The sequence below is a fragment of the Oryctolagus cuniculus genome, chromosome 18 (genome assembly GCF_051225735.1).
Source record: "Oryctolagus cuniculus isolate XC-2025 breed Fujian yellow rabbit chromosome 18, ASM5122573v1, whole genome shotgun sequence".
NCBI classification, from domain to species: domain Eukaryota; kingdom Metazoa; phylum Chordata; class Mammalia; order Lagomorpha; family Leporidae; genus Oryctolagus; species Oryctolagus cuniculus.
In genome coordinates, this window is record NC_142884.1 from 75,759,903 (window position 1) to 76,006,870 (window position 246,968).

The 246,968-nt window shown below is 61.2% G+C and overlaps 9 protein-coding genes, 1 long non-coding RNA gene and 1 other non-coding gene across 40 annotated transcripts; 5 read left to right on the top strand and 6 right to left on the bottom strand.

Moving 5' to 3' along the window:
• Positions 1 to 4,412: 4,412 nt before the first annotated feature.
• LOC127491387 (uncharacterized) lies at positions 4,413 to 5,802 on the bottom strand. The gene is made up of 2 exons (XR_011384130.2): positions 5,687 to 5,802; positions 4,413 to 4,814 (listed from the first exon to the last, which is right to left on the bottom strand). It is a non-coding gene; the product is annotated as an uncharacterized LOC127491387 (transcript).
• Positions 5,472 to 14,403, top strand: OSGIN1 (oxidative stress induced growth inhibitor 1). 2 transcript variants are annotated; one of them, XM_070062804.2, is made up of 6 exons: positions 5,472 to 7,974; positions 8,929 to 9,027; positions 10,060 to 10,196; positions 10,648 to 10,839; positions 10,973 to 11,064; positions 13,134 to 14,403. In XM_070062804.2, the coding sequence occupies exons 2-6, from the start codon at positions 8,967 to 8,969 to the stop codon at positions 14,080 to 14,082; spliced, it is 1,431 nt and encodes a 476-aa protein (XP_069918905.1). In that variant the 5' UTR covers positions 5,472 to 7,974; positions 8,929 to 8,966; the 3' UTR covers positions 14,083 to 14,403. The 2 variants fall into 2 exon arrangements, with proteins under 2 accessions (XP_069918905.1, XP_069918903.1); XM_070062802.2 differs by having other exon boundaries at positions 5,472 to 5,556.
• Positions 14,404 to 14,859: 456 nt separating this feature from the next.
• NECAB2 (N-terminal EF-hand calcium binding protein 2) lies at positions 14,860 to 33,336 on the top strand. 7 transcript variants are annotated; one of them, XM_089319033.1, is made up of 13 exons: positions 14,860 to 14,884; positions 17,924 to 17,948; positions 21,134 to 21,242; positions 22,614 to 22,639; positions 22,771 to 22,868; positions 26,876 to 27,012; positions 28,486 to 28,601; positions 28,706 to 28,785; positions 30,123 to 30,176; positions 30,515 to 30,627; positions 31,913 to 31,990; positions 32,529 to 32,620; positions 32,947 to 33,336. In XM_089319033.1, exons 5-13 carry the CDS (start codon positions 22,788 to 22,790, stop codon positions 32,973 to 32,975), a joined length of 780 nt encoding a protein of 259 aa, XP_089175159.1. In that variant the 5' UTR covers positions 14,860 to 14,884; positions 17,924 to 17,948; positions 21,134 to 21,242; positions 22,614 to 22,639; positions 22,771 to 22,787; the 3' UTR covers positions 32,976 to 33,336. The 7 variants fall into 7 exon arrangements, with proteins under 7 accessions (XP_089175159.1, XP_069918908.1, XP_089175158.1 ...); XM_070062807.2 differs by lacking the exon at positions 14,860 to 14,884 and adding an exon at positions 15,195 to 15,847; XM_089319032.1 differs by lacking the exon at positions 14,860 to 14,884 and adding an exon at positions 15,992 to 16,818.
• Positions 33,337 to 37,308: 3,972 nt separating this feature from the next.
• Positions 37,309 to 59,743, bottom strand: SLC38A8 (solute carrier family 38 member 8). 11 transcript variants are annotated; one of them, XM_008252501.5, is made up of 11 exons: positions 59,464 to 59,741; positions 58,955 to 59,145; positions 57,596 to 57,794; positions 53,484 to 53,625; positions 51,671 to 51,772; positions 47,894 to 47,951; positions 42,884 to 42,998; positions 41,512 to 41,659; positions 41,099 to 41,307; positions 39,179 to 39,230; positions 37,309 to 37,519 (listed from the first exon to the last, which is right to left on the bottom strand). In XM_008252501.5, the coding sequence occupies exons 2-11, from the start codon at positions 59,141 to 59,143 to the stop codon at positions 37,426 to 37,428; spliced, it is 1,308 nt and encodes a 435-aa protein (XP_008250723.3). In that variant the 5' UTR covers positions 59,144 to 59,145; positions 59,464 to 59,741; the 3' UTR covers positions 37,309 to 37,425. The 11 variants fall into 11 exon arrangements, with proteins under 11 accessions (XP_008250723.3, XP_089175146.1, XP_089175143.1 ...); XM_089319020.1 differs by lacking the exon at positions 58,955 to 59,145 and having other exon boundaries at positions 59,464 to 59,743; XM_089319017.1 differs by lacking the exon at positions 51,671 to 51,772.
• LOC149121038 (uncharacterized) lies at positions 37,527 to 40,623 on the top strand. The gene is made up of 2 exons (XR_016224640.1): positions 37,527 to 38,869; positions 40,050 to 40,623. It is a non-coding gene; the product is annotated as an uncharacterized LOC149121038 (long non-coding RNA).
• A 6,499-nt stretch (positions 59,744 to 66,242) lies between the features above and the next one.
• On the bottom strand, positions 66,243 to 133,363 carry MBTPS1 (membrane bound transcription factor peptidase, site 1). 7 transcript variants are annotated; one of them, XM_089319036.1, is made up of 25 exons: positions 133,205 to 133,325; positions 129,516 to 129,625; positions 127,102 to 127,194; positions 117,641 to 118,128; positions 116,422 to 116,679; positions 110,126 to 110,329; positions 107,086 to 107,196; positions 106,551 to 106,660; positions 103,277 to 103,393; positions 102,770 to 102,837; positions 98,151 to 98,253; positions 95,554 to 95,705; positions 93,920 to 94,081; positions 87,777 to 87,921; positions 83,254 to 83,442; positions 81,831 to 82,003; positions 79,453 to 79,568; positions 78,088 to 78,244; positions 76,669 to 76,793; positions 76,057 to 76,134; positions 74,793 to 74,933; positions 72,673 to 72,804; positions 71,672 to 71,798; positions 68,273 to 68,403; positions 66,243 to 67,150 (listed from the first exon to the last, which is right to left on the bottom strand). In XM_089319036.1, the coding sequence occupies exons 4-25, from the start codon at positions 117,801 to 117,803 to the stop codon at positions 66,954 to 66,956; spliced, it is 3,159 nt and encodes a 1,052-aa protein (XP_089175162.1). In that variant the 5' UTR covers positions 117,804 to 118,128; positions 127,102 to 127,194; positions 129,516 to 129,625; positions 133,205 to 133,325; the 3' UTR covers positions 66,243 to 66,953. The 7 variants fall into 7 exon arrangements, 6 of the variants coding, with proteins under 6 accessions (XP_089175162.1, XP_089175161.1, XP_051703288.3 ...); XM_089319035.1 differs by lacking the exon at positions 129,516 to 129,625 and having other exon boundaries at positions 133,205 to 133,341; XM_051847328.3 differs by lacking the exon at positions 129,516 to 129,625 and having other exon boundaries at positions 127,019 to 127,194; positions 133,205 to 133,341.
• Positions 133,364 to 137,768: 4,405 nt separating this feature from the next.
• HSDL1 (hydroxysteroid dehydrogenase like 1) lies at positions 137,769 to 160,854 on the bottom strand. Of its 3 annotated transcripts, none has more exons than XM_070062812.2 (6): positions 160,716 to 160,854; positions 149,721 to 149,792; positions 145,564 to 145,789; positions 144,576 to 145,021; positions 144,198 to 144,425; positions 137,769 to 138,977 (listed from the first exon to the last, which is right to left on the bottom strand). In XM_070062812.2, exons 3-6 carry the CDS (start codon positions 145,781 to 145,783, stop codon positions 138,879 to 138,881), a joined length of 993 nt encoding a protein of 330 aa, XP_069918913.2. In that variant the 5' UTR covers positions 145,784 to 145,789; positions 149,721 to 149,792; positions 160,716 to 160,854; the 3' UTR covers positions 137,769 to 138,878. The 3 variants fall into 3 exon arrangements, with proteins under 3 accessions (XP_069918913.2, XP_089175163.1, XP_089175164.1); XM_089319037.1 differs by lacking the exon at positions 160,716 to 160,854 and adding an exon at positions 157,042 to 157,107; XM_089319038.1 differs by lacking the exon at positions 149,721 to 149,792 and having other exon boundaries at positions 160,716 to 160,807.
• A 36-nt stretch (positions 160,855 to 160,890) lies between these two features.
• Positions 160,891 to 182,137, top strand: DNAAF1 (dynein axonemal assembly factor 1). 2 transcript variants are annotated; one of them, XM_089319041.1, is made up of 13 exons: positions 161,005 to 161,135; positions 161,916 to 162,036; positions 163,602 to 163,737; positions 165,023 to 165,114; positions 168,969 to 169,190; positions 169,273 to 169,439; positions 171,398 to 171,519; positions 176,311 to 176,477; positions 176,863 to 177,123; positions 178,740 to 178,837; positions 179,991 to 180,044; positions 180,845 to 181,169; positions 181,823 to 182,137. In XM_089319041.1, the coding sequence occupies exons 4-13, from the start codon at positions 165,024 to 165,026 to the stop codon at positions 181,915 to 181,917; spliced, it is 1,602 nt and encodes a 533-aa protein (XP_089175167.1). In that variant the 5' UTR covers positions 161,005 to 161,135; positions 161,916 to 162,036; positions 163,602 to 163,737; position 165,023; the 3' UTR covers positions 181,918 to 182,137. The 2 variants fall into 2 exon arrangements, with proteins under 2 accessions (XP_069918912.2, XP_089175167.1); XM_070062811.2 differs by lacking the exon at positions 161,916 to 162,036 and having other exon boundaries at positions 160,891 to 161,135.
• Positions 182,138 to 182,292: 155 nt separating this feature from the next.
• Positions 182,293 to 189,794, bottom strand: TAF1C (TATA-box binding protein associated factor, RNA polymerase I subunit C). Of its 2 annotated transcripts, XM_070062810.2 has the most exons (15): positions 189,618 to 189,792; positions 187,465 to 187,603; positions 186,849 to 186,930; positions 186,639 to 186,736; positions 186,473 to 186,562; positions 186,308 to 186,381; positions 185,545 to 185,783; positions 185,307 to 185,423; positions 185,103 to 185,220; positions 184,950 to 185,021; positions 184,724 to 184,859; positions 184,491 to 184,634; positions 183,907 to 184,081; positions 183,692 to 183,829; positions 182,293 to 183,611 (listed from the first exon to the last, which is right to left on the bottom strand). In XM_070062810.2, the coding sequence occupies exons 2-15, from the start codon at positions 187,600 to 187,602 to the stop codon at positions 182,695 to 182,697; spliced, it is 2,538 nt and encodes an 845-aa protein (XP_069918911.2). In that variant the 5' UTR covers position 187,603; positions 189,618 to 189,792; the 3' UTR covers positions 182,293 to 182,694. The 2 variants fall into 2 exon arrangements, with proteins under 2 accessions (XP_069918911.2, XP_089175166.1); XM_089319040.1 differs by lacking the exons at positions 182,293 to 183,611; positions 183,907 to 184,081 and having other exon boundaries at positions 183,697 to 183,829; positions 189,618 to 189,794.
• Positions 189,795 to 191,672: 1,878 nt separating this feature from the next.
• Positions 191,673 to 195,575, top strand: ADAD2 (adenosine deaminase domain containing 2). Of its 3 annotated transcripts, XM_002723773.5 has the most exons (10): positions 191,675 to 192,212; positions 193,177 to 193,317; positions 193,644 to 193,691; positions 193,779 to 193,904; positions 193,992 to 194,142; positions 194,223 to 194,390; positions 194,490 to 194,719; positions 194,807 to 195,050; positions 195,189 to 195,309; positions 195,405 to 195,575. In XM_002723773.5, the coding sequence occupies exons 1-10, from the start codon at positions 191,768 to 191,770 to the stop codon at positions 195,507 to 195,509; spliced, it is 1,779 nt and encodes a 592-aa protein (XP_002723819.3). In that variant the 5' UTR covers positions 191,675 to 191,767; the 3' UTR covers positions 195,510 to 195,575. The 3 variants fall into 3 exon arrangements, with proteins under 3 accessions (XP_008250727.3, XP_002723819.3, XP_008250729.3); XM_008252505.4 differs by having other exon boundaries at positions 191,673 to 192,212; positions 193,779 to 194,142; XM_008252507.4 differs by lacking the exon at positions 193,644 to 193,691.
• Positions 195,576 to 199,196: 3,621 nt separating this feature from the next.
• KCNG4 (potassium voltage-gated channel modifier subfamily G member 4) lies at positions 199,197 to 217,210 on the bottom strand. The gene is made up of 3 exons (XM_002723774.6): positions 215,590 to 217,210; positions 213,203 to 213,977; positions 199,197 to 204,590 (listed from the first exon to the last, which is right to left on the bottom strand). The coding sequence occupies exons 2-3, from the start codon at positions 213,938 to 213,940 to the stop codon at positions 203,811 to 203,813; spliced, it is 1,518 nt and encodes a 505-aa protein (XP_002723820.3). The 5' UTR covers positions 213,941 to 213,977; positions 215,590 to 217,210; the 3' UTR covers positions 199,197 to 203,810.
• Positions 217,211 to 246,968: the final 29,758 nt, after the last annotated feature.

The window sequence follows — 246,968 nt, forward strand, 5'->3', positions numbered from 1 at the left end:
CAGTGTCGCGAGAAGCAGATGAGAGGGGGCCGCCCCGCCACACGCAGGCCGGGGCGAGCTGCTCTCCGCTGTCGGCTCAGGGTTGTTTTTTTTTCTTTCTTCTTCCTTTTTTCCTCTTAAGACGAACAGAGACACAGAGAGAAACTTCTCGTCCACTGGCTCACTCCCCGAATGCGCCCAATGGCTGGGACTGCTAAGGCCCAAGCCTGAGGCCAGGAACTCAGTGCGGGTCCCCACGTGGGTGGCAGGGAGCCCGTACCTGGGCCATCGCTGCCTCCCAGGGTCTGCATTAGCAGGAAGCTGGAGTCGGGACCTCCAGATGCGCATTTTTTTTTAAGGTTTATTTATTGAGAGAATTGCTAACCAAAGGAGACAGAGAGAGCGATCTTCCATCCGCTGGTTCACTTCCCAAATGGCCACAATGGCTGGAGCTGAGCCAATCAGGAGCCAGGGGCCAGGCGCTTCCTCGGGGTCTCCCATGCGGGTGCAGGGGCCCAAGCACGCGGGCCATCTTCCACTGCCCTCCAAGGCCATGGAGAGCTCGATTGGAGGGAGAGCAGCCAGGACTTGAACCGGCGTCTGTCTGGGATGCCAGTGCTGCGGGCGGAGACGTGGAGGTGCAGCCCGCTAACTGGCTTCCTCACTTGCTAACTGCTGGCTGGTGCCCGCCCCACATCAGTGGTTCTTTGGGCTTCTCGTGAGACCCCCACCTGCATCATGAACCGGTCCCTCCAGAGACACTTCCCTTTTTTTGTTTTTTGGATTTTTTTTAAAGATCTATGTATTTGAAAGGCAGACTGTATATTTTAAATCTCCCCAGGTGGCCACCGTGTGCAGCAGGGATGAGCGGCGTGGCCAGAGCCAAGTGTCCCCATCTCCACTCACGGAGCTCAGAGAGGTTGAGCCACCTGCCTCAAGGCATACAGCTGAGAGAGGCGGAACCTGAACTCCAGCGTGTGTGACTGCACAGTGGAAGCCACTGACACACACAGAACCAGGCTCTGGGGCGAGCACACTCACTCTCCCATCACCGCTTCCCAAGAGGGGCCGGGGCTGTGCCCCACGGGTTAGGCTGCCGCCCCTGCAATGGCCATGTGTGTCCCGGCTGCTCCACTTCTGATCCCACTTCCTGTTAACGCACCGGGCTAAGGCAGTGGAGGACGGCCCACGTGTTTGGGTCCCTGCCACCCACACGGGAGACCCCGCTGACGTTCCTGGCTCCTGGCCTTGGCCTGACCCAGCCTGGCTGCTCTGGCCATTTGGGGAGTGAACCAGCATGTGGAAGATTCTCAATCTCTCTCATCTCTCTCTCTCTCTCTCTCTCTCTCTCTCTCTCTGTCTCTCTCTAACTCTGTCTCTCTTTCTCTCTCTGTAACTCTTTCAATTATATGTAAAAGACTTCCCAGGAGAAGAGGGAAGAGCTGGGGTAGCACAGGCGCCTCCGCTGCCTGCCCCCTCTGTGGCTCTCTTGCTGAGGGCCTGCCCACCCTGCTCCCCAGCCTCCCAGCCCCCCGGCTCCCCGTATGCTGGGCCCGGATCCCAGGCTTGGCATCGCCTCCCGCTGGGGTCAAGGTGAGTCCCCGGCCGGGCACCAGCTGCTCACCCGGCGTGTGGGCAGCAGCCCGGGTCTGCCAGCAGACAGAACAAAGTCTGAGCCCCCTGCCCGCCTCAGGGCTGAGGCCTTGGACAGGACCCCCGAGTTGCTTCATCTGTAAACTAGAACTGTTGAAAGGACCTGCTGGCCTCGGGGCTGCTGGGAGAATCCATGAGGCAGCCTGGAACCGGCACGGGCTGCGGTAAACACTGGTGCTAGCGTCGTGTGCCAGCTGGGCCTGGCCTCTGTGCCAGCGTCCCGGCAGGGCGGGGTGGGGGGTCCCAGCCGCGGCCCCGCCATCCCCGAGACCCGGGTCTCACTTTCCACAGCCGTGGACTGGAGGGCGCGGCAGCGTGCCCTCCGCCCTGGGCTGGTTTGTGGCTTGGGGGCTTTGGGCACAAACTGCATGGCAAGCACCATTGCCAAGCACCCCTGGCCCCTTCAGGGGGTCCCCACAGCGGTATGGTGGCCACGGACAAGTTCTCGGACCCGGCTGTGGCGGGAGAGACACCACTTCATCCGTACACTGCGGTCACAGCCCTGCCTTCCGGCTCCAGCTCCTGCTGCTCATGCTGTGTGGCCGCAGGCCTGAGATCAGCCTCTCTGAGCTGCGGCTCTGTGGAAAGAACGCTGTGTTCACAGCGCCCGGCACCAGCAGGGCTGTGGGAGCCCCTGGCTGAGGCACGGGGCGGAGATGGCGGAGGAGGGGCCAAGCGAAGCCCCTTGGCGTGGTTCTGGCTTTCTTAGGCAGCGTGCGATGGTAGTTTTCGGATGGGAGCAGAGGGGGTTCTTGCCAACGGCAGGGAGGCCGGGGGCGGGGCCTGCATGCCAAGCATGTGAGGGTCTGGGTTTGAGCTCCTCGCCAGCGCAGCCCCGTCCCCCGGCCTACCCTGCAGCACCAGTGCACAGATGGGGAAACTGAGGCGTGGAAGGACAGCCCCTGTCCCAGGCCACACGGCTCAGCCACCTGCAGGTGCCATGGTCACCACGCCCTTGCCTGGCCCGATGGCCACACGTGGGGCTCTCGGTGCTAAACCCGCGGGTTTCACAGTAGCCGACGCTCTCCTGCAGAGCCGCAGGGCTCAGGGGAGCCTGGGCAGAGTGGTGTCCAGTGGTGCCAACAGGGCGAGAAGGGAATGGAGCTTACTTTGGTAACGTACTTGAACTCTGTGTGCCGGTCTCCTCTGCACGTCGCCACGCAGTGCCATGGACGTGACCCACGACCGTTTTTCCCTGTGGCCTTGCGTCAACTCCTCAAGCCCTGGCGTGCCGCGTGCGTGTGAGGCTGGAGTGGCCCAAGGAGGGATGGGCCGCCCAGGTGGGTTTGCGTCTCCCAGCAGGAGAGAAACCAGCGCAGGGAGTTCACCCTGCACACGCGCGGCACCTGCGAGACACTCAGAGCACGGCCGACTGGGCGCCCCGGGAACCCAGAAGGCTGCGTCTCCAGCACTTGGGGTCACGGCCTGGAGGGGCACGTGGCAGGGCTGTGGAAATCCAGCACCCCGAGTCGGCCTGCGCAGGCGGCCTGTGCTCCCCCTCTCGCGGCCCCCTCCTCCTGCCTCCCGTCTGGTGTCCTCTTAGTGTTCTCTAAGCGGGGCTTCCTGGAGGCAGCTCGGGCTCCGGTCCCCATCATCACCCATCAGATAAACACAGGGAAGAAAGTCCACGGGCGCCCCCACCCCCATTCTCCTTACCAGAAGCCAGGTAAGGGGTCAGGACCACAGCCCTCCTCCTCCGGGGCTCCCCGCTCTGGACACCCCCACCCCACCCCCGTCCCCAGGTCTCGCCAAGCCTCAGCCTCACCTTCAGTGAGCTCAGTGGCTAATGGTCGGGAGTCTAATCCTGGGCGCATGTCTCTCTGCCTCAGTTTACACTGCAAAACCCTAGGACGTCGTAGCCCAGGAGCCAAGGGGTGGGGAAGTGGAGACGAGGGGGGGCTCGGGGTAGAGGCCTCCCGCCGCTGCACTCCCCCAGCGTTCGAGACCCTAACCCACCCAGGTCCTGGTGTGATGGGGGTGTCGATGACGGCCAAGGCCAGACAGAGGTACAGATGGGGAGAGCCCTGCCTGGGTCACACAGCACACCTGCCACGGGCCAGCCAAGGAGCTTCCCACTGCCCGTCCACGTGTGCCCCCCATGCCACTGCCACCCGGGCCCCAGGAGGAAAGGAGTGCGCGTGCCCATTTCCCACTCGGTGAAACTGAGGCTCTGAGAAGCCCAGTGCAAAACGAAAATGCAGGGCTCTTTGTAAGAATGACTAAGACTTTTCACACGAGGACGGCAAAGCGTTCAGCCAGGCTCCAGGCCCTTCTGAGCACAGGGACCTGGGCACAGGTGGCAGTGCCTGAGCCCCAGGAGAAGCAGGGGTGTAGACAGGGGCCCGGCTCAGCCTGGCTCAGCTCCGTCGGCCTAGACCCAACAGTGCCGGGCAGCTTCCCTGCACCAAGTGGCCAACCCAGCTCACCCCAGCTCCTCCTCCTGTCTCCTTACCCCTGGGGGCTCTCACCCCCAGCCCCCAGCCCCTTCCTCTGCACCAGCAGCCTGTGCACACGGTAACGTGTCCCTGTGCGTGCACACACACGCAGCAGCTTCTCTCTCCTGTCCCTCCCTCCCTCCCCAGCTGTCTGCAGGTCCCTGCTGGTCCCAGGTTGTTGTGACCAGGGCCCAGTGTCCCCATACCTGCCCCACCCTCCTGGACACCACCCGCTGCGGGAGGGCGCCCCCAACCCGGGCAGGGCCAGGACCGGGGTGAAGAGACGAGGACGACGCCCAGGGCACAGCGAAGCCACTGCAAGGCCTTCGGTAACGACACGGGACGTGTTCGCGCAGCGAGCTGTGAAATCAGAATTCAGGGGAAAGTGCAGAACGAGGCACACAGCTTCACCCCCCAGAGCCGGGCTCCGTGGTCCCCAAGCCGCCTCCTCTCTGAGACGGCTCAGCCGGTCACCGCTTCGGGCCTTGTGTCTCTCCTGGGAGTTGCTGTTTTTTGCACGGATTTTGATTGAAAAAGAAATGATATCAAATATCGTCTCTTGACAGCGGAGCGCTGTGGGTGCCCCCTTGAAGTCTCTACCCAACGTGAGGCGCCTGACGGCCGCGCCCCGGTCCCCGTGCAGGCGGCCGGGAGCGCGGTGAGGGCCGCAGCCTGGAGGGTGCTCCTCCCGTGCTCCCTGGGCTCAGCACACACTGAGCGCCCACTCCAGACGCTGCTCTCCCGGGCCTGGGGAGGGGGCAGAGAGTCGCTGAGAATGGTGGAGGGGGCGGAGAGAAGCCACAGGGACTGGCTGGACCCAGGCCAGACGGCCAAGATGACGCTGGTCCGCCCTTGCCCCTGCGCCACCAGGGGGCGCTGTTACTCAGCCCCATTTCTCAGATGGAGAAACTGAGGCAAGAGTCCTAAGGCGCTGCCCCAGCAACCCTCGCTCCCCCCCTCCCCCGGCACCCTCCTCGCAGGAAGCGCCAGCGCTGGCTCCCCGGCCAGGATGGCTGGTGCCAGAGGCGAGTCCCTGGCTGGGTGCCAAGTGGGATCCAGGTGCAAGGAGGCAGCAGGGATGGTCCTTTGTCTTAAAGGGCCCCTCTCCGCACATGGCCAAAGCCCACGCCGCCTCCCTAGGGAAGGGCCAGGTGGACTCCCTCGGGGTCGCCCTCAGCGGCAACCGAGCCGCAGTGACTGAGTTCCGGGGGACCTGGCGGGTGGGGCTGCCTGGGGGAGGGCCACCCACTGCCCCGCGGCAGGCCACCAGGCAGGGGCCCTTTAAGGCTGGCCCTGGAGCAAGTTCACGCACCCCAGGCCCCTGCTGACTCACGCTTATGAAAGTGATTTTCCTGGCCCCGCCCACCTCCCTCCCGTGAAATACCCTTGTTTCCCGCCAGCCACAGGCTCTCGGATTCCCACGGGGACAGTGTCAGGTGCGCCGACTCTGGCCTCTGCAGTGCCCGTCCCTCTACCCACCGCCCCGCAGGTGAGTGGGCTGGGCAAGGCTGTGGGGCGGGAGAGAGTGGCCAGCCTGGCCTGGCCCGAGGGTCTGGGGGGGCCCTGGAGCCACCCGGGCTTCTCGGGCTCCCCTGAGCACCCCCTACCCCACGACTCACCCCCAGTGCAGGTTCTTCCGCGTCCCTCCCGGCCATGCCCGGTCCAGGTCCCTGGCCTGCCCACGTCCCACAGCTGCCGGGTGCAGCCGCCCGGCACAGCCCGGCGCATAGCTCTGGGCAGGAGAGGGGGTGTGGCCAGCTGGGCTTGCTGCCCAGGGTCCCAAGGCCACTGGGCCAGCGGCCAGGCTGGGTGCTCCCTCCAGAGTCCCCGCCTCTCCTGCCCGGGTGAGGCAGAGGCTGGTGGGTGCCGGCCGGGAGGCCAGTGGGCTGGTGACTTCTCCTCACCCTCGGCCGCCGAGGGCCTCATGCACTGTCTTGGTGTCACTGTCACCTTTGTTGTTTTACCTGGGGGGGGGGGGGGGGGGCAAGGTGCTGCCTCCTTCTGGCCTGATTCTCTCTCTCTGCGATGGGGATAGGAGAGCCCAGCTGTCAGTGAGCGAAGCCCCCGCCCCCCGTGGCGCCCAGTGCACACAGCACCCCGGCGCAGCAGAGGGCCTCGGGCTCACCCCTGGCAGGTCTGTGATGTGCTTTCCTGAGCTCCGAATCGTTAGCTGTCACCATTAACTTCTCCTAACCAACGTCCGCCGTCTTCCGCCCAAGGGACTTTGAACACTGACGGTGACAAGCGTCCATTCTGGCTCCTCAAGTCCAAAGAGCGTGCCAGGACCGGGCTGGCCAGGGCACCTGGGGTGTCCCCTGATGCAGGAAGTGACCTCGTGTAGCATCTCGAAGCTTCTAATCAAGCGCCCGACGGTTCTGGGCTGGAACCCTGGGCCTGCCCTTCCCCGCAGGGCCGTCCGTTCAGACTCCTCATGGGCACGGGGGCTCCCGCGTCACTGGGTGGTGCACTGGGACATGAGACGCAGGTTGGCATACTCGGTCGGGGGTCCAGGGGTGTCCGGGTGGGCTCTCCCACTGGCCCTGTGACCTTGCGGGCAGGGCTTCATGCGGCCGCAGCGCTCGTCTGGAGAGTGGGGGTTGTGAGGACTAAGCCCATGTTGCCCAGGACCGCATGTGGAGCTGCCCCCGGTCCCCGGAGCCCGCCCGAGGGGGCAGGAGCAGGGGCGGAAGACGCTCCGCCCTGACCCGCGGCCTCCTCCCAGGCACCCCAGCACCCGCCGGTCCAGGAGCAACCGTGCCGGAACTCCGGGGCTGGCAGCTGCTCCCCGGCCTCCCTGCTGGCCCACAGCGCCGGGCCCACGTCTGGTGCTGTGTCTTTAGCCAGGCGAGGGGGTCCTGCGGCAGGAGCCATCAACAGCAGGCTTAGAGGCACGGAGAGGGCTCTGGAAATGGGGCAAACTCTTCGGAAGACGTAAAGGGCCGTGAGAAGCAATCAGTGCCCCCATCTGCGATGTGGTTGTGACTGTCAGAATTCTCCAGACCCGCGGGGGGAGGAAGGGTTGCCAGTGCGTGGGCACCTAGCTCTGGAACTCTGGGTGCTGTGCTGCCGCTGCCGCTTCCACAATTGTCGTTAGCGGTGGCTCCGCAGGCAGATAGCCGGGGGCCAGGAGGGAACCTGCCGGGGAGGCTGTGAGGTCCTCGGAAGTGGAGCAGCCGGGGCTCGAACCGGCGCCCATACGGGAGCCGGCACTGCAGGCTGGGGCTTTACCCGCCGCGCCACAGCGCCGGCCCCAAGTTTATTTGTTTGAAAGCAGAGTTAGAAGGAGTGACAGAGAGAGGTCTTCCACCCACTGGCTCACTCCCCAGATGGCTGCAACAGCCAGGGTTGGGCCAGGAGCCTCTTCCGGGTCTCCCACGCGGGTGCAGGGCCCAGGAACTTGGGCCATCCTCCACTGCTTTCCCAGGCCACAGCAGGGAGCTGGATCGGAAGCCCACGCGGGATGCAGGCACTGCAGGCTGCGGCTCCACCCACTGAGCCACAGAGCCAACCCCTCGCCCACTTTCCAAACACAGACAAACCCAGGCCCTCTGGAGGAATTCTCCAGGCCGGGCCCCTGCCACTCCCACTGCCCCACACCCGCCACCAGCCCCGGGTCCCCTCTGGGCACAGGCCGAGTGTCGCGGGGGCCGGCTGACCCCACTCGCACCTCTGTGAAAGGGACAGGTGCGCGGGAGGCGGGTGGGCGCCTGCGGGGCCCCCGGCGGATTCGAGCCTGTGACCACCAGGGGCGCCAGCGCGCCGCCGCCGCGCCGGGCCGGGCCTTGTTCCCACTCTGACCAGGTCAGGGGCCGCAGCAGGCAGGAAGCTCGGGCCTCTCCCAGCGCGAAGGCGGCTGCCCACGCACGTTCCCCCGCGAGGCGGGGCGCGCAGCATTCCCGTTGCACAGGCGAGGAGCCGCAGCCCACAGAAGCGCAGGGAGTGGCCGCGGCCAGCGGTGGCCGCAGAGCCCCGGGGCCGCGCGCGGGGCCGCGGGGGCTCGGCGGGGCCGCGAGGCGGGGGCCAGGGTCGCGGGGCCGCGCGCAGAGACCCGGGAGGGGCGGGGCGGGTCCGCGGGGGCGGGGCCAGGGACAGCCGCCGAGTCACGGGGCTGCGCGCGAGGGACTCGGGGCGGGGCGGGGCCAGGATGGCCGCAGATTCACGGGGCTGCGCGCGAGGGACTCGGGCAGGGCGGGGCCGCGGGGGCGGGGCCGCGGGGCGGGGGTCACGGGGCTTCGCGCATGGGCTCGGGGGCGGGGCCGCGGGTCGGGGCAGGGGGCGGAGCCACGGGGCTTCGCGCCGGGACTCGGGGGCGGGGCCGTGGGGGCAGGAGCGGGCCGGGGCAGGGGTCACGGGGCTTCGCGCAGGGGCTTGGGGGGCGGGGCCGAGGGGCAGGGAGGCGGGGCCGGGGCAGGGGTCACGGGGCTTTGCGCAGGGGCTTGGGGGGCGGGGCCGTGGGGGCGGGAGCGGGCCGGGGCAGGGGTCACGGGGCTTCGCCCAGGGCTTGGGGGGCGGGGCCGGGGCAGGGAGGCGGGGCCGGGGCAGGGGTCACGGGGCTTCGCGCAGGGGCTTGGGGGGCGGGACCGGAGTCACGGGGCTTCGCGCAGGGGCTCGGGGGCGTGGCCGGGGTGGGGCGGGGCGGCCGCGGAAGTTCCCGGGGGCTGGGCCGGGGTTTCCCTGGGAAGGCTCAGGAGGCTGCCCGGACGCCGGGCTGGGGGCGCCCTGGGAACTGGGGAGCGGGAAACCGGCCTGTTCGGGAGGAACGAAGCGTGCTATGGACTTGACCCCGGGCCCCCAGGACGCCGTCCCGGGGCTGGGAAACGGACCTGACCCGGGTGGGCCCTCTCTCCCCTCTGCCCCCCAGGTCGGCTGCCAGCCTCGAGTCTCCCACCAGCCCCAGCCATGAGCTCCTCCCGGAAGGACCGCCTCAGCAGCCCCGAGCCCCTCCCGGTGGTCATCATCGGTGAGTGGCCGCCCGGGCTGGGGAGGGCCGTGCTGTGCCCCGAGGGCCAGGTCAGCGCTGCGCGAGGCCAGGCCTGGCTTCTGGGCAGCTGTCCCCTTTAATGACCGCGTGGCCAGCACTGAATGGCCCAGGGTGGGCGTGTGCACAGCAGTGGTCAGGGTGCCCGGGTTCCAATCCCAGCTCCTGGAGCGGGCGCCCCAGCCGGCCCCGGTTCCAGCGCCTGGGCCGCTGCCACCCACGTGGAGACCTGGACGGGAGCTCCTGGCTGCTGGCCCAGCCCTGCCTGTTGTGGGCATCTGGGGACTGAGCCAGAGGGCGGGAGCTCTCTGGGCCACCTTGCAAATAATTGGAAATAGCTAAGACTTAAATCGCAAGCCCTAAAAACTGCTTGTTAAGAAGTTCCAGAGAATCCGTCCCAGAACGCAGGGGGCGGCCCGGGGCGGGGACCGCGTGAGGGACACAGCAGCGGGCCAGGGTCCCGTCCCCAGGTCTAAGATGTGGGCGGATGCCCTCCGGCACACACGTGATGTGGCTGGTTTAGTGAGTCAGGAACGGGTGGATGTGAGCGGGGTCAGACTCTGCACAGGAGGAGGGAAGAGGGGGTGTGAGGGGAACAAGATGCCAGGCGGGGCCTGGGTGATGGGGGGATGTGAACGCCCCCAGGGGCAGCGTCCCCCCCTCCCCAGGGCTCGGCACCCTCGGGCACATGGCCATCCGTGAGGTCATGTCCACCGTCCCATCGGTCTCTGCCTTGTCCTGGATTCAAATCTCTTCAGCTGTGTGACCGTGGGCGGGCCGATTAACCTCTCTGTGCCGCTTGCCCCAAGGCTGAAGGGGGAGCAGCACGGCCGTGCAGCCTGACACCCGGCCAGAGAAGCCCCCGCTGCTCACTGCTCTCTCGGGCATTAGAAGCAGCGACTGGCCACGAGCTTAGCAAAGGACGCGTCTCCTTAGCTTGACCTTCACGAACGAGGAGTAAGCCAGGTCATGGCCGAGCCCGGCCGGGGTCTCAGCGCTGCCCTCTCTCTGCAGGCAATGGCCCCTCGGGCATCTGCCTGTCCTACCTGCTCTCCGGCTACACGCCCTACGTGAGGCCGGACGCCGTCCACCCGCACCCCCTGCTGCAGAGGAAGCTGGCCGAGGCTCCGGGGGTCTCCATCCTGGACCAGGTGGGCCAGAGCTCCGCGGAGGATGCCCCACTGTGGGAGCCTCCCCCCGCCCCGACGTGTGCAGGGAAACACGAGGAAGCACCGGGAACCAGGGCTCCTCGTCACACACGTGTGCACGCCACGGCCGGCAGCTCTGCTCCCCAGGGGACACGCTTCTGGCTGTCCCCACTAGGTGGCGCTGCTGGACCCAGTGTGCGCGGTGCCCGTGATGAGACCCCCATCCCCTGCCCCTGGCGCCCTCGCTCTTCTGAGCGGGGCCGAGGACGCAGCTCTGGGTGGTGCTGCTGGGGTCTGCGTGGTCGAGGCGCCTGCTGGGCAGGCCCTCTGCGGCAGCGACGGCATCCCCACGCCTGACCGCGCCCTCGCAGTGGGGCTGGCTGCAGGACAGGCCACTGGCTCCAGGGCCGGCTCAGCCCTCCCCGCGGCCCACTCACCTGCGCCCCTCCCCCAGGACCTGGACTACCTGTCTGAAGGCCTGGAAGGCCGCAGCGAGAGCCCCGTGGCCCTGCTGTTGGACGCCCTCCTGCGCCCAGACACGGACTTCGGGGGGGACGTGGAGTCCGTCCTGACCTGGAAGCGGGAGAAGCACCGAGCCGTCCCCCACGTGGTCCTGGGCCGCAACCCCCCCGGGGGGGCCTGGCACGTGAGTAGGGGGCCACGCCGCCTGCCCTGGGTCCAGCTCCTGCACCCCCCACCCCTTCTCCCGCCCCATGCCCTGCAGCCCAGGCTGGCCTTGGGCTACAGAGTGCAGGGCCAAGGGCTCCTCTCGCCTGCAGTCCATCGAAGGCTCCATGGTGACCCTGAGCCACGGCCAGTGGATGGGGCTCCCGGACCTGCCCGTCAAGGACTGGATGCGTGTGAAGCGCAGGTGAGTGGGGACCCCCGGCTGGGGCCACAGGGTGCTGCCCCCTCTTCCCCCAAGGCGGGGCCCCAGGCTCAGTAAGGACAGCAGTGCCCGGGAGTGCGCGCACCGCCAGGCTGGGCCTGCCCCAGGGCCCCCCAACCCCCGCTGCTGCTCCCCGCCCCCAGGTCGCGGGATCCCCTGCTCTGAGTGAGCAGCCCCCGGAGAGTGATGGGAGGCGCCTCCTCTCCCGGGCACGTTGTGGATACTTGTGCATTAAAAGCAAGGTCGCGGCACAGGAGGCTGCCGGTGGAGAGCGGGAGGCAGGGCCGCCGTGCCCGGGGCGGCTCCCCCGGCCCCACGGGCCAAAGGGCACCCCTGAGTAGCCTGTCCCGGGGCGGGGGCTGAGTCGGGCTGGCTCCCCATCTGCAGGCCCTCGGCTCTGGGGTGGGAAGCCCCCCCAGGCCTATGGAGTGATGGGCGGATGGACAGACGGGCGGACAGCCAGACAGACAGGAGCCTGGCTCGCACTTGCAAACGGGCCCCCTCGCAGCCTGCGGTGACGGCTTCCCACTGGGGCTCGGGCACTCCCGTGGGGAGGACACACCGTCCACACCCAGCCTCCGCCGCGGCCTTGCAGCGAAACACTGTGGCGCGCTCCCTGCTGTCCGCGGCGTGAGCCCCTGGTCACCCCAGGCGGGGCCATGGACGGAGGCCCCGTGTGGGACGGTGCTTTCCAACAAGCTCACAGAGCCCGGGAAGAGGGGGCCACAGACCCAAGAAATAAGCTCTGGAGCCCCCCCCCCCCCCGGCCGCAGCCTGGAAGCGGCGGGCTCGGGCCAGTTGGCCGGGCTCCGTGGGCGTGTCCGTTAGGTGACTGCACCCTTACCACCCGTGGCACACAGCCGGATCTAGAGGGGTGCTGAGCCTCCAGCCGCACCTGCAGGTACCTACCAGGGCCGCGGGCGCTGTAGCCACTGCCCCAGGAAGGCTGATGACGGTGACGACGGTGATGGTGACAGCGGTGTGGCCACTGCTGTCAGCACGTGGGCCGGGGATCATGGCGAGTCCTCAGGTGACCAGGTTGTTTGTTTTAATCTGCCTGAAAGAGAGAGGCAGCCAGCGGCACGGCTCACTAGGCTAATCCTCTGCCTGCGGCGCTGGCACATCGGGTTCTAGTCCCGGTCGGGGTGCCGGATTCTGTCCCAGTTGCCCCTCTTCCAGGCCAACTCTCTGCTGTGGCCCGGGAGTGCAGTGGAGGATGGCCCAAGTGCTTGGGCCCTGCACCCCATGGGAGACCAGGAGAAGCACCTGGCTCCTGGCTTCGGATCGGCACAGCACCGGCGGCCATTTGGGGAGTGAACCAACAGAAGGAAGACCTTTCTCTCTCTCTCTTTCTCACACACACACACACTCTCTCTCACTGTCTAACTCTGCCTGTCAAAAAAAAAAAAAAAAAAAGGGAGAGCGAGCGAGGCAGCTTGTATCTGTGGGTTCATGCCCCAAATGCCCACAGCAGCCAAGGCTGGGCAGGGCCGAAGGCAGGAGCCCAGGTCTCCCGGGCGGTGGCAGGGCCCCGAGTCCAGCAGGAAGCTGAACCTGAAGCCAGATGGCCCGTGGGCCTGACAGCACCACCACACCTGGTGCATGCAGGCCCACGCAGGCTGGCTAAAGTCAGTCTCCTCCCTGGAATACAGCCCGTGTACAGAAAAGCACGCGGCTCCCACGGTGCACGGGTGAACTGTGCCAAGTGGGCACACTAAGCTGGGATCTGGGTCCCCTCTCCTGGAGCGCCCCCCACCCCAGCCAGCCCCGTCTCCACCACTGACTGCAGGGAGGAGCCTCACCCAGAATCGCACTGTGCATGCCGCGGGTGGCACCAAGTCCCCTGGGGCGGGGCATGGGGCCAGGCCCCCTGCTCCTGGCCAATCAGGCTGCAGCCTGGTGCCCTGGGTCACCCGGCGAGGCGCCCCAGGCACAGGGTTCCTGGGGGGGCAGCTGAGGATCTGACCTCGGCCCTGCCTTTAGGTGGGAGGAGCCTCGTTAGCTCCGCCCAGGCCCCTCCCTGACACCTGCTCTCCCTGGTTTCTGCGCAGAGGGCTTCGCAACAGCCGGGCCACGGCCGGGGACATGGCCCACTACTACAGGGACTACGTGAGCAGGAAGGGCCTGAGCCACAACTTCGTGTCCGGCGCCGTGGTGACGGCGGTGGAGTGGGGGCCGCCGGCGCCGGGAGGCTCCGGGGCGCAGGACGGCAGCCCCCTGTTCCGGGTCAGCGGCTTCCTGACCGCCAAGGACCGGAGGCGGCAGCCCTTCTCTCTGCGCGCGCGCAACGTGGTCCTGGCCACGGGCACCTCGGACAGCCCCGCCCGGCTGGGCGTGCCCGGCGAGGCCCTGCCCTTCGTCCACCACGACCTGGCGGCCCTGGAGGCGGCCGTGCGCGTCGGCGCCGTGGGCCCGGACTCGGACCCCGTGCTCATCATCGGCGCGGGGCTGTCGGCCGCCGACGCCGTGCTGCTGGCGCGCCACTACAGCGTGCCCGTGCTGCACGCCTTCCGGCGGCCCGTGGACGACCCCGCGCTGGTGTTCAACCAGCTGCCCAAGATGCTGTACCCCGAGTACCACAAGGTGCACCAGATGATGCGGGAGCAGGCGGGGCCCTCGCCCAGCCCCTACGCCGGCTACCGCAGCCTCCCCGAGCACCGGGTGCTGCTCTTCAAGGCGCAGCGCCAGGCCGTGCTCCGCGACCCGCGCGGCGGCCAGGCCGTGCTCGGCGTCTCGCTCGTGCTGGTGCTCATCGGCTCGCACCCCGACCTCTCCTTCCTGCCCGGCGCCGGCGCCGCCCTGGCTGTGGAGCCCGCGCAGCCGCTCAGCGCCCGGAGGAACCCGGTCGACGTGGACCCGTTCACCTACCAGAGCGCGCGGCAGGAGGGCCTGTACGCCGTGGGCCCGCTGGCCGGGGACAACTTCGTGCGCTTCGTGCAGGGCGGGGCGCTGGCCGCGGCCAGCTCCCTGCAGAAAAAGGAGGCGGGGCGGCCGCCCTAGCGCCGGCCCTCGGCTCGCAGCAGCCAGGCCCTGAAGAGGCGGGCGGTCAGCGCGGCCCGAGCGGGAGCCCCGGAGCGGCAAGCCGGCCTCTGCCCGCAGGAGGCGGCAGGGGCCGTGAGCCCAGGCGACCGGCCTTCCGGGTCAGAAGCAGTGGGGAACTCACCCTGCCCCGGCTTAGCCCACGGCGGGAGCGAGGCCACAGCTGGGCCACACCTGGGACGTGGGCGGGAGGCTGCCAGCAAGAGCGGGGGTCGCCAGGGGCCAGCAGGGCACCCAGCCACGAGGACTCCGGGCCCCAAATAAAACCAGTGCCTGCCTCCACTCCTGAGGACTGTGCTTGGCGAGGCGGCTGGGTGCACAGCCCTGGGCGCAGGGGAGGGGGTGGGGTCCTGGAGGAGCTGTAGGGGAGGGGGTGACAGGGGACGGGGCCCTAATGTGGGGGCAGTTGATTGGGCAGCTGGCTGGAGCCGCCTCTCCCCTCCCACCCTGTTCCAGCCGCACTGTCTGCTTTCAGGCCCTTCCTGTGGGCCCCAGGGCCTTTGCACAGCCCCTTGAGCTCCTGCCTTCCGCTCTCCCAGCGTAAGGATCACTCCCTCTAGGGTTGAGCTCTTGCTGCTCACTCATCGGCGGCATCATTTCAGGGGCCGCCTCTGCCCACGTGGTTGGGAACAGTCCGTGTCTCCGTGTCTTTCTTGCCTGGCACCAAGCAGGAAGCCTTCGCCCGCTGGGTTCTTCGGCACCAGCCCCTCAGGGGTGGGGTCCCTTCTCCGGCCAGGGGCCACTTGGCTATGTATAACCTCAGGTTAGCCTGCTGTAGCCGCAATTGCAAATCCCACCTGCACTTGCCACGCTTGATGTCTGTGGCCGTGGGGCGGGCGCTCCCCACTTCCGCTACAGACGATGGGCAGGAGGGGAGGGCGCTCACAGGCGTGGGGGGGGCAGGTGCACGAGTGGGTGGGTAGTGAAGAGTGTGGGCGCGTGGAGTGGCAGGGAAAGGTGCTCTGGGCGCCCAGAATGGAAAGGGAGGTCCGAGGGGGCGGCAGCCGGGCCAAGGGGATGGTGGCTGCCCCCCCCCCCAGCGGCGCGGAGCAGCAGGCGCAGGGCGCGGGCCCCTGGAGCTGCAGCCAGCAGAGGGCGCTCCGGCCCCTGCAACGGCGCCACGAGTGGGAGGAGGGACTTTGGGGGGTAGCAGGAGACTTTCAGGAGGTAGCCCCCGGGGAGCACCCCGCCCCCCAAAACCTACCCCGGCGCTGCGGGAAACCCCTCCACCTCCGGGCCCGCTGGGGTCACCAGGCCGCGCCCCGTCCCCGGCCGGCAGCCCCCCCCCGAGGCCGCGCCCGGCTGGCGCGGGTGGGGGCGGCGGAGCCGGGCACGTGGCTCGGGGTCCGGGCCCCCCCTCCCCCGCGCCCGGCCCCGCGGTGTCCGCGGCCTCGGGGACGGAGAAGCGGGGCGGGGCGGCGCGGGGAGGGGGTCGTGCGGGGGCGGGCGGGGGTCGGCGGGCTTCCGGGCGGCGGCGGCGGCGGCGGGCGCGATGTGCGAGCGGGCGGCGCGCCTGTGCAGGGCCGGCGCGCACAGGCTGCTCCGGGAGCCGCCGCCGCAGGGCCGGGCGCTAGGCGGGCTGCTGCGCTGGGTGGGCGCCAGGATGGGCGAGCCCCGGGCGCCGCTGGTCCCCGACGCCCCCGGCGTCCCCGCCGCCCCCGCTGCGGACCCCGGCCCCGGCCCCGGCCCCGCCGCGCTGCGCGGGGGCACCGCCGTCATCCTGGACGTGAGTAGGACCCCGCCGGCACCTGACGCCCCCTTCTCCCCGCGGGGGACCCCGGCCCAACCCTCAGCGCGCCCCTCGGCGTCCCAGAGCGCGAACTCCCGGCCCCCCCCCGTGTCGCGGGTCCCCCTCCCGGGACCGAGACGACCCCCACCCCGTCCCCTCCCTCGACTTCCACGAATCCGCGCCGTCCCGGAGCAGGGACGCGGAGCCGCTGGGACACCGCCCCCCGGCTTTCCCCCAGCGGGACCCTCACCCGCGGCCCCTCGTTCTCTCCGTCCCGTGTCCCTGCCCCGAGTGCTACTTTGGAGAAGCCCTGGCCCCCAGCTCCGGCTGCGAGCCCTGCTCCTGTCGTCCCGGCAGCTCCTCGGCCCCCAACGTCTGCTGGAAAGTGGAGCCCCCTCCCCACGTCCCTCTTCCGGCTCCCCTTCCACAGCGCCGGAGCGTGGTCCCCGGGGACTTCCCCACCGGCTGGCTCTGTGCCCCTTGGGGGTCTCCCAGACTCACCCTTCACCCACCCACCCCGGGGCACCTCCTTCAGAGTGGGAGGAGGCGCAGGGGGGGGGGGCTCTCCGTGGGTGGCAGCGCAGAGGCTGGACTGGGGCGTGGGTGCATCCTGCGTGGGTTTGGGGAGGGGCGTGGCGTTTCCCCCGGTGGGCGAGTGGGGTCCGGGGTCTCTTCCTCCTCTCTCTACACTCCTGGAACCCAGGCCGGTCTAGGTGGAGAGGGCCGGGCAGGGCAGGGCAAGGCAAGCCCCAGTGTGAGGAACCCACCCACCGGAGCACCGGGGGCTGCCCCCTCACCCGCAGCTGGTGGCCCCAAGACCCTGCGGGATGGGGGTGCGGGCGGGCTGGGAGCCTCCTGTCCCTCATCTGCCAAGGGGGAGATGACCGGGGCAGAGGTGCCCGGCAGGGGCTGGAGCCAGCGGTCACCCAGGCCACACGCGGACCTCGGCCAGATTCCGGGATGCCCAGGTCAGGCCGCAGCCTCACGGCAGCTTGGGCACTCAGGAGCGGGGGTCGTGGGCCCAGGCTGGCTCCCATGGGGGCCTGGGTGGGCTGAAGACCCGGCGCTGCTGCCTGGGCCACAGTGCCAGGGTCCCGGGGGCCATCCCAGCCCCCTACCCCCAGTGCCGGTTAGCCAAGGAGGACACGGCGGCTGCGCCAGTCCTGCTCAGACCCCCTGCTGCCTGCAAACACAGCAGGGAATTTGGGGGTGTCAGTGCCCCTCCCCCGGCCTCAGTTCGTCTTGGCTGGACTGAGGTGGGGGCTGCTTTCAACCCCGGGACCCCTCTCAGGCGGCAGGGCACTGGGAAGCCTCCCCAGGGTCCTGGTTACCATGAGGGCTGTGACTCGGCGGCCCAGCCCTCGGGGTTTCTCCCAAGTGCCCAGGAGCGGCAGGTGCACCAAGGCCTTCGTGGCCGCAGGTGTTAGCGTTCGGCGCCCAGGTGTTTGGTGCCCAAAGGGGAGGGACCCTGGCGTTAGAGCCCCTTCTGGGCTCTGGCCCTGCGCGTGCTGCACCTTGTAGGGTGATCCATGGCTCTGCCCTGCGCCTGCAGGTGTCGCCTGGTCTCGAAGTTCAGGCTGGGGTCTCCTGTCTGTGCTCCGGGTGGGCTGCTGCTGTCAGCTCCCCCACCCAAAAATAACGCCCTCCAGCCCATGGCTGATCCTCCCTCACCGCCTTCGAGGCTCCCAGCCTCCATGGAGACCCCCGCGGCGTTCTGAAAGGAGAGCGTTGGTAAAGCGAGGGGCTCTCCGAGGCACCGTGTGGCTGCGTGCCCAGCGCCGGGCAGTGGGCGAGCTGGGAGGGCCGCGGCCGGCCACCTGCGGGGATGCGTGTGGGTGTGAGCGTGCAGGCGCACGCCGGCTCTGAGCATGGCTGTGGGCAGGCTGGTGCCACAGGAGGGTGTGGGGCGGCGGGCGGGGTGGGGGCTCTGCCTGCAGCCTCCCTCCCTGCCCCTGGGTCCCGGAGAGGCTGGAGCTGCTCTGGGGGGAAGAGGGACCTCGGAGCCTTGGTCAGGAGCCCCTGCAGGGCGCCTCCCGGCCTGGGCGGAGCTGACGCGGCTTCTCTTCTCTGCAGGTTTTCCGCCGCGCGGACAAAAATGGTGAGTTGCCTTTCTGGGCTGCCGGGGGTGGGAGACTCGGGCACCCTAGAACCTAGAGGTCAAGAGCACAGGACGCTGAAGTCGGGAGTCCTGATCCTGGCAGTGCTGTGTGCCTTGGTTTGTCTGTCTGCAAAATGGGAGTCCTGGCCCCCTTATGCACTGGCAGGGGCTGTCCTAACTGCTGCTTCCTAGCTGCATTTGCATGCCCCCAGCACAGCGCCCCACAGAGGCCTCGCCTGCCCCTCCACCTCCTCCTCCTCCTCTTGGGTGGAGGTGGGGCAGGGTGGGCGTTGTCCCCAGGGTTGATGTGGCTGGGAGGTGACAATGAGGGAGAGCTTTTTCTGCTCAGGGCCTGTGGGGGGCACCCTGGGCCCCTCCTCTCGGTGCACGGAGCCTGGCTCAGCCGCTCACAGCTGCGAGACCACAGGCAGGCCCTGGGGGCTCGGAGGAGGGCGGTAGCTGGGCAGCAGCAGGTGTGAGGCCTGGCGCTGTTGGGGGGGGGGCACTCAGGGAGTCCCCCCCTCCCAGCTGTGCCAGGTGCTTACCAGGCGGGAGGACTTGAGCAGGTTCTCCGCGGATGTCTCCCCCCACCCCCACTTCCTGACGGCAGAGGGGAGGCTTTGGGGGGGGGGGTCTGATCCAGCAGCTGGAGCTCAACACTGGTGTGGGAGTGGGAGCAGCTGTGCATGCGGGGGCGGAGGCCAGAGCGGGGCAGGCACAGGGCAGGGGGAGGGCCAGGCTCCTACGGGTCCCAGGGCTGCTGGACACAGGCCAGGGACCGTGGGAGGTTCTTTGAATTTTTTTTTATGATTTATTTATTAGAGGGAGATGGAGGGAGAGATCTCCCATCAGCTGGTTCAGTCTCCAGACTGAGCCCGGCCAAAGCCAGGAGCTTCCTCGGGGTCTCCCCGTGGGTGCAGGGGCCCCAGCACTTGGGCCGTCCTCTGCTGCTTTCCCAGGCGCATTAGCAGGGAGCGGGATCGGAAGTAGAGCAGCCAGGACTCGAACCAGTGCCTGTCTGGGATGCCGGCGGCGTCGCAAGCGGTGCCCCAGTGCCACAGCGCCGGCCTCTGCAGGGGGTCTGATGCGATGCCGCAGGGGAGCGGGGGTGGGGCATGGTCGAGTTGGAGGGGAGCAGGGGCTGGGGGCTGGCCTGGCATGAGGGCTCTTGTGACACGGCCTTGGCTGGCCGAGGTGGACGCCAGTCCCCAGGGAAGGCCCAGGGGCCAACCCAGAAGGGCGGCTGAGCGGCAGGCGGCAGCTCCCCTGAGCCTAACAGGCTGTGGGCGTGGCGGCTGGGCTCGCGCTCATTAGCAGGGACATCTGAGAGAGGCCTGCTCGGGTCTCTGCTGACGCCAGGTGCTGGCTGCTTGTCTTGTCTAATTGGACGGAGCCCTGGGCAGGTGGTGGTTTTTGCTTCATTAGCTGATGGGGCTTCGCGTTCCCGGTAAATGTCACTCACGTGACCTGGCAGCGTGGGGGCAGGGGCCCAGAGGAGCTAGGGCAGGCAGGAGGTGGAGGCAGCCTGGGGCTGGCTGGGACTCCTGCTGTGCGGGGCGGGTGGCGGCCCCACCCCAAAAGCCTGCTCCTGGGTGGGGTCGCGAGGTTAGATGCCCGAGCCAGACGGCCTGGGCTCAGGCTGCTGCCGTGGGACCGGAGCGAGCCCCCGGCCCCTCTGTGAAATGGGGTGGTAACACCACCTGCGTCCTGGCACTGGGGAGACCGAGGAGTGAGCCCTCGGGGAGGCCTGTTCGCACCATGCTGGGCCGAGGTGGGGGTGGGGCAGGCAGTATCGCGTTCTGTGCAGTGCACGGAGCCCCCTCTGGAGGTCACAGGTCGCACGGCTGGTGTTGGACTTCCCACGGTGGTTTTGAGGACTTTTGTACATGGGATTATTTTGGTTTCTTTTTTAAAAAAGATTTATTTATTTGAAAGTCAGAGTTACACAGAGGAGAGGCAGAGAGAGAGAGAGAGAGAGGTCTTGCATCTGCTGGTTCACTCTCCAAATGGCTGCAACACCAGAGCTGTGCTGATCCGAAGCCAGGAGCTTCTTCCGGGTCTCCCACGTGGGTGCAGGGGCCCAAGGACCTGGGCCATCTTCTACTGCCTTCCCAGGCCATAGCAGAGAGCTGGGTCGAAAGTGGAGCAGCCGGGACTCGAACCCGCGCCCATATGGGATGCCGGCACTGCAGGCGGCAGCTTTACCTGCTACGCCACAGTGTTGGCCCCGATTTTGATTCTTGGTCTTGTTTTTGGAAGGTATAAGTCCTGTGTCCTCCCGTGACCCTGAAACTTGAGCCGGGCTGTGGGGGCCCAGGCGCACCCGTGCCCAGCCTCCCTTCCCGCCCATGTGTGTCCTGTCTCACAGCGCTGGGGAAAACAGGTGTGGCGAAGGCGGGTCGGGTCTGCGCTCCCTCCCTCTCCTCCTCGGGCAGGGGCAGCCGCACTGGCAAGTCTGAGAGTGACTTCCCCTCTGGCCGCATGGGTCAGCCATGTGTGGGTGCTCAGGCAATGGCACGGCCCCCTGAGCTCCGCTGTCCCTCACACACAGGGCTGTCCCCAGGGAGGCGTCCTTAGCGCCTTCAGGGGAGGGCATTGGCTGTGGGGAACTGGGGGAGGCCCCACCTGCCTGAGCTGGACCTGCTGGGACCAGCAGTCAGACCAGCCCGGAGCACCAGCAAGTGGCAGGACAGGAGGAGGGGACACAAGGAGAGGGGACAGGGACAGGAGGCAGGCCCTGTCCCCTCTGCCTCCCCTGCCCCATTCCCAGGACCGCAGCCTCCAGCCGGGGTTGATGGACAGGCAGGACGAGCATCTCGGCACGCGGCCGTGTGGGGCGAGGGGCTTCATCGGACCCCCGGTCGGACCCCCCTGCTGTGGCGCCGTGACCTTGGGCTGGGTCAAGCAGCTTGTGCTTGGGGGTGAACTGAGTGACGGCTGAGCGCCGGGTAGGGCCGACACCGGGACAGGGTCCATGAGCCGGCGATGCTGCCCTGTGTCGGCCTTCGTGGGGGTCGGCACTGCTGGATGAGTGGGAGACACCGTGTGAACTGGGGTTTACCGTTAATTGCTGGCGGGGTGGGGGACGGCAGGGGCCCGCCTGCTAGCTGGGCCTGGGGTCCCGGGGTCCCGGGGTCCCGGGGACCGCCCCCGCTGCCCCTCACGGCCGCGCCCGCTCCCTGCAGATGACGGGAAGCTGTCCCTGGAGGAGTTCCAGCTCTTCTTTGCCGACGGCGTGCTGGACGAGCGGGAGCTGGAGTCGCTGTTTCACACCATCGACTCCGACAGCACCAAGTGAGCGAGGCCGGGGCCCCAGGTGGATCAGCACCGCGCACACCTGTGTGGCTGTGGCTGCGCGGCTAGCGCCCCTGCAGACCCCCGCCACCACTGCCTGCGACACGGAGCCTCCCTAACGCTGCCCCCGTTTTAAACCAAGCTCCGCTTAGGACTTGCTCAGCCCGCCCCACAGCGCCCACACCTGTGCCTCATTAGCCTCTCCCAGCCCATCTCGCCCTGACCTGCATCTCCACACCCACCACGGGCCCCAGCCTGGCTCAAGTTCAAGTGCATCCCCACCCCCGACAGCCTATGCCCCCTCCACCCCACTCTGTGGAGGGGCAGAGTCCTTGCCTGGTCCCCCTCCTCAGGCCCGCTCGGATGGTGGGCACCAGAGTTCCTGGGGGCTGCCTGGGGCAGGTCTGATCATCTGGGGTCCCTTGCTAGACAGGAGGGAACGAGCAGCCGCCACCAAGCCACGTGCAAGGGGCCGAAGGCAGTGCTGGCCTGGGCCGGACTGGGAAGGGGCAGGTGGAGTGGGATCCTCGCCTATGGATGGACACTAAAGAAGAGGCTCTGAGGGTCCCTGTGGCTGTGTGGGGGCTGGCAGGTGCAGGCGCTGCCCCCTGATGGGTTCCTCCTCACTTGCTGGCTTTTATGGGGGGCAGCGGGAGGTGCTGCCTGCAACGGCGAGCCTGGCCAGGGCCACAGCTGGCCTCACCGCACACAAGGGCCAGGCCAAGACCTTGGCGTTGTTGGCTCTGGCGTCCGGCCAAGTGTGAGCCGAGGACATCAGCTGCCTGGGGTGCTGAACTGCGCGGCCGCCTCCTGCAGAACTCGGAGCTCCCAGTCTGCGGCCCGCACAGCCCCGCGTCCAGCCCCGCGCCCTGGCCCCGGGGTTCTGCTTAGCACACTCGGGTGGGCCGGCCCCTGCGCTCTCGGGCACATGGTGGGGAGGTTGCCGGAGCCTGTACCACCACTCTGTCCCCAGTTCCTGGCCCGGTGCACCTCTGATGCCGCTGTGTGCACCTGTGCCGCCAGCCTCCTCTACGCTGTCGGGAGGGGGGCCCAGGGGCTAGGGGTGAGGAGCAGGGCTGAGCTGGGTTCTCCAGGAGCTGTGTGGACGGCCTGGACAGCCAGGGCCCGCCCTAGCCCTGCCTTTGGAGCCCACTGTTCCCCAGGAGGTCGGAAGCCTTTGGAAGGGAAATTGGGGCAGTGGGTACTGGCCACGCCTACTTGGACAGAGCCACCTCGGGGTGCGGGCACTGGGGGTGCACGGGAAGACAAAGGGCGGCAGGAAGCCTTTAGCAAGCTGCACAGGGTCCCCCCCCCCCACCAGCTGTGGAGGGGTGGGGCCACCACACTCACACCCCTCTCCTCTCTCTGCAGCCACGTGGACACCAAGGAGCTGTGTGGTAGGTGCCTGGCTCTGTGCCTACAGGGGTGGGACGGGGTGCAGGCAGTGAGGGGCAGAGGCGGGACTGGGGGGCCGCGGGCGAGGGGCAGAACCCCCCCATGACCCCCGACCTCGGCTTCCCGCCCCCAGATTACTTCGTGGAGCACATGGGGGACTACGAGGACGTCCTGGCCTCGCTGGAGACCTTGAACCACTCGGTGCTGAAGGCCATGGGCTACACCAAGAAGGTCAGCGGGGTCCGAGGCCCGGGGCTGGGATGAGCCGACGGAGCCCAGCAGCCCGGGCGTGGTCCTGCCTGTGAGGGTCCGGTTGGAAGCGCAAGGTTCCCGCCCAGGTGCAGCCTGGCCTGGAGGGCGAGGGGGTCCCCCGACAGGTGCTAGCCCCAACCGCCCGTGGTGACCCCGTGACCTGTGGGCCCACATCTGCTGGGGCAGGAAGGCACGGCAGGCCCTGGAGGCGGCCCCGGGCAGGCGGCAGGCGGCAGGCAGGAGGGCCTGGGCAGCAGGGACCTGTGTCCTGCAGCCCCTGTGGAGGCGCAGGCACGGCTGCCCCCCGCCCAGCACCTCCCGGGGAGCAGAGTGGCAGTCCTGCAGGGAGCTCCTCACCGGCCCTCCGTGCGCTGCAGCCCGAGCCGCTGGCTGGGGACAGAGGAGAAACTGAGGCAGGGCCCACGGGTGCAGCCCCCGGGCAGCGCGGGCCCCTCCGGAAGGGCCAGCCCCTGCTGTGGAGGCCACGGGGCCGCAGTGGAGGAGTCGGCCGCCTCTGGCCCACGCACACCCCGGGCTGTGGGACAGGGGCACAGACCCGAGCTCTGCTGAGCGCGGCGTGGCCTCCCCCGCGTGCGGGATCCACGCTCACAGGCCTCAGCGCGCACGTAAAACCCACTCCAGAAAGGTCCGCGGCGCAGCGCTAGAACGTGGCGTGCGCCCGTGGCTAGGCACCATCCGTGTGCGTCAGGTGAGGGTGTCACGTGAGGCTACATGGCTGGGCGTGGCCTGGAGCGCTGTGCGCGAGGCTGCGCCGTGGGCTCCGGGGCTGCCGTTGCCGGCCGCCCACTGTCGGCGGGCACGTGAGGTCCGGCGGCTGCTGCCCAGCTGCAGCGCGAGGGCCGCGGGTCCCCGTCTCGGCCTCCCCGCACCGTGGTGGGGCCGCGGTTCTGCCTCCGGCCCAGCGTGCCGCTGCTCGGGCCTGGCCCGCGCTCCGGGCCTCGGTAGAGGGTGGGCTCCCAGCCCCATCTGCGTCCCCCGACGTGGGTGCAGGGGCCGGGCCCTTGCCGTCCTCCGCTGCTCTCCCAGGGGCCTTAGCAGGGAGCGGATGGGAAGTGGGGCAGCCGGGACTTCAGAGCGTCGGTACAGACGGTGGGGCTGTAGTGGGGGTGAGGGCGTGGGTGTAGGCAGGGTGCTATAGTGGAGGTGAGGGTGGGTGTAGGCAGGAAGATGTAGTGAGGACGTGGGTGTGCAGTGGGGCTGTAGTGGAGGTGAGGGCGTGGGTGTAGGCAGGGGGCTGTAGTGGAGGTGAGGGTGGGTGGGTAGTGGGGCTGTAGTGGGGGTGAGGGTGGGTGGGCAGTGGGGCTGTAGTGGAGGTGAAGGTGGGTGGGCAGTGGGGCTGTAGTGGAGGTGAGGGTGGGTGTAGGCAGGGGCTGTAGTGAGGACGTGGGTGGGCAGTGGGGCTGTAGTGGGGGTGAGGGTGTGGGTGTAGGCAGGGGCTGTAGTGGAGGCGGGTGTACACACAGCCGCCCTCCACGTGGCCGTGCACGGGTGTTCTGCCCGAGAAGTGCGAAGCCTGCCGTGGCGTGAGGATGAGTTTGTCGTCCGCGTTGCCCGTGCCGTGGTCGTCCTCGGAGCCACGCGCCGTGGAAACCCGGCCATCTCTGCCTGTTTCTCGCGTGAACCCTGCCTACAAGCGCCCTTTGCCCATGCCTGTTCCCCGCTGTCACTTGGCGTCTGCGTGTCTGTTCGTGGAAAGCGGCCGCCCTGCTTACCCCACGGCGTCGTGTTCTGTCGCTGACCTTGGTCTGCCTTGAACTTCTCCCCTCTCTGAGCTGCGTTGCAGCCAGGAGCACAATGCGTCGTGGCAGGGACCCCCCCCTCCGTCCCCCATAATGCCCCACTGCCTCCCGGGTGCACATTAGCAGGAGGCTGGAACCTGGGGGCCAGCTAGCCTAGAACCCAGGCCTGCAGCACGGGGTGCCGCTGTTCCTAGTGGTGCCCTCCGCACGCTGGTTCTTGGGGTTGCACACAGGTTTGGGGCATTAGAAGGCTGAAGGGGGGAATGGTTAAGCAGCACTTTGTTGTGAAGGTTACAGGGGGTGGGGGGAGACAGAGAGCGGTCTTCCATCTGCAGGTTCACCCCAGGTGGCCACACGGCCGGCGCTGGGCTGGGCTGGGCTGGGCTGGGCTGGGCTGAAACCGGGAGCTGGTACTCCATCCGGGTCTCACTCGTGGGTACCACAGACCCAGGCCTGGGGCCGTCACGTGCTGTCCGCTAGGCTGCATCATAGGACACTGGACGGACAGCGGGCATTCACACGGGATGTGGGGGGCGCAGGGCACGGCCAATGCACAGCGGTGCGCTCGCGGGTGTTACTGGGTAACTCCTGCCCCGCAGCCCCCGTGCCTGGTGCTGTCACCGCTGCTCCCTGCCCGCACCTGCCGATTCAGGAGCGTTTCTGCCGTTCAGGCCTGGAGCGCCTAGGAGCAGTCCCGTGCCTCCGGGGCCTCGATCGCCGTGTCCCCTGTGGCCTGCGCGGCCGGGACTTGTCCCGTGGATGCCCAGGTGTTTGTTAAAACATTCACAAGCGAAGTGACAGACGGGGAGTCAGCGCTCCTGCAGGCAGTGGCTCACTGCCCAGTGGCTGCAGCTGGGGCTGCACGAGGCGGGAGCCGGGAGCTCTGCACTCGGAGCGTCTCCTGCTGTGCCAGGCGTGTCGGCAGGGAGCGGAACCGGAAGCGGCGTGGCTGGGACTGGAACCCGTGCGCTTAGGGGATCCGGTGTGCACCGGGCCCAGGACACGGTTCCTGGCGCTGTCCCTTGCTGGGGCCTGCAGCGCTGGCCTCGTGGCCGAGGCACCGACCGGACAGAGGAGGAATCCATCCAGGGTTCACTTGGCTGCCCTGGCCACGCCCGCACCTGAGCACCACTCTGCTGGGAGGTTTCTGGAAGGCTCTCCTCGGTGTGTGGGTTGACCCTCCCCCTTATTTCTTTCCTGAAGCTGTGCTGATCAAGCTGCACTGAGGGCTTCGAAAGGCGGAGGCAGGGAGCGGACAGGGCGCTCCGTCTGCTGGGTCCCTTCCCAGATGGCGCAGTGACCAGGGCCGCGCCAGGCTGAAGCCAGCAGCTGCCTCCAGGTCTCCCACACGGGTGCAGGCGCCCACACACGTGGGTCTGGCGCTGCTTTCCCAGGCCGTAGCAAGGAGCTGCGCTGGGAGTGGAGCAGCTGGGTGCGGCTTTACCTCTGCGCCACAGCGCCGGCCCCACGTAGGGCTTTGTTTCGGGGTGACAGCAACTCGTCTGGTCGTGGCTGGAACCATGTATGAGAAGGGCCTGGGGCCCAGCACGGAGCACCCGGCCACCAGGACTCATGGCTTCTGGCCCCAGCCTTGTTCTGCCAGGAGGGTCTGCGTCCACCAGCCCCGGTCAGGCTCAAGCCGGCGCCTGCCCCTCCCCCACCTCTGCCGTCCTCCGTGGTGCGGCTGCTGCTGGTTAACCCCCAGTCTCGGCGATGGTTGCTTGAATGTGCTTTCCCCAAGCTCTGTTCTCCCGGCTCTGTGGGGACCAGGCGGCATCCAAGGTGTGGGGACCAGTTCCTGGGAAGCTGGGGATGGCGGCACAGGCGCCGAGGCACTGGGGAACTGGGCCTTGTGGTTGTCGCCTGTGCCGCCTCTTTGGAGGAGGAAGGAGAACCGGGGCCGTGAGTTCTGGCCCATCACGGTGCCCACAGGCAGCGGTGTGGTCGCCACCGCCGTCACCATGGTCGTCTGTCGGGGCAGCTGCTGCTGGTGGGGACCTGCTTATAGGGGGCCGGCGCCTTACTCACTGTCCCGTGCACACTTGGTCACTTAGTCCTGGCCATGCGCCCGGGGCCTCCTGTGCTCTCCGAGGCCCCGGCTCCCACCTCGCTCTCCGATGCAGGAGGCGGTGGGGTCCCCACCGCTGCCCAGCCCGGTGCCCCGGCTCCTGGGCCGGAACCTGCGTCCCCGCTCCCCTGCCCAGTGCGCCTCTCCTGCCTCCACAGGTGTACGAGGGCGGGAGCAGCGTGGACCAGTTCGTGACCCGCTTCCTGCTGAAGGAGACGGCCAGCCAGATCCAGTCGCTGCTGAGCTCGGTGGAGAGCGCCGTGGACGCCATCGAGGAGCAGACCAGCCGGATCCGGTGCGGGGCGGGCGGGTGCGGCTGGGGTGCTGGCGCCACCCCTGGGCCCTCAGGCACCGTGGGGACCGGCTGGGAGAGGCTGCTTCTCTGAGCTGGCGGGCCACGTTCGCTCGTGGCTAACGAGTCCCGAGATGGCGCGTGGCCCGGTGTTTACCCCTGGCGTGGGTGTAGGAAGTGCTGTGTGGGTGGTGCGGCTGGACGCGGGCACTGCGTAGCCCCCAGGGGCCGAGCCTGACCCCGCCTTGCTGGGAAGGGCGGCCGGGAGTCGCGGAGGCAGTGGGAGCCGACGGAGCGTTTCTCAGGAGGTGGAGAGCGGGTGGAGGGCGGTTCTCACTGCGCCACCTAAAACCTGGGACCCACGGGCAGGATCGGGCGTCCCCGGGGAGCCTGGTGTCAGGGAGCCATGCTTGCCCCCTGCCCGCTAGGCAGGGTCAGCCCCCTGGCGGTCGTGAACCCTGGCTTGTGCCGGTCCGGGTTCAGACCAGCTCCTCTGCCCGTTCTCCCAGAGCAGCTGCTGGGCTTGGCTCTAGGGGGACCAGAGGAAGCCCCGGGTGTGCGCCCAGATGTGGTGGGGTCCGGGGCCTCCGGGCGGAGCGGCCGGCACGGCCCGGCCTGGGTGTGGGGCGTGAGCCACTTCTCCATCGTGAGGAGCAGAGGCCCCAGGTGTTTGCTCTGAGCAGCTGTGGCCAAGGTGCCGGGGCTGCCCTCGGGGGCCACGTCCCCTGGTGGCATCCGGGGAGCAGAGCCCAGAGGTCCTTGGCTTTTGCCTCTGTCCTGCCCTGACGGGCAGCGGCACCGCATGGCTGTCACCCCGGCCCGGGCAGTCATGTGGGGGTGGGGGTGGCGTGTCCCAGGGAGAGGAGCATGTGCCCCCCACCCAGCTGACAGTGGTTTTCCCCGCAGGCTGGGGGTCCAGAGGTCCTGCACCCCACAGCCTCCCGCTCCGCCCTCCGTGGGCTGAGGGACACCTCTCATTTGCCCCCGTTGATGGAGACCCCGGGATTAACACTGGGAACACTCGGCCAGCCTCTCCCGTACGGCAGGGGAGATCCTGCTGAGCCCTCACATTCTGGAATGTACTGGAGCAGCGGGGGGGGGAGGGGGTGTCCTGGTGAGCAGACGCTGGTGCGGAGTGGGGGTGCAGGCACACGAGCTGCGGCCCCGCCCCTCTGTAGGGCTGAGGGCTCGGTGACAGCTGTTCCGTCACGTTCCTCGGAGTCTCACAGGGCTGCCTGTTTGGGGGTGCACATTCTGGGGCGCGAGGCCAGGTGTGCAGGCTGCTTCCACCAGCAGTGATGCGCCTGTGGGGGGGGGGCACTGTGGCCCGGGGAGGGATGGAGACCCCCGGGGCAGGGCACTTGGCCAAGGCCGCGCAGCCAGCTGGGGCAGAGCGGGGGGTTCTCACTGGGCTGCAGGCTGCACTCCAAGGCCCTGCAGCTGCCGTCATGGTCCCTCTCCCCCTTGCACCCGCAGCGAGAACCACGGCAGGCCCAGCCCCGGCGTGGGGGAGACCTGGCACCGCTCCTCTCCACCCTGTGCCCCCACCCACAAGCTCATGGCCCCAGAACAAGGGCCCAGCCTGCCGCCTGGTGAGAGCGCAGTGGTGGGGTGGGGGCTGGCCGGGGCTCCTGCCGAGTGGGGTGCGTGCTCCCATGGGGCCTGCCGGCGGTCACTCTGTGTTTCTCTTTCCTAGCCCCTGGGGACCTGAGGGAGGAGGGCCTGGGGGCCCAGGTGAGCCGGCTGGCAGAGCTGATAGGGAGGCTGGAGAACAAGGTGAGGCCGGGCCGCGCACCCTGCAGCCCCGGCATGGGGTGGGGTGGGTCTGGGGTCAAGGTCAGGGCTGTGGCCAAGACCTGTCAGGTGGGGCGGGGCACAGGAGCCCGGGCTTGAGGCTTCAGCCCTGGGGAGGGGACCACGGGGCAGAGCAGAGCCGGCAGCCTGAGGGGCGTGTGCAGGAGCGGGGAGCTGCAAGGGGAGGTGGCTTCCCCTGGACCTGTGGGAGCAAGTGAGGGACGGAGGTGACCAGGGAACAGCTAGCAGCGGCCACGTACGCAGGGCCGGGCCCAGGGGTCGGTCCTCAGCTAACGGGGAGCAGAGCGCCCCTCCGGGTGAGGGAGGACCTCGCCTTCACCCTGCAGGTATCATTTTAGGGAGCCGGGTGCCTGATGCAAACCTGCTCCTGCACACACGCCCCACCCTGCGCCACCAGAAACCGAGACCATGGGCATCGGCACCCTGGGATGGGAGATGGTCCGAGGTTTCTTAGATCTCCCTGGGTTCAGCAGTTAGCAGGCCAGGAGTCCTGCGGGCCCGCCCCCACCCCCTGAAGCCATCTCCACGGGTGGGAGCTGCTCCACTGGACCTGGGGCCCGGTTGTCATAGCAACACGGCAGGAGCCTCCAGAGGGAGGTTCTTTGAAGCTTATTTTTAGCACCCGGGTCGCCCTAACAACCAGGCTCGCTGGTAACCAGGGAGCACCTGGGTGTCCTGGAGACGGAGCGGGCCTTTCTCCTGGTCTGATTGGCCCAGGAGGCAAGCGGGGGCCAATCTGTGCCCTGGCTGCAAACCCCACCCTCCCCAGGCCCCCTCTGCTGTGGGCTGGTGCTGCCTGGGCTGGGAGGCTGGTGACCTGGGGGCCTCCCCGCGGGCGGTAAACCACAGGGAACCCTGGTACCGGCAGTGACAGGATGGGGCGGATGGTCCGTGTGGGCTTCAGAGCGTTGTGGCGTGTACCACGAGCTGGCCTGGCCAGGCCCGGTGCTGACGACGGCTCGGGGGTATTTACCAGGTGTGGCACAGACAGCACAACCCCCGGGACTGGGGACTGAGGGCCCAAGTGACCGTGCCTCTCTGCCCCAGAGTCCAGGGCCAGCAGGGACAAGCTGTCCCGTCCCAGGCTCTGAGCGAGCCGTGTGCATGGAAGTCGGATTGTCCGGAGCAGCTGCCGCAGCCCCTGCAACCTGCGAGGGGACAGAGGCCTGTCCCCCCAGCCCCTGGCGCCAAGGGCTGCCCCCACGTGATCCAGGGCCATCACGGCCCAAAGCGTTTCCTGGAGGTCTCTCTGGTGGAAGCGGCCTCCTGCTCTCGCGTCATGCCGTGCTTTGTTTCAGACGCTGTGGTTTGACCTGCACCAGCGCCTCTGGGATGAGGAAGGCACCCCCATGGTGAGCGCGGCCCCCTCGCAGCAGGGTGCTGCTCCAGCGCTTGGTTCCCCCCCTCCCGTCATGAGGCTGGCAGGGCAGGAGGAGACCCTGGGCTGGGGGCAGCCAGGCGGGGGGGTGAGCAGTGCACTCGGGCCGCTTGGCTGGAGGCCCCGTCCCCACTAGCGTCTGTCTGTGCCTGGGTGGGAGCCTCTCTCCCCATTTCCTGGGGTGGGGGGGTTCAGTTTGGACCCCATTGCCCTGGCTCCTCTGAGGGTGGTAGCGGGGGCAGGGCTGTGTCCTGGGCGGGGCGGGACCCAGCAGGCAACCTGGGCCTGGCTCACTCTGTCTCCGGCCGGCAGCACCTGCAGCTGATCCGGCAGGAGCTGGCCGTGTGCCCCTCACAGCTGAGTGCCTTCCTGGACGCCCTGCGCCCGTACCTGCGGGGCACTGCTGCGGTGAGGAGCTGCTTCCAGTGAGTAGGCCCGCCGACGCCCGGGCAGGGGCTCGGTGCTGGCTGCCCCGCCCGGGCAGGGGTGGGGAATGGCTCCAGCGCCCCGCCCTCAGCTTACTCCTCTGTGATGTGGGGGCCCCCGGCAGGCGCGCCCCACTCGCTGGAGCAGCAAGCGTGCAGGGCCCTGGGAGCTGGGGCCCGGGGGCTCCTTCCTTGAGCCCTGGCCTGGTCCGCAGTGCGAGCTTAGTCAATGTGGAAGGAACAGGGGAGGCGTAGGGGTGAGGCCCAGGCCCTGCTCTCTTTCCTCCTCATCCCTGCGCCAAACTTGGCTGCCTGCCCTGTCCAGCCCCTGAGGCCCACGTTGCTCCTGGGCAGGGTGGAGCCCAGGGGCTGTGGGCTGTCCCTATGCAGCGAGTGGTGCCTCGCCCCTGCACCTGCTCGATGTCTTGCCTGGCTGCAGCCCTGCCCAGTTTCTCCCTGGGTACAGGGCTGTGACCCAGGCCCGTGCAGTGGCCGTGCCAGGGTGGGGGGAGGCAAAGCAGGTGGCTGCCCGAGGGAGTCAGGGTTCAGCCGGCGGAGGTGTACAGCAGAGGTGGCCTCCAGGCCTCCGGACCTGCAGGCCCAGGGAAGGGGAGCTGGTCCGGCCCTGCTCTGTGGGGGACGCTGGAGCCCCCACGCAGGAGTGGGACTCAGTGCGGCTGTAGTGTCCACAGCTGGAGGAGCGGAGGTGGAAGCACCCCCTGCACGTGGTGATCATGCCCCCAGCACCGCCCTGCACAAAGCTGGAACCACGGCTCCCTCTGCCCAGGGCCGGCAGGACCAGGCTGCTCCCCCTGGGGGCAGGGGGTGTCCACACTGCCCCCAGCCCTGCCTGCCCTGGTCTGTCCCCATGTGGGGGTGGCCCCAGGCAGACCGGCCCTGAGCGACACCAGGTGGGCCTGTCAGGCAGGGGGCCATGGTCAGAGGTGCCAGCTCAGTGCCGTTTCGGGACAGAGCCAGGTCAGGACAGGAATGGCCTGACCAGGGCCTCACGTGCGGTGCGGTCAAGTAGTGCCCTGAGCATCCGTCCTCTCGAGCGCCAGGGCTACCCTGCGAGGCCGGTCCTGCTCTAGGTGGGGGGGGTGTATGGTTATGGGGGATCCAGCGCCTGGGCGTGGCCCCTCCGTGTTGCTCCAGGCCCGTCCCTGCCTTGCTGCCCCCGGAGCAGGTGCCGGCGCGGGAGGGAGGCCCCTGGGTGTGCGTCGGCCCCGGCGTGCCTGCGGCCCCGCTGTGCCTCACCCTGCTGCCCTCCCCCCGCCCCCCGCAGCATCGCCGCCGTGAGGCTGTCAGACGGCGCCACCTTCGTCATCTACGAGTTCTGGGAGACGGAGGAGGAGTGGAAGAGGTGGGCGCTGGGGGCCCCGGGCGGCCCTTACTGCAGACTGGGCCCAGCTCTGGTTCTAGGACTTGCTGGAACCAGGACAGCCCAGCCCCGCACAACATCTGCTGGACCCCTCCATCTTTCCTGCCCTGAGAGCCGCCAGGACGGTCAGGCTTGGCAAGGGGGAGGCAGGGGAAGTGGCCCAGCGGAGGGCTCAGGGTACCCCAGACACCTGTTCCTTACTCCTGGGGCCTTGGGGTAAACCCCTTGGTGCCAGCTGCAGGAGGCAGGTGATAACCCCACCTCCGGAGAGGTGGAATCGTGGACGAGTGCCCATGGGGCCCTGGAACCGTCTCAGGGTGTGGAGGCTGGTTCTGTGCCCAGGGACCTGCTGGGCCCTGGCAAGAAGCGGGCAGTGCACCCCATGCGCTGCCACTCAGGCCTGAGCCCCTGGGCCTCAGGCTCCAGCCAGGGATCAGAGACCAGAGACGGGTCTCAGGGTTAGGCCCCTGCGCCGGCAGCCTGGGGCCTCGACCTCACTCAGCCCGCCCCTGGCTTGCAGGCACCTGCAGAGTCCTGAGGGCAAGGCCTTCCGGCACGCCAAGGTGGACGCGCTGAGCCAGCCCGAGGCCCTCTCGCGGATCGCCGTGCCAGGTACGGGAGGGGAGGCCACCCCCCTGGGGGGGTCAGGGAGTATCCTTGTCCCCACACACGCTGCTGCCACTGCGGACAGCGGCCAGGGAAACAGCAGGAGTGGGCAAGAGCCTCAGCCTTGGCAAGGCCAGTACTCATGGGGGACACGAGGGTGCCCCCTGCCGCCTCCAAGGGCTCCCCCCCCCCGCTGCCTCCCCCTGTGCAAGACCTTCAATCCTGCCTGGCTGCAGCAGGGCCCCACAGACGCTGGCCCCGGGTGGCCCCCTCAAACCCGGACAGTCGGTCCCACCCGTGCTGGATGACGCGTCTCTTCCCGCCCCTTCCAGCGGCCTGGTGCACCGTGGGCCGGGAATGACCCCTCGCCGTGGCCTGCAGCCAAGGAGCCGGTGGCCCTGCCCCGTTTCTAGAAACTGCTCTTGGCGCTCACTGCTGTGTTCTCGGCAAGAATGTCCTTCCGCTGCTCCGACTGGGCGGGGGGGGCACCTTCCCCCTCCCCACAAGGAACAGCCTCCAAGTGGGGCGCCCCGGCTCCCCCCTCCTCCAGCCAGCGAGGCGCAGCAGGACTCCCCCCGGGAGGGGCACCGCGGCCCCCCTTCCTCTTCCCGTAGGAGCCGTGACCCTGTAGTGCCTACCCTGGGCATGGGCTGAGCCCACGTAGCCTGCGCTGTGACGCCGACAGCGCACCCAGCACCCAATAAACGCTGCTCAGGAGTGGCCGCCCGCTGTCTGCCTCCGTTTTCCGGACACTGCAGGTGCAGGTGGGCTCCTGCGTGGGGGCAGTGTCTGCACGACCTGACTTGTACCAGTCAGGGAGGTCGGGGACCTCCCCATAGTGGGATGTGTGTCTGCCAGCCTGGCAGGTGCACAGGGTGGGGGGGCTCCCACCATGGCCCAGTGGGGGCGTCCCTGAGTCTGGGGGGCTCTGTCCCCCTGATGTTGCCATCAGCACCGACCCTCCTGCCGCCCAAGGCCCACGAAGTATCCACAGCGACACGGGCGATGCCGGACAGGCCCCAAGCGCAGGGTTTGTACCCCACGAGGACGGAGCCCAAGCCGGCAGCGGAGCCTGGGGGTAGGGAGGAAGAGAGCAGGGTCCACCCTGGCCTCTGCCCTGCACACAACAGGGCAGGTGGGGGGTGGCCCCGAGAGCTACCAAGCAAACCACGTGCTGAGGCCCAGAGAAGGGCACTGAGGCACGGCAGCATCGGGCGGGCCAGCCTGGGCACGCAGGCCACCTCCTGCCCCGCCCGACCCTCTGAGTGCTATCCCTCCCTAATCCCCCAGGCCTCTGCCTGCGGCGGCTCCCCCACCCCTGGTAGCGGTGGACGCCTGCCACGCACGCACATTCCACCGAACACAGGGTGGGGCCGGAGGAGGGAGCGGGGCCTCGGGTCTCTGTCCCCATCCCCACTCCTGCTGGCTGCGCCTGGAGGTTCTGTCTGCAGGGGGCTGAGGCTCTGTGGGGAGCGTGAGGAACCCCTTTAACTGGGCCTGCTGTGTCCCTTCCTCATGTCCTGCCCGCGAGCCCCCGAGTGGTCTCTGCTGGAATCGGGGTAGGGGGCTCTGAACAAACTCGGTGCCAGCCCCGGCAGCAGGAGCACCCCCCACTCCGGGCCAGGGGGTCCCACTCCGTGCTCGGCCTTGGGCGAGCGATGACGAGCAGGTGGCTCGGGTGAGACCCAAGTCCTGTCTGCAAAGCCGTGCCCTGGCGATGGGCGGGGTGGCGCCTGAGGAGCCCACTCCCCAAGTCAGTCCCCGACGGCAGCGGACGGGATTCTCACGTGGCCCCACGCGGGGTGCACCAGGCCCTCAGGAACCGGGAGCTGTGGCAGAGCTGGCGAACAGGCTCACCGCGGCCACACCCACTTCCACCGGACTCGGCGACTCCGCCCACCAGAAACTGGTCAGCCGCACTGACTCCGCCCCAGGAGACCCGCAGCCTCGGGAGGAGGGCAGAGGGGCAGGGTCGGCGGGGGAGCACAGCCGCGGAGATCCCCCACCCCGGACTGCACCGTCTGGTCTCTTACCTCCATCTTACACTCTGCCTGGCCCTGCTCGGAGCTCGGTGCCTGCGCTCGCCAGTGGCTCCAGGCTGGCACCACGCCGGGGGCAACGTGCGGATCTGGACCCAGCGTTTCCCCGAGGCACAGGGAGCCTGCAGCCCCCAGGGCACAGAGCAGGGGGCTAGGCAGGGGCTGGCCACGGGCAGCGCTGCGGCACCTGCGGGGGGCGCTGTGCTCGGCTCTCAGGCCCCTGCCTGAGCGGATGCGTGGCCTCAGCCCCCTGCGGAGGAGTGTGGAGAGAGGCCCACAGGAAGGGCGTTGGGAAGAGCACGGATGCAGGAGGAACCGAGCCTGGGAGCACACATGGGGAGCACGGCGGGGGGGGGGGGGGACAGCAGCCGGAGCAGGAAGCGCCCAACACAGGCGCAGGGGCAGCAAGGCAGGCTGGGCCGGCCCACGCGGCTGGGAGGTGGGAGGCAGCAGGCAGCCCCCGCCGAGCCCTGCCTCAGGCCCCGAGTGCCTCCCCTTGCCCCGGGGGACACCAGGTCCGCCAGCCGAGCCGGGAGGGCCCTGGTGCCTGAGCAAGACCAGCCCTAGATGCTGTGAGCTGGGACGGGGGCGCCCCGCCCGCACCCCACTGCCGCAGCCCTGGCCTTGCCGCTCACGTCTTCACTGAGAGGGAAACTCGTCTCCCCGGGGCCACTGTCACCCCTTCAACGCCCGGCGCCGCTCCGCTTCCTCCCTGATTTTCGGGCGATCCGTTTACATCCTGTTTCCCCTTGGCTGCCAGGAAGCTCGGCGTTGCCTTGTGAAGCTCGAGCCACGGTTTCGGGGGTGCCCACTGTGTTGAGGCGCCCCGCCACCCCCCAGGACACGTCCTCACCTTGCCCCTCCCGGTAAGCCACTGGGCGCTCACTGAGCCCTCGCTGTGCTCGGAGAAAGCGGACGTTTAGCAAAGACTACGCCGCCCCCCGCTCAGACTGCAAAGGGCCAGAGTCCGCCCCCAAAGCGGGCCCCTGCCCTGCTCCTCGTGCGGCCTGACCCCCGCCCACCACACCCCGTTCCTCCACAACTCGGCTGAGGGGTTCGGCCCAGCCCTCGCCCTGCTGGCCGGCGTGGGGTGACCAAGCGACTACTCCCCAGACACAGGGTGTGGTCAGTGAGGACCACAGGAGCACCCCATGGCCCTGCTGCCCGGGGTCAGCGCGTGCCCCATGGTGAGGGCCCCCCACCTGGGGCTGGGCCTGAGGCTCGCTCGTGCCGTGCAATGCCAAGGAAACGCGTGACAGAACTGACCCCCGACTCGCTGCCGGTCCCAGCTCTGCACCTCGCAGGGCTCCGAGCCTCAGGGACCCCACATCGGGAACCACGCCACCACGGAAGCTCCAGGAGCCACACGGCCAGGGCCACAGCCTGCAGGAACCAGCGCAGGCCCAGTCCTGGCGGGCGACCATGTAAGTACGAGAGAGACAAACAGAGCGCAGGGCTCCTCTCTGTGGCGATGAAAACACCCCCAGACACCCCCGGTGCCGGCCACACAGCTCCATGTAGAGACACAAAGCCAAGTGCTATACCTTAGAGGGGTCAAAGTGCACGCGTGTGGACAGGCCAACTCGGCACTGTGGCCCAGTGTGTCAGCCCGCCTCCTGCTGGCCGAGGAGTCACCTGCAAGCCACGGGTCAGGAGCTCCGGTTCCTGGGGCACCAGGACGCTGTCCAGCCCCCGCAGGGTCAGCGCGGAGCGCAGGGCACAGCCCAGGAGCAGCCAGGCCCTCACTCGCCTCTCGTCTCCCTGCCCCCTTCCGTGCCTTCCGCAGGGCCCCAGGAGTGACTGTCTCGGCCCCACAGGGTCGGCGGCCCACGTGGCTCCCAGGCCCTATCAGGGGAGGCCACGGAGGCATTCCTCAGGGCCCCCCAGTCCCATGGGGCGTGGGCCCAGAGCCCGGCGAGGCTAGCTGGGGGCACGCCTCTCTCTAGACCGCTCCCGGTCACGGGCAGGGTTTGGGCACTGCCACCTCGGGGGATGCCACTTCTCACCTCAGGGACAAGCACCCCACATCTCAGATCTCGGCTGCGCAAAGTGGGCTTCCCCAGGCCTCAGCCCCAGCCCCACCGTGAGGGCCCCGTGTCCCCCAGTGGAGGAACCCCCGTCCCACGCCTGGGTCCTGTGACCGTGGCCTCAGGCGGCCAGGGGATTTTAGCACAGCCTAAGCAAGCAGCCAGGATCCTACTATGCGAGGCCAGGTCCTCGCTGAACGACCACTGGACCAAACACAGGGGCCGTGGTCACGCAAGGCCCAAAGCGGAGACTGCAGTGAGACATCTCCAACCAGGGTGCTGGGACACCGGCAGCCACCAGCAGCGGGCAGGGTGCGAGGGGGGCTCCTCCCCTGGAGCCTGGGGAGGGAGCGTGGCCCCACTGGCACCTTTGTCAGCACTCGTGGCCTGCAGAACCGTGGGCCACGACCCAGGTGGAGGTCACTGGTCACAGCGCACACAAGTACCTAACGCGTTCCCTCCAAGTCGGCCTAGAGGCTGGGTGAGCAGAGCAGAGAAGCGGGGGAGCGGAAGGCCTGCATCGCTCCAGCACCTTCATGGCAGATACAGAGCACACGGCGGTCACGGCCCCCGGCCTGGGGCGCGGCGGGGGCCCTCCCCACACTCAGGACAGCTCCCGAAGGCCTGCATCGCTCCAGTACCTTTATGGCGGACACAGAACACATGGCTGTCGCGGTCGGTCACGGTCACAGCCCCAGGCGAGGGTGGGGGAGTTGGGGTTGGGGGCGGGGGCCTCCCCACGCTCTCAGGACAGCTCCAGGATGGCAGCCAGCGTGCTCTGCCCGAAGATGAAGGTGCCAATCAGCACGGAGACCACGCCCCAGGCCTCCAGGCAGCACCTGTCAATCAGAGACCCCAGTGAGCTCACGCTGCCAGGGCGCGCGCCCCCACAAGACAAGCACATAAGGCAACACGTGGCAGGAGCCCAGGAGCGCCTCCCGGGGGACACGGGCCCGGCTCCGCCTGCAGGGAGGCTGCCGAGATGAGACCAAGCCCAGCACCCGGCATCTTAACACACACCACACCTTCCCTCACCCTGTTCCTCGCTGGCGTTTTACGAAAGGCAGAGAACCGGGGGAGGGGAGACAGCAGCTCCCCGCCCCCGTCCTCCGCACTCCTAAGCATCTGCTCCAGTGCGGGGGCAGGCACTTCCATCACACAGGGTGCCCACGGCCAGGGCACCGGGACAGAGGCGGCGGACGCAGGGCTGGCGGTTGCCAGGGTCCCCCCCCCAAGCCTCCTAAGGCAAAGACCAGAGCTGCAGACACAGCCCCGCCCCGTCCACAGAGGCCACGAGGAAGCATCTCACAGCCACGTTCATGGGGCACCGTGTGCCTGGTAGCAGCTCGGACAGGTCCGGTGGACCCGGAGCGGCCCTGAGGCTCATCCATCGAGGCTCCAGCGAGCTGGGCTCACGGGCCAGGATGAAAGCAGCGAGACCTCGCAGACAGCCGCGGGGAACACGCCGCGGGGACCAGCCGGCCCTCGGGGGCCCATTCTCGGCCCAGGGCAGGTCAGCGACGGCCAGCAAACTTCTCAATCTGGGAGGCCGCCAAGCCACTGGCTCCTTAGAAAACCAAGCTTGGGCTCAGCAGAGGCCGGACGAAGAGCGACAACAGAGGCACAGGCCCACGGCTGGACCCGCACCCGGACCACAGGCTCAACAGCGGCCTCCGAGCTCCCGTCCCCTTGGAACCCGTGAGTGAGACTTTGTCAACAGCCTCTGCGGAGGGCAGTCCGTGGGCCCTCTTGTGATGAGGTCATCGTGGATTCAGGGGAACCACGGGCAGGGGTCTGCCTTGGGGGAGGCCCAGAGGAGAAACGGGCCATGGGAGCTGGACGCACGGGGCCTGACTCCTGCCCCCCAGGCCGTGAGAGCACCATTCCTGGCGCTTGTCCGTGAGCCTTCGGCACGGCAGCCCCAGGAAACGCACACCGCTTCTCCACTGGCCTCAGCCTCAGTTTCCCTCTGTGGAGAGGGGACAAGAGCCACACGGACCCTCAGCTTCCTGAAGACACGCTGAGCTCGGCCCCGGGCCTGCACGTGTTCTCCTTCCTAAGGCGGCTGAGCCGTGCACGGGGCACAGAACAAGGTCTTGGTCCCACCGAGGCGCCGGCGCCCAGCAGAGCACTCCGACAAACTTGTGCCCAGTCCTGACTCCCTGGTCTTGCAGCAGCAAAGCGAGCAGGTGGGGACCTGTGGGGCCTCCTGTGCATGGTGGAAGATGGGGGTGAGGGCCTGGCCCAGAGGGGGCACAGGACTGCTCCCACTGACACACGTGGTGCCCCAGGGTTGGGCCGGCACCTGGCCTCCACGGCCCAGGGCCAGCCCACCTCCCACTCTTGCACTGAGCCAGACAGCAAGGGAGCAGGAGGTTGCACTGCGGGGGGCTCCAGAGGCTGGGAGACCCAGGTCCACTCCAGGCTCCACCCAGAGAGGGCCTGTAGAGCCCGCCCACTGCCCACACCCCCGGGCACAGCCCAGAGAGGACACTCACTTGGCTCTGGGTCCAACGGGCTCGACATCCATGGCGCAGATGAGACACAGACCTGCAAAGCAGACACAGGGTCACCCAGCTGTTGGGCACACACCTGGGGCCCCCAAGGGCTCCGTCACCACTCGGCGGTCCTCAGGGTCCCAGCAGGCCAATGAGGCTTCTGCCCGAAGCCGGCTCCCCTGACCCCCGTTGGGTCCCCTCCCGGCGAGGTGGCACAGCAGGGCAGTGAGTGGGCAGGGCTGGACTCAGGCTGGGGTCCCTCACAACGTGGCTGGAAGTCTGGGGACGACATGGCCTCCCGGGTCAGCAAGCAGGTGAGTGCGTGGAGGCCAGCGGCCGTGTCCACCAAGCACAGCCATCAGGGGCCTGCCACGGCCATGTCCACCAAGCACAGCCAGCAGGGGCCTGCCACGGCCATGTCCACCAAGCACAGCCAGCAGGGGACTGCCACGGCCATGTCCACCAACCACAGTGGCCTCCGCTTCCTTTTCCTTCTTAAATGCAGCGCCACCTACCACACTCTGAGAAACGTGCGGTGGGATTTCCTGTGCCTCGGGCGCATGGGGGCCCTTACACAAACCGATGTGCCCCGGGAGGACCAGGGTCACCCCCCCTGGTTCCCTTTCACACTGTGGAAAGCCCCGCCCAGCCCAGGGCTGTTGCCAGCACAGGCAGCTGCTGGAGCCAGAAGGCGGCCCCAGGACGTGGAACTGAACTTGAACCCAGCAGCACAGACCAGAGTCTCACGAGGGAGGTGTGGTTTGCACACACCCCCACCCCCCCACCCCCGCTCTGGAGGCTCTTGCCAGACCCTGGGGGCCGCCCCGCCCCCACTCCTTGCCCTTGAGCTCAATCTAGTCCCATTTTCCAGGGATGGGGCTGGCGTGGTCAGGCCCGCGAGTGACCCCGTCACACACAACCCTGGGTTCTGCGCTCGCCTGCCGGGCTCCACGTGCGTCCGTCTCCGTGAGCACCCGTCTCTGAGGCCCTTCCTCTCCCCTTTCCCCACGACCCACGGGGGAACTTGAAAGGCCTGCTCACGCCTCCAGTACGGGGGCTGGGCCGGGGCACCCGGGACACTCAGCTAAGGGCCCTCCTCCTTCCCCGTCTGGTCCACGTCCTGCGGTGGCACTTGCAGGGCGAGTGCTGATGGAACAGGTGCCACGCGGTGAGCACCCACAGTGCAGGGAGCCCTGAACCCCGGCCCACAGACCCTGCTCCAGCCTGCCCCTCCAGTGCCCCCCGGGGCTCCCGAAGCTCCCCTCTGGCCTCCCGGGTAACTGGCTGTTGAAGTGCAGCTTCCCGCTCAGGCAGGGTGGTCCCGGGAGAAGACGCCCATCCCAGGGCCCGGGCGGGAGCTTCCCACTGGGGCTTCTGCATCTCGAATCACGTACATCTCATCCCCCCTCTCCACTTTTATTTGCAATAAAACCACCCTTCAGCAGTGTGGCTGTGGGGATGACTCGGCTCTGCCGCACCCCGACTGTGCCCTAGACCTCGATCTTCTCACCTGTGGGTGCTCTGACCTCGGCTCTGCCGCACCCGATCTTCTCACCCATGGGTGCTCTGACCTCGGCTCTGCCGCACCCCGACTATGCTGCCTGGTGGGGGGAGGGGTCCCTGGACCCCGATCTTCTCACCCGTGGGTGCTCTGACCTCGGCTCTGCCGCACACGCTATCCGTGGCACCTGTGTGTGCGTGGGTGGGGGGCAGTGTCCAGGCCTCTCTTCTCAGCCTTTGGAGGGGGCAACAGCGATGTGGCCACCAGGTCAGGGCAATGGAAGGGAAAGGGAGTAAAACCCCAGTCCCGTATGGGGCTCAGCACCCAGGCCACCTTCCCGTACCCTGACCTCCAACACAGGGATCCCCGCAGAGACAGGGCGGCAAGGACACAGTGGGGAGCCGGGCGGCAGCGCTCACCGGGGAAGATGAAGATGAAGAAGGAACTGAGACCGCCGATGATGCCGATGACCTTGCTGAGGTCGGGCAGCGCCAGCGCCATGGCGAGCGTCACAGTGACCCACAGAACCGTCAGCGGCACGCGCACCCACGGCCCGGAGGGGTCGGCCAGCGCCCGGGGCCCCCAGTTCCCCCGCCAGCTCCTTGTCCAGAAGTCCTGCATCACCGACCTGCAGGCAGCACCATGGGCGACACGCGTGGGCATCCCCCCAGCCGCCCCGCCCAAGCCCGAGGGGCTCCATCACCCTGGGAGCAGGCAGCCAGCAGCGGTATGTGAAGGCAGAGCGCGGGCCGCCCCAGGCACCCCCCCACGCTCCCTGTGCCTCCACGTAACAGAGCCCACGCGGCAGCCCCACCCCCGGGCCAGGCCCCACCTGCCCAGGAAGAGCACGATGGGGTAGACGGTGACGACGGAGACTGCAAAGAGCACCCGGGCCACCACGACGGCCGCGTCGGTGCCCGGGTAGGACATCAAGACGTCGGCAGAAACTTGCGACCCGAATGTCAGGAAGCCGTAGACACCTGGCAGGGAGCAGAGGGTGGGGTTGTGGGAGGCTGATGAGCCACGTATGCCCTCCCTGCTCCCCGGCTGGACACACAGCAGCGCCAGCGGCTCTGCCACCCCACGTTTTCCCTAGGAGCTGTCAGAAGGTTCTAGAAGGGCTCCTGTTCCGCTCTCTCCCAGGGCTGTCCAGTCTGAAGACTGTTACCCTGCCTCACCACGTCGACCACCCCCAGACACCTGCCACTCATCCCCCCCCCAACAGCTCAGAGCCCGGGCCAGGGCCCCACCCACACAGGGCTGGCTGACAGAGGCCGGCAGCACCCCCCACCCCCCCACACACCCCCCAGAAGCAACAAACCAAGACCCAGGCGGCCAGCACTACCCAGAACCACTGCAAGGCCACGGCACCAGGACCAGAGCGCCATCCCGTGTTGCTGTCCCGAGATGTCCACCTCTGGCCCGAAGCCGTGGCCTTCCAGCTCCTCTGTGACCCTGCCGCCCTCAGCACCACGGCCATCTGCAGGGGGTACCCGGTCCCCAGGTCACCGCCCTCTCACCGGGGGCCGTACAGACCGCCGGCCATCTGCAGGGGGCACCCGGTCCCCAGGTCACCGCCCTCTCACCGGGGGCCATACAGACCGCCGGCCATCTGCAGGGGGCACCCGGTCCCCAGGTCACCGCCCTCTCACCGGGGGCCGTACAGACCGCCGGGACTTCCTCTGCCGCAGGCTTTCTGAGTAGTCTCAGGAGTTCCTGGGGCCCCACAATCCACTGCAGCCCAGAGGCTGGACAGCAGTCAGTCCCGAGGCGTGCCGAGGACGTGCAGTGTGGTCCTGGGCATGTCACAGCCCCTCTGAGTCACTCTTCCATCACCCTTGAAGACCCTGTGCCCCTGCACAGCGTGCCACGCTCAGGAGACGGCTTGGCACACTGCTACCCGGCTGCGGTGACCATTGTCGCTACCATTCCTCCTGCACTGGGGAGGGTGTGCAGGTAAGAGCCAGGCCAGAACTTGGGTTTCAGCTTTGCACCTCTGGTTGTGAGACCCCGGACGAGCTGCGGAAGCCCCCGAAGCCTCAGTCTCCCCACCTGGGAAACGGACGGGCACCGAGACCTTGCGGAAAAGCAGGCGGACCGCTCAGCACAGTGGCCAGCACAGGCCCCAGCATGCAGTGGGCTTCCTAGGACCCCTGCCACGATCTCCCCGGCCCCGGCCCTGGGCGCCCCAGGCGGGGCCTCACCTGTCAGTGAGTAGATGAGGCAGCAGCCCAGCAAGGACAGCACGGAGACCAGGGCCCAGCGGGCGAGGCTCTGCCCCCGCATGCTGCAGTACACAGAGACGGCAGCCTCGTGACACTGTAGACGGAAGGCGCAGCTCAGAGGGGCGGGGCGGGGGGTTGGGGGGCTGGGGACGGCAGCCTCGTGACACTGGATGGAAGGCGCAGCTCAGAGGGACGGGGCGGGGGCGGGGGCGGGGGCGGGGGTGGGGGGTGGGGGCGGGGGCTGGGGACAGCAGCAGAAGGCGGGAACGCAGGATGCGCAGACCGAAGACAGCACCCCACGGGCAGACCCTCACAGGCCCGAGAGCCCTTGCGTCACATGAGGCTCCAGGGACCAGACCTGCCGTCTGTGGTGGAGTGCCTGGGGCTCAGTGCCTCAGACCCTGGGCAGGTGCCAGCAGGTGCCCCACCCCACCTCAGACACGGCCGCACGGCCCAGGGCGGGGGACAGTCACCCCACAGAGGGTGGAAGGATGTCCAGGCAGGGCGGGGGCTGCTACCTGGGTCAGGGGCTGGCGATGGCCATGGGAGAGCACGCGCTTAGCATCCCTCAGGTTCTATGTGGGACCAGAACCTTGGACAGTTCCCACCGTCACATTCATCTGCTCACCAAACACACCGATGCCTCCTTGCCGCCACTCACTGAGCCCCGATGCCCGGCCCCTCTCCGTTGCCCTGGGGCCTCTGCCTGCGTCCCCCACCCCACTCCTGGCCGGGCTTCCCTCCTGGTCCAGTGGGCCAGGCTCGGCCTTTGGGGGCAAGCCCCCATGAGCACTGTTCCAGGGCCTGTCGGCTGGGGGAGGCAGGGATCTCATCGGCCTTGCTCTGGGCTCCGTCGCACCTGGGACAGACGCCCCCGGGGTCACCCACTGGCCTCCCCTCGGCTCCACAGCTCGCCCTCCTTCAAAGGCTTGCAGAGTCCGACGGGCGACAGTCGGGGACGCCGCTGAACGCAGTGGTGGCCACACAACCCACGTTCTGCGGGTGGGTGAGGCATCCCGACAGCCCCTCCGGGTTCCAGCCCAGGAGAGCGGGATGCTGCTTCCCCAGGGGCCGAGGCTCAGGGCGGCCGTGCCCCTGGGCTTTCAGCCCTGGTCCCCTGCTCTCCTGCAGTCCCGGGGCTGCCGGCGAGCCCCGCCAGGCAGAGAGGCCTTCGCGGTCCCGGGGACCTCCGCTGCGGGCTCCACTAGGCTGTGCCTGACCTCCTGCTCCTGCATGCTCGCAGGGCGCCCCGGGAGCCCTGCACGGCTCCTCCCTGCCTCGCCCCTCCTGCTCTTGAACAGACAACTTGAAAGTCAGAGTTGTAAGAAAACAGGGCCACAGAACACAGGAGACAGGGTATGAACTTGGAGCCAGAACGAATTAACGCACAGAAAATAAACCTGCAGGGCTGGGTGGGCAGCTGCCCGCGTGCACGCAGACCCAGCAGGCTGGGTCTTTGTGTATCTTAGGTGGGCTAGGGGGTCGGGTGGGGGGGCAGTAGGCGGAGCTGGGCTTCTCCATACTGGTTCCTCAGGTTTGGCCCTAGAGCGAGAGCTCCACGTGCAGAGGTACAGCCGAACTGCTGCGGGCAGGAGACGGCGGCACAGGCGGGCTGCAGGCAGCCGCCCCGTGGCTCCCATGCTGGGTCTCCAGGGGCAGACAGGGCACAGGAGAGCGAGCGGCTGGTGGCACGTAAGCTACCAGGTGTTCAGTACGGAGGTGGGACAGAGAAAGAAGACACGTCCAGGTAGCCGCCAAAACCACAAGCAGCCCAGATGTCCATCAAGGGACAGCGGTTAGGACGCCCACATTGCCCATCACAGCACCTCCATCCGAGTCCCAGCCACGCTCCGCTCCCTGTCTCCCTAGCAGACAGCGGTGCCGGCCCTCCAGTCCTTGGACCTCTGCCACCTCCGTGGGAGATGCAGACTGAGGCCCCCACTCCCGGCCCCGGCCTGGCCCAGCCCCAGCTGCTACAGGCAAGTAGGGAGTGAACCGGCAGATGGAAGATCTCCGTCTACCTTTCAGATAAAAATGAAAATCAGTAATTTTTTTAAAGATTTATTTACTCGAGAGGTAGAGTGAGAGAGAGAGAGAGTTAGAAAGAGAGAGAGCGAGAGAGAGGTCTTCCAGCTGCTGGTTCACTCCCCAAATGGCCACAACGGCTGGAGCTCAGCTGATCCAAAGTCAAGAGTTTCCACGCGGGTGCAGGGGCCCAAGCACTTGGGCCATCTTCTACTGCTTTCCCAGGGCATAGCAGAGAGCTGGATTGGAAGTGGAGCAGCTGGGACTCGAACCAGTGCCCATATGGGATGCTGGCATTGCAGATGATGCTTAACCTACTAACCTACTACAACACAGTGCTGGCCCAACAAATATGCTTTTTTTAAATTTATTTATTTACTTGAAAGTCAGAGTTACATGAAGAGAGAAGGAGAGGCAGAGGGAGAAGAGAGAAGTCTTCCATCCAGTGGTTCACTCCTCGGTTGTGCCAATCCAAAGCCAGGAGCTTCTTCCAGGTCTCCCATGCGGGTGCAAGGGCCCACGGATTTGGGCCATCCTCATTGCCTTCCCAGGCCATAGCAGAAAGTAGAGCAGCTGGGACTTGAACTGGCGCCCATATGGGATGCCGGCACTGCAGGCTGCGGCTTCACCCGCTATACCATAGCACTGGCCCCCCAATAACAATGTTTTTAAAAGGACAAGTGAGCAGGCAAAATGTGGTGTATCCATATGGTGGGACACTATTCGGCCACCGGAGGCTGAGTCCAAGCCACACACAGTGGCCGGGAGTCCACCACGACAAGTGCAGCCTGACAGGCTGCGGAAGCGAGGACAGGAAGCCACTATAGAGGGGAACGGGGGGTAGGGGCATGGCCTGGCACTGTGGCCACCTGATAAAGCCACCACCTGCAGAGCCAGCATCCCATATAGGTACCCACTCAAGTCCTGGCTGCTCCACTTTCAATCCAGCTCCCACTAATAACCTGGAAAGCAGTGGAGGATGGCCCAAGTGCTTGGGCCCCTGCACCCATGTGGGAGACCCGGAAGAGGCTCCTGGCTCCAGATGTGCCCAGCTCTGGCAGTTGCGGCCATTTAGGGAGTGAATGAGCAGATGGAAGACCCCTCTCCCTCTCCCTCTCCCCCTCTCTAACTCTTGATGGAACAAGGACGTAAGTCCCAATCATTTTAGGTTCCTGCTCCCCTGCCTTTTCTCCAGAGACCAGCTCGGGCTCACAGCCTGCGTTCCTCCGCAGGCCTGGGAGCCAGTGGGCCAAACCTGAGGAACCAGTATGGAGAAGCCCAGCTCCGCCTACTGCCCCCCCCCACCCCGACCCCCTAGCCCACCTAAGATACACAAAGGCCCAGCCTGCTGGGTCTGCCTGCACGCGGGCAGCTGCCCACCCAGCCCTGCGGGTTTATTTTCAAATAAAAACGTTTTTAAAAAGAGGGAGATGGGCTCCCTTCTGGGGGTGATGGCTTCTGAAACAGACCCCTGTGAGGGGCCGAGACTGTGGACAGCAGAGCCACTCAGGTGCCCACGGAGGAGGGCAGATGGCCCAGGTGGTGTGCCGTCCTCCACAGAGCCGGTCCAAATCGACCCTGGAGCCCCAGGGTGTGGCCGCAGTGACCCCAGCACCCTTCTGCTCGCACAGGCTTTGGGGGCAGGGGCGCCCCAGCGCTGATGGGGGTGGGGGCTGGCGGGCTTGAATCTGGTCAGTTCCTGACAACAAGGATTACCCTCCCCTCCCTGTGGGGGCCCCCACCCCACATTGTCCCATCTCCGGCCACCTTCTCCTCCACTCAGTCTCCCCCACCCCAGATCCTGGGAGCCTCCAGCCTGAGCCCCCACCCACACCCATGGATTCCAGTCCCTCCCGGCTCCTCCCCATGGCATCCGTGTCCTTGGAAACCACGGTTGCCAGGAGACATGGCTGAGCACGGCAAGGCCAGGGCGAGAGGGCAGGCAGCCCCAGCGTGAGTCTGGGTGACTCAGTGCTGGGCAGGGGAGCGGGGCTAGGGGACGAAGCGCAGACACATGGGGGTGGCGCAGATGGCACAGCCGGCACGGCAGACCCTTCAGAACACTGGGAGTGAGAGACGCGAGCAGTGGAGGCCGCCGGCTGGGCCGACGCGAGGCACCGTCCTTTTATAGGGAAAAGGAACGCAAAGGGCTTAGGGTATGTTTTTTAAAAAAATAGTTTTCCAAGAAAATTCAAGATAAAGAACAGAATCAGAGCTGGCCGATGGACAAAGGAGGGAGAGTCCTCAGCAGGCCTGTGGGTCCTCAACAAAGTCCCTGCGTGAACTTGACCTTGCTGGTGGTGCAGGGGGGCAGGCTTGTGGGAGGCGGGGGCGAAATTCCCCACAAATCAACACTAAGGGCCACCACCTGCCAGGACGCCCACAATGGCCGGGTCAGCCGGGAGCCTGGACACGAGCCCCGCCCTCCCCTGCCCTCAGCACCTGCCGCTGAGCCCTGGCAGCTCTCCCGACGTGCCTCACCTCTGCTGACCTCTCTGCCTGGACAGCACAGCACGCCCCCTTCTCTGGACGCCTCCCGCACGCCCCCTGGTGAGATTCTACCCACACAGCCCGGCCCTTACTCCAGGGACATGCTGCCCGACCCCGCCCACTCAGCCACCTCCAGCCGACCCTTCCTCTCCACGGTCCCCTAAGCAGCACCCACCTGCATCTGTCCTGCAGTCTCCAGGCCCGGGGACAGTCCTGGGACTGACCACAGAGGGCGCAGGCCCCAGAGCCTGAGTTCTACCCCACACACCACAAGCACGGCAGGGCTGCTGTGGGTGCGAGCCAGGCTCACGTTCAATGGCGGGCGACTCATGCCTCCCCGTGCCAGACACCTCCCCTCCCCCCAAGGCCACCTGCAGGCCAAGAACCCCCTCATCCCAGAGCAAGACCTCCAATGCGTCCACGCTCTCCCCAGGGAACGCGGCCCCCTGGGAACGTCCACAGCGCTGACGTTACCTGAAAGCCGAAGCAGATGGTGGGGAAGACGCTGAAGACGGAGGTCCAGGAGGACGGGCTGTGGACAGACAAGGATGGGGCCGGTTAGAGAAGGGCACGACACGCGGCCACCGCACGCTTTGGAGCCGGACAGAGACAACACCGGGGCTGGGAAAGTGGAGGTGCTTCCCAGAGGCCACGCGCCCTAAATATACCACATGGGCAGAGCCTGCGCAAGGCAACAGCTAGGAGGCACTCCCGGCTCCCCGGAGGGTGCCAGCCTCTCCCCCACGGACCCCAGCGGCACAGGGCTGGCTTGACCTCTGACCAGGCCACCAAGGGGCAGAAGCGCACGCACAGATTCCTGAGGTCCAGCAAGGGGCAGAAGCGCACGCACAGATTCCTGAGGTCCAGGCCTGTGAGCAGCACCCCCACCCCCGGCGAGCCCCGCTTCCCCTGATGAGCACCTGTTAGGTAGGAAGCTAGAAACCAGCCTACGTGCGAGAGGGGCCCGAGGACAACAGCGCATCTGCAGGAGCTCACCGTGGACGCAGCCCGGGACTTCACACCACAGAGTCCTGCCCAGACCTGGTCACTTTACAGGGCTCCCAGCCTGCCCCCAGGACAACCTCTCCTCAGCCCCAGATGGGTTACCCGGCCTGCTAACCCGGGGAATAAAACCTTTCCATCCTTTCTCTAGGGCAGGCACCTAGGGGAGGCGCCTCTGCCCGGGGCCAGGTGGGCTCCCCAGTCTGACAGCACCGAGCAGAGAACCTGGGGAGGAAGTTCACTACTCACACCAGCAAACGCCGCCCTGGGGGAGGAGGAGATGAAGGAGAAATGGCAGGGAGAACCGGACCTCTCTCCCCTGTAAGCCCTGGCCTGAACTCTCTCCTGAGCCACCCGCCTGGCCTCCCAGTTGGATTCTCGCCATTTAACCACATAACCTTGCTTCCCCAATCGGAGTGGCTGGGTGCCCTCTCTGGATTCTGTCCCATCTGTTTTGACGGATGCCCCCCCCCCAATAAACCCTGCTACCTTGTTGACCACTGCTCTGTTTCATGTTTGAACTCTTTTTTAAGATTTATCTTTATTTATTTGAAGGACAGAGAGAGAGAGAGAGGTCAAGACACAGAGAAAGGTCTTCCATCTGCTGGTTCACTCCCCAGATGGCTGCAATGGCTGGAGCTAAGCTCAACCAAAGTCAGGAACCAGGGGCTTCCTTTGGGTCTCCCACATGGGTGCAGGGGCCCAAGGACTCGGGCCATCTTCCACTACTTTCCCAGGCCATAGCAGAGAGCTGGATCAGAAGAGGAGCAGTCGGGACTCGAACCGGTGTTCATACGGGATGCTGGTACTGCAGGCGGCGGCTTTACTCACTACGCCACAGCGACAGCCCCAAACTCTTTCTTGCATGAAGACAAGAACCTACACCACCTGTCTCCACTAACATCTCTTCCTGCTGTGTCTCCTGCTTGTCCAGAATCACGGTCCCCAGAGAGGGTGGTCTTACAGGGCAGGAGGGACTCAGCAAACGTACTCAGGCATTTGGGAGACGGGGAGCTTCTCCCAGGCATCCGGGCGAGCCCAGGTCCCACACTGGCCTGGAAATCGGAGACCTGGCTGTGGTCAGAGGGAGCTGTGAGAAGCAGGCCAGGCAGACAGGACGCATGGCCTTTGAGACGTAGGCGGGGCTGCAAGCCAAGGAATGTGGGCAGCTCCTGATACTGGAGGTGGCAGGAAACGGGTCCTTCCTGTGTCCCAGACGACACGGCCCGCGCGCCCCTGCACGTCAGCCCAGGGAGGCCCCGCCCGGCTCCTGCCCCTGGAGCTGTGACACGACACATTGTTCTGCCAAGCCGCAAGCATGCGCTTATTCGTCCCAGCAGCCACAGGAAACCGAGGCAGTGGGGCTGCCGCTCTGCCGACTGGGACTCGGGGGCCGGCCCCCAGCCACCCTGCCCGATGCGCCTGCGTGGCACTGCGAGGGGCGGCTGGCCACACCTGCCCAGCCCCGGGCCGCAGGCGCTGTACCTCTCGTTCCCTGGACTGTTGAGCACACGGATGAACAGCGGACCCTGCCTGGCCCGTGTCCACTCTCCCCTTCAGCAGGAACGTGGCGCGACCTCTGCCCCAGACTCCAGAGACCGCAACCTCCTCCTGGGCCCCTTGGGCGCTGCAGCTCGTCACGTGACTGTACGCAGCAGGGAGAAACCCCGTGCCCAGGGCTCAGCCCCATGCAACCCAGGGGAACGTGCGGGGGCCAACTGCCCCGATCCCCCCCAGGTTTTATTCGCCGACTTCTGGGCTTGCTTTCTATCATCCTCTACACCAGGCTGAGCTGTGAGGGGCTCCCCAGGTTCCCCCAGAACCTCCACGTGCAGCCTGATTCGGAAGGCAGGGCCTCGGGTGGGCCCCAGTCCAGGGGCCACCGCCCCTCCAGGCAAAAACACAGACGCCCAGGGGGACGGCCACAGGGGACGTGGGCCGAGGCTGCAGGGCCAAGCTTACACGCCGAGGTACAGAGACGGCTGCCCAGCACCGGGAGCCAGGAGCGGCAGGAGGGAGCCTGCCTGGGAGCCCCAGAGAGTGCACGGCGCCGCCCACGTCTTGGGTTTGAGCTCCTCCCCTCCAGGAGGGATAGGGAGACCTCTGGTGTGTTGTCTCCCAGGGTGTGTCCCTCAGATACCCACGCCCTCCGCACCCACCACTCCCTCCAGATCCCCTCCCCCCACTCAGGGCCACGCGCCCCTGCCCGGAGAACAGGTCTCGGCACCCCCGGGCCAACACCACCTGGCTTTCTCCCTGTAGCCTGGATCTCGCCGGCTGTGCTGCGCACACAGGAGACAGATCTACAAGGCAGCCCTGTGAGACGGCTCCACGTGTCTCCAACCTCCCTCCCCTGCCCCCGCCCCCAGTCTTCACCCCGGGCCAAGAACTCACCCTGGCGCCACCACGCCCACCCGCTGGCTGCACAACTCGTAGGGCCCAGTAGTTAACGATGATGAAGAATCATACGACACAGGGCCCCGAGCTGTGGCACAGTAGGTGAAGCTGCCACCTGTGATGCTGGCATCCCAAGACCCAGCTGCTCCACTTCCCATCCAGCTCCCTGCTAATGGCCTGGGAAAAGCAGCAGAGGACGGCCCACATGCTGGGGCCCCTGGATCCACGTGGGAGACCAGGAGGACGCTCCTGGCTTCAGCATGGCCCAGCCCTGGCTGTTACTGCCATCCAGGGTGCGAAGCAGTGAGGGCAGACCTACTTCTAACTCTGCCTTTCAAATAAACACATCTTTAAAAAAAAATCTTAAGACACAAGAGAGCGCTCGTCACGGCCCCCGAGCCGACACTGCCGCCGGCAGTCTGGTTTCAGGTACGCCCACACTCCGCCCGCTTCTCGTGGCCAGGAGACCACCTGGTCCGAGGCCTCGGAGCCGGCCAGGGGCCTCCTCCCTGCCTCCCCATCCCCGTTCCTGCCTCAGAACCGCTGGGGGCTTCAACAGGAACCACGGTGTCTCCCAGGCTGGCCCACCACGGTCCCAGCACCCAGCGTGACTCCGCCTGCCCCGGCTTGGGCCGCCCCGGCCTCCTCGCCACTCCCCCTGCCCAGGCTCCGGCATCTGCACCTGGGGTGCCGCTCAGTGCCGGGACCTGGTCACCCCAAGCAAGCACCGCACAGGTCCCCAAGGAGGACAGGGGCCTTGCCTGGGCTCCGCCTCGTCAGATGCAGTGCACCCAGCAGCCAGGGTCCATGGCGTCCCCCCCCCTCCCCCGGAAACTGTCCCGTCAGACTCACCCCAGCGAAGGAGGGGGCTCGCGGACGAGGCCCTGGGGCCGGAGGTAGTACTGCGCCGTGATGACCAGGGCCAGGTAGCAGGCGGCCAGCGTGCCCAGGATGCTGACAGAGGGGACAACACAGGCCCTCAAACCCAGGGCCAGGCCCAGCGGGGTGCCCGACACCCCGCTCTGGCCTTCCCACAGAGGCCGGCCGAGCTCTGCGCCTGCACAGTGGGGCGGCGTGGGGGCGCTCTGGATGGAGCCCGGCTGGAACCCCCAGCAGTGCCTGGCACAGCCGTGGACGCCGTCGCCAACAGCTTCCTCCTCACCCACAGAGGCCAGCGGCCACTGGGAGCTGGCACCAGTCAGGACGGCATCCGCTCAGCCACGTCCGAGAGGGCAGGGGCCCCAGGCAGGGAACCCCTCGGGGGCGGCAGGCGAGGCGGCGGCTCCCGCTTCTGTGTCTGTGTCCTGCCTCACGTGGAGCGGCGCAAGGCGCGCGTGAACCTGCGTGGAGACGGCGGCCAGGCCTTGCCCGTCCGAAGCGCACGTGAAGCCTCTGACCGCGAAACGCAGCAGAGGGCCTGTGTGCGCGTCTGTGCGCCTCTCTGTGCACCACTGCCTGTGTGTGCTCCTGTGTCACAGCCTAAATGCACACCTGTGTGTCCGCCTACGTGTGCACCTCACTACCTCGTGTACACGTGTGTCTGTGTGCGTCTCACTGCCTCGTGTGCACGTGTGTGCACGTCTGTGTGCGTCTCACTGCCTCGTGTGCATGTGTGCCCAGCTGTACGTGCATCTCTGCACCTGTGTGTGTCCCTGTGTACCTGTGTATCACTATGTGTGCACCTGTGCGTCACTGTGTGTCCCTGTGCACCTGTGTATCACTATGTGTGCACCTGTGCGTCACTGTGTGTCACGGTGTGTGTCCCTGTGCACCTGTGTATCACTATGTGTGCACCTGTGCATCACTGTGTGTCACTGTGTGTCCCTGTGTATCACTATGTGTGCACCTGTGCGTCACTGTGTGTGTCCCTGTGCACCTGTGTATCACTATGTGTGCACCTGTGCGTCACTGTGTGTCTGTGTGTGTCCCTGTGCACCTGTGTATCACTATGTGTGCACCTGTGCGTCACTGTGTGTCTGTGTGTGTCCCTGTGCACCTGTGTATCACTATGTGTGCACCTGTGTATCACTATGTGTGCATCTGTGCGTCTTGCCATCCCTGTGCACATCTGTATGGACGTACTTGTGTGTCACTGTGTCCGTGTGTGTGTCAGTATGTGCATCAAGTCCTCTGTTTCAGGATTTCTTATTCTGCTTATCTTTAGGGCCTGCCTCCAGCTCTGTGGGCTCCTTATCCCGGGATCCCACCGGTGTGGGTGTGGCCTGGGAGTGTCCCAGTGCTGCTGACAGGCCCTGCTGTGTGGCCTGCACAGCGGCCTCTGTACTGGGCACGCGCAGACTTCTCTCATCACTCCCCACGAGGGCCGAGTGGTTAGCTTTCCTGCCATGGGGGTCACATGTAACGTTAGTTCCACATATGACTACGTGAACTTCATGTTCTCACAGGCATTAGGGATTCTCAGTCACCTAGGCGTGACCTGACGCACACGAGGGGACGTGACGGGTTCTACGTGAATATGACGTCCTCTCCTCAGGGGACCCGAGCACCTGCAGATGCTGGCATCCGCGTGGACGCTGACGGGCGACCACTTTGTCTGGCGTCCGCACCATTTGTGCCACGTGTCGTTCCCCCCTTCTCCCAGTGGCAAGGTCAACCCCACGTCACAGAGTTCGACAAGGCTAGGGCAGGGCCGTGGCGGTCTTACCTGGTGTACTTCTGGAAGGCAATCTCCCGCGGGGCCGACAGCGGCAGGATGACCAGCGCCGAGAGCAAGGGCAGCGTGAAGCGCTGGTCGGCGTACCAGGGCTGTGTGGCCAGCAGGGCGCCGGGCAGAAGGGAGTCGCACACTGGCAGAGACAGGGCAAGGAGCTGAGCCGCACGGCCTTGGCCCTGCGGGTCCAGGAAGCGGGGCGGGGCCTCCCGCCTGGCTCTCGGCCCTAGGGGAGGTCCCCATGGGTGCTCAGTCAGCCCCAGGAGCCCAGGGATGGGATGGGAGCGAGAGACGGGGCCAACCACCAACCCCCCCGCAGGAAGACTCGAGCTGTGGAGCTTCTGGGAGCAGGCACTGCGCTGGGCGCCGGGACCCAGCCCCAGGCACACAGACACATCACCAGGCCGAAGCCCCTTGCTGTGTCATGCAGGTAATCAAAGGTTGCAGGGGCCCGCAGGGGATCTTGGCCACAGCAGGGGGCAGCTGAGCTGCTCTGGGTCTGTGTGCAGCTGTCCACCGCTGCTGCCCAGTGAATTATCTCAGGAAGACTAACCAACTGGACGTCACAAACTTTCGGGAGAGTCAGGGCAGGGCTGAGCCAGCCAACCCTGCTCCAAGGAAGGATGAGCCAGGGTCCCGGGGACTGCTCGGCGGGTCCCGGGGCTGCTCGGCGGGGCTCGAGGCCTCCACCCCACGCCTGGCCCCACCCTGCAGGCTCAAGGTCTCTCCACCTGGCCTCTCAGCCAGCCGGGGCTCCTGCTGCCCCCCTTTTATTTATTTTTTAAAAATTAATAAATAAATACATCTTTTTAAGTCAGAGTTACAAAGAGAGGAGAGGCAGAGAGAGAGAGAGAGAGTGAGAGAGCAAGCATGATAGAGAGGGAGAGAGGGAGGGAGGGAGGTCTTCCTTCCAATCACTCCCCAGTTGACCGCAACGGCCAGAGCTGTGCCGATCCGAAGCCAGGAGCCAGGAGCTTCTTCCAGGTCTCCCACGTGGGTGCAGGGCCCCAAGGACTTGGGCCATCTTCTACTGCTCTCCCAGGCTACAGCAGAGCTGGATCGGGAGTCAAACAGCCAGGCCTTGAACCGGCACCCATATGGAATGCCGGCACTGCAGGCGGCGGCTTTACCTGCTACACCACAGCACTGGCCCCTGCCCCTCCTTTGAAAGGCCAGGCCCAGAGCCAGTGTCCTGTCCACCACACTCTGGAACAGAACTGTCCCTGGCCCACTGAGTCCAGGGCAGGGCACACAGACCCTACCAACCTCTCAGTGGAAGCTGCACCAAAACGTCTGGGGTGGTTTTCACTCTGCCACAAATGTGGACAATCCGGAGTTGGTGCTCAGGCAGGACACATGATGGGGAGGTCACAGGCAGCCTGAGACAGGGGCGACTGGCAACACAGGTGAAGCGGCCCCTACTGAGCCCGGAGGGGCAGCAGCCGTGGAGGCAGCAGTGGCAACTGGTGGCCGGGAGTGGTTTGTGTTGCTGTAAAACAGCCCCTTTGGGCTGGCGCGGTGGCCCGGTAGGTGAAGCCACGGCCTGCAGTGCCGGCGTCCCCTATGGATGCCAGTGTAGTCCCAGCTGCTCCAGTTTCTATCGAGCTCTCTGCTAATGTGCCTGGTGCTTGGGCCCCTGCACCCACGTGGGAGACCTAGAAGCTCCTAGCTCCTGGCTTCAGATCGGCCCAGCTCTGGCCATTGTGGCCATCTGGGGAGTGAACCAGCAGAGGGAACATCAACCTCTCTGCCTCTATAACTCTGCCTCTCAAATAAATGAATGATCGTTAAAATAAACCCCTTTGTTCTCATCAAAAACCCTGCAGAGCCAGCTCTACAATTAACTCCACACCCTCTAAGGGTAGTGGGTTCGCTGAACTGCCTTGTGGAGTCCACAGCTCAGCAGTCACACAGAGGCACCGTGGGGGAGAGTGCAGCAGGTGTCCCGTGCTGGAGAGAACTCAGGCGGGCTTCAGAACCCCACATGGCAAGGGATGGGCCTCAAGTCCTTCTCTGTCTGGGCCATCTGAGCCTGGAAACCCCAGCTCCTACGTCAGGAATGCCAGCCCCTTGCTAAACCCGTAGCTTCCAGGAAATCCCCTGGGGTCTGCAGCACTGACGACACGAGCTCACTGGCACCCAGCACTGCGATGAGGACTCCCAAGCACCCCATTCTCTCTTCAGCACCCCTCCCAGAAGCCCGAGCTTGCCCGCAGAGTGGCACGTGCCCCAGTAGCCCAGCAGGAAGACACGAGCAATGCCCTGTCCACCCGGAGTGGGAGGGGCTCGGGCCCCCAGCGGTACTCTAGCCGGGCAGCACGCTGGACCCACGAGCCCAGAGTCCTTCAACACAGCAGCACCACCAGCTGGCTGGGGCTCAAACTGAACTCCACTGTCCCTGGCATGCAGGGCGTTCTGTGTCCACGGCCCCCAGGCAGTTCAGCCACCACGACGCACAGTAGCCTTGACTTCAATAGCAGCAGCCAAAGGCCTTAGCACTTTTTTTTTTTTTTTTTTAATTTGAAAGTCAGAGTTACAGAGAGAGAGGAGAGGCACAGTCAGAGAGAGGTCTTCCATCCACTGGTTCACTCCCCAGTTGGCCGTAATGGCCGGAGCTGTGCCTATCTGAAGCCAGGAGTCAGGAGCTTCTTCCGGGTCTCCCACATGGGTGCAGGGCCCAAGGACTTGGCCATCTTCCACTGCTTTCCCAGGCCACAGCAGAGAGCTGGATGGGAAGTGGAGCAGCCGGGTTTTAAACCGGCGCCCATATGGGATGCAGGCACTTCAGGTGGTGGCTTCCCCCACTATGCCATAGCGCCAGTCCCCTTTTCACTCTTAGGTCAAGAGACAGAACCCACACATAGCAGAACTGGGGCTGACGCTGTGGGCCATGAGGTGAAGCCGCCACTTACAATGTGAGCATCCCAGGTGCGCACCTGCTCAAGTCCCGGCTGCTCTGCTCCGGCTCCCTGCTCGGTCACCTGGAAGGCAGTGGAGATGGTCCCAGGACGAGGGTCCCTGCCAACCACATGGGCGGCTGGGAGGGAGTCCTGGCGCCCGGCTTTGGCCTGGCTCACTCCTGGCTATTGTAGCCATTTGGGGATTGCACCAGCAGGCAGAAAATCCTTCCTCTGCCTTTTAAATAAATTGTTTAAAAAGTAAAATCAGACTTAAATCAATCCAATGGATAATCACATTCCAATTAAATTCCCACTAAAAATGCAAGATCCTGAAGATCATTAAAAGGAAACAAGGCAAGGCCTGGCCATCTGTGATCGACACGTGAGACGCATTTTGAGATCTGGAGCCACAGCTCAGCCCCGAGTGACAGGAGAGCTGCGTGCGGACTCCACCCCTGAGCAAGCTGGGAGGGAGGGACGTTCCGTAAGGAGAGGAGGCGCCTCTCCAGGGAGCTTCAAAAACCCGAGAGCAAGCGACAGAAATGCAGGCAGGACAGGCGAGTGCGCAGCGCAGCTGGGGGTTTCGACAGCCCCCTTAGAAACGGGCGGGGAACTCGGACGACAACAGAAACCAGCGAGGCTGCTACGGCAGACGCGAGCCGAGCTGCCGGCCAGCCTGACCTCGGGGCGCTCCCAGCACCCTGGACGGGGAGTCGCGGGGGTCCCCACCTCCCAGAGCACGTGGGCCGCTAGCGCAGCTCCCTCCTCAGCCAGGGCCCAGGTCTCAGACTGCCGGAGACGAAGTCACACAGAGCCTGCGCTCCGACCACCGGGCCATTCAAGCAGAGACCAAGAAGGCATCTCGGAAACCGGCCATTGACCGAGAACCTGCACGCCAGGCATCAGAGACAGCGCAGCCGACACTTGCCATGCGTGGGGAACGTGTGCACACGGGCCACGGGCAGCTAGGGCAGCCCCGCCGTCCCAGCAGGAGAGCTGTGACTGGGTCTCTCCCGGGAGCTGCTGCTCCTCCCCATCTGGGCAGCAGGTTCTCCACAAGACGCCAGCCGCAGTCGCGGGCCCTTTCCCACGCCCTCGCGTCACTCCTGTCCTCCCCCACCCCGCCGGGAGCTCAGGCTGCCCCCTAGGGCTCCACCCGCACTCCACTTCCCACTCGCCCTCGGGGCCCCGGCTACAGGCACTCACACTTCTCCAGCTGGTCGCCGGTCACCCGGAGGAAGGCCACGGAGATCATGAGCAGGTTGGCGATGAAACAGGCCTCGCACAGCTTCCCGACCGCGGGGCCGCACAGCCCTCGCACCACGCCCTGGTAGGTGCCCTGGCCGCTGCAGGCGGCCGCATAGCCCAGGATGACCAAGCCGCTGATTAGGAAGACCAAGGACACCTGCGGAACAGATCCCCGAGGCGCTGTCACCCCGTGCTGACATCAGAGCCGCACAGCGGGTGGGTCCTGCCGGCCTCTGGGGCTCCACGTCCATCAGCCTGGGATTCGGACAGCTTTGTGCCTCAGCGGGACGCAGGAGGCAGCAGACCCCCACGCCGCCTGGTGTGTTAGCGTGGCAGGGAACAGAGTGGTTAGGCCATTTGGGGAGTGAACCAGTAGATGCAAGATCTGTCTCTGTCTCTGCCTCTCTGTCATTCAAATAAATAAATCTTAAAAAAAAAAAAGCTCACCACAGAAAGGGCAGCTCAGGGCCAGCGTGGCGGTGCAGCGGGCTAAGCCACCGCCTGCGACGCCGGCATGCCCCATCAGCGCACTGGTTCAAGTCCCGGCTGCTCCGCTTCAGATCCAGGTCCCCGCTAACCTGCCTGCAAGGGCAGTGGATGGTGACCCAAATACTTGGGCCCCTGTCACTCATGCGGGAGACCCCGATGGAGTTCCCAGCTCCTGGCTTCCGCCTGGCTGGCCCTGGCTGTTGCAGCCATGTGGAGAGTGAAGCAGCAGTGGATGGAAGATCTCTACGTCTCTCTGCCTTTCACCCCAGTAACACAGACGCACCCCACCCCCATCCACCTGGGGAAGAGCGCTGGGAAAGTCAAATGCGGCTGGGACGTTTGGGGCTCTGCTTCCCATGGATGCCTGGGCTCCGGGCTCCCTGCCAGGGGACAGCAGGACACCCAGCAGGCAGGAGCTGGCCACCCTGAGGCCCTGCAGGCCTGGCCCAGCTCTGGGAGGGAGCTTGGGCAGTGCACACCAGCCCCGGGCTCCATGTGCCTTCTGTTGTTGAGCTGAGACCAGCAGGCAACAAAGACGGGCTGGGGAGGCAGGCTGCTGGGAGACGGCTCCTCCGGGCCACAAGGCCAGGCACACAGAGCAGGCACAGCAACGCCACTGCTTCTGCCCGCCCGCCGTGGGTCAGCCCGCGGCAGCCATGGTGGCAAAGTGTGCCGTCGGCCCAGGGCCACGGGGGGATTCTCTTCCACCCAGACAGCAAGCAGGGCGGCAAAGCCAACGCCGGAGCCAGAGCTCAAGAGCCAGGCAGCGCAGCGGAGGCAAGGCTTGGAGCCCCACCCGGAGACCCCAACAGGCTTGCCGGGACTTACCAGCTCCACCAGGAGGGCGGGGAGCACGCCCCCCGCCCTGTGGAAGGCCCAGGGGAAGTTGAGCAGGCCGGCACCCAGCGCAGACTTGAGGAGAATAAAGGCAGCGCCCAGCGGCGACAAACTGGGGGCGGCGGCGGCCAGGAGGGGCTTTTCTGCAGGGTGCCCGCTCTCCGGGCTCTGGGACTTCATGGCTGGAGGCGGCAGAGGGAGAGCCCTGTCACCCAGTCTTCCTTCCCTGTCCTCCAAGTTCAAGGCGCCTTCTGGGGACCTGGCAGAGAGCGCCAGGGCACGGAGCAGGCCCCTCTCCTCGGCCCCCACTGCCTCTCCCCAGGGCAGGATACCTTCACGCCCCCAGGACTTCTGCGCCGCCCCCAGAACCTCAGCCCCGCCTGCGAGTCACCCTGAGGCCTTCCTCCTGCCCACTCTTCTCTTCCAGACCTTCCTCTTCCCCACCCACTTCTGCGCTTCCCCCCCAACACCTGCACCCTCAGGGCCCGACCCCTCCTTACCACCAAACGCAGACACACAGCCAGGGAGCCCACCCTCAAGGCAGGCACTAGGCGGGCTCACTCCAGGCGGCTCGGCCGAGGCAGACGGGTTCTGCCAGGTGAGTTAGTGAGTCCTCCAGGCATTGGGCCCCAGAGGGCACGTGCTGGGGTCAGGACCCCACGCCTACGCGGGAGGAGACAAAGGGACAGGGCCGCCAGTCCCAACAGCCGGCAGCTTCTGAGATTTCTGACCTGGTCATGGAGTCTTAAGACTCCCCACCCGACCCGGACCCCGTGCAGGCCCCTCCCCAGGGCGGGGCCTTCCAGCTGCCCTGGAGGGTTAGAGGGCGCTCAGCTGGGGCCATGGAGGGGGGGGCAGGCACCTGCACCTGCCCACACCGCAGTGCCCTGGGAGGCCCTGACACCGTCTGGGGGTGGCCCGCACGGGGCTCAGGGCTGTCGCTCACTGGCCGAGCCCTCGGTCCCACCTGCGGCAGCACAGGTCGTCTCCGCTCCCTTCCCACCCCACCTGGCTCTCCTCTGACTAAGTGCGCGCTCACACCCACCTGGAGGCCTTGTTGAGTGAATTCTGACTCCGTCCACCTCGAGCAGATTTCCGCCAAGCTCCCGGGAGAGCTGCTGCAGCTGGTGCCGGCCACGCTCGAAGCCGAGCGATCTGCCCACTGGAGCCCGAGAGGCAGGACAGCCGGAAGCAGGAGGCGGCCCCGCGAAGGTCGGGTCTTGAGTTTGGCCCTGTTCGGTCCTGGAGCCCGCGACCCCTTCCCATGGTGCAGCGCCAACGTGAGCGCTTCCAACGGAGCGCCAGGCCCTGGCCCCCTGTTGCTGACTCAGTGGGTCCAGGACACAGCCTGAGAATCTGCACTTCTGGCGAGTTCCCTGGAGAACTCTCCACGCGCGCCATGGACCCCGGAGACCCGCCGCTGTCAGTTAGACAGAGCCCGCCCCTACAATCCGATCTGCAGGGCGCCAGATGTCCCGCAAGAGGCTCCCCGCCCCCGATCCAGTGGCAGCCTTGTGCCCACCTCTGCGGCTCCTCACAGCAGCTGCCCAGAAAGCGCTAGAGCAGTGAGGAGCGCAGGGCTGGACGCTGCTGTGGACAGCAGTGCTGAGGCGTGCGCAGTGTCCCACAGGTTCACATCAGCCCCCGGGGGCTCAGAGCAGGAACTGGGCCCAGGCAGGCCAAGCAGGTGGCTTGCGGGGACCAGCCTGGGCATCATCCCTTCCAAGGCTGCAGTACCATGCAGCTTCCTGCCCCGCTCTGCCTCTGACAGGGCCCAGAGCGGGCAGGCCCCAGCAGACAGAAAAAGGAGGCCGCGCAAGGGCTCCCCTGGATGCGGCTCCTGCGGCTGCGGTCACACAGCCCCACGACGGGAATTTGCCCCTGCACCTCTGGAGGCCAGGGAGGCACAGGCCAGTCTCCCTCGGCAAAGACCTTCCTGCCCCTTCCAGTGCTCACGGCCGCGTCGGTCCCACCGCTGCTCTGTCTCACACGGCTTCTCCTCTTTGTGTCTGAGGGCACCTGCCACTGGATTTCGGGTCTGCCTGGGGGACCCCGGACAAGCTCGTCATGAGGCCCTTTTTCTAAATCCCGGGCTCCATGGCGTGGCAGGGGCCATGCATCCGTGTAGCAGCAGTGAAGGGCTGCGGGGACCTTCTGGGAAGTGGGGACTCCCTGGGCCAGGCCACGCTGGATGGGGGTGTGGGGCCCGGGCGTTGGAGACCCTGGTCAGGGCGGAGCGGGCAGGGGCCTCTGTCCACACACCAGGCCTTCAAACGCTCAGTGAGGCCACGGCGGGGAGGGCAGGGCTGTGGGAGGAGGCTGTGGGGGGGCCAGCGCCTAGCCCAGGCTGGGGGCTGGGGAGGGGTCCACGCTGTGTTCACGTGGCTCTGCCAGGCCTTCTGAGCTGCCCAAGTCCCTCACGCCCCCCCAGACCTGGCCTCTTGAGAAGCGCACGATCCTTCCTCGGGCTTTGTTCTCCTAATCTGGCTCCGGGCCGGGGGCTTCCCTGTCCCTGCCGTGGGTCCCTCATTAGCTGCCCATTAATGTGCATGACTTAGAAATTGGCCACTGGGCTGTGAAATTCCAGGCAAGGAGGAAAACCTCTTAAATCGGAGAGACTTTGATATCCACCCTCTGCCGGCACCCCCGGGGCGGTGACCTTTCCCAAGCTGTGGAGGGCACCCTGTGGGGGCCCATCTGCAGTGGGCGGGCGGGTGGCCACCCCCGGCTCAGCCCAGCTCTGCCAGGCCGGCAGCAGCGCTGGGCAGAAGACCCGGGATACACAAAGGTGCACCTGTGGGGCCTGGTGGAGGCGGCACGGCCAAGGCTTAGTGGGGCTCCCAGCCGGGGGCCACCCATCCCAGACCTCCCCAGAGAAGGCGGCGGAGGACAGGCTGGGGGCTCTATGGCAGAGGGGCTGGAACTCACTTCCCCACACCCCTTAGGGTGTGGACAGTGACCGAGACACTGGTGGCACCGGTGGGGAGAGCCCACGCACGGAGGGAGGGCTGTGCGTCAGCCGTCAGTGACAAGACAGAAGCACCGGTCCCAGGCGCTCCCTGCTTCTGGGCTTCCTTTGGCCCAGGTGGGTCTTCTGGGGCAGCGTTCCAGCCCCCCAGGAGCTCCTCGACCTACGGGCGCCAGCCCCGTCCCCGGCTTTGGACTCCACTGGCCTGAGGGGGCAGGCCCTAACGCCCCCTCAAGAATCCACCGTGCTGTGAGCGTAAGCCCAGGTCACCGCTGTTCGGAGCGGGCATGGTCCCCAGCGGGCCGCTCTGTGCCTTGCCCCCCCCCCCCCCGGAAGCTTAATAAACGCCAGTGCAGCAGGAGCTGCGGCAGCTCACCTGGGACCCACGGGACACGAGCACCTGACGGCGGCCCCACACGGTCCACTCTGCACGAGCTCAGCGTAGGAGCCCGAGATGGCCGGGGACCTGGGCCACCCAGGGGAGCCCTCCTGTCACCGGGGTGTCCCCATCACAGGGCCCAGTGGCATCACCGCAGCAGACAGCAGCAGGCCGGAGCGACGTGTGTGAAGGTGCAGGCAGGGCCGCGTGCCGCGGGCTCTGGGTGGCCTCTGGCAGCTGGGAAAGCGAGGAATCCGAGCTCCCCTGGGGCTCCCAGAGGGCATGAGCACACTGACGCCCGACTCAGCCCCGGGACGACGACTCTGCACCCCCCACTTCCAGAGCCGTGGCGCACACACGTGTTGCCCTAACCCCCATGTGCGCAGACTTGTGAGTCCTGCCCTGTGGCTCCCCTGGGCCTGCAGGTGACTGCCCAGGGCACAGGCCTTGCCAGGTCCCACCGGCCCCTCCCTCTCTCTCGAGGGGCTGGTTCTCCAGCGTCGCCGTCACGAGCCCCCGAGTGCAGGTGAAGGCAGGAAGGCATCTAAAGCCTGGGGGTGACAGGAAGTGCTCTCAAAACCACGGTCAAGTTCACTCTCGTCCTGCCCCCTGGGGGGGGGGAGCCTGTCAGCAGCCACGGCCCTGACCCCTTGGTCCAAACTCACACACTGGCCTGTGCAGCCAGCCTCTCCCAGCCTGCACCGCCCCCCCCCCTTCAGCCCTCCGACACCGTCCCACCCGGTGGCTTTACGCAGTCACGGCGCCTTGCAACACCCCGCTATGTGATTCCAGAACACGCATCGCCCCTTCCCCCAGCCCCTGGCAACTGCTAACCTACTTCCTGTCTCTAGGGACGTGCTCAGCCTACACACCTACAAAGGGGAGCACGCAAGACGAAGCCTTTCACATCCGGCTTCTTGCACTCGGGCCAGCGTTTTAAAAGCGCATGCACACGGCGGCACGGGGCACGAGTTCACTCCTCTGCGCAGGGAGGCGCAGGCCAGTCACCCAGGCTGGACCTGTGAACTGTGACACCAGCAGCCCAGCTACGACGGGCACCCACAGGGTTCTGTCGGAACGCCTGGAGGTGTTCGTCCGGAGGCGGATGCTTGATTGCCTGGAATCTGCCACGGGGAGCTCTGAAAACAGCCTCCCAGGCCCATCCCAAGGGAGAGATGCCGTGAATCTGGGGCGAGCCCTAAGACCTATTTCTTACCTTCCCCGCAAACGAGAGCACACGAAACCGTACCGAGCTGACGTCCGCTTCAGCGGGAGGCACCGGCCGGAACCGCCACTCACACTTCACTGTGTGGAGGATGCTGACCGGGGAGCCCTCGCCGCTCCATTCTGTGGCCAGGACGTCGACCCCTAAGTAACTCCCATGACTTTCAGAGAGGGTGCATCCTCCACCTGCCGTGGGGCCGGACCTGGGGGCTGGGCACGCTGCCTGGAACCTCACCGGCTCCCAGAGGCGCGTGCCCGGCCGGGGGCCAGTGCGGTCACTGCTGGGGCAGCGTACCAGGCGCAGCCAAAGGTTTTCAGAGCCACTGTGCACCGGACCTGCTCCCAGGTGAACAGGGGACGGACAACTGCGCACGCAGAGAGCAGCAGACACGGGGATCCTGGACAGGGGCAAAGGGCACCGCAGAAGCCGCCGTGTGCATCTCCCTCGGCACACAGCGTCCGGAAGCCTCCCCAGCGCGGCCCCGCGGCGGCTGCTTTTCCATGCTGTCTTCATAGACTTGCCTTCGCCACCAGCTGTCCTGCTCTGCCCTTCCCCTGCCTCGGCCTGGACACTGCCTCTCTCCCCAGACCCACGTGGCCCCCGGTCACCAGCACTGGGGCCTGAGCAGTGTCCAGGAACGCACGTACTCTGGGTGTAGACCAGCTGTTTGACAGCACGAGGACAAAGCTGGTGGTGACCACAAGTGTGCGCAGACAGCGAGCTGCAGAGCCGGCCAGAAACCCTCCGGTGGGCGCAACAGCAGAGACGCGCCCTGTGTGGACTCCAAGTCCCCAAGCAGACAGGCAGACACAAGGCCGCGCTGCCGCTGGGGACCTGATCCCCAGCTCAGAGCTCCTGGGTCTGGAACTTCAACCCACACCACACCCCTGCCGGGCCAGGACCCCATTATGGTGAAAGCCAAAACACTGATTCACACAGAGAAGGTTATTTCTTTCATTCAGCAGTTTGCCAACACTAAAACTGGGGAGGTCTTACGTAATTGAGATTTTAGGCTTCTCTTAAAAGCTCGGCCATCCAACACAGGGCCCTGGGTGCTAGAGGCTCCCAGCGCACCACCCGTCGCTGTCCCATGACACCCCGGTGACCCTGGCTGTGAGCGCTGGACGGTGACTGCGCCCGGGAGAGGCCTGGCAGGGAGACAAGAGTCCCGGTTCCTCATCCACAAGAGGAGAAGTGGCACCGGGACCACGGCCTCGTGCCGGGACACGCAGGCTGCCTGGCGGACACCACACACGGGCACTTCGGGGCTGCTGATTCCGCGCCGGGCAGCGGGCGCTTCCGGGGTCCTCAGTGAACGAGGGCAGGGAGCACAAGGCTTCCTCAGACAGCGCCTCCCAGGTCCCGCACGCAACAGCAGCTGGCAGCCAGGTAAACCTGCGAGTCGCCCACCTGAGCTGCCCGGGACGCGAGGTCCCCAGTGGGAGGCGGGGCCTCAGGGCGCCTCCCTCTGCCCACGAGCAGCCGTAGTCAGCACCCACTCTCCTTCCAGGCGGGGCCGTGCCGGGGGGGCTGGGCATGTGGCCGGCGTGCAGGGAGCACACACTCTCCTTCCAGGCAGGGCCGTGCCGTGCGGGCTGGGCGTGTGGCCGGTGTGCAGGGAGCACCCACTCTCCTTCCAGGCGGGGCCGTGCCGTGGGGGCTGGGCATGTGGCCGGCGTGCAGGGAGCACACACTCTCCTTCCAGGCAGGGCCGTGCCGTGGGGGCTGGGCGTGTGGCCGGCGTGCAGGGAGCACACACTCTCCTTCCAGGCGGGGCCGTGCCGTGGGGGCTGGGCGTGTGGCTGGCGTGCAGGGGGCACACACTCGGGTCAGGCCGCCTCGGCGGGGCCAGGGCTCCTCAGCTCCCACACCTGACGCATGGCAACCAAGGACAGGGGGAACCTGACGTCACCGAGATGAGTCTTCAGGCTTCCGAGGATACCGCGGGGAGACTGAAAGGACAACCCACGGCGTGACAGAAACTACTCACATGTCAGGCACCTGATACGGGACAGGGACCAGGGACAAAGAGTTCCGACAGCTCCGTAATCAAAAGATGAATGACACAACTCAGGGATGGGCAAAGGCTCTGAACGGCCGCTTCTCCACAGGAGACAGGCAGACGGCCGGAGACACAGGAAGAAACGGCCGCCATCATTACTGCTGAGGGCGCGGCGAGCTGCAACCATTCGACCCCCGCTGGGGGGCAGCACTGGGCACCGGCCAGGATGTGCCATGACCAGCTCTGGCGCACAGCTGGCAAACCGCACACCAACGCGGCTGCTGTGGGAAAGCCCGGCGACTCCTCAGAGGGCGTTCCCAGATGTGCGGGCACGGCCCGAGCTCACGGAAAATGCCTCGTATCCTTTAGTTCCATTTTCCCGCGGACTTCCTGGACCACCCTCATCTACTTGGCAGAAATTAAAAGCTAACGTTCACACAAGACCTCGCCCACAGCCATCACAAACCGAGACCGGCTCCCACGTGTGCACAGCCGGGTCACACGTGCCACGCCCGGGGGCCCGGGAGGTGCTGAGCTGGGCGCGGCATCAGCTGCAAAGGACCACGCGTTGCAGGGGCCCCTGAGCGGACACGGCCAGGACAGGCAGATGCAGACTCACAAGGCAGGGACGCGAGGGCAGCGGGAGGGGAGGGCGGGGTAGACGAAAACCTGCCACCCGATGAACACAGGAAAACCACTCAGCTGTATGCTTTAAAATGGAGAATTTTATGGTATGTGAATTTTATCTCAATAAAAAAGGGACAGGCTGGTTCAGAACTCATTCCAGGTTGTCATCAAAGAGAAAAGCAGGAGGTGGAAAAGACCCCAGCGCAGGCCCGTCAGTGTCACACAGGGGATGCCGTCTTCACCCACAACGGTGAAATCAAGATCCCCAATTACAAAACATGATGGCAGTGGACAGTTATAAAAATAAAGCGAAGGTCTATGTTTCCGATTTGTGCAGGTTTCCTCAAACCAGTCTGTCGCTCATCCAAAAGGAGATCATGGAATCTGTGTTCTTCCGCGACGACGTAATAGTAAAAACCTGCATTCCACTGACACAAAAAATAGCTTTGCTTCCAAATAGCACAAGTCTTTAAAGTGACTTTTCCCCAACAATAAATATAGAAAACAGCCATTAACAAGCAGACTTCAGCTTGGTCAGGGCGTGCCGCCGGTCCGGAAGTGCGTCTTTCCCCTCAGGCGGGCAGCGCGGCCGCCTCGGCAGCTCCCCCGGGTCTTTGGTGCTCACAGCTGCCCGGCGTGAAGCCACCTGAGGCTGAGCCATGGAGTCCCTCCGGCTGGGCCGAGCATCACAGGACGGGGGGGCTCATTCGGCACGGCCGCTGGAGCCCTGCACGGAGGCGGCCCTCACAGCTGCACCTGCCCATGGCGGCTCGCATGGTCAGTCTCTGGTCACACCGACGGGGTCTTCGGGGGGTGCACCTGCTGCATGAGCTGGGGGCGCTTCACCCTGGGCTTCCTCCGCTTCGGCCTGCTCTTGGCCTTGTTGATCTGTACCACAAAGAAGGCCAGGACCACCATGGCTCCCAGGAAGGCGAAGACAGGAATGGTCTGACCCACTTCCTGGTTATAGCGGCCAGGCATGATCCCTGCAAGAGGACAGCCAGTGAGCGACCCGTGTAATGACCCACAGCTCTGCCACCTCGCTGGGCGAGCCGAGACTCATGAGAAACTAAGCGCTGGCTAATTTCATGAGCTGGGCCCGCGGGACACAGCTGTTTGAAACCTCAGCAACAGGACACAGGCCACCAACGGAGAGAGCAGGTGACAGGACAGGATCTGCTTCCCGTGCAGGAGGACACAGCAGGGCCTCTGCCCTGGCCCAGGCTCACCCCAGACAGACGCAGACCCTCCGCCAGAGAAGAGCAACACGACAGGGCTGTGAGGGGCTTTCTGGCTCTCGGTGAGTAGAAGCGAGGCCTCCCCCAGTCTGTCAGTCATGGCGTGCTGGGGTCCTACCAGCTGGGGTGGGAGGCAGCACCTTCCACAGATGGCAGCTGTGGCTGGAAACCCGGCATGGCACGGAAGGACCCCGGGGTCGGAATGTCAGCAGACGGCAGCCGAGCAACACCGAGGGTTCCGCAATTCACACCCGTCAGGCACCCCGTGACCTACGGCAAGGCCCCACCTGGGGCTGGGGTACCCCTTTCTCGCTCAGTCTCTGGCCAATTCCTGGAATCTGGAGAAGCCCCTCCGGAGCTGTCAACTCCCCAGAGAGCACGAGTTTGCCCACACTCTGCGGGAGTGACCGGGACCCACTGCCCCAAGCAGGCGAGGGGAACCTGTCCCACCTGCTGTCTGCAGAGCAGAAGTGCCCCACGAGACACACAAGCCCCAGCCCCGGGCAATCCCAGCCCGGCAGCAGGACAGATCGGGATGAGACCTCAGGGGACAAGCTGGCCTCTGCCACCCAGAACCAGCAGCCGACAGGCAGTCCCCCGTGGTACACAGCAGGAGCGCACCCTCCAGAGCTCTGCTAACACTCAGCCAGCCCAAGAGGAGTTCAAGTCGGAAAGCCTGTGCAGACTTTTCCAAGCAAAACAACAAAGTCTGCAGCTTTGGGGCCTGCTCTTGGCCTCGTTGATCTGCACCACAAGGACAGCTCCAACCTCTACGGCTCCCAGGAAGGCAGAGACTCCTGGGGAGTGAGGGAGGCTACATGAAGAGGACTCAGCCTGACGCTGCCTCATAATGATCCCCTCAGAACTCACCTCCAGGAATGTCCCAGGCACCACTTTCTCCGGGGGACAGGGGTCGCACTTGAGGGCGACTCGATCGGAAGTTGGGTAACACCACTTTGTCCAGGTCGATGGACAGCAGCTTCTGATGCTTCCAGAGATTACTTCAGGAAAACGGATGAAACACAGCACACATGAGCAGCTCTAACAGCCTGGAGGCGTTTCCTGACGCGGAACCGCGGAACCAACAGTCCTCCAAAACCGGAGACTTCTGAACACCAACATGCACCACACCGGAAATCCACACTGACCTCGTGTGACCCTTGTAGCCAAAACTTAGACGCGCAGAAGACACTGTACAAAGGACTTTCCAGTCTCACGCGGAGGTGCTGACGCGACACACGTGAGCTTCATGTTGAGACGTGGGGGCCCGTCCCTACGCTGTCTCATGAAGGATGTACTAATACTCTAAATCTGCAAGCACTCAAGCCGGGGGGACTTCCGGTCCCAGACAGAGGGATCCGGCGAGAGATGCGAGGTGGTTTCCCTGCGCATCTCTCGGAAGCCGGTGCAGCACCCAGAGTGACCACTTCCAGCTCCAGAGCAAGCTTCCCGCCCGCCCAGGAGACTGTCCCATCCCAGGAGCTGTCTGCTCTGCTGGCGCTGCTTCTTCTTCTTCAATGTATTTATCTGACTGAGAGGTAAAATTACAGCCAGAGAGAGGGGAACACAGAGAGAGTCTTCCATTTGCTGGTTCACTCCCCAAATGGCCGCCATGGCCAGAGCTGGGCTGGTCCAAAGCCAGGAGCCAGGAGCTTCTTCCAGGTCTCCCATGTGGATCAGGGGCCCAGGGACTTGCTCCACCTTCCACTGCTTCCCAGGGAGCTGGACTGCAAGTGGAACAGCCAGTGCTCGAACCAGCACCCATATGGGATGCTGGCACTGCAGGCGGAAGCTTAGCCCACTACGCCACAGCACCAGCCCCTTTGTCGGCTTCTAATAATGCCACCGTGAGCCTGGTGGGTGCCTGAGGCTGGAAACATCTCGCAGCCCGAGAGACCCCTCCGGCGAGCCTCTGAAGAGCTGAAACCTTCAGACTCGGGCTGTGCAGCGCGGCCCCCGAGCAGCTGCTGATGAGCAAGCACGGAGCTACACAGCAGGGAAGGGCCGGTGGGGTGAGGGGCAACATCGTCTTGTCCCGAAGGAAGCCCCGGCACAGGGCGAGCACGACAGGCACGGGGAGCGACGGGGGCAGAGGGCGTGGAGCACACTTCATCAGTGACCTCAGGCCCACGCAGTCAGAACTGAGGGCACGGAGGGCGTGGACACCTTCTGCAGTGCCAAGAACAAATGGAAAACCTGTGACTGTTGTGGCTTGCAACTGAAGGAAAATGAGATGTTTGCAAATTACGAATTCCCTGTCTTTGTTGCTCATCCGCCTGGAAACAGCTGGCCTGTGCCGTTCCTCTGGCTGTGTGCAAAGGCCCGGCCTGTCTGCTCTCAGGGGAAGCTCGATGGCGGGCTGGTGCCCGCCAGGCCTGCGAGAGGCTCGCCAGGCAGGAAGCAGGGGACCACAGACGTCCCAGCTGAGGACAACGCGGGGGACGACCGGGGCCTGCTCTGTCTCCCACGACTGAACTCTACATTTCAGGGTCAATCGGCCTGGAAGTCAGACCCACGCACTAACCACAGTCAGTGACACTGAGGCTCTCTGGCTGCAGCAGAACCACGTGGGCTGTCTCCTCACTCCAGCAGGGACTCCCTGCACCTCGGCTTTAAGCACCCGCGACGGCGCACCCTGGAGAAGCAGCCACGGCGACAGCACACCACGTGTGCTCAGAGAGGACCCGCAGCCGGGGGTCCTCCCAGGCTGTGATGGTCACTGCAGGACACCCAGCACCACCAAGAGACCGGGGACGGGCCTCCATTACACACTGAAGCAGACATGCCCCAGCCCTGCTGAGGGCGTGTGGCGCTGTCTCAGGCTTTTCGGGAGATTCACGACTGTCCGCGGGCCGAGCGTGATCCGCTGAGAGCCGGCAGTGCGCTAAGGAAAAGGGATTACAGACAGCAGCTGAAAATCCATTTCCAGGAGCCGCCCGTCACCCACCGGGGGGCCAGCTCAGCCTCTGATGGATTATCTGATGTGGGCAGGGAGGCACCAGAGGACACGCTATTCGCTCCTCAGAGTCCTCTCAGCACTGTGGCCGGCGACAGCACGGCTCCTGGACCGTGAGCAAACGCCGCCCAGAGTAAGAACTGCTGACGGTGGCTGCCGTACAACGCTTGGATTGCAGGCTAGGATAACAATGGGTTATAAATAAGCAGGATGCAAAAATGGAGACTTATCAGGAATTTCTAAATGACGGAATGTTAATGGGAATGGAAAAGTACTCATCAGCTGAAGGTTCAGGAGGAAACATGATAAGACAGCATTCCCGCCCTATCATCGCCTGTCTCTGCAGAGCATATTCTAAGTGCAGACCAATGTCCCCGCTGGAGCACTGGGACTGTCTGTCTACGATGCACAGTACAGCAGAGCCACCTGCGATGCCTTCCCTGCTTACTGCACAGAAGGCAAGCCTTCCGTCCCCGACCCCACGCTGCTGGCCACACCAGCCCCAGCCATTGTGGACCCACGTACAGTGGGCGGCTTAGAGATGGGGAGGAAAAGGTGGCCGGCAGGGACTTCTCCAGAGGGGGATGGAGGCTGACAGTCCCGACAGCTGTCCCTGGGACACCCAGCCCGTGACTCAACACAGCAGACCCCAGCACCCTACTCGGGAGGTGCCCCTTCTCTCGTATTGTCCTGCTCAGGCAGAGCTGCCCAGAGAAGGCCCTGTGGGGACTGAGCTACTCGTGCAGGCCACGGAGAGGAGCGGCAGGCGTGACTCAAACTGAGGCCACGGAAAGGAAAGGACAGTCAGTGCGTGAGAGCCGCTGGCAGAGCGGCACCTCCGGGCACTACCGGACACGACAGACGGAGGCCAGCAACGCCGTGGCAGGAAGTGACTGGCACAGAGCACCCTTCCTGGCCAGGCCACGCCAGCAGTCACACCTACTCAGAGCACTCTCAGCCAAGGGGCAACAGAGAAAGCCCCCGTCTGCATTTTCTCACTGGCATCTCACGGACGAGCACAGCGGCCCAGGGCAGCCCTCCCCGCTCCGAGCCAAGAACCGGAGCTTCTGCCAAGGGAGCTTCCAGCAAGCGTCAGCCACAGCTCACCTCCAACAAAAGGCCCGTTTTACAAAGCTCTGCTCTGCACAGGACACCACCAGGGAGCTCACTGCCAAAGCTCCGCATGGGGTTGTACTAGGAAACGATCAGCAGATCTGAGGACTTCGTTATGACACCACAAAATTGCATTCGCTCCCTATCACAGGAGGGGACTCGTCGGCCTGCGCAGGAGTGGGCGTGAGGCGGGCACTGACCTGGGCGCCGTCTCATTCAAAGGCTGTGGCTTGGCCCAAGACAAGTGTGGACAAGCCGGCAGAGGACGAGGTTTCGGGTCTCCCAAATGGGCCTCGAGCACTTTGGAGTACCGATGAAGATGGTTTCCTGTGGCGGGAGCAGAGGCAGACAAAGCAGAGTGTCACTACCACGCCACGCAGGAGGGCCTCCTTCCGCCTGCTGAGCTGCCAGCTGGGTGCGTGCGCTGCAGGGGCCACAGCGCCTGCTTCCTGCCAGACCACTGCCCTACCTCACAGCGGCCACACTGTGCACGACTGGCCACTGCCACACAGCCGGCCACCCCAAGGACGCTAATTCTACATACAGGCTTCGTGCAGACACCCTCCTCCCCGAAAATATTTCATTCTCTGACCACAAAATCCTGCACTTTGGAAACTTTTTATACTTCTGAGGTCTGTCCCGCCCAATGCGGCCTCCGGCCACACGTGGTTACCGAGCCCTCCCTGACAGGTCACATTTCAAACTCAGGTTTTGCTGCATGGGCTGAAGTGTGTATTACAGTGACTTCACCTGTGGCTCGCGGTAGTTTTCCTGGGACTCCTGGTCCACTCCAGGAGGACCCTGGGAGCCCAGTCCGCGCCATCACAGTCCTTCCCACGTGACCCGAGCCGACCCTGAACTTCTCTCAGGAAACACCGATTCTCACAGGACTCCCCAGCCTGCTGCCTCGGACCTCGTGTGTGCTCTCAACACCTGGTGATTCTCCCTCATCTGTGAGGGGCGGACTGGGGGGGGGGGGCAGGGGACAACGCCTGCATGGGGGGGCTGCGCCCCTGTCCCTAGGGGACTCTGGGAGAGCCCTCCGCAGGGCAGAGCCCCTGCACGCTCGTCCACTTGCAGGGGCGGGGGAGAACAGGCAGCCGCACAAGCCAAAGGGCTCCATTCGCAGGCAAGCGTGGCAATGCCCCAGCACCCCTCTGGCTGGTTCCGGTCACCACGAGACATCGTGTGGCCTACTCACCTTCCATCCTCTCTGGAGGAGCCGTGCCGGCTCCGCTGGGGGGACGATGCCGGTTCCCCGAGTGACTGAGGCTGGGCGGGGTCACCCCGTAGGACGTGTACTGAAGGAGCGCGTCCAGGAGCCAAAAGCAGTCTGCACAACAACAAGCATGCCGTTTAGGAATTCCCTTTCGTGAGAATGAAAACTGCAGGAACACAGAAGCTAGCTAGCTCCCACAGGAGGGGGACTGCGGTTCACAAGTCGGAAGTTTGCGTCAAGGCAAACCCAACACATTGCTGATTGCCCTGATTCACGTGAAACCCACAGCCCCACGGTCAGTGCCCCACCCGCTCCGCTCAGCACAGGTGGGCACGACAACTCGGGCTTCACTGCAGGCCTCCGGGCTCCAGGCCGGTCAGCCCCACTGGACACTGGGCTGGGCCAACGGCTCGAGCACTACACACGGCTCTGGGCCCTGCGTGGGCAAGGACAGAATGGAACCTGATGAGGGAAGAATGGCCTCAGAACAGAGGCTCCAGACCAACAGGAGAGGGGCCTGGGGAACCACAGCTCTGCCAGGGCCCAGAGACGCTCCCGGGGAGAAGCACCGCACGCGCACCACGGGGCCGCACGGGGGAGCCTCTTCACTGGCCGTCTGACCACCCTGGCAGGAAGGCACAGCACGGCCAGCTCTCTCTTGGGGATCCCTCAGAACGCAAATGTTGGGCATCACAGCTCCCATTCCAAGAGCCACATATATGGACCCTTCCCATACTGGATTGTGCTTAAACCTGGAAATTCTGTTTCCATACTGCCCCTTCCCGGACTGACTCACGCCAAGTCCATGAACACCAACTTGAACTAGATGAGATCATTAAAAGAAAAAAATGCCACAAAGTACCATTCTCCTTCAAAGGGCACTTCTGGGGGCCAGCACCGTGGTACAGCAGGTTAAGCCGCTGCCTTCAATGCTGGCGTCCCAGATGAGTGCCAGTTCAAGTCCTGGCTGCTCCACTTCTGATCCAGGTCTCTGGTAATGCACCTGGGAAAGTGGTGAAAGATGATCCACATACTTGGGCCCCTGCCACCCACATGGGAGACCTAGATGGAATTCCAGGCTCCTGGCTTTGGCCTGGCCCAGCCCTGGCCATTGCAGCCATTTGGGGAGTGAACAAGCAGATGGAAGATTCTCTCACTGTCTCTCTCTTCCTCCCTCCCTGCCTCCCTGTAACTCTGACTTTCAAATACATAAATTTCTGGCCAAGCACGCACACTCCCCGAAATATCCTAAAAGCAGTCCCTGTCATTTGAAATTTAAGGATGCAACAGTCTTTTCAGGGGTGTGAAATTTTACTAAAAACTCTTCCAGGAGGGCTCGGGCCTTAAAAGACAATCTCCGTGACTTCAACCCTCACTTTCGATTTTGAAAAAACCAGTCACATCCCAAGGACTCACATAAATGCCTGGAATTCAATCAACTTCAGCTCAAACTCCAAGAGAGGCTGGAACACAACTCCTGAGATGTGTCCTGTTCTCCCCAGCAGGCCAGCACGCGGGCTGCCAACACCAGGGGGAGGCCCAGGCAGGCAGAGACTCGCTGTCCACCGGATCTTGTCATCGTCTTACCAGGTACAACTTGTAACACTTGCACCGCTCACTGCGGGCTTTAAACACTGGGTCTCAGCTCAAACTCCCTAATCCCGAGGGAGCTCGGAGATGGTGAGCAGAGGGGGGTGGCCGTGTCCGCTCTGTGCCCCTCCCTGAGGAGGGCCCACAACAGCCCTGACTCCGTGACTGTGGAGAGCCCAGGTGAGGCCCGCACGCAGCACAGCTGGGGAGACGGGCCCAGCCCCAGCAGGGCAGAGCCCAGGCCGCAAGAAGGGGCTCTCTGTGGAAACGCAGGTGATGCTGGCCGTGCTGCCCGGGGGGCAGTGAGGAGGGCCACGGCTGCTGGAGAAGCCCAGGGCTTCTGCTGTAGGTATCCCCTCAAACGTCCCAAGCCATCAAAGCGGCCAGAGCCCCCGTCCCTGGCTGCTGGGAGTGGGTGCTCATTCACTGACCAGTACTGGACCAGGGCACTTCCAGGAACTAGGGCGGGGACTCGTGCGCCCGTCTCCCGTGGGCCCGTCTGCCTTCCGTACCCTTCTGCCGATGGCTGTCGTCCAGGCAGTTGGAGTCTCCGTAGAGCACGATCCGGCCTCCGCCCTCGGCTGGAATCTGATACAGTCCCAAAATGGGGACATTTTCAACAACTGCTGTTTCTTGCTTTAAAACTTCCAATCCTAAATCAACACAGCAAAACCAGCAATGAGTTTTGTCACATTATTTTCCAGCTGTCATTAGAGATTTTATCTAGGTAATAAAAAACATAGGCAAAAGCTAATACTCAGTCAAAATGTGCAAACTTTTAGGGCAGGAAAACAATGTCTTAGATGCCACCAACCAATCTGCGTCTTCGCAAAATTCGGAGAAGCGTGCAGTTCTACACGTACCCACTTTCCTTCATTACTTGAAATGGTGGCAGGCAGCAGCTACAAGCCTGCGGGTGTTACTTTTCCCGTTTATTCCACCAAACAAAAGCAATTCTTGTCCCACCTCATATGCTATACACACTGTCTACACAAAAGGAAGCCAGTCAGTATCTCTACAGAGAGAGCTGTATATACTGAGAAGCAGGTGTGCATTTTATTATTAAACACCAGGGCAAATCGTGTGTGTGTGTGTGTGTGTGTGTGTATTTATATTTATTTACTTATTTTTTTTAAAGAGGCAGACAGTCTCCTATCCACTGGTTCGTTCCTCAAAATGCCTGCAATGGTCCCAGGCCAGGGACCAAAGCCAAGAGCTGGGAACTCCACCCAGGTCTCCCACATAGGTGGTAGGAACCCAATCACTTGAGCCAGCACTGCTGTGTCCCAGAGACCACATTAACAGTAGCAGGAAGCTGGAATCGGGAGCTGGAACCAGATATCAAACCAGGAACTCCAATGTGGGACGAGTGTGCCTTACCCACTACTATAACTGATTCACTTACCTGAAAGGCAGAGCTACAGTGAGAGGTTTTCCCTCTGCTGGTTCACTCCCCAGATGGCAGCAACGGCCAGAGCTGGGCCAGACTGGAGCCAGGGGCCAGGAGCTTCCTCCCGGTCTCCCAGGCGGGTGCAGGGCCCAAGCACTTGGGCCATCCTCCACTGCCCTCCCAGACCACAGCAGAGAGCTGGACTGGAAGAGGAGCAACCAGGACTAGAACCCAGCGCCCCAACCAGGTCTAGAACCTGGGGTGCCGGCATCACAAACGGAAGATTAGCCAAGTGAGCCACGGCACTGGCCTCTACAACATATTGAAAATCTTTATGCAACAAGCAGAGACAGCGGGAAGCCAAAGGCAGGGGTACCATCCCTTACCTTGGTCCTTCAGGGTCTGTGTTATCACTATGCCCTCCTCTGGGAACTTGGCGATGCTGCAGCCTGAGGCGTAGTACACTGGAAGAGAGTGGCTCAAGGTCTCAGGCCCCACGCCCCCAGCACCCTCTCCAACAGCGACTCAGCCACCCACACGCACGCTCGCCATCACGTGTCCCACTGACACTGCTGGGACCCACTTAAAATCGAAGAGAGAAGGGAGGGTGAGCAGGGCTCCCGGGTGGATTTTCCAGGTCGGAACAGAGCTCCACCAGCCCTGGGCCGGGCCTGCAGCAGCAGTGCTAAACAAGTCGCGCTGCGGGCCGGGTGAGCTGCCCAGGCCTGCTCCACCAAGACCCAGGAGCAGCTTCCCACACACAACTTCCCCAAGGGGTCCCTCTCTGGGAACGCTCAGTGTGCACTCTTACAGGTCAGTGCTAAAATAAAGAATGCTGAGGGCACACAGCATCAGAGTAGTTCTGAACATTCTGCCTAGTCCCTTCCAGCTTCCCTGGAGGCCACACTGTTCTCTGAAACTCAGCTGAGAGGCGGAGCTGGCTTCACCCACCCGCTCTGGGCACCCCCCCGCCACTGCAGCACAACCCCAAGCCTTACTGTCGTGGTTTGCCAAGGCGAACTCCCCTTCATACAGGCCGTCGCTGAAGCCCATGTTCCACACAGACAGCAGCTCATTCAGAGCCGGGATGTTGGCTCCTCCAGTGTCTGGCATCCACCACTGCCTGCAAAAGCGACAGCAGGCACAGGGGATCACCACCCCCACCACCCCCCACAGCAGGCACAGGGGATCACCACCCCCCACGGCAGGCACAGGGGATCACCACCCCCACAGCAGGCACAGGGGATCACCACCCCCCACGGCAGGCACAGGGGATCACCACCCCCCACGGCAGGCACAGGGGATCACCACCCCCACAGCAGGCACAGGGGATCACCACCCCCTACGGCAGGCACCGGGAATCACCACCCCCCACCACCCCCCACGGCAGGCATCGGGAATCACCACCCCCCACCACTCCCCACAGCAGGCACAGGGGATCACCACCCCCCACGGCAGGCACAGGGGATCACCACCCCCCACAGCAGGCACGGGGAATCATCACCCCCCACCACCCCCCACAGCAGGCACAGGGGATCACCACCCCCCACGGCAGGCACGGGGAATCAGCACCCCCCACCACCCCCCACAGCAGGCACAGGGGATCACCACCCCCCACGGCAGGCACGGGGAATCAGCACCCCCCACCACCCCCCACAGCACGCATCGGGAATCACCACCCCCCACCACCCCCCACGGCAGGCACAGGGGATCACCACCCCCCATGGCAGGCACGGGGATCACCACCCCCCACGGCAGGCATGGGGAATCACCACCCCCCACCACCCCCCATGGCAGGCACGGGGGATCAGCACCCCCCACAGCAGGCACGGGGAATCACCACCCCCCACCACCCCCCACGGCAGGCACGAGGGATCAGCATCCCCCACAGCAGGCACGGGGGATCAGCACCCCCCACATGCACTGCGTCTTCCCGGGGTCCAGGCCACACAACTGACGCCACGGTCAGGCTGTGGAATACTGCAACCCTGCACGGATACGATGCAGGCGATTTATTTCATGAAATGAAAATGGGTCCTTCCCCGCCGTGGACCACTAGGAACGGTTAGTCCAGCCCTGGCCACAGACAGTGCGGGCAGACGAGAAAGAAGCTCACAAAATCTAAGCCCCAGACTTGACAGCACTGGGAGTCCCTGCTCATGGCCAGGTTACTGGAAGCTGTCGGGGGAGAGACGACAAAGGCTCTCACGCAGGATCGAGGCAACGTGTGTGCTACCCCGCAGCCCCCAGAGCGCCCCCAGGGGCAGAGCTGCTCTAGCCAAGCCTGAGCGGCCTCTGCTGCGCAGAAAAACCACAGATCAGGGCCCGCGGACAGGCGCTCCCTGAAGTCCGTGGAAACCAGAACTTGGTTCTCCAGAAGTCACACTGCTTATCCAAACACCGACTCGTATCAGCACCTTGTGTTTTCATCGTAGAACTTGACTTTCCTCATGACCGAGGTGTTGTACCAGTCACTGAAGACGACGAGCGAAAGGCCATTGTCCACGTCCCTCCTCAGCTTGGCGATCTCCTCGGGGAAGTACTCCTCCTCGCTGTCCACCATCAGCAGGGTGCCTGGCGGACACAGCGCCACACCCTGAGGGGAGTCGCCTCCGCACATGGCTGTCACGCAGCACACACACGGAGCTGCACGCACACGGCTGTCACGCAACACGCACACGGAGCTGCACGCACACGGCTGTCACACAGCACGCACACGGAGCTGCACGCACACAGCTGTCACGCAGCACGCACACGGAGCTGCACGCACACGGCTGTCACGCAGCACGCACACGGAGCTGCACGCACACGGCTGTCACGCAGCATGCACACGGAGCTGCACGCACACGGCTGTCACGCAACACACACACAGCTGTCACGTAGCACGCACACGGAGCTGCACGCATACGGCTGTCACACAGCATGCACACGGAGCTGCACGCACATGGCTGTCACACAGCACACACACGGAGCTGCACGCACATGGCTGTCACACAGCACGCACACAGAGCTGCATGCATACAGCTGTCACGCAACTTGCACACGGAGCTGCACGCATACGGCTGTCACACAGCACGCACACAGAGCTGCACGCACACGGCTGTCACACAGCACGCACACGGAGATGCATGCACACGGCTGTCACACAGCACACACACGGAGCTTCATGCACACGGCTGTCACACAGCACACACACGGAGCTTCACGCACATGGCTGTCACACAGCACACACACGGAGCTGCACGCACATGGCTGTCACACAGCACACACACGGAGCTGCATGCACACGGCTGTCACACAGCACACACATGGAGCTTCACGCACACGGCTGTCACACAGCACACACATAGTTGTCACACAGCACGCACACGGAGATGCACGCACACGGCTGTCACACAGCACACACACAGTTGTCACACAGCATGCACACGGTGCTGCGGGGAGGCCCGTGGCTCAGTCCACCGATGCCTCAGGTTTGCCCTGTGAACCCTGTTCTACCACTAATGGGGGACAAAAACAAAAGATCGGAGCCCAACAACACACGGGGGCCAACGACGTGTGGATTTCAGTTTTCACTTGTGTGTCTGACATAAAGGTTTTTCAGAAGGAATGAAGCAGAACTCCATTTAATTAAAAAAGCAGTGCAAACGCCCACCCATCCCTGCCAGCTCGCATTTCAGGTGACTGCCAGCCACCAGCAATGAAGGGCCATGTGTCGTTCTGTGTCTGCTTCGTCCCCTTCTCAAACGTTCAACACCCCACTCCAGTGCAAGGGCACTTACCATACTGACTGGCGTCGAAACACGTGAAGGGGGAGCCGAGAACCTCCACGAAGTAGCCCATACTCCTCAGATGCTGGTACATGTCCCTGAAGTTGGTGTGCACGTGGTCACCATTCCTGAGAAGCAGAGAGCCACAGCAGCAGAATGACCGATCCTGCCTGGCCCCAGAGGCCCGCCTGCCCGGCTGCGGGTCTGCACCGGGGCGGCTCGGCTGTTCTAGAGGAGCACAGGCACCGGTGGAGGAGGCCGGCCTTTGCAGCCCTCATCCTCCAGGCTGACAAGAGGGCTTCCTGTGCACAGCACGCCCAGGGAGGGGATAAACTGACAGGGAAATGCAGCCAAGCACAGCTTTCTTTCTTATTATTATTATTATTATTTTTTGACAGGCAGAGTGGACAGTGAGAGAGAGAGACAGAGAGAAAGGTCTTCCTTTGCCGTTGGTTCACCCTCCAATGGCTGCTGCAGCCGGTGCACCGCGCTGATCCGAAGGCAGGAGCCAGGTGCTTCTCCTGGTCTCCCATGGGGTACAGGGCCCAAGCACTTGGGCCATCCTCCACTGCACTCCCGGGCCACAGCAGAGAGCTGGCCTGGAAGAGGGGCAACCGGGACAGAATCCGGCGCCCCGACCGGGACTAGAACCCGGTGTGCCGGCGCCGCAAGGTGGAGGATTAGCCTAGTGAGCCGCGCGCCGGCTGCCAAGCACAGGTTTCCGAAGCGCAGAGGCAGCACATTAGCAGTGCTTTCTTGTAAACTGCTGGCAACCATCTGCACCGACAAATGAGCTTGGCCCACGGTGTGGGAATGCAGACGCTGGGACGACAGCACACTGCTGACATCACCGCGCGGATGGTGTTTCCACTCTCCGCCTCAGGAGCATGCCCGCCTTCTACTGCACTCGGACAACGATCTACCCCAACGCCCCCGGGAGAGCCCAGGCGCCTGCCTCCCCCACTGCCCCGCAACTCAGAGCCCGTCCTCGGCAGCCTGACTCCACGTGCTCCCCTGCTCTGTCTGCCAACTACCCTGTCTTTTTTTCTTTTAAGATTTTATTTATTTATTTGAAAGTCAGAGTTACAGAGAGGAGTGAAGGGCAGAGAGAATGACTCTTTGGTTCACTCCCCAAGTAGCTGCAACAGCTGGGGCCAAAGCCAGGAGCTTCTTCCGGTCTCCCATGTGGGTGCAGGGGCCAAGGACTGGGGTCATCATTTGCTACTTTCCCAGGCACATCAGCAGGGAGCTGGATTGGAAGAGGAGCAGCTGGAACGTGACCCAGTGCCCATGTGAGATGCAAGCGCTTCAGATGGCAGCTTAACTGGCTCCACCACAGTGCTGGCACCACCTCTACTTCCTGTCTGCCTATCTCTGGACACACTTTCCTCAATCCACTTTCCAGAGACAGCTCATTATAAAAGGCAAATCTAAGGGCGAGCATTGTGGCGTAGTGGGTAAACGCTGCCTACAGTGCCAGCATCCCATATGGGTGCCAATTCAATCCTGGCTCTCCGCTTCTGATCCAGCTCTGCTGTGGCCTGGGAAAGAAGTAAAGGATAGCCAAGTCCTTGGGCCCCTGCCCCCACGTGGGAGACCTGGAAGACGCTCCTGGCTCCTGGTTTTGGATCGGCACAGCTCTGGCTGTTGCAGCTATCTGGGGAATGAACCAGCAGATAGAAGACCTCTCTCTCTCTGCCTCTCTGTAACTCTGCCTTTCAAACAAATAAATAAAATCTTAAAAAAAAAAAATGAGGCAAATCTGACCCTAAGTACCCTGGTCAGATGGTCCAATGCCTCCCTTTACCCCACTTTCAGTGTGGCGTGGACTGGGGGCTGGTCCAGGTGTCCTGAGAAGACAGGAACAGGAAAGGTGTGAGGGCTGGGGAGGGGAGCTCTGGATCCTGCAGGGTCACCTGGGGCACCCAGTGGGTGTGGCCACGTCAGGAAGTCTGAAGCAAACTGTGACAGTTTACATCTTCAGAAGACGCTGCTGCATGGGGAATGGGACTTGGAGGGAGTGAGACGCATCAGGAGGCACTCGGGGGAGAGCAGGTGATGGCCTGCACAGGGGAAGCAGACGCGGGCAGACGCAGTCCGACGTGGGGATAGATCGGATCTGCTGACTGACTCATGGACAAGCAGGGGAAAAGGGGCAACTGAGGATGCCCAATCATCCAGTTACACGCGTCAGTTTCAGAGGACAGGGGTGAGGGTGCCCTAGGAGCAAACACACGCCTGGAAGATGGAGGGGTCACGGAAGTCCAGGTTCAGCAAGAAGCCAAGAGTGTCACTTCCCCTAGGGCAGCAGGAACGTGGAAGCCCCCAGCCTGCCCGCCCCGCGCAGGGATTGTGCAGCGGGCCAGCGTCCGAGCGTGGCGGCTGCTTACCAGTCTAAAGGGTCGTTCTTCATGCGCAGGTTATCCCTGGGGAAGTAGCCGGGCGGGTAGCGGAGGTTGTGGTACTGATCCCACAGTACCCTCTTGCTCCGAGGGGGAGTAGGGATGATCTTCACCTTGATTGGGAGCTTAACCGTTGAAGTATGTTCCGCACCATTTTTTGACTTAAAATTTTAAAAAAAAGAAAGAAAAAAAATCTGAAATGCACCCCTTTCTCAGAAAAAACTTGCAGCTTTCCAGGTTTTGAAGGATCATTTCTATTTAACATAAATAATTTGAACACAAGAATTTCCAGTAACAGCAAATGAAACAATAGAAGGTAAATGTGTCCCAATACATTTTCATTCACACTCTTTAAGGAGTTTAAGTGGGTTAGAGCTCCGGCCTGCAACGCCCTCACCCCACATGGATGCTGGTTTGAGACCCGGCTGCTCCACTTCCAATCCAGCTCCCTGCTAATGCACCTGGGAAGGCAGCAGAGGCTGGCCCACGTGGTTGGGCCCCTGCACCCACGTGGAAGACCCAGAAGAAGCTCCTGGCTTCAGACAACCTCAGTTCCAGGGATTGCGGCCATCTGGGGAGTGAACCAGTGGATGGAAGACCTCTCTCTCTCTCTGTCTCTCCCTCTCTTGTCTCTCCCTCTGTCTCTACCTCTCTCTGTCTCTGCCTCTCTCTGTCTCTACCTCTCTGTCTCTCCCTCTGTCTCTGCCTCTCTCTGTCTCTACCTCTCTCTCTACCTACCTCTCTCTCTGTCTCTCCCTCTCTATATATAACTCTTTTAATAAATAGAATAAATCTTAAAAAAAAGTTTAAGACTTAAAATTTAAGATCCCCTGTTCCTAAGAACTACTGGAGGCACACAGGAGTAATTCCACGTTTCCTTTTAGACAATGTGTATTTTTGGTGGACTCATTCTGAGACTAAGATCTGGTCCATGAGAGTCCTCCGGGGCCAGCAGTGCGGTCGGTGGGTGAAATGCCAGCATCCCACAAGAGCACTGGTTCCCACCCGGGATGCCCTGCGTCTGCTCCAGCTCCTACTGTGCCAGGGGAAGCAGCAGCAGACCACCCGAGTGCTAGGCCTCTGCCCCTGTCCAGGAGCACAGACTGGAGTTCCTGACCCCCGGCTTCACCCTGGCTCAGCCTCAGCTGTTGCAAAAGACCTCGTCTCTCATCTCTGCCACTTGGCCTCTCAGATTCTCAGACAGAGCCCGGTGCAGTGGCACAGCCAACAGAACAGGAAGCACCGCACTCACTCACCAGGTTGGCTTTTCCACCCCAGTTACCCTGCAAGGCCTGGATAATCACAGGAAGCAGGGCTGAGCCTGCCTGCCAGCCGCGCATGACCCTGTGACTCTCAGCACCCGGGCAGGGGACGGTAAAAGGCTAGGAAGAGATGCTTCCTGGGTCCTTACCTCCATCTCCGCGGGGGAAGCGACGGTGACCATGACGTGGCCCTGGGCAATCCCTTCCCAGGATGCCGCTTTCTTGGTCACAGAAATGGAGATAGCCAAGTAGCCGGACCAAGGCCATAACACCGAGGAGTAAGAGAAGGCGACCTCGATGTTGTCCCCATTCTGGGGCAAATAGGGCTGCCAGTCAGGCTGCGGGAAGGAGAAACCAAGCAAAGACTGAGTGAAACAGGTGGAAACCAATATCCCTCCATTCCTGGATTACCTACATCAGTTTTAGAAAGATTCCTTTCACTTATCTGAAAGGCAAGTGACAAGAGAAACAGAGGGAGCTCTTACAACTACTGGTTCACTCCCCACGTGGCCACCATGGTCAGGGCTGGGCCAGGCTGAAGCCAGGAGTCTGGAACTCTGTTCCATTAAATGAGACAAAATGAAATGCAGATACTGGGGCTGCACCGTGGAGCAGCAGGTTAAGCCACACTTGCAGTGCCGGCATCCCACAGCAGACCGCTGGTTCGAGTCTTAGCTGCTCTGCTTCTGATCCAGCTCCCTGCGAATGCACCTGGGAAGGCAGTGGACAACAGCTCAAGTGCTTGGGCCCTTGCTCCCCACATGGGAGACGGGGATGAAGGTCCTAGCTCCTGGCTTCAGCCTTGCCCAGCCCTGGTCATTGTAGCCACTTGGGGGAATGAACCAGTGGATAGAAGATCTCTTGTTCTTTGTGTCTCTGTCTCTCCTTACCTGTCACTCTGCCTTTCAACTCAGTAAACACACCTTTAAAAAGAAGAAATACATTTACTAGGAAACCTACAGCCAAAGTCCCCTGAGGACCCTCGGAGCAGGCCCACTCGGAAAGGCCAGGACCCACTGCCGCTGACACCACATCAGGGACTGCTTCCCCACCGTTACAGGGGGGCATTAGCACAAGACCCTTGACAAGGAACTGGTCTGATAAGAGAACTAGGAGCAGGCCACCTGTCAGGTCTGAAGCAGATCCCAGCTACGTGTAAGACGAGAGAACCCGTTAACTGAAAGGAACGAAATGGCAGCACTGCCATCTGTCCCCAGGGGAGCCCCAAAGCAGGCGGGCGGGTGGGCTGGCAGGGCATCAGGTGACTGCCCCGCTCCCCTCCCGGCTCCGGAGAGAGCAGACAGGGATGTAACCATCTGGAGCAGACGCACACTTGCCATTACCATCAGTCCTTACTCCACACGGACGACTCCTTTCCTCACAAGCCTCACACCAAGAACACGCTCCCCAAGTGAGTCAGCACATTAAAAAAAAAGTCGGGAAAATACAAATATTTGCAGCACAGCATCACCAGCAATGAGGAAGGAACGCTCCTGGGACCACTGGCTAGCAAGGGAGACACAGCTAACTTTTTATCCATTTCTTACACCATGCATCGAATCAACGTAGAAGGAGAACCTCAATAGTCAATCGTTATTTAAAATAAAATCAGTCACAAAAAACACAAGTGACACCTTACCGTGCCTCGGGAGGACTGAGTTTCAAATCTTCGAAACAACAGAAGAAATCACAAAAGACAGAAATTCATCAACATGAATTTTACGGAAGAAAAAAACCGCAAAGACTCCAGCACGATGACCATTAAAGGGAAAGGAAATCCTGAGCTCGGGGACGGCTGACAGAGGACGCAGCGACGGGCCACTCTGTGCCGTGAAGACCCCGTCAGTGCTGAGGAACATCCCTGGTCCCACAGCAAGGGGGCCACGGAAGAACGCGATTCCACGGGGCACACGGGGGACAGGCTGGCAGGCAGGCACCTCACAACCAGGTAAGACAGGCACATCGCAGAGCGCCTACTCTGCCCCTTCAATGCAAGCCGGGCCGATGCACCGCCAGGCAGGGGGTAGGTCACCGGGGAGGCCCACGTCCGTACCAGATGCCTGGCTGTGTGAGCGACTCTGCTTCCAATTCCAGCTCCCTGCTAATGCACACCCTGGGAGGCAACAAGTGATGGCTCCCTTAGCACTCAGACCCAGACTGAGTTCCGGCTCCTGGCTTCAGTCTGGCCCAGGCCCAGCTGTTGTGGACACCTGGGGAGTGAATCGGCAGACAGGAGATCTCTGGCAGTCTCTGCCTTTCAAATAACAAAATAAACTTAAAAATTTAAAAAATAACCACTCTCTAGGCCGGCGCCGCGGCTCACTAGGCTAATCCTCCGCCTAGCGGCGCCGGCACACCGGGTTCTAGTCCCGGTCGGGGCGCCGGATTCTGTCCCGGTTGCCCCTCTTCCAGGCCAGCCCTCTGCTGTGGCCAGGGAGTGCAGTGGAGGATGGCCCAGGTGCTTGGGCCCTGCACCCCATGGGAGACCAGGAAAAGCACCTGGCTCCTGGCTCCTGCCATCGGATCAGCGCGGTGCGCCGGCAGCAGCGCGCCGGCCGCGGCGGCCATTGGAGGGTGAACCAACGGCAAAGGAAGACCTTTCTCTCTGCCTCTCTCTCTCTCACTGTCCACTCTGCCTGTCAAAAAAAAAAAAAAAAAAAAAAAAAAAAAAAAAAAATAACCACTCTCCTAAGTAGAGGTTCTCATTCGTTAGTCCTCCAGAAAGCCAACAAGCAAAATGCCTTGACCACCCAACCCCACCCCGCCAAAAGAGCTATCACCCGGGAAAGCCAGTGCCCACCGAAGGACGCACGGATCAACACAACGAGGCCCGTCCACACCCGAAGCCCGGAACATGACTCGGCATGAAAGGCCGCAGCGCAGAGGAGAGAGTGCTGCATGGGGAAAGCCAGGCAACAAAGGGAGACCCACCGCCCGACCCCACGGCCAGGAATGCACAAAGCAGGCAAGCCCACGAGTGTCAGCGTGGCCAAGGGTCAGCAATGGAAACTGAGTCTGTCCGGGGCAAAATGCGGCCACAACCTTGGGCACACACTGAAAACCACCGAATTAATTAATCTGACAGGGTGAATTCTGTGCATTACATCCCAACATAAAAAATTTATCTCATAGAGTTAAAACATGGAAACAGAAAAAGATCCATCAGCCAGAGCAGGCATGGGAGAGGCGCCCACCCTGAATGCCACAGGCAGGAGGTGAAGCCAAAGCAAACCTCTTTATGCCAAGAGCCCTGGCAACACTCAGGCCCTGGCTGCAGGATTCCAAGCCACAGAACTCATGTAAACGAAACACAAGAACCATATATGCAAAGCGGCCAGTGAAATGTTCACAGCTGAAAACCACCCAGCTGTTCAAGCAAGGGAAACTTGGCATCATGGTTTTAAATCCTTAAAACTTAATGAGAACCGTCGGCGCCTCGGCTCACTAGGCTAACCCTCCGCCTTGCGGCGCCGGCACACCGGGTTCTAGTCCCGGTCGGGGCGCCGGATTCTGTCCCGGTTGCCCCTCTTCCAGGCCAGCTCTCTGCTGTGGCCAGGGAGTGCAGTGGAGGATGGCCCAAGTGCTTGGGCCCTGCACCCCATGGGAGACCAGGGTAAGTACCTGGCTCCTGCCATCGAATCAGCGCGGTGCGCCGGCTGCAGCGCGCCGGCCATGGTGGCCATTGGAGGGTGAACCAACGGCAAAAGGAAGACCTTTCTCTCTGTTTCTCTCTCTCACTGTCCACTCTGTCAAAAAAAAAAAAAAAAAAAAAAAACTTAATGAGAACCAAAAGAACAGACTGTAAAATTCTGCCTACCACACAAAGATAATACGCATTTCAGATAAGGACCAGAAAAGGGAGTTCTAAACAGCGGCCGCATGAGTATGCCGGGCTGGAAGTGCCCCGTCTGTTCTGGATTCCTAGCCTTTGTTGTTGTCATGTCTACGAGGCATTTCTTTCTTTTTTTTTTTTTTTTTTAATTAATTTATTTTTTGACAGGCAGAGTGGACAGTGAGAGAGAGAGAGAGAGAGAAAGGTCTTCCTTTGCCGTTGGTTCACCCTCCAATGGCCGCCGCGGCCGGCACGCTGCAGCCGGCGCACCGCATGGATCCAAAGGCAGGAGCCAGGAGCTTCTCTTGGTCCCCCATGGGGTACAGGGCCCAAGCACTTGGGCCATCCTCCACTGCACTCCCGGGCCACAGCAGAGAGCTGGCCTGGAAGAGGGGCAACCGGGAAAGAATCCGGCGCCCTGACCGGGACTAGAACCCGGTGTGCCGGCGCCGCAAGGCAGAGGATTAGCCTTGTAAGCTGTGGCGCCGACCCTACGAGGCATTTCTTAAAAAATCATAAAAACAAAATTCAAAAGAAAGACCACATCTTCCAAACAAAAAGTTTCATTCATTCAACTTAAGGAATAAAATAACTACAATCAGACCTTTGATTATAGATGGGAAAGGGGGCAGATGAAGAATCCAATGTAGGAGCCAAACTCAGGATAACAGCACAAAGGTAAAACTGATTCCTGAATTCACACCCTGACTTACTCTGCAAAGACTGAAGGTCAAACCACCACTTCCAAGAGCCCTGGTACCCTCTGTACGTTCAGCTGAGACACTACGGCCTTGTCCAAGTTCACGTCAAGTCAGAGAGCATGTCAGAGAGAAGTTTCACCTTATCTACAATTCTTCCTGTCACTCCCATGCCGTTGAGGATGGTGACATTAACAATTGTCGGCATTCCTCCATAGTAGATGGGCTGGGAGCAGTAGGGCCACATGTAGGGACACTCAGTCAGATCTACGTAGCTCGGGCTCAAGCTGAAACAGAGAATACAGTAGACCACGTTAAAAAAAACTGCAAAAAAGCAACACAAGTGTGCAGGAAGGAGCACAGCACACCTGTGCTGCACAAGTCCCTCCCTCGGGCTGCCCTCAGGGCCCTGGAACGCCCCGGCCAGCCAGAGCAGGTGCGCTCGCAGCACAGTGCTGGGGAACGCCTCCCGGGCGTGATCGCAAGGGGCCTTCCCTGGGAAGAAGCAGGCAGTGTGCCCGCGGGAGGGAGGGCAGGCGGGCTCAGGACAGCCTACGCCTGCACTTCTCCACGCGCTCCACCTGAGGTGTCCTCCTCCTGTACAGATCCCCTGGGCATCCTGCCTGTGATGCACCTTAGCTAGCGGACAACCACACACTCATCGAGGCTGAGCCCTGACAGTCCCCCCAGCAACGTGCCGAGCCTGAACGTGGTTTCAGAGGGCTGGGCAAACTGGCCAAGAGCTGACCCAAGTCTCCTACACTGCTTTGTTTCATGGCTTCCTCACGTCGGAAATGAACATGTGCTGCGTTGGTGTCATTCCTAATGCAGCGCCGGTGACAGACAGACAGGAAGCGAGAGCTGCTGACGGGCCAAGACGTTCTCACTGGGAGCACCAGGCGTTCGTGAATCCGGCTCATCAAGCTGCCCTGAGTTCAGTGGGTAGGAGACTGCTCTCTCTCAGAGGAGGACCAACCCAGCTCCGACATCGACCACACAGGGAGCACTTTCTATTAGGTCATCAGGTCTGGGCCAACTGAATTACTAGATAAAAAACCAAGCAGAGTACTCTCATGGATACTGTGATTTGCACAGGCAGTTATAATCAATATTAAAATAGATATCACCCAGCACTGTGGCATTGTGGGTAAAGCATCCCATACGGGTACCGGTTCTAGTCCCGGCTGGTACACTTCCAGTCCCTTGCTGATGTGCTGAGGAGAGCAGTGGAGCAGGGGAAGATGGCCGAGTCCTTGGGCCCTGCACTCACGTGGGAGACCCAGAAGAAGCTCCTGGCTCCTGGTTTCAGTCTGGACCAACCCTGGCCATTGTGGACATTTGGGGAGTGAACCAGTGGACAGAAGATTTCTCTGTCTCTCCCTAACTGTGCCTTTCAGATAAAAAAGAAGAAAATAGGTATCACCAAGTTTAAAAATCTTGAGTGGGTTAGCCACGTGGTTACAACTGAAGACTCAGAAAGGCACCTGCTCAGCCTGAGACACGCGTCTGCACCTTCCTGGCACCCATGCTCTGGAAACACGGGATTAGGAGACACCCCAGAAATCACCATTAGCAAACAGGGTGCAGTACCCTAAGAGACACAGAACACACTGTGATGAAGGATTTATTTCAGAAATACGGTTGGTTCCATCTGGGGGGTGAACCAACGGAAAGGAAGACCTTTCTCTCTGTCTCTGTCTCTGTCTCTCTCTCTCTCACTGTCTAACTTTACCTGTCAAAAAAAAATTAATACTATATACCACATTAATAAGAACACACAATATTCACATGATTATAAATGCTGAAAAACACCGCAGAATTGCTTGCAAAATTTTGATGAAAAACACACCAAAGACAGACTTGGTGAAAGACCTTTTACCATGATAAGATGTTACACTGCAGTTGCGAAGCCAGCACCACATTTAATGGGAAACAGGCATCTGTGCAGAGATCAGGAACAAACCCTCTCTGCTCCTACTCAACCCTGCGCTAGATACCAGCCAAAGCAACCAGTCAGAAACAGTTAATAAGAACTGGCAGGGAAGAGACGTGAGGTCTCTCTCCACAGGATGCTCGGGGAAACGTGGTGCAACTAACTCAACAGTAACTCAGGGAGCACGGCACTTTAACACACAGAGATGAAATCAACAACGTGGTGGATACCACCCCCCCATAAGATGAAATACTGAACTTACCAAGCACTGAGCAGACCTACAGAAAGACAACCATGAACTCTCCTGGTAGACAAGGCTTCGGCTCTTGGATGGAGCAGTTACCCAGCACTGCAAAGCCCTTCTGAGCTCATCCCAGCAAGCATCTATGGCACTACAGGGAGCCCAGAGCCAGACCCTGCTGCACGGAAAACCTAGTTGTGGTGATGACATGCAGCATTCCCAGGTCACCAGGGCAAAGACTGACTTTTTAATAAAGGGAGCTGTAAGAAACAAGTGGCCGTTTAAGTAAAGAAAACTTAGATCCATACTTCACCCCATACACAAGAATAAACTCCAAACGGTTCAGGGACTTTCAAGTAAATGCAAGAAAGCAAACAAGTTCTAGAAGAAAACAAGGATGAACCTCTTTTCCTTTGCTCAGTACAGTAAAAAGCTTTCTGGTTCTCAATATCCAAAGGCAACAATAACAACAGAAAGACAAATCTGACTATTTAAAACAACACTACCCGGTGAAAAACACTGTACATACAGTCAGAAAATGGCGACAAACTGGAGAAAGAGGCACAGCACACCTCACTGACCAAGGCTCTCATACTTAAAGAACTCTCAAACACAGTGACTAAACACCCCAAAGAAAAACATGGAAAAGAAATGAACAGGTAACTCACAATGAAGATTTTAAAATGGCCCTGAAACACAAAGTATTTAAACTCGCCCACGTGCACATCAAACCACACTGAGACGCCATCTGTCTGCTGTCAGGCTGGCCAGAGGAATGAGTGACAGAAAATGGTGCGGATGAGGCTTCCGTGAGAGGCACACTCAGACTGCTGGGGAGGCTGGCAGGTGCGCTCCCAGCCCTCTGGAAGGGAACACAGCAAGATCTAGCAATGCCACTTCCAGGAATTTAACCTGAACAAACACAGCTAACAAAAGTAAGATACAGACACAAGCTATTCACTGCTACAGTTCCTAATTACAAAAGGTTGCAAACAGGGGCCGACACTGCGAAGTAGCGGGTAAAGCCACTGCCTGTGCTGCCAGCATCCCACATGGGCGCTGGTTCTAGTCCCGGCTGCTCCACTTCCGATCCAGCTCCCTGCTGTGGCCTGGGAAAGCGACAGAATATGGCCCAAAGTCCTTGGGCCCTGCACCCGCCTGGGAGACTTGGAAGAAGCCCTGGCTCCTGGCTTCAGCTCAGCTCAGCTCGGGTTGTTACAACCTTCTAGAGTGAACCAGTGGATGGAAGAGCTCTCTCCCTCTCTCTGCCTCTGCGTCTCTCTACCTCTGCCTTTCAAATAAAATAAATACATCTATTAAAACAAGAAAAAAAAGGTTGGAACCAACTTAAACCATGCCTAAGCAGGGGCAGGCACTTGGCACAGTGCTGAAGACACTGTTTAGGACACCTATATCCTCAAACGGGTGCCTGGGTTCCAACCCGGCCCCATTCCAACTAGACTCCTGCTAACGGGCACCCTGGGAAGCAGCAGCGGGTGGCGCACATACTGAGTGCTTGGCACCGACACGGCAATCGGAACCGAGTACTGGGCTTCCAGGTTTTCTGAGAGTGAACCAGCAGGAAAGTAAAAAGGTGCTAAAAGGCACACTTACACATACACTTAAGCGTAGACTGGTGGGTGGATCAACAGTGGCCACTCAGAGGGTGCAGCTGTATAAAGGGGGCAGAAGCACTGCAAACAAAGTGACTCCAGGACACCTTTACAGGAGGACAGCGAAGGGCCACTGACGACCTGCAGCACGCTCTGCCTTCCATGTACATGCACGAGGGAATTCAAGAATAAACCAAACCGTGTGTTACCACAGGGGTGCGTGCAAGCCGGTGGACAGCAGGTGCGAGCCGGATGGCAAGCCCTGGTGTGAAGCTCTGCCTGTGCTAAAATCAGCCAGGTGGTGAGAGGAATCCATAGAGGAGCACACACTAACAAATGAGCCCATCTGTATTAAAATGAAAGAAAATGATTCTTGTAACTCTGGAAAAACAACATGATTCTATGTAGTAGGGCCAGACAGAATGCACTCTGCAGAAGTATCGTCCTCTAGCTGCGGAATCTGCATCCCCGAGGCTGTGAGTCAGCAATTCCAAAGCTGTTCAACAGTGCACAGGACAGGGCAGCTACGAAAACATCCTGCAGACAGCGAGTGCCGGGTTTCTCACTCGGGGAGTCACCAGCAAGAAGGAAAGCTCAAATGAACCCTGGTGGGAGGTGGCTCAGGCCCCAGCAGGAACGCACGGCTCCACCACACAGGCATGCATGCATGCAGACAAATACAGAAACAGGAACACAGCTCTGCCTGCCGGAGGGCCTGGGAACAACATCAGCACACGCAGGTTTTGGTTTCTAACTACTGTCCTGCACTGAAAGGAGCAGAGCTGCCTGAGGAAGAAGGACGCGAGGGCTGGAGCACGCGCACCCACGAAGGCACATCGTGCGGTGCCACACGTGCTCAGAGGGAGGCAGACACACGCTGAGAAGACACAGAGGCCACGAGAAGGGGCTCCCAACAGCCGACCTGGGACAATTCGAACAACAAATTAAATGGTGTGAATGAATTATAATCCAGAGTGAAATAAATACCCACGAGCCCACACTGATACCAGTAACTGAGTAAGCTGGAGAGAACAGACGGTACTTCCTTCTAGCAAACTTCCAGCTACCACATGCAGAAGGAAGAGGGAAACAGCGTCATCAGGCTCCTCAGTGGGCGGCATCACAGGCAGGAGCCACCAAGAGACGCTGAAACCGTGAGCAGAAGCTGAGAGACTCCATCTTCTCAGAGTGAACTTCCACAAGACACTGAGCAGCCACGCAGGGAAAATAGCAGCTGTCAGGGTGAGACCTGGCAGATGACAGCACGGCCCCAGGGAGCGACCTGTACCTGTCTCCCGCTAACCCCCCCGCTGCCGCCTATGGACCCTCCACCGCTGACCACGTGACACGCCTGGACCCTCCGGCCCCTCCACCGCTGACCACGTGACACGCCTGGACCCTCCAGCCCCTCCACCACTGGCCAGGGCCACCTCCCCAGGCTGCTCCTACTCGGTGACCGAGCAGAGATGGTCTAGGGCAGGCCTGTCCCCACAGGACTCTGTGCTCCCGTGACAGGAGACCGCAGCGCTGAGCACTCCCACCTCTCCCCACTTCCGTCCTCTCTCCTTCCCAGGCGCTGCCTTTCCAGTCAACCTCTCAGACACCTAATCCCGTCCTGGCACAGGCTGACGCAAGCTCATCAGATGAGGACAGTCAGCACGGCCATGAGAAGGTGGAGGAAACAGAAGAATGACCCCCAACAGGGCACTGGGCAGACAGGGAACTAAGCACAGCTCGGGTCTTGGGCTGGGTTCTAGACCACAAGAAGGCCCTGACTAGGACGATGTTGGATCCCAACTAAGTCTGCGCTCAGTCCACAGAGCTGCACCGGTGCTAAGCTGGTTCTGAGGCTTGCTCTGTGTTCCTACGATGTTAACACCGGGGAAAGCTGGGTCTTACGGGCTCTCGGTTACGTGCTGTCTGTGAAGCTCTGTTGTAACGCTAAAATCATCTCACAGCAGAGGTTTTCAGAAACGCATAGGTAAGATCACCGTGAGGAAACATCAGATAAGCCCACACCAAAGGACAGTCTAAGAGGACAGCAGCGTGTCCACGGAGTCCAGTTCAGAACAAGAGGTCGGAAGGAGCCAAGGTAACAAAAAGCATATCGCTGGGCCTGGGTCCTGGGCCAGAAAAAAGCCAAGGGGCCAAGTGGCAGAATGAGAGTGGTGTGTGGCTTCATTGTGACACATGACCAGCGTGAACGCATTCATTCCAGTAAGTACACGAGGGGAAGCCAGCCAGAGGGTATGAGAGAACTATTTCAGTAAACGTAAGATCACTTCTGAAAAAAAAACTGTCAAGCGGGTAACTACCTGAACCAAACATAGCAGACACAACAGAGCACTGAGTTCAGAGGAGCTCAGAGGCCGGCCGGCCAGCAGCCCAGCGGCAGCAGGCTCCCGCGGAGCCCCGAGCTCCGTGTGGGTACTCATCACTGGGGTTCTGAGGGGAGGCTAGGAAGAACCAAAGGCCGACCGAGAAGCCGGCGTACCGACCTCGCCTGTGGCTTGTAGCTGTTGAGGATCTGGTAGGCTCTGAGCAGGTCGAGCTTGCCGTGGCCTTGCTCAAACATGTTGACCCCAGGAAGCCTGCGGGCCGACGCTATCAGGGCCTGCTTCATGCTGGCAGGGTTCACCAGCTCACGCTTCTGGACTGTGCTGGGGGGAAGCAAACACAGGCTCGTTTTGTCTCAGTAACACAATGAACATCAGACCACCCCCAGCGGCAAACACGCAGCCTCCAATCCTGTTTCCCACCTAACGGAGCATCTTTGGTGGCGCCCACACAGGACACAGCCTTCCTGTGGTGCCTGCCTCAGGGCCGACTACCTGGTCCACATGGCTGTTCTGACCGGGACTGACGGGCCAGTCCTTGTTTATGCTAAGACATACTCTCCTAGAACGTCAGCTCACGTGACCACACAGGCTGCAGGAGGTGAGTGCAGGTGAAGGGGACAGGCCTGCTGGAAGGGAGGAGACAGCTGGGAGAAGAAAGAGCACCCAGACGGAGCCTGGGGAGGAGCTCGGGCAGGAGGCACAGGTCTCAGGGACTCCAGGGGGGCCTGGCCTATTCTGTGTCTAGATCTGGAGGGTGTGTGGCACGGCTAGCCTTGGCGGAGAACACCTCAGAGCCCAGGGCAGATCCCAGGCCACCTCCAGAGCACTACGTGGCTGGGCTCAGCCACACCGGCCTTAATCACCCGTTCCTGTAAATACAGATACATTTTAATCCCGAAATGGAGGGGTGAAATCAGCAGGCAAAGGAACACTCCCCAGTCCCCACATGCTCCTCCAGATGGCGTCTGATTTCTAAACGGGACACCTGGCACAGAGGAAGTACCGGGAGATAAAGGAGGATTAATTCTTAATGGGAGAATAAAAGAACTGCTGAAATCTATAGGTCAACAGTCTTTCCCTCCTCCTGCCCATAAAGCAAAATCAAAGGTTAGGTTCGGCTTCCTTGTTGCCTGGCTCCCACTGTGAGCTACTGTCAAGCCACAGAAGTGCTTCGCAACAGTCACTGTGGCATTTTAATCTGCTGCAGGAGGTGAGCAGAATGACAGGTTTCCTTGATGCTGAAAATACCTGTACTTGGGGATGGAAACACAGCCTCCGCGTCTCCCCACTCACAGCCCAGAGTTGTGATGGGCCCAGTGCTGAAGCCAGAACACTCACTGCCTGCTAACAACCATGGCAGGATAGCAGTGAAGCAGTATCTCCACCCCCACTGGAAACAACAGGCTCTGGCTTCGGCCTGGTCCATTCCTGGCTGTTGTGGCCATTTGAGAAACGACTCAGCAAGTGGAAGAACTCTCTGTCTCTCCCTCTCTCTCTCTGCAACTTTGCCTTTCACATAAATAAAATAAAAACTTAAAACAAACCCCAACGGAACACGAGTGTAATGGGCAGCCCGCCCCTGCCCTGCACCTGCAGCTTGTGTTAGTTTACATGGCGCCCACACACACCCCACCTAACCAGAGAGCAAGGGCCTCCCCACTTTCACAGAAATGAAGACGCAGCACCACCCAACCACCAAGCCCAGTCCGGGCAGAGCAAACTCCGCTCCTGCTCTGCAGGCCTGAGTGCACCTGCCCTGCTGCTGGCCCTGCCGTCCCGAGGGAAACACTCACCTCACCAACAAGGTGACGGCACCTGCCACCACTGGAGAGGCGACACTGGTCCCCGAGAGAGCCCGGCACCCGCCTTTCACACCAGAACCCCGCACTCCAGCACCATAGGTGACAACGTCAGGTTTCACACGGCCGTAGCCTCCTGGTAGTTCCTATGGATAAAAAGCAGCTCAGTTTCTACATTGCACACATTGGCCACAGGTGGTGAGGAGTGAACAAACTCGAGAGCAGAAGTGTGAGCGACTTAGCGACAGTGTCACCTCCGTGAGAGAGCGGCGTCACATCAAAATCCACTGCACTAGACACAAGCTTAGACAACGTGCAGAGAAGCACAGTCCTTGTCGTATGTGTTCTAACGGCCGGCTCAACAGCAAGGCTGTAAAGTAACTGAAAATAAATTCCAGTTCTGCTAAGCTGAAAGACTACAATGTGGCTGCTGGCTTATCACTAAGAGTAGACACTGCAGACCACTTCATTTCTAGATAAATTAACAATGAGAAATAACCTCAGAAAACCCAGAAGTGAAATGATCAATAGAAAAAACCAAACAAGTTTCTTTGCAACAGGAGTTTGTAAAGTTTTGTTTTTTGCCTACAGCTATTTGGGTACCTACAGCATCATTTGCCAGACACCCCCAGGCCTGGTTTACACGGAAAGCGGTACAGGGCATGACCGGATGCTCAATCTGCTGTGAAAAGGGAAATAAATTCCGAATGACGACGATAACTGCACAACTAATGTGGGCTAGGATTTTAATAAGTGCTCGCTTAAGCTTCCTGGAAACCAGGCAGAACACAAAGTTCAAGCAATCATGCATTGTCAGAACAGAGCACAGCAACTTCAGGTGTAACCCGTCCTGGCAAACATGAAAGCCATGTGGTCCACACGGGGGGCCGAGCGAGGACACCTGTCTCTCCAGGTGCCACTGAAAAGCAAGCCCCGGGGGCCCGTGCTGCAGCACAGCACGTAAAGCTCCACCCGAGATGCCAGCAGCCCATATGGACGCCGCCGGTTCAGGACCCGGCTGCTCCATTTCCGATCCAGCTCCCTGCTAGTGCAGCTGGGAAAGCAACGGAAGATGGCCCCAGTGCTGCAACCCCTGCATCCACGTGGAAGACATGGAAGAAGCTCTGGGCTCCTGGCTTTGGCCTGGCCCAGCCCCTGCCACTGAGACCATCTGGGTTAGTGAACCAGCAGACAGAAGTGCTCGTGCTTGCTCTCTCTCTCTCTCTCTCTCACTATCCTTTTCAAAAAACAAAAATTAATCTTAAAAAAAAAAAAAAAAAGCACAAAGCCCTTGGCAAAGGTCAAGGACAGGACACAGCTCAGGGACAGCACTGTCAGGGGAGCCAGAGACGCAATGGCAGCTGCACTATCTCTGGGTGCAGGGATGAGAGGACACACTCAGCCTGGGGCTGCCTGGGGCTGCCTGGCACACAGAGTGAACTTCAGCCCAGGGTGTCAGGTCAGTGGATCCAGCCGAGAAGGGATCTGAGTGCACGAGTCTGTGTGGGGCTGACTCAGGGGCAGTGGAGAGCTGACACGGCCCAGTCCTACGGCCCCATAGAAGGCCACCCCAGAGTGCTGCCCGTGTGGACAAGGCCCACAGTGTGCCCAGGAAGTCGTGAATCTTTGTGGGGATTTATCCGAGACCCCAGGCTGGGCACCTGTCAGCTTAGGGCACCAAGAAATAATCTCATCTAAAACACCAGGGACAGGTGCCACCGTCAGCCACCTGAGCTCCACCCTGAGGGAGCACCTGATTTTTTAAGCAAATCTGGTTTTGATGGGTAAAGGAGGGTGAATCAGCTGCACAATCAGAGCTCAAGCAGCTGAACTATTACCTCGTTGGAATTGTTTTATTCTATCCAGCTAAATACAATTACTTCCATGTTAGCAGAGTTAATAATAAAACGTTCATATTGGCCTCTCCCTTTTTTTTTTTTTTTTGACAGGCAGAATGGACAGTGAGAGAGACAGAGACAGAGAGAAAGGTCTTCCTTTTGCCGTTGGTTCACCCTCCAATGGCCGGCGTGCTGCGGCCGGCGCACCGCGCTGATCCAATGGCAGGAGCCAGGTACTTCTCCTGGTCTCCCATGGGGTGCAGGGCCCAAGCACTTGGGCCATCCTCCACTGCCTTCCCGGGCCACAGCAGAGAGCTGGCCTGGAAGAGGGGCAACCGGGACAGAATCCGGCGCCCTGACCGGGACTAGAACCCGGTGTGCCGGTGCCGCTAGGCGGAGGATTAGCCTAGTGAGCCACGGCGCCAGCCACTCTCCTTCTTCTTAAGGCAAAAACAAAACAAAAACAAAAGCAAAAATCCACCTCAAAGGAGGGCCACCTGTCCTCCTTCTAGCTAGGACCCGGAAGCATGCAGCCAATGCACCAGAGAGTGAGTCGGCCAGCAACAGAAGCAGAACCGGGAACAGCTGAGACGCACCCCGCTGCCCAGGCGGCAGCCGTGGGCCTCCAGAGTTAGGGTGCAGAAAGGGCCAGGTGTCAGCCACTCGTGGTGAACACGAGAGGCAGTCTACCTCAGAAGGCGGCTCTGACACACTCGGCGCCGGGAGCCACGAGAAACCAACAGAGAAGCGTACCCAGGTGGTCATTCCCCTGGAGGAGAAGCGGGCGATGTTGTCTTCAAAGTCAATGCCGCCCACGCCAATGACGTCCATCTGATCAGCAGGGTTATTCAGAGTGCTAAATGGAGACACAAAAATCAAGAGAAGAAAAATCATTTGAGCTGCGTAATTCCAACAGGGGAAGCACTCCCAGCAAAGTCTCAGACTTCATGGGGTCTTGGCCTGCTGCCCCCCCCCCCCCACAGTGGCCCTGTGGAGGGGCCTGCTCCCCGCCTCCTTCACGCCGGCCTCCTGCTGGATGCCCCTTCTTCCTTCTCCCCGGCCAGTCGTCACACTCCGGCCCAGCTCAGCACACTTCTCCCCACACGACGCAGGCTTTACAGATCTGCCTGTGACTTGAACCTCGCAGGACTTAAAGCCAGCACAATTCTCCACGTAATCACACATTCTCACACCACTCTGCCACTGTTCCCAGACTCATCTTGCTTCCTGGACTGGATGAAACATTTCTCTGGGTAAAGCCACCATCTTACAATGTTGGCATCCTATACCAGCTCCCTGCTATTGGCCTGGGAAGAACAGCAGAAGACAACCCAAGTGGTTAGACTTCTGCCACCCACACGAACACCTGGATGAAGCTCTTGGCTCTTGGCTCCTGGCTCCTGGCTCCGGCCTGGCCCAAGCCTTGCAGGGGAGTGAACCACTAGATGGAAGATCTCTCTCTGTCTCTCTCTTTAACTCTGATTTCAAATAAATAGCCTTTTTAAAAGGAAGATGAAAGATTGGGGCCAGTGCTATAGCGCGGCGGGTTAATGCCCTGGCCTGCAGTGCCAGCATCCCATGCGGGTGCCGGTTTGAGACCTGGCTGCTCCATTTCTGATCCAGCTCTCTGCTGTGGCCTGGGAAAGCAGTAGAAGATGGCCCAAGTCCTTGGGCCCCTGCACCCATGTGGGAGACCTGGAGGAAGCTCCTGGCTCCTGGCTTCAAATCAGCACAGTTCCAGCCATTGCGGCCAATTGGGGAATGAACCAGTGGATGGAAGATATCTCTCTCTCTCTCTCTCTGCCTCTCCTCTCTCTGTGTGTAGCTCTGACTTCCAAATAAATAAATAAATCTTTAAAAAAAAAGAAGAAGAAGAAACCATATGCACACATTGCATCCCCCCACCCCCACCCCGCCGTGGCCCTGTGGAGGAAGGCAGACGCTTTCAACTGACCTCCTGTGGCGTGCTCCACCCTCCTCCCAAGGACCCGGGCAGCTACCGTTCCTTTCACCTGGAGCTCCTTGGAGGAAAGATGCAGGATGCCAGGGAAAAATCAAGTGCACTACATGTGCAAACTACAGTGGCTTAAATAATGACAAAAACGCTCAGACTGTAAGTCAAAACAAGGTGGGGACAATCACTGTATTCCTAAAGTGGTACTTAGGAAATCCGTACTCCTTAAATAAACGGAGTCTCTGGGGAAAAAAAGGAGAGCAGAGCTCAGCAGCAAATGTGCTGGCCCTGCAGTCTCAGAGGGCCCAGGGTGCAGGACCCAGAGAAAGATCCCAGCAAGAGGCACTGGGCGGACACGCGCCTTTTCCAGATGTCCTGACAGGGGCACGTTGCTGCCCTCCAACTCCAGAAAAAAGCAGACCTCCTGGGGCCCAAGGAGTGACAGCGACTGTTAGAAACAGGCTGCTGTGACCCCTGCCACTTCCCACTGCTACCAGAGACAGGAGGCAGACGCCCGGTATGTGTGGCGCCCAAGTCCCCAGTCAAGCTGGAGCCATGGGCTTCCTCTCCAAGCTTCCTTCTGTAATGTGCCGCGCGATCACGCTCTGGTGACTGCCACACGAGCCTCAGGGTCGCAGACGGGCACTGCACTCCTGACTGCACGTGGAAGAGCGGGCAATGCAGCCAGGTGTGCCGAGACGCTGCAGCGGCAGGCACAAAGCCGGGGCCAGAGACACGCACAGTTCCCACTGCAGACACGGGGACACCAGGGCTGAACACGACACGCACGGGGTAGTGGGAAGCAGAGTGAGGCGACAGACTTCGGCTGGAGTTAAACCACGGCCCGTGGGCTACTCTGTTCTGGTAAATACGGTTTTACCTGAACACGGGCATACTCCTAAGCACATCTCCACGACTGCTTGCACAGTATGACAGCCAAGGTGAGCAGTTAACACGGAGGGCTCTGCCCTCTGTGTTCTACCTTCACCTCACAATTGCCATGCACTCGGGCCTCGTGCCATCCCCCGCCCATCCCCGTCCCTGTGACAGGAGTGACGGGAAGGAAGCCAAGGCTCAAAGAAGCGAAGGGCCCCCAGCCTGGGCGGGGCCCCACAGCAGACCCCATGGCTGACCCCACGGCAGACCCCAATGCAGACTCCACGGCTGACCCGCCAGACCCCACAGCTGACCCCACAGCTGACCCCACGGCTGACCCCACGGCTGATGCCACACCAGACCCCACTGCTGACGCCACAGCTGACGCCAACCAGACCCTGCGGCTGATCCCATGGCTGACCCCATGGCAGACCCCACAGCTGACCCCACGGCTGACCCCCATGGCAGACGCCATGAGTGACATCACGGCTGACCCCACGGCTGACCCCCCACGGCAGATGCTGTGACTGACATCATGGCTGACCCCACAGCAGACCCATGGCTGATGCCACAGCTGACCCCACGGCTGACCCCACTACCACACCCCACAGCTGACCCACCAGACCCCACAACTGACCCCACGGCTGACGCCACAGCTGACCCCACGGCTGACCCCACTACCACACCCCACGGCTGACCCACCAGACCCCACAACTGACCCCACGGCTGACGCCACAGCTGACGCCACGGCTGACCCCACAGCTGATCACACAACTGACCCCACGGCTGACGCCATGGCTGACCCACGCCTGATCCCACGGCTGACCCCACAGCTGACATCACGGCTGACTCCATGGCAGACCCCACGGCTGATGCCACGCCAGACCCCATGGCTGACCCCACAGCAGACCCCACAGTTGACCCCACGGCTGACCCCACAGCAGACTCCACGGCTGACCCACGGCTGACCCCACGGCTGACCCAGCTGGATGTGCTCAGTGAGAAGAGTAAGCAGAGGAAGACGGGCGAGAAAACACTGACCACTGAGGGGCTCCGCACGTGAGGGCCGCTCCAGGGAGGAGAAGAGGCAAACCAAAGGACTGAAAAAAACTGGACAGAATGACTCAATACCTGGCGCTTTTAAAGAAAGAACTACGTGAGTTCCTGCCACTCGTTCCGCTGTAAACCGCGGAACACGTTACTAGCGCCACAGTGGAATCCGAGGGGAGAGGGGACAGGCGCATGGCTGAGCCGTCATCTGCAGAAACGGGACGGCCAACCCCACGTTCTCCGCCCACAGCCACATCCGCTTCACAGAGCTGAGCCTCACCCTCAGCTCATTCCCAAGGGGTCCCAGCAAGACGCAGTGCGTGTGTCCACCTGGTGACACGCACACACCCACCCTCTGTGAGCAGACACGCAGGGTGCGGGAGGGCTGCGGTCTCTCCCGTGCCTGTCTCACGGCAGGCTGAGCACACACGCTGCCATCCCCCTGTGGGAGGCCTCACACCCTCACAGCTGTTCTGAGCACTCAGCAAGGACAGTGAGAAATACCCACCTACAGAGGCCCAAGACCTCACCTGTGCTACCTAGAGACCACCTCAGAGCTGCGGGGAGAGGCCTGGTCACCAACCACACAGGTCATTGCGGTGACTCTCGTGAGCAGTGTTACACATCGTACGCTACTTCAATTCCCCGTTACGTGCTCAGTACAAAGGTGCCCTTCTGCCAGTGCTGTGGTATAGCAGGTAAAGCCGCTGCCTGCAGTGCCAGCAACCCATATGGGCGCCGGTTCGAGACCCAGCTGCTCCACTTCTAATCCAGCTCTCTGCTGTGGCCTGGGAAAGCAGTAGAAGATGACCCAAGTCCTTGGGCCCCTGAGCCCACGTGGGAGACCCGGAAGACGCTCCTGGCTCCTGGCTTCAGATCAACGCAGCTCCAGCTGTTGCGGCCAATCGGGGAGTGAACCAGCCGATGGAAAACCTCTCTCTCTCTGCCTTTCCTTCTCTCTGTGTGTAATTCTAACTTTCAAATAAATAAATAAATCTTCAAAAAAAAAAAAAAAAGGTGCCCTTCTGTTAACAACACTGCTCTGTGCCCCCCCCCCCCAATCCTCTTGGTCGACTCCTGAAGCGCCTCAGTTGCCCTGGCCCTCGGCACCTGCACCCTGGTGTGCACTGTGCCTGAGATCAGCTGTGCCCACTGGTTTCCCACAGCAAGGCAGGGCCCTCACCTGCCCCTCCCCCGTGCCTGGTGCGCAGCTGAGTCAACACCGTGGCATCTGCTCAGCCCCAGCAGACTGACTCTGCTTTTGGGGGTGGGGCATGGAGGGTGGAAATTAGAATAAAAACTTCAAGCCTCTGAATTACTATTTACAGCGAAGTTCTTTTTTTTTTTTAATTAAACAGAAAGAAGCTGACCTTGAGCTGACAACTGCTGAGCCGGTGAGGAGCACCTGTGTGTTCTCAAGGTAGAAACGCCCATGACACAGAGTCTCAGCCAGCCAGCCAGGTAATCCCCCGGCAGCGCGGCAGCTACTTACCCATAGAGAGGCCCGTCATTGCCAATGGCAGAGACCATGATCACGTTGTTGGCTGTCAGCTCCCACACCTACAAAGCCAGCAAGCATTTACTTCAAGTACACCACTTTCAAACAATCAACAGTAACTGTCCAAAAAACCTCTCGACTTCCAAAAACAGCTCTACAGAGAAGAGCAGCTCCCTGAAACGCAGCAGTGGCCAGCCCAGAGGCAGGAGGCGGGAAGGAGCGTGGGTGGGGACACACCAGACACAGGGGTGTGCAGTGCAGAGCAGGCTGGCTCCCCGGCCACGTTCAGGGAAGAAGGACCCACAATGCCTCACACGCCCCTCATAAACACAGCTCCCGGCCTCCAACCCACTGGGCGTGAGACACCAAGTCACGAAAATTCATGTCACTGCCCATCTGTCCTCACAAGGCCGTTAGGAGGAGCAACCCCCCTGGAGCTAGAACAGGGGCAAGCTGGAGGCGGCAGCCACAGGCCGGCCCTGGCGAGCAGCCGCGACCGACCTTGTCGACGAAGGGGTGGTCCATGAAGTCGGGGCCGCCGATGCTGAGGTTGAGCACATCGATCCTCTTTAAGATGGCGTAGTTGAAGGCGTCCAGAAACCACGAGGTGTAGGAGACCTAGTTACGTCAAACAGTGCTTTCAGTGTTTCAGCGAGCATTTCCAACTGCTGGGACCGTTATTTCTACGGCACAACAGGACTCTTCAAAGCAAGAAACATGTCCCAGCACGGTTCTCATTAACTTCAAGCACACTCTGGGTGTACGACGCCACATCCAGAAACCCTGAGTCTCTGGAGCCGAACCCGGCAAAGGGGATCTGTGCCCTCCGGGCGCAAGGCGCAGCTCCTCACTAGCAGGATGTCTCCCTGCACAGAACCTCACCTTCCTGCCAACCTCGCAGCCAGGGATTTACCCTAAGACACTTCCATCAACGCCCTGTGTTTGTCCAACACACCTGCTTCCCACACAGACGGAAAGATAAACAGCACCAAGAGCAGCCCACAGCCTCATTTCTCTCAAGCTAACGCTACCCCTCTCCCTAGAGGTTAAATCACTCCCTGAATCTCCACTTAGTTCTCTCTCATACTAAATGAAGCTGACAGCAGGACGAGAAGCAATGCAATGCTTAAGAACTGCTTTTAACAGACTTCTAAAACTAAGACTCCGCATTCGTATTTGCTTACACAGACAAAAGAAATCCTACGAAGGAGATAGAAGAAATGAAAAAAAATATGATACACATAGAGAGAGCGAATAATCTTCTGGGTGGGAACAGGCTGGCAGACTGTCTTTTTTTTTTTTAAGATTTATTTATTTAAAAGGCAGAATTAAAAGAAAAAGAAAAAAGGCAGAGTTACAGAGAGGGACAGACAGAGAGGTCTTGCATCTGCTGGTTCACTCCCAAATGGCCACAATGGCTGGAGCTGGACCGGTCTGAAACCAGGAGCCAGGAGCTTCTTCCAGGTCTCCCTTGGGCCATCTTCCACTGCTTTCCCAGGCTCATTAACTTTTGACTGGCAGATACACTGCTCAAAGATATCAAAATTCTCCCAGAAGGGCCAGCATCGTAGCGTAGTGGGTATGGGTAGTGAGTATGCTGGACACTCCACATCTGACAGAAGTTCCACCACACCACAATGCCGGCCCTTCTGAGAGACTTTCGATATCTCTGAGCAATGTATCAGACGATCAAAACTGCATGTAAAATATAGACAGGTAACAGTACCCTCGGGCCGGTGCCGCGGCTCACTAGGCTAATCCTCCGCCTTGTGGCGCCGGCACACCGGGTTCTAGTCCCGGTCGGGGCGCCGGATTCTGTCCCGGTTGCCCCTCTTCCAGGCCAGCTCTCTGCTGTGGCCAGGGAGTGCAGTGGAGGATGGCCCAAGTGCTTGGGCCCTGCACCCGCATGGGAGACCAGGAGAAGCACCTGGCTCCTGGCTTCAGATAGGCGCAGCCCACCGGTTGCAACACGCCAGCCATAGCGGCCACTTGGGGGATGAACCAACAGAAAAAGGAAGACCTTTCTCTCTGTCTCTCTCTCTAAATCTCTGCCTGTCAAAAACAAAAACAAAACAAACAAACAAACAAAACCACCACCACCAACAGTACCCTCTTCCCCTTCCCACGAAGTTTCCAAGTCAAGAGCGAGGGAAGAAAGGTTGTAAATGCACGTGACCCGGCATGACGTCAGGTGCTAGGTAGAGCTCAGTAACAGTCCCAACCCTCAGGGTGAGGAGCACAGTCAATACACACACGCACAAGCAGTCTACCAGTGAGACGTGGCCAAGGAAACACCGAGGCCTGTGCGAGCCTGGGCACGAGGAAGCGGTGTGGAAATCGGGCCATCACTGCACACAGTGACCTCCAAGTGGGGTCTCGAGGGCCAGGTCAGGCCGACAGAGGGAGAAGAGCAAAGCACAGGAAAGGCAGGGCGGAGCGGAGAGGCAGTGGGGCACGGGCGGCACCGCAGCGGCTCAGCGTCGCTGACGTGCGTGGCTTGGGAACAGGCGTGATTGGAGACTGTGGACTCCAAAGGCTGCCACAGCCTCACAGCTCACGGCAAGGGCCTCAGGTGATCACGACTCACACACCAGAGTGTCTGTTGTTCAGTGAACAGCAGGAGTCACTGTGCACTGACTCCCCATGCAGGACCTCTGCCCTCAATGAGTTGTACTATGAGAATTAACTGTAAAACTTGTTCTCAAGCAGTTTATTGCTGAAATCTTTACTTAGAATAGAGTTGGTCGTCTGTGTAAAAAGTTAATTGAAAACGAATCTTAATGGAGAATGGGACTGGGAATGGGAGGGAGGAGGAAGTGGGGTGGGAGGGTGGATGGGAGGGTGGGTATGGTGGAAAGAATCACTATATTCCTAAAGTTGTACTTATGAAATCTGTACTCGTTAAGTAAAAGGTTTCTTAGGAAAAAAAATCAGCTGGAGAGATTCCTCCCACCACGTAGAAACCATAAAGGCTTCCTGAACTCCCTATTTACTACCTGCCAGTAACAGCCTGCTTCACTTGTCTCGCTGCAGCATTACAGCCAGCTGTCTCCTAAAGCCTGCCGTTCCTGAGTCACTTCTGAACCTAACAAAGCACAATTATTCTGAGCTGCCCTTACGCAAAACCAATTGAATGAGACTAATCTTAAAACCTCAGAAAAACAAACAAAAAATAGGGTGTGTATAATGTAGGGGTTTTTGTTTGGGGGTTAGCATTGGCTTCATAGCAGGTAAAGCCACAACCTGCAACGCTGGAATCCCACAGGGGCTCCCAGTTTGTCTCCAGCTGCTCCACTTCCACTCCAGCTGCCTGCTAACAGCTTGGAAAAAGGAGAAGAGGCCCAAGTACCGGGGCCCTGCCTACCAAGCAGAAGGTCCAAATGCAGCTCCTGCCTCTTGCCTGTAGCCTGGTCCAGTCCCAGCCATTGCAGCCATCTGGGGAGTGAACCAACAAAAGGAAGATCTCTCTGTCCTGTTTCTCCCTCTCTCTGACGTTCAAACAGATAAACCCATCTTAAAAATTATTTGCTTCAAAGGCAGAGTGACAGAAAGTGGCGGAGAGAGACAGACCTTCCGTGCACCAGTTCACTCCTCAGATGGCAGGGAGCGGGAGCGGAAGCAGCAAGGACCCAAACCAGTACTGTGATGTGCAATGTGGACATGCCATGCAGCAGCTTACCCCACTGTGTCACAACACCTGCCCCAGTGCAGTACCGCTCCTCTGCACATCCCAATACCCACTCTCCAAAGTTGCAGGGGTCCTCAGAACACCTACCTGATTATTGGTAAAGACCCTGAAAATATGAAGCTCTGCATCTGGAGCAAATCCTTGGCACTCCCGCATACTGGCTATCACACCTGCCACGAATGTGCCATGGCCCAACCCTGTTACCCGGACAGGAAAACAAAAACAAAACAAACCAATTCCATAAAAGACAGCTGACCACGCATGCAACAGGCAACACTCCAGCCCCCCACTTCTGGGACCGTGCTCCCTGAGGCCTGCACAGAGGGCCTCAGCCAGGTCCCACTGCCCTCTGCTTGGTTTGCCCTGCACAGGAGCTGCTCCATGGTCTGGCCGTCCTGTTCTCCTCCACACAGGAGGTTCTCACCAGGCCCTCCCTCCAAAACTCTTATTTCCCATGTCCTCTGAGATATCCAAAAGAGCTTCTGCCATCTCAAAAGGCAGAGTAACAGCCAGGGTTTGTCCAAGTATCTGCTGAATGTAACCTGTGGGCTCTAGGAAGCCATCAGAGGAAGGCAGGGCCGCCCTGCATCCACCACGTCCCCACCACCGGGCTGGGACCCACCGTCGTCCAGCGTTCGCTCGTTGGTCCAGTTGGTTCTCTCCTTCACATTTTTGAAGTGGGGATGCTTCTCACTCAGCCCAGTGTCAAACACAGCAACTCTCACATTAGCACCTTATTCCAAAAGAAAGCAACAACAATCACACTCAGAGAAATCACCTTCCAAATTTCGTCTATAAAATTAATTACTAGGGGCACATCTGGCTTAGTAGTCGGAAGTCCCGAATCTCACACTAGAGTTCTGGGATATAGCCCCTGGCTCTGGCCCTGACTCCAGCTTCCTGCTAACACAGACCTCAGCATGTACTAGTGATGACTCAAGTCGCCTGTGCTGAGTTCCTGGCTCCCAGCCTCAGTTCAGCTAAGCTCTGGCCATTGCAGACATTTGGGGACGAACTCAGCAGATGGGAGCTCAATCTGTGTGTTCGCCTCTCAAAAAAGAAAAAAAAAATTCCTCTGTAGGACCCACAGAAAATGACAAGTCACAAAGACCAAAGCCTGCCCAGAAAGCAACAGGGTGGGTCAGATGCTCCAGGCGCCTGCTCGGCTGAACCAGGACTGAGAGAGGGGGCGGCTGGGGCACTGGGGAAGCGTCTGAACAGGGTGTGAGCTACACAGGGGCTACCGTCTAACACTTGGGAAGGAAGCACTGCTCCCAGCCAGGTGCTCCGTGAGGCTGACTCCCCTCTCAGTGCAGGCGTCCATCCCCTGTCTCCTGGGGGTCCCCTGAGCACAAGCTGCTGCCAACAGGACATGGGAACTCTTCCTACTCCTGGCAAGGACAGTTCACTTAACACTGCTCAGCAGGAACAGCGACGCAAGCAACACTCAGGGTTGACCACAGTTTAAAGAGAATCACGGGGCCCACGCTGTGGCACAGCGGGTAAAGCTGCTGCCTCCAGTGCCAGCATCCCGTATGGGCGCCGGTTCTAGTCCCGACTGCTCCTCTTCCCATCCAGCTCTTTACTGTGGCCTGGGGAAGCAGTGGAAGATGGCCCAAGTCCTTGGGCCCCTGCACCCACGTGGGAGACTCTGAAGAAGCTCCTGGCTCCTGGTTTCAGATCAGCACAGCTCCGGCCGTTGTGGCCAACTGGGGAATGAACCAGTGGATGGAAGATCTCTCTCGCTCTCTCTCTCTGCCTCTCCTTCCATGTGTAACTCTGACTTTCAAATAAATAAATAAATAAATAAATCTTTAAAAAAAAAAGAGTACATGAAGTGACTTATAGATCCTCATTAAAGTCCTCTGTATACAGGTAGAAAGCTTCAAAATTGTACAATGAACCATCAAGAATATTGATACAGTTTTATAGACAAAACACTAGGAAATCAATTTACCATTCACAATATAGAATTATGGAAAAAAAGAACACAGATTGTTTCACCAGATAGAGTCCAAGGTTATTAAAAGTCTGCTATGCAAACCTTAAGTTGAGAAACATGTACAGTGGATTTACATGGTCTTAAAAAACTAAGTACAATGTAAAAATTAAATTGTTTTCCCTCATTCCAAATGGGAGAGGAACCGACAGCATCTTACCCCAGATCTATGCAGTCTGAAGCAGAATTTAAATGTTTAGCACAAAGAAAACTGAGAAAGTTTTAGTCCTGTGAGCCGCGCTCTTCATGAGATGCACACTGCCTCATTTTGAACATTCAGAAGCTGTGCAATCAGAAACAGGCCGCTCCCTCCATGGCACCGCCGCACCTTCACTGGCTTCTCACCTGAGCGCCATCGCGCACGTTCTGAACGCCACCCGGGAAACAGAACGAGCTTTTCTACAATAATGAGTCACTGCAGATACTGGCCCCAAGCCACTGGCAGCAATGTGCCATACGACTGCCTGCTGCATTTGGAACTCTGGAGTGGCTGCCTTGTGGCACTGCGGGTTAGGCTGCCGTCTGCGGTGCCGGCAACCCGTATGGGAGCAGCACCGCGCGCCAGATGCTGCTCTTCTGACCCAGCTCTCTGCTTACACATCTGGGAAAGCAGCAGCGATGGCCTGGGGCTTGGGACCCTGTCAGCACATGGCTCCTGGCTTTGACCTGGCCTACACCCGGCTGTCACAGCAATTTGGGGAGTGAACCAGCAGGTGGAAGATCTCTCTGTCTCTCTCACTGTCTAACTCTATCTGTCAAATATATAAATAAAAAAAGAAATTCTAGAAAACATGTAGAAAGAAACACAGATAACTTGCACTAACAGCTGGCTAAGGTAATGACCACAAATCCTGTTCTCACACAGCACTGCTGTACTGTCTCTAAAACAACTGCCGCTTTCTAAACTGCGCACACGGAACTGGAAACTGTCTGATTTGGGGGTACAAACGCTTCCCTGGTGACTGTGGGGCTTGTTACTCTCAATAGTAACACCAGCAGGAGGCAGTCCGTTCATCTAAACATCAGTCATCCCAGTGTTATGTGCTCATGTATCGCAGAGAAGCTGAAGGGCAGGGGCTAAGGGAAGCAAAGGGAAGCCACGGTCTCTGAGTCAGGAGACCTGGGCAGACACCAGATACTGGAACAACCTGGGACGCCCCGGGGCGACAGCAGCGGGCTGGGCTCTGAGGGCCAGGACAGACACCCCACCAGGACAAGACGAGTGCTCTCCCATGACCCTCAGTAGGGGGCGTCCCTGTAGAGCTGACTGGCAAGTATGGCGGTGGCTGAGTCACTGCTCACACAGGGCACCAATCCCAAGTCACAGACTGATTTTCACGAACCTGCTCAAAACCAGGCCCAAGTTTAAATTCGATCCCTTTCCTGAGATACCAGAGACACCTGCAGGGCTATGTGCCAGCTCAGGTTACAGGTGGTGCAGTTTGTTCACTGCATGTTACTAAGAGAAATGCTCCAATCTGCCACTTCTGATTTCAGAAATGATAATAAAAGACAAGAATGATTCAGTCAGAAAAAGCCCCGGAAACAGATGCCCAGCGTGGTGGACCATCCCCAGGCCAACAGAAAGCGAGAAGACGACGCGGAGCCCCAGGCCCCAGCAGGCAGGCTCCGTGCACGCCCGCCTGCACGCCGTGTCACACACCTGTGTAGCCCATCTGCCAGAGCACGTCCGCCTGCAGGGTCTGAGCCACCTGGCGGGGAATGGCTCTCAGCAGCCGTCGACTCGAGTGCCTTCCGGTGGCGTGCCAGAAGCCGGAGCCCAGGGAGAGGCTCGCCCTCCGCAGAGGACGTGACGACTGCCACTTCTGGCCCCAGCGGGTTTCGTTGCAGGGCACGACGGGGTCAGCTAGGGTGAAGGAAGACAACGGTGAACGGAAGAACACACACACGCACCCGGCTGTCAGCAGACGGTCACCTGACCTCAGGGCAGAGCCATGTTCTCCCTTTTCTGGGAGAATCGTCTCAGTGCAGTCCTAACTACAGGGTATTACTTAGTCAAATAATTCCCAGATAGTACTTTAAACCTGTTTAACCACGGTAAATCAGTAAAGAACAACAAAATGACTGTTTAAGAACTTAAGCCAACTGTGACATTAAAACCAAAGAAAAACCTGGCTTTCATCATCAGTTTGTTCTCACTGATGAAGAAGGGGAAAAACAGATTCAGGAAAACTGCTACTAACCAATCACGAAGTTTTACAGTCCTAGATTTCTGGAGAGGAAAACCCATGATATATAACCCACTGAATACATCTCTGGTCATATATCAAAGGACCTTTTAAAAAAGTGGACACTGGCGAAGAGATTTCACAAATAAGACCAGTGTAAGCAAACAATGCAAACAATGAAGGATAGAATTAAAAGGGAGAGTATGATCCTGCGGGGGAAGCAGGACACACAGCAGACTCATAGAATGGCAGCACTCCTGCCTCAGAATCAGCCCTTGGGACATTCGGATCTGGCTAAAAGGTCCATGAGAGTCTCACAGGCATGGGAAGCCATGACACGGTGGCAAAAAACAATCTAAATGAAAGATCCTGGTGAACAAGACCCCAGCAGAAGGAACAGGCCATCAAGGAGGGAGGCGCCTTTCTCTGAAGGGAGGCAGGAACCTCCACTGTGATACAGCCTTGACTAAACAAGTTCAGAGTCGGTGAACTCAAGGGGCTTCCATAGCCTAGACAACTCATGGCAAGAGTCTCGGGTGACGTCATAAATAAGAGTGCCAATTGTTAAATCAACCACGGGAGTCACTGAGTACAGGCTCCCCAGGCAGGATCTCTGTCCTTAATGTGTTTTACTATGAAACTTAAAAACAACACTACTAGTCGAACAATGCCCTATACGTTGTGCGGTTGTGTGAGTGCAGCCTGTTGAAATCCTTGCTTAGTGTATACTAAGTTGATCTTCTGTATATGAAGGTAATTGAAAATGAAACTCGATGAAGGGCAGGATGGGAGTGGGAGAGGGGAGGGCCGCGGGAGGGAGGGAGGTTGGGGGGGAGCCACAACAATACAAAAGTTGCACTTTGTAAATTCACATTTATTAAATTAAAAAAAAAGAGCTTATGGGGGGGGAAAAGTCATTGTAATTCATAAACTGTACTTTGGAAATTTATATTTATTAAATAAAAGTTAAAAACAAAAGTGGACACTGGGGGGCGGGGCTGTGACACAGGTTAACTCACTGCCTGTGACGCTGGCATCCCACACGGGCGCCAGTTCGACTCTCAGCTGCTCCACTTCCAATCCAGCCCCCTGCTGATGCTGCCGGGGAAAGCAGTGGAAGACGGCCGAAATCCCTGAGCCCATGCCACCCTCATGGGACACCCTGAGGGCCCGGCTCCTGGCTTTGGTCTGACCTAGCCCAGGCCATTGCGGCCATTTGGGGAGTAAACCAGACAATGGAAGGTCTGTCTGTCTCTCCTTCTCTCTTTGTAACTCTGCCTTTCAAACAAACAAAGTAAGGGGCTGGCCCTGCGGGGTAGTGGGCAAAGCTACCGTCTGCAGTGCTGGCATCCCATCTGGGCACTGGTTCAAGATCTGGCTGCTCCACTTCCAATGCAGCTCCCTGCTAATATGCCTGGGAAACCAGCAGAGGATGGCCAAGTCCTTAGGCCCCTACAACCACTTGAGAGACCTGGATGAAGCTCCTGGCTTCAGCCTGGCTCAGTCCTGGCCTTTGTGGCCATTTGGGGAGTGAACCAGCAGATGGAAGATCTCTCTCTGCCTCTCCCTCTCTGTATGCTTGCCTTTCAAATAAAATAAATAAATCTTTTTAAAAAATTAAATCCTTAAAAAAGTGTACGCTGGACTCAACAACCTCATCTACTAGAATTCCACCTTTCAGAAACAAAAACAGGAGTGGGGAGGGGATTCTGGGGGCAGAGCTACTCTGCGATCCTGACTTATGGACGCAGGCCTTGCTATACACTGCTGCCAAAATCTGCCAAGCTGTACTCTTAACAGGATGAATCTTACTATCTGCAAATTCATGTTATTTTGAGGGGGAAAGAAAGACCTTTTCCTTTATCTTTCAAAGCTCACGTTGTAACAAGAACAAATCACTACGAGGAGGCTGGAGCAGACAGTGCCGAGGGAGAGGATGAGGGTGAGGAATATTAACCTGTCTGCACACGCTGCTGTTGTTTGTGTCTTGTGAAGCTGTCAATAAAAGTGATGTTTGCATAAAAAAAAAAAGAACAAATCGCATTTCTCCTCAGCAGTCTGAAGAAACGCAGCGGTGTCTCGAAGGCCAACTGCTTGGCTGGCAGCTCACTAGGCTAATCCTCCACCTGCAGCGCCGGCACACCGGGTTCTAGTCCCGGTCGGGGCGCCGGATTCTGTCCCGGTTGCCCCTCTTCCAGGCCAGCTCTCTGCTGTGGCCCGGTAGGGCAGTGGAGGATGTCCCAGGTCCTTGGGCCCTGCACCCCATGGGAAACCAGGATAAGTACCTGGCTCCTGGCTTCGGATCAGCGCGGTGCGCCGGCCGGCCGCAGCATGCCGGCCGCAGTGGGCACTGGAGGGTGAACCAACAGCAAAAGGAAGACCTTTCTCTCTGTCTCTCTCTCACTGTCCATTCTGCCTGTCAAATATATATACGTGTGTGTGTGTGTGTGTATATATATGTGTATATGTATGTGTGTATATATATGTGTATGTATATGTGTGTGTATATATATATGTGTGTGTATATATGTGTGTGTATATATGTGTGTGTGTATATATGTGTCTGTATATGTGTGTATATATATGTGTGTGTATGTGTGTCTGTATATGTGTATATATGTGTGTGTATATGTGTATGTGTGTATGTGTGTATATATATGTGTGTGTATATGTGTATGTGTGTGTATATATGTGTGTGTGCATATATGTGTATGTGTGTATGTGTGTGTGTATATATGTGTCTGTGTGTGTGTATATATGTGTGTATATATGTGTGTGTGTATGTGTGTCTGTATATGTGTATATATGTGTGTATGTGTGTATATATGTGTGTATGTGTATATATATGTGTGTATGTGTATATATGTGTGTGTATATGTGTGTATATATATGTGTGTACATGTGTGTATGTATGTGTGTATATATGTGTATGTGTGTATATATGTGTGTATATGTGTGTGTATATGTGTGTGCATATATGTGTATGTGTGTATATGTGTGTGTATATGTGTGTATATGTGTGTATATATGTGTGTATGTGTGTATATATGTGTGTGTATATATGTGTGTATGTGTATATATATGTGTGTATATATGTGTGTGTGTATGTGTGTGTATGTATATATGTGTGTGTGCATATATATATGTGTATGTGTGTGTATATATATAAAATTAAGGCCAACTGCTCTGAGTTGTATTCCAGCCGTCCCAGGCCACACCCATGAAAGTGCCGGCACCCAGCGCAGTCAAGCCAACCCCACGGGGTCATTATCTGCAGTGCAACTGAATCGCTGTGCCCTGGAATCTCCCTGTTGGTTCTGGTCTCTGGGTCGACAGCAGGCCAGCACTGAGTTACTGACTGAGAGCAGCAGCAAGCCTGTCCCACTGTGCCCTCAACAGGCCAGAATGCACCTGGAACACTGCACTCAGCTCTGGGCTTCACACCTTAAGGACAGCGCAGAACTGAAATGGATTTGAGGGAAAACAACTGAAATGGTGAGGGGACGAAGTCCGTGTGACCCAAGGAGCTGTGGGGAGAAAAGGGTGTTCTGAGACAGAAGGAACCCTCGCAGGGGACAGCAGGGCCTCCCCGAACACCCGAACGACAGGCCTCTGCATAGCATCTTCTCTTTTTTTAGGATGTATTTTAGTTATTTGAAAGGCAGAATTACAGAGACAGACAGAGAGGCCTCTCATTTGCTGGTTCACTCCCCAAATGGCTGCTTCCTTCAGATCTCCTACATAGGTGCAGCAGCACAAGGACTTGGGCCACCCTCTGAGGCTGTCCCAGGCCATCAGCACGGAGCTGGTCTGGAAGGGCTGCAGCAGGGACTGGAACAGTGCCATATGAATGGGGGCAGGCTAACCGGCAGGGCCACAGCACCAGCCCGGCGTATCTTTAAACACTGTCATGAGGCAAACAGGTCAGATCCATCTCACAGCATGCAGGACAGCACCAGGCAGACGCGATCCAAAGTGACACAGGTTCTTTAGCTCATGGGAAAACAAATCCTTCTACCACTAAGAGCTGAGACCTATTTAACACTTAACTTCCTGAAAACTCAGCTGAGCTCTCCTCCCATGTGTGACTCCCTTTGTCTCCAGAAGAACCCGGGGAGGAAGGTGGTGCTACATCCATTCTATCCATGAGCAGCTCTCGGCGAACTGCCAGAGGAGCGGGCGCACCGGCAGGTAACGGACTTCCCCACAGGGGAGGCAGACTCGGCGTGTGGCAGACAAGCAGGGGTGCTGTGGACACCTGTGCTGCAATCAGGCTCTCTTCCATTTTCCCAGAAACAGTCTGCAGCTCTTTAAGGTAAATCAAATCAAATCAAATCATACACAATATACACATCTGGCTGATTTCGCCAAGTCAGATTGGCTTTTATCCTCCTGGATCGTTTTGAGATGCTGTTGTTTTTCAAGGAGAAAAATGACGCAGAACATCTGGATGAGCAAAGGGAAGTCTGAAGAAGTCAGACCCCCGCGTCCTGCAGCTGACTGGGGAACGGCTGTGTGGTGCTGTGCAGAGCAGTGGGCCTGCTGCTCTGTGTGTTTGGATGCAGTAAAACCTTAGGAGCTCCCAGGCCTAGACTACGACACAGAAGAGCAACACTTCTTTCTTCTTCCATCCAATGAAAGAAATGACATTAAACACTACAAGAAGCAGTATGTTGGGGCAGGCACTGCGGCACAGCAGGTAAAGCTGCCGCCTACAGTGCTGGCAGCCCATATGGGCGCCGGTTTAAGACCCGGCTGCTCCTCTTCTGATCCAGCTCTCTGCTGTGGCCTGGGAAAGCAGTGGAGGATGGCCCAAGTCCTTGCCCCTCACCCACGTGGGAGACCTGGAAGAAGATCCTGGCTCCTGGCTTTGGATCAGCGCAGCTCCAGCCATTGTGGCCAACTGGAGAGTGAACCAGCAGATGGAAGACCTCTCTCTCTCTCTCTCTCTTCTTCTATCTGTATAACTCTTTCAAATAAATATATAAATCTTAAAAAAAAGCAGCAGCCGCAGCAGCCGCAGCAGCAGCAGCAATGTGCTAGTTAACCTGTCTTACGATAAACAGGAAATAATCTTTCCTTTGGTAAGACAGGTGCTCTGGAAAACACCATGTAACAAATACGGTGTTTGTTATTTGAGGATAAATTCTATCTTAATTAGCCAGCTGTCACGGCGTAGGAGACTCAGGCCTGAGCTGAGAAGGGAAAACTGCCCATCCTCACAGCTGCACAGTCACGACTGAGATAGTACTGAATGTGCCATCACGTCTCGGGGCAGGAGGCCTGGAGACAAGAAAATGACTCAAAGAAAAGACATTTTTCCAAGAGCACCTTAAGAAATAAAAGGACGCACTCAGAGGAGCCAAAGCCAAGTAAGAGGACACAGAGGCATGGCCTTTCCCTTCAGGCTGTGGCGGCTCACAGCAGTGAGCTGGTGGGGAATCAGCTCCCACGGAAACAAACAGCCCACCCTGCCCCTCGGCCCCGGCATCACCCCCACCCTGCCCCTCGGCCCCGGCATCACCCCCACCCTGCCCCTCGGCCCCGGCATCACCCCACCCTGCCCCTCAGCCCCGGCATCACCCTGCCCTGCAGTGCCAGCCTTGAGTTTCCTACGAGGACAGTACGAAGTTTCTTTAAACAATAAAAATGAAGAACTTCTGCCAGGAGGCTCCCCGGCTGGTGAACAGGCAGAGGGACGCGGGCGGGCACTGACCACTCCTCACCACCCTGCACGCGAGGGGGACACACAGGAGCCCTCGGTACTCACAGTCAGCGTACTTCAGGGAACGGAAGACCTTCCGCTGGGGGGTCACCCGCTTGATGTTCGGATGATCTTCCAGTGTTAGCAGCCCCACTTTCTGCTTTTCTTTTATCTGGATCACCTCAAAATCACTTGGGTAGTCACTGGATGGATTGTTTCGAGGTATAATTCTCCAATTGTCTACTTCACTGCTCTTCAGGGCACTTGAAATAAATGAATTTCTAGCTTTCGCTGTGAAGTATCCATTGAAAGCCACAATATACTCTGAAATCAATAATCACAAATAAGAATTGATGTACACATAACATGGGGTATATCAGTTCTAAAGTTCCACTGGTAGAAGAAAAATTACGTATCTTAATGCCCACAGGGGAAAAAAAAAAGCAGAAAACAAAAAGACTAGTTCAAATGTACAGAAGTTTGAAAAACACCTAAGTGTTTCAGACAGAAAAAAGCCACTCAGAGTCGAATGCGCCGTCAGCGGTCCTTTACCTGTAGAGACATCACGACCGCAGCACAGAGCACGGGCAGAGTGATTCCCGTGCGGTCGCCGGGGCTGCACACACGGGCATCTGCACCTGCGCCCTCCGGGCCCCCATCCACCCCAGCTACACGGCAGCACGCGCCCCACAGCCAGGCTGTACAAGTGACCGTGAACACCAACTCCCTATTTCACACCAGGGAGCTCTGCTGGGACAGAAAGTCAGCAAAGTCAGCACTCGTGTGCTGTGCAGCTTCCGTCCCCTCTGAAATCGGAAACTTACTGTGGAAAAGAGGAGCTGCTCTTTGGCACAAGGTAATGTTTCTGTTCAGTAATTCTCTTTTTTATTTTTATTTACTTTATTTTTGACAGGCAGAGTGGACAGTGAGAGAGAGAGAGACAGAGAGAAAGGTCTTCCTTTGCTGTTGGTTCACCCTCCAATGGCTGCTCTGGCCGGCGCACCGCGCTGATCCGATGACAGGAGCCAGGTGCTTCTCCTGGTCTCCCATGGGGTGCAGGGCCCAAGCACTTGGGCCATCCTCCACTGCACTCCCGGGCCACAGCAGAGAGCTGGCCTGGAAGAGGGGCAACCGGGACAGAATCCGGCGCCCCGACCGGGACTAGAACCCGGTGTGCCGGCGCCGCAAGGCGGAGGATTAGCCTAGTGAGCCGCGGCGCCGGCCTTCTGTTCAGTAATTCTAAAAACCACAGGTGGCAGGCCTAGCTTTAAGGTGGTGTCATTACCGTATTCCACAACCGACGTGGAGAATTCCACCTTCAGAGTCAGGTGCGAGCAGCCAGGGCACGGGGCCTTTTCAAAGGATCTCTTTTCTAGCGTGTCACCCAGATGCTTCTTCCCACACAGTGACACCACCAGCAGAGGCAGCCAGGTGTTGACAAGCTTCATGGTCCTAAGTGAATGCGGTCAGAAAATCGCATAAATTCAAACTGTACTTTTTTCTTCCTCGATTAGAAGTGAACTCCTGCTGCAGGCAGAGCTGCAGCGTCACCGCTCAGCCACCTCACAGTCTTGTCCACCGCAAGTACAAGGTCAGTCCCATGGCCTCTGGAGGCCGGGCCACAAGACGGGCTCTCATTTCTTTCTCCGTTTCTTCTCCATCTTGGGCGCAGGGCTGTCCTCACTGAGGCCGAGACAACCGAGTCCTGTGCTCCATGTGCACCACGGAACCAAGGCCAAGGGCGCTGATGCTCAGCCACTCTGCAGCCAGCCTCTGCAACAGCAAGAGCACAGGGACACAGGGACGCAGTGACGCAGTGACACAGTGACGCAGCGGGGGAGGACAGCTACACCTACACTCAGGGGACGGGGCAGAAAGCCACCCCAGCCATACGAGGGACGGACGAGGTGCAACACGACCATGCAACACAGGCTTCCATTCGCATTTACTGGTTCCTTACTACTTCACGAGGAAAACGTGGGCTTTTTTTTCCTTAAAGATTTATTTATTTATTTATTTGAGAAGCAGTTATAGAGAAAGGTCTTCCATCTGCTGGATCACTCCCCAGATGGCCTCAACTGAGCCGATCCAAAGCCAGAAGCCAGGAACTTCTTCTGGGTCTCTCACACAGGTGCAGGGGCCGAAGGACTTGGGACATTTTCCACTGCTTTCCCAGGCCATCAGCAGAGAGCCTGATCAGAAGAGGAACAGCCAGGACTTGAACAGGAGCCCATATGGTATGCTGGTGCTGCAAGTGGAGGCTAAACTTACTATGGCCACAGCACTGGCCCTCAGGGAAAAAGTTTTAAGACCATCTCAAAAATGCAACAGGAGAAAACAAATGAGGAAAGTGGAAAAAACTAGGGATGAGAGACTACACCAGGAAACGAAGCAGGTTGGCCCCGAGCACCCCAGCAGCCAGAGAGGACTCACAGCCCGGGGTTAAGGAGCCTTTGCCCAGTCTCCATTTCAGATTCTGCGTCCTTCTGTGACAGGCAGCTCGACGCCTGCAGGGATGCCCCCAGCCAGCTGCTCGGAAGAGGCCTGGTGCACGTGCACACACACACACACACACACACCCCTGCTGGAAAAGCAGCCCCCGGGTAAGCCTGCTCCTCCGAGAGTGCTGCTCAGCACCGTCCCCTCTCACAGTCTGAAACACGTTCTGCAGCCCAGGAGGAAAGCACGGAGACCCTTCCTCGCCGCCGACTCGGAGGCAGCCTGAGTGCCCGGAACGCCAGGTCCCTCAGGTCCCTCGTGCGCACACAGCGTGAGCACTCAGCACGTGCGGCCTGGAGAAGGGGCGGAGGAAGCTGCACAGAGCCCGCCCAGACAGCGAGACTCCCCCAGGAGAGGGCCGGGACTGCGCCTGTGGTTGTTTTTGTTTGTTTGTTTGCTTTTTAATAAAACTCGGGACATGGAGTTAGTCACATTTCAGGAGCTAAGCCAAGCTGTTGAATTCATCATTCTGACAAAAACTGGTATTTCAAAGCAACAAGGCTTTGGTTTCTAGAACTCACCTTATATGCTTCCACAAAGCAGTAAGCACTGAGGGGTGTTAAAATTGCCTAACGAATTTATTAAAGTTTAAAAAAGTAGTCTTTAACTGCTGCTATAACAAAAGATGCTGAAAAACAGGCGTACGTCCAGCTGGACTGGAGATCGCAAGACCAGAGCTCAAGGGGCAAAGGGAATTTCCAGCCACACCCATCTCCAGGCAAGACCAACCAGGACTTCAGTCACAAGAAAGAAAACTCAGAGAAGCCCTAAGCAGAGAGGGAACAGGGGACACCTGAAGCCTGCCAGGGAGCCTGGACACTGGCTGCAGCCAGGCCCCCAAGAATGGAGACCAAGCGAACCCCGGGGAACGTTCCTGGGCTATAACATATGATTTAAATGGTCTCTCACTCAATTAGGCCAAGTTTTTATTTTTGTTTTTTTAAAGATTTTATTTGAAAGAGTTACAGAGACAATCTTCCATCTGCTTGTTCACTCCCAGATGGCCACCAACAGCCAGGACTGGGCCAGGCCAAAGCAAGGCACTTCACCCAGGTTTCCCATGTGGGTGACAGGCCCCAAACATTTTAGCCACTTGCTGCTGCTTTTTCCCAGGCCATTGGTAGGGAGCTGGTCTGGACAGGAACCAGTGCCCACATGGGCTGCCCGTCTCGTAGCATCAATGCCTGGCTCCAGGGCCAAATCTTTTTTTTTTTTTTTTTTGGGGGGGGGTGAACCAGCAAATGGGAGTTCTCTGTATCTCTCTCTCAAATATAGAATGTTGGGAAAAATGAACAAAAATTGCTTAAAATTCTTTTGCCTCAAGCTAAAGAATCGGTAACATATTTAGGCTACAAAATAGTAATTAGCGAGCAATCCAGTGACAGAATCTTAGAGCTAAGAGGATTAAAAACTTCAATTAAACCTGTTCCAAATAATTCACTTGCAAGTAAACACAGTGAACTTACATCATAACACAGCATATGTGGAAGAGATACTTGGACATCCTCTGACAACTAAGACAGAGCATACCAGAGATAGGGGCCGCTGCTGCCGCCTGCAGTGCCGGCATCCCTTACGGGTGCTGGTTGAGTCCCGGCTCCTCCTCTTCTGATCCAGCTCCCTGCTGATGGCCTGGGAAAGCAGTGGAGGATGGCCTAAGTGCTTGGGACCCTGCACCCATGTAGGAGACCCAGAATAAGCTCCTGGCTCTGGGCTTTGGATTAGCCCAGCTCCAGATGTTGTGGCCACTTAGGGAGTGAACCAGAAGATGGACGATATCTCTCTCTCTCTATGTAACTCTGCCTCTCAAATAAATAAAATCTTTTTATTTTATTTTTTTTTTATGTGACAGAGTTTTAGACAGTGAGAGAGAGAGAAAAAGAAAGGTCTTCCTTCCGTTGGTTCACTCCCAAATGGCCACCACGGCCAGTGTTGCGCTGATCCGAAGCCAGGAGCCAGGTGCTTCTTCCTGGTCTCCCATGGGGTGCAGGGCCCAAGCACTTGGGCCATCCTCCACTGCCCTCCCGGGCCACAGCAGAGAGCTGGATTGAAAGAGGAGCGACCAGGACCAGAATCCAGCACCCACATGGGATGCCGGCGCCGCAGGCAGAGGATTAACCAAGTGAGCCACAGCGCCGGCCCCATCAAATAAATAAAATCTTTAAAAAAAAAAAAAAAAGCAGAAATAGTTTTTCATTTATTTTAGAGGCAGGAGACAAGAGAACAGAGAGCGACAAGGGACAGAGACAGCACACTTCCACCTTCTGGCTCACTCCTCAAACATCCACAATGCCCAGAACTGGACGAGACTGAAGCTGGAACACAGAACCCAAACCAGGCCTCCCAGGTGTGCACCAGGAGGAAAATGGAAGAAAACCCTGGCGCTGTGATATCAAATCAGACATCTTAACTGCTGGGCCAAACAATCACCCAGGTCTGGGAAATTTTAAAGGAAAAACATCACTAAAGTGATATTTACATGAAGTTTGCCTCTATAGAAAAAAATAAACTTTTTATGGAAAACAGGACACCAAGAAGGCAAGAATCACAAGGCATTCGACCTTACTGATTCACGCAATTTTATAGAAAGCTTCGTGTCTGGAGACTGCCAGGTGCTGCCGGGCCAACACACGCTCTCAGTACTCAGGGACACAGCACTCCAGGTGCTGCACAAACTCAACAAACACAGGAAGGGAAAGCGCCGGGGGAGAGGCAGACCCAGAGCGCCGGGACGCCGGGAGACAGCGGGGTCCTTGCGGGCTGTGGTGCCGCTGCAGCTGGCGCTTCCTGCATCCAGCAGAGCAGCACGAGGATCCCGGGAAAACACACGCTGCGCACCAGGAGCTGCGCCACCGGAACGGGAGTCCGCGGGGAGCGGCTGAAAGATGCGGAGCGGGGAGCGGCTGAAGCGGCTACAAGGGGCACACGGAAATAAAGACGCTCCACGCACCACGAGGAGTGCGAGCCAGCCGGAGCGACCACCGAGCGCCAGGCAGCGCCCCAGGCACAGAAGCAGAGACGAAAACATGGCGGAAAACTGCCCTGCGGAGCTGGCTTCGGCGCAGGACAGGGGTACACAGTGCTCAGCTGGTGACACACACTGGATCTGCAAAGGAGAGACGAGGACACGGCGGAGGGTGAGTTTTTAGCAGAGTTCTGAGAAGGAACCTGCAGGAAGTGGGAAACTGGCCTTGCTGTCCAGGGACAGAAGTGCAAGAGCCCAGAGGCAAGGAAGGTGCCCAGGATGTGTGAGGACAGGCTAGTGTGGTTGTGACACAGTGAGGAGACGGACAGCAGGAGGTGAGCGGTGACTGGGGAGAAAGACCAGGGACAGCCCTGCAGCACAGTTCTGCGCAGACAGGCGACACAAGCTCAGCACATTTTAACCGGACTGCTCGGGCCCCTGCTGGGAGGGGACACAGGCAGAGGCCAGGCATCCCCTGGAAGGCTCCTGTGCATAAACAACCAGCGAGGAGGACGCTGGCTTGGACCCCAGGGGCGGGAGGTGGCAGAGCTCATGAACCAGGTTCAGACCTGAAGGCAGAGCCGGCGGAGCGCCATGAACGCCCGTGGGGGGATCAGCACGGCCTCTTCCCCCAGACCAACAGAGCCTGCGCCTAACGGACGCAAGGGAAACAGCAGGGATGCTGGTTTGGGGGCGCTGGCAGGGCTCTGTTCTGAACACACTAGACTTAGGGTAAGCATCAGGGTGGGAGGCCGGGGCTTCGGGGGTCCCGGCGATCCAGCGCCTTCTCCTCGAGGAGACAACTGACAGAGCACAGAGGGAGGTCAAGAGAGGACGAACAAGAGGAAGGATTTAGCACAAGGAGGCATGTGCGAGTGAGAGAGACTACAGGCTTAGGAATTCTGGCCTCTTCCAGAAAACAGCCACACCAACACACAAGTAAGCCACCAGACTGCACTGCACCAACCTGTCACCCGAGGGCCACACCAGACTGCACTGCTCCAACCTGTCACCCGAGGGCCACCAGACTGCACTGCTCCAACCTGTCACCCGAGGGCCACCAGACTGCACTGCTCCAACCTGTCACCCGAGGGCCACACCAGACTGCACTGCACCAACCTGTCACCCGAGGGCCACACCAGACTGCACTGCACCAACCTGTCACCCGAGGGCCACACCAGACTGCACTGCTCCAACCTGTCACCCGAGGGCCACACCAGACTGCACTGCTCCAACCTGTCACCCGAGGGCCACACCAGACTGCACCAACCTGTCACCCGAGGGCCACCAGACTGCACTGCTCCAACCTGTCACCTGAGGGCCACACCAGACTGCACTGCTCCAACCTGTCACCCGAGGGCCACACCAGACTGCACTGCACCAACCTGTCACCCGAGGGCCACACCAGACTGCACTGCACCAACCTGTCACCCGAGGGCCACACCAGACTGCACTGCACCAACCTGTCACCCGAGGGCCACACCAGACTGCACTGCACCAACCTGTCACCCGAGGGCCACCAGACTGCACTGCTCCAACCTGTCACCCGAGGGCCACACCAGACTGCACTGCTCCAACCTGTCACCCGAGGGCCACACCAGACTGCACTGCTCCAACCTGTCACCCGAGGGCCACACCAGACTGCACTGCTCCAACCTGTCACCCGAGGACCACACCAGACTGCACTGCTCCAACCTGTGACCCGAGGGCCACACCAGACTGCACTGCACCAACCTGTCACCCGAGGGCCACACCAGACTGCACGGCACCAACCTGTCACCCGAGGGCCACACCAGACCGCACTGCTCCAACCTGTCACCCGAGGGCCACACCAGACTGCACTGCACCAACCTGTCACCCGAGGGCCACACCAGACTGCACTGCTCCAACCTGTCACCCGAGGGCCACACCAGACTGCACTGCTCCAACCTGTCACCCGAGGGCCACCAGACTGCACCAACCTGTCACCCGAGGGCCACACCAGACTGCACTGCTCCAACCTGTCACCCGAGGGCCACACCAGACTGTACTGCTCCAACCTGTCACCCGAGGGCCACACCAGACTGCACCAACCTGTCACCCGAGGGCCACACCAGACTGCACTGCTCCAACCTGTCACCCGAGGGCCACCAGACTGCACCAACCTGTCACCCGAGGGCCACACCAGACTGCACTGCACCAACCTGTCACCCGAGGACCACACCAGACTGCACTGCTCCAACCTGTCACCCGAGGGCCACACCAGACTGCACCAACCTGTCACCCGAGGACCACACCAGACTGCACCAACCTGTCACCCGAGGGCCACACCAGACTGCACTGCTCCAACCTGTCACCCGAGGGCCAGACCAGACTGCACTGCTCCAACCTGGCACCCGAGGGCCACACCAGACTGCACGGCACCAACCTGTCACCCGAGGGCCACACCAGACTGCACGGCACCAACCTGTCACCCGAGGGCCACACCAGACTGCACGGCACCAACCTGTCACCCGAGGGCCACACGTGTGTCTCCACAACCACCAGCGGCCGGCCGGAGGAGACGGCCTAAGTGTAGAACCCAGAGGCAGAAACAGCAAGCCTGAGAGGAGGACGGGGAGACACCTCCCGCTGTGTCTCATCCAGCTGAGCTGCTTAGGTTCCAAAAGGCACATGAAAAATCAAGGCTCGAAGGAGACATACTTCTGGGGCCAGCACTGTGGTGTAGCCGGTAAAGCCATCACCTGCGGCACCGGCATCCCATATGGGCACTGGTTTGAGTCCCAGCTGCTTCATTTCCGATCCAGCTCCCTACTGATGTGTCTGGGAAGGCGGCGGAAGATGGCCCAGGTGCTTGCACCCTGCACCCACATGGGAGACGCAGAAGCTCCTGACTCCTGGCTTTGGACTCGCCTGGCTTCAGCTATAGCAGTAATTTGGGGAGTGAAGCAGCAGATGGAAGATCTCAATCTCTTTCTAACTCTGCCTTTCAAATAAATACATCTTAAATAAACAAAAAATATAGCATTTTGATAGACCTATGGCTCAAAACCTGTAACAGAGCCTGAGGCTTGACAGCTCCCCAAGCCAAGAATAAGGCTTCAAAATGCAAACTGCCTCTGAGGAAAACTAAAGGGGCTGGAGGCAAGTAAAAGCCCGGGGCCCTGGGCCCCTACTCCCTACCCGTACACTCGAACTTGCTTGCGGGAAGACCCCCTGTCCCCACGGACACCTTCTGAGGGGCTCTGCAAGCACACACTGCAGCTTCCAGCGTGCGACCCTCCGTGCAGCTGGGCCAGCGACTGCTCCCGCCTGGTTCCCAGCGCATGATGCAAACCCGGGAGCACCTCTCCGGGACAGGCCTGTCACCCAGTGGAAGCAGAGGTTAACCAAAGAACGCCGACAGACAGGCACACACGTCAGACAACCAGACGCGTGTTGTGAAAGGAAGCCTTTCCCCTCGCCTCCTCACCTCTATACTTCCAAGTCACCGTGCTGGGGACAGGCGGGAGAGCCACAGTGGTCTCTTTACTTCTGAGCCACTGTGCTGGGGACAGGTGGGAGAGCCACAGTGGTCTCTACTTCTGAGCCACCGTGCTGGGGACAGGTGGGAGAGCCACAGTGGCCTTCGGGGTACTGCAGTCTGAGCAAGGTGAGGCAGGCGTGTGCGCAGTCAGAGACTGAGTGGGGAAGATGACGGTCCAGGCAATGGGCCGAAGGCCACACATCCAGACAAAACCAATTTGATCCAATAACAGGTACTTACAGATAACAGAAGGGAGCTTCCTGACTGTCAGAGACTATAAATACAAAAACGGAAAAACTGAATAACCACCCGGTATCAGAATGAAACTGAAGTGCTTGGATGAACTCTAGATTTTCAATACAAATAGACAGATGTACAGAAATAAATACAGGAGAGGCAGAGAGAGAGAGAGAGAGAGAGAGAGAAAGGTCTTCCATCCGCTGGTTCATTCCCCAACTGGCCACAACAGCTGGAGTTGCACTGTTCCAAAGCCAGGAGCCAGAAGCTTCTTCCTGGTCTCCCACATGGGTACAGGGGCCCAAGGACTTGGGCCATCTTCTACTGGAGAGAGCTAGATCATAAGTGGAGCAGCTGGGACTTGAACCGGTGCCCATATGGGACGCTGGCACTGCAGGCGGCAGCCTTACCTGCTATACCACAGCGCTGGCCCCAGATCTGGCTTTTTTTTTTTTTTTTTTTTTTTTTTGACAGGCAGAGTGGACAGTGAGAGAGAGAGACAGAGAGAAAGGTCTTCCTTTTTGCCGTTGGTTCACCCTCCAATGGCCGCCGCGGCCGCCGCGCTGCGGCCGGCGCACCGCGCTGATCCGATGGCAGGAGCCAGGAGCCAGGTGCTTTTCCTGGTCTCCCATGGGGTGCAGGGCCCAAGCACCTGGGCCATCCTCCACTGCACTCCCTGGCCACAGCAGACGGCTGGCCTGGAAGAGGGGCAACCGGGACAGAATCCGGCGCCCCGACCGGGACTAGAACCTGGTGTGCCGGCGCCGCTAGGCGGAGGATTAGACTAGTGAGCCGCGGCGCCGGCCAGAGATCTGGCTTTTTTAAAAAAATTTTTAAAAGATTTATTTATTTACTTGAAAGAGTTACACAGAGAGAGGAGAGGCAGAGAGAGAGAGACAGAGAGAGAGGTCTTCTATCCGATGGTTCACTCTCCAATTGGCCGCTACGGCCAGACCTGCGCTGATCCAAAGCTAGGAGCCAGAGGAGGTTCTTCTGGGTCTCCCACTTGGGTGCAGGGGCCCAAGGACTTGGGCCATCTTCTAATGCTTTCCCAGGCCATAGCAGAGAGCTGGATGGGAAGTGGAGCAGCCGGGTCTCGAACCGGCGCCCATATGGGATGCCGGCGCTTCAGGCCAGGGCGTTAACCCGCTGCGCCACAGCGCCGGCCTGATCTGGCTTTCTAAATACCATTCTTCAAGACATGAAGCCAGGCTCTTCAGAGAAAGCTGGCTACAGGCTGGCAAGGTAAGGACAAGATGCATCCGAAACAACTTCCTATACCCCACAGAATGACGGGAACATGTCAAAGGTGACACAGATGTCACTTTGGAGGGGCTCCCACTGGCCAAATCTGAGGCACTCTGAGCTTCCCGGTAAAGAAGGAAAGTAAGAGACCCTTACCTACTCAATAAAATAGGAAACAGGAGCCCACAAGGACACAAGTACAATAAACTCACAGGAGTGGGGACTGTGGCACAACAGTTAAGCCATGCTTGGGACGCCAGCATCCCATACTGGAGTGCCTGGAACTGGATCCCACCTCTGCGGCCAATTCAGTTTCCTGCCAGAGCACACCACGGGAGCTGCGTTCCCATCACCCACCGTGGAGATCCAGGCTCCGCTGTTGTGGCACCTGGGGAGTAAACCAGCGATAGAGGGTGAGGGTGTGTGTGTGCACAAGTGTGCATGCGTGTGTGTGTATGTGTGTTGTCTTTCCTTCTGTCACTGCCTCTCTGGAGAATGAGGTATTAGTCTCAACGTGCCTCTTCACCCCTCACCCTTCACTTGGGGACTCCCCAAGCTACCCAGCAACAGGATACGGGACCTGGGCCTAGCTGAGCGGATGCCCTGGGAACAGCCAGGTATCACCTCTCCAGCTTCCTGACAAAGATGCACAGCTGGAATCCATCCTAAGGTGATGGAAATCAAGGTAACTGTTACAAATATCAGAAGAGGCGGGGCGAGCTAACCAGGATAATCACTATCCCCCGGGCGCTTCCTCCAGGACCCCCAGATCTTCACACGTCAAGTCCCTCACGTAGAACGGCGCAGTATCTGTATAGAACCCACGCGCATCTCCTGGGTTACTGTAAATCGGGGCGAGAAGCCTTTCTTCTGCCAAGGGCCACGTGGATGTGTACGGCATGATCTGCAGGCTGTACAAAGCTGTCCACTTAAAAATCAGCCTGCTACAGAGTAACTGAATCTCACACACTGTCCGCAGCTTCTCGGCAGGGTCAGAGCCAGTGACCTGCAGGCCGCCCGGCCCCTGGGCCACACGCCCCACCCCTGCTTAGTCGTGTCCAGTTACAGAGGACCAAAACGTATGGAAACACTTGAGGTACTGCAGTTCAGAGAATGACAAGACAGGCTGCGTGTTCTGCACGCTTTTTTTTTTTTTTTTTTAAAGAAAATACCCTTAGTCCGATTGGTTTAATCCAAGGATACAGAACACCTGGATACAGAGGGGCATCGACACATCTCACTCTAAGGAATCGAAAGATTTTTCTCTCTTTTTTTAGACTTGAAAGGCAGAATTACAAGGTGGGAGAGAGAGAGAGAGACAGATACCTTCCACTCGCTGGTTCACCCTTCAGTAGCTGCAAAAGCCAGGGCTGGGCCAGGTCAAAGCCAGAAGCCTAGAACTGCAACCCAGTCTCCCACCGGGTGGCAGGGGACCAACACTTAGGCCACCCTCCGTTGCTTTCCTAGGTGTGGCAGCAAGGTGCTGAGATGGAAGTGGAGCAGATGGGACTAGAACCAGTGCCCCCACGGGAGGCCGGCGTCACAGGTGGCAGCTTCACCCACTTACAACTCTAGCCCCCAGCACATTTATTGAAAAGATTCACTGTAAATTTCTGTCAAACTTAACCTGTTTCTCTGGTTTACATTATAAAAATCTAGTAACATTTGACAGAAAAAAAAACTGAAGAACCTAATATATAATGCAAACCATGCTCCAGAATTCAACGAATGCAATAAAAGTACCCCCAGAAGTCACTGGCAAGTATTTTTAAAAATTCTTACACCCTTTTGAAATGGCAGTTTGCCAGTACGTATTAGAACTCTTCACATGGACGGGGGCTGGTGTTGTGGCGCAGGGAGCTGGGCCGTCAGTCTGAGTCAGATGCTCCACTCCCTGCCCAAAGCACTGGATGACAGCCCAAGCACTTGGGTTCCTGCCACCCACAGCACCGGCCATCACGACCATGTGGGGTGAACCAGCAGACGCAAGATCACCTCTTCTCTCTGTGTCTCCTTCTTGGTCACTCCGCCTTTTAAATAAAATAAATCTTTATTCAAAAGGTTAAACTTTTTTTAAAAAAAATGGACATAAAAAACTTTGAGTCTAGTAAATTCAGTAATAAAAAACTAACTCGCCGTTTGTTTTGTGGCAGGCAGGCTTCTACGTATTTTACAAGGAAGAGCTCATTTAACCCTCACAATAAGCTGTCCACATGAGAAAGCCGCAGCGCAGGAGAGCTAGGCCACTGCTTGGGGACCAGGGCCAGCGAGGGGGAGCAGCCTGGCTCCGGGGGCCACATTCCGAGGGAGGAGCCTGCCGTGCGCAGTCCCCCTGGGAACGTCAGTGTGAGTGCACGCCACGGCTGACATCCCAGGGAGCGGACTGTGAGACCCTACCTGGGAGAACCTGCAGACTGGCTAAACAACCACCCACACCAGGGAAGGCCACAGGGCAACCACAAATGAGGCTCCCACTGAAGGCGAAGAAAGTCCCTGTCCTCAGAACCCACGATGTCACTTCCTGTGGCCAGGGAGACTCCGGGGGTGGTGTACGAGGGACCTGAGATCACCCAGCGGGCCAGGACATAGTGACAAGGGTCTCCGCCGCGGGAGGTGCATCAGCAGGGACGCAGGTGGCCCCCAGAGGCTGACAAGGCCAGGAAACAGGTTCTCTCCTGAGGGCTCCCTGGGGCAGTGGCCCTGCCACACCTTCGCTGAGCCCAGGGAGACGGATCCTGGACTTCCACCCCAGACCGAGAGGTAGGAGACCGGTGGTCTGTAGCGACGTTTGTGGTAATTTGTTACAGCAGCAACAGGATCTGGGAAGAGGAGGAGGAAGACACTGAGTAACACAGTTTATGCACAGGATACACACAGGACACAGATTCCGACTTGTAAAACTGTCTGTGCACAGGAAAAAATACCACTGAAAGACACACGCGAAAATAGTAATTAATAGTAGTTCTACCTTTCATTCATGACTACAGATCATTTTCTTCTTCATTCTATTTTTATATTTTACAAATAGAACTTACTTTTATATCTAGACAGACATGTATCATTTAAATACTTCAGTAAACCTTTTTGTAATATTCTGAAACAAGTCACAATTTTCTGCTGACTGTGAAAAGTCTGATACATTTCCTTTAACGTTATTTGTACACTTAACAGGGCTTAAAGGGACCGGCCTCCAACCGACTGTTGGCTGGCAGCTCCCTTGCAGCCAAGGAAGACACCGGCTGGACAGTCCACTCCTAGCTGTCCACTCTAACAGGCCTGTCACTTCCAGTGTCACCTTCCCACAGGGCCTTCCTCGGACTGCGGCTGGACCCACCAGGTGTGGAATGCATTTCATTTCTAGTGATTCTCCATGGAGAAGACTTGGTTATCTTTTCACACGAAGGCATGTCCTAACAGATGGTATTTCCATACCTGTGGATTTTCTGCAAGTATGATTACAACTCGAATACAGGTGTAATCAAAACGAGATCTGAGGTCAGATACTGAATGGAGAACACAGCTCCAGCGACAGGCACCAGGAGGACTTGCTGAGGTGTCTGGGTAGTGGGAGACAAGGCACAGGACGCCCCACTGAGGCGAGCACCTGATGTACCCGACAGCCTGGGCTCTTCCCCTCCCAGTGTCCACAAGAGAGTAACACGAAGGTTACACTTACAGGTCTAAAACAGACCTGAAATTATTTTTTTGAAAAAAGAACCTGAGAGGAAATGACTTGTATTCCCCAGGAATCATCTAACTGTGCAGCTGTGCTTTGCTTTTTAACAACCAGCTACTCAACTAATTCCAGAGAAGACTTTATTCTGTTCAGGCCATGGAAGGGTGCTATTCAGTTTAATTAAAAGTTGGCTGAAAAACCACCCCCTTCAAAACTACCTGCATACTTGGCTGTATTACCACTGTTTAATAGGCTAACATTTAGGCAATGCCAGGCACACTACCTTAAGGTAAAGGTGTATTTTTTCTTCCCTGTAACATTTTTTTTTTTGACAGGCAGAGTGGACAGTGAGAGAGAGACAGAGAGAAAGGTCTTCCTTTGCCGTTGGTTCACCCCCCAATGAATGCATTTTTTCATAGGTACAACTTTAGGAATACAGTGGTTCTTCCCCCATACCCACCCCTCTCCCCCCTCCCACCCACCTCCCTCTCCCTCTCCCATCTCCTTTTTCGTTATGGTTCATTTTTAGTTTGATTTTATATACAAAGGACCAACTCCATGCTAAGCATAGATTTCAACAGTTTGCACACACGCACACACACACACACAACACAGCACAGTTTAGGGACGAAATTTGCAGTCGATTCTCATACTCAGTGAGGACGGAGGTGCTACACGGGGAGTGGTGCGGTGACTTCTGTTCCTTTAACGTGACGCTCTCATTCAAGACGTCAGTGATCACCCGAGGCTCCTGCCATGGGCTGCCCTGTGGAAGCCTTGTGTGACCACAGACTCCATCGGGATTTGGACACGGCCATGAGCAAAGTGGATGTTCTCTCCTCCCTTCAGGGAAGAGTACGTCCTTCCTTCTTCGATGACCTAAAAGTGTATTCTTAAACCTGACTGAGCCACTTCCGATCCAGCTCTCTGCTGTGGCCTGGGAAAGCAGTGGAAGATGCCCAAGTCCTTGGGCCCCTGCACCCATGTGAGAGACCTGGAAGATACCCTGGCTCCTGGCTTACCATCAGTGAGGCCACCTGGGGAGTGAACCATCGGATGGAAGACCTCTCTCTCTCTCTCTGTCTCTCTCTCTCTGTGTAACTCTGACTTTCAAATAAATAAATAAATCTTTAAAAAAAAAAAAAAAGAAAAGAAAAGAAACCAACAACGCAGCCTGGTGCGTGCCCAGTGAGAACCTGAGTCTACACTGCCTGCCACTGCTGCTGCCCCACCGTATCCGCCCCAGCCTCCGGCACTAGCCCGGCCACGCGTGAGGCCCTCCCGGACTTCACACCCCCTCAGTTTGCTTTAAATCCACCCTCAAGCAAAAAGACAATGCCAGGATTAGCAATCAAGGAAGGAGAAACCAGCTGCCTTCATCAGCTCCCAACCCGACTCAGGCAACACTGCAGGAAACCGGCGTCTTCACTGCCCTGCCCAAACGTCCAACACAAGGCCTAGCCCTGCTCTCAACAGCTGCAGCGTTTCTAGCACAGCAGATCCAGGACTCCAGCCCACCCCGGTGCTCAAGACCCGGCCAGCAGCTGCGCGCGGCTCGCCTGAGCCCTGGCCTCCCGGGTTTGCTGCGGGCTCCCACGGCGGCTCCTCCAAGCCGAGGCCCGGGGGCTAAGCGCCGCCTGCAGAGCCCACGAGCCACACGGTGCTGGTTCAAGTCCCGGCGGCTGCGCTTCCGCTCCCGATGCCTGCGGACGCCTCTGGGAGAGGAGGAGCGGACCGAGTGCTCTGGCCCCTCACCCGCCGGCTCCAGGCACTGGCCTGGCCCAGCCCCGGCTGCTGTGGCCACCTGGGGAGCGAGCCAGCGGATGAGACCCCTCCCTCCCTCCCTCCCCCCCTCCCCCTCCCCCTCCCTCTCTCTCGCTGACTGGGGTTGGAAACAGGCACAGGGGTCTTCCTGGGGTGACAGAAATGGTCCCAAAGCAGCTCCGTGATGACGGCCACACGTGGGCACATTGAAACCGCCGGCCGCATCACTCGGGACAGGTGAGCTACGGGGTCCTCCACCTGTCACTTCAGCAAATTTACATAAAAGGGGAGGGACTCCGCAAATTAGGAAGACGGGGGGGGGGGGTGCGGCTGCTATTTAACCCCCTCTGATGCGCGCATCCGCCGAGACCCGCACGACGGCAGCCGCCCCGGAGCCAGGGCTCCCGCCGAGGTCTCCCCGCACCGCCTCTCGGCGCCCGGACGGACAAGCCGAGCCCCGCGGGGGCCTGGCGGACATCTGGCCGAGGCCGACGCGGTCAGCCCCGCGCCCCGCATCCGGGCCGGGCTCAGCTTCCCGCCGCCGCATCCACGCGGGGGCCGTCCGGCGGCGGCGGCGGGCCCCCGGGGAGCGAACGCCTGTCTCGCCCATCTTTTTTTTTTGTTTTAACGATGTTGACCGGGAGCAGTTTCCGGGGAGCGAGGCAGCACGATTCCAGGCTCGCACGCGCGCTGGTCCCGGGAGTCGGCCGACGGCACCCCCGCGCGGCCTGCACGGGCGTCCCGCCCGCACTGAAGGGAAAGCAAGCGGAACCCGGCAGCGCGGGCCGCGCCCGGCGGGCTCCTCCGCCCGCTCGAGCGGAGCCAAACGGCGCGTCCGGACGGCGGCCGCGGCCCGCGGGCGGCCAGGGAGCCGGCGGGGCGGCCGCGGCGGCGGCACGCGGGCTCCACACGCCGAGGGCCCGGCCGGCTCCGCCGAGCACGCGGGCGTCGCACGTACCTGCGGCCGCCTCAGGCTCGCGTCCGGAGGGCCCGGGGCACCGGCGCGGCGGCGGCCAGCACGCCTCGGCGCTCCATTCGGGGCTGTTTACCTCCAACTCTCGCGAGCGGGGCGCGCGGGCGAGCGGCTCGCCGCGGGGAGCGCTGGGAGCGTCGCCCCGCCGGCCCTGCGTGCCCTGCGTGCCCTGCGTGCCCCGCGCGCCCGGGGCCTGCGTGCGCGCTCCGGACGCCGGGGGCGCGGGCCGGGGCCGGCGGGGCGCGAGGTCTCGCGACATCTGCGGTCCCGGGCCGGGAACGCGGTGCCGGGCGGGAGGCGGGGAAGCCGGCGCGGAGCGCGGAGGGCCGGTGCGAGCCGGAGAGCGCCCGGGCTGCGCCGGGTCCAGGGGCCGACCTCGGCGGAGGCCCGCTGCCTGTCCCCGCGCCCCAAGCCCGGGCAGCTCGAGTGCCCAGCGCCGCCCGCACCCACTCCGGACATCCGCCGTGCCCGCGCGGCCGTGCCGGGCCCCCTCGGACCAGCGCGGCTCCGGTCTTGGACGAGGGCCGGCCTGCCTCCTGGGTTCCCGCAGCCCCCGCGCGGGCCGCGGCCAGAGGCCTGCCCGGTCCTCCTTGCGGTGACGGGGTGACGGGCACAGGGAGCCCTGGAGTTCTCGGTAGGAGCAGGACGGAGCTGCTCGGGGTCTTTCCGGAGCAGTGCGCCCACGGTAACGCAGGACGCCGTCACGGCGGGAGTCTTGCTTTGACGCGCTCAGCCGGGTGCGTGGAATGCACCTGCGCTTTGCGGTTCCGAGCAAGCCGCTCAGCCTCCTTGGGCCCCGGCTGTGCCAGCCCTGAGCTGGGGTTTCCGATCGAGCCCTCTTGGGCCTCGGGATTGGATGAGCTTGGGATTTGCAGATCTACGGAGGAAAGCATTGGTTTTTTTTTTTTTTTTTTTTTTTTGAAGATTTATTTGACTCTGAGAGAGAGGTAGAAAGAGAGAGGTGTCTTCCATCCGCTGGTTCACTCCCCAGATGGCCGCAATGGCCGGAGCTGCCCCAATCCGAAGCCAGGAGCTTCTTCCAGATCTCCCACATGGGCTCAGGGGCCCAAGGACCTGTGACATCCTCCACTGCTTTCCCAGGCCACAGCAGAGCTGGATAGGAAGTGGAGCAGCTGGAACCCGAACCAGTGCCCATATGGGAGGCGGCTGCTTCAGGCCAGGGCTTTAACCTGCTGCGCCCCAGCGTTGTATCTTAAATAGGACTAGTCACTGTTCCGACTTGGACTAGGTTCATCATGCCCAGGGATGACAGCCAGGCCACTGAGTAACAGCCTTGCAGCAGCCGACCAGAGAACTGCACACCGTTCCCCCACTGCAGGGGAGAGGGTAATGGGGCCCTTCCTGGCACAGAGAGAGGTCACTTGGGGCCGGCCACCAGGGCTGTCCCCCCACTCCAGGTGCTGAACTTCCTGGACTCCCGCTTCTCGTAGGGAACACAGCAGTTACCTGGGAAGGAAGCTCTTCATTCAGACTAAACGCTGTGTTGTGCTAATGCCAGTGGTGCAGCTGCACCCCGGGTCCCTGGGTCTGCTGTAGAGAGCTCTTGGGGGTCCTAGTGGACCCACACAGCTGGCGGCACCGAGGGTGGCTTCAGCAAGACCTCTGTGAGCTCGGAGGCGGACGTTAAGGCCGTGTGTGCAGGCAGGATGGGGCCTAAGTGGGCTGCTCCATGGAGACCTCCACTCCCGGCCTGCCCCGGCATGCTGTGGGGCCGTGTGTGACGCTGGTGCTCGCTGGCCGCAGGCCTCCCAGAGCTGCACGGAGGAGAGTGCTGGCTGAGCTCAGTGTGCACCACCACCTGCAGATGGCCCTGGGCTGCCACAGCTGCGCTACAACCAGGCTGTTCACCCGCACACGGGGCAGCCTTCTCCTGAATGAGGACCTGCAGGGGATGTGGGAGACTTCAGACCAGCAACCAGCCAGACGACTAGGGCCGGAGGAGCCATATCCCTTATCCGCGTGCTTCACCACAGACCCCGACCTCCACCGTCAGTGAGCTGCTCAGGAGGTCACGGCTCTGGCCACCCTGCCCGCCTCCCGCTCACCCGCCTCACCATCCCAGGGTCTTCATGCCATCAGCAGCCTGGACCCTGGCAGCCGAAGTTTCTCAGGGTCCTCAGAAAAGGCATGAACTCTGCCCAAGCATCCCCAGGAGACGGCAGAACCAGCCAGCGGTGCAGCGGTCAGGCCGGGGCCGGCACTGCGGCCCGGCGTCCCACGTGAGCGCTGGTTCAAGTCCCGGCTGCTCCACTTCAGATCCAGCTCCCTGCGAGTGCGCCTGGGAAAGCAGCAGCAGATGGCCCAAGTGTTGGGCCCCTGACACCCGTGGGGGAGACCAGGGTGGGGTTCCTGGATTCATAGTGGCCTGGCTGCTGCGGCCATTTGGGGAGTGAAGCAGCGGATGGAAGATCTCTGTCTCTGTATCTCTTGCTGTAAGTCTGACTTTCAAATAAAATAAATATTTAAAGGAAAAGAAAACACCGCCTGAGCAGTGCTGAGCACCCCAGCTTCAGACTGCCGTCGGGGAGAACGACGCTGGTGCTGAGTGCACGGGCTTCGTCCTTGTCATGGTGCTCTAAGCCACGGAATACAGCAACGACTTAGAAGACACCGTGTATGAGGTCTTACAGGTCATCGGAAAGGATCTAGCAGTGTGCAGGCAGAGGTGCCCACGCTGTGAGCCTTGTATAGACAGGATCTGAGTTTCTATGGGGTCCCAGCATCCAAGGGGAGGTCTCAGGCCCAGCCCCCAGCAGATCCCCAGGGATGGCTCTCCATGGTGACCATGTGATCACACACCCTTGCCCAGTGTGAGGATTCCACGGCATGTTGGTAGGCCAGGAAAAGCTCAAAGCTCCAAGCGTGGTTTCTAGCAAATGTGTCGTCTTCACACCACTGCAAAGCCAAGAAATCCCGATCTGAAATACTCAGTCAGGGCCGTGTGTCCTAAGACAGAAGAACGTGACGTCAAGACAGGACACGCCACCTGGCCCCTGACCCTCTGGCTCCGGAGCGGGTCCCAGTTTTATGTTATCAGGGAAGGACAGAAACACTTGCTGTGAGTGGTTCTCATTTGCTCTTTCTTTCTTCTCCCTTCTTGAACACACTGCAGTCCAGCTGTCCCCCCCAACTTGACTGAAACAGCTCAAAGCAAAATCAAGTCTCCACGCTGGCAAATACAATAAATAAATCTTCATTTTACTAAACCTATGGAGATTGATATCAAGAAACCAAACTTAGGGGCCAGCACTGTGGCGTGGCAGGTCAAGTTAGCATCCCGTAGGAGCACAGGTTCAAGTCCCGGGCTGCTCTTCCCGCCCAGCTCCCTGCTGATGCGCCTGGGAAAGCAGCAGACGATGGCACAAGTGCTTGGGCCCCTGCACCCATGTGGGAGACCCGGAAGAAGCTCCCGGCTTCAGAGAGGCCCAGCTCCAGCCGTTCCAACCATTCGGGGAGTGAACCAGAGGATGGGAGATCGATCTGTCTCTTCCTCTCTCTCTCTCTAACTCTCAGAATTAAACTTAGCTGCTTCCAAAGACTTACATGCACACTGTGATATGCAATGAATGCTGTGACGGAAACATGGGCTTTTAATGAAAAGGATCCCATGTGTTCACAGGTCAAGTGTTGGTCATCATTTCTGTGAGGGGGAAAAGAAAACACTGGGACACTTGGACCAAAACCTCTTCCAAAGGAGACAGCAACTTCTTTTATTGTGAAACTTTGAACTGAATTCACAGATTGAGTTTCAAAGGCTCTTATTTCCCACATTTTTAGTAAGAATCCCCACTCGCTGTGTCCATTAATTCTCAAATGATCTGGGAGGAGAGGAATTTGATGAACAACAAAAAAAACCTAAGGAAACTCTTGGTCTTGCTCCCTTCACTAGCGGTGGGCGGTGGACGACTTTCCACCTCCTGCACACACTGTATAATCATCTCCATCCTGCTGGGGCAGAAGTCTTGGCAACCACTGAAGTGTGCCCGACAGACCCACCACACGACAAAGACGAAGACACAGCCTTGCGTGTAACAGTCTGACGACGCTGTCTCGTACGGTTGTGGCTGTTTACTCCACATCAGTATGGCATGGGGTTCAGAGGATTCTAAGCTAACGCCACGAGAACTTTCGCTTTTATGTAGCATCCCCGTGTGTGTGGTTTTTGACATCGCGGGTTTTAAAGATGCTCTAGGAGTGGAAGAGCTGCAGAACTGAACCACTGATCTTCTAAGCACAAGTCACAGCTAAAGTAGTTCAGGCAATGTCACAGGCAACGCTGGAGCCCAAGAGAATAGTGTGCCTCTCACAGTGGGCCCACTGCTAGGGGCCTCGCACGAGAAACCAACGACACACACGTCCGCCCTTCAACCAGCTGACAGCTCTGTGCCACTGTCGCGCTGCTAAGCTCTGGATTTTAAATATGCACAGCCACACCCATACATTGACTTCAGTTTTTCAAGCACTGGGTGTGTGGTCCTCCCAAGTGGCTGGCTTTGGAGAAGCAGAATTAAAGACACTTCACAGCAGGTTTCAACACCAACCCGAATCGTGGGCGTTATGTTTATAGTCATACTGGTAAAACACTCACTGTCGTACATAAATTCACTACATGAACCAGAAATGAGCTAACTTACTTATTTCAACAGGTACATATCACACACATAATTTGTCCATATCTTAACGACTATTCCATAAATACTTGATGTTTCTATCAATATGCTACGGAACAGAATAATATTACATAAAAAGCATGTGGAAATCAGACAGAACAAGCTCTAAAGGGCTCCACTGCAGCTACAAAGTACAGCACAGTCTGAGAAGCCCCTACGCACCCACAGTCATTATCTGTCGAACCAAAGCTGACAGAGTCACCCACTACACATTCACATCTAGGAAGGAATTTATTCCATGGATTTGGAAACACAAAACGTGACGCAGGAAGCAGTACACGTGGCAAACTCCAGCACAGAACTGGCACACTTGTTTACAGTGCAAAGGATTCAACTGCTTGATGCCCTTGACGTTCCGAGTTCAGTCCCCCCGACAAATCCTTATGAGGTAACCCCGTCGTCCGCCCACACACACAGACACACGACACGCATCCACACGCGGTTCTCTACTGGGATCTCCGCTGAAGGGCAGCGCTCGCACACAGACCCACGGCGACAGCTACACAACATCACACAGGTCTTTAGTGCTAACAATACCAGCAGCTTCAGTCACAAGTAACACTTCAGTTGGTTTTCCTGATGGACATTCGAAAACCGACACCGTCACCTGTAAAGGGAAGACGGCCATTCCCCTTAGGAGCCAGTGCTGACGAGTCAGGTAATGTCTCTGTTCGATCGCCCGGCTCCGACAGCAACTTCAATCACACAACTTGAAAAGAAGCCCAGAAATGAAGGCGTCCGCGTGGCTGCGATGCTTCTGGCGCTGCGTGCACACAGCCCGGGGTCCTGGGCGCTTGAGGTGTTCTCACAGCGCTCTGCAGAATTAGGTCTGCTTTGCAGGAGGCGCATCACCTATCTAGGCAATCAGTAATCAAAGAAAACACAGGATAAATGGAACGTGGTTTTCCAGACGGCAGAAGACTGCAGGTTACCATGATTCGGCCAAACTTCTCAGGGGTCACCCAGCTTCAAGCTCTGCAGGTTAAGGCCTCCTTACGGAACGAGCGGTTGAGAATGTTTGCTCCCCACACCCAGAGCCACTCAGGCATATACTGTGCAAAAAGAAACTGAAAATGAAGAGAAAAAGATGACAAGGTTAGAACCCCAGACTGCTGAAACTCAAGGAGCGAGCTCGCAGAGCAGCCGACTAAGCCGGCAAAGGCCGAGCCCAGGGCGCCGGCGAACTGAGCGTCCGTTTCCCCTGAGATGCCCTGGAGAACAGAGACGTGACCCCCCCCCCCTTCTCTGACGAGGCTGAGCAGACCCACGCAGTGATACGATTCCCTCTGCACGTCACGTGAGGAACGCTAGGTTCACTGGTCACCAAGCAGAAAACCATTTCAGCAATAGAAGTCGGGCCGAACTCAGGGCCGCACAGGTAAGTACTGCAGGAGACCGGGGTTTGGGGCGCGTGGAGCAGACCTTGGGGGTGTCTCAGGGTGTCACGGGGCCTCAGGGCACCGGGGAACCGTCCTGCCCAGGTCTCAGCCAGGGGACTTGGGACGACGCCCAGAGCAGTTCCACGTGCCTCCCTGGCAGTGGGTGCCCCAGGCGGGCAGCGAGTGGGGGCGGGGGATGCTGCTCCACACCCTGCAAGCCCAGGACCGCCTCCCAACAGGAGCCACCCACTCCCCGCAGCCACAGTGCTGAGGCAAGGAGGCTGCGCTCTGCCCTGACGGCCGTCGGAACCTGGGTAGTAAGAAGACCAATGGGCAGACTCCCACTAAGCATGGGCCTGATGGGATGACGAAGGCGCTGAACAAGGTTACTCAGGACACATCCCGTTACCAAGTTGCAGTACGTGACGCTCTGACAGTCTAGCCTTGAACAATGGGTGACAACAGAGGTCACCCCACCTTCTTCTCAGTGAATGAGCCCACACAGAACAGGTGCGCCTGCTGACAGTCCTCGGGCTGCGGCTGACCCCAGCAGGCCCCACAGAAGCTCCGGGGAGGCACGCGTCAGCACGCCACCTGGGCCAAGGGAACGTCCTGGACTTTCTGACAGAGCAAGGTTTTGTGGGAAAATGCCTGCCCCCTCCCCCCTGGAGCCTGTGCCCGAGGAGTCGTGTCGCGGTCCCTCAGCAGAACCTGACAGGCTGGCTCACACAGTCAGAGGCACGAGCCGGACCGTCAAAGCCCCCACACGGGGACGTTCTTTATCCACTGTCCAGAGAGTCAGCATCTGAAAACCTGCTGTAAAATGTCCACTCACAACCACTGTCTGTAAGCAAACAGCACCGAGGTGCACCGTGCCAGGCCCCCGAGCAGCTGCACGTGGGACGGAACCGGCTAATAGTTTCGGGCTCCTTCCACTGTGATCTTAGTGCCCCGGGCACGGATCGATGGAGAGATAATGGAAGTCAGAGGGAAGAACTGTGTCCTCTGGGTATTGACAAATAAACCAAAGGGGCTGACTCGTGGATTCCTACAGCTACCAATGGAGACCAGAAAGGAAGGCTACTGGGACGTGCAGCAGATGGCAGGCCCTCAAGTGAGGGGGCAGCGCTGGCTGTGCACTGGGGGAGGGTGGTCTTCAGGGTCTGACCACGTCCAGGGGTCCTGACCAGTTGGTCTAAGCCTTAAAAGGCGGCTGGCTGTTCCTCCTCTGCCACTAAGCCAACTCCTCCTCCTGCAGAGAAACCCTGAGACAGCCACACAGCGAGTCTGCGGAGCCCGAGGGAGAAGCGCACACAACAGCGTGACAGGTAAAGGGCACGCGTTCCCCACCCACGGGCTCCGTGGGACCTGAGGACGAAGGACCAGTGGGATTGCCAGGACAGACACGCGCTGGGATCCTCTCCTGAAGCACAGAGCCCCAGGGAAAGGTGTGGAGGACCGTACCCTGGGTGCCCCGCCCAGCGGCCGTGGGCACCTGCAGGGGCAGGGAGGATTCTGGGTGTGGAGTAACGTACCCCGCCCAGAGGCCCTGGGCACCTGCAGGGGGAGGGCGGATACAGCCGACAGCCCCAGCCCGGCCGCCCCGCCCTGTGCTGGGGCTCCTTCCTCCACCTCTCCCCGGGATGCTGAGAGCCTCCAGGGACTCCAGGAAACCTGGCGCTTTTTCTCCTGAGACGTTCTCCGGGGGTGAGGCCACCCCTCCCTCGGCTGTCTTCCAGCTAATGCACTGGCTTATCTCCCCCGCACCCCTCACCCGAGCGCCCCGGCACACACCTGCCGCCCCCACTGCTCGTCAGTAGTCAGTACTCCCAGAACCTGCAGAGCCAGCACACACAGCTCTCACTGCCGCTCCCGAGCCCCGGCCCCTCGACGGGACGCAGACACTGACTTCTCAGCAAACCAGAGAATTCGTTTTGCGTCTTCCTTGCCTTCAACCCATTCGATTCAATCTATTACCAGATCTTGTCAAAAAACAGACTATCATTTGTATTCAATTCCCAGTGTGGAAAACTAACTGGGATCAACTGCATGAGATAAGACCTTACAGCATGCGTCTCCCTTCCTGCAGGCCAGAGGCTGACAGCAGACTGAAATCTCGGGGTGGCTTCCGGCACTGCAGACAAGACACCCAGGGCGCCCACACTCACCCCAGGGCGCCTGCCCTGTGCAAGCCCCAGGTCCGGTTCTGATTCCAGCTTCCTGTTAATGCGCATGTGGGAGGCAACCAGCGATGGCTCAAGCGGTCCCATCCCTGCTGCCAATGAGCTCGGGCTCCCGGCCCAGCCCGGCCCGGCCCGGCCTCAGCTGCTGCAGGCATTTGGGGAGTGGTAAGGATTTCTCTCTCTCATCGTCTCTCTCTGTCTCTGCCTTTCAAATAAATAAAACCCATCTACTGAAAACAACAAAAAAAGTCACACGAGCAAAAGCTATCAGAGAAATCTGCTATGGCAAGACAGCGATTAATGAATCAAATATTTCCTGTAAAAGTGAAAAAAACAATGAATAGAAGTGGAAACAGAGGGAAAATGTAGTTCTAACAGCTTTCTGCAGATCAGGCAGCTTGCCGGAACTTCTTAGAAGAATACGCTCTTGAGAAAAGTTCATCAGTGTGAACAAAGCCAACTGTGACGAAGCTGCTGGTGTTCCATGCACACCCTCAGAGCCGTCCGAGCCGTCCGAGCCGTCCGAGCCGTGCCTGCGTCCCTAAGGGGCCTGCTTCTCAGGCGGCCCGCCCTCCTCACTCCAGGCTTTGAGGGCCTGCAAACAGCCACTTACATAAAACCACTTCTTATTCAAAAAAAAAAAAAAGCTGTAGGCAAATCTTTTGGTTAGGAATAAAAACTAACTTGATTTACTTAATCTATTTACGCAGCGCTGGTAAATCTACTCATCTTTATGCAAAAAGTCCCCAAAACATTAGCTTGATGACTAAGATAACTCCACGCACTAAAGGACACAATTGTCAGCCAAGCCTCGTCCATCTACCACAGATAAAGAACACACACCTATCATAGCAGTTAGGAGTTTCTCCCCAGTACTTAAGAGCATTCTTTCATACATGTTTTATTTTAAAAATACTTCTTTTTACAACGTCCTTCTAAGAATTTCACTCTACAGGGGCTGGTGCTACAGCACAGCAGGTTAAGCTGCTGAGGCTGGAGTCCTGGCTGCTCCACTTCCAATTCGCTCCCTGCTAAGGCACCCAGGGAAAACAGTGAAGACAGCCCCAGTCTCTGGGCCCCTGCACCCACGTGGGAGACCTGAAGAAGCTCCTGGGTCCTGGCTTCCTCCTGGCCCAGCTCTAGCCACTGCAGCCTCCGGGCCATGAACCAGATGAAAAAGATTTCTGTCTTGGGGCTGGCGCCGTGACTCACTTGGTTAATCCTCCACCTGCGGCGCCGGCATCCCATATGGGCATAGTCCCAGCTGCTCCTCTTCCAGTCCAGCTCTCTGCTGTGGCCTGGGAAGGCAGTGGAGGATGGCCCAAGTGCTTGGGCCCTGCACCCGCATGGGAGACCAGGAGGAAGCACCTGGCTCCTGGCTTCGGATCAGCGCAGCACACCAGCCATAGTGGCCATTTTGGGGGTGAACCAACGGAAGGAAGACCTTTCTCCCTGTATCTCCCTCTGTCTATATCTCTACCTGTCAAATGAAAAATAAAAGAAAAAGATCTCTGTCTCTCCCTCTCTGTAATTCTTTCAAACAAATAAATAAATCTTAAGAAAAAATACTAAAATACCAAATCTTGGTCACATCTGATCAAACTTAAAAAAGACAACCTGGGGCCGGCTTTGAGGTGTAGCAGGTAGAGCCACCGCCTACAACGCCAGAATCCCATATGGGTGCCAGTTCGAGTCCTGGCTGTTATACTTCCAAACCATCTCCCTGCTAATGCGCTTGAGAAAGCAGTGGAAGATGACCCAAATCCTTGGCTCCCATGCATCCCATGGGAGACCTGGAAGAAGATTTGGGCTCTTGGCTTCTGACCGGCCCAGCTCCAGCTGTTGAGGCCATTTGGGGAATGAACCAAGGGATGGAAGATCTCTCTCTCTCTCTCTCTCTCTCCTTCTCTCTGTGTAAATTCTGCCTTTCAAATAAATAAATAAATCTCTAAAAAAAAATTCTTTATTTCTTGAACAAATAGCCCAGCTCCAGCCATTGCAGCCATTTTGGGAGAGAACCAGTGGACGGAAAATTAACCTTTCTATCTCTCCTCTCTTTAACTCTGACTTTCAAATAAATAAATAAATTTGTTTAAAAAAAAATAAACGATCTTTACTCAGAAACTGACTCAAATGCAGTTCCACATGCAGGAGCTCACAGAAAGGAGGAAAGTATGGCTTCCTCTTATTAATTCATCAAAATAAATAAGCGATGCCGTCACCATCCCAGGAACGCACTGACAGTGGCAACCTCTGCGCAGAGACAAGCGTTCACACTGTTTCTGCAGCCACTGGGGAGTGAGCCAGCAGACGGAAGCGCTCGCTCTGTAATTCATTCAAATAAACAAATCAGTGCTTTTAAAATAACACGACAGCTCAATCCTTGTCACGCCTGAACAGACTTAGAAATGTCTGCTTCTTCGACAGATGCGTCCAGGACAGGCTGAGCGACTACCTGACGTGACGGGCACAGGAGCTGGAGCTGCAGCTGCGGCCTCACCGCTCTCGGAGAGACACTCGTCCTTGTTTTACTCTGAAACCCCCCGCTGTCTGCTAATGCCGCAGCTACACGTCTCACGTCAGGTGTCACGTACACGGAACCCGTGAGAATTCTTAGCATGTCAGGTGTAACAACCAGGAGGGACCACGCCCACCTCCCCACCTCAGGCTTCCGCCAGAGTCCGCTGTCACGTCTGAGCACTCAGAGCTGAGAGCACACCGCTACCTGAATAGAGTGGGCCCAGTATCCTGTGGTCCTCGTGGAAATGCCCAGCGTAGAGACGGCGTGATGGGCGTACACTTTCGGCGAAGGCACCAACCAGGGGCACTTGTGCAGGAAGCTGCTGGGTGCAGCCGTGTTGGTGGCTACGTAGAAGGGGATCAGACTCTGCACGAAGATGCCTTTCGAAGTGTACTCGTACTGCAGCGCTCGGCTCAAGTGGTCCAGGTAGGCCTGTCAGGACAGAGCGGGGAAAACACAGACCTGAGCTCAGAGGGAAGAGCACTTGCTTAGAACACCTCCAGCAACACCCGGCCGAGGCCCACATGCACTGCCGACTGAGCCTGGCCACCAATTCTAGTCTCTCTCCTGCGGATGCCTGACCTTCGAAGCAGAGTACGCAGCCAGCTGCGGAGTGGGTTTGCAGCAGGAGCCGGAAGAGATGGTGACGATGGCGCCTCTCTTCCTCTCCACCATTCCAGGCAACACTATCCGGACCATGAGACTAGCGGCGGCAATGTTCACGTTTATGATGTCCCAGAGCTTGTCCTCTGGGACCTGAGTGAAATACTGGGGGTGGGGGTAAGACACACCCACGTTGTTCACCAAGATGCCGATGTCTTTGTCTTTCAGGGCTTCGCGAATGGGTGCGTAGATCTCTCGGCCGCTGCTGAAGTCGGCGACTATCACGTCGGTCTGCACCCCGTAGGTGTCAGCGATGCCTCTGGCGACGGCCTGCAGCCTCTCGTCGCTGCGGCTGATGAGGACGACGTTGAGACCGCGGCTGGCGAGCTCCTCGGCGTAGGCTTTCCCGATGCCGTCCGTCGCCCCTGCAAGGCAAGCAGGGGCGTGAGCACCATCGCGCCACGCCGTCAGGTTTGTGCGATGGGTTCTCGTAGGGAGCGGGCAAGGACAGTGCCTGAGGAGCACTGAGAGTGTTCGGCACAGACACTGGCACAGTCAGGAGTCACCTCCAGCACCAGGCTGGCTACGGGACACAGCGGGAATGTGCTCTCCAGTGTCCACCTGCTCGAATGAGTGCCGAGAGCTGCTTTTCCACAGAACGATAATCAAGTGAGATTCAAAACCGGCGCAGCATCTCGAACACCGCGGCCGTTTCCAAGGACTGCTTTGGAAAGGCAAAGCGGGTAAGGAAATACGGCTGCGGCGGGCCTGGGATCAGAAGCAGGCGGGATGCGGACGAAAAGCACGGGGCAGGCACACCCTGCGACGAGGGGCAGGGAGATGCGCGCACAATCTAAAGTGCACGTCCCCCGGAACCGTCGCAGTGAATCCACTGTCCCCCGGAACGAGGCGTCCGACTGCAAACACGAGTCACGGGAAGGGCTATTTGGACTCTAAATCAGGTTACCGCTGACGACAGCCCAGCGTCCGTACTGCCTGGTCAGGTCTGCTCTGCTCCCCAGGCGGGGGATAAAATGCAGCCGGACCAGGCTGTAGAAGTCGCAGATGATGGTGATGCTCTTTCTGGCCGTGTACCAGGCTCCAACCAAGGCGAGGGCTTCCATGTAGCAACTGCAGGACCTGGCAACTTCCCTGTACAGGAGGTAGAAGCTGTCCACAGCCGCCATGGCAGCCTGCAGGGCAGGGGAGAGACAGAGATGCGTGCTTAGGAGTTAGAATCACAGGACGGTGCATCATCCGGGGGAAGAAAGCGATCAGAGGGCATCCAAGACGCTTCACAGAGGAAGCTGGCAATACCGAGTCACCACATTCCTGCTCAGATCCGCACACTGTGCCACAGTGCGGATCAGAGTGCACACGACACGCCCGGGAAAGCTGCGACCCGGTAACCGGCACACACGCCGCTCCCTCGGCAGCTCACAGGCACATGTCTCCCTCTGCTCCCTGCATCAGCGCTGGCGCAGGGGCTGCTGCCCACGTGCAGACACAGCACGGGAGACCCGGAGTGGACAGAGACACGGCCCTGGCCTCGAGGAGCTAACCACTCCGCTGAGACCAAAGTGAGCTTTCCTCAACTTTAACAAAAATGAAAAATGGATATTTAGAAAGAAAGAGAGTGTGCTACCTCCCAAACCACAGAAACGGTTCTCGTACAAACCCACAGGTCGGGGACTTCTGTCTCGCTAGTGTGATTTGCGCGCCTGTGTCCTTGCTTCGCCTCTCAGGTTCCAGAAGAGTACAAGACAATCTGGTAACAGCCACAGAGGACACACTCACTGAGCACCTCCTCTGCCTCTGCGCACTGTGACGACGCGAAGGTGGAGAGGACGAATTAGACAACTGTGTGGAGGTGAAGACGATTCAGAGCGTCACACGGTCAGACAAACACGTGTCTGCAACTGGACACAGCCCTGCAGAGGCAGGCAAAGGGCAGGCGCCGAAGCCCAGGGCAGGCTTGAGGGAGCTGGGCTTCACCCCAACTCACCGGGAGTCACTGCGCTGATCCCAGGTGAGCGCCCATGAAGGAAGCAAGGGCAGAAAACCTAAAGCACCTGTCAGCTGTTCACACACAGAGGTGAGGCGCACACGTGAGAAAGCTGGCTGTAAAGGAAACATAAAACTTCTGCGAGAGGCCCCTCTTAAATCCCACTAAAAAGGGGAAAAAGACCTAAAACTAGAAACTACTCAACAATAGCAGTAAAGCTGCCACGAGCCCGATAAGAGAGCGCGAGGCCCCCCACCCACTGCGTGTAACTCGAGCGCGGGGCACCAGGCAGCAGGAAATGGACGCAAGAGAATCCCAGCTCCCTGTGAGAGAGGCACCCGGGTAAGGAAAGCACTGCAAACCCGCCGCACCCCAGCAGGAGCGCCGGGCAGTGGGTGCCACGCGCCCTCGGCGGGCGAGGACTCTCTCAAGCCGCAGGTCTCATCCGCGGCCCTGCCACTACCTAGGCGGGTACAGGCGAAGTCAGAACAGTTCTCCTCAAGGGAGAAGGGGTGGGGGTGGAGCCGGTCTACAGTACTGTAATCTGCCGGTCAGGATGCCCACGTCCCGCACTGGAGGGCCTGGGTCCACGTCCCAGCCCCACTTCCGGGAGTGCTGTGCTCACGCTCCCCTGGGGGCAGCGGGGGACTGAGTCCCTGCCACCTCTACCAGAGCTCCCCCCTCTCCCATCACTGTGGTCAGCTGGGGAGGGAGCCGGCAGATGGGAGCTGCCTCCCTCTCCCGGCACTGTGGTCAGCTGGGGAGGGAGCCGGCAGATAGGAACTGCCTGTCCTGCTCTCAAAACCTTCGTCAGGCCACTGTACCTCCCATGGGTAAAATACCACACAGTGGGGTTCTGTTTACGGGGCAGACATCTGGTACAGCAGTTAAGGCAGCACTTGGGAGGCCACCACAGTGGCAGAGGAGTTAGAGATGCCAGCATCCCACAAAGACTGCTTCACTTCCGATCCAGCTCCCCGCTAATGCACCTGGGAAAGCAGTGGAAGATGGCCCATGTGCTCAGGTCCGGGCACCCACGTGGGAGACCCTGATAGAGTCCAGGTTGCTGGCTTCTGCCTGGACCAGCCTTGGCTATTGTGGCCATTTGCCAAGTGAACCAATGGAGAGAAGATCGATCTCTCTCTCTTCGCTTTGGTCACCTTCCCTTTCAAATAAATAAATCTTCAAACAAACACACACACACATAGCACGTGGGATACCTGGATCCCGTACTGGAGCAACTAGGCTCAAGTCCTGGGTGGGCTTGGCTTCCAGCTTCCTGCTGTGCACCGTGGGAGGCTGAGCTGATAATGCAAGTGCCTGGGTCCCAGCCAATCATGTTCCTAGATCCCAACTCTAGCCTGGCCCAGCACCAGCTGCGGTGAGCATCTGGGGCATGAACCAGTGGATGGGAGGTCTCTCTTTCTTTTAAATAAATAAAATAAATTGAGGCCGGTGCCACGGCTCACTAGGCTAATCCTCCGCCTTGCACACCAGGTTCTAGTCCCTGTCGGGGCGCCGGATTCTGTCCCGGTTGCCCCTCTTCCAGGCCAGCTCTCTGCTGTGGCCCGGGAGTGCAGTGGAGGATGGCCCAAGTGCTTGGGCCCTGCGCTCCATGGGAGACCAGGAGAAGTACCTGGCTCCTGCCATCGGATCAGAGCGATGCACCGGCCACAGCGCGCGGGCCGCGGCGGCCACTGGAGGGTGAACCAACAGCAAAAGGAAGACCTTTCTCTCTGTCTCTCTCTCCCACTTTTTAAAAGATCACATGCCTTTTGTGATCCATGCCACAAGGAAAATAAATGCAAAAAATAGTAATTTATATACAATACAAACTCTCAAACAGAATGTACTGACATAACAAAACTGTGATCAAAAACAAAGTCCAGACCCCGGAACAGCAAGCCCACAGCAGAGCCTGAAAGCACCGCTCTTCCCGAAAGAACACCGCCCGGAGATGCACGGGCTGCAGGGCAGGCAGCGCCTGTGGGAAAGCCAGCCGCACAGGGTGCCAAGAGGGCAGGTGCGCCTCATCGTGGGGTCGGGTGTGTCTCTCACGTGGGGTCGGGTGTGTCTCTCACATGGGGTCAGGTGTGTCTCTCACGTGGGGTCAGGTGTGTCTCTCACGTGGGGTCAGGTGTGTCTCTCACGTGGGGTCGGGTGTGTCTCTCACATGGGGTCAGGTGTGTCTCTCACGTGGGGTCAGGTGTGTCTCTCACGTGGGGTCAGGTGTGTCTCTCACGTGGGGTCGGGTGTGTCTCTCACATGGGGTCAGGTGTGTCTCTCACGTGGGGTCAGGTGTGTCTCTCACATGGGGTCGGGTGTGTCTCTCACGTGGGGTCAGGTGTGTCTCTCACGTGGGGCTGGGTGTGCCTCACACGTGGGGTCAGGTGTGTCTCTCACATGGGGCTGGGTGTGCCTCACATGTGGGGTCAGGTGTGTCTCTCACGTGGGGCTGGGTGTGCCTCACACATGGGGTCGGGTGTGCCTCACATGTGGGGTCAGGTGTGTCTCTCACGTGGGGCTGGGTGTGCCTCACACATGGGGTCGGGTGTGCCTCACATGTGGGGTCAGGTGTGTCTCTCACGTGGGGCTGGGTGTGCCTCACACATGGGGTCGGGTGTGCCTCACATGTGGGGTCAGGTGTGTCTCTCACGTGGGGCTCGGGCATGCTTCACACGTGGGGTTGGGTGTGTCTCTCACGTGGGGTCGGGTGTGTCACGTGGGGCTGGGCGTGCCTCACACGTGGGGTGGGGTGTGTCTCTCATGTGGGGCTGGGTGTGTCTCTCACGTGGGGCTGGGTGTGCCTCACACGTGGGGTCAGGTGTGTCTCTCACGTGGGGTCAGGTGTGTTTCTCACGTGGGGTCAGTGTGGCTCATATGTGGGGTCAGGTGTGTCTCTCACGTGGGGCCGTGTGTGTCTGACACATGGGGTCAGGTGCGCCTCATTGTGGGGCCGGGTGTGTCTCTCACGTGGGGCCAGGTGCACCTCACGGCGCGGCCGACCGCACAGGGAGCTTCCCTCTCCTGAAGCTCGGCTGTTCTTCTCTCCGGGAATCCCCACTCGGGTGAAGCGATCTCTAGCACGGGGTTCCCCTGCCCCTCCAGTCACAACCTACCCTCGTTTTCTCTTCCCTCCTCCGCCAGGTCTGGGATGCAGCAAAACACAGCCCCGTCCTCTTACGGCCGATCTGTGAACAAAAACCAACAAGGAAAAGCTCAACTCCTTTCCTTTGCTGGAAAAACCGTATAAAAAACTAAGCTCAAAGCTTTCAAAAATTGTGAAAACATAAAAATCCATGCCATGAGTTGCTGTCTAGACAGCAAAGCATTTACTCAATGCGAAACACCCTCACCCAGGGTAAGCCAGGCGGGGGCTGCCTGGGAGGCCTCCGGTCCTTCCGCAGGGCTCGCCTGGAGCACACGCCCCCTCCTGCAAGGCTGTCCCTAAGGAGCATTTCATCCCATGGGACCACACGCTAGGCTAATCAGCCTGGACAAGGACAGGCTCCTTAGCGCGTCCAGGGAAGGGGCAGACACAGAGCTGCCCGCCCGCCCTGCACCACACCTTCCTCAGCTCCAGCTGCCCTGGGCACCCAGACGTCCACACTCCTGCCAACTCCCTGCAGACACTCGGGCTGGCCCACCTGAGCCAGACACTCACCGGGCCAAGCCCCGGCAGGGGCGGAGGGAGGGAAGGCAGCCTATGGGAGCTGCGATGGCTTCTTTAAAGCTGTGAGTGAGTCAGGGCTTTCAGGAGCGGGCAGTGAGGGAGCCCTCTGTCCAGCTACAGACAGGCAGTGGCGAGGCCCCCGTCGGCCCGGCTTCTCAGCCTCTCCATCAGAAGAGGCCCTGCACCGTCTCGACGGGCACAGCACTGAGAAGCATTAACGCTACGGTCAAACCGTCAACAGCCACCTAACGGACAGACGGTACCACTGCTTTTAAATGGCAGAGAACCAGGGCAGGGCTCTCCAGTCAAGGCCTGGTCCTCCGCACAGGCAGACAGGACACAACCTTACACTGCACAGTGCAGCTCGAGCCGCAGGGTACTGCCGAATCCCGAGCAACGGAGCCGCGAAGCCCCGACGTACGTGGGCACTGGGCTCCGTGCGCCCCTGTGAAGGCAAGCTACACAGAACACAAAAACCCTGAACTAAGCGTCCCAGGCCGAGGACACCACGGGACTCCCCACTGTGCTGCACACAGGATTCACAGGCAGACAGACAGGTGCTTCTGACCACGCAGGGGTGTCTCCCGGGAGGATTTCGAGTCAGGGCCCAAGGCCCAGCACGTGCAGAGAGAACGGTTCCGTGTGTGTACAGCCGAGGGTGTGCACTGAAGGCGAGAGGGCTGGGAGAGGCCAGGCTGTGGGACCCCTCGTGCCCAGCAGTTTCTGCACTGAGGCCTACTCGCTGCACAGGGGCTGGGCTGGCCTCAGAAGCTAACCAGCCGCGGCGCAGGGCTCTGCGGCCTTGCCGCCTGCCCCACCCCCGACACACCAGACATGTCACACGTCTGCTCAGACCTCACTGGGCCAAGGTGCGTAACAGGAACTACCACCCTGTTCCATCCATCCTCCCAACTCTTCTGCCCACCCTTACCCACAGTGTGGAAAACGTCTTCTCATCAAAGCCCTCAGTGTCAAACACTCATGACTTCGCTGGGAGGGGGGGTCTCCAGTTGTTTACTACACCCGGAAGTGTGCAAGCCCATGACACCGGCCACTTCTCACTGCTTTAGAACACCTGAGGGTGCCGGCTGCGGCTGTACCCGCTACACCTCAGCGCTGGCATCCCACAGGGGCGCCGGTTCAAATCCCAGCTGCTCCACTTCCGATCCAGCTCTCTGCTATGGCCTGGGAGAGCAGCAGAGGATGGCCCAGGTCCTTGGGCCCCTGCACTCACGTGGGAGACCCGGAAGAAGCTCCTGGCTTTGGATCGGCACAGCTCCGGCCACTGCGGCCATCTGGGGAGTGAACCAGTGGATGGAAGACCTCTCTCTCTCTCTCTCTCTGCCTCTCTGTAACTTCACCTTTCAAATAAATAAATAAATCTTAAAAAAAGAAAAAAGGACACTTGAGAGCAGCTACTTGGGAAGGCGGGAGGTTTTAGCTCACAGTTTTGAAGACTCAAAGTCTAGACTGGGCAGCCCTATGGTGTAGGCATCTGAAGAGGGTGAGAGGCGGGACTGCAGGGTGAGCCAGGAAGCAGGCCAGCCCGGAAGCGTGCGCAGCCAACGTGACCGGTGCTTCCCAGGGCAAGCCCTGACGACCTGGAAAGCCACCACCAGGCCCACCGCGCAGACACCAACCTTGGATCAGGTCTCCACCCTTCATCCATCAACCATTAATGTTAATCCAGGAAGGCGTCTCTGGGGTTTAAGCACCTGCAGGAGTTTGGGGAGCCAAACTGCTCGATCCGTTAGACCTACCAAGGCGCACAGAGGCCCGGAACCACACTGAACTTGCTTTGGCTGTTGGACTTGACTAAAGGCATTGGTGACTGCTACGGTCTCAGTGTCTCATCCTCCAAATTCACGTGCTGAATCCTGAGCCTGCCAGGTGATGGTGTTAGAAAAAAGAGTTGCAGACTGGAGCCACCTCACAGGGGCACAAAAATGTAAGGCAAAGAGGCGTAGAACAGAAAGGAGGCAGTGTATGAATCTACACCAGACCAAATTTATTCAGAGAAAATAAAGCCGCAGAGGTGGGTAACCAACTGCCGAGGCTGGGCCTTTTTGTATTTTAGGAGGGCTGGGGCTGGGGCTGGGGAGGGGGTGGGGTAGGGGCAGGAGGCGGAGGGGAATTCCTGGAACTGGTCTTGCAGGTGGCCGAGGGGGTGAGGTATGAAGGCAACAGGGTGTGAGGCCCAGCTGAGGTCAGGGGCCAGGAATGCCTTCCAGTGTTGACCTCTCTTTTGGGAAGTGAGCCAAGGCTCCATCAGACGGTACTGGGAGGGGCTTCGGGAGGAGCTGAGTGCGAGCTCCAACGAGAAGGTGCCATCAGGCCATCCATGAGGAGGGGCGCTTCCCAGACACGGAACCTGGCACCTGCCGGCACCCTGGCCACAGCTGCAGAACTGTGAGCTCCACCCACTGAGGTGTTCTGTTCCAGCGGCCCAAGTGGGCTAACTGGTCTCCAACATAAAGGTTATTTGAAAAGTAACACTAAATCACAGGGAAGTACCGCTGCCTACAATCTACTTGTAAAGTTATTAGAAAATGTTGTCTTTTTAAACAGTAGAACGGTGTTTGCCAGAGGCTGCGACGGGGGAAACCTGAAGACGCCGGCTAAAGGGTGCACAATTATGTGTACGAGACAAGTTGGTTCTCAGGGCCCATGCGCAGGAGCGACCAGTCACCCACGCTGTGCTGCGTATGTGACCACTGTATCGCAGTCGTGAACAGCATTTCACAGCGTGAAGCTCCCTGAGAGGGAAGCAATGTGCGGTGACGGACGGGTTAATGAACTTGACTGCGGCCTTCATTTCAGAACGTACAGGTACCAGCCTACTTCACAAGGCTGTGGAGAATGGAATTAAAAATATGAGTTTATGTTGGCACAAAACCAAATCTGGAGTCCATGCACGGCTTTTTCAGAATACACATTTTCCACATGTAACAAAAAACTTCTGCACCAAAATAAACTCACACTTTTACTCAAATTTTTTCTATAAACTTTTTCAAGTACCTGCGCTAATCAACTCATCATGTTGTATGCCTTAAGTATATACAATTTTAGTTGTCAATTACACCTCAGCAAAGTAGAAAAACTACACTTGGAAAAAAGCTTTAAAGTTGTCTTCTTACCTCTACAGAAAACTAAACAGGGGCCGGCGCTGTGGCATAGTGAGGTAAGCCTCCACCTGCGGCACCAGCATCCCATATGGGAGCTGAGCCAGTTCGAGTCCCGGCTGCTCCACTTCTGAGCCAGCTCCTTGCTGATGGTCTGGGTAAACAGTGGAAGATGGCCCAAGTCCTTAGGCCCCTGCACCCTATGTGGGAAACCCTGGCTCGGATAGGCCCAGCTCCAGCCATTTTGGACATCTGAGGAATGAACTAGCAGATGGGAGGCCTCTCTTGTCTCTCCCTCTCTCTATAACTCTGCCTCTCTAAAAAAAAAACCACACACACACAAAACATTGGCTGGCGCTGCGGCTCACTAGGCTAATCCTCCACCTGCAGCGCCAGCACACCGGGTTCTAGTCTCAGTTGGGGCGCTGGATTCTCTCCAGGTTGCTCCTCTTCCAGTCCAGCTCTCTGCTGTGGCCAGGGAGTGCAGTGGAGGATGGCCCAGGTGCTTGGGCCCTGCACCCACATGGGAGACCAGGAGGAAGCACCTGGCTCCTGGCTTCAGATCGGCGTAGCGCCATCTGTAGCAGCCATTTGGGGGGTGAACCAACGGTAAAGGAAGACCTTTCTCTCTGTCTCTCTCTCTAACTCTGTCAAAAAACAAAAACAAAACACAAAACAAACAAAAAAAAACCCACTAAAACATCAGTGAACAAAACAGAATCAGAACTCTTTCCAGGGCCAGCACTGTGGCTTAGAAGGTTAAGCCTCTGCCCGCAGTGCCGGCATCCCATATGGGCACTGATTCAAGTCCTGGCTGCTCCACTTCCAATCCAGCTCTGCTATGGCCTGGGAAAGCAGTGGAAGATGCCCAAGTCCTTGGGCCCGGAACCCACACAGCAGACCCAGAAGCAGCTGCTACCTCCAAGCTTCGATCCGGCCCAGCCATTTGTGGCCATCTGGGATGAGAATGAGTGGATGGAATCTGTCTCTCTCTGTCTCTCCCCTCTTCTCTCTGCATCTCTGCCTCTCAAATAAATAAATAAATCTTTAAAAAGAAGGAAGGGGCAGGGGCAGGGAAGAGAACTGTCCCAAACCAGGGAAGGAGAAGCAATCCCCTTCCGTCAGGCATTTTCTGCTTCTACAGGGCAACGTTCATCGTAAACTTCAGGGAATGCAACAGCCGAAAGCGTGCGGTGGGAAATCAGGGTCACCTTTTCCCAGCACCACCGCTGCAGCCTGCAACATTATCCCAACCCACGGTTCAGCTGACTCAATCCAGCAGCATAAATGGCAAAAAAATCAAATCTACAAGCACTCAGGAGTCAGGAGGAAAAGTGCTAGCTGAAACAGAGGCCACCAAGCTCCCCAGAACGAGGGGTGGGGCAGCTGGTGAGAAAACACCAGACAGACTGGCCAAGATGCTTTCAAACAAAATACAGCAAGTACAGCGCCAGGGCGGGCAAAGAACCACCAAACGACCAGCTCACTTTAGACTCCCCACCTGCAGAGCTGTAAGGTAACACATTTCTGTATGTTAAGCCCCTATTTGCTGTAATTTTTACAGCAGGCACGGAAATACTGAGGACGGATGGATGGAAGGACAATCTATTTATCAGTTTCACTTTTAGGACAATCCTACAGCAACCCTCAAGCTGCCCCTCACCAGGGGTGGGGAAATGTGGGGCCCGTGCAAAGCTGAGGCCGGGGCTACGGTGCAGCGGGTTAAGCCACCATCTGCAAGGCCGGCGTGCCATCTGAATGCCAGTTGGAGTCGCGGATGCTCCACTTCCCATCCACTTTCCTGCTAATGCACCAGGGAAAGCAGTGGAAGACGGACTAAGTGTTTGGCCCCTGCCATCCATGTGGGAGACCTAGATGGAGCTCCTGGCTCCTGGCTTCAGCCTGGCCCAGCCCCAGCCGTGCAGGCCATCTGGGGGATGAACAGTGGATGGAAGATCTGTCTGTCTGCCCCTCCCTCTTTCTCTGTAATTCTGCCTTTTCAAATAAATACATCTTTAAAGAAAAAAAAAAAAAAAAAAGCCCACAAAACCATTTGGTCTGGCCCAGCCAAAGTAATCCTAGGCAGGACAAGAAATTCAATAAATAAACGCCAGGCCTCTTTTTTCATTTTTTTTTTTTAGCAGACGTTTTTAAGTTGATGACTTCCCGTGACCCAGAACCACGTTATAAATATCCAAGTGGCCCCTGACCCAGCGAGAGCATCCAGGAACCACAGTCCCCTCAGAGACCATCGATCTTCAACTGAAAATGCGCTCCATCTGAGGTCCTGACCACCGTCAACGGCTGGTGCTCTCCGAATCCCTCCTGCACTCAACTCCTCTCTGTCCTCCCAACACCAGCCACAGCCCCAGTCAGCTCCTGACTCCCACTGGGAAGAGCCACAGCAGCAGGCCCCGACGGGCCACACTGCCGGCCCTGGGTTCCCCCATCTCGTCCGTGTGCACCATCGCCACGCTGACCTGAGTTCTGGTCAAATGCTTAACTTGCCTGTCTTGGTTCTCCCGTGACAGCACACGTCTCCTGAGGGCAAGAGACAGACCTAATGTTCCTGTGATTCTGAAAAACGTGAAGAGTATATGCAAGAGTATGTAAAACCTGTCACGTAAGTTCAGAGAACACAGCCCGCATCTGCTCACCGCCACCTGTCTACTGCTCACCGCCTGTCTACTGCTCACCACCTGTCCACTGATCACCGCCACCTGTCTACTGCTCACCACCTGTCCACTGCTCACCACCTGTCCACTGATCACCGCCACCTGTCTACTGCTCACCACCTGTCCACTGCTCACCACCACCTGTCTACTGCTCACCACCTGTCTACTGCTCACCACCTGTCCACTGCTCACCACCACCTGTCTACTGCTCACCACCTGTCTACTGCTCACCGCCTGTCTACTGCTCACCACCTGTCTACTCCCCACCACCTGTCCACTGCTACCACCTGTCTACTGCTCACCACCTGTCTACTCCCCACCACCTGTCTACTGCTCACCACCTGTCCACTGCTCACCACCTGTCTACTGCTACCACCTGTCCACTGCTCACCACCTGTCTACTGCTACCACCTGTCCACTGCTCACCACCACCTGTCTACTGCTACCACCTGTCTACTGCTCACCACCTGTCTACTGCTCACCACCTGTCCACTGCTACCACCTGTCCACTGCTCACCACCTGTCTACTGCTCACCACCTGTCCACTGCTCACCGCCACCTGTCTACTGCTACCACCTGTCCACTGCTCACCACCTGTCTACTGCTCACCACCTGTCTACTCCCCACCACCTGTCTACTGCTCACCACCTGTCTACTGCTCACCGCCACCTGTCTACTGCTCACCACCATGTGTCTACTGCTCACCGCCACCTGTCTACTTCCTGGACGCCCAGTGGCCTTCCTCCCCATCATACGTCCGCCTGCACCCTGCAGAGAACCTCTCTCCAAGATTCTGAGGCCGTATTCCCCGGCCTCTTCTATATGGCTGTACACAGCAAGCATGTATTTGTGACAAAGCACATTCGCTGCTGCCCGGTTTAGAACTTTCTACGAAGGACCCACAGCACGGACTCCACCGCTGCGGCTTCTGCCGTCCAGCAGCTCCCGACACAAATGCACCGTGACTCACTGCCCATCCTGTTGTGGCCGGCGGGGGCACTGCTCTGGGTCCCGAGTCTTCCAGCAGCGCGGTGACGCAGCCTTGTCACTGTCTCCTGCGCACCTGTACAGAGTGCTCCAGGGCCCAGCCCCTGGGCTGCAGGCCTGCAACCACAGCGGCAGAGGCAGTGCCGCGCCCAGCCGCGGCAGGTGCGGACTCGTTGCCCCACACCACGGGCGGGCAGCAGTCAGCAGCTCTCAACCGAGGCGGCAGCGTCATGGTTCAGTTGATATCTCCTCGGCCACCACGGCTGAATTCCTGTGACGCTTACACACTGCTTGTGTTTGCCAATCTAAGAACTGTTGACTTTACCACGGATCCTGTTCTGATATGGTGCCTTCTCTCAGAATCTCAAGAATTCTTTTTTTTTTTTTTTAATTATTTGGGAGCCAGCACTGTGGCAGAGCAGTTAAAGCTGCCGCCTGCAGTGTCAGCATCCCATATGGGTGCCGGTTCCAGTCCCGGCTGCTCCTCTTCCAATCCAGCTCTCTGCTATGGCCTGGGAAAGCAGTAGAAGATGCCCAAGTCCTTGGGCCCCTGCACCTGCATGGGGGACCTAGAAGAAGCTTCTGGCTCCTGGCTCCTGGCTTCAGTCAGCACAGCTCCGGCCGTTGTGGCCATTTGGGGAGTGAACAGTGGATGGAAGACCTCTCTCCCTCCCTCCCTCTCCCTCTCCCTCTCCCTCTCCCTCTCTCTCTCTGTCTCTGTCTCTCCTCTGTGTAACTCTGACTTTCAAATAAATAAGTTAAAAAATACTTGGAGCCCCCACTGCGGCACAGCAGGTTAGGCTGCTACCTGTGACATCGGGCATCCCATTTCAAAGTGCTGGTTCGAACCTCGGCTGCTCAGCTTCCAACGCAGCTCCCTCTGCTGCACCGGAAAAGCAGCAGAAGATGGCTCAAGTGCTTGGGTGCCTGCTCCCACGTGGGAGACCCAGGCTGATTTACTTATCTGAAAGGCAGTTACAGAGAGAAGAGGGAGAGAGATCTTCCATCTGTTGGTTCACTTCCCAAATGAATGCAATGGCCAGAGCTGGGCAGATTCGAAGCCAGGAGCCAGGAGCTTCCTCTGAGTCTCCCATGCGGGTACAGGGCCCAAACATTTGGGCCATCTTCTGCTGCTTTCCCAGGCCATAGCCGAAAGCTGGATCAGAAGTAGAGCAGGGCCAGCCGCAGTGGCGCAGTGGGTTAACACCCTAGCCTGAAGCGCCGGCATCCCATATAGGCGCCAGTTCGAGACCCAGCTGCTCTACTTCCAATCTGGCTCTCTGCTGTGGCCTGGGAAAGCAGTGCAGATGGCCCAAGTCCTTGGGCCCCTGCACCCACATAGGAGATTCGAAAGAAGCTCCTGGCTCCTGCCTTCAGATCGGTGCAACTCCAGCCATTGCGGCCAACTGGGGAGTGAACCGTGGGATGGAAGACCTCTCTCTCTCTCTCTCTCTGTGTAACTCTTTCAAATAAATAAATAAATCTTTAAAAAAAAAAAAAAAAAGTAGAGCAGCCAGGACTCGAACCGGTGCCCAGATGGAATGCTGGCACTGTTGGCAAAGGCTTAACCTACTACACCCCTGCACCAGCCCCCACTAAATAAATCTTAAAAACAAAAGAGAGTACACAGAGCGAGCGAGCTCCCGTCTGCTGGTTCCCTTGCCTGGCCTGGGCCACACAGAAGCCAGGAGGAGGAACTCCGTGCAGGTCTCTCATGCGAGTGGCAGGGTCCCCAGGAGCGTGCCCTCACGCTGCCTCCCAGGACGCGGATCAGCAGAAAGCCAGAGACAAGACACCTCAGACCGGGAACCGGCGTCCTGACGAGCATCCTAACTGCGGAGCGCCTGCCCCAGGAATTCTTTACGTACATGCACTACGGACACATTCTCTCTGTGTTTCACATCTCTCTACGGCACATCCGAGGGACTACATGGCTTGATTTCCAAACTTCCCAGTGTCCCTCCTTGCTGGTCTGTGCCCGTTACACTTTGTTCCAGAAATCCCACCTCAGCTCCAGGACAGGAATGGTGCTGCCCCACACCAGTTTCCAGAGGCTTCGCGGCGTTTTCCAGATCTAAGTGCTCCATCCCCCAGGAGATGCGTGATGGTGTGAGGCTGGGATCGACACAGCGCTAATACTCCTCGGCAGAACCTGGCCGTGCTCTGGACACCCTCCAGCTAATCAACAGGACCAGATACTGCTCTGTGCTCAAAGCCCGACTTCACTGTTGAGCCACGCACACTTCGTGTCCGCACTTGGACAGTCACCGCTGGTGTTACCACGACTTTGGGTTCCCCTGCCTTCCACTGCCAGACTTCAGCGCACGACCCACCACGGGACTGGGTGGGAAAGGCAGCCGCAGGGGCCTTGGAAATCTGGGTTCTCACCCAAGACCCAATACTGTTTCTTTCCCCGGCTCTTAGACTCAGCAGGAAACGAGCCAGCAAGAGTAGCCCGCTCCTAGGTGTACGCCCAAGATAACTGAAACTTCCCCTCGCGTTAAAACCCGGACACGCGTGTTCACTGCAGCCTTCTGCACATGGAAGGAGGCCGCACCCCGCCCATCCTGTGAATGAAGGCATACACAGAACGCGGTTCTGCTCCGTCCCACGGAACTCCACTCGGCCACGAAAGGAATGAAGGGCGCCACACGCCACTACACGCATGGCCCTCGCAACATGCTGCTACAGGACAGGCCGGACACGGAAGGGCACCTGTTACGGGACATGAAACACGCGCCACGTCCAGGACAGCTACATCCTCGGAGAGAAAGCGGGTCTGGGAGCCGGGGTGCAGTGGTAGGTGGGTGCCTAGGGTGACGCCGCGGCCTGCATCCCACACCGCGCACCTGCGTTTCCCAGCCACCTCCCACTCCCGACCCGGGCAGGCAGCGGGAGACGGCTCAAGAAACTGGGTTCCAGCAGCCCGTGTGGGGGACCTGGGTCCTGCCCCGGCCCTGGCCAGAGCGAGCCGGCCCAGGGGAGCCCTGTGTGTCCCGAATGAGCCGACCGCGGGCTCCAGGGGTGACAGGAAGGACCCGCTGCTAGCTACTAGGGAATCAGCGGCATGACGACAGCACTAAAACCCGCCCTGTCCCAGTCTTGGAAAACCACCGACGGGGTGCATTTTATGTGAATCTTATTCCAAGAAAAGCCGAAAGTCCACAGCACTTCGTGGAACCGTGTGCGCTCCGGGGCCGAGGCGGGCTCCCCACCTGCGCGGCGAGTCCGGGGTGCAGGCGCCGGCTCCCCCGCTCCCCGGAGCCCGCGGTCCCCGCCACCCCCGGCTCCCGGGGCCGAAGCGACAGGCCCAGGCCCCCGGCCGCGGCCGCCCCACAGGCGCGTCCCCGAGGCGAGGCCGCCCTCCCGGCCCAGCCCCGACCCGCGCGCCCCCGCAGGGCCAACGGCCGCTCCCCGGGGCCGGCATGGGCGTGCCCGGCCCGCGCCGCCCGTGACCCTGCATCTCAGCCATCCCGGCCACCACGGCCCGCTCACACCGCCCGTGCAGACCCGAGCATAAAGCAGCTCCGCCCGTGCGGGGCACCCTGGAAGCAGGGGGCTGAGGGAGCCGAGGGACCCCGGGCGCCCCGGGAGCGGTCGGGCCCGGCGGCCGGCGGCGGCTACGAGGCCGAGGCGCGCGGCGAGGGGGCGCGGTACCTGCAGGGCGGCGCAGTCTCCGGGCCGCGTCCCGCCAGTCCCGCGCGGCCGCCGCCCCCGAGTCGGACGCAGCGGCTACGGACGGGCCGCGCCCCCACGTGACTGGCGCGCGCGCGCAGGGGAGGGCGGAGCCGTCCCGGGCCCCGCCCCGCCGCGCCGGCCTCTAGAGCGCGTGCGCGGCGGTCGCTGTGGCGACCGAGGAAGCGTTGGGCTGCTAACGACGCTGGCCAGGGCTGGGCGGCCGGTCGGGAGAGCCGGCTTGAGCGCGCCGGCGGCAGAGCGCTAGAGGAGTAGGCATGCACCCCGAGGCCTCGGAGCTTGCGGCGGACGGGACGGCGGAGCTGGGCCAGGCGCAGGAGCCGGTCGTGGAGGAGTCCACGGGCGACCACGGGGACGGGAGCCACGGGGGCCGCAAAGAAGGTGCCGCCCGCCGGCCCGGGGAGGGCGAGGGGGCGAAGGGCCGAGCCGGCTGGGCGTTCCATGCCCTCGCTCGGCCCGGGGTAGCCGCCGCCACTGCGCCAGGCGCCGGCCCTCGCGCTAGATTCTCCTCACCGCGCTCCTGCAGGCGGGGAAACCCAAGACTGATCGCCCTCAGCCAGTCGAAGACACAGCAGGGCCTGGGCCTGCGGCGACCCCGAGCCCAGCCCCCGACCCGCTCCCATGTCCCGGTCTTGAGCGCTCGCAGCAGTAAGGTGGAAGGCTTCTTCCCCGCTGGCCGGAGACGGCGAGCAGTGTCCGGGCGGACGCCGGACCGCACTAAGTGCCGCCTCCCACGGGCACGTGGTGGACAGGGGTCAGTGCCCGGGCTCTTAGTGTCCAAGGACGGGCTTGGAAGACCTCCCACTAGCCCCCAGGGGACTCTCTTATGAACGACAACTTAGGGAAACCGATCGGCGTTGCTTGTATTTTGATTTGCGAAGCAGACAGACAGAGATCTTCCATCCCAAATGCCTGCAACAGCTGGGTGGGGCCAGGCTGAAACCGGGAGCCAGGAGCTCCACGCAGGTCTCCCACACGCGCGGCCCCTACCGGAATGCTGGGGCCGTCACCTGCTGCCCCCCAGGGTGCCCACCAGCGGGAAGCTGGGACACGCAATGCAGCCGAGACCCAGACCCGAGCACTCTGGGACGTAGGCGCCCCCCAGCCGCATCTTAACCGCTGTGCCGAACGCTCGGCCTGCATTTCGTTTTTTGAACCCAGTCAACAGATCGCTCTTGAGCCCTGGCTGGGCGGGCCACCTGCGGCAGGCGCTGTGGGAACTGGTGGTGTCCGGCGGAAAGACTCCGGCTTCTGAGCCAGCCGGCCTGGGTTCGGGCTGCAGGTTTGTGGCTGTTGGCCGAGGCGGTTTAACCTCTCTGAGCCTTCGTCTTCTCATCTGTAAGCAGAGGTGATTAAAATGTCTGGCATAACGAGGACCATTAATAAACGCAGACCTTGTTAATGTGACCAGTCAATTATACATGAGTATTAAGTACCTCTTTTTTATTTCTTCCACAAACGTCCATCTGATGCCTCTTGTGGCTGGAGATTGTACGCACTAGGAAACCGATGGGTGGAAAGTCCCACGTGTGCAGCGTGCAGCCCCCTTCGGTAGGCCACAGGCAGCTTGCGGGACTGCCTGCTGGATTCGAGTTGAAGTGCATTTGAATGTGCTCAGCTTCTTTTCACCAAAGACAGCCCCACCAATTTTGTTTATTTTCACATTTGTTTCTTTTTTTAATTAAAGATTTTTATTTTATTCATTTGAAAGGCAGAGTGAGAGAGAGGAAGAGAGAGAGAGAGGTCTTCCATCCACTGGTTCACTTCCCAGATGACCACAACTGGGCCAGTCTGAAGCCAGGAGCTTCTTCTGGCTCTCGCACGCTGGGTGCAGGGGCCCAGGGACTCGGGGCGTCTGGAGCTGGATTGGAGGTGGAGCAGCTGCGACAGGAACCAGCAGCCATGTGGGATGCAGGCGCTGCAGGTGGCGGCTTTACCCACTGCACCACAGCGCCAGTCCCTTGTCGGTGCTGTCAGCGTTCTTATCCATTTAAAGTGTACTGTGTCCCATGCTGGAAGTGGACGGTCGTTAGTCAAGTTGAAACTAGGGAGGCCGGCGCCACGGCTCACTAGGCTAATCCTCCGCCTTGCGGCGCCTGCACACTAGGTTCTAGTCCCAGTCGGGGCGCCGGATTCTGTCCCGGTTGCCCCTCTTCCAGGCCAGCTCTCTGCTGTGACCCAGGAGTGCAGTGGAGGATGGCCCAAGTGCTTGGGCCCTGCACCCCATGGGAGACCAGGAGAAGCACCTGGCTCCTGCTTTCGGATCAGCGTGGTGCGCCGCCAGCAGCGCACCAGCCGCGGCAGCCATTGGAGGGTGAACCAACGGCAAAGGAAGACCTTTCTCTCTGTCTCTCTCTCTCACTGTCCACTCTGCCTGTCAAAAAACAAAAACAAAAACAACAATTTAAGCCGGCGCCGCGGCTCACTAGGCTAATCCTCCGCCTAGCGGCGCCGGCACACCGGGTTCTAGTCCCGGTCGGGGCGCCGGATTCTGTCCCGGTTGCCCCTCTTCCAGGCCAGCCCTCTGCTGTGGCCAGGGAGTGCAGTGGAGGATGGCCCAGGTGCTTGGGCCCTGCACCCCATGGGAGACCAGGAAAAGCACCTGGCTCCTGGCTCCTGCCATCGGATCAGCGCGGTGCGCCGGCCGCAGCGCGCCGGCCGCGGCGGCCATTGGAGGGTGAACCAACGGCAAAAGGAAGACCTTTCTCTCTGTCTCTCACTCTCACTGTCCACTCTGCCTGTAAAAAAAAAAAAAAAAAAACAACAATTTAAAAAAAGAGAGAGAGAGAAACCAGGGAAATCTGTTATTTCTGGATCTCTACAGACCCGATCTCTTTTCTTTTACAGAAACTAATGATACTAAGGAAACGCGGGGGGTTCCTCCTGATGCATCCTACCAAAGCCAGCAGAAGCAGAGTGACAATGGCAGGCCAGACGGTCACTTAGCACCGGCACAAGCTGACCAGGAGGACCGGGGCCCCAGGTACGTGGCGCACCTCTGTCGCGTGCACGGTGTGACGGGCTCACCCCTTTGTACAAGCGGAGGAGGCTGAGGCTTGAGGGGCTGGAATCGCCTGCCGGGGTCGGAGTCAGGATGGCACTGCCTCGGGACACAAATAACCACCCCATTAAACTCTCACACCAGACCCGAAGACAGAAACCTCAGTACTTCTTGATGGTGCTATTCATATTATTTGCGTTTGAACACATACTGCAGTTTTTAAAGAATGCTGAAAGTGACATTATTGGATGAGGCCTGAAAGCAATACAAAAAAAAAAAAAAAGTAGGAAAAGATAAAGAAAGAGGAGAACTTAAAATTGGTATGGGTGGATGTCATGGTGCAGAGGGTTAGGGCGGCGTTGGGGAAGCCCACGTCCCCTGTCAGAGTGCCTGCTTCAGGTCCCCGCAGCTCTGCTTCTGCTCCAGCTGACTGCTGATGCTCCCGGAAGCCTGGAGCATGGCTCAGGTGTCTGCGTCCCTCCACCCACGTGGGGTCTGGATGGAGTTCCAGACTCCTGGCGTCGGCCTGGCCTAGCCCTGAAAATTGTAGGCTTTGGGGGAGTGAACCAGCAGATGGAATTTCTCCCTCTTCTGTCTGTCTGTCTCTCTCACTTTCTCCCTCCCTCCCCATGATTCTGTCTTTCAAGTGGATAAAAATGAGTAAACATTTTCAAGAATAAAGTAAAATCGGTATCAGCTATATGCAAGGGGACTTCCAAAAGGTCATGGAGAGATGGAATGACAAATTTGGTCCAGAAAGTGTTGCAATCCATGTATAATTTTGTTCATAATATACATTTTTTAAAAGACTTATTTTACTTATTTTGGAAGGCAGAGCTACAGAAAAAGAGTGGCAGAGATAGACACCGAGATGTTCCATCCGCTGGTTCACTCCCCAGATGGCCACAACAGCCAGGGCTGGGACGGGCTGACGCCTGGGGCTGGGAGCTTCATCGGGGTCTCCCACATCAGGACAGGGCCCCAAGCACTTGGCCCGTCCTCTGCTGCCTTCCCAGGCGCGTTAGCAGGGAGCTGGATCGGAAGTGGAGCAGCTGGGACTCGAACTGGCACCCATATGGGATGCCGGTGTTGCCGGTGGCAGCTTTACCAGCTACGCCGCGGCTCTGGCCCCTGTAACATGCATTTTCCATGCACTTTTTGACAAGCCGTGTAGGATGCTGCAGGATTTTGGTCAGGAATGGAATACAGTAAAGAACGTTGGGAAAAATTGAAACAGAGTGCTCATTCACGCTCTTCCCTTGAACAGAATGACGAAACGTTTCCTGCAACAACTCTGCAAGCAGCACAAGCTTTACGTCACCCCAGCGCTGAACGATTCGCTGTACTTGCACTTTAAAGGTGAGCCTTCACGCTGTACTTACACCGTACAGTGAGCCTTTACACTGTACTTAGACTGTACAGGTGAGCCTTCACGCTGTACTTACACTGTACAGTGAGCCTTCACGCTGTACTTAGACTGTACAGTGAACCTTCACGCTGTACTCACACTGTACAGGGGAGCCTTCACGCTGTAATTACACTGTACAGTGAGCCTTTACGCTGTACTTAGACTGTACAGGTGAGCCTTCACGCTGTACTTACACTGTACAGGGAGCCTTTACGCTGTACTTACATTGTGCAGGTGAGCCTTTACGCTGTACTTAGACTGTACAGGGGAGCCTTTACGCTGTACTTACACTGTACAGTGAGCCTTTACGCTGTACTTAGACTGTACAGGTGAGCCTTTACGCTGTACTCACACTGTGCAGGTGATCCTTTATGCTGCACTTACACTGTACAGTGAGCCTTCACACTGTACTTACACTTACAGGGAGCCTTTATGCTGTACTTACACTGTATAGCTGAGCCTTTATGCTGTACTTACAACTGTTCAGGGAGCCTTTACCCTGTACTCACACTGTACAGTGAGCCTTTACGCTGTACTTACACTGTACAGGGAGCCTTTACGCTGTACTTACACTGCACAGTGAGCCTTTATGCTGTACTTACACTGTACAGTGAGCGTTTATGCTGTACTTACACTGTACAGGGAGCCTTTATGCTGTACTACACTGTGCAGGTGATCCTTTACGCTGTACTTACACTGTACAGGGAGCCTTTACGCTGTACTTACACTGTACAGGGAGCCTTTATGCTGTACTTACACTGTACAGTGAGCGTTTATGCTGTACTTACACTGTACAGGGAGCCTTTACGCTGTACTTACACTGTACAGGGAGCCTTTACACTGTACTACACTGTGCAGGTGAGCCTTTACGCTGTACTTACACTGTACAGGGAGCCTTTATGCTGTACTTACACTGTACAGGTGAGCCTTTACGCTGTACTTACACTGTTACAGTGATCCTTTACGCTGTACTTACACTGTGCAGGGAGCCTTTACGCTGTACTACACTGTACAGGTGAGCCTTTACGCTGTACTTACACTGTACAGTGATCCTTTACGCTGTACTTACACTGTACAGGGAGCCTTTACACTGTACTTACACTGTACAGGTGAGCCTTTACGCTGTACTTACACTGTACAGGTGAGCCTTTACACTGTACTCACACTGTACAGTGAGCCTTTATGCTGTACTCACACTGTACAGTGAGCCTTCACGCTGTAATTACACTGTACAGGGGAATCTTTACACTGTACTTACACTGTACAGTGAGCCTTTACGCTGTACTTACACTGTGCAGGTGAGCCTTTACGCTGTACTTACACTGTACAGTGAGCCTTTATGCTGTACTCACACTGTGCAGGTGATCCTTTACGCTGTACTTACACTGTACAGGGAGCCTTTACGCTGTACTTTCACTGTACAGGGAGCCTTTACGCTGTACTTACACTGTACAGGGAGCCTTTACGCTGTACTTACACTGTACAGGTGAGCCTTTACGCTGTACTTACACTGTACAGGTGAGCCTTTACACTGTACTCACACTGTACAGTGAGCCTTTATGCTGTACTCACACTGTACAGTGAGCCTTCACGCTGTAATTACACTGTACAGGGGAATCTTTACACTGTACTTACACTGTACAGTGAGCCTTTACGCTGTACTTACACTGTGCAGGTGAGCCTTTACGCTGTACTTACACTGTACAGTGAGTCTTTATGCTGTACTCACACTGTGCAGGTGATCCTTTACGCTGTACTTACACTGTACAGGGAGCCTTTACGCTGTACTTACACTGTACAGGGAGCCTTTACGCTGTACTTACACTGTACAGGGAGCCTTTATGCTGTACTTACACTGTACAGTGAGCGTTTATGCTGTACTTACACTGTACAGGGAGCCTTTACGCTGTACTTACACTGTACAGGGAGCCTTTACACTGTACTACACTGTGCAGGTGATCCTTTACGCTGTACTTACACTGTACAGGGAGCCTTTACACTGTACTACACTGTACAGTGATCCTTTATGCTGTACTTACACTGTACAGGGAGCCTTTACGCTGTACTTACACTGTACAGGGAGCCTTTACGCTGTACTTACACTGTACAGGGAGCCTTTACGCTGTACTTACACTGTACAGGGAGCCTTTACGCTGTACTTACACTGTACAGGGAGCCTTTACGCTGTACTACACTGTACAGGTGAGCCTTTACGCTGTACTTACACTGTTACAGTGATCCTTTACGCTGTACTTACACTGTACAGGGAGCCTTTACGCTGTACTTACACTGTACAGGGAGCCTTTACGCTGTACTACACTGTGCAGGTGAGCCTTTACACTGTATTAACACTGTACAGGTGAGCCTTTACACTGTATTAACACTGTACAGGTGAGCCTTTACACTGTATTAACACTGTGCAGGTGAGCGCCGCGCCCAGCAGCTGCTCCTGTCCGGGAGTAGACTCTGCCGGGTGGAATCAAACCACTGTCCCTCAGGTCATATTTCTAAGTGGATATTTCAGTTTTAGAGGAGATTTGTGGAAGAGAAATAATAGTTATGTCGAGAAAAAGTCATGCCTGTCTGTATTGGGTACATATGGATACCAAAGAAACACATTGCTATCTTTTATTTATGTTTTCTAAGGACTTAGAAATGTTCTTTAATTTTTGAAAAGATCTCATTTCAAAGGCAGAGGAGTAGAGAGAGGCAGAGAAACAGAGAAAGAAAGAGAGAGAAAGAGATCTTCCACCTGTTGGTTCATTCCCCAAATACCTGCAGCAGCCAAGGCTGGGCACAGCCACAGCCGGGAACCCAGCACTCCATCCACGTCTCCTGTGCCAGTGCCAGGGACCCACGTACTTGGGCCATCATCTGCTGCCTCCCGCGGTGCGCACTGGCAGGATGCCGGATCGGAAGCAGAGTGGCCGGGACTCAGTCCCCCAGGCACCTCACGGCGCCGCACGCCCACCCTGACTTAGAATTCCTCAAAGCAGGAAGCTGGTTTGCGAGTTCTCGGGTGGACGGAAGGCTGGTGTGCACAACAAAGGAAGAGGTCTCTGCGGAGGGGGTGGGCAGGGGCAGCCCCTAGAGCTCAAGGTCAGGTTCGTGGGCGGAGCTATTCCGGCAGTGATGTTGGGCAGTGCCCTTGGGAAATTCTTAGGCTGTGAAAACCAGGCCGACTAAGAAGAAGTCTTGGCCGGCGCCGCGGCTCACTAGGCTAATCCTCCACCTAGCGGCACCGACACACCGGGTTCTAGTCCCGGTCGGGGCACCGGATTCTGTCCCGGTTGCCCCTCTTCCAGGCCAGCTCTCTGCTGTGGCCCGGGAGTGCAGTGGAGGATGGCCCAAGTGCTTGGGCCCTGCACCCCATGGGAGACCAGGAGAAGCACCTGGCTCCTGCCTTCAGATCAGTGCGGTGCACTGGCTGCAGTGCGCCAGCCGTGGCGGCCATTGGAGGGTGAGCCAACGGCAAAGGAAGACCTTTCTCTCTGTCTCTCTCTCACTGTCCACTCTGCCTGTAAAAAAAAAAAAAAAAGTCTTCCCTAGGGTGTCCCTGTACTTACATGTAACTGAGGAAACCGTGTATGTGTAGGCCAAGTTTGAAAAGGGACAGACAAGGACGGAAGCAGATTCACTGTTTGGGCAGCAGGGCCCCGATAAATGAGCCTCCCGACACGGACACGGTGGTATTTGCCTCTGCGGGGAGCGCTCACTGACAGCAGGCAAAGGCCAGGCTGGCCGGACCCGCCCTGCTGGGTGCGGGGGCGCAGCCTAACGGCCCCCCCTTCCTCCACGGCCCCAGGCTTTGACCGCATTGAGAACCTGGAGGAGTACACGGGCCTGCGCTGTCTCTGGCTGGAGTGCAACGGGATACAGAGAATCGAGAACCTGGAGGCCCAGACGGAGCTGCGGTGCCTCTTCCTGCAAGTGAACCTCCTGCGAAAGATCGAGAACCTGGAGCCCCTGCAGAAGCTGGACGCCCTTAACCTGAGCAACAACTACATCAAGACCATCGAGAACCTCGGTGCGCGCACCCCCTCTGCGCGCGCGCACCTGCTGAGCGCCGCCTGCGCCCGGGCTCGCTCACGGCCGCCCTCTCCCTGCAGCCTGCCTCCCTGTCCTGAACACGCTGCAGATGGCCCACAACCAGCTGGAGACGGTGGAAGACATCGAGCACCTGCAGGGCTGCCCGAAGCTCTGTGTCCTGGACCTGTCCCACAACCGGCTGAGCGACCCGGGCGTCCTGCGCGTGCTGGAGCGCATGCCCGACCTGGTACGCGGCCCCGCGCGCCCCACGCTCCCCCGCGCACCCCGCCGGCCCGGGGGTTGCTTCTCCTCCCCACCCCCGCCCCTCCTGACTACTCCCCTTGCTTGCTTCGCACTGGCCCCCGGAGTGTGCTAGCCAGAGGCAGCCAGAAGTCGCGTTCCGTCCTGGCCTGCGTATGCGCGTCTCTGACGAAGAAGGACTTTTTATAGCGACATCACAGCGCCACTTCCACGTCTAGAATATCATAATGACTGCATTTAATACCCAGTCCACATTCAGTTTCCCCCATTTATTTTATTTTTTTAAAGATTTATTTATTTGAAAGAGTTACAGAAAGAGAAAGATCATCCATCCATTGGTTCACTCCCCCACATGGGCACAGCAGCCACAGCTGGGCCAGGCCAAAGCCAGGAGCCAGGAGCTTCTTCCAAGTCTCCCACCTGGGTGCAGGGGCCCAAGGACTTGGGCCATCTTCCACTGCTATCCCAGATGCATTAGCAAGGAGCTAGATCAGAAGTGGAGCAGGGGCCGGCGCTGTGGCGTAGCAGGTAAAGCCACCACCTGCAGTGCCAGCATCCTATATGGGCGCTGGTTCAAGTCCTGGTTGCTCCAATGCCGATCAAGCTCTCTGCTGTGGCCTGGGAAAGTAGTAGAGGATGGCCCAAGTCCCTGGGCCCCTGTGTGCCCAACCTGGAAGACGTGGAGGAAGCTCCTGGCTCCTGGCTTTGGATCAGCCCGGCTTTGAACATTGCAGCCATTTGGGGAGTGAACCAGTAGATAGACAATCTCTCTCTCTGCCTCTGCCTCTCTGTAACTCTGCTTTTTGAATACATAAATGAATCTTTAAAAGAATAATAAAACATAAATCTTAAAAAGAAGTGTGGCAACCCAAAAGAGCTGTCAGCCCATCCCCCATTTATTTTTTGAATTTTTTCTTTAAAGATGATTTTACTTGGCCGGCGCCGCGGCTCGCTAGGCTAATCCTCTGCCTGCGGCGCCGGTACACTGGGTTCTAGTTCCGGTCGGGGCGCCGGATTCTGTCCCGGTTGCCCCTCTTCCAGGCCAGCTCTCTGCTGTGGCCCAGGAGTGCAGTGGAGGATGGCCCAAGTGCTTGGGCCCTGCACCCGCATGGGAGACCAGGAGGAAGCACCTGGCTCCTGGCTTCGGATCGGCGTGGTGCACCGGCCGCAGCAGCCATTGGAGGGTGAACCAACGGCAAAGGAAGACCTTTCTCTCTGTCTCTCTCTCTCTCACTGTCCACTCTGCCTGTCAAAAAATAAAAGATGATTTTACTTGAAAGGCAGGGTTAGAGATAGCGAGCGAGTGAAGCTTGGGAAACGCCGGCCTGACCGGGTGTAGGATGTGCGCACCCCCCAGCCCCAGCGAGGAGGCCACTTCCTGGGATGTGAGAAGCATCCCTCCCTCTTGGCAGCCGGCTCGCCTGCAGGGACCCCAACCATCACTTCCTGTGGGCTTTTCAGGCGTGGGGGGCAGTGACAGTGTGTGAGGAAGGAGGGTGGCTGGTGGGTGTTGCTGACGCCCGGTCACCCCGGTCTTCTCTTAGCCTGAAGGAGCAAGGCCCTGGGTCCCGAGGCAGTGGCCCTCCCTTTGCCACTTCCTGTCTGCCTCCTCCTGGGTCCGGGCTGGGAAGGGGAGGGAACAATCAACTGGACAGGGTCTCCTTTCAGGAAGAGAGCTTGGGCAGCAGCTCGGACGCCGTCACAGCCCTCGGAGAGGGCCCTGGGAGACGGCTCCCAGCGGTGCTGCGGCAGGGCGGTGGGACCCGGGCTCTGCAGGGCGGCGGGGGGGGGTGGGGGGGTGGGGGCTGGTCAGCCACCTGCACGGCCCTCCCCCCCGCTCCTGGCCCTGGGCCGCCATGATGCTCAGTGCACACACGCACGCAGACATCACCACCGCACGGCTTGCTCCAGCCTGCCCACTCGCTCCTGCTTGTTGGCCCACAGCGCGTGCTACACTTGATGGGCAACCCCGTGGTGAAGCGCATCCCCAACTACCGGAGGACAGTCACCGTCCGGCTGAAACGCTTAACGTACCTGGACGACAGGCCGGTGTTCCCAAAGGACAGGTGAGGTCCCGCCCGACGCTCGGTGGGACACTTCGCGGGCTTCATTCGGTGTCGTTCGGACGATGCGGGGTCTGTGTCCGTGATGGGCCCGGGCAGTTACGCGTCAGCGTTTGTGTGTGAGTCTCGGATCCCCCAGCCGCGGCGGCGCTGGGGTGGCGCTCCAGGGCTGGCGGCTCTGCGACTCCGGGGAAGCCCTGGCCCCTCTACTGCTGATCGCCTCGCGGTAGCCATTTGCAGCCTCGCCAGGTACGAAAGAGCGGCCGAGCCGCGTACGAGCAACCCTGGGCACGTTCATCGGTCTCATCGTTTTAGATTTTCATTTTGGGATAACCGAGGAGATTGGCCGTTGTTTCCTTGTTATTTCACGTTTGTGTTTGCTCTTTTACAAATATTCTGCTTATGACTTCCTCCCACTCTTTTGAAGTGAGTTTTTTTTTTTTTTTTCTGATTGAGTTTTAAGAGCTTTTTTTTAAAGACTAGGAATATTGCACACTGGACTTCCAAAACCACGTTACAGGACACGCTTCTGTTTAAGTGTGTAATTCCAAATTCAAGTGGATGGTGCAGACTCCCCTGTAACTACAAAACACCAGAAGAGCGACTGGCCCCGACCCTGGCTCCAGGGCCAGGAGTGAGGGACGGTGAGGGGCGCTGGCGCAGTGCATGTGTGTGTGGGGGGGTGGCTCTGCAGCCAGCACGTGGTTCCCCTGGGCGAGCTCACTAGCCTGCCTGAGCCTCTCTTCTCGGAGCAGTAGCACGGTAACACCTACTGTGAGTAACAGGTAGCACTCGAGGAGGCTGAGCTGCCACGGGTGGTCCTGATCCCCACCGCGGCCGTGCTGGAGGGGGGGGCGTGTAACCAGGCCATGCACAGCCAGTCCTACCACCTGCCCTTTGAGTCTAGCACGGGGCTCCAGTGTGGAGTCAGGTGAGCTTGGGCTTGATCCCAGCCCAGCCCTCGCAGGCTGTTAGGCGGCTGGCACCTGCTCTCGCTGCAGGAGTCTCTTCCCAAGACCCCCCCTGGTGTCTGCTCACCTGTCGTCCTCAGGGGGGTCCCTGTGACTGGCTACCCCCCCACCGGCAGCTTCTCCCCGAGGTGTCCCCTGAGCCCGACCTCTGCTCTTCTTTTTTTTTTTTCAAAAGATTTATTTATTTATTTTAAAGTCAGAGTTACACAGAGAGGGAGAGAGAGGAGAGGCGGAGAGAGAGAGGTCTTCCATCCACTGGTTCACTCCCCAACTGGCCGCAACGGCTGGAGCTGCGCCCATCTGAAGCCAGGAGCCAGGAGCCAGGAGCTTCCTCCGGGTCTCCCATGTGGGTGCAGGGGTCCAGGGACTTGGGCCATCTTCCACTGCTATCCCAGGCCACAGTAGAGAGCTGGATCGGAAGTGGAGCAGCCGGGTCTTGAAGTGGCGCCCATATGGGGTGCTTCAGGCCAGGGCATTAACCTGCTGCGCCACAGCGCCAGCCCCGACCTCTGCTTCTTAGGACACATCAGCGGCTAACACACGTGTGGTTCCTTGTTTGGGGTCTGTCTCCCCGAAGGGCAGTGACATCATCTCTCTGATGTTCACTGCATATCCCAGCCCCTGGAATAGTGCCTGGCACGTGCCAGGCCACCAGGGGGCCCCTGCTGGGTGTGCACCCCGAGACGTGGGGGTCCGAGGACTTCTCAGGGACAGGAGAGCACACACGGCCTCCTCTCTTGGTGCCTCGGCGACTCGTGGCCTTTCCTGCAGCTCCCTGTGCACAGCCCTGTTTTCCTAAGGTCTCCTGCACCTGCGCTTCCCAGCAGGCCGGGCCTCTCCCTACCGCCAGGCCTCCTGTTTTCAAACAGTACCCGAAAAAGACAGCGCAGCCACACTGACACGTAGTCCACGCAGCACACGGTTCACCCTTGGCCTTCCACGTAGTCACGGCGTTGCGCGGCTGTCGCCACAGGCGGCCCTCGATAATCTTCAGCATCGTGAAAGGGAACTGTCGCCGTTAGCAGCCCCTCGCCGTCCCCGGGGGCAGCCTGCACGGGGCCGCGGAGCCCGGGGCTCTGTGGGCGTGGCTTCTTTCGCCAGCCCCGTGTCCTCCAGGTTGCCCCATGCAGCGGGCTCCAGTGCCTCGTTCCGGTCTGTTAGCCGCCTCTGGAGCGTGCAGCCCCTGTGGGAGACGTGGGGTCGTGTCCGCGTTTGGCTCTGTGAGTGGTGCTGCTGTGAGCATCTGGGTGTGGGCTCCTTTGTGTTCCTTCGTGTGGACATTTTGTTCTCGCAGGTGCGAATCTTGGAGTTGCTTGATAGCCCCGCTTTTTAACTTCCGGGGAGCCACCAAATTGTCCAGAGCAGCCGTGCCCGGTGGTGTGTGCGGGGCCAGGCTTGTCCACGTCCTCGTCTACACTGGCCGCTGTGTTTTTATTGTGGCCATCCTTGGGAGGGTGTGTGTCTGAGTGGCGTCTCCTGGCTTTGATTTCCGTTTTCCTGGCGCCTAGGAGTCTAAGCAGCCGTCCGTGTTCTCGTAGGCAGCCGGTTCGTCTTCCTTGGAGAAATGCCCATTGCATGCTTTGCTCACTTCCCTCTCTTGGGGGGAGCAGGACGCACCCCAAAAGGGCCTGGGTGACCCCTCTGCTTCCCACCACCAGGGTGCGCTCTTGTGAACTAAAGCCCTCCGCTGGCTTCGGGGCTCCCTGGGCTTGGACAAGTGCCTCCTGTCAGGCGCCCACCGTCGCAGAGCCACACCCGGGGGCTTCGCTGCGCCCACTCCCTGCCTGCTGCCTGAGCCCCGGCAGCCGCTGCCTCCCTCCGTCTCACTGCTTCCAGCAGGCCTTTGTTTGGTTGGAGCGCATGCAGCCGTGTGGCTTGGTGACGCGTTCCTTCTCACTGCTGGGCGACGTCCCACCGCCTGCATTTGGCAGTCTGTTCACCTGCCCGAGGACACCCCAGTCCCTTCTAAGCGTCTCCAGTCGGAACAAAAGTGCAGCCACCACACGTGTGCGGGCTCTCGTGCCAACCCAAGCCCTCAACTTGCCCGGGTGCACACGGAGGCGCACAGTCGCCGGACGGTGTGGTGAGGGCCTGTGCCGCGCTGCCGTCCCTGTGGCTCCCATTCCCGGTCAGCGCGTGGCTTTGCCGGTGCTGGGGTCTCAGCCCTGCCAGTGGCTGCTGTTACCGGTCATCGTCGCTTGCAGCTCCCCGTGCCGCCTGGTGAGGGCGTCTGCCTCAGAGCGGGGTCCAGATCTGTTCTTGTTTCCGTTGGATTGCTTTGTTTCCTGGCTGTCCTCCTTCTTTGTGTGTTTCAGTTAGGAGCCCGTTGTCAGCTGTCTGTCTTGCAAATATTTTCTCCCAGCGTGTGCGCTGTCTTTTCACTTAATCTTTGCCCATTTTAACTTGTGTAGGCTTTTTACTTCTCATTTTAGATTCTTTTTATTTCTCATTTTAGATTCTTTTTATTTATTTGGAAGGCAGAGAGAGAGAGAGAGAGAGTTCAGTCTTCATTCCCTGGTTCACTTCTCGAATGCCTGCAACAGGAAGGGCTGGGCCAGGCTGAAGCCAGGAGCCAGGAGCCAGGAACTTACCTGGCTCTCTGATGTGGTAGCACTCGGGCAGCATTCGCTGCCTTCCTCGGCGCATTGTCAGGAGGCTGGATCGGAAGCCGAGGAGCTGGGACTTGAACCAGTACTGCCGTGTACCAACGCTCACCCCCAGGGGTTTTCATTAATGAGTTGTAAGAGTTGTTAATATTTTCTAGGCCTCATGAGATAAGTGAGTTGCAAATATCTTCTCATATTTGGTGGCTTGTTGCTTTATCACTGGTGTCTTTTGCATTACGGAAGTCTTTAATTTCGGAGGAGTCCAGTTTCTCTGTTTCTCCTCTTGTCAGTCGAGCTTGTGGGGCCACGCCTGAGAAGGCTTTGCGGCCCTTGGACGGTGCACGCTCGGCCGTGCTCCTGTGGGGCCAGGGCTGTGCCAGCAGCCTGCTGCGGCAGGTTAAGGCACTGCCAGCCATGCCAGCGTTGCATACTGGAGCGCCGGTTCGAGTCCCGGCCGGCTGCTCTATTTTTTTTTTTTTTTTAAGATTTATTTGTTTATTTGAAAGTCCGAGTTACACAGAGAGAAGGAGTGGCGGAGAGAGAGAGAGAGAGGTCTTCCATCCACTGATTCACTCCCCACATGGCTGCAATGGCTAGAGCTGCGCCAGGAGCTTCTTCTGGGTCTCCAATGCGGGTGCAGGGGCCCAAGCACTTGGGCCATCCTCCACTGCTTTCCCAGGCCATAGCAGAGAGCTGGATGGGAAGTGGAGCAGCCGGGACTCGAACCAGCGCCCATATGGGATGTTGGCACTAGAGGCAGCTGCTTTACCCGCTACACCACAGCGCTGACCCCTGGCTGCTCCACTTCTGATCCAGCTCCCTGCTGACGCTCCTGGGAAAGCAGCAGAAGATGGCCCAAGCCTCTGGGTCCCTGCACCCATGTGGGAGACCCGGGTGGAGCTCCTGGTTCCGGGCTTCCGCATGGCCCAGACTCGGCTGTTGCAGCCATTTGGGGAGTGAACCAGCAGGTGGAAGATGGCTCTGTCTTTCCCGCCGTCGCTCTGCCTTTCAAATAAAGAAATCAATCCTTTTTAAACACGTACGTGTGCTGACTCTGGTCCTGTAGCCGAGGGCTGAAGGAACCTCCCGTGCCTTGTGTTTTGATCTGAGGCAGATGCACGCGCTCGGGCAGCTGGAGCAGGCCTGTGTGCGTTTACCCGCAGCCCTGCAGTGCAGCCCTCTCTGTTCCTCCAGTTTCTTTGTTCCTGCCTTCACAGAGCTTGTGCAGAGGCCTGGGCCACCGGAGGGTACGCGGCAGAGAAGGAGGAGAGGCAGCGGTGGGAGAGCAGGGAGCGGAAGAAGATCACAGACAGCGTGGAAGCCTTGGCCATGATCAAGCGGCGTGCGGAGGAGAGGAAGAGGCAGAGAGAAAGTCAGGAGCGAGGTGGGCGCCGGCAGACCCCGGAGCGGCTCCGCGGGAGGGAGAGCGGTTTATTTCGCCTCTTGGTTTCGGCGGTTGGCAGCCCGGCATCAGGCAGGCCCCACGGATGAGCCCCGTGGTGAGGCCAGAGGGTGGGGGAGGTGGAGCGGGCGCAGAGGAACCGGCCCGGGCGAGCCGGGGAGCAAAGGGCCCGGAGAGCTCGCCCTTCCTCCCCAGGAAGCCCCAGCGGCCTGAGGGCCTCCCGCCAGGCCCAGCACCCAGCCATGGAAGGTGGGCGCCGTGTCCACCGTCTGAGTGCCAGCATTGCACCACCCAGGCCTGCACGGACTGTAGTGTGGTGTGAACTGCGAAGCGTAGCGTGGCGCACTCGTGCACTCGCCTCTCGCAGGGGAGACGCCGCCGGCGGCCGACTCCGCCAGCACCAGCGCCGAGGGAGAGGAGGCGCCACCCCAGGACAGAGAAACACCCAGCAAGATGGAGTTGTTCGTGGAGCAAAGCTTCGCGGCCAAGGATGAGCTGTTCCCGGAAGGGCCACGTGGAGAGGAGGAGCTGCCCGCAGAGGCTGCCGGGACCACAGACCACCCGCAGCCAGGCGAGGACCTCCCGGCTGGGCCCCCGAGCCCGCTGGCCCCCAGGGATGCCCAGGAAGGTAATGCGAGCTGAGGCGCACGCACACGCAGGGGCCACAGCCTCTGAGGGGCGCCTGTGCCAGACTCGGGTCGCAGGCTCACCCTCCTGCTGCTGCTTCTGGTTGGTGGGACACACGGCTCGCCCGCCCGTGGTCTGGGACAGCGCTGCACAGCAGGCGTCCTGGGGCAGGTGCAGAAAATTTGAAACCTGTGCATCGCTTTCCGTAACGCACATGTTCCGTGAACTTTTTAAAAAAATTTATTAATTTTGAGAGGTAGTTAGAGGCAGTGCAGTTGTGTGGTGCACCCAAGAACATTCCCGAAGGGCCCCCTCCTGAGCCGGAGCTGCAGTCTGTTGGGGGGAGGGGTTGGCTGCTCCGGGCCAGCCGGAAGTCGGTGCAGGCTGCTGGGGAGCCGGCCACGCCCCAGCGCCAGGCCCAGGACAGAGCAGGCCGTCCCCACGTTCACGCCAGCGCTCTCTGCTCATTTGGAGTCAGTGCCTCCTCCCAATTTCCGTAGTTCTGGAGGGTCTCAGTAGGCCCGGCCTGAGCGCTGTGGGCTCTGGAGCTGAGCACGGATGGCCAGGCCTGCCCCGCAGCAGCACGCGGCAGTGCGGGCTTCTCCCAGGGGCAGGGACCGGGCGCAGAGGCAGTGCCGGAGTGAGTCACTGTGACGCCCGCTCACCCTGGTCAGGGGCCGCAAGCGGCTTGTTTTTTTTTTTTTTTTTTTTGTTTGTTTTTTTTTTTTTTTTTTTTTGAAAAGACCGATTTATTTATTTGATTGACTTATTTGAAAAGTAGAGCTACAGAGAGAAGAGCCAGAGGGAGAGAGCCAGGAGCTTCCTCCAGGTCTCCCACGTGGCTGCAGGGGCCCAAGCACTCGGGCCGTCCTCCGCTGCTTTCCCAGTCATGTGAGCAGGGAGCTGGGCTGGAAGCGGAGCAGCCGGGCCTTGAACCAGTTCCCTTGTGGGTTGTTGGTGGTGCTAAGGGGTCACAGCTTCTGACGCGCACAGGGGACGGGGGCTGGGGCTGGCACACGACTGGTTTCTTTGTGAGACACAGGAGCAGAAGCGTGGCACACCACTCTGCAGGCCGAGATGGCCAGGCCTGTGGGGGCCGCGTCATGCCTTAGCTTCCCGCAGGGAGTTTCTACTGAGCCAGGCCCCACGGATGGCGATCCTGCGGGCGCCCCTGGGGCTCAGGAGGGCGCGGTCTACCTGGGGCTGCCAGAGGCAGGGCGCTCTCCTCCCAGGAGCACAGCCCAGCCAGCCAGGCCTGGAGGATGAAGGGCCCCCGCTATGCCGCTGGGGTTGGCGAGTCCCTGACCCTCATGCAGCAGGAGGGGCTGTCGCTGGCCGGGGCTGGGGAGCTGCGCTGGCCCTGGTCATCAGCACATCCCCATCTTCCGGCCGGCCAGCTGTCCCGTCTGCTCCTGCGCCGACTCCCGGCTGGTCCGTTCTCACTGGATTGCCCTCCAGACTACGGGGGTGGGAGGGCAGCTTTGTTTTTCCAAGCAGACAGAACCCACAGCTCCAGCGGCTGCCGTGACGAGGGCTGGCCTGCCTCCGCCCCTGGGCTCGTCGGTCCGAGCACTGAGTAGAAAGCCAGCTCCAAGTGGCTCGTGTCTTGTTCCCCAGGGTTGGCTCCCCAGCAGGCGGCTCCAGAAGTGGGCGCGGCTGGAACGGAAGACGCAGGAACCCCAGAAGCGGACACAGAGGAGACGCTCCTCATCGCTGTACGTGGGGAGGTGGCGGGGACAAGCCTCAGGTTCACAGCCGGCAACACAGGCGGGCACTCATTCACCCAGTGTTGCAGCCGGAAGCCGGCTGCAAACGCCGGCAGGTGGCGCCCCTCGCACTCCACTGGCCAAACTCCTGATTGGTTTCCTTGGGGGAAACCACGACTCAGAGCGATTCTGTCCAGTTACCTGTCATCACCACCCACAGGTGCAGCACGCGTGGCTGGCTAGCACACGTTACAGACGGCGCGCATCCACGTGCTGTATGACGGTCCCCACCCACCCCACGGGCTCCCCTGCTCACGCAGCTCAGCCTGGCACAGCCCCCTCCCTTGCCACACCTCCACCTCGATCCTGATGCCCACGTTTTCAAAACGTCCCCTGGCTCGCCGCGAGTCAAGGGTCACGGTCAGGGCCAAGGCGTGTTTCCGGTTTTCTGATCCTGCGGATACAAAGCTCAGGCAGCTCATCTCTGCCGTCTGAACACCGACTGCAGGACTGGGGCACCAACTGCCGGCGTCTGCCGAGCCCACGTGGCACGCGTGGCCCAGTTCTCAGCACCGTTGGTGGGGACCACTGAGTTGTCTGTGCTCTGTCTGTCCCAGCTTTACAGACCAGGCACTCGCGAGGCGGAGGCTGTCACTTGCCCAAAGCCACACAGCTGGGAAGCGGTGGAGCGCGGCTCCAGGGTGCAGGCATCTGACCCCACACCATGCCGCCTCCCGCGCCAGTTCATTGCTACGGCTGAAGACACCAAACCACGAAACCTAAGCAGTCGTACCAGTCCGGGGCGGGGGGGGAGGAGTGGGCTACAGAATAGATGACTACACCGCCCCGAGTCCCAGGTCACCTTTGCCCAGGTGCCTCCAGCTTGGGTGCCTTGTGGCCCCGTGGTGAAGTGGCCATGAAGTGTAGCATGGACGTGGGACTCCCTCGGCCATGGCACACCTCACAGATTCTCGCTGTCGCTCGACGCTGACACACACTTGCCGCCAGTGCTTGCTGCCGGGGCGGGGGAGAGGGCCCCTTGCTCTGTTAACAAAACCTTTGGTTATCATGTTTGTATTTCTGCTCCTCCCAATGGGGCTGCGTGTCCGTGCGCACTGTGGCTCGCTGACACGCCGCTCTCCGTGGCACGCGGCTCTTTCAGGACCTCCCTGATTTGGAAGACACCGACGACCCAGGAGACTCTCTGGAAGGCCAGGTAAGGTTATCCGTGCACCCGGCCCCTCCACCCTGACTCTCACTTGAGTTCTTGTCATTTACAAGGCCCGAGGGGTCCGCCACTCCGTGGGAAGTGAATTCCGGGATGTTCGCTCATGTTGAAGTGCAGTTTTTTCCTACAGCACGTTTCCCATGAACTGGTCAGGACCTCTCGCGCACCCCGGCCCTCGGAGTAACTTGCTCCTGGTGGGAGAGCAGGGCTCCCGACAGGGGGAAGCGCAGCGGCTCGTCTCGCTCGTTCTCCCACTTGGGGGTTCTGGCTGAGCTACAGGACTGGGCCCTGGACGCAGCCACCCGACACGCTGGGTCTGCGTGCATCTCACCAGTGTCTGCACAGAGCTGTAGAGGGAAGAGGCAGACGGAGCTGGGGGCTCCTCCCCACGGCACCCCCAGAGCCCACGGTGCCACATCCTGCCCAAGGGAGAGGGCATGCAAGGGGTCATCTTTGTATCAGCTCCCCACCCCCAGGCCCGGAGCTGAACAAAGCTGGGTTAAGAGGTGTGGCGGCACAGGCCCAGCTCAGGGACCCTGGAGGCAGAAGAGTAGGCAGGGGGAGCGCGGCACGGAGGCCCAGGAAGGGTGGAGAGGTGCACAGACCCTGGCCGCAGGGCTCTGTGAAAATGCAGCTGGGCCTGGCCATGCTGAGGCCAGACTCCCAAAGGGCCAAGTCCTGTGGTCCCCTGGGCCTTCCTTGCAGGTGACAATGGAAAGCATAACTGGCGTAACACACCTAGAGCCACCGTACTGACAAGGTTCCAACACTGCCGTCCTGTCCGACAGGGAACGTGCGTCCCGAGGGTCCAGGCCATCTCCAGCCTGAGCGAGGACAGTGACCCGGAGCTGGAGCGCCCGCCCACAGACACCCTCTCCAGCATCTTTGCAGTCTCCAAGGCCGTCTCCGAGAAGGCCGAGACGCCGTTCACAGACACGCTCAGGATACAAGCAAAGGACCCGGGTGTCCGAACTGCAGTCGCCAAGCCGGCGCGACCGCTGATTGAGGAGCTGCCAAACAGCCCCTGGCCAACCCCCGCCAGCAGCGGAGATGCCACACCCCCTCCCTGCAGGGAGGGCGGGGACAGCACCCCCTGCATGGCCTCTCCCTCAGGTGATGCCGCCCCACCTGGGAGGCAGGCAGGGATGGCCTTCTAGACCTTTGCTCCCAGAATCCGTGTTCTGGGGGTCACCGGTGACCAAGTGGCCTGAGACTCCAGATCACCTTCCCCAGTCCAGGCGTCTGAGGCCACCCCTGGGGCCAAGCAGCCACCAGGGTGGGCGGGCAGCCCCTGCAGTCACAGGGACTCAGCCGTCCTGGGCTCCGCGGGGCTGGGGAAGCTTTTCTGCCCGCCCTCCCCCCCAGACCTGGCTCTGAGGGAGCAAGGGGACCAGATGCTGTGGCTGGCAGTGGGGGACACACCTGGGGTGGCAGCTGGCACAGGGGCATGGCTGCTCTCCAGACCCCTGGGACGGGGTGACACAGTCTGACGTCCCACACAGGGAGTGTGCAGAGACCTGAGGGGTGGCACACACTGCTACCCTCACTCTGGGGCTGGGGGACAGTTGCTGGGGAGTGGCAGCAAGCGGGCTGGGCTGTGCCTTGGTCAGCTGCCGCTGGATGGGCGTGCAGGCTGCGGTGGCAATGTCGACCTCACACAGGGGTGTTTTCCTGAGACACCTGGCACTCCAGACCTGCACGCGGGACCAGCTGGGGGCTGGCCGCTTGGCAAGAACACCCACAGGCATTCTCTCTGAACTCTTTAGGGAACACAATGGAAAAGAAGGAACCACGGTCTGAAACAGAGCCCAAGTTGAGGGTGGGGGCAGGCCAGGAGGACATCGAATTCGGCTTGGACTGAACGGCTCCGTGTCAAGCCCTCCCCCCAGCTCTCCCTCCCCAGAGCATCGCTGGGGTCCCCCGCTCGCCCCCTCGGCTCCCTCAGCCCTGGCTGCGGGGCCGCGCCGTGAAGCGTGTGCTCAGAGCGTCCGTCCGCCCACTGCGCTGTGTGCCTGTCCATGCCTCCTTGCACATAAACACCTTCACATCCACCCGAGTCAGTCTGTTACTAACGCTTACACACAACTGGTCTCGTCAGCTGCCCTCTGAACCTGTGCGTTCCAGCCTACGACAGGGCCTGCGGCCTGCAGGGCTGCCCGTGGGAGAGCAGAGTCCTGCACAGCGCGGGAGCAGCTCGGACGCGAGGCCTCCCACACCCGATGCCAGAAGCCCGGTCTAAGGAAGAAGTACCTCATTTTATCGGTCCCTGAACCATCAGCCAGCACCGCCCGAGCAAAGCGACAGGTCACCTGGGGGGCTGGGGACACACCCCCAGCGCCGCTCACCCCCACTGCGGTGCTGCCAGGCACGTGCAGCTGAGGGGTCTCCCCACTCCTGAACACGCTGAGGGGCTGGCGCTGCTGGCCCATGCACCCCCAACGACAGGGAGCCCCGCTTTCTCGAACCACCTCCTGGAGGGAGTCCTCCCAACTGGCCTTCTGCAGTTACCTGCAGGCTAACGGGAGGACACCCAAGGCGCCATTTCCCCGCTCCAAGCCGCGCTGGGCCCTCCTGTTTAAGGCCCCGCCGGCCCTGCCGTGAGGACCAGGGCTCTGGAGGCCCCAGCCTCGCCGTGCCCTCAGAAGCCCATGCGAGGCCTCTTGCGCTGGGGCTGGGAGCCAGCGAGGGCAGGAGTGCGCTGCCGGGAGGGGGCGGCCCGGACACTGGAGGCCTGGGAGGGGGGCGTGGCGGCCTCCTGGAGTGACGGCTCGGTGGCGTAGCTCCGGAGGCTCTGCCGCCGCTCCGAGGGGACGCTCTGAACGCCGGCCTCCTGAGTCGACTCCTGGGAGGCTGAGGGCACTGGGGCCCGAGGCCTGGCCTCAGGGCACGTCCTGTCCGGGCTGTGCGGGGGGCTGTTGGCATCGGAGAGGTCCAGGCGGCCGCTGAGCGAGAAGGTGCTGGAGAGCTGGGTGCGGCGCTTGGCCCGCCTGGGCTGCCTGCTGAACCCCGAGGTCCTGCCCTGCCGCCTCTCCCACCAGGCGGCCCCTCGGCCTTCCCAGGCCTCCCCAAGGCGCTCACTGAGCTCGTCCTCTGGGCCCGACTCCGGCGCCGGGGGCGGCTCTGCGGCGGGGAGCGAACCCACATCCTTGTGCTGCAGGAGCCGGCCCTCAGCCATGGCTGCCCGGAGAGCTTCCGGAACCTTCCCCCCAACCTGCTGGGGCTCGAGCTGCAGGAGCAGTCGTGGGAGCAGTCGGCGGTGGGAAAAGGTGGGCGCAGCCCAGACGGGCGGAGTCGGGGGCACTTCCAGCAGGGCATCCAGCCATCGGCTGCAGCAGGCGGTGGCCTGTGGGGTCCAGGAAGTGGGGGGTGTGGCCGGCTTGTCCGGGGCGGGTGCTGCTGCCTCGCAGGTCTGGCGGCCGGGCCTGGGTTCGTCCTGGCAGAGGCTGGAGTCCGCCCGCAGGTGGAGGTACTGATAGAAGACGTCTCCCGCTGCGGAGAGCTGGAAGACGGACAGCGCCGGCGTCGGGGCGGCGGGGACAAAGGCAGCTGCCAGACCTGGAGGTGGAAGGACGATGACCTGGAGGCCTGGCCCACTCGCCCCCAGCCCGGCTCCCCCCAGCTCCCCCCCAGCACACCTATGCTCGGCGCGCCCAGGCGCTCCTGCAGCTGCCAGTGGCTCTTGGGCTCCAGCAGGGGAAATGCAGAGAGAGAGTCGGTCCTGGAAGGAAGTGACTGGGGGGGCCCTGCCAGCCTAGGGGCGGCGGTCAGGTTTCCTAGAAGACAGACAGACAGCTGAGGCCTGCTCAGGGACGGCCCTGCCGCCCCCACCCCTGCCCTCGTGGGCCCGCACCTGTGACCTGCAGCAGCTGCAGCTGCCCACCGTGGGCTCCCAGCAGCAGGGGCTGTGGGTGGCCGGGCTGGGGCGGGGGCAGCAGCCGGGCGAGCAGGGGCGGGGAGGGGAAGCCGTGGTCCCACTTCAGCATGGGCACCAGGGGGAAGCGCTCGTCCACCAGGTACAGCGAGAACTGGGGGCGAGAAAGAGGCGGGCGGAGGGGTGTGGCTGAGGTGGGGATGCCCAGCCTGGTCCACAGCCCAGGCAGCTGGGGAGAGGGGGCCCGGGAGGAGCTACGGGGGTCTCAGCACACAGAAACCCACCTGCCTTTCCCATGGGCGTCCCCACCCACTCTGGGCCCTGATCCGGGCTTTGCTGTGGTGACAGGCGGGGAGAAGGCAGGGCAGAGGGCAGAGCACAGGGCGCTCGGCTGCCCCCCCACGCCTCTCCACTGCCGCCTGGGGCCCTCGGCTGCCCTCCCTCGGTCTGCAAGCACGGGCTGTGTTTAGGCCACACCCATCCCTCAGCGTTCTGTGCATCTGTGCTCAGGCCCGGGCGACTGAGACGGAGCAGGGGGTGGAGTGGGGCTGGGGGGCACTCACCTGGGTACAGATGAGGTGCAGCGTAGGGGGCAGAGCGTCGGGGCTGGGCTGCCCCAGGTACTGAGCGAGCAGGACACGTTCCCCCTTCTGGCAGGAGGCCTCTGCGCCCCCACGGAACAGCAGCAGGCCACAGCCGGGTGGGCCCTGGGAGAGACATGGGGTCAGCCTCGCCCCTGCACCCACCGGCACCACTGCCCTCCTGCAGCCAGGGGTCGCTGGCACGGGCCCCATACCTGGGTGTCCACCAGCTTCACTCCAGTGCGGTCACCCACAGTCAGCACCCGAGGGTGCGCAGTGAAGTCCACCCAGCGCCAGGGAGAAGGGTCGCGGAACACAAGGGTCTCAGGGTCCTTATAGACCTGCTGCAGCCTTCGGGAGACGGGCACGTGGTGGGTGAGGGTCACCACGACGAGGACCTGCTGCCCAGGGCGTGGAGGGCTTCAGGGGAGGGGGCGTTACCCATCCTGGGGGGTCCACAGACAGACGGCTCCAGATCGGCTGCTGACTGCCAGCTCCCCTGGCAGGTGCGGGCTAGGGGACACCACGAGACGCACGTCAGGCCGCCTGCCCCTTCCGCCGGCCCGGCCCTGCCCAGCCGCACTCAGCCCTCACCTGAGACTGATCCCTGTGGCACCCTCCCGGACCTGCAGCACCTGCAGGGGGGCGGGCAGCCCCTGCTTCCCCATCTTCCACACGGCGCAGTGGTAGTCAGAGCGCACAGCCAGCAGGGCTGAGGGGAGGAAAGGCCAGAGGTCAGGGGCCAGGGGTCAGGCAGCGGGCGAGTGAGCGAGGCACAGAGGCGCTTAAGGGCCTTACGTTCTCCCTGGATGGTGCAGGTCACCACCTGCCGGACAGGCCCCCGGAGCTGGATGCGTCCAGGGGCTCCGAGGACGCGAGGCCGGCCACGTGAGGTCAGGCTGATCTCTTGGAAATCTGGGCACTTGCTAAGGGCCAGTGCACACGCTCCGGTCAGGCCCTAACCCAGCCCCGACGCCACACTCACACACACGCATGCGCGCGCACACACACTCCACTGCCAGGGCAGAAAGGATACGCAGGCTGTCCAGGGCGCCCCCGGCAGGGTAGACCAGCTGCCCGGCTCGGGGCGACCTTCCGGGCACCCAGGCCAGGGCGCCCCCCGTGAAGGTGTCGTCCAGGACCAGCTGCTCCCACCGCAGGGCCAGCTCCTCGCGCAGCAGCTCCCCCAGGACGCTGGCCACCGACCTGCCCAGGACGGAGCCCCCGAGGAAGGAGAAGCGGCGCTGCCGGTGGCTGAGGGACGCCCAGGGGCACCTGGGGACGCAGGGCAAGAGCTGGAGACAGGCCGGGCTGGGCGCGCTCTCACCCTGGCATTTCCGGGGACCCCCCCCCCATATTCTCATGCCCTGGGTCCCATGACCTGGGCCTGCCGCTCGGCCTGGCTCCCAGACAACAGAGCCGAGCCAAGCCCACCTAAGTCCATTCCAGGACTTCTGTGGCCTCAGGGAGCTCCCCGACTCTTTCCTCGAACCCTGCCCCATCTCGCGGCCTCTGGGAAGCCGTCTGAGAGTTCAGCTGGCCAGCAGGAAGCGGACAGACAGCAGAGCGGACTCTGACCAAGCGCTGAACGCCGGCGCCCAGCTGGCCCCTCCGACGTCTTTCCCGCAGGCCGGCCGGGCGTGGGAGCTTTGCAGGAAGCCTGGTTCACGGGGCGGGGGCGGCACTGCCACAGACCTGCACCCACGGCCCAGCTCCCGCCCCCCCCGCCCCGCCGCGGGGCCGTCCCCCCCGGGCCCTCACTGGCCACTTGCCCCCCCGGGCCCTCACTGGCCACTTGCCCCCAGGGCTGGTATCCTCCGAGGTCCTCGAGCAGCCTCTTCACGAGCACCACTGCGTTCTTCGTGGAGTGGTTCTGCACGCACGGAAAGGCTCGTCAGGGCCGCACGCCCGGGACCCTCAGTGAGCCGGGCGGGCCCCGGTCCCGGCCGGCCGCAGCTCCTCACCTGCTCTCCGTCCAGCTCGAAGTTCTCCAGCATCAGCTTCCCCAGGGGTGCAAAGGCTATGTCGCCATGGTCCCACAGGAACCGGCTGAGCTGGGGGAGGAGAGGCGGCCGGGTCACCAAGCACCGCCTCCCGGCCACACGGCGCCGTGCACCACGGGGCACTCACCTGCTCGGTGACGTCCAGCACGACCCGGGGCCGCCGGCGGTACTGGTAGCCTCCACGGAAGAGCAGGTCCTGGGCAGTCACGCCGGGGTCCCAGGGATCTGGGGGCGGCAGGAGGAGTCACAGGGCCCCGCGGGACACGGGGCAGGGCGAGGGAGGGCGGGACGCGACAGGTGGAGCAGCTGGGGGACCCCAGGGCCAGGAGCTCCTTACCAGGACCAGGAGGCAGCAGGGGGAGGGGCCCAGGGGTGGCCGGCTCCCACAGCAGGTCCTCGCTCCAGGGCGGCGGCCCACCCTGGAGGGACACAACCAGAGTGCGCCACGTGAGCAGAGCGCACCCCTGGCCAGGCCCTGCGCAACGCCAGTCTCCAAGCGCCTCGGTCCGCCCTCACGACCACCCTGCAGTCAGCGGGAGCTCCGCCATGGCTTCACTGAAGAGACGGAGCCACAGGGAGCCCAGCTGTCAGCGCGGCGAGGAGCGGGGACGTGGAAGCCAACAGCCGGCTCTAGACTGCGCGCCTGTGACCCTGACCCAGCAGGGAAGCCCCCTTCCGCACAGGCCGCTCCGAGTCCCGCTTCCTCTGCCCTCCGCTCAGGAGACCTCGTCACCTGCTCCGGGAGCCCCAGAGGACCCTCCGCCGCCCGCCAGCCCGAGACAGCTCAGCACAAACACTCGGTAGGGGGAGGGGCCCTCGCGGGGGGCCACCCTGAGCCTGCCCTGCTACACCGTCTCTCCTGACCGATGAGCCCCCGAGGGCTCAGCCCCACCAGCCAGCTCGGGACTCCGAGGACCCGGCCAGAGTCCCGGCTGTCTCCTGCCCCTCCTCACCTTGGCGTCCTGGGGCTGGGGCTCCGGCAGGGTCAGCGCGTCTCTCCAGCTGCACATGAACGACAGGTCGGGGCCGTCGCTCAGCCCCAGGGGGCCGGTGGTAAACGAGGTGGGGCGGAGGCAGCCGGGGAAGTCCATCCTGGAAAAGAAGCGCCGGCCTTCGCAGCAGACCTGGACCCGGCACTGGCCAGGACCGGCGCGGCCCAGGAGGCACCGGCCTCCGGGCTCCCCGGGGAGGACCGGGTGACACAGAGCAAGCGTGCGTGCAGCCCTGGCCCGAGGAGGTGCCTTACCGGACGGTGGACAACCAGCCTCCCGGCCCGGAGGAGGGGCGTGCCCGCAGCCAGGTGAGCCTCCTGAGGCCAGCGACAGAGCCTGACCCCAGGGAGGGAGGCAGCCTGCGGAGAGCTGCCAGGGGCCCTGGGCACTGTCTGAGGGACACCTTGGCGAGCGGACGGAGGAGGAGGAGCGGGGCCGGCTGCTAGGCGCCCTTGGGTCTCCGGTCACACACCTGCAGACGCCTCCCCTTCGGCTCAGTCCCAGGACTACGCCAGGACCGAGCCCCGCAGCCGCCCCCGGCGCCTCCCGGGCGCGTACTATGCGTTGACCGAGAGCAAGTCCGTGGCAAAGGGCTTTGAGAGGCCAAGGTTCCCAAAGCAGCAGCCGCCACCTCAGCCCTCTCTTAATGAACACAGCACCACAGCGAGAGCAGCGCCCCCACACCTGGGCCCGCGGCTGCACACGTGGCGCCAGGCCCCTCCCTCGTCCGTGTCCGGGCGCGGGGACCCGCTCAGGCCAGCAGCTGCCCGAGCGCCGGAGCCACACCGCAGCTCTGCGCCTCACTCTCCGGCGCCCAGGAGCAAACGCCGGCACGGGGCCTTGGCAGGAACCCCTTCCTGGAGACCAACTCCCAGCGGGCTTCATCAGTTCACGGCGCGGCCCGGGGCGGCCAGGCACCCTCAGCACCGCGCACACGGCCCGCCGCGCAGCGCTGGGGAACCCGTGGAATGAACAGCCGTTCCTCGGGGCCTGTGCCGGCCCCACTGTTTATCCGGGCACCGGCATGGGCGTCTCCGAGGGCAGGTGCTGGGTCTGTTGCCACCGTCACTGTTTGGGGACAGGAGCCGCCAGTGGCGGGAACGGTGGAGGCACCCACTGCAGGCACCAAGCCCCCAGGCCTCCCGGGGAGGGGGAGGGGGAGGGGCTGTATCCCTGACGGGTCAAGGGTCACACACAGAGAAGCCTCCTGCTCATGTCTGGTGCCTGGGCTCCAACCACACTCCTTAAGACGCTGCCTCTCACCACAGGGCCTTTGCACATCCCCTCTCCAACTGCGCGCCAGGGCCCGCCCTCCCCACCTCAAAAGCCTGGATTTCCAGTCCAGGAGCCTCCCTTAACCCCTTCAATTCTGTTCTCCCCCAAACACCCGCTGTCCTGCCAGAGCGGGTAGCAGCCTGTGGCAGATACGTAAGGATGCTCGGGCAGGTGTGGCGAGCGGTAAAACCGCCCCCTGCCATGCTGGCATCCCACGGGGGCGCCGGTTCGTGTCCCGGCTGCGCCACTTCCAATCCAGTTCCCTGCTCGTGCCCCTGGGAACGCTGTGGGAGATGGCCCCAGTCCTTGGGCCCTGCACCCACGTGGGAGACCCGCAGGAAGCTCCCGGCTGCGGATCGGCCCAGGCCTGGCTGCTGCAGCCGTCCGGGGAGAGAACCAGCGGATGGGGACTTCTCTAACTTTCAAATAAACAAGATGAGCCTCCCACAGCTCCCAGGGAAGGCAGGCTCTCCCTCCCAGCGCCTAGGGCATACCCACAACATCGCACACAGAGCGAGAACAAGCGGGGGCGAGAGGAGCCGCGCGGCGCCAGACAAGCCCGGGCAGCCCGAGGGCGCCCACGACCCCCGCCAGGCCCCCGCCAGGCCCCCGCCAGGCCCCCGCCAGGCCCCCGCCAGGCCCCCGCCAGGCCCCCGCCGGGCCCCCGCCGGGCCCTCGCGCGCTGCCCGCCGGCCTCCCGCCCCGCCGGGCCTGCAGGAACGCCAGGAGGGCACCGCAGAGCCCAGGCCGCCGCGGCGGTGGGAGCCGGACGCCCCTCCCCTCACTCGCCGGCGCGGCCCCGGCCCCCCGACACCCCGGGCCTGCGCGCACACACTTACGTGGCTCAGCTGGGGCGGGGTGCCCGGGAAACGGGGCGCCGCGCGACGCTCGCCAGACCCTCCCGCCGCGAGAGAACCCGAAAGCGTCGCTCCAGCTACCGCGCTCACGCCGGGACCCGCCACACAGAGGAATGAACGGTCTTCCGGGTCTGGGCGGAAGTGTTCCCAGGGAGACAGGAAGTCCCGCCTCCCGGCCCGGCTCCATGCGCGCTCTAGAGCACCACCTCTCAGGAGGAGAGGGAACAGCGCACTGCATTGAAAATACTAAAACCCTATGGAGCCTCAATCCTGGATACTAAGATGAGTGGAGTTCGAATCCCACCTCTGCTTCATAGACTTCCTCTGTCTGTCTGCCTTTCTCCCTTTCCCTCCCTCCCTCCCTCCCTCCCTTCCTTCCTTCCAGATTTGTTTATTTGAAAGGCAGAGTTACAGAGAGAGAGGAAGAGAGAAAGGTCTTCTATCTTCAGGGTCACTCCCCGTTGGTTGCAATGGCTGTGATGGCGCCAGGCCAAAACCAGGAGCTTCTTCCGGGTCTCCCATGTGGGTTCAGAGGCCCAAGGACTTGGGCCATCTTCTGCTGCCTTCCCAGGTGCATTAGCAGGGAGCTGGATGGGAAGAGGAGCAGCCGGGGTTTGAACCTGTGCCCATAGGGGGAAGGTGGCATGGAAAGCAGAGGTTTTACCTGCTAGGCCACAGCGCCAGCCCATGGGCTCCCTGTGTCCCAGGGTTAGTCCATCAGCTCAGCAAACACGAGCACCTACTACGCACCGGGCCCCGTCTGGGTCAGTAGGTGTCCTGCCGATTGCCCTTAAATCCTCGTCTGAGTGCCCCGGGAGTACCTGAGGCTTTCCCAGGGCCGGTCGGGCAGGGACGGCCTCAGGCAGCCGTACTCACACTGCAGGGCGGCAGCTGGGGTGCACTTCAGTACAGTTGGTGGCTGGGTCTGGTAACCTTGCCCGTGGGTTCCCAGGTGCCGTGGGGCCTTGCTTGGACAATCACCATCAGTCACAAGTCTGAGCCCATCACCCTCCCCTGTGGGTCTCCGCCCCAGCGTGCATCAGGCTCACCTGGAGGCCTTGTTGGGTGGCTGGCCGGCTGCCCCCCGAGTTTCTCATCCATTGGGTCTGGTGCCTTTCCAACAGATCCAGGTGACGATGATGATGGTGCCGGCCCAGGGACTACACCTACGGAAACACTGCTTTGAACAATCGATTCCCAGGTTCTCAAAAGCCCTCAGAAAATGTGTCTTGTGAAAAAACTATGCATGGATTTGTGTGTGTGTGTGGACAAATTATTTTGCTTTTATGTTGAAGTTATTCCTACGCATTTTTTATACTATTTTATTTTCAGATTTATTAGTTCACTCCCCCAAATGGCCGCAACGGACACGGATGGGCCAGACTGAGGCCAGGAACTTCTTCGGGTCTCCCACATGGGCTCAGGGACCCAAGCGCTTGGGCCACCTTCCACTGCTTTCCCGGCCATAGCAGAGAGCTATGGGCACCGGGTTCAAGTCCCAGCTGCCCCACTTCTGATCCAGCTCCCAGCTAATGCGCCTGGGGAAGCAGTGGAGGATGGTGCAAGTGCTTGGCCCCTGCACCCACGTGGGAGACCCGAAGAAGCTCCAGGCTCCTGTGGCCACTTGGGGACTGAACCAGTGGGTGGAAGATTCTCTCTCTCTACCTTTCAAATAAAATAAATCTTAAAAAAATAAAAAAGTGGGTTCTACATGTTGTCGGGGGCAGCTCAGGAGTTAAGGGCTGCGAGGGGCTGTGGGTTTGCAGGTAGGTGCCCAGGGGCAGGCGTTGGGGCGGGAAGCTGGGCCCAAAGCCCCCCGATGCTGTTGCCTGGTCTGAGTCTCCAAGCCCACCGGAGACTAGAGAAGACGCTGGTGGGAGCCGCGGTCCCCGCTAAGCCTCCCAGGCCGGCTCGCCCACGTCGCAGGCGTAGCAGGTGCCGGTTCTGCTTGTCGGCCCAGGAAGCCCGGCCTTCCCATTGGCCAGTCGCCCTACCGCCCCCAGCTCTGCGGCCAGGTCTTATTGGCCAGCGGCGCGGCGGGGCGGAGGCTCGCGGCGAGGCGCGCGCGTGCTGCCCACGTGGGCGCATGTGAAAGAGCGCCGGCTGCCCCAGAACCGGCGTGGAGCGCGGCCATGGCGTCGCTGGCCAGCTCGGCCCCTGGCGCCGATGATGGCGGCCGCAGGAAGCCCCGCCTGGCGGCCTCCTTGCAGATCAGCCCTGGGACCAACCCCTGGCGCCCTCTGGCCAGCGTGGGCCGGGACGCCTGGGAGCCCGCGCCTGTCCCGGGCGCGGAGGAAGACCCGGAGGGGCGCAGGAAGGCGCAGGCCTCGGTGGTGGGGGACGGCGGGCCCGCCAGCGCGGTGACCGGATTCGGGAAGGCCCGGGCCCGGGAGGAGGTGGGTGGACAGGGAGGGCAAGCCCCGAGGGTCGCGGATCCCGCCAGCGACTTCCCGACGTCCCCCGGACAGCTGAGCCTGCCGCTCAAAGATCCGCCCCCGGATCAGGCCGTGTCCCTGCTGACCCAGTACGCCGAGGGCCTGGGCGTCTCCCTCGTCTTCCGGGAGGACCACAGGGCAGGTGAGCGGCCGGGGGTGGGCTGGAGGATGGCTCGCTGGCCCCGCGTGCAGTGGACAGAGGAGCCGTGAGCCAGACCCGGGTGTTGGGCCTTTGGCGGCCCCCGTTAGACCCGCCCTGTGTGAGGCCCGCACCGGGTGCACCGCAGTCTTTGCAGGTTTTCCAGGGGCCACTTGCGCCATTACAGTTGCCATAGGAGCCGTGGGTGCGGGGCTTCGGCATCGTGGCGCAGAGCACTGTGCACACGGCCACTGCGTACGTCCCCTGCCAGGCCCGCAAGTGACTGTGGGGCCTAACTCCTTACGGTTGGACACTTATAGATGACCGCTCACTGGCTGAATCCTGCCAGTTGGACATTGGTTAAGTACCGTCGCTTCCTTGCCACTTGGAGTCACAAGTTGCCGGGTGTTGCAGTCACGCGCCGTCAGTGGACGTGGTCTGCCTGGCTGTCGCACGGCTGGTTCCTCATCCGTGCAAGATCCTGGCCAGGTTGAGGTGTGGCCGTGGTGGCTACCGCGTGGTGCCGGCATGCCTTCTGCTCCTGGGTGCACCCGCTGGCCCTGCTGCCCTCTGGAGCTCACAGATCTCAGGGCAGAAATCGGGGGCCCCGTCCCCCGACTGAGCACTGTGACCCCGCAGCCCAGCTCGAGAGGTTTGTGTCGTCGTTCTTTGACAGCTGCTTGTTTTGTTGCAACAGCACCTGCAGTGGGAGTGTTTGGTAGAAAAGTCTTCCCGACACGGGTAAGGAGGAGGAGGGCCACCCGTCAGCCTCTCCGCACCTCCTCCGTGAAGTGGAGCCGCCCATGGCTGCTTGGTTTGGCCAAGAGCTCGGTCGCTGTAGCTGGGGCGCAGCGCTCAGCCCTGGCATCGAGGAGGACGGTCAGGCCTCGCTGCCCCTCTGGCTGACCGCGGAGTCCACGGGGCACCTCCAGGCTGAGCCGGGCGTCTGCTCCCCCTCCCTCCCCAGGCGCGTGCTTCCCTTTCTCCGCGCACGTGGAGCTGGATGGGGTGGTGTGCCCGGCAGGCACGGCGAGCACCGACACGGAGGCCCAGCAGCAGGCGGCGCTCTTGGCCCTTGGCTACATCCGGAGCCGGCTGGAGAGCCCAGGTCAGCAGGGCCCGGCCCCGAGGCCCGGGGTGTGCAGGCCGCGTGGGGAGGCTGCAGTGGCTCTGGCGTGTGCACACGTGTGCGTGCGTGCGTGTCCCTGGAGATGGCGTCTGGGTGCTGGGGAGGGACATGTGCGCTGACACCCCTCCCTCCCCCTGCCCACCGCCCTGCCCACCGCCCTGCCCACCGTCCTGGGGGCAGGAGCAGCGGAAGCAGATCTTCCTGTCTGCAAGGTGGAAGCATCACCCCCCACCCCTGGGTTCCCAAAGGCTGGGAACGCAGCCCCCAGCCCGGGGCCGCAGCGGGCGCTCTCGCCTCCCTTGCAGACCCCCAGCGGACCCCCAGCAAGCCTCCCCTGTCCACCCTGAGTGCAGGTAGGTGGCTCCAGGGGGCCTAGACCCCCACGTCCAGGGGAGAGGCGTGGCCCGGGGTCCCCACCTCCGCCGTGTCCCCTCGCACAGAGAACATCCTGACACATGATCAGCGCTGTGCGGCTGTGGTCAGCGCCGGCTTCGACCGCCTGCTGGACGAAAACTCGCCGTACTGGGCCTGCAAGGGGACTGTGGCCGCGGTCATCCTGGAAAGGGGTAGGGACCGCCACGTTCCCCCTTCTCCTTGGAGGGACACCTCGGGCCCCCGGCGCGGGCTGAGCCGTCTCTGCCCTCCCTGCACAGAGATCCCGGGTGCCAAGGGCCACACCAAGGAGATCTACCAGCTGGTGGCCCTGGGCACGGGCGACAGCAGCTGTGGCAGCCGGCTGGAGTTCTCGGGCCGGCAGCTACACGACTGCCACGGCCTGGTCGTGGCCCGCCGGGCCCTGCTGAGGTGAGGAGCGGGTGGGGCCGGCCCTCGGACTAGCCCGGCCAGGACGTGGTCCCAACCGCCTCGCTGCCTGGCTCTCGCAGGTTCTTCTTCCGGCAGCTCCTGCTGGCCACGCAGGGGGGCCCCAAGGGCCAGGAGCGGTCGGTGCTGGCCCCCCAGCCGGGGCCCGGGCCCCCCTTCGCCCTCAAGCCCCGCATCTTCCTGCACCTCTACGTCAGCAACACGCCCAAAGGAGCGGCCCACGACGTCTAGTGCGTGTGTGCGGCTCCCCGGGCGGGGGCTCCCAGGGCATGGAGAGGGACGGAGGGACGGAGCTGAGTGCTTGTCCCCGCCCTCTGCTCCCCCTGCAGCCTCCCGCTGACCTTGGAAGGTGGCCTGCTGCACAGTCCAGCCTTCTGCCTGCAGGCTCACGTGCACGGGCAGCTGAAGCCAGTGTGCTACCTGGCCCCCGCGCTCCGCGACACCCACGTGGGCTGCCTCTCGGCCAGCGACAAGCTGGCGCGCTGGGCCGTGCTGGGGCTGGGCGGTGCCCTGCTGGGCCACTTCCTGCCGCCCCTCTATGCCACCAGCCTCGTCCTGGGTGAGCGGCCGGGGTGGAGGGCGTGCTGGAGGTGGAACGCGGCGGGTGCTGGGAGATTCACCCCCGGCTCCGTGCCTCTGTCCTCAGCTGACCCCTGCCACGACCCGCCCACCGTGAGCAGGGCTGTGCACACGCGGCCCAGCCTGGACAGCGCCTTGGGGCCGTGCCTGCCGCCTCCCTACGTTCGCACCACCCTTCACCTGTTTTCAGGGCCCCCCGTGGCCCCCTCCAACTCCGTCTCCAACACCTGCCACAACCTGAGCCTCAACTGGAGCCTGGGGGACCCTGACGTGGAGGTCGTGGATGCGACCACGGGGCGCGTGAAGGCAGAGTGAGCATGCGCCACAGCCCCCCCCCCCCCCCGCGCCGTCCAGCCCAGCTCGGGAGCAGTGTCACAGCACGCAGGGCCGGCCTTGCCCTTCCCTCCCTCCTCTCACCGCCCCGTCCCTTCTCCCTTCTCCCCGCGCAGTGGCAGTCTCGGGCCGCCGTCCCGCCTCTGCAAGGCGGCCTTCCTCCGGGCCTTCCGCCAGGTGGCCCGCACGCTGGGCAAGACCCACCTGCTGGCGCTGAAGACCTACGAGGCTGCCAAGGTCGGTTCTTGCCCTCCAGCCTCTCCTCCCAGCAAGTCCCCCCTCCCCGCCCCATGCCCTCCCACCCCTCGAGCCCGCTCCGTCTCCTCCCCTAGGCTGGGCCCTACCAGGAGGCTCGCCAGCAGCTGTCTCTGCTCCTGGACCAGCAGGGCCTGGGCGCCTGGCCCTCAAAACCGCTCGTGGGCAAATTCAGGAACTAAGCAGATGTGGGGCTGAGGCCCAGCTCCCAGGGGGACCCCGCGGGACAGTGCCGCTTGGGAAGGGGCTGCAGGGGTGGGGTGGGATGGGGTGGGGCAGGCGGGAGGGGCTGTGTGGATGACTGGGGTGGGGGTGGGGGTGGGGCCCTGCTGCCCTTGTGCTTGAAAATAAAGATGCCGTTGCCGGCTGCGTGTCCTGCGTGTCTGTGTGTCTCCCCAGAAGCACCCTGTGTCCGTGCGTCCTGCACGGGGCTCTCAGCTGAGTGGCCCGGCTGCCTTCGCTTCCAGGGCCCAGCCCTGGGGGCCGCAGCGGGCAATTTGCGGGTACCTTGGGGGCCAGAGGCGGCAGAGGTCTGGGCAGCCCTGTGCTGAGGGCACAGGGTGGGCGTGGCCATCTGTAGCCCTCTCTGGTCCCGCCGGTTAGCTGTGGGAGGGGACAGTGCCCTCTGCTGGGCGGCAGGCTCTGTGCTTCTGCCTCCCTTTCCTCCAGGGCGGCCTGCAGGAGTGCACGCCCCCACAGAGCTGGCAGCTCGCACACTGGGCGCTGGGCTGTGCAGCAGGAGGACCCCAGCCCACGCCCCAGCTCCCCTGCGTCCCCATGGGCCTTGGGGGCTGCAAGGGACCGTGTGGAGCTGGGTTTCCATGTGACCTGCCGAGCCCCGATGCTGCGGTGTGCTGTGTGGTGTCTGTGGCACCGTGAGATGGCCGTCATGGCGTGGGCAGGTGCAGCATGGAACAGAGGAGGCTGGAGCTGGGACGCTCGTCTTCAGCTCCTGGACACCTTGGCCCTCAGCTCGGGCTGCGCCCACGCTGCCAGCTCCCTGCAGATGGAAGACTGGGGCTCACACCATGCCCCCGCCCCGTAGTCTCACGAGCCCCTCCCCCAGCTCTTGGCGCAGACCCGCGCGTGATCTGCAGAGCGTCGTCCAGGTCCTGGCCCACTGCGGAAGCCCCGAGCCCCCTGCCCTCTCTCCAGCCTTTCTCTCTGCCTCTGGGTGTGTGGCTGTGGCCACCCCAGAGACACAGGACGGTCTGACAGTCTGTTCCTGCCCGCCTGCCTGCTGGGGCCCGGGCTTCCCTCCTGTCCCAGGGGCCTGTGCGTCCTCCCTTCCCCGTGCACTGCCCGTGACCCCATGCGCGTTGCTGAGACTGCCCGGTCTCCCGAGACGCCGGTTTCCTGGCTCCGCGGGTGCCGGGCTCTGTCAGCTCAGCCCGTTTATCATCGCAGGGCGATGGCCGACGCTGCTCCCGGGGCAGCGCTGTTCGCGGCCTCCTGGCTCGGCCCCTCCGGCCGAGGCTCTGCCAGCGGCGGCACGGTGCACCCCGGCAGTGACGTGAGCTGGGCTGGCACAGCGAGGGGCTTCCCTTCGCCCGCCCCCCCTCCTGCAGCCCAGGCTCCGGGCGTCTCGGCTCTGTCCCGCGCTGACCCCAAGTGCCACTTTCAGTCCCCGAGCAGGGAGCCCCGGACGGGGCAGGGCCTGGGAGCCAGCGGCCCCTGCTGCCTTGTGGGCCTCAGTCTCCCGGCTGGTCCCCGGGGTGCAGCCTGCAGGTAGGAGACACGGCCCAGCCCTGTAGCTGGCTCCTGGCCTCTCGGGAGTGGCTGTCCTCAGGCCCACTCCCGGCAGCCCCAGAGAGGGCGACGTCATCCATTTCTCTCCGCCTACCCTGGGCACAAGGTGCCTCAGGAGCACTGGATGGAGCAGGCACGTTAGCAGGAAGCAGGCTCAGAAGTGGAGCCGCTGGGACTCGAGCCAGCGCTCATACGGGGTCCCGGTGTGGCAGGTGGCGGCTTAGCCCATCGCACCACGACGCCAGCCCCGTGAGAGCTTGTTTCCTCACAACCCAGGTCTCTACAGCAGCCAGGCACGCCCGGGCCGTGTCGGTCCTGCTGCTCGCTCACGGCCTCGTCCCTGGGGCTGATATGTGGCTGGCTCGCTGTGGGCGCCTGGCAAGACGTCGAGCCAGGGTCCCTGTGTGCCGGGCCCTGAACTCCATCCGGTCTCCCACGTGGGGCGGGGGCCCGAGCATTGGGCCGTCTTCCGCTGCCTTCCCAGGGGCGTTAGCGGGGAGCTGGGTGGGACGCGGAGCAGCCAGGACCCTCGCCAGCCCTCTGACGGGAGGGCAGCATTGCAGGCAGAGGCTTAGCCCACCGCGCCACTGCACGAGCATCAAGAGGACCGTCCTTGCAGTGGGAGCACTCCCACGGGGCCCGCCTGCCGCCAGCGCTCCCGGAAGGCAGGGAGATGCGGAGACGGGAGCACGGACTGGGGCTGGAGTCCTGACTCCTCGCGGACAGCCGGGCGACCTGCAGCCCAGCTTGCCCCCCCGTAAATGGGGAGCAGAGTGGAGCCCCCAGAAGGCTGGGTGAGGATAAAGGGACGCGCGGGCCAGCGTCTGACTGACGCGGTGATGGCGCCCAGACTGCTGCCCGTGTCCCTGTCTTCGGGAAGAGGGCCCTCATTTTCCTCTGGGAGACTTCTTCACGCTCCCCATTCTGACATCTGTGGCTCTGCTGAGGTCAAGGTTACCTTCTGCTCAGTTCGTAGCGACTGCTCAGTTGAGCTGCAGTGATTGGTTCAAGGACATGTCAGTAGGCGGGCCAGAGCCACCGATCCCACATGCTTGGGATTCTGGGAGAAAGAAGCTTTCTCAGCGGGCTTGGTGGGATGAGGGTGTCAGTTTTGGAGCTCGTGCAGCCATTTTGTGTGTGTGAGGAGACCAGAGGGGTGAGCTGATGCACCCAGGCAGGAAGAGGGAAGAGGCAGTGGCTCTGAGCTGGTGTGTGGGACGTTGGTGGAACGGCCGGATGAAGCCACACCCAAACTCCATCCGGATTTTCTGTTACAAAAGCCAGTAGCTCTTTTGTTTGCTCAGCCCTGTGTTGAATGAAGTCTAATCTGAATGGCTTCTTGTTCTTGGAGACAAGTCACTGTGCGAATATTCTAGAAGGTGTCGAGGGCTGCAGCCCCTGGAACGCTGACGCGGGAGTCTGGCAGTGCAGTTAAACCCTGGCCTTCCCCTGCCTACGCTGGTCCCCGGGGGCTTCAGCTCCAGTTGCCGGTGGTTGGCGGCCCTTCCCCGGTCTCCTGCGGCTGCTCTGCGGCTCTGTGAGAGATGGCCAGAGCTTTCTGAAGTGGGGACGGCGAGGGGACAGTGCGCGCCCCTGCTGAAGGCTGAGCCACAGAAGGTTCCGGCAGACGCGGGAGCACGGCTGGCCAGCACCCGCCAACCCTCAAGCTCTTGGCTGAGACGTCTGCCCAGCCAGCGAGCCCCTGCGGAAACTCCCCCCCGGAGACCTGCGCTCGCCTCGCGGGACGCGACGCGCCAAGGTCGACAAGTGGCCATCAGGTAAGACACCTGCGCTCCTACCCTCGCCCCAGGCCCGCTCCTGGGGACCCCGGGGCTGGGAGCCCCAGGCGGTGCCTCCTGGGAGCCTGCCCAGATCCCGCAACTCCCCGGCTGCAGCTCCTCCATCACTGCCCGGCTCTCTGCCTGCTCCTCCTCTTCAGGGCTTTCTTGGCCCACCTGAGCTCTGCCTTCCCACCCCGCCCGCTCCGTCCAGGCCCCGCCCCTCCCCCCCGTGACCTCGTGCTAACTACTTGGGAGATAGCGCCCCAGGACCCGGCCCCTCACCTCTGCACCTGCCCCACGTCCCCAGGGTCAGCTCCAGGACACCAGAGAAGCCACAGCACCAGCTCTTGGTATTGTTTAATGTTTGCTTCAGTGCTGCTGGGGCGGAGGGCGGAGGGCGGGGGGCGGAGGGCGGAGGGCGGAGGGCGGAGGGCAGAGGGCAGAGGGCGGGCCCCGGGGGCAGAGTTGGGAAGGGGCGAGCTGAAAGGGGTGGGGCAGGCGCTCAGGATGGTCATGGGCCAAGTACGGTGGAGCCTCTGGAGGAAGCAAGACTGGACAGCAATCGCCCGGGGTTGCCTGTCCCACAGAGCCCGGGGGTGGGTCACGAGAGCCACGCGGATGCTGAGTGCCTGACTCCCGCTCTCCCCGTGCCTTCCAAAGCTGGTGGGCTGGGCCGGGCTGGGCCTGCGTTTGTAGAGGGCCACCTCACAGCCCCTGGCTGTGAGTCGCTGAGGGAGCCACCAGCCCGGTCAGTGACCCTCTGTCTCATTCCTCAGGACAGCGGATTCCGGGGTTAGATGTCCAAGGCTGGGTACAGGCGGGCGCCGGGCAGGGACCCCTGGGCCCAGAGTGGAGGGCACTGCGCTGACCACAGAGCCTGGGATTCAGATCCAGGTTTGCCAAAGTACATCCTCTCCACGGGCCTTCACGTCCACACCTGAGAAATGGGCACGCTGGACCTGGCAGCCTTTTCCATGCCGAGGTGGCCAGGGCTGGGCCAGGACCCAGGCGGTGGCCCTGCTCTGGGCCTTGGGGACTGGCTGGCATGCAGGAGGGACTGGGCTGGCCAGCATGCCCGGCCCGCGGGCGCCCTGTGTCTGGACGTGGCTGGCCTGCGTTTGCATCTGAACGTCGGTAGCCCAGGTCGGCCTGCCCCAGTCCCCGTCCCTGCCTGGCAGGTGTGACATGGAGGAGGCTGGGGGTGGTGAGCCCCCCGTGGGGGGGGGGGGCAGGACCTGAGGGCAGGGACGGCGCTCAGCGATGCTGGGCTAGTTTTGTCAGAGGAGCAGCTCTCTGGCCAGAAGAGGGGTCACGCCCCGTCCGTGTCCTGGCGAACGTCGTGGCTGCCTGGCAGTTCTGCCTCCTGAACTCACCCGGAGGGACCTCAGCACCTGCTCGTCCAGCCCCGCCGTGGGACACACGAGAAGAGGAAGCGCCAAGGAACCGGATCTCACGTCCCCCACTCCGCCACGTGCCTGGGCCCCCCGGGACAAGCTGCCTCCACTGGGGACGGCACGGCCAGGGGTTGTCATCTTCTTGTCTTGAGATTTTTTGGTGCCCCTGGAAGGTGTGTCCTGCTGGCACTCAGAACACAAGGCTCGAAGCAGCCGAGCTCACCGTGTGGCCTTGGGCAGGTGGCCCGTCCTCTCTCAGCCGGTCGCCCCGCCTTCCACCGAGGCGCTGATTTACATTAGGGCTCCCATGAGCACCTGTGGGACTCCCCGGACACATGGGCATCCCCTCCGATGGCACTGATGCTCCCCAGCTACACACAAGACCCCGCACGGTCTTCTCGGGAGACTTCCAGCTGCCACGCTGTAACGTCCTTTACAAAAGCCACGGCAGTAGTCTTTGTGTTCCCGGGACAGACCGGGGTGAGGCTCCACCTGTGACCCTCATTCCACCGAGGGACCAGCTCAGCCCTCCCCAGCTCAGTTCCTGGTCCTGCTCCATCTGGCCGGAGACACAGGCCGACATGTCAGTGACCTCCGGGAGCCCTGAGCCTGGCGGGAAGCGCAGCCCAGTTGTCCACTTTGGCTGCAGTCCTGGCCCCTGGCCTCAGAGACAGCAGCCCCTCCGTTCAGCCAATGGGGATAGAGAAACTGCCTAGCAACATGCGCATCACTCCCACCCCATCCAATCAGCATGAAGGAAAAGCGCTGGCTCACAGCGTGCCTGGGAGAAGAGACAAACCAGAGTATTTAACGAGACCCACAGGTGAGTGTCCAGTCCCTGTTTCCCACGCCTGACTTCCAGGGAATTCCAGCTGGGCACCTACTGAGACCTACTGTCGCGTCAGTGCTGGGTTCACCCAGTCTCGGTTTGAACTTTGCTCAGAGCCGCGGCTCCCATCTGTGGCAACAGCACCGAGGGCGGAGCTGTGCACACGGGAGGCGAGGTCTCGGGTCAGACGCAAGGGGGCGACGTGGGCCCCAGGAGCCGCCTAGGATTCCCTGCCCGTTGCGGCTCAGGGGGCTGTGGACTGGCCCCGGTAAGGGAGAGGGTTCTAGAAATTTCCATGTTCTTCTCCGTGTCATCAGTTGCCAAGGCTGCACCGCAGGCTGCACGGCCGACCTGCTGGGCTGGGCTCCTGCACTCACAGCCCCTGTGGGGGTCTTGTGGACCCCCGTCAGAAAGCTATGGATGTCGCCCAATCCCTACAGATGGCAGAGAGGGAAAGGGTCGGCCCAGGGTCGCCCAGGGGCAACCTGGGCCCCAGCAGAGCCCTGCTAAGAGAATAAGTGACGTGCTTTGATTGTTTCTAGTGCTTTGCCTAAGAGTAGTCATCTTTACAGATGTTATTTGTGTATTTGAGAGGTAAAGTTACGGACAGTGAGAGGGAGAGACGGAGAGGTCTTCCATCCGCTGGTTCACCCCCCGAATGGCCCCAATGGCCGGAGCTGCGCTGATCCAAAGTCAGGAGCCAGGAACTTCTTCCACGTCTCCCAGGTGGGTGCAGGAGCCCAAGGACTTGGACCATTGTCCACTGCTTTCCCAGGCCATAGCAGAGAGCTGGAACGGAAGTGGAGCAGCCTGGACTCCAATGGGCGCCCGTATGGGATGGCGGTGCTGCAGGCGGGGATTAACCTACTGTGCCACAGCGCCGGCCCCGAGTAGTCATCTTTAAAAGATGAGTCTTCGAGTGGGTGCTGTGGCATGGAGCCGCGACGTGCGATGCCTGCGTCCCGTGCGGGAGTGCCTGGTTTGAGCCGCAGCCACTCGGCGCTTCCGGGGCAGCTTCCTGCTAGTGCCCCTGGGGGGCAGCAGGTGCAGGCTCAGGTACTTGGGTCCTGGCCACCATGTGGGAGACCTGACTCAGTGCCTGGCTCCTGGCTTTGGCCTGCCTGTTGTGGGCGCCTGGGCAGTGAACCTGCACAAGGGAACGTCTCTCTCTCTCTCTCTCTCTCTCTCTCTCTCTCTCTCTGTCTCTCACGCTGCCTTTATGACTTTGCCTTTCAAATAAATAACTAACTAAACCCTGTTTTAAAATAATTTGAAGCGAAGGACTCACAGGTTTTGTTCAAGGGGCCGGGGACACAGTTTCCACCAGCCGCTCTGAGCTTCTGCGGGTCACGGCCGAGAGCGGAGGGGCTCATCCAGGGAGGGCGGGGCTGTAACGGGTGCAGGGGCTTCCCTGGACTACTGTGCCATCATGCAAAGGTGTACATGGTGGGACGGCCTGGGGGATGCCCTGCCGAGTCTCGGGGTCTACAGGAATGGGGACAGGTGCCCACATCGGTCAGGAGGGCACCTGGAGGAGGCGAAAGAACGGAGCCAGGTCCAGGCCCAGGTGACCAGGAGCCGGCTGCTGCTGGCGCAGGTGCTCCCTGGGGCCTGAGTCCACGGCTGCCATGCTGGTCCTCTCACGTCCCTTCCGCCTGCCCTCAGGGTCCACCTGTGCCCCAGCCCCCTCAGCTCCATCCTCCACAGTGCACTCAGGGCCCGCCCCTTCCGCATCCCAGCCGTCTTTCCAGCTTTGCCTCCCCAGACGCCCCCCACCCTCAGCTCCACCCGTGCCTCGGGAGCCAGCGGCTTGGAGTCCATTGCTTGTTTGCTCTCTGGGCTCAGCAGGTGCTGCGTTAGCTCCAGGGGTCCGACCCTGCCGCCTCCTCCGCTGGACACAAAGTGCTGACTGTGTGAGCAAACGGACAGATGAATCGATGCACGTACACACAGCTGCGAGTGCTTATCTTCTGGCATCAGGGGCCCCGGTCTGTGGAGCCTGCGACGGGCGGACGCTGCGGCCACCCTCGCTTCTGCACCGGAGCCGGGTCCTGGTGCCTTCGCCGAGCTTGGCAAGCCGGGTGTCTCGCAGTACTGGAAAACCAGCTTCAGGAGTGGCTCGCTGGGGGACAGTGCAGCGCCCTGAGAGACGTGACACCTGTCAGGGCGCAGGGCTACGTGATTGGTCCACCCAGAGTTGGCCAGCCAAGGAGGGGCTGCTGTGCCGGCTGGTGGCGCTGCTACCCGGGTCCCAGGCGCGTCACAGGGAGGGGACGGCAGCTCGCGGCCACCTTGCAACACGGGATCTACAGCTAGGGCTGTGAGAGGTGCGGGGAGGCAGCTGGTCGCTGGGCCGGCCGTGGGCGGGTCGCAGGGAGAGCGGATCCAAGGACTCCACATTGGCAGGCTGATGCGGGACAGGAAAGACGATCTTGGGGGAAGGACGGAGTCTGTGGTCGTGGTGTCCACGTGGAAGGCGGCCAGTCCCCGCGTGGGCCGGGAGGGACTCTGCAGGGGCGGGAGAGCGGATGCACAGCCCGCCCCGGGCCGTGAGCCGACTGATTCGAGGGTGCGCGGGAGAGAGAAGCAAGGGGGCGGGGCGAGGTCGGCCTGGATCATCGGACCGAGAGACCCAACGCCTGTGGCCTTTGAGGGGGTTTCCTGCGGGGGTGGGGGTAGGGGCAGGATCTCGAGCTGGCTTCGGCCAAGAACCACCTCGCGGGGTCTGCGTCAGGCGTAGGCACCGGGCGAGGCCGGGCCCTCCGGGACCTGGTCGTCGACGTCGTCCAGCAGCGGGCGCTCGCTGGCCGCGCTGCAGTTCTGCAGGCGGCGGAGGCGGGCCTGGAGCCGCTCCTGCTCCTTCTTGAGCTCCAGGTAGGAGTGGGAGAAGGTGTGGAAGATGGACGTGGCCGGGAAGGCCATGATGAGGATCCCGCTGAGGATGCTGCTCAGGGCCACCACCTGGCCCGGCACGCTGCGCGGCACCATGTCCCCGTAGCCCACCGTTGTCATGGAGATGATGGCCCACCAGTAGGAGGCGGGGATGCTGGTGAACTCCAGGACCCGGCCGGCCTCGTTCTCCGCCACGTAGACCAAGGGCGCAAAGAGGGTGACGGCCACGCCCAGGAAGAGGAGCAGCAGCCCGAACTCCCGCGTGCAGCGGCGCACGGTGAGGCCGAGCGTCTGCAGCCCCAGCGAGTGGCGGGCCAGGCGCATCACGTAGAGGATGCGCAGCGCCCGCAGCACACGCAGCACCAGCCCCACCTTCTCCAGGTAGGAGCCGCCGCCGCCGCCGCCGGGCCTCTCGCCGTGCTCCGGGGGCTCCTCGGACACGGCGAGCGACACGTAGTACGGGGAGATGGCCAGCATGTCGATGATGTTCAGGGGCCCCTGGAAGAACTGGCACTTGTCCCGGGCCTGGACGAAGCGCAGGCAGAACTCCAGGGAGAACCAGGCCACGCAGACAGTCTCCACGACGAAGATGGAGTAGCACTTCGGAGAGCACTCGCCCTGGCGACAAGAGGACACGGTGGGCACTGGGAGCGGGGCGCCACTGCCTGCCCCACAGCGGACCCGGGAGTCCTCTCGCCCCTCGGCACGGGGGCGGGGGAGCTCCAGGTCCCCCCGTGGAACCTACGTTCCCCGGGCAGCTCTATTCCCTCCCCCCACCTGTCCTCCTGGAAACCTGAAGTCCTCGTTCACGTAGTGGAATGTAAACGCCTCGTGCATCGTTCTTCCAGGAATAACAAGGAAGTGTCTGCCCGTGCCCCGTCCAGCACAGCGTTTCCCCCACTGCTTCCAGTCTGGGTGGGTGACTGTGGATCGGCCCCACGCCCACGGCGGGGGGAGGGGGTGGACTCTGTGGACTGAGCTCCGTGCTGCAGACTTAGTTGTCCACCAAAACCACCTTTTGCGTGGTTCTGAAGCCGTGGCTGGGCAGGTGGAGGGTCAACCAGAATGGAGCCCGCCCCTCCCAGCTTCCCTTGCAGCTGGGGTGGCCCAGTGACCACATCCTCACGTCCAGCCTAGAATCAGAAGCGTTGAGAATGAACTCCTGACCTGTGACAAAGCCGTGAGCTCCTGCGCACTGCTCCCACTCCCTGTGCGCCCAGACAACACAGGTGCACTTGCAGCCGGCTCAGGGTGGGTGGCCAGACCAACACCCAGGCAGGATGGGGGCGTAAATCTGGGGCTCAGACAGCTGCCTCACCCCCCAGATTCCTCAGCCCGGCACTGTATACCCGAGCGAGCACTCACCGCCCATCTGGACAAAAGCTGGGCAGTCTAGGGGCCTCTGCCACAGTAGCCACCCATTGCCCAGCTACTTGACGCCCCTGTCACCAGCTGGCTCGGCTGTGTGCCATTGCTGGAGCCACACAGCAACTTTGCAGCCGCGACTCAGTCGCTGTGCGCAGTGGACAACCTGCCTGACTCCCACGGGTGGCAGGTGGCAGAGTCCCAGCCCAGCCAGGTCTCAGCCACCGCGTGCACCCGTCGCCCCACTGGTGTAGCCAACAGACGTCGAGGGCCCGCTTGTGCTAGGCTCTGGTCGGACAGCTCCGGGGTGGATGATGTCCTTTCTCGGGGGCTTGAAGCTGGTGGGGCAGGAGTGGCTCCTGAGACTTGCACGTCCCTGTGCTGGTGATGACAGTGCCTGGCTCAGCGCCGCTTCCCTGGGCAGACTCCGGCCGGGCAGGGCCATTCTGCAGGTCGCTCGGGCTGCTAATGGAGCAGTTTCGCCAGCCCCTTGCTACTCAGGGTGTGGTCCTGGACCGGACCCGGTCTGCAGTGCACCAAGCTCCCCAGGCGACTTGTGTGCACAGGAACAGGTGAGAGGCACCTGCCTGGTGCATGGCTCCCAGCCTGGGCTGCACCTGAAAACCGCTCGGGGGCTTTGGAAACTGCAGACATAGGCTGGGCCCCCAGAGGGGATGCCTGACCTAGGTCTGAATCTAAGAGGGAGAATTTTCTGGAAGTCCTATAGCTGTTTCTAACGTGGAGCCAGGGTTGAGAAGCTGGCCATCAATAGTATATAGACACAGACACACACACACACGCATCTGTGACAGAGGCCAGCGGCCTGCGTGAAAAGCAACAAGTGGACAACTACAGTCTGCTTTGGATGAAAATGCTCTGAAGTGGAAAAGAAAAGAAATTATTATTATTTCCAGTGCCGGAGTCCACAGGAATCTTGATTTGTGATGTTCTTTGTGTTTGGTCCCTGGGGAAATGGAAATGAGCAAGCCTGTCCCAGCACTGGGCAGCTGCCTCTGCCAGCCATCTGGTCTACCGGGGTTGGGGGAGGGGGCGCAGTGGGGCTGGGGGGTGGACCCCGCAGGGTTTGCAGCCTAGGGTTCAACTCCCAGCTCTTCTGCATGCTGGGGAAACTGTTCTGTTGGGCCTCTCCCTCTTCTTCACTCACGCTCTACAAGTCTCTAAGCTGAGGGTGTGCACGCAGCCTGGGCACAACTTTTCCAGTCACGAGGCAAGGGCTCAGAGCGGACTCCTGCGGGGCCCCGGGGCTCTGCGTCTCCTGTGCCTCTGGGGCCGTTTGGACATTCAGGCCACGTGTGTCCCTCCTCCCTCCCACGCGGCTGCAGCCACCTGCCTGCACTGCGGCTGCACCAGCAGTCACAGCGAGCAGTTCCCAGCTCAGCCAGTATTTGAAGACGAAGGAGAGGAGAGGCGGAGCTGTGTTGTCTGCGCTTTGCAGGAGCGTGAGCAGCTCCTCCTGGTGTGCCCACACCATGCTGGGTTTGGGCACAGGAAGTCCCAGGCTCTGCGACCGCTCCCCAACCCCAGCACTGGCAGACGGGGACGTCTGGCTGCTCTAATCCCAGGCCTTGCCCCTGCTGGGAGTGGGCCGTACTCCAGTTCCTTCACACAATGGCAGAGGGCGGGAGCCAGTGCCAGGAGCCTCACAGACAGGATGGGAGCGAAGCAGCCAAGCCTGGTGTCCCTGCTGGGAAGCAGGAGCGGGCAAGGCCGTCCGCGGGGCACACGGCTGCTGCCTGGGGTGGGCAGGGATTCCTGGGGCAATGCTCCACACTCCCCGGGCACGGCTTGTTCCGGTGCACACAGCTAAGCGGCGAGCAGTTCAGTGCCTGTGAACTTGACCTGCCTGACCCTAAGCCGAGAGCATCAGTGAATGGGAAGCGATGGGAGGGGAAGGGGGAGGGGCATCAGAGGAGGCGGAGCAAGCGCAGCACAAGGCAGCCTTGCTGCAGATGGCGTGGGGACCTGGGGCTCCAGTGGTGCTGTTCACTTTGTAAACGTCTGACACTCTGCATAATTAAATGTTAAAAAATAAAACCACAAGGAGGTGCCTCTGACACGCACAGACAATGGCCACTGTTGGAGAGGGTGTGGAGAAATGAGCCTCAGACGGCGCCGTGGGAACCAGTCTGACCTTCCCTCGAAAGGTTACACACACGGGCTGCTGCTGTGGTGCAGGGGTGAAGCCGCTGCCTGTGACGCCAGCTTCCCTTATGGGTGCAGGTTCGAGTCCCGGCTGCTCCATTTCTGAGCCCGCTCCCTGTTAATGCATCTGGGAAAGCAGCAGAGATGGCCCAGGTGCTTGGGCCCTGCACCCACATGGGAGATCCAGGAGACGCCGCAGGTTCTGGACTTCAGATCAGCTCAGCTTTGGCTGTTGCAGCCATGTGGCGAGTGAACCAGTGGATGGAAGACCTCTGTCTCTCCCTCTCTCTGTAACTCTGCCTCTCAAATAAATAAATAGATCTTAAAAAAAAAAAAACAATGAAAACAGAGTGCTGAGGATGGAAACCAGACACAAAATGTCTTATCTCGTGTAAGTCAGTTTCTGTGAAACTCAGGCAAGCCTGCAGAGACAGAGGGTAGATCAGTGGTCGCCAGGCACCAGCGAGGCGGCAGGAAGGGACTCCCGGTGGATACAGGGTTTCCTGTAGGACTGATGACGTGCAACAGAGTAAGATAGCGGCGTTGGCTGCACAACTCCACACACACACACACACACACACGCTGAAAACCACTGACCTAAGCATTTCAGCAGGGTGAGTATCATGGTATCTGAATTCTCTCTCTCTCTCTCTCTTTAAGATTATTTATTTGAAAAGCAGAGTTATAGAGGCAGAGAGAGACACAGAGATCTTCCATCACTGGTTCACTCCCCAAATGGCTGCAATGGCCGGAGCTGGGCTGATCTGAAGCCAGGAGCCTGGAGCTTCTTCCGGGTCTCCCACGTGGGTGCAGGGGCCCAAGGACTTGGGCCATCTTCTACTACTTTCCCAGGCCACAGCAGAGAGCTGGATCGGAAGTGGGGCAGCTAGACTAGAACCGGCGACCATATGGGATGCCGGCACTGCAGGCGGCAGCTTTACCCACTATGCCACAGCACCCGTCCCTTCTTTCTTTCTTTGGCAGGCAGAGTGACAGAGAGAAAGCTCCCAACCCTTGGTAAACGAATGCTCTCCATGGCGGGTGCTGGGAATGCAATCCGGGTCTCCCACGTGGGTGGCAGGATCTCAATGACTAGAGCCGTGGGTGCTGTTCCCCAGGTCTGCGGCAGCTGGAGTCCGGAGCTGTAGCCAGATACGGAGCCCAGGCAGTCCGACATGGATGCGGGTCTTACCCAGCATCTGAGCCACTACGCCAAACACCAGGCTGTGAATTTGATCCGTGACTAGGAACGCGGGCTCCGTGTCTGAGACAGTGAGGCAGGCCTGGATGACGCGATGAGTGGGGATCCTGCCGCCTTGCCTGGACCCCTTTCCTCGGCACCCAGCAGAGCTGCTGTGCGGGGGCGTTGCCAGGGCACTCGGTGGGTGGGGCTTCCGGAGGGCACTGCCGAGGCCCTGGGTCCAGCTCCCTGACCTTGGAGCCCCCGTCTCTCCCAGCAACCTCTGCCAGCACCAGCCACTTCCCACCTCTGCCATCAGTCTCTGGTTCAGCGCTGCGGGTCCCAGGGCCCACTCAGCAGCTCCCTCCTCCTATGGTGAAGTCGCCATTGCGTGGCTGGCCCTGGCTCTCCCTGGCTGGCCCTGGCTCTCCCCGCCAGGCCAGGCGAGGTGCTGACTCACTGCTGTCCCCGGCTTCTCCCTTCCCCAGGGCCAGGCCTCCCAGTGACCTGGTCCTCCCTTGCTGCAGGGCCTCTGTCTTCCTCCATGCCCCGCCCAGGCCCTCACTCCTCCCCTCCTCTCTCTCCTACCGGCTGCCCCCTCTTCCCAACCCACCAGCTGCGGTTTAACCCACTCAGGGCACCGGGGCGTGGGCTCGCCTCTCGAGGGGGTCTCCCTTTCTTCTGCACGTGGGGAGGCTGCAGGTGCCCAGGGCAGGAGGACCGGGAGTCCCAGGCCCTCAGGTGCCTGCAGTGGGGCAGGGGCTGGGTCCGCGTCCTGCGCAGCAGCCCCGCAACAGGACCCCTCATCCCCTGGAGTGCCCTGGGCCGTTGTGCCATCAGCCGTGGGAGAGGGGCCAGCCCCGATGGTCGGACCAGCAGGGGGGGCAGACTGAGGTACCTGCAGACAGAAGACTAACACTCGGCCATGGAAAGGAGCGGAGCCCCTGCACACCTCACAGCGTGGCGACCTCGCAAACAAGGCTGAGTGACAGACGCCGCACAGGGACCAGAGACCCCAAACCTGTGAGTCGCCTCTCCTGGAGTGTGGAGAGCAGATAAACCCACAGACGGGGAGCAGCAGGGGTGGCCAGGGCCTGGGGGGAGAACAGGTGCAGCGGTTTAACAGGGCCGGGCTTTACCTGGGAGGGGTGAGAGCCACGTGGGAGCCAGGTGGAGGCAGCGGCGGCAGAGCTGCTCCCTTGCTCGCTGTGAGGCGGTACTCCCCTCCAAGATCTATTTATTTATTTGAAAGGCAGAGAGAGAGAGAGGAGAGACAGAGCGAGACCTTCCATAGGTTCACTCCCCAGATGGCTGCAACAGCCAGGGCTGGGCCAGAGCAAAGTCAGGAGCCAGGCGCTCCTTCCGGGCTCCCACGTGGGCTGCAGGTGTCCAAGGACTTGGGCCATCTTCTGCTGCTTTCCCAAGTGCATTAGCAGACAGCTGGGTAGCATGTGGAGCAGCTGGGACTTGAACCAGCATCCGTATGGGATGCCGGCACTGCAGGCGGCAGCCCCAAGGTGGTTAATTTCACGTGATGTGAATTCCACCTTGGTGTTCACGGTGGAGCAGAACGCAGGGTCCCGGAAGGCGAGGCGCTCGTCCGGAGTCACCTCAGCGCCAGGCAGGTGTCGCCGAGAGCAGCAGGTGCCACTCTGAGTCCTCAGCACGACCCCTTGCTCGGGGAAAGTGCTGGGCCCATCCCCATTTCACAGATGCAGAAACAGGGCGACAGGCTCCCCCCGCTCCCTGGGGTGGCACGGGCGGGACCAAGAACAGTCTGCGAAGTCTGGCTGCCTCAGCAGCACGGCGCACCACGGCCAGGAGGCGGCGTGAATCCGCGGGGAGCGGCGGTGTAGGCCATTGCCGGCCGGGTCTGACAGCCTGGCTGTGCCACTTAGGAGCTGTGGTGACACGGGGCGGGCGTTTGGTGCCGTGGTCAAGACGCTGATTGGGATGTCCACTTCCCACCCCAGAGTGCAGGGTTCGAGTCCCAGCTCTGCTCTCGGTTCCAGCTGCCTGGGAGGCAGCAGCCGACGGCTCCAGTGCTTGGACCCCTGCCACCCACGTCGGAGACCCAGGTGGAGTTCCTTGCTCCTGGCTTCAGCCGGCTGTTTCGGGCACTGGGGGCCTGAACCAGCAGGTGGAATGTGTCTGTCTCTCTACCTTTCAAGTAAATAAACAAACATCTATAAACCACATGGCTCAGCTTCCCGGCCTGTGGGCTGGGGGTGACGGCAGCGTCCACTCCCCAGTGCTGTTCTGAGGATGAACGTGCCCGCCCCGCCAGGGCTCTCAGTCCCCCAGGGACACCTGGGCCCTCCCTCCTCAGGTTCAGACCTCGTGCCCTAAATGCCAAGTTCACCAGCTGTGTTCTCCGGGTGCACTCTTGCTTGCCCTGCCCCCCTCCCCCCCAGCACGACCCCTCTTCCGTTCCTGACGGGCGCGTCCCCTGCTGGCCCCGGTAGGTCATCCCGGGCGCCAGCCATAGCTGGCTGGCGTTAGCAGCCGGCTCACTGAAGGGAGGCAGAGAGCAGCGGCTTGTTATGCAAATGAGAGACACAGGCTCCTGGCCTCCGCATTGAGCTCTAAACAGGAAAGCAGAGGCTGCCTGCTGCCTGGGCAGACTGTCCCCGGGCGGGCGGGGCGGCGAGCGCGAGGGAGCACAGAGGCACTGCGGCTGGCCCTGGGCACCGGGCCCTCCCGGAGGCGATGAGCTGCCTGACGCCTCCGCTCTGACTGGGCTGCCCCGATTGCCCAGCCTCTGCGACCCTGGGAGCGTCAGGCTTTGCAAAGACCTCGGCTCTGGCCACAGTCCAGACCTGGACCCCGCCATGGGAATCCCGAAGAGGCGACAGGCTCGGGCGAACCCCGGGGTCCACCCTGAGCCCAGGGCACCCCTTGAGTCGGGGGGTGTCCTCCTCTCGGCCCGCAGAGTCCCCGTGTCCACACTTCTGAACAAGCAGGCTCTGAAGTTGCACACTTCTGTGCTAAGGAAATGAAACCACGCCCACGGCGGGAGCCACGTCCCTTCCACGGGGAGACGTCCCTTCCACGGGGAGACGAGCCAGGCGGCTTCAAACACGCCCATCGCTTTGTTTCAGGACGCGCGTCTGCAGGTTGGACAGGACTTTCTCTGGTTTTGGGAGCAGTCGCCCAAAGCGTTTCTTGTCCTCACAGCAGAACAGAAGCGGCGACTCGGGGCCAGATCCTTTGGCCTGTTCTCAGCCCTGCCCCCTGGGGGAGGTGGAAACGCCCGCCTGTCTCGGCAGCCGGGCCCGCGCACGCCAGCCTCGCACAGTCTCCTTGGCACTTCCAGCCGGTTTCTAGAAAATGCGCTCCCTCTGCCCGCAGCAGCGCGTCTGCTTCCTGTCCCAGCGCCGCTCGGCCCGGGCGCACACACTGGACTCCGCAGTGATTCACGGAGGGCCAGCGACGTCCGTGCCGGCTGCTTCTGCACCCAGGTCCTCACTGCCCGGAGCCTCTTGGACCTCACGGCAGTGTCCTGCGGAACCTCGCCAAGGCCAGGGACCCCAGGTGGGAGGGGTTCCGAGCCATCTGCGTCTTGTTCGTTGGCTCTCTTTGCCTAGGCCCACGGCGGCTCCCACAGCAAGGACAATGGGAGCCATGGGGGAGTATAGAGCAGGAGAGGAGTAGTCGCTGAAATCCGGTCCTCTATTTGAGAGTCTTCAGTAATCCCCCAACCGTGCTAGGTTCTTATCAACTGCTCAAACCATCCTGGAGGAGGGGGGGTCTCCCACTGCACCCCAAAAAAAGGACGCAGGAGAGTGCAAGCAAAACCATTTGCTCATGTCTTAGGCAGGGTCGCTAAGGAGTTAACTCACCCCCGAGTTCCCGGCCAGGGGGACCGATGGGCGACAGCTCGGCGGGGACAGTGGGGGGAACTGGGGGCCGAGCGCCTCAGCCGTGACTGCTGTCTTTACTGCGTGACCCCGAGGAACCGCACCTCTGTGCTGTGCCCATTTCCATGGCTGGAACACCGCGGCATGGAGACGCAAGGCAGGAGTCGTGGTGCAGCGGGGTAAGCTGCTGCGTGGGACACGGGAGTGCCGGCCCGAGTCCAGCTGCTCCGCTTCCACCCCAGCTCCCTGCGCATGCACCTGGGAAGGCAGCAGAAGACGGCCCGAGCGCCTGGGCCCCTGCACCCTCTTGGGAGCCCTGGTGGGAGTTCTGGCTCCTGGCCTTCACCTTGTCCCAACCTGGTAGTTGTTTGGGGAGTGAACCCGAGGATGGAGGATGCCCGCCCTCTTTCTCTGTCACTCTGCCTTTCAAATAAATAAACAAATCTTGGGGTGTGGGGGGGGAGCAGGGATTTTGGCACAAAGTAGGTGCTCAGTGAACGCATGTCGAGTGTGTCCAGTGTGGGGTCCTTCGGGGCGGGGCTACCCGGTGTGGGGGAGGAGACTGAGGCATAGAGCAGGAGCCAAGAGACCTGTGGGGGGTGGGGTGGGGGAGGGGTCTTCCTACGAGAAAGGAAGCCGTGTCCAGGGCCCCGGCCACTCACCTTGTCCTCCTCGGCCCGGAGGTCGGGCATGGTGCTCACGCACAGGCTGACGGCCGTGGTGGCCACGAAGAGGACCGACAGACACGCAAAGACCTTGCCCGGCAGGCCGGACTGCGGGTTCTCCACCATCTCCCGCAGCCGGTTCATGCAGCGGCCCCAGCGGGAGGCGAGCACGGCTGGGCGGCCGGCCTCGGCCCGCTGCAGCGCCTCCTCCCGCCGCTGCTCCGCCCGCTCCTCCAGTCTCCGGAGCAGCCGGCGCAGGCAGCAGGGCTCCAGGCCGGCCTCCTCGATGCCCCAGTAGCTCAGCTCCTCGCGGAAGGACAGCGCGCACGTCTCCCGCAGCAGCACCAGCTTGCCGGCCGCCAGGAAGCTCACGATCACCGCGAAGGCGCTGGGGCTGCGGTCGAAGAAGAACTCCTGGTTGTCCTCGTCGTAGTCGTCACAGAGCTGCCTGATCTCGGCGTGGCTGCGGCACAGCTTGAGCCTGCTCAGGCGGCTCCGCGGGAACTCGTCCAGCGTGCTCCAGGGCAGCACGTACCGCCTGCCCCCAACGTTCACCAACATCTCCCTCTTGAGGTCCAGCGCCGGGGAGCGGTCCCAGGCCCCCACCTTGCGGACCCTGCGGTAGTAAAGGCCCTTGAGGGCGGGCGTCTCCGTGGGCCGGGGCAGCAGCGGGCTGCGGGGGTCCTCCTGATGGTGGCCTGGGTGCAGGCCCCTGTGGCCGGTCAGCAGGGGCATCGTGGACGAGCACGTGGCTGGGGAGCAGCAGGCTCACCTGGCAGACAGCAGGGGAGAGAGAACAAGAGAACGGAGGCGGGGTCAGCCTCAGGGCGGGCTCCTGGACGTCACGGTCACAGCCTGGCACCTGCTTCCCCGCCACAGCCTCTGTAGCACCCACGCCTTCACCTCGCATCTGACACACACACTCGGACGGGGCACCTACCACCTGCCTGGCACAGATTGGCAACTGAAACCCTTCCCCGGTGCCGCCTGTCCTGCTTTCTTGGAAGAGGCTCCCGGCGACGGGCAGCATGCGGGCCGGGACTCAAGTCTCATGACCCTGAGCTGTGCCACGTCCAGGCTGTGGGTTCCTGGGTGCGTGACCGCCCCACTTCACCCTCATCCATTCAGACCACAAGACCCGGGCCAGCCTTGCAAGGGGTCGCTTGGTAAAAATGGGCTCTCAAGTGCACCGGGAGGTGCCAGCCCTTTAGGACCTGCCCAACGAGGTGGCTCATGGGGGCTCTGCACCCTTGGCTCTGCCTTATGCCCGGGGCAGTGTGTGTGCCTGTGAGGAGTATGTGCGAAGTGTGGGTCCAGGGCACTCCTAGGCGCTTGGCTGTGCCAGGCTGGCCCACAGCAACTCATCCCATGGGGCGCACATCAGCAGCTCCGCTTGGCAAACCAGGAAGCCGAGGCACGGAGAACTTAAAGCGCCCCGCTGGTCCTTTTGCCAACACCTGGCGTGTAGAAAAGCTTGCTTCCAGGGCGCAGGGGTGTGGCTGGGCTGAGCGCAGCACAGCCCCCGGCTCCTGGGGCTGCTCCCACCCCTGCCTCGTCCCTGGGGTTCGTTTCCCCACTAGGAGGACTTCGCCGAGAGGATGACAGGACTGCTCCATGCTCACTGTCCTCCTGCCTCAGCCCCCCTTGCTGTGTGACCTTGAGCCACTGACGCTGCCTCTCTGGGCCTCGGTCTGGTTACCTGCACAATGCCGAGGGCTTCATTGCTGTCTCCCCTGCACACCTCTTTGGGGCACCTGACTTAGGATACGCGTTTTGGAACCAGCCCCTCCGTGTGTTTAAAAAAGTCATCTCCACACTTTGTCTCCTCCTCAGTTCCCTGCAGCCGTTCTTTGGCCGAGCCTCTCGGCCAGAGCTTTGTCCCGGGCGTCCACAGCTTTGTACCTGGACACGCGCTCCAGCCGGGAGACCAGCTGGGCAGCTGCCTGGGAATCCAAGTTCCCGGCAGCCTCGGAGCCGGCCAGAGTCCGGAGGACGCCGAGGAGCGAGGGGCACGGCCACCTCACCGCCCCGCGTTCTGCCGCCTGGCGTGCATGGCTCTGCCCACAGAGCCTGGCCCGAGGGAGGTGAGCCGCCGGCACGCAGGAGCCCCTCCCCAGTTTCAGGACCCAAGGTCACACAGCGTATCCGAGCCCAACGCAGGACCCTGTCACCCAGCCTGGGACTCTTCCCAGAATCCCCAAACCCAGTTCTGCCCTCTGCTGCTCCCCAGCCCCCAGCCGGCACAGCCAGCCTCTTCCAGAGCTCGGGAAAGCGGCTCCCTCTGGATGGCACCTTGGCCGGGACGCTCCCCAGCACTGACCCTTCCTGCAAACGCCGGCCCTGCAGCAGACAACTTCTCCCCTTGAACTTGAACTTGAACTTACCCTCTTATCTCTGGGAGACCGTCTCCAGCCGGTTCTCTGCCAGGCAAAGGGCACCCATGACTCGGTGTCCAGGGATGAGACCGGTTTGTGGCAGAGACGAAGGAGAATGAGGAAAAACAAATGAACCCGAATAGCAGCTTCCGGCTGAGTTAGTTTCCCGTCTGTCTCCCCTGGGTTCCTCCAGGAGCCAGAAGTTCACTCATTCTGCATCGCTCTCCCCAGCAGCTGCTGGGGGAGAGGGCCAGGGGGTGGGGAGGGTCTGGGGGTGCTGGCTGGAGGGAGCCCGGCCAGCTGCCCGGCTTCAGTGGCGGACGCCGCGCTCCACGTCCCACGGGGACAGCCAGCATGGTCCGGCAAGGCGGGGGCTGGGAGGGAGGAATGGGAAGGGCTTAGAAGTAATCTCTCCATCAGCCAGGCGCAGGCGGGAGCAGCAGCCGCTGCCGCTCTGCCAAGCGCCTGGAAGGCACGGAGCGCTGTCCTCCCTCCCCGCCAGGGAACGGCATCCGCGGGAGGGCAGAGGGCGGCTGGGGACGGGGACGCGCCGACACCTGTCCCAGGCGCTCGGACTGTGCTGCTGGCCGGGAGGCGCTCCGTTTGGGGCTGCAGGAGCAACTGTGCGGAGTCCGGCTCTGGCAGCCCCCCGAGCCCTGGGTGGGAACTGAGGAGCCTGGTTCCACAGCAGGAGTGGCGAGAGGGTGAGCTGGGAGGCACACAGCTGGGTCACCTTGGCAGGTGAGCCTAGGGCCTCCAAGCCTCAGCCTTCTCGGCCATGAACGAGACGGGGTCCGGCGAGGGTCAAACCAGAAGCATGGGAGTGAGCTCCTTCCAGGGGAGGGGGGGCGGCGACTGCATGTCACACAGAGGACGGCTTGGCCACGCGCTCCGGCTGCGCACCGCCTCTGCTGGGTGTCCCTGCTGAGTCACTTGACCTCTCTGGGCCTCCGTTTTCTCGCCGGTCAAACGAGGCCAGTCAGAGCACCAAGCTGCCTCCGACGGGCGCGCTCACCGAACACGGGCTGTTGGGGTTCTGAAGACGTCTTCATAACTTGCGGCCCCAGAGGGCTGGGTCAAGGTCACCTCGCTCGGCAAAGCCAAGTTCCGGTGCAGAGATGCAGGAGTGAGGGCCCCAGGGCTGGGGCGTCCCTGGCCACCTGCCAGGGCGCAGGGACTGCTGCCCCCCAGGGGGTGCTCCCTGGCCCCGGGTAAAGCAGAGACTGGATGCAGGGTGTCTCAGGAGGGCCCTGTGTGAGGAGGAGACCCCGAGCCTGCCTCCGCCGCCTCTGTCTCGGTGGCTGCCCCCAGGTCTCTTTTCTGTGGGCACCGTGAGTGTAACCCGCAGAGATGCTGTGGCCCCTGTGGCCCTGTCCCCACCCTCAGCCCACGCCAAGACACCCCCGGTATCTGCTGGGGACATGGACCACAGCCGCTGTTACAGGCCCCGGGGACACGGACCATGGCTGCTCTTACAGGCCCCGGGGACATGGACCACGGCTGCTCCTATAGGCCCCGGGGACACGGACCATGGCTGCTCCTACAGGCCCCGGGGACACAGACCACGGCTGCTCTTACAGGCCCCGGGGACACGGACCACGGCTGCTCCTACAGGCCCCGGGGACACGGACCACGGCCGCTCCTACAGGCTCCGGGGACATGGACCACGGCTGCTCCTGCAGGCCCCGGGGACATGGACCACAGCTGCTCTTACAGGCCCCGGGGACACGGACCACGGCTGCTCCTACAGGCCCCGGGGACACGGACCACGGCCGCTCTTACAGGCCCCGGGGACATGGACCATGGCTGCTCCTACAGGCCCCGGGGACACGGACCACGGCTGCTCCTACAGGCCCCGGGGACACGGACTCCAGAGTTCCTTCCCAGTTTCTGCTGTGCCCGCGTCACCTGGCCTCTCAGTTGTCCCTGGACCAGGGGACCCGGGTCCCACTGAAGAATTTACCTGCTGTGTGGCCCCGAACACGTTTCTTTTCTTTCTTTTTTGAATATTTATTTTATTTATTTGAGTGGCAGAGTTACAGAGAGGCAGAAGCAGAGAGAGAGGTCTTCTGTCCGCTGGTTCACTCCCCAGATGACCACAATGGCCAGAGCTGGGCTGATCTGAAGCCAGGAGCCAGGAGCTTTTTCTGGGCCTCCCACATGGGTGCAGGGGCCAGAGACTTGGGCCATCTTCTGCTGCTTTTCCAGGCCAGAGCAGAGAGCTGGATCGGAAGTGGAGCAGCTGGGACTCAGACCGGCATCCATATGGGATTCCGGCACTGCAGGTCAGGGCTTTACCCGCTACGCCACAGAGCCGGCCCCTGCACATTTCTTAACCTCTCTGTGCGTCGGCTGCACCCACTGGTGATGTCTGTGAAGAGTGGACAGGTTCACGTTTATGAGGCCTCAAAATCAGAGCGGCGTGAAGCCAGCCCCACGCACGTGCCTGCAGCCACCGTGCTTTTTGTATTAGGCTCAGTGGACATGGGTGCCTGCACTTAGCAAACGTTCTTAAGAGAAAGGCCCACCCGATCTGGTGCAAGACCCTCTTGGCATCCCCACGGGAGCTGGGAGCAGGGAAGGAGAGGCCCATCCACGGCTCCACTGGCTCGGCGTCCAGTGCCCGTTCCCCAGCTCCCCGCCTTTCATCACAGCTGTCAGTTTGCCCAGGCTGTGGGACCTCTGGCCCTCGGTCCATGCCCCCGGGCACTCACTGGGTCCCACAGGGCTTGGTACAGTCAGGGTGGCCTCCCCCGTGACCTTGTAGCCCAGTGTCCCTCCCCTGTGTGTGCCCTGGACCTCGGCTACCCAGGGAAGGATGCTGGCCTCCGTGGCCACACGTGGCCGCGGCCCTCCTCGCTCTCTGCTGATAGATGGAGTGGGGCACAGTGACCACACGTGAGTCTCGGTGGCTGCCACAGCCACACAGATGCAGGGCCTTAAAATGACGCGAGCACGTCACCTCTCAGTCCTGAGGCCGCAGGCGGAGCAGGCCTTGGGGGATGCTCAGGGCAGACAGCTTCCTTGTCTGTCCCAGCGTCCGGGGCCGCTGCCCGCCCTGGCTCGGGCCCCCTCCCCTTCCTGTGGCAGTGCCCCACAGAGGAGAGGACATGGCTCCTCCCTCAGGGTGGAGAAGGAAGTGCAGGCGCCCTGTGGGGTGGAGCCCGTCCCGGACCACTGTCCATGGCCAAGACAATCAGGGCTGTGGAGGGCGCCCTGACCTGCAGGAGGAAGAGCGGCCTGGACACCCAGGCAGAGACGGGAGGCCCTGGCGGGAGAGGCTCACTGGGCCTGTGCTGGGGTCTCTATCTGGGCATTGTGGGCAGGCGGCAGGGCGTGGGTTCTGCCCTGGAGCCCTGGCCCCATTAGACCCATCTGGCCTCTGGCCTCCAGGCCTTGTCCGCAAGCCCAGACTTGGGGAGGGGCAGGGGTCCGGCCACGTCTCTGCAGCCGGCCTCTCATGCCTGCTTCGGGAAGTCGGGGTCCCTCCACCAGGGGGCGAGATCAGCCATCTGAGTGTCAGTCTGCCCCTCCATGCATGGCTGCTTGTGGGCTGTGTGACCCAGGCAAGCCCCACCCCACCCCCGCCCCCGCTCTCGGGGTGTCAGAGACGCTGGGGAGCAAATGAGCTAAGGCGTCATTTCAGTGCGCACAGTAGGTGGTGCGCACTGTAGGTGGTGCGCACAGCAGGTACTCAGCAGTGTTAGCCGTTACTGTTTGCTCCATCGCATCACCTCTGTTGATTATCACAGGAGCTCAGAGTCTCCCGATAGCACGTCCCCTGCGGCCAGTGCCAGAGGAGCCAGGTCCTGGGCGGTCATTGGCGGCACCTGGCCCTAGGGGCGGGGCAAGCTTCTGAAAGATGCCGTTGGCTGTCACCGCGGCCCACATACCTGCCGTGACCAATTCTGAGCTAACAGGATGACGTCACTGAGTGCAAAGCTGGGGAGAGGTGCTCAGGGCGGCTCCCCAGGAGGGTCGGTTCCCAAAGGCGGGACCGTGGCTAACCAACCACAGGTGGGGTGGGGGGAGGCAGGGAAAGAAGCAGACGCTGGTAGAGGGGTCAGTCGGCTGGGGATGGACAGGGACGCACGCGGTCTGAAGCAGGCGTGCCTGCAGGACGGCGGAGAGGCAGGTGCGGCTCCCAGCCTGGCAGCCCTCTGTGCCTTGCCCAGGTGGGCAGCATGGGGGCCACTGGCCGATTCACACCTGGGGTTCTCCTGCTGGGGATGCCTTGGACAACCTTCAATGGCTGCGCTATGTCCAGGCAGGTTCCAGGGGAAGGGTGGGGGCTCCAGTCCCCGAGAGACTGTGGAGCGGCTTCCAGGTGGTTCTAACCTGCGGCCAGGGCTGGGAGCCAGGGCGCGGCAGGCACCGCTTGTTCCAGGAGCTCCTGTTGGCTCCTGGCACGAGGCAGTATAAATCGGCGGCGGCCAGCCATCGGCCCCCGGACACTCGCTCTGCAGCGCGGTCGGCGCACGTGTGCCGGGAGCCTCACAACAGTGTTGTTTGTGATGTAGCAGATGGGAAATGACTGTGATGTCCCTGGTATGGGGCTGGTCACTCAGAGGGCACGGCGGGGGGGGGGGTGAGACTCTGCAGCTGCCCAGAGGGACCAGAGCTGCGCCTGTGTCGGGGGAGGACCAGCGAGGTGCGGAGTGTGGGGTGGGTCTGTGCGCGCCGAGACGCGTGTGGTGCCGGGAGTTTCTGCCTCCGGATCGGCAATCAGGGCCCGAGTGGCTTCGGGGGCGGTGGGGGGGATGGGGGGGGAAGCAGGGCTTTGTGTAAGACAACGTGGTGACTGACAGCAACTGCAGGAGTTTGTGGTCTGCACGGTGATGTTTCCCTGCTCGCGTGCCTTGCATCCTGGGGAGAGCCGGGTACCCAGCAGGGAACCTGCTCCTCTCAAAGCCCTCCTGGTGCCGTGGGGAGGGGGCGCCGGTCTGGGGAAAGATGCCATTTGTCCGTCTGGGCTGGGCGCGGTGACAGAGAACAAGGCAGTGTCTGCGGGGCTGAGCGCGGGGAGGAGCCGGTCGGGCAGCAGGAAGCCCTCGGAAGGTGCTGGAAAGACAACAGTGACCAGGCCCTCACGTGTCCGCCTCAATGGCACATCAGGGAGATCTGAGCACTGGGCAAGGCCACAGAGCCGACCCTGTGACCTGAGCACCGTCCTCGGGCCCCTCGGAGTCGACTCACTGGCCCGGACTCTTCATTGTGGACTCGATGTGAGCACGCTCAGAGCGCTGCCTCCACACCACGCAGGCTGGGGGCGGACTGGGCCAAACGGGCAGCGTCAGCCCTGAGCCAGGCAGGGGCGGTGCGCGGCCGGCGTGGGGTAGCTCGCTGTTTGGGAACACGAGCCGTCATCAAGAATTTTCTGCTCAATTTCCCAGATTCTCAACGGTGCCTACAACTCGGAAATGTCCAAGGCGCCGTGAGCTGAACGTGTGCACATCTGTGATGCAGCTCCTCGGGTAAACCCACAACAGCCACACGCACGCCCGCGGCCAGCCACGCGCAGGGGCGTTCACTCCGGCGCCATGCGTGGCGAGCCGTGCTCCTATGGGCCTGGTGGGGGGAGGGTTGTTGCAAAGCTGATTGACAGCAGCTGCATGTTGGCTCGGCCACTAACAAGAGAACGGCGGCAGCTGGCGCCAATTCACACGGGAGTGAACGCGGTAGGGCAGCCTGGTGGGGCCACAGGCCAGAGGGAACAAAGCGGACACGGAGGAGCGCTTGGCGGGTTCAAGCCGGGCTACGCTGACCTGCGGAGGTGAGAGTGGGGGGGCCGTTCCCTTTGGGGGCTGCGTCGTGCCTGGGAGGGGGCTGGGAGAGGGGGCTGCTTACTGAGTGTTCAACCTGTCCAACGTCTGTGCAGCTCAGTGGTGTGTTCACGGAAAACACGCCTGATGATGTATGATGGGAAAAAGGGTGGCTTCGTGTGTTTTGTATCAAATACAAACATCTTTAAATTCCATTTGCTCATGAACTTTTGGAAGACTCTTGTATTTAAATTGGGACAGTTTTTTTTTTTTTAATAAAGATTTATTTGTTTGAAAGGCAAAGTTACAGAGAGGAAGATTGAGAGGGAGAGGTCTTCCATCCTCCCGTTCACTCCTCAAATGGCTGCAACAGCTGGGGCTGGGCCAGGCTGAAGCTGGGAGCCGGGAGCTTCTTCCAGGTCTCCCACGCAGGTGCAGGGGCCCAGCACTTGGGCCGTCCTTTGCTGCTTTCCCAGGCCACAGCAGAGAGCTGGATGGGAGGTGGAGCAGCTGGGACTTGAAGCGGTGCCCATGTGGGATGCTGGCACCGCAGGCAGCGGCTTCACCCCCTGTGCCGCAGTGTCAACCTTGTTTTCTGTGTTAACCACACAGCCACTGCCTGCGCACCACGTGGGCCTCAGCCCCAGGTCAGGAGCAGGGGAGGCTGCGAAAGCTCCGAGTGGCTGCGCTGTGAAGGCCGGGGCGGCCGGGGCCTCTGGCTGTGTCAGTGGCCGCTGTGACCTGCTCCGTGTCCTGGCCCTTCCCTGCGCCTGCGCCCCGCCTCCGTCCCGCCCCAGGGAATCTGAGGTCCTCAGAGACTCCCACCCCCTCTTTTGCAGAGGGAGTGGAGACGTGGCCGGGCCCCGCCACGCAGCCTTGTGGGGGGAGCGGAGACGTGGCCAGGCCCTGCGCAGCCTCATGGGAGTGGGGAGTGGAGACGTGGCCGGGCCCTGCGCAGCCTCGTGGGGGTGGGGAGCAGAGACGTGGCCGGGCCCTGTGCAGCCTCGTGGGGGTGGGGAGCAGAGACGTGGCCGGGCCCTGTGCAGCCTCGTGGGGGTGGGGAGCAGAGACGTGGCCGGGCCCTGCGCAGCCTCGTGGGGGTGGGGAGCGGAGACGTGGCCGGGCCCTGCGCAGCCTCGTGGGGGTGGGGAGCAGAGACGTGGCCGGGCCCTGTGCAGCCTCGTGGGGGTGGGGAGCAGAGACGTGGCCGGGCCCTGTGCAGCCTCGTGGGGGTGGGGAGCAGAGACGTGGCTGGGCCCTGTGCAGCCTTGTGGGGGTGGGGAGCGGAGACGTGGCCGGGCCCCGCCACACAGCCTTGTGGGGGGAGCAGAGACGTGGCCGGGTCCTGCACAGCCTCGTGGGCTTCCCAGTGGAGCCCTCCTCTGGATGCAGAGGTACATGGGAAAAGGTGGCTCTGTCGGGGTGGCCACAGGCCCCAGTGGTGTGCACGCAGCCTGTCTCTGGCGCAGGCTGGGGCAGCCCCCCATGACCAAGCACCCCTGCATCTGCTTTGGGGGGCAGCGCAGGACAGGGCCAAATGCTTGCAGCTTTAAAGATGGAAGTTTTCAGGGGCCAGCGTCAGGGCGCAGCAGGTAACCCGCTGCCTGGACCTCCAGCATCCCATATGGGTGCCGGTTCGAGTCCCGTCTGCTCCACTTCTGATCCAGCTCCCTGCTAATGGCCTGGGAAAGCAGCAGAAGATGGCTCGAATTCTTGGGTCCCTGTCCCCCACGTGGTGTTCTAGGGTCCTGCTTCAGCTTGGCCCAGACCTGGGCCAGATCTTGCTTTTGTGGCCATTTAGGGGGTGAGCCAGTGGAGGGATTTACCTGGTTGCCCCTCCTTGCCCTGTATTTCTGGATCGGGTCTGAAGTATAGATTACCCTCGGCTGCCATGTTTGGGCCAGGACGTGCTGGTGCGGGGACGCTGGGGGCCGGGCTGTCCCCTGTCCGTGTGGGGGATGCTGGGCTGTGGCCTGGGTTCAGGGTCACCGCGGGAGTCTCCTGTGTGGTGGGGCTTTTCCTGTGTGGTACTTGAACTTCGGCGGAGAGTGCTCTTCCGTCTTGTGGAGACGACGCCGTGGGGAGCTCGTGCGGAGCGGATGTTCATGGTGGGGCTCGGGGAGCCCTCAGCTGTCCACACATCTCGGGACGCCTCCTTGTGTCCAGCACAGACAGGGCCAGGCTGGGGCGCCAGGGAGCGGCCTGCAGCCAGCACTACCAGTTGGTGCTGGGCGGTGGGTGGGCACCACGCTGCGGGTAAATACCCACGTAGCCCCTCTGGCGGCCCCGAGGCCCATCCAGCTACGCCCCCAGTTGACGGATGGCGACGCCGAGGCTTGGGGCAGTCCAGGGCCTTGCCCGTGGCACCCAGGACCCCAAAGCAGGTGTCTCCACCCCTGACCCCTTCCCTACTTGTCACCAGTGTCTTAACCTCTACCGAGGCGCCTTTCTGGGCCCGGGTCCTGGGCTCCGAAGGCGGCAGAGAGCTGGAGAAGGGTTTATGATTGAGTGAGACACGAGAACCGTGTGTGGATCGGGCTGCCCTGGGGTCCTTGGGTTCCTGGGACCCTGATGCCTGTTCTTCCCTAGCCTCTTTGTAATCTGCACTCGTGTCTTTTTTTTTTTTTTTTTTTTTTTGACAGGCAGAGTGGACAGTGAGAGAGAGAGAGAGAGATAGAGAGAAAGGTCTTCCTTTGCTGTTGGTTCACCCTCCAATGGCCACCACGGCCAGCACGCTGTGGCCGGCGCATTGCACTGATCTGAAGCCAGGAGCCAGGTGCTTCTCCTGGTCTCCCAAGGGGTGCAGGGCCCAAGCACTTGGGCCATCCTCCACTGCACTCCCTGGCCACAGCAGAGGGCTGGCCTGGAAGAGGGGCAACCGGGACAGAATCCGGTGCCCCGACCAGGACTAGAACCCGGTGTGCCAGCGCCGCAAGGCGGAGGATTAGCCTAGTGAGCCGCGGCGCCGGCCCTGCACTTGTGTCATTTTCAAATCTACTTACTCTAGTGATTGAATAGAGCCTAGATGGGTGTAATCAAGGTATAGTTGTATAAATAGTTGGGTTTATTTTTATTTGAAAGTAGAGAGACACACAGAGGTCTCCCATGCACCTGTTCGCTCCCCAGGTGCCTGCAGTCCCAGGGCTGGGCCAGGTTGAAACCAGGAGCCAGAAACTCTGTCTGGGTCACTCACATGTGTGGCAGGGCCAGTAAGTTAGCAGTCACCTGTTGCCTCCCAGAGCGTGCATTAGGGAGCAGCTGGAATCGGAAGTGGATCCAGAATTTGGAGCAGGCACCACGATATAGGGTGCAGGCCTCTTAGCTGCTGCATCACATCCCTGGCCCCAGCACCGGCTGTGACGGTCAGGGCGGCGGGGAGTCCCCTGGGCCCCTGAGCAGGCTGTGTCGCAGGAGCTCGGCTCTAGCTGGGTCTCCTCTCCTGGCCATGGACGGAGCAGGGTGGTGCAGCCGAGGGGTTTGTGGGTGAAGACAAAGCCCGGGCCTTAAGGGTTTCGTGCGGGAGGCAGACTCACCACTGAGGGTAGCAGAGAAGTGACAGCGGGGCGTCACCGTGGCGATGGGGAAGACAGGGGAAGCCGAGACTGATGCTCACTGGGAGATCCGGGGTGGAGGCCTGCGCGGGAGTTTGAGCCCAGGCCCCACCCTGAGAGCAGGATGAGGCTTAGGGCGCGAGGCAACCTGGGGAGCGGGGGTGTGGCCAGGGCGGAAGAGCAAAGATGCAGTCTGAGAGAATGGCTTTGAGCCCCAGGCCTCAGCTCTCCTTCCAGGGGCCCTGCAAAGTCCCGCCCACCTGGGGGCCAGAGAACCAGTGTAGGGGAGAGGCTGGGCGGAGCTGGGGAGGGACAGAAGGGGTGCGGTGTCTCAAGAGGGACGCTGCGCTGATGGCTACAGGCAGGGTGCGGGAGAGGCCTGGGCCCTGAGGTTTCCAGCAGGTGGAGGGGGCGGGGAGAGGGTGGGGACAAAGGCAGTCACCCACAGTATGCTGAGCCTCCCTGGACGGAGACACAGGGCGCGGGTGTCTGGGGGCGAGGGTGTGTTCCCGCAGATCTGGAGCGAGTGGGGCCAGCCAGGTGGGCTTCCTTCCCGGGCAGCTGCTCACCGGGGAGCCAGTGCCCTCCCCCTGGGGGGCCTCTCACACCCAGCGAGCTCTGCCCGTGGCGAAGTGTTTTGCTGTGCAGGCACTGGCACCGTGTTGTGTGTTCCTCTTGGGCGAAGACGAGCTCATTCCATTTGTGGTTGGCACCGAGTCCTGGGCAGACGCTGCACCTGCCCCGCGAGGCGCTTCCAGCCGAGCCGAGGAGACGGACGTCTTGTTTTCAGTGAGGTGAAATAGTTCAGATGGGAATCGGCCAGGGAACAAATGCTCACACACCAGAATCCCTGTTACAGCCGTTTTTTTCTCACGATTTGGAAGTGTTGTGTGGTTTTAGCATTCAGTGGGTTTGTGGGTAGCTGGAGGGGCTCAGGGGCCCAGGGGCCACGTCCAGCACCTGATTCTGTCCCAGCGAAGCAGTGCTGAACTTGGTGGTAATGATGGCCGTTTGACCTGGACAGAGAAAGAGCACCTGGGGCTCTGTGGGCCGGGCGCCGCGTGGGGTCCTGTTTCTGCCCCACAAGGCAACAGCCAGAAGCCGCAGGGCTGGGGCCACTCGGCCCTCGGGCAGGGCCCAGGGGAGCCACTTCTCAGACGCTGCCTCGGTCCATGTCAGACATGGACAGGGGCTGTCGGCTTATCCTGGGCACCCCACAATGTGGTTGTCCTGGCACAGTGGCCTCAATGATGGGTGGACATTGCACGTGGCAGGAGGGAGCTGCAGGGCCTCGTGTGGCCCAGCGTCCCGTGTCCCATGGGGTCACCTCTGCAGTGTCTCTTGGCTGAGGCTGTCACAGGCATGCCCACAGCGGGGGCCAGGAGGGCTCCAGGGACTTGTGTTCACCACAGAGCTGCTCCTCTCGCGGCTCCCACGCGTGGTCCTCGGGGTCTTGTGCTATTGGCGTCGCTGCCTTTCCAGTCCTGGGTGGTGGGGCTTCCAGAGGCACAGGGCACAGTGACACAGGAGCCTGTCCACATGCCTCAACCCCGACGGCAGAGGGGACGGAGAGTGGGGGGCGTGTGTCAGGGCGCTGGGTGGCTGTGGGGGGCTTGTATCAGGGCGCTGGGTGGTTGTGGGGGGCGTGTGTCAGGGCGCTGGGTGGCTGTGGGGGGCGTGTGTCAGGGCGCTGGGTGGCTGTCTCTGATTCTCTGATTGGAACACTTGGGTGCAATTTCTGGTTCATTTATGCGCGTGTGTATTTGCTTTTTCTTTTTTTTTCATATTTGTTTTACGTATTTGAAAGGCAGAGCAATAGGGAGGGAGAGGCAGAGAAAGAGATCCTCCATGGGTCCACCCCCCAGATGCCCACAACGGCCAGGGCTGGGCCAGATCAAAGCCAGGAGCCTGGAACTCCATCCGGGTCTCCCACATGAGTGGCAGGGACCCGGGGACTTGGGCTGTCTCCTGCTGCTTTCCCAGGTGCATTAGCAGGGAGCCGGATGGGAAGTGGAGCAGCTGGGACCACTATGGGATGCTGGTCTCACAAGCAGCGGTTTAACCTGTGCCACAGCGCTGGCCCCGTTTTTGCTTTTAGTACACAGCTTGAGTGCCACGTGGAGCGGGGCCGCGGAGCCGGTTCCGCGGGTCTCCGTCCTGAGACTTTCCCCCTCTAGTCTGGTGACCTGGACAGCTTCCTTGATTTCCCCGAAACTCATTTCATTTGCGACGTGAGGCAACAGCGGGTCAGCGCCGCCCCCCCAGGGCTGGTACAAGGGCAGGATGGGGCCGGGGACAAGACAATTAGCGCGGTGTTGGCACAAAACGGTCAAGGTCAGGGATTGTTCCTCAGGGATTTATTAATAACTTTAAAGAGATAAACAAGTTCTCGTTGTCCCTAATATCTTGACGGTGGCAGTGTGTGTGTGTGAGAGAGAGAGGGAGGGAGGGAGGGAGCACCACCAGGGTCATTGCTGGAAGACTCCCGTCATCCGCACGCACGCGTTTGCAGAGCCGGCTGCTCCAGCCGTGCTCCGCCTCCGGGAAGAGCCTGGAATCGAGGACACACTTTCCCTTAGAGGGAGCGAGGAGGTCACGGGGAGAATCTGCGCTCCCTGGGAGCTCCGTGTTCCAGGGCGGGTGCTCCGTGGGGCGGGGGTGAGAGCTGAAGGCAATAGAATAATTGACCAGGTTTTTTTTTTTTGAAACGCAGAAGCTTTGTTCTCTGCTGAAACACAGAAATCTTTGTCATCCTAAAGGAATATTCCATTTGACTGGTTCTTCTGTCAGCAGAAATCTTGGCTTTTGCGCCCTCCTAGCTCAGGAAGGGAAGGGCAGACAGGACAGCTGCTGGACTCTGAGGGCAGGGCCGGCTGAGCCAGCAGCGCTGGGGAGGTGGGGAGTGTGGGGAGTGTGGAGGGCCCAGCCAGACAGGGAGGTTGGGGCCCTCTGGCCGCCTTGTGCTGTGGGAGCCGGGCAGGCTGCCCCCACGCAGCCGGGCTCAGGTGGAGCAGTGCTGTTGAGGCTGGGGGAGCCAGGGCCACAAGTCTGTGAACTGGGTACCTGGCTGAGAGCTGGCACGGATGGGTACATGGTAAGCAGTAGAGGGGTGGTAGACAGACAAGGACAGACGGATGGAGGGGTAGAGGGGGAGGGGTGGAGGGGGAGGGGTGGGGAGACATGGGAGAGTGGGTGGAGGGAGGGATGAGTGACCAACACTCAGATGGCTGGATTGCACCCCCTCTTCACGGAGCTGCCTTGAGCCTCAGGCCCACTCCTGCTCAGTCGTTAGATGCTGGGTTGGACCAATCAGCTGTGAGGGACACGTTGCGGTCACCGCAGGTGGGGTGAATGTGGGCTGGGTGTTAGACAAGGTGACGGCGTCCCGGCTGCAGGTTTTGACGAGTGAGAAGCACACAGGAGCGTGCAGTGTGGTCTCGCGAGGGCTGGAAGATCACCGCAGTTCAGGGGCCGGCCCTCCACGAGGCCACGACCTGAGCCGGGACCCTCACGCCCCTGCCCCTGCCCCCGCGGCTCCTTGCCTCCCCTCTTCCTCCGGGTGCAGCTCCGTCTGTGACTCAGGGAGCCCTCCCCAGCCCGCCAGGCTGTGCGGCCCGGGTGTGCGCTGCCTCCAGCGCCTACCGCGGCGTGTAGGTGGTTAGAGAGGATGCTCATCTCTTCCCGTGCTCCTCCACGAGCGTGGCCGGGGGGCACTCGGAATGGTCTTCCCAGGTCGGTTCCGTAACGAGAGAACCGTGGAATGCCTGCCTCCCCTAGGGCCCTTGCCCGTCCCGAGCCTGGGCTGAGAGAGCACTTGCTGACTTGGTTGGATGCGGCACAGGAAGAACAGGAAGCACACGGGAGCTGGGGGAGGAAGCGTGCTGAGCGGTGCGGAGGTTGGAGGGTCCCGTTGCTGCCCCCCGCCCTGTTGGAAGCCCCTCCCCTGGGGCAGGTATAGCAAAACCACAGGGCCTCCTCTGGCTGCCTCTGCAGCCCAGGGGCACCTGTGGCCCCGCAACAGTGAAGATGGTGACGTCACAGTCACCGCCCTCGCAGGAGCCCCCCCGGGGTGGCTTGGAGTGCGAGCGATGCAGGCAGGCTGCACCCTGCTGATGGGGTGGGGTGGGCTGGCTGGCCTCCCCGCAGAGGCCTCAGAGCAGGGGTCCCTCCGCCCCACCCAGGCCCCTGCACGCCTGGCCTGAGTTCGGATCCCACTGCCGTGGCTCAGGCGTGCAGAGGTGCGGCACTGCCCTCGCTGCCTCCTGGGGCCCTGAGCCCAGCCGTCCCTCCAGCCACGTGGAGCTCCTTCCCTGAGAGGCAGCAGCGGCTGGACCCCTTGGGTTCTATTTTGAGGCTGTGAGCTCCCAGGCACCAGGCACCAGGCACCGTTTAGCTCCGCGAGGAATGTAATTGCTTTCGGTTGCACCACTTTGCGAAGGCTCCAGGCATCGAGGGCTTTGAAGATTAAAGTGTGGAGAGAAATTAATTATTAAGGAAATGCAATTGAGCTGGAGACGGATTGAACCTAGATTAAAAACCAGCAGGTCCCGGTTGTCAAATGCGGGCAGTGGGCTCTTCAACTCGACAGAGGTGAGTGGCAGCTGACACCTGCGTCACGCATGCTTGACAGACTTCCCCGCGCCGTCCGCGTCTTCCTTGTTCTGGAAGATCTCTGAGAATGGGTGTGTCGCTCCCGTCTCACATACAAGGATGCAAGGCACAGAGAGGTTGAGTGCCTATCTCTGTATCACACAGCATCAGAGGACAAGAGGGGGGATTCAAACAAGTCTTTATGGCTTTTTTAAAAATATTGATTTATTTGAGTCAGAGTTAGAGAGAGAGAGAGAGTGTGTGTTCCTATCCACTGATTCACTCCCGACATGACCACGACGGCCAGGTCTGTGCCTGGCCAAAGCCAGAAGCATGAAATCCAACCTGGGTCCCCCACGTGGGTGCAGGGGCGCAGGCACTTGGGCTGTCTTCCGCTGCTTTGCCAGGAGCCTTAGCAAGGAGCTCAAGCAGCCGGCACTCAGATGAGCACCCACGCAGGATGCCGGCCTTGCAGGGGGCAGCCTCGCCCTCTGTGCCCCCACCCAGGCCCCCTGACTGGGGGAACGGTGGGTGCTTTCCTGTGCAGAGCACCCAAGGAGGCGTCTCTGCGGCTGTGCCTTCTCCTCTTCGTGCTGTGTTGGTTTGAGGCTGAGAAACAAGCACTTGCGAGTGCGGTTAGGAAGGAAACGAGGCCCCCGTCGTCAGGATGCAGTCAGGCAATCAGGAATCACGCGGAGGCTCAGGCCGGCTGGGGCCGCAGGGCCGGCTGGGATGGAAGCAGCCGGGGCGGCAGCTGACCCGGCCCCCGCGCTCTGATTCCGCTCCATTTGCTGGGCGCTCAGAGTCCCAGCTCTGGTGGTTAAATGCCTGTGGTTGATGGGATTTTCTGATGGTCGCTGGTGCTTAGTGGGGGGGACTTTGCAATTGTGCTTAAGCGCCGAGTAATTGGCCAGACCCTCGGGGACCGCCGCCTTCTAGCCGGGCGGCCTCGGGCACCTGCTGCCATCTCGGCCTCAGGATCCGACCTCGGGCCTGCCTCGGGCTGTGGGTTCCTAGCAAGGGATCTGTGCTGCCCAGGTAACGGCCCAGGAGATCTCCCCCAAGAGACACGCCCACTGAGCCCAGCTCTGCAGAGCCCCTGGTGGGGTCCCCATCCTAGGCAGGACAATAGTCCCCCCACCTTGCTCTGCGGGAGGTGGGAGGAGCCCCTCCCCATCACTCAGCCCCATTGTTATGATCAGGCTCCTGGGAGGAGACCACCCACACCAGGAAGGCCTTGTCTACCGTATCTGCGCGCTCCAGAAACTCCGCACAGACAACCCACAGCACTGCTTGACACAAACATCCGGGCACCGATGGCCCAGGCGGGGTGACCCAGGAAGTCGCCCGGCACCCAAAGGCCCAGGCGAGGTGACCCAGGAAGTCGCCCGGCACCCAAAGGCCCAGGCGGGGTGACCCAGGAAGTCACCCGGCACCCAAAGGCCCAGGCGGGGTGACCCAGGAAGTCGCCCGGCACCCAAAGGCCCAGGCGGGGTGACCCAGGAAGTCGCCCGGCACCCAAAGGCCCAGGCGGGGTGACCCAGGAAGTCACCCGGCACGCTGTGCAATACACAGCATGTGTTAAAGGTAGCGCCCAGCCGTGTCCTTGATGGCTGGGGAACTGTCTCAAGGAAGGCGGCAGGTTCAGGTCCATGTCCCGGCCTGCGGCTGTTAAAGCCAGCTTGGCACAGCTTGATGTCAGTGACGGGGCAGGGAGCTGTGCAGGGGTGGCTTCAAAAATCTTATGGAGATGCAGTCGCCGGAGAGCCGATGTCGCTGCAGGCGCCTGTCCTGAAATCCATGCAGAGCTTCCTGGACTTAAAAAAACATGCTTTCCTGCTTGTTTGTTTGCAAGGGAGAAGTGGGTGGAGAGGGAGAGGCAGAATCAGGAGTGAACTTGAACCCAGGCACCGTGATACGGGACACGACGTCCCCACCAGCTGCTTAACCACTGCATTGCCTTCACTTTTCTTTTTTTTCTATAAAAACGGCTTATCTGCTTATTTGAGAGAGAGAGAGAGAGAGAGAGAGAGAGGGAGGGAGGGAGGGAGGGAGGGAGGGGACTTCCATCCTCTGGCTCTATCCCTACGTGAAGCTAGGTACCTCTTCTAGGTCTCCCATGTGGATGCCGGGGCCCAAGTGCTTGAGCCATCCTGCACCACTTTCTCAGGTGCATTAGCAGGGAGCTGGATCAGAAACAGAGCAGATGGGACTCAAACCGGCACCCATACTGGATGCTGGCCCTGCAGGCAGCAGCCGGCCCCGCTCTGGCTTTGCAGTGAGCTCCGGGTGTACTCCGGAGGGGATGGGAGAGCCGACGAGTGGCTGGTCACTGGTGGCTGCCCAGGGCCCCTCACCCTGGAGCTCCCTGAGCTCTGGGTGTGGGGGAGCAGAAGGCACGTGCAGGAGCCAGGCTGTGCACCCCTGGGGAGCAGCAGCACAGGTGTGGAGGCCTGAAGTCTGTGCAGGAGACCCGCAGCGAGCCCCGAGGGCCAGGCCGGGAGTCTGGGGCATCAGGCCTGGGCAGGGGTCTTCAAAGTCCGAGCCCCAGAGGCTGCAGGGTTTGCTTCTCAGCTCTGCCCGCCCCGGGTCGCTGCATGGCCTTGAGCATCTCATCTGCCCCTGGAGCTTCAACTCTGTCCTCTGCAAAATGGGCTTGTGCGGAGCACGCGCCTGCTACGCCAGCACGGAACTCAAGGCCCCGCCCTCCCGAGGGAAGGTCCCGGCCCTGTGAGTGGCAGGAGTGTGGCTCAGCCCGACGGGGGCGGGAGCACCGCCCCTTGCTTTCCTGCCGTGTGTTCCCCTGGCGCTGTTGAGGGAAACGGCCACAGCAGGGTGGATGAATTTTGAGTGAGGGGCACGGAAGCCCCTTGGACACGCGGGGCAGCAGACTCGAGCCTCCTGGACCAGGCAGGAGGCCGCCTGTGTGGGGGACGGTGGTGTGGGCAGCCTGACCGCCCGGAGTCCAGGTTCTCTGAAGCCTCCTGCCCTGGCGTGAGCAGGACCCGGGAGAGGCCTGTCGGTGGAGGAGGGCCGAGCCGGGCTCTGTGCACCTGTGAGTGGATCTGTGCGGCGTGTGTGTGCCTGCACTCGCCTGTCTGTGCATTGTGGCTGTAGGGAAGACTGTGGTCGAATGGGCTCCCGGAGAGCTGGGCTCTCCTCTCACCGCACCCGCCGGTGCCTCTGACACTCGGGCGGGTTGACTCCTCTGGGCGCTGGCTCCCCTCCGTCAGTGAGCTGCACTAGGTTATCCGGAAGGCTCCAGTGCACCGGCAATGTTCTTAGAGTCGGTTCTTGTCACGTGGCATCCAGTGGACAGCAAAGCCCCCACCCCAGCAGGGAAGGGGCCCGTCACAAACACGACAGCTGGGCTGCTATGGCCGGCATGCTGCGCTGATCCGAAGCCAGGAGCCAGGTGCTTCTCCTGGTCTCCCATGGGGTGCAGGGCCCAAGCACCTGGGCCATCCTCCACTGCACTCCCGGGCCACAGCAGAGAGCTGGCCTGGAAGAGGGGCAACTGGGACAGAATCCGGCGCCCCGACCGGGACTAGAACCTGGTGTGCCGGCGCCGCTGCAAGGCAGAGGATTAGCCTAGTGAGCCGCGGTGCTGGCCTGTAATTTCTCTTACTGTTTCCTTTTGATGTGAAGACCCCATCACGGCTGTGGTGGAGCAAGGAAGGAGACAGACAGGGCGTCCACTCCCAAAGGGGGTCCACGGTCTGCAGCTCCCCCAGCCCCCCGGGACGGGCACGGGCGGCTCTGCGCACCCTCAGTTTCTGCGCCTGCACAGTCCAGCAGACGTGCGTGGAAAACCTCTGGAGAGAGACTGCGTCTGTCCTGACGTGTGCTCACTTTGTTTCCTCGGCACCGTTCCCTAAGCCCTGCAGGACAGGACAGCTGCTGGCGTGACGTTGGCGCTGTCCCGCGTGCTGTAAGTAATCTGGAGATGACATCAAGTTCACAGGCGGATGTGTCCACGTTCACACAGACGCGGCGCCCTCCACGGGAGGGCCTTGAGCACGCTGGATGCTGGAGCCCCGGAGCCGGCCCTGTGCACCTGTGTCTCCTGGGGCTGCTCTTGCCGCCTCTTGCAGGCTGGCGTGCAGGGGGCAGGGGGCAGGGGGGTCTGGTGCTGGCCTCGCAGGACCTCTGTTTAAGGTGAGCAGCTCACGCGTCTACCTCCTGTGCACTTTGCTGTTATCTCTCGTCTGGCGTTTATCTAATGTAATGGCCCAGATGCTCCAAGGATTATATCACACTCACGGCCTGTGGCTCTCACCGCCGGTGGCTTTAATCTGCTTCCTGCTGCAGCTGGCCCAGCAGAGTTCACGACCCCTGAAGCCAGTGCTCTGTTTTAGCGCCACCATGTTAGCTGGGCATCTGCCCCCAGAATAAGGACTACATTTCCCAGCCTCCCTTGCAGGTAGGAGTGACCGTGTGACCAAGTCCTGGCCAATGGAGTTCTGCGGGAGGTCAGCATGGCAGCATCTGGGGGTCAGCTTGGCTGGCAGGCATGTGGCCTCTCCCTTCCTTTCTCTGTGTTGTTGTCTGCAGCTGTGACCTTGAGCCCTGAGGACAAGGTCAGTCGTTCTCAATGAAGCAGAGGAGAGAACAAGCGAAACTACTGCCTGGTTTAAGTCGCTGTCATTTGGGTCAGTGTTAGCCGCGGGCAGACCCAGTGCTGACTACTGACCCAGGTGATGGCGGTGACGAGCCAGCCGCAGCCAGGCGTCCCTCTAAGCTTGTTCCTGCCTTCCTCCCAGAACAACCCTGGGAAGCCAGGTTCTTACCCAGGGGTCGGATTTGCCCCTCCCCCGGGGGGAGTCTGGACTGGGGTGTGTGGGGGGGAGCCAGACAGTTCTGACGGTGCTGACGCCGGGAGGGCAGAAGCCAGGGCTACGGCCAGTGCCCAACCACGGGCAGGACAGATGGCCCTGGGGTGGAAGAGCCATTTCTTTACAACTAAGGAAACCGAAGCCAGCAGGCTGACGTCCCTGGCAGGTGGCAGAGTCGGGATGAAACCCAGGGAGTCTCACTGTGGACGTCCGGGGGTGTGCACCGCGAGGCAGGGCGGGTGTACTCCGTGTGCCCACGTGTTCGGCATGTTCCTGCCTCGTCTCGAAGCTTCTGGAAACTTCTGGAAGTCCTGACTCTGCCACTCACTGGGTGGTTGACCTTGAGCTGGTCACGACCCAGTTCCTCCTGGCCGGGGTGACAGAGCCCGTATCCATGTTGACAGCTGGTACAGCCTTGGCAGTGACCAGTCAGAACAGGCCTGGCCTGTAGCATCCCCGGGGACTCCTGCTGTCCAGGGTGAGCCCTTTGATTGACAGCTGGTGGGCAGTCAGGGATGGTGGAGGCTGGGAGGGGAGAACTGGGGGTCTCAGGGGAGAGGCTCTTTGCTGATTGCTACGAAAAGAGGCAGCAGACTCCAAAAAGCTCGTGGAGAACGGGACTTGAACGATGGCCGCTCGGGCACAAACACGTTTGAACTCTCGATGCCATTTTTATAACGTGCGTTTTCCATGAATGTTTTAAAGTCCCCTCGTACGAGGATTTCCAAACTTTCTGTATGCAAATGAACTTGACTTTTCATTCCGTTTCTCCACAAGCTTTTTGAAGTCATGCTGTAGCCCGTGTGGCCTGCAGGGCCATCCCAGGGCACCCGGACACGTGTCAGCCCATGGAAGGGACAGACATGGAAGTCGCCCACAGGGACCCCGGCCCTGTCTGGAAGAGCTGGTCTCCATTAACTTCCGACTCATCCAGCTCACTCTGAGTTTAACGGAATTAAAACACAGCCGCAGTTAAGTGCCGGATTCTGTTCCGGTTGCCCCTCTTCCAGGCCAGCTCTCTGCTGTGGCCCGGGAGTGCAGCGGAGGATGGCCCAAGTGCTTGGGCCCTGCACCCTATGGGAGGCCAGGATAAGTACCTGGCTCCTGCCTTTGGATCAGCGCAGTGCGCTGGCCGCAGCGCGCCGGCCATGGCAGCCATTGGAGGGTGAACCAACCGCAAAAGGAAGACCTTTCTCTCTCTCTCTTCTCTCTCTCACTGTCCACTCTGCCTGTCAAAAAAAAAAAAAAAAATGGACTGTCCAGGAAGGGGAAGAAAATAGAAATGGTGTCTGCGAACCCCACTGTGCAGAGGGTGGGAAGAGGGCGTCATCGGTGCCTATACTCCAGGTGAGGAGACTGAGGCCCAGAGAGACCAGGTGCTCCTCCCGGGACCTCGCAGAGTTGACTTGCACAACCACCCCGGGAGAAAGCAGGTGCGTGGGGGTTGGGAGCCTGAAACCGTCAGATTTGTGCAGAAGACACCGAACGGGGAAGGGCCTGGCTCCGGGGCCATCACTCACCGGGGCGCTGCTGGCTTCCGCACCAGGATGCCGGACATCAGACTTCCTCACCTCGACCCCGGGGACCGCCTGCCCCGGGTGCACTCCCTGCTGGGGGCTCTGTGTGGGCTCCTGCCTTAGGGACTTCCTGGGCCCCCTGCGCCCTCCCCGTGCGTGTGTGACAGCGGTCGCGCCCCTGGGTGGCAGAGGCACTAGTGGCCTGGGATCTCGGCCAGGGATTTAACCAGCCCCCAGCTCAGCGGGAGCCCTCCCCTCCTCCCTCGCTCCTGCCGCCTCTTTAATTGTGCAGAGTCCTCATCAGATGCCGCCAACCAGAGCGAATTAAAAAAAAAAAAAAAAGGCAAGAACTTGGCACTGGCTGGCTTTCCTTTCCGGGCCATTTGGAACACGGTGGTGATGGCGCCCTTGGCGCCATCAGCTCTCACCTGGCGGTCAGGAGACGTCCCCTGAGACCACTGGAGTGAACAATGAGGCTCACACAAGCTTAATCTGCTCCCTGCTCCCGGCCCTGGGCTTTACGGGCGTCTCACCCTGCACGACCCGTCCCCTGGGGACATGGCTGAGGGGCGTGAGACGGTTTCCCAGCTGGGGACGATGCCTTCTGCAGAGGCGCTGCCCGGACACTCAAACCTGCACCTGCGGGTGCGGCTCGCCGCGGGCATCAGCGTGCCTTTCGTCAAATTGGAAGCTCCTGAGCTTCCGTTCCCTTCCGTGTAAATTATAAATATGTTACTGTTACTGTAACTCAAGCTTGGCCTCGATGCAGCTGAAGACCTGGGCGGCAGTGTCCCCGCTCTGAGCGCCTGGGTCCGATGCTCAGCGCCAGCTCCAGCTTCCCGTGGACAGAGATCCTGGGAGGCGGTGGCGACGGCTCCTGCAGGGCCTGGAGGGACACGGAGTGGGTGATGAGAAGGCGTCGCTGCTGATGGCACCTGCCTTTAGCAGCTGCTGCTCCCGCGGCGAGTGGCCCTGGTGACAGGGGCTGGCCATGGTGAGAAGCACAGTCAGCAGCGGCCGCAGCACAAACCAGACGCGGCGCCGAGGGCTTCACCAGCGTGAGTGTGCCTGGCTCTCCCAGCGGCGCCGCGTACCTCATCTCTCATATCTGACGGTAACAGTAATATGAATACTGGAACCTGTCAGCATCGCTCCGTGTTCCGCACAAGGACGTCGAGGGCTGGCAGCTTGGACGCCCTGCCCGCGAGTGTGCAGTGCACCTGTCGCCTGCCCCCGACACCTTGGCTGCTTCCTGAGCAGGTTTCTTCCGGGGTGGTCAATTGGAGAGGTGGGATTTTGATGGGAGCGTCTCCCGGCAGACCAGGTTATGAAAACCCGGCGCAGATGAAGGGGAATCGGGCGCCCGTGTTGGCCAGCTGTCCGGCAGCGGGTATAAATGGAACAGATGCTCATCCCAGACCAGAAACCCCACCGCTGGCCCTGCGCTCGGCACAGCCGCATCCCTGCGCTCGCCCAGATGGAAGAACCTCCTCCACAGCCCAAACGTAAAACCCGCAGGGGCCGGCCACGGAGGGGGGTGAACGGCTGAGGGTTCCCACAGTGGAGCGCTCACCGTGATGAGAATGACCCGAGCCCCAGCTTAGGGTGAACTCGCACATCGCGAGAAAACCCAGGTGGGAGCCGGGATGCAGGGACGGGGACAGGCACAGGCGGGTTCACAGAGGTCAGAGCGTGGCTGCCGTGGAGGGGGTGAGGGAGTGACTGAGGTGGAGCCTGGGAGGGTGGGGGTCCCAGCGCTGTTCCACGGGGGCGGGACAGCGGTCACGTGGGTGCACTTCCTGTAGCGGGGTGGGGGGGAACCATCAGCTCCACAAGCCAAAGCCTGGAGCCAGGATCTCCACCCGCGTCTCCCACGTGGCTGGCAGGAACCAGCTGCCTCCCAGGGCCTGCGTTAGCAGGAGGCTGGAACCAGGAGCCAGAGGCAGGGCCCGAACCCACAGTCTGCAGTGCGGCCTTCAGACAGCCCGACCACCGGGCCGAGTGCCAGCCCATGTGTGGGCTGTATACGTGCGTCCGTGGGTTGTGCCTGATTCACACCGTTTGCCACAGCCGCGGCGTGCCTGGGGGTCACACTGAGCTCCCAGCCCCGCTGTCTTACCCTGGCCGCCCTGTGCGTCCCGCTCCCGCCTGGCTCCTGCAGGCTTGCCAATCTGCCACTTCTGGGACAGACGCTTTCCGGAGCGTCCTGCTGCCCGCCAGAGGGCTGGGCCAAGTCGCTCGTTAATGAAGCGACACAGCGGAGACGCCCTTGCTGGCCAGAGGCTGCAGCGGGTCAGGATTCTTCCGTGCTCGGCGTGTCCGCGTTTGGATGGAGCAAGTTCTCCCGAGTCTCCTGCACCTGCCCCTGCTGGCGACACCTGCACCGCCCACCCCTGGGCCTGGCCAGGCGGGACGGGCATGCAGCATGAGATGGGTGGCGGGCACAGAGGACGAGACAGGCGGAGTAGAGAGCTGTGCCTCTGGACGTGGGAGGGGGCCTGGGTGTGGGGCAGGGCGAGGGGCGGGAAGGGCAGAGGGAGGGCTGTTGTCCTGCACGCCCAGAGGTCAAGTCGGACAGCCGGAGGTGATGTCACCTCCCCCTCGCTGCAGAAACCGAGGCTGGGGGATGGACCCCGCCGAGGGCTTCAGCCGCGGTTTGTGACATTTACACGATTCCGCGGCCTGGCAGGAGCTCTGTCCGGCCTGGACCGTCCAAGGTGGTGGTGTCCTTGCGGGTGCCTCTCACGAGGCCTCTCATTGGTCAGTGGTGCAACCAGAGCTGCCAATCTTGGATCTTGGCGAGTTGAGATGGCCGCATTCTATTGGCCAAAGCCAGTCGCAAGGCCCACCCCCAGGAGAGGGGAAATACACCCTCAGTGTTGGGAGTTGCACGTGCGTGTTTAGAGACCATCTTCCGTCTTCCGTGCAGGGCATTTACCACGCAGGTGTCAGGCGCTCTGATCAGAGAGTGGGCTGGGTGGGAGCCCAGAGGAGGAGGCGGACCCCGGGCCCGGGGGTGAAGATGGCGGGAGTAGAGAGGGAGTAAGGGAGAGGAGCCCTCGCTGTGGAGACCAGGCGTCCGGAGGGGATGCTGGGGCGACCGGAGTTGGCTGCGTTCAACTTCCCGTCTCTCCTGCAGGCGCAGGCCAGGCGTGCGAGCTCTCTGCCCCCGTTTCCTCGTCTGTAACGCGGGATAACAGCGGGTCCTCCCGCACAGGCCGTGGGGCAGTGGCCTGTGGGGTGGGCCCAGTCCTACCGGGGCTTCAGCACGCGTGATGTGTTCTCAGACGTTAGTGCTGGGGGGAGGCCCCGGGAGCGGAGGACGACGGCTACGAAACTCCCAGAGCGGAAGGGAAGGGCTCAGAGACTGCTGGTCCCAGGGGAGAGGTGGCCCCGGGGGCGCCAAGCTCGTGACGCACGCGAGAGGGTGCAGGTGTGAACGGAAGGGTGGCAGAGGCCTGCTGGGGCCAGGCTGCCGCTGTGCCGCTGGCTGTGGGCCCGGCCTGCGGTGGGTGTTGGGGGCGGGGCTGGGAGTCGGGGCAGGGGGCAGGGGGCAGGGGGCAGGGGAGGCCTGGGAGCTGCAGGAGCAGCAGTAGTGGGGCCTTGGCATTGGGTGGGGTGTGAAGAATGCGGGGGGGAGACCCGGGACTCCTCCTGGGGACAGGCTGGATCCTTCGGGAACAAGGGGGTGGGGCGGGAGATGATGATGGCTCCGGTTGTGAGGATGCGTTTGAGGGGTCAGTGGCCCCTCTGTGCAGGACGACTGAGCTTCGAGAATGAGGGACATGTCCTAGATGGAGCAGTGTTATAGGGGGAACAGTAGGTACGCACGCTTGCAGGGTCGGGGGGCGGAATCCGTTCTCTGAACAGGGAGGGAAATCTTACAGGGGCAACACACAGAGCTGAAGTGAGGCGAGCAGGAGGCGGGTGGGGGGTGAGCTGGACTGGGGCCAGGACACGAGGGGCTTTAAGTGCCCTGGGATCTGCACCTGACCATGAGCCGCAGATGGTGCACGGATGGTTTTAAGCGGGAGGTGATGTGAGCAAGGCCTTCCTCCGCAGAGGGCCAAGTTCACGGTGGGAGAAGTTAATGCGAATGCTTTGAACTGGGATTACCAAGCCCTGGTGATGAAGCGGCTAAGTCGACAGCTGTGCACGGGGAGGGATTCATTAACGAGAGACACTTGCTGATGAGCTAAGGCGATTACGGCATCTGGCTCGGGGCAGAGCAGGTGCAAAGAGCCGGTGACGCTGGCACTTGGCAGCAGGCGTCTCTGTCAGAGAGCCGCGGGGCAGCCAGGCCCCTGCACACCACTGGGCAGTGTTTGTGCGGCAGCGTCCAGCCGGCTCAGTCTGGAAGCTAAGCTCGGGCTGTCTTCCTTTTCCTGTAGGCGCCGTCTCGCCCACTGTCTTGCCTCGCCCGCCGTCTCACTTCCCTGCACCCGACTGTGTCTGCCTGCTCATCCTCCTGTCTCTCCCTCCCCACATGCTTTCATCACCATCCTTTTATGTGCCCGCATGCTCCTCCCATGCACCCAGCCGCCCCCTCCCCCCACCCACCCCTCCTTCCACCACCCACCCAAGCACCCATCCATCCATCTGCACTCTCATGCACGCAGCCACCCCTCCTCCCACCACCCACCCCTCCTTCCATCCACCCACCCAAGCACCCATCCATCCATCTACACTCCCATGCACCCAGCCGCCCCCCTCCCACCACCCACCCCTCCTCCCACCACCCACCCCTCCTTCCATCCACCCACCCAAGCACCCATCCATCCATCTACACTCCCATGCACCCAGCCGCCCCCCTCCCACCACCCACCCCTCCTCCCACCACCCACCCCTCCTTCCATCCACCCACCCAAGCACCCATCCATCCATCTACACTCCCATGCACCCAGCCGCCCCCCTCCCACCACCCACCCCTCCTTCCACCACCCACCCAAGCACCCATCCATCCATCTACACTGTCATATACCCAGCCACCCCTCCTCCCACCACCCACCCCTCCTCCCACCACCCACCCCTCCTTCCATCCACCCACCCCTCCTTCCATCCATCCATCTACACTCCCATGCACCCAGCCACCCCTCCTCCCACCACAGCGCCGGCCCTGAATACACTTTTCCAAACCGCGATGGGGACGGCACTCAGGTGGTGCATCCTGTCCCTCCCTCCCTTTGAGAGGCTCAGCCGCACGTGGGGAGCATCCTCCCAGGCACCGCAGCGGGGCGTGGCCATCAGGGTCTGGGCCACATGCGCACAGAATGGGTTCCTTCTGCGGGGTGCATCGCCCCACCCCGGGTAGGCTGAGGAGAAGCCGTGTGCGGGCACCCTGAGCAGGCGTCTCCGTGCCGGCCTGTTACTGTTCCCCGGAGACAACAGGTAGCGGTCTGACTGGTTCCACCTAAATCAGCACAGCTTACTGTGAATTAGTAAGAAGTTAACTAATGACAGGAGGCCGGCGCTGTGGCCTAGCTGGTGAGGCCACCACCTGTGCTCCCAGCATCCCACGTGGGCAGTCCCGGCTGCTCCACTTCTGATCCAGCTCTCTGCTATGGCCTGGGAAAGCAGTGGAGGATGGCCCAAGTCCTTGGGTCCCTGCACCTGCAGAGGAGACCTGGAAGAAGCTCCTGGCTTCAAATCTGGGTAGCTCCAGCTTTGTGGCCATTGGGGAGTGAACCAGTGGATGAAAGACCTCTCTCTCTCTACCTCTTTCTCTCTCTCCCTCCCTCCCTCCCTCTCAGTGTCTGTAACTCTACCTCTCAAGTAAATAAATCATTTTTTTTAAAAAGGACTTAATTAATGAGGCCACTGGTGGCTTCCCTAGTGGCATCTGGCTGCTGCCAGCAGGGGGTGTCGTGAGCCAGGCCTCACTGCCTCCTGGGTGGCAGTGGCTTCCCACGGGCTGCAGACGGGGCCCCTTCCCAGCGGGCGCCGGCAGCTCCCACGGGCTCTCTGCCCCTTAATTCAACCAACCACTTCCTCTCACCCACGGATAAGGCAGCAGTCGGAGGCTGGCTCCCGAGGCGTGCTGTGGCTGCGGCAGGATGGCGGCCCCGAGCCGGGCCGGGGACCCGCGTGCAGCCAGGCCAGGGCCGCGAGCACCGCGGTCTCCGTGTGATTTATTCCGGGACAGCTTGTTCCTGCCAAGGAGAGAGGCCGCGCCAGGCGTTGCGTAACGGGGGTCGGGCAGTCTTGCCCGCTTTCTCATTCCTTCTTTTAAACTCCTGCCAAACTGACGTCATTCTCCAAGCTCCGCACCGGGAAGGGGCAGAGGGCCCCGTGCGTCCCTCCGGCCCCGGCTGCTGGCCCCCGGGAGGAGAGAGGGAGATGGCAGGGTCGGCGTGCCCCTGATGCCCACACACGGTCAGATGGGACGCGGTCGAGTTCCTGGCCTCATCCGGGAGGGGTGGGCCCCGGCCCTCGGCTCTGAGGCACTGAGGGGTCTTTGCAGGGAAAGACGGCTTCGCTCAGGGTGGGGCTTCACAGCCCTGTGCCCGTGTCCTCGGGGAGGCAGGCCAGCCAGGGGCACAGGCAGACCCAGGCCTGCAGGTGGGACCAGGCAGGCGGCTTGAGCCCCCGGCCCCGGGGGCGGAGAGACCACGTGCGGTGCCCGCCCGGGGTGCCGCGATAGGGGGTCTCGGGGAGTTCGAGTCTCCCGGCTCTGTTTTCTCATCAGCTGGGCTGTCGGTCAGGGCACATCTGGCCGCCAGAATCAAAAAGCTCCAATCAGCTGCTTGCCCCTAAGGAAGATGGCTCTGTTGCCTGTGACAAGAAGTCCAGGGACAGGCTGGGTCAGGCAGTGGCACGATTCAGCCACTCAGCAATGCCTCCAAGGCCTGGGTGCTTCCCTCTACCCCCACAACTCTGCCCTGTCAGCATTGGCGTCCTGCTTGGATTTGTTTTCCTCATGGTTGCAAGGTGGCTGCTGTGGATCCTGGCACTGCACACTGATGGGGTAAAGTCCAGACACGCAAAGAGAGCTGTCCCTTTCCTGCATCTCTCAGATGGGAGGGAAGCACCACCAAAAGCCCCTCACCCGATACCTCATTGGCCCAAATCAAATGACAGACTCATTCCTGAACCAATCACCATGAAGAGGGGGCGGTTGGGACGATTGGGCTGCCCTGAAATCTGACTCCCGCCGCCCTCCCCTCTCAGGATCCTGCATGGGCCCTCAGTCCAGCAGGGTTGGGGCGGGGGCTGCGGCCCCTCCTGCGACCGGGGGAGGGGCCCCTCTTCCAGGGCTGAGTGGAGGCTGTCCCTCCCACCCCACCCAGAGTGGCCTCCCCTCCCAAGTCGGCGCCTCCAGGCCCCCTTCAAGTCGAGCCCAGCTGCTCTGTTTCCAGGGTCTCCGTCTCCTCCCGCGAGCTCCCCTTCCAGGCCAAGTGCCAGTGCCAGGCTCTCCGACCTTGGGTGTCCCGGGGGCCTGCAGGCCGGAGCGGCCAGGCCAAGGGTCCGTGGGGACCGGTGCCTTTCCTGGGAAGCTGGGCGGGAGCCCTGGGAGCAGCCGGGTCTCGGTGGAGCAGGGTCCCAGCGCCCCCCGCTGCAGGCCCTGGGCGGGGCACACCTGTGGCTGGCCTGGGTGGGTCAGCAGGGCTCAGGCTGCGGGGCTCCTGCACCTCAGCTCCGGGGGCTGTCAGAGCCCCAGGGAGGGTGGAGGTCGAGGTCGGCTGGGGGGTGGCGCGGGGGGAGTCATGCGGTGGCCGCTGGGCTCCTGCTTCGAGGATTTTCTCCTCCTTGGCTTGCACTGAAGTAAAACCTGTCATGAGTTCAGGACACGCCATCCCAAAGGGAACCTGTAGGAATTCCGTACAGGGGCCGGCGCTGTGGCGCAGGGGGTTAAGCCGCCGCCCGCAGAGCCAGCATCACACATGGGCGCCAGTTCAAGTCCCAGCTGCTCCCCTTCCGATCCAGCTCCCTGCTAGTGTGTCTGGGGATGCAGCCGAGGATGGTCCTACTGCTTGGGCCCCTGCACCCGCGTGGGAGACCTGGAGGAAGCTCCCGGCCCAACCCTGGCTGGTGCAGCCATTTGGGGAGTGAATCGGTGGATGGAAGACCTCTCTCTGCTTCTCCTCTTTCTCTAACTCTGCCTTTCAAATAAATAAACAAATAAATACATCTTAAAAAGAAGTTCTTTACACATAAGCGGCTGCAAACATTCATGGGAAATGAACGCTACCTTTATTATTTTTTTTGGAAGAGTAACGGACAGGAAGTGTCAGAGAAAAATGGTTTTCCTCCACTGGTTCACCTGCCGAATGCCCTGAGCAGCCAGGCCTGGGCCAGGCTGAAGCCAGGAGCCGGGAGCTCCGTCCGGGTCTCTCACACGGTGGCAGGGACCCAAGCACTTGGGCCATCACCTGCCATCCCCCCGCGCATCAGCCGGGAGCTGGACGGGAACCCAGGCCCTGCCGCCGTGGGACCTGGGCCCCGGCCGCCCCGAGTGTTGGCTTTGATTTGATTTTCTCGTGGGTACTCGGAAGCCCCCTCTCAGCTTCCCCTTGGATTTTCCGACCTCTCACTTTCATGTGATTCCACGGACAGGAAAATGGCGGGAACAGCCGAGACCCCTGGGCAGGTGTGTGCTGTGCGCCTGGGCTAGTGGATTCGCGTTTCCTGCGCTTGCCCCCCCCCCCCCCCATGCGGCTCTGTCTCCGGAGCTGTGAGCTGGACAGGCGCTGGCGACACGGACGGCAGCCCAGCTTGGCCCAGCGTCTGTGTGGGCTGACGGGGGCCTGCGGGCCAGCTCAGGTCCTCCCGGGAACCAGGCAGCGCCCTGTCTCCCTTTATCGCCTGGGGCAGAGGCCAGGAAGCAGGAGGAATTCGCCCGGGACAGCCCAGGGACAGCCCAGGCACACCTCGGAGCCCTGCGCCGCAGGTCCTGCTCTCTGCACGGGGTCCTCCGGCTGCTGCGTGGGGAGGGAGGCAGGGGAGGCCCCGTAAGCAAGGCCTCCCTGGTGCCCAGGAGGGCCACGCTAGAAATGACTGAGCCACGGGTCCCGGGGGCAGAGGGGTCTGGGGCTGAGTTCAGAACGCAGGGAGCGGAGACCACCCGCATCCCCGCTGCTGGAGGGGCTGCGCATGCGCAGCTATGGACACTGTTCTGCAGCCTCCCCCACGGGACAGTGGACCCTGTTCCAGGCAGGAATCCCTAGAGAGCGCGTGACCCACGGGGGGTGGAGGGGGCTGCACTGGCTGGAGTCCAGGGTGGGTTTCTGGGTGGTCTGGCCCTGCTCAGCTCGCCCTGGGGGCGGGAGCGCCCTGGCGGAGTGGGGGAGGGCGCGGAGTGAGCTCAGCGCCCCGCGGAGGCGGGGGCGCGGGCGCCAGGGCGAAGTCTGGCTCTCAGGAACCAGTGGGCCCAGGGGACGCCCATGCCGCTTCCAGCCTGGAACAGGGCCGCCCCCCCCCGGGGGGGGGAGGGACACAGGAGGAGAGGGAAGGCCCGGCAATCCCCCCCCCATCCGCAGGAAGTCGCGCTGTGTCCCCCAGGGCACGGCCCCTCCACGGGGGCCGGCTCAGGTTGCGGAGCTCACGCGAGCAGGAAGGGCCTCCGCGGCCTGGGACGCCAAGTTCCAAGCCCCGCTGACGCCGGACGCGCCCTGGTCTTGGCCGGCGGCCCAGGCTGCTGGGAGCCTCCAGCCTGGCCGTGTCCCCAAGCATAGCAGAGTGGCCCGAGCTGCTTGTCCTGTTTGTTTCTCCACTCAGGGCCTCCAGCCCCCAGCGCTGACCCTCTGCATCCTGAGGATTTGAGGGTCCTCTTGGAACCTAACATTTGCGAGAACTTGACTGGGGTCTCCGTGGTCCAGATGAGGCCGTGGCGCTCGGGTCTCACGCCAGAGCGACTGCTGCGTGCCTGACTGTGCTGAGCTGATGCGGTCGCCGCGGTTCGCTGGGCTGGGGAGGTGCACCTGCCCTTGACCGCCGTCTGCAAGCTGTGCTGACCGCTGACCAGCAGCCTTCTGGGCCGTCACTCCTGGGTGCCGGCGGGATTCGGGCACAGTGCCGCCGGTGCAGACACCTGCCCGGGCAGACTCTCTGTCTCGCTTGGGGGTGTCTGGCCTGCCCGGTGCAGCTGTGGCCATGAACTTGCCGACTTATGCACAGTCTTGCAGACGGGAGCCCAGCCAGCGTCTCCCTGGGCTGAGCGGGGGCTCCGGGGGCTCCGGGGCTCCTGCTGCTTTGCTTTTCCAGCTCCTGCAGGCACCCCCAGCCCTGGGCTCACGGCTCCATCCTCCCTCTGCAGGACCTCGGCGGAGCAGCGCCCTCAGCCGCTCCCCACCCCAGCCCGGCCTCGTCTTCCCTTCCCGTTCTCTGACCCTGCCCCCTGCGCCTCTTGTAAGGACCCAGGGACTGGGAGGGGGCATCGCCCAGGAGGTCGTTGTCCTGCCCGCCGCAGGGAGAGACGCAGCCAGGAGTGACCAGTGATAAGTAGCCCCCACGCTGAGCTGGGTGACAGGAAGCTCTGGCAACGCACAGTCGAAAGGGGGTTGAGACTCGGGGTGACAGTAAAGCTGCGGGTTGTGCCCCTCGCTGAGAACCTGACGTTTGGAGAAAGGAAGGGGCCAGCTAAGCAGATTCCTGGGGAGGGGGCACGGCCCGTGCAAAGGCCCTGAGGCGGGCGCTATGAGGAAGAAGCCTGCGGAGAAGGAGAGGAGAAGTGGGCGGCGCTGGCGGGGGGCAGCGCTGTGCGTGGCACAGAGCAAACGCTCAGCGGAGGTGGGCCCGGGCCACGTGCCAGGGGAGACCCGGGTCCTCGGCAGAGCTCCGCCTGTGAGGGCACAGGTGCCGGTCTCCTTCAACCTGTGGGGCAGCCAGGCGAGGCAGGTGAGTCGTTGCTCCCATTTGACAGATGAGAAGATCCACACAGAGAGGGTTTGTGACCTGCCCCGGGACACACAGCTGGGAGGGCACACAGAAGAGCTCAAGTGTGCATGTTTTATTTTTTTAAATTTTCTTTTATATTTGAAAGACAGAGACAGATCTTCCATTCCCTGGTCCACTCCCAGATGCCTGCAACAGCCAAGGCAGGGCCAGGCCAAAGCCGGGAGCCCAGGGCCCCATCCAGGTCTCCCGTGTTGGGGGCAGGGACCCAAGGACTTGAGCCATCACTGGTGCCTCCCGGGG

What these genes read in the sequence shown, in the direction of transcription:
- NECAB2 (XM_070062807.2), top strand. Translation starts at nt 15,614, where the DNA reads ATGTGCGAGCGGGCGGCGCGCCTGTGCAGGGCCGGCGCGCACAGGCTG. An exon ending in GCACCGCCGTCATCCTGGAC is followed by an intron (nt 15,848 to 17,923) that starts GTGAGTAGGACC and finishes TCTTCTCTGCAG; the next exon opens with GTTTTCCGCCGCGCGGACAA. An exon ending in CCATGGGCTACACCAAGAAG is followed by an intron (nt 22,869 to 26,875) that starts GTCAGCGGGGTC and finishes CTGCCTCCACAG; the next exon opens with GTGTACGAGGGCGGGAGCAG.
- KCNG4 (XM_002723774.6), bottom strand. Translation starts at nt 213,940, where the DNA reads ATGCCCCTGCTGACCGGCCACAGGGGCCTGCACCCAGGCCACCATCAG. An exon ending in TCCGGGCCGAGGAGGACAAG is followed by an intron (nt 204,591 to 213,202) that starts GTGAGTGGCCGG and finishes TCTTGTCGCCAG; the next exon opens with GGCGAGTGCTCTCCGAAGTG.
- DNAAF1 (XM_070062811.2), top strand. Translation starts at nt 161,012, where the DNA reads ATGCACCCCGAGGCCTCGGAGCTTGCGGCGGACGGGACGGCGGAGCTG. An exon ending in GCTGTACTTGCACTTTAAAG is followed by an intron (nt 165,115 to 168,968) that starts GTGAGCCTTCAC and finishes CCACGGCCCCAG; the next exon opens with GCTTTGACCGCATTGAGAAC. An exon ending in CAAGACCATCGAGAACCTCG is followed by an intron (nt 169,191 to 169,272) that starts GTGCGCGCACCC and finishes CTCTCCCTGCAG; the next exon opens with CCTGCCTCCCTGTCCTGAAC.
- OSGIN1 (XM_070062804.2), top strand. Translation starts at nt 8,967, where the DNA reads ATGAGCTCCTCCCGGAAGGACCGCCTCAGCAGCCCCGAGCCCCTCCCG. An exon ending in CCCCCGGGGGGGCCTGGCAC is followed by an intron (nt 10,840 to 10,972) that starts GTGAGTAGGGGG and finishes TCTCGCCTGCAG; the next exon opens with TCCATCGAAGGCTCCATGGT. An exon ending in TGGATGCGTGTGAAGCGCAG is followed by an intron (nt 11,065 to 13,133) that starts GTGAGTGGGGAC and finishes GTTTCTGCGCAG; the next exon opens with AGGGCTTCGCAACAGCCGGG.
- HSDL1 (XM_070062812.2), bottom strand. Translation starts at nt 145,783, where the DNA reads ATGGCGGCTGTGGACAGCTTCTACCTCCTGTACAGGGAAGTTGCCAGG. An exon ending in CTGCGTACTCTGCTTCGAAG is followed by an intron (nt 144,426 to 144,575) that starts GTCAGGCATCCG and finishes CTGTCCTGACAG; the next exon opens with GCCTACCTGGACCACTTGAG. An exon ending in ACTGGGCCCACTCTATTCAG is followed by an intron (nt 138,978 to 144,197) that starts GTAGCGGTGTGC and finishes CTTCATTTTCAG; the next exon opens with TTTCTTTTTGCACAGTATAT.
- SLC38A8 (XM_008252501.5), bottom strand. Translation starts at nt 59,143, where the DNA reads ATGAAGTCCCAGAGCCCGGAGAGCGGGCACCCTGCAGAAAAGCCCCTC. An exon ending in CCGCCCTCCTGGTGGAGCTG is followed by an intron (nt 57,795 to 58,954) that starts GTAAGTCCCGGC and finishes TCTGTTCCGCAG; the next exon opens with GTGTCCTTGGTCTTCCTAAT. An exon ending in GCCTTCCAGAAGTACACCAG is followed by an intron (nt 51,773 to 53,483) that starts GTAAGACCGCCA and finishes CCCCTCTGTCAG; the next exon opens with CATCCTGGGCACGCTGGCCG.
- MBTPS1 (XM_051847327.3), bottom strand. Translation starts at nt 117,803, where the DNA reads ATGAAGCTTGTCAACACCTGGCTGCCTCTGCTGGTGGTGTCACTGTGT. An exon ending in AGCTACAAGCCACAGGCGAG is followed by an intron (nt 87,922 to 93,919) that starts GTCGGTACGCCG and finishes TCTCTGTTTCAG; the next exon opens with CTTGAGCCCGAGCTACGTAG. An exon ending in TCCTCCAGAGAGGATGGAAG is followed by an intron (nt 71,799 to 72,672) that starts GTGAGTAGGCCA and finishes CTCCCGCCACAG; the next exon opens with GAAACCATCTTCATCGGTAC.
- ADAD2 (XM_008252505.4), top strand. Translation starts at nt 191,768, where the DNA reads ATGGCGTCGCTGGCCAGCTCGGCCCCTGGCGCCGATGATGGCGGCCGC. An exon ending in TGCCACCAGCCTCGTCCTGG is followed by an intron (nt 194,720 to 194,806) that starts GTGAGCGGCCGG and finishes CTCTGTCCTCAG; the next exon opens with CTGACCCCTGCCACGACCCG. An exon ending in AGACCTACGAGGCTGCCAAG is followed by an intron (nt 195,310 to 195,404) that starts GTCGGTTCTTGC and finishes CTCCTCCCCTAG; the next exon opens with GCTGGGCCCTACCAGGAGGC.
- TAF1C (XM_070062810.2), bottom strand. Translation starts at nt 187,602, where the DNA reads ATGGACTTCCCCGGCTGCCTCCGCCCCACCTCGTTTACCACCGGCCCC. An exon ending in TGCTGGACGTCACCGAGCAG is followed by an intron (nt 186,563 to 186,638) that starts GTGAGTGCCCCG and finishes CTCCTCCCCCAG; the next exon opens with CTCAGCCGGTTCCTGTGGGA. An exon ending in GGGCGCCCTGGACAGCCTGC is followed by an intron (nt 185,424 to 185,544) that starts GTATCCTTTCTG and finishes GCAAGTGCCCAG; the next exon opens with ATTTCCAAGAGATCAGCCTG.